This window comes from Phodopus roborovskii, unplaced genomic scaffold, assembly GCF_943737965.1.
Source record: "Phodopus roborovskii unplaced genomic scaffold, PHOROB, whole genome shotgun sequence".
Lineage (NCBI taxonomy): Eukaryota > Metazoa > Chordata > Mammalia > Rodentia > Cricetidae > Phodopus > Phodopus roborovskii.
Window position 1 is genome coordinate 20,445,763 of NW_026126482.1, and position 268,523 is coordinate 20,714,285.

The 268,523-nt window shown below is 43.7% G+C and overlaps 2 protein-coding genes and 1 pseudogene across 3 annotated transcripts; 2 read left to right on the plus strand and 1 right to left on the minus strand.

Moving 5' to 3' along the window:
* Positions 1-20,592: 20,592 nt before the first annotated feature.
* Positions 20,593-187,445, plus strand: Nedd9 (neural precursor cell expressed, developmentally down-regulated 9). 2 transcript variants are annotated; one of them, XM_051194383.1, is made up of 8 exons: positions 20,593-20,738; positions 83,974-84,138; positions 158,772-159,215; positions 178,576-178,677; positions 179,117-179,218; positions 180,283-181,527; positions 182,820-182,909; positions 185,098-187,445. In XM_051194383.1, exons 2-8 carry the CDS (start codon positions 84,127-84,129, stop codon positions 185,605-185,607), a joined length of 2,505 nt encoding a protein of 834 aa, XP_051050340.1. In that variant the 5' UTR covers positions 20,593-20,738; positions 83,974-84,126; the 3' UTR covers positions 185,608-187,445. The 2 variants fall into 2 exon arrangements, with proteins under 2 accessions (XP_051050340.1, XP_051050339.1); XM_051194382.1 differs by lacking the exons at positions 20,593-20,738; positions 83,974-84,138 and adding an exon at positions 139,204-139,367.
* Positions 187,446-191,242: 3,797 nt separating this feature from the next.
* On the plus strand, positions 191,243-192,153 carry LOC127229315 (40S ribosomal protein S2-like; annotated as a pseudogene).
* Positions 192,154-222,613: 30,460 nt separating this feature from the next.
* Positions 222,614-243,351, minus strand: Smim13 (small integral membrane protein 13). The gene is made up of 2 exons (XM_051194410.1): positions 242,845-243,351; positions 222,614-226,582 (listed from the first exon to the last, which is right to left on the minus strand). The coding sequence occupies exons 1-2, from the start codon at positions 242,918-242,920 to the stop codon at positions 226,395-226,397; spliced, it is 264 nt and encodes an 87-aa protein (XP_051050367.1). The 5' UTR covers positions 242,921-243,351; the 3' UTR covers positions 222,614-226,394.
* Between the last annotated feature and the right edge of the window lie 25,172 nt (positions 243,352-268,523).

Here is a 268,523-nt window from a genome sequence, read left to right on the forward strand (position 1 = left end):
AAAGCAACAAATGCCCTGTTCTTACGCAGGGCCAGAATGTCCTCGACCTTGATTGTTACCATATCAGCACTCTTGTCTTATACCTAAATCTAAGCAATACACCTCATAAAACTGCCTTTCCATTTTAATTTCAAAAGTGACCTTTTAGATAAGAAAAGTAAGTAAACCAACTCATTTGTTTTTGTTTAATTTTAAGATTTTACTTAATTTTAAGTTTCACTTAATCTCTAAACCTTGTTATAAATTATAGTCCATGAGGAATGTAATGTAGAAAACAACAGAATCGTGTACATAACCAATGCAGAGACACTCAAGCACAATTCTCTGGAGAGGCCCATACTCACATCTAAGGATTATAGGATGGTGTACTGTCCTCTTTTCTTTTTCTTAAGATTTATTTATTTATTATGCATATAGTGTTCTGTCTGCATGTAACCCTGTGAGCCAGAAGAAAGCACCAGATCTCATTACAAATGGTTGTGAGCCACCATGTGGTTTCTGGGAATTGAACTCAGGACCTCTGGAAGAACAGCCAGTGCTCTTATCCACTGAGCCATTGCTCCAGCTCTGTGCTGTCCTCTTCTTACATTACTCTGTCTAAATACTTAATGAATTCACCAACTTTGATCACTCTGCCTCATCCTAAACTTTGTATTTTGTTTTACACATCAGGGAGGAAGGACATCTATGTGCACACAAGTGCATGTTCCTGAAGAGGCCAGAAGAGGTTCTTTTTTTTTTTTTTTTTTTTTTTTTTTTAAGCTGGAAAATAACTTTATTTGTTCCAGGGAGTCAGCCAGAGTCCTCAGAATTTCTGAAACTGCTTCTTGGTGCCAGCAGCCTTAGTGACCTTGAGCACGTTGAAGCGCACGGTCTTGCTCAGGGGCCTGCACTCTCCCACGTTGACGAATTTTGCTCTTCTTAGAGAATCTAGTCTTACCTGAATGGAGGTCCAGAGAGGGAAAGAACTCTGCCCTTCCCTTCTCCTCACTACTGTCATTTGTGTATCTCCTGGCAGTTATTTGTTACATGATAAACATTTGCTTTATCAACTACATGGTGAACTCACATCATCCAGAACCTGACCATCAGTATTTCCTTGGGGTGCGCTACAAGTTGTCACATAATATGAATCATTGCTAACACAAACGACCCAGCAGAAGGTATGTTTGCTATTTGTGCCCATGAGAATCCCATGGAAATCTAGAGAGAATGCAGAACCCTTGATATCTTTTATGTTGGAGATGCCAAGCAGAGCTGTGTATACAGTTGGTATCGGTAAGTAATGACTTTCCTCTTTTCCACTTTGACCATCTCTTGGTGATGTAAGATTTGAAGTGCTTGATTCTCCTGGCTGCCTGGCAGAGTCCCTGGAAACTTGGCTAGTGTTGAAGGTGGCTGGAGGCAGCCCAGCAGCCCCTCTATGGTCAAGTGGTCCAAATGGCAGACCCGAAAATGTTCTTTTAAGAAAAGTGCCACCACTAAGATGCACAGCTTATACCAGAAATAAATCGAGTAGAAATAACACACATATAATGCCAATTTTCTTCTTCAACCATCAACTTAAGGGTCCCCTGTCCCTTACGAGTGGGAGACAGACAGTTTTCTATGTCTGAGCAAGTGTGTGAAGAAAACTGAGTGCAACCCTTTAAGCTGCTTCTTCCCCTTTCTCCTTCCCCATTCTACTCCCCCAGGCCCTTTGCCCCCCATGCTGGGGCCAGAGTGTCCACTGTTTCCCAGCCAAAATCTTCTGTCAAGCAGGATCTGAAACTCATTTACATTCAGATACAAATGAGGGCTGCAGCTGAGAGCAGTGCCTCCGCACGTGCTTCTTAAACATTGCAGCAATATTTCCAACCAGCTGCAGCAAAACGAGCTGCAGCAAAAAACAAGATGCCGTCTTTAGGAGGATCGGACCTGGCTACCTGGCATTTTAAAGGTGGATCCCTGCTGGAGAACCTTGACACTCCCGTGGACGTAGATGAGTCACTGGGATGTAGATAGATCAGCCATATTTTTCAAAGGCACAAAGAGTCAACAAGGATTATTAGACTAGAACTCAGACTGTTGGGCATGACGTCTTAATTTCTTTTGGAAGGGGCTATAGGCCTGCTTCGTAATCCTCACATCCTCTGAATTTAGAGATCACACAAAGTATGTCTATGATGGCAACCAAAAACCCCCAAGATGACTCTCTAAGCATTAAACCCCCAGAAATGATTTTTGTATAAAGCATTTATACAAACAGGATTATGGAGAATAATAAATGAGAAAATTAAAGGGTCCTGTTTGAATCAAGTCTCATTTCCTTATAGTCTCATTTGGAAGATGTGAGTCTGACTTCCCTCTGTGTGTTCTCCTCGGCTGTCAATTACAGCGAGTGTCTCTTTCCTCTCTGGGCCATTCTGCACGTTTCTAACAGGCTCACCTTCCTATAGAATAGTGCTGAGCATGCCTATGAAATCTACACTCTCATCAAGTCTACACAGATGCATCAGTTACCTTTTTAAAAGAAAGTATTGCTTTTATAGCCCAAGGTGCTAGATAGCCTGCTGGAGGAGAAAAGCCAACAGATTTCCCAACTGTGGCCCCTGTGTGCTATAATACTGATTTTTCAAGCAAGATGTATCCACTAGCGTAATAGAGGTATGGCTGCTTAGGGGGTAACCGATCTCTTTCTGAGTGGCGTTGAGGCCTGCTTCATGGGAGGTGGGGGATGCATGCCTGTCACTGTAAACCTGGCTGGGGAGGTCACAGCTAGTAGGAGATGATATACCACTGAATGTTCTGCTAAATGGATGTGTAGCCAAACTGCCTCCTAAATATTTATATTCGTAATCAAGACCAGTGCTGCCCTCAGCCTGGGTCAGAGAAGCTGCTTCTTATTGAGGGACATAGTTATAGCACAGGTTTAACCAGTAGTCAAGGTGCTGAGAATAAGTGATTATTGAGTGCTCAACCTAAGCAGGAAACTCATGTCACTCCTTCCAAGGCTCAAGGAACATCTCAGAAGAGGGTGTGATAAGCCAGAGGATGGAAACATTTTCTTCTGGATATGGCATGGCTACAGACATCTCAAACACACCGCCACTATGGCTACCTGTATGAGACCCACAAAAATAAATAAACAAATAAACAGATAAATGGATAAATAAATAGATGGCACAGGGTAGGAGGAGATGTAGTTTGAAAGAAGAGAGCCATCAAGAGTGGGAGAGAGATGAGAGGGTGATAGAGGCTGAATATAATCACAATACATTCTACACATATGAAATTCTTTTCAGAAGGAAATGTTCACAGTACTATAATCATGCTACCAAATTCAGGCCAAAAAGTATGTATCAGGAGATTATATTACCCTTTACATATTAAAATATCTCTAAATAAAACATTCAAAGGTAAGCTCTTGATCACAATTTTCAAATTCCCCGTGCCCATACCATGTCTGCCCAGGTCTTAGGATCACTATGATTTGATGGAAACTGAAAGACCTCCTGTCTCTGTAGTCGAATCTGTCTCCAGGATGTTGCCTTGTGGCTCCCTGATCCCAGGATGTATCTCCCCCCAGGTGCTTACATGTGTCAAAAATTGCCTTCTCCTATAACAGCCCCTTAGGATCATTCATGCTAGTTTTGTGTTTGTTCGCACACTTTGACAGTCTGAAATCGCTTGGCCCATTTGTCTCCTTACATCCCTGGCTTTGGTGAGTACTTGGTTTTCTTGCCCACTGTTGTGTCTAGATAGCAGCTGACACATCCATCACTTTCAGTCATCGTTTTGTACAAAAGGAAATCATTTCTCTGTTAACACTGTTGACGTTCTCTCCAGGTTCTACATCGTATTTAAAATCAAGTATACATTTCTTGGTTCCTAAGTGCCCTAATGCATGCACTAAACTATACCCATGGGTGTCATTACTATAGCAATTAGCACACCCCGTTAAAATCACCTGCATGGGCCTGTCCTCCAATCTTCCATCCTGAACATTAAGAGTGTGGATCAGTATTAATTGGCATCAGGTGGGAGGGCTTTCATTGTTCTTTTGCTTTGCTTTGCTTTAAAGTATAGAATATGAAGCCTGGCACTAGCCCTACCTAGTCACAAGAACCTGGGATGAGTTGAAAGCTCAATGCATGTACCTCCTAGTTATTAGTAGAATAACCTTGGGTCCAATATGTATCAGATAAAGTAGCCAGCGTCCCACTAGATCTCTCACAGACAGCTGAAGTTAATGGTGTCCAAATTTTCATAAGTTCCGCGATCCCTCACAGAATGGTAACCTTCATTTTGTACATGCAGTGCTAGATTAGCTTCTGATTGGCTTACTGAAGTGGACCCTGACAATGGAGATGGCAAGCACAAGCCTAACCCACCTAGTCAGCAGTGGTGATGCTCTGAGTTGTGAAGGGCAGTCCAATGTGCTGAGGAGATAGTAATGGCAGAACATGGCCAGGGACAACTGCTAGAGGCCTACCTCAGAAATGGGATTTTTTTTTTTTTTTTTTTTTTTTTTTTTTTTTGGTGATCTCATAGTTTCAGGAATAGATAGGGGTTGGATCTCAGGAGAGATTCCGGGTTCTGAAACAGACTGCAGACCTGGCATATGTTGAGTGTTTACTGAGGCATACTCCCACCCCCTCCATTTCCTTGGCCCGTTCATATCCACACACTATGGCTCCCAAAGCAGGCTGTTTCAACAACCTGATCTTCCTCCTCAAACCTACGCCTCCTCCCAGCGTACAGATTTCAATCTTAGCTGATAAATGGGTTTCCTGTCTCACAGAAAAAGCAGAAGCACTCTGAAGACAACATGGATATGCATGAACCTAAACTTCCATTCCCACGCCTGAAGGCTGCCCTCATCTTGATTAGAAGCTAACCTCTCTGCCAGTTTCCTGCCCTGCTCCCTTGGCCGGCTCAGGAACTCCTTTCTAACAACCCTGTCTGCTCTTCCTTCATCCTTAAGCTGTCTGTGTCTGCAGCTGCAGATGTAGCTGTCAGAGTGTGAGCTTTCTGTTGGATTGCTTCTTTTATCATTCAGTAGTATTAGCTCTTAGCTGAGAGAAAGCAATGCCTTTGCATGCTGGTACAGCCTTCCTATTACCCTAGTCTCTGTTCCCATTGACCACACGGCTTGCTTGCCTGCTCTTGCTTCTTGATTGACTTACTGCATGCAGGAGATTGAACCCAGAGCCTTGTGTGTCTGCAGCCCTGACTTTTATTCTCTCGAAGCAGCGTGGTACTCTGTAGCTCAGGCTAGCCTCCAACTCACAGCACTCTGTATCTGCCTCAGTTTACCTTGTACTGGGATTATATAGGCATAAACTACCATATCCAGCTACAAATCTTCTTTGAAAAAAAATTAAAGTGTTTGTTAAAATATAACTATGACATTCGCCCCTTTCCTTTCCTCCTTTTAACCGTCCCCATGCCCCTTCCCTCCAGTCCTTCCCATACCCCCTTTTATACCTCTTAAATTCATGGCCTCTTTTTCTCTCTGGTGTGTGTGTGTGTAAATGTATAAATACAGCATGTGAAGCCTGTTTTAATGTTGCTTGTCCATACATGATTTCAGAACTGACCACTCGGTACTGGATAATCAATTGTGGAGCTCACCCCCAGGGAAGACGTATTCTCCCTCATTAGTTGCCTGTAGTTCTTTGTCTAGGAATAGAACTCTGAGAGATTGCCCCCTTCTTGTTAGGTGTTACCATGTTGCCATCTCATTCTGGTAGTCTCATTCTGGTAGCTAATATGTTAAGATATCTTGGGTGTAGCTTCTCTGGCCATGGACTTCCTAGTTCTCTGGCTGTTAAAATTGCCCCCCCCTTCCTTGATGAGCCTTGAGCTCTAGGTGCAGGAGCTGCTTTGCAGGTGTGTCCACTGGGCCCATCCCCGATGTTCATGTTGGGCTCCCTCTCTTGCAGACGTCTTTGAGTTGTCACGCCTGATTCTTAGATGTCAGTTGTCTCTGTTCCATGTGCAACTCCCCTAGAACCTTACCCAGAATTCCTGTCTCTGACGTCATCTGCTGATTCTCATACTTCCGTCTCCAGCCAGAGCTTCTTCGTAAGACTCCACATTCATAAACTCACCTTCAGTATCGAATCTAACCTAATGAAGTCTAGAGTCCCATTCCCACTAGCCCCTCTGGGGGCAGCTTCTCTCTAAACGTGACCACCCCATCTTTGATTTTCTGGAGCCAATATCTCTAATCTGAGTCTTGCTTTCTTTCCTTTGCTTCTTCAACTTAATAGATCTTTCTTATGGTTCACATGATCAGTTGTAGGATTCATTTTTGCATCTCTCAGTGTCTTCTGCCATCCTGGCTCCAGCTTTCATCACCTCTGGCTCAGACTGGCCACTCTGTTGGCCTCTAGAGCAGAGGTCCTCAACCTGTGAATCTTGACCCCTTTGGGGCTTGAACAACCCTTTCACAGGGGTCACGTATCAGATATTCTGCATATCCGATATTTACATTACACTTCATTAACAGTAGAAAATTAGTTATGAAGCAGCAACGACATAATTTTAGGGTCGGGGTTATTACAACACAGGGAACTGTATTAAAGGGTCACAGCATTAGGAAGGTTGAAAACCACTGCTCTAGAGGATAAGTTGGATCATCTCCTTAAAAAAATGCAATGACTCCATGTTGTATTCATGCCCCAAGCTCTAACACTGCCCCCGCCACCCACCGCCCATCCTTGCTGCCTTTCTGATCTTGTTTTCTTCCTCTTCCTTCTTGTTTAATTCATACTGGTGATCTGAAGGTTCCATGAAGATGCAAATAGCAGCCCCACCACAGGCTTCTTGCTTCTTTTTGTCTCTGCTATGGCCCATGTTGGTCATTGGTTTGCCTATGTTTAAAAGTCATTACCCGAGTGTCCATAATGAGCAAAGGTTTTCTCAATTCATGGCCACCCTGATCTAAAATTACTCCATTCAACATAAGACATGTTCTTCCTGGTTTTTCAATACCAGTCTTGTCACCTTGATATAAATTTCACAAAGATAGAAATCAGCCTGTCTATTTTGTTTATGTCTCCAGCAGATAAAATAATACCAGGCAGAGAGTAGGCATTCCACAAATAGATGTTGAAGATTGAAAATAGTATGCATTTCATGTCTCAAAAATGTTATGAGTGTATAAATAGGAGTTGAAGGGTTAGAACGGAAAAGTCTGATAAATTGTTCTCTGGCCTCTACATGTGTGCTGTGGTTCATATGATCACACACATATGCATATTATACACATGATAATAGTGAAACAAAACAAAACTCTTCAGGGCCCCAAAGACAGGAAGGTCCCCTTTGTTTGCTTGTTTGTTTTCTTGCTTCCTTTCTTCTTTATATTCATTTGGATGCAGCTGTGAGCTTGCTGCCTAAAGCTACTGTAACTGTTTTCCAATCATGAGGTAATAAAGAACTTGAGAAGCTAACATACTTTTACAGAGCTAGCAAATTAGCCAACCCCTGACCATCCTATCCACCTCCAGGGCTCTGCTGTAAGGCAAAGATTCATTGAATCCATCACAAATTGAATGTTTATATTTCTGGAGCCAAGAGCTCTCCCGTGGATATTTTCACTTACCAGTTCACTCCCAGGTCCTAACAGAGAGATAATTGCCCGCAAAATATGCCTTCGTTGACTACATGAAGACTTTGATGTATTTCAGAGTAAAAATGAACACATCCATTAATTGCCATAATAGAAATCCTGAGAGACAATGCCCCATGAGAATTCTTTCTAAAAATGCAATGGGGTCCAGAAAGGATCAGAGATGTGGCTCAGTGGTAGACTGCTTGAGTACTCCTGCAATGTGAAGAAGCCCTGGTTTTGATCCCCAACATACACACACACAGCACACACACACAACACACAACACACACACATACACACACACACACACACACACACACACACACACACACACACGAGTCTAGTCAGGTGTAATATTCCTTCCATTACTCCTACAGAGCGCCTGCAGCAACAATGTGCTAGGTTTCCCTGTCAACTAGATAGCCATTTCCTCCTGTGTGATTAATTAAAATTAAAAGCAGTTTTTGTCCCCAGTTCCTCAGACTGAAAGTAAAATCAGCCCAATAAAGTATTCTCTTAGAGCTCCGTCTTGGCGTTTTAAAGCTGTGAGAGCAGCAGACATTTTTATAGGACACATCGCACAAGACTTCCACGGAAGTTTCCGCCAGCAAGATGGTGAGGGTGGCAGAGTCAGACTCAGGGGATTCAAAGGAATGGTCAACCTCTGGATCTTGTTGAGAATCATTCTTTCCAGTTAAGGTGACCACCCCTATTCCCACCTTCAGGGCTAACGCAGCTACATAACTAATATGTGCAGTTCAGAGCATCAGCTCTTGTTTCCCACAGGCTGATGGTACAAGGCCCTGTGCAATTTGTGGGAAAAAACTGTGGTCCTGCCTTGGGATTAAAAAAAAAAAATGATATCATTTTTGAACTTGGGTGGCCTCCTTTGTAAAGATTAGCAATTAGAATCTTAAAGAGCTGAATGTGATCACCTAAATTGTTTTCGGGATGCCTGTGTTCAGCTTTCGGCTTCTGCTCCCCTCCCCCCTCCCATCCCCCTTTCATCTGCCTGAAGAAGCCTTGCTGTGGCTCTCAGCTACAGTTTAGCATGGGTATGCCCAGGGGTGCATGAGGAAGAAACTCCAGGCTCACAGTCATCCTCTGAGATGAGTGGCCACAAGGGACTTCTTATATGCAGATGTGTTTTATCCCTTTGGTCTAGAAAGAAATTCAATCACAGGTTTCTTTGTTGACTTTCTGACTGGATCACCAGTCCATTGCTAGAAGGAAGTGTTAGAGAATCCAACCAGAGTTTACTGTGGTCTAACTCTCCCTTTACATTGATTCATTTTTGACTGTCTTTTAAGTGTTCTTTAGCTATTTCATGCATGTATACAAAGTATCTTATTCATATCTACCCTTTTACATATATTAATATTTGATTTATATATTTAAGTGCCCTGATGTTGGGTGTAAAGGTTTTTATGGTTGTTATAACATGTTGCTGAATTAAAGTCCTTTAGCATTACATAGCAACTTTCCTTGTTTCTTTTTGTGGGTTTTTATTTTAAGCACCATTTTATCTTTTACCACCACTTGTCAATTTCTTACATGCAGCTGATTGTATCTGATCCTCATGTTCCTGGATGATGGAACCGGAAAACACACTTGGTTTTGAAGACAGCCATCCATAAGCTGCTCCACAGCAAGATAACTCAACAAACTCTACAGCAAGGATGCTCAGTGACTTCTAGCCATGAGCAAACTAGGTCAGACCCTCTCACTCAAGAAGCTTGATGTTGACTTACAGGTAGACATATGAATAGCAATGTAGTCCAGGATCCAAGAGACTCCCATAAAGGAGTCAGTGGTCGAGAGCAGGGCAAGTGTCAATGGGAGACATTGGAGAGAGCTGAGAGTCCAGAGAGAGGTACCAACAGTGTCATAGATACAGGAAGTCTCCTTTTGTGTTGCTACAGAGGCCTGCTGTTGAGAAATAGATGAAACTGTCGTAAGTGCAGCCAGAACAAAGTGTTTATGTCTGAAAGGCTTGATTCAAGTTCATTCAAATCCTCTGCTCTTTTCTATAACAATCGTTTTTTATTGTAATATTTCATTGGTTAATAGTCAGATTACATCAGATATTGCCACTTGAGCTTAAATAGATTTATCAGATTTATAACCTGGGACAACTCACTTAATCTCCATAAATATTCATTGTCTTATTTCCACGTGTGACAGGCCATATTGTAGCCACAACTAAGTCCATGTCCTGGTTCCTAGAACCTGAAAATATGTGACATTATGTGATGAGACTTTGTAGTTGTAACCATATTAGAGACCTGGAGTTGGGCTTCATGTTAGTCTTGTCCTTAAAATAAGATCGAAAATTCCCCTGCTGTAGTGAAGAGGAGATGTGGCCAGAAAAAGGTGATGTGAGAGGCAACCTAGAGGCTATGGAGATGGTGACTATGAGCCAAGCAAGGTGGAAAAAGGTCAGGAAACAGATTCTCCCCATCTGGAGAAGAGAAGCTCTCCCATGCCAACTTCCCTCAGTGGGACCTGTGTTGGACTTCTAATCCTCAGAAACATAAGACAATGAATATGTGCTATGTTAAACTGCTGTGTGTGTGTGGTAACTTGATACATATAGGAGCATAGAAAACTAAACATTATAGTAGATCACACTGAATGTTCATGGGAAAACGTCTAAAGGAACATACACTCTTGTGTAACATTGATTACATCACTCTTTTTTGTTAACTAAGGCTTTGTAGTTTCATCATTGAGAGTATGCTTTTGAGAGGTAAATAATGGAAATATTCAATCAAGCCTGTTATTATATTCAACACCTTGAATATTTATTTATTTTTCCTATGATTTTCTGGTATTTGGCCAACATCTCCAGCCCTAGTAACTGCCCTTCTACTTTGTTTCTGTAAGTTCAATACATATAAATGAGAACAGGTGTTTTTTGGCCTGTACCTGGCTTTTTTCATTCCGTCCATATTATCACAAAAGAAAGACTCCTTCTTCTTGGCTGGTTAGTACTCCACAGGGCATAGTACCACCTTTTCCCTCCATCCACTCACCCACTGGTAACTCTTAGGGAGGTCCCATACTTTGGCTATTGTGAATTATATTACATGAACTTGGGAGGACAGGTAACTTTAACCTGATAATATCAAGTCCTTTGGTTATATAGTCAGAAGTGGGTGTGTTGACTCCATATTGCCTTTAAAAAGAGTTTGCTCTTTTGTTAACAAACCAGTCTTTCAAGTATCCTTCATATCATCCTGAGGACTCTCAGATATCCGATGCTTTGTGATGCTTTTTGACATGGTGCATTTTACAACATATCTCAAGATGATGACAGAGATCAGCCTTAAAGGGATACTTCAAAAGGCATCTTAGAGATGCTGTAGCCAAACAAGTCTTGTCCATCCTCACAGTTTTTCCCCAGCCTCACCTACAGCCTGGAAAGCTCTCTAAAACCTGTTCACGGTCCATCCAGAGTAACCAGGGAAGGACTATTAACCAGAATCGTCTTATCCTCATTGCTGCTAAGCTCTGTAAAGGGAACTGGAGAGCTCATTAGTAGACCCTTGTGAACCACTTAAGAACATGGCTTCGCTGAGCTAAAAAAAAAACTGCAGAGTATATGCACAAATACTAGTTCCCCACTTAAGCAAGAATGTCTGAGTCCTTATCACAGCCAACCATCTTCCGGACTCTAAATGACCCTAAATGCAACTTGGCATTTGGACAGGACAATGGGTACTTTGCATGACTCAGTTAGAGAATAATGCAAAGCTGTTTCCCATTAAGTCACTTTGATCTATGCTGAACCAAATATCTAGGTCTGTCACCTGATAAGCTACACCCCAGACAGAAGGAGAAAAGAGAGCAGATTTTTGGGAGTAGAGATCTTAGTACCTCCAAACATGTTTTTATTTATCAAATATTCACCAGGCACCATAAACGTGTTCTCCAACATTGGGATTACCCAAGAGCATTCTACCCCCAGACAAATAGACCCGCATTCCACAGTTCAGACAGGAAGCATCCTCGGTGAATCTGATGAGGGACTTCCAAGGACTACTTTGCAGCTGTCTAATTCAGTCAACAACATTAATAAGCAACAGTTTCTTGGCCTTAGGAGCCTTGAACCCCAGAAGAGGAAGGCACCATGTGACATTTTGTGATAAATGAAGTAACTGTGGGGAAAGGATAACTCTTCAGGGCAGTGATATTGAAGGCCACTGTCATGTTGTCAGAAAGAGAAGGAGGAAGGGCTTTCTAGGCCATGCTATAATCATGAGAAGCCACAGACTACGTGGCGGACACTGTGTTCCATGTAGCATGAAGGTGAAGGGACTGGTGACTTGGACAAAGCTGGAGAAAATCTAAGACAGTATGGGTCTGGAGCTACGGATTCATTTCGGTTTCATTTTGTAGGAAACAAGGACTTGGTAGAGGTCTCTAAGGAGGGCATGGCAGGAGATCTCTGGGAATATCACTGGAGATGCTCCTTCAGTCCATGGCTCCCAAGCATCTGTTGCCTTGGTCACGTCAAGCTGCAGTGATGGCTTAGACTGGCTAGCTTGTAAACAATGGGAGATCCATGGTTGTGATGCTGACTAGTCTGGATAGATCCCACGTCCTCACAGATGATACAGTGTGACCACCACTGTAAGGGGCAAACAAGCTCTGGTGGAACTATTTTCTACAGGTACAATAGCACTCATACGGGTGGCACCTTCATGTTCTGATCCTCCTATGACAAGCCTTGCTTATTATTATTAGTATAATCACAAGAGGGTGCATTTCAGCAAGTAACGCTTAGAGGAACACAAACTTTCAGGCTGTTGTACCTGCCACATGGCCTTCTCAGTACTGACAATAGAACATGGCCATCGCAGCTAAGAATTGTCCCAGCAGTCCAAGCAACAGAGTCTAAAGCAAGTAGTGGCAGGAGTGTGCCACAGAAACCTGAATGGGCCAATACGATTTGAGGGTTATTTGTTTTTGACAAAGCAACTGGAAATGCGTATGGACCTAGGGAGTTAGGCTAGTGTTTCCAGTGCCTTGCCTTCCTTTACCTGCTCAGCTACCTGGGTGCATTGTTTTGCAGCTGACATTAAATGTATGGCAATTGTGTGAATGGAGAACACACTCAGAGAGGCTTTTCCTGATCTGGATGTGATGGGCACCTCTCCTCCAAGAGCAGCGGAGGGATGCACAGCAGGTCTGACAGTGAAACTTAGGCAACAGGAAGAAGAAGAGGCTTGACTGAGCCATGGAGGAGAGGACCATGGCTGTCAGGTGTCCATCAAAGAAAGAGGGTAGGAGAGGGAAGCAGTGACTGGCCTTCCCTCTTGGTTCCAGTGCTGGGCATTGAACTGGAAGTCTCATGAAGGGTAGGCAAGTCCTCCACCACCGAGACATGCTCCAGCCCAGCTTTTAAAAATGCAGTACAAACATCAAACCTCTCTAGTATCTGTGGCTTCATCATCTGGGTTAATGAAGGACAGAATGAAGAAGAGTCGGGGATTAGAGGCATCCAGATGGAAGGGATGCAGGGAGGAGAAGGGGAATGGAAAGCAAGAAGCAGAGGTACAGACAGCTGCATGTGGAAGGAAGAAGACAAAGCCAGCAGGGTATGCGCAACAGAGGGATGCATGTGAGGAGAACGTGGGGAAAAGAACTTTGCTTTTGTGACAGGAAAGTGGCAGGGAGAAAGGAAGAATAGCTTGGATCCCATTGACATCGCCTCTACCTTATAGTTAATCATTCTATGCAAGCTAAACAAACTGAACAGACGCTACTGGGGTTATTAGTTAAAAATACCGCAATTGAAAAGTGGTGATTGCTTCTATTGGGGATTGTGGGGGGAGTGAACATGTGTGGGGGGATGCAATGAAAAGGAGTGGGGAGAAAGGGAGGGGAAATGGACACGTGTGAACACAACACCTGGCAGGTCCTTCTCTGGGCCCGGGGGCGCAGTCAAGCAGGCCAAAAAGGAAAAATCCAACAAATGGAGTTAGCAGATGATCGTGACCTCCAGTATTGCTGACACAGATGGATGTCAATCTTCATCTATGAACATTCAGAGAACAAATGAGCAGAAGCCAAGTAAACAGAGTCCAACCTTCCCACCCATAAAAAGCAGCTTTGTCCTTTCCTAGCCTCAAGAATAAGTTGGCTGCAGGTGACGACTTGCGAAACCAGAATGGCCAATGGTTCCCTTCTCTCACAAACAGGGTGCGATGGTGTCATTTCATGCTCTGTTTGCTGGGCACACTCACGGGCAAGACGGCACATGTGCACAACTGTAAATTCACAATGCTGCGTGTGTTTCTATAAATACTTGAGGAGGGTCCCGGTAGAATGCATCTGAAACAGAGAACAAGGGTTTGCTGTGGGCAAAACACAGAAGAGAACTGAAATCAGGGCCGGTGGTCAGTAGAACAGAAGTTTGGTTTGCTACATTATCTCGTTACAAGACAAGTGGAGCTTAACATTTGATTTAAGAATTACAGGGGAATTATCACTAACAAGATTTTGTCATATATTTATTTATTTGTTTGTTTTTGTAAGGAAAAAAATGCAGTTACTATCCAGTAAAGAAGTAAGTAATTTTAAGAAAACTTAAAGTGTAGGTAAGTTTAAAATGCTGACCCTGTATTTCACTGGAAAAGACCTTTCCATCTATAGTTCATTTTCAAATCCCATACTAAATAACCATACATGTCATTATATTCATTGTGCATACATGTACAAATATACCTGCAATCTAGTAAAGGCTAATTTTAGAATGAAAACATTCATATAATCTCTTTTTACCATGTTAGGGCAACAGTTTTTGTTGTTTCTATTATTACTGGATTTCCAAGACAGGGTTTCTCTGTATGATAGTGCTGGCTGTCAGGGAACTCACTTTGTAGACCAGGCTGGCTTTGAACTCACAGAGATTTGCCTGCCTCTGCTTCCTCTTTTTTTAAAAGAAGCAAAAAAGTTCAGGGAGACATTAAAGCAAAATATAAGCTACAAAGAAATTCGCGTTTGCTAGGTGCCTGCATGCAAAGAGAAATGCTTTTGTTTTGGTACTCCCACAAATTCGCTCTCATAAAGCACTCAGTCTTCCTTCTCTGTGTTCCTGCTTCCTACACACTTGCCTCTAAGCCAGGAGGACAGTTTCATCTTTGCAAATGTGATTTGCCTCCTTGAAAATGGTGTCCACTGATACCATTCTGAAGTTGAAAGAAGTAAAGAAGCCAGGCTGAGGTGGCACACGCCTTTAATCCCAGCATTTGAGAGGCAGAGGCAGGTGGACCTCTGTGGGTTCAAGACCGGCATGATCTACACAGCTAGTTCCAGGATGGCCAGGAGTATACAGAGAAACCTATGACAGACTTTGAAGTCTCTCCATGGAAGTCTGCTCCCTGGGGAGCAGAAAGGGGATGGGATGCAGGTGGGGGGAACAGGAGAGGATGGAAGGGTGCGGGAACTGGGATTGACATGTAAAACAAGCTTGTTCCAAATTTAAATAAAAAATTAACTCAGAAAGAAAGAAAAAAAAAAAACAAGAAGAAGATACTAGATCTTGCATTCAGCTTTCTCCAACTAAAAAGGGACACCGTACACCAATTCCCATGCCTAAGCAGGGATGAGGCAAGAAACGACAAAGAACTTTGTTCTTAACAAACCTGCCAAACCAATGCTTGAGCACTTATTTGAATTCTTTAGTGGGAGCTGATTCCCAGTGGCTGGTGACATTTTCAACTCGGGAAGGAAATGAGTCAAACAAGTGGGAATCATACATGCACATGCATGTACACCTTGACCAGCCCTTTTATCTTAAGTGCATGTCACTTTCCCCTTCCTCTCCATTCCATGCAACATTTGCCCCTTAGACCAAACACCCAGGCCAAAGTCAAAGCAAGCTGCTGTTTAGCAGAGAGTTGTGAACCATTTTGTGGTGTTAACAGATCTCAGCCAATGGGGATAGCACAGAGAAGCCAATTAAAGCAGCCAGGGAGACTGTTTAAGTGCAGAAAGAATGTAAACACCTCTTGGTCCTCCTGAGTAGTCAGAAATTGCTTTCTCCTTCTTTGTCAGAAACATCTGCAGTTTGTAAAATTTTGACAAGCAGCATTACCTGTCACTAATCAAACGGGGTTGGGGGGGGGGCAGTAAGCAACAAAATAAAACAAAAGGCAGAAGGAAAAACATAAGATCCCAAGAAAGAAAAACAGATACAGAAATCTTTACATCCTTATCAACTGTGAAAACTATTAACTTGTTTTTCTAAAATAATTCAGATTTGGTTTTGGGCAAATGCTCAGTTCTTCAGTTTGCCTTAAAAGAAAAATGCAGACCCTGTCTGGCAGGAAGACAGCCATCTTTGCCTGATGCGTCATTGTTCAGATAGGCGCTAGCTGGCCTGGGGCTCCCAAGACCCTGGATGTGGGGGAAAATAGCCCACCAGGAGTCCTCCAGGCCCAGGCTGGCAGGAAGACAGCCAGGGGCCTGCCTGGTGCTGGGCATGTGGGCCTTATTTCAATAAGGAAATATGTCATACAGAAATTGAAGAGGTAGAGCAACAGAAGGGTCCATGCTCTGTGGAAAGATGTGAAAGGAAGACATGAATATGGTGAGGACTGGGCACACATTGAAGGCCTGCTTGCCACCAGAATCCATGGTGACACCAGTGAGTAATAGACTGGGGGGGAGTGGGGGAGCAGTCAGCTTGCCACCTGGAACCATGATGATGATGATGTCTAGGGCAGGCTGCTGCTAAGGGCCATATCAGGGTTCCTGGTCCTATAGTAGACAGGGTCTGTGTTGATGTCTGATGCATTTATTTCATAGAATGCCATGCAGACACCCTACATCGAGGGCTATGCTGGTGTCTCAGGACCATACTGCCTCTGGGGCAGTGGTGACACCCAGACCCAGCCACTTTCAAGGACCATGTCGGGGTCCATGGAACTACCATGGCTGGGGTCTGTGCTGAAGTTCAGGTCCTGCATTGCTACCAAAGTCACATAGAGGCCAAAGTTAGGGCTGCAACTATTCCCATCTGAGTGGCCAGTCCCTCCACCCAGAGCCAGGGTGTCTCTGGGAGCTGCTGCTGAGGGTCAAGTCTGGGTTTATGGTCCAGCTACAGCTGGGGTCTGTGTGGATGTCTGTGGCCCATGTCATCTTAGGAGGCAAAATGAAATCAGAGGGCCATGCAGAGTTGACCACGCCCTTCTCTGGCCCTGGGAAAGCTCACTTTGCCTCTCACTAGACACTACAGCAAGGGAGCTGGCCCCTGCATGCTGGAGAGATAGTCCCCACCCCTCACCACATGCCAGGGTGAACTGACCCTGAGGGAATGCATGTGGGGAGCTGACTCCACCACCACAGCTGAGGTGGGTAGTCCAGAGACCTGGACTGACAGTCTGGCTACTATCCAGTCCCACAGCCAGGACTTGGATTGACCCACCCTGGCATCTACCCCATCTAGGACCTGCTGGAGCTGGTGAAGGGACTCGTCCTGTGGAACGATACCCATAAGATCTCGCCAGCATCTACATAAACAGTGCATGTCTGCCACCCTGGTGGTGAAGAGGAGACAGAAGGATCCCAGGGCCTTGTCGGGTCAGCCAGTCTAGCTGAATTGTTGAGCAACAGGGTCAGTAAGAGGCCCTGCAAAGTGATGGAGGGATGTACTCAACCTCCACCTCTGGCCTCCACATAGGTACTCATGGGCAAGCATACCTGAACACACACACACACACTCTCTCTCTATATATATGTATGTATGTATGTATGTATGTATGTATGTATGTATGTATGTATACACACACACACACACACACACACACACACACACACACACACACCTCATCAGAGGGAGAATTAGGCATTTAGAGATGAAGAAAGATCAGTGGGTAAGCTATAAATCCCAACATTTTATGAACAAGCTGCCCACCCTTTTCCAGTATATCTAGTGTATCATTGATTCACAACGAAAATCTGATGGCATTTGTTATACTATAAAACTGTAAAGCACATTGAAAAGTTCATACATTTAAATTATACAACAAGATTAAAGGCTCAATGAAGAAATAATCCTTTAGTAATGAGAAATGCATACAGGGATAGTTAGACAAAATATGTACAGGCCTTTTCCTCTGCCCCTGCTGGTTCATTATGAAGAGTCTGTGCTTTTAAATTACAAACTGCAAACAGAATAATCTACTCAGAGCCTGTACGAGGTCTGGATACATAGCATGTACTCACGAATGCTTTTTAGGCAGAAGAGGAAGAGTAGCTCAGGAGGCATTCTGTCTCACTGACAGACACATGCAGAAAGACAAATGGAGGTGATTGGTATTGGCATGTTCATAGATGGCCCTGCAGCTCTCGAGCCGAGTCGTATTTCTCTATTTGCCTGAAGTGTGTTTATGGGTAGAATATTCCTTAGTGAGATTCTTGCCATCTCAGACACGGGTCTGGATTTCAGTAGAATGGTACAGGAAAGCAGAACAACAAAAGTTGGAGGGGAGGTGCAACGTGGTGGACAAAGCAGCCTCACAGACTACAACCAGGATTTCTGCATGTTCTTAGGATCCCCATGACAGCGCCCCCTATCAACAGGAAGTAGTTTGGAAAGAACGACGCCCAAATTCCCAAATATTGTTTATAAATGTTTGTTTTCATTTAAATGGGCTTGGTTATAAATGGTTAATAATCACAGCCAATTCTTTTTAAAGGTAAAAAGGGAATTATGGTATAGATATGAATACTTTGTTTTGGAATGGATTTTCATTTATTGATATAAATTTAAGGACAATTTTGTAATTAAGTATATGTCTCCTCTTGTTTAGGTATTGTGTTATATAACTCATTTAGAAATGTAATATATAATGTAGTACAGATTTTTGATAGTTACCTATAATAGTAAAAACTTATAGCTAGGTGAGTTAGGTTTTCTAGATATGCAGAGATGTATTTGAGATAGATAGGAATTTTTCAAACCTTTCAAAGACCTACAGAATATGGCGTTTAAAATGGTTTAGGGTTTTTCTTGATAATGAGGCACAATTGCTCCTGGCAACACCACCTGCATCAAAAAGGAAGATGAAGATGGACATTGAAGAAACTCATGATGGAGTTTACTTCCAATATGGCAAGATTAGCCATTTGGACAAGATACTGCTCTTGTCTGGACTGTTTGACTTTGTGTTGTATAAACTGGACATGCAGGACTCACAGAAAAGTGACTTGATATGCTCAAGGCTTGGATTTAAACCACAGCATCTCTCTCTCTCTCTCTCTCTCTCTCTCTCTCTCTCTCACACACACACACACATACACACACTCACACACACACACAGAGCTGAACTTACAAGAGCATAAAAGGACTAACAGTGTGGAGGTACAATACAGATTTTCTTTTGCCTTGAAAAGGAAACGGTGTTGTACATGATGACCATCCTCTGAGCCAAACTGGGACCATCTTCAGGAGTTCAGCGAGGCCTGCTTACAAAAGATCACCACAGCTGGGCTTGTTGACTCTTCTGGACCCCTCGTAGAAGAGGGGCAGAAGGTTATAGGACCCTCTTGAGTATCTAGCCCTTCTCCCAACCAGTTTCATGCAATTCTGTCTTAATTGCACATGGCCTGAAAGTTCTCAAGGAGGGACTAGAGCATACAAACAGCTGGAGAAGGAGCAGAGGAGGAGACTCTATCTCTGAAACCCTGGGGAAGCCATCATCTGCTGTTGGGTACAGGACTTCCAGTGTGGCTGTTTTAAGGTCATCCACATCCCTGCCCATCATTCATGGGCATCATCCATGCTCCATAAGTAACTTAGATAAACTCATTGGTTCCCTAGGGTGAACTTTAGTTTGCCATTGGAACCCCATGAGAAGGGAGAATGCCCTCTCTTCCTGGAGTCCACCATGATCGGGGGAGGGGATTCTCACAACAGCAGGCTAGAGCTGAGGAGGAACACAGGGCACCAGTGGATGTTTAGAGGTGTTTGTTCAATTAATCCCTCTCTTTTTTTCTCATTCTTCTATGTCTCCAAATAATTCCCTAGGCAACTCTCAGGCATAGGAAATAGGAAGAAAAAGAAGCAAACAAAGACCTAGGTTGAGAGATACAAAATTGGTGCTAATACTATGAAACACTCATGTAAGTTTTCATTTTATGACAGATTCTCACCCATTCAATTATTATTGGATGTCCATGATTTCTCCCATTACTCAGGTGAGGATGTTGAGGCCAAAGGCCCCAAAAATGTGTAAGACATAACACAACTCTGATCGGGTGGTCTACTGATCTACTGCTCAAAAGCACAGAAGAAAAAAACCGGGTTGGGGCTAGATGGCTTTCAACTTCCCTTCTACTGCTTCAAATCGTTACTTCTTACTATACTGTATGTAAATCGTTACTTCTTACCACACTGTAAATCGTTACTTCTTACTACACTGTAAATTGGACATCCATTGGGGATACAGCCCCTAACTCATCACCTATTAAACTCCTAAAGCTCAATAAATATGAACTATGTGTGTGAATGCTCCAAGTCAATTAACAGTAAAAACTTCCAGAACAAGTTCAGTCCATACAGACAACAACAACAACAACAAAAATACCAAATCCAGCTGTTTTTGTTGCTTTTTAAATAGCCCATATTTTGCTGCACTGCAACTCGGAAAGGCCATTTCAAGAGAATTTAATCTCAACGTTGAGATCACCTACGTGTCTCAAACCACAGAAAAGGCATCCTATAAAAATTAATTTTGTCACCCTACTCAAAATTACAAAGTATCTCCAGCTTATAAGAAAGTCTGATAGAGGAAAAACGGGAGGGGCAGAAGGAAGAGGAGGAGGAAGAGGAGGCGGAGATGGTAACAGGAGTACTGAGAGGAAATGAACTAAGACAACATCGCCTCTCAGCCACCGGAAGGAAAACCCCACACACATGCACCTCACAAGCCACTTACATCCTACGGGTGTGGTTGCTCAGCAGAGAAGAGCTGTCAGCTGCCCGTAGATGTAAGCAGGGCAGCTGCAGAGAGATAAGGATACTGACACAGAGCGCCTAGCTCCCATCCCTGCCTGCCCACCCAGGAGAGAGCAAGGTGACCAGGGTCACAAGATGGTCTGTTCACTGTGGTTCTGGATTTGGGTGAGTGCCAGCCACTTGCTGTGGCTTGGGGTGAGAGCAGGGCTGGAATGCATTCAGATTCTGACTTCCTGTGTTGGTGTCAGACATCCGGCATGTCTCCACTGTTACCACCCCTTAACAGTGGTGGGGAGGGTTCAGCCTGCCCAGGAGGCAGTTGGTTCTAGGTCATGTAAACGTCTGAGGACTCCTAATCTTTAAATCCTATCCCAATGCTTCCTGGTGTGTTAAGTACAGGACTCTTCCTTTCTTACTGTCTTCACAGAACTTACCCTGGAGGAGATAAACCTCTTACATTATTTTAGTCCTTTAAGCGTAGGTTACAGTAGTCATTTGTGTCTGTGTCACTTTCAGTCTCTCTGGGGTGGGGGAGCGCCAAGAAACTATGATAGATACTGGGTTCTATGTGTGCTCCGACTCTGTAGAGAAGTTCTTATTGCTTTCTCTTTAAGGAGGGCTTCAAACTGTGCTGTGTTCTACCAGCTGTGCTTGGCCACTCTGGTGACTCCAACCTTACTTTCCTCTGTATTCATTTCCCTGTATTAGTCTTCTTTCTTCCTGTCTTTTATCTTTATTATGATGCAAAGGATTTGAAGTTAACTCCCCCCCCCTTTCCTGAAATGCTTTTAAAATGAATATCACACACAAGGAAAAATGTCACATATAGTGAAACTATGGAGATAATGGCCACTATCTTTTTTTCTATGATAAAGGAGAATGAAAGGTCCAGTCTTCCAAACTTCCTTTTGGGTGTTTCTCTTTTCCCTAGAAGTTGGTTTCCCACTTGGAATTGAATAAAACACTGCAGCCCAACCAAATGCCTTTTCTCCTTGTCTTGGTTTTGTTGCAAACTTGGTTGTTTTCAAGGGCATTCTCATTCTAAGAATGGGAATAAGAACAGAGAGGGATAATATGCAACCAGTTTTGAACTAGAGTTCCACCATATCTCATCAGTGGGTCGATTTATTTAACAGCTATCTAGAGTGCGCTATTACCAGCCATATTTTAAGTCAAAACCTATAGAAATGGGGACAAATCTATACTCCAGGAGAGAAGCAGACATGAATTAATACAGGAAAGGAAGAACTGCTCTCTTCTGTTCTTCAAAGTTCCCAGCCTGGGCAGTCTGTGAATTAATGTGAATTAAGAGGAAAACAAATTTAACTATATATTACATAAAACTAGAAGGCTCAAAGCAGGCAGGCGATGGCGTCATTTGTATCATCCTGAACTGCAGGAAGAATCTAGGGGTCTAGTGGGTGGTGGAACAATGATGTGACAGTAAAGAAAAAAGCATGCCATAGCTTGATGTCCCCAAGAATCCTAGTGAAAACGAGAAGGAGTGAAGTTCTTCAGATTTAGCAGGCATCGACTCCACGGACCAGAGTCTCTGTTGACTTAGCCATTTTCCTGGTGTAGAAAGCAAGACACACTATTAAGTGTGGAGATGGAAACCGGATAAGGTAGAGGGGCTCAGGAGGTAGTGAGAGGGAGGTAGGACCAGCCACACAAAGCTCTGAGATGAGAGACCCACTGTCAAATCAAGAGAGGAGAGTGAGAGGGAAAAGAGAGACTCAAGACGAACCTGGAGTATGGAAAGGTACAGGTGGCATTTGGGATGCTATAGACCACTGGTTCTCAACCTGTGCGTTGTGATCCCTTTGGGGGTCTGAATGACCCTTTCACGGGGGTCACATAAGAGATATCCACATTATGATTCATAACACCAGGAAGATTACAGTTATGAAATGGCAACAAAAATAATTTTATGGCTAGGGGGTCACCACAGCATGAGAAACTGTATTAAAGGGTCACAGCATTAGGAAGGTTGGGAACCACTGCTACAGGCTATGTATTGTATGTGTGTGGCACATTCCTGCAGCCATGATAAACAAAATAGCATACGATTACAACAAGCACCAGAGATTGCGTGAAGAGGTACAGGGAACAAGGAAGGTTGTTGCTGGGGTCACGTGGCAGAATGTTTTACTGTCAAGTTGTGTTGTAAGAATAAGTTCTTTAATGAAAAAAAAAAAGTACATTACAGTAAATGTTTAAACCAGCAGCAGGTAACTTATTATCGAGTACCATATAAGTTGGGTATGTCATGCTTAGGTCTGATTGGCAGTCGGTTTCCTCAGTATCACCATGCATGAATGGGTGATATGGTGTAGGATGGCATAGTGACTGTGATATAACTGGGGGACAGTCTTTTCAGCTCCACCAGAATGTGACAGGGCCATCATTGTATACACAGCCTATCACTGCCTAATGTTATTTGGCATGCCAATGTAGTTGCCTTATTATCCAATGGCTATCTGCCCTCGACCTGAGATATCTTGGTTTTGAGAGCTCTGCCATCCATTCAAGGGCTGCGATGGGAGTGAGGTGGGAGGCATTCTTCATCCCTCTGATGTCATCCTGGAGAGAGGCACAAGCACAACTTCAGGAAAAGCTCTTTGTGATGTGACACATCTCTCCAAGGGTTCAAGACCTGCTACAAATAACTTCCACCTCATTGGCTGATCTGTCTCCTCCACAAATCATTAGAGCAAAATTTCCAGGGTGTGGAGCTAGGGTCTTAATCCACTTGAGTCATGTAGAGTGCTTTTTAGCATTTCATTTCTGTGGTCCACTGATTTTAGCCCCAGCAATAATTTTTAGTGTGTACTAGCAAAGTCTGTTTGACCTCATCTAAAAGTTCACCTTCTCTCTCTGTGTCTTTCTCTTCTCTCTCTCTCTCAAGATATACATGGCCTAAACTTTATATAGCTTTATATAGATAGACAGATAGATAGACAGACAGACAGATTAGAGACAGAGCTCATACACTCACATATGTGATATATATACATATATATGTGGATAGATTAATAGATAAATAAAATATATGTGTATTTGTGTACAAGAGACAGACAGCTAGACAGAAAGTGCCCATTTGATAACTGAAAGTAAATGAAATCTTACTGTATGTCTTGTGTGACTTAGTCTTTGACTCAACATTGTTTCCCAGGATTAGACATGTTGATACAGAGTTATTGATAATGGACTGGGATAGCTCAGCGATAGACACTTTAGCTAGCTCATGTGAGGCCAGAGTTTTACCTTTATCTTGCAGCATATGAGAGAGAGAGACAGAGAGACAGACAGACAGACAGAGAGAGAGAGAGAGAGAGAGAGAGAGAGAGAGAGAGAGATTTTGATTGATTATAGTAGTGGTTAGCTTTACAGCAGCATGGTAATCTATCGTGAACTCATGATAGTCTATTGTCTCCATAAATTTAGAGTGTTAAGCAATGGGCAACTATGCAGGTTCTGAGGTAGGATGTCAAGAAGGCACAATGGCTGTTAAATTCTCCCTCTCTCCAGAACAAACTACTGTCAGCAAAGATGTAGGGCTTAACCTAAGTTAGAAACAGGTTTTAGGAGCCCAGATAGCATCTCGCCCCTGTCATCCTGCACTAGGGAGGCTGAGACAGGAAGATGAGAGCTTGGTGGCCTGAGCTACATAGTTAGATGCTATCAAGGACAAGGGGGAGAGGATGGGGGTGGGGGAGGGGAGGAAATTAAACAAGTGACATAGATATTAGGAGTGGATGAATTAGAAGCTTGAGAGACAAGGGAAGGAGCTGGGCTTGGAGGATGAGATACTTTAAGTAGACATCAAGAATGAATGAACTGAAAGCTTAAGCAACAGGGGGAGGTGTTATCAGAGGAGAGAAGAGACTTCCAGAATGGGAGAGGGAAGAAGGAAAAGGTAATGATACCTCAGAATGTGAGAAGGAAAAAGATTGTGTCCAGCTCAACCTGTGAAGGTTTGGGGAAATGACAACTTTCACTTTTACCATCGACTTCCCCATTACACAAAACCCATAAGCCCTCAGGGAAGGAGTCCCTGTAAGTAGTCTAGGCCCCAGACCAGTAAATCAGGTGGCAGGTACTGGCCACTTTGCTTGATGCTAGAGAGAGCCCGATCTCCCAGGGTTGTCCCTTGGGAGTTTCCCGTGAATGTGTTCTTGTCTCTCCCTGCCATCCAGGGGCTGGGCTGCTGCTGGCACACCGTCATGCAGTGGTACTGCCTGTGGCCCTCTAGTAACCTTTTGACTACTTTCCATGACTCTGAATTCCCCACCCACAGCCTCGCTTGCAGTGAGAGGAAACACGCAGAGGAACTGAGACGGTGGGTGTTTCCGTGAGGCCCTGGGAAGCAGAGTGGCAAGCTGGAGCCTCAGGTCACACCAAGGGACACGGTCAGCAAGTCATAGTCAGGGGCTGACCGGAAGCTGTGGCTCACTGCTGCTGCCCAGCATCATGGGAGAGGATTCAAATACAAGGAAACAGCCTGAGGATCCACACTGAAAACCCCAAGTGTGGTTCCTATTGAGGGCGTATCGCCTTTACACCATCAGAAAGTTGAAAAATCCTAACTTGGGCCTTTTAAAATTGAGGACCATATTATATAGACAAAGTGTGGGAGTGGAGAGAGAGAATTTGTTTTAGTGTAGGAGCTGAGAAGTCTCAAGCCAGTAGGATGCTGCATTTCAAGCTCAAGGCCTTTGCCTAGTAAGGCCTGCCCTCCCCCCCACGCTGTGGATAACCACCTTAACATCATCACAATCAACTGAGTTCAATGTAAATCTTACGAGTATACCCAGAGTAATTATTAATATGTTTTACATATATATCAACCTAACCAAGCTGATGCATAAAATTAACTGTCTCAGATTCTGTCCTGCTTTTCAGAAGCTTAGTAATCATCTATTCACTATCTGTGAAGGCCTAGTATAATTCAAGTGATGTTCTGGGCCCTGGGGATACATCATGAAGCTGGCAGACAAACCCCATCCTCAGGCAGATCGTATATGGAGGTGGGAGAGGAGGTCCAAGTAAAAAGAACTGAAGTCTTTGTGGTAGATTTCAGACCTCCGGAAGCACTGAGTTCAGTTAATGACAATTAAATTTAAATTGTTCCTTTCAAACTTTATTGGAATACACTAAGGGAAGGAGCGAGGACTTTTCACTTTACAAGACTTTGTTGTCCAGTGGGATAACAGATCTAAGGGCATGACCATGTGAAACACACTCTAACACCTACACACAACATGGCATCCATTGTGCAGTTTTCAGTGGCACTGGATCATAGAACTCAGCTGTAAGACACCAGGAGAGTCAACAATTACGTGGCCAGAGTCATTTGTGTACACTTATTTCCCATTCTTCACAAATTCTCTATTTTTTTTTTTTAATGGCTAACCAGTTCAAAGAAGGATTTCAGAGGTGTATTGTTTTTCTGCATGGCCATTGTGTGTGTGTGTGTGTGTATGTGTGTGTGTGGGGGGGGGGGTGTGCATGTGTGTATGTGTCCAAGTGTGTTAAAAGAGAACAAGCATAAGAAATCAAGGCATTGGTTCACGTTCTTTAGAACTGGGAATCTCTTTGCTTACAATGAATGTGTCTGTGTTGGCCTGCTGTGAAATGACACACATGGCTACGGGTAAGGAAATGGAACAAAAGAACATCATCCCTCTCTTAAGAAATGTGACCGTTGGAGGCAGCAGGCCACCATCTGCTGCAGTTTAGATAGTGACCCCAAAGGTTCATGTGTTAAAGACATTCATTGTGCTATTGAGAAGGTGGAACCTGCAGGGGGTGAGGGCTACCAGGAGGGACTTGGGTCACTGGAAGCATGCCCTTGAAGGGAGCCTGGGACCTCAGGCATTTCTTTTGTTTTCTGGTCGAAGGTTTGTGGTCCTCTTTGCCACAAGTTCCTGCTATGAGATGCAGCCCTGTCACAGGTCCAAGCATGGGTGCTACTGGTGACTTTTCTCATTATCATGACAGAGTCCTTGACAAAGCTTCTGGTTCAAGAGAGAATGTGGTCCATTGTATGAGGAAAGCTTGGCATCAAGAGTGGCTCTGTCTGGGGAGACAGGAGCATAAGGTGGCTGGTCATATTACATCTGCAGCCAGGGATCACCCCCCCCCCCCGCCAATGTCACGGGGTGACAAGGGTAAGGGAAATATGCCCTCCCCCCCACCACTTGCCATCTGCCACAGGTGGGAGAGCCCAGCCTCGGGGACATGAGGACGGAAGAGCTGGCTCTGCCCCTCACCAAGTCCAGCAGTCTAGAAAGTGGGCCCTGCTGCTCACCTGGGAAAAACGGCAGAACCGACTGACCCTGGTGTTGTGACTCAGGAGAGCAGGACCAGGAGAACTCTCTTGCTGTCTACTACACTGAGTGAGCTACCTGGGTTAGTGCTGGAGACCTGGCCCAGGTGGTAAAGATGAGGCTGGCAGGCTGACCAACCCAGCTACGACTCAGGCCCAGAACCAGTAGCTCACCCCAGCATCCACCTCATCTATGAATGAGCCAAGCCTATAAATCCAAAGCTACAGGATCTCCATGACCCAGGCAACAATAAGATATCCAAGAGGAGGCCGAGTGAGGGCCCAGCAGCAATAGTGTAGAAGAAGCCGGAGGTCTCGGACCAGACTAATGAGCATCGCAATGAACACTGACAAGTAAAGATGCTTGGACTCAGGGGAGTGCCGTGCGACTCTGGGCCACACTACAGCTTCTGAGCCAAGACTTTTTAGTTACTTGTTTTGTTGTTTGGGTTGATTTGTTTTACTTTTAAATTTTGTTTTGGGGGTCTATGTTACCAGGGCAAAGGATGGAAGCGATGGGACGGTGGTATGAGTGGGATTGAGATACATGATATACATTCCACAAACAATCAATAAAAAGTAAAAAACAAAAACAAAAAACCCAAACCACGAGCCTCGGGAAACAGCTGCAAGGCTGTATTCCTTCCTTGGTCAGCTCTGTAGCCACAGCTCACCTTGCCACGGCAGCCTTCCCTCACCATGCTCATGTTACCCCCTCACACACTCTTCTTGTAACCCATGTTTCTCAGGAGAGGACGCAGCAAGGACCTGCAGCGTGTCTGGACTGTCATCTCCATGGCCTTCGGGTTCTGTTTCTTTCTCTATACATCAGCGCATAGGAAGTGCTTGAATGAATGAATGAATGAATGATCAAGTGAGTGAGTGCTGGAATCTAGATCTCTGAGACAGGGGAAGAGGGCTCTCTGCTCATAAGAAAGAAGCCAAAGTGATCTTGCTATAGCATGGTGCTGAGAGGAAAGCAGGAATAAATGTGAGGGTCGAATCTGGCTTAAGCAGAGGTGTGTGAACTTTAGTGGGGAACTTGTGAAGGGGTCACCCCCTTCTGCACCTTGCAGAAAAGGTCGAGAGGCCAGGCAATGGGCAGAAGAACACTCCACCCAGTTGTGCACACGGTAGGCCACGTACGACTTCTTCAGGAGAAGCAAATTTGGCCCTGTTCCCATGTTTGGATAGCAGCCCGATGGATAAACAGTTTCAGCAGAGCAGAGCAAAGAATATTTCACAGAGAAAATATTGCTGGCTGCCGTGACTTTCAGAAACCTTTAGCAATGCTGCATGCGGCCCCACACTCCAAACCTGCCTCGCACTCGGGCCCTGGCCTTCCTCCTTTCCTACAAAAATGATTTAGCAGAGGACCGACCCTATCTCCTGAGCTGTGATTCACAGACAGTTTCTCTACATATCACTTAGTGTCCTTGACTGTATTTCCTGAGAGAGCTGTTTCTTTCTAATAATTTTATTTTCTGAGTAGCATAGAAGGGTGACTTGGTCCTAGCGCTCCTCCTGATGGGGCTTTTCCTTTAGGGACTATGTGTGTGAAGGCACAAATATGATCTGAGTGCCTATCAGCAGGGTCCTAACAAGTTACATTTGGCAGCCCACTATGGAGTGGCAGGCTACTCTAAAAAAAGTAGCGTGATTACCAAGTATGATTGCCAGTAGTATGGGTACCAAGATTAAATCAGTAAACAGTAAGATAATCAGTGTCGTACCAGTTTCTTTTAAGATTTACTTATTTTATGGTTATGGGTGATTTGCCTGTGAGTATGAATGTACACCTTTTTATGTGCCTGGTGCCTGCAGAGGTCAGAAGGAGATGGATCCCCACAACTGGACTTAAGGATGGATATGAGCCCTGTGGGTCCTGGGAACCAAACCTGGGTCCTCTATACAAACAAGTGCCCTCATCCACTGGGCCATCTATTTGGCCCCATGAGGCTAATTTTTAAAATGATTTTTTTCATCTATTACTTTATGCAACAAAATAATAAAATGTAGACCCTGAAATCTTTAAAAGTGGGGTGGGCTTCTTTTATGCAACCAACAGTGTCAATCTTCCAGAACTTTCGAGTGAATTTGTTATTTTCACTATTAACAACAGATTCAGGCATCCTGTAATATTATGTCGATGTGTGTATATATTGGCACACACACTGGTGCACTGGAGAATCTGCAATTGAGGGGAATGGAGAATTATTAAATGTTTGTGTTGTCTTAGTCACTGTTCTATTTCTGTCAAGTAACATCATAACCAAGGCAACGCTTCTAATTGGGGCCTTACAGTTTCTGAGGTTAGTCCATTTTCATCATGGTAGCAGGTGGGGCAGGGTGCTGGAGAAGTAGCTAAAAACTACATCCTGATCTGGGGGGGGGGGGAGTGGCTGGGCCTGGTACCGGCCTTTGAAAGCTCAAAGCCCAACCCCAGTGACACAGTTCCTCCAAAAAGGCCACACCTAACCCAGCAGTCCACCAACTAGGAACCAAACGTTTGAATGTGAGAGACTGTAGGGGCCATTCTTGTTCAGACTTTGTAATAAGTCTCAGATCTTTATTGTTTACTTCTCTTGTTCATTTGGTAACTAACAACTGCCAAAAATAGAACAGAAAGTGAAAACATTTTCTAAGCTACATAGAAACAACAATGTGCATTTTGCCTAAGGAGACCCCCTTCTTTTGCAGCTTGGGAAGAGTCAGGAAACAATTGGCAACAGTGTATATTGAGGCATGATGGATGAGACTCAGGAGATGGACAGATACAAGGGAGCTAGAATAACTCTTGGTGGGGATTAAGGAAGCTAGCAGCAGCCTGGGGTTCAGATTCCACCTCTGCCACACACCTGTCCTGTTTCCTGGAGCAAGTCAATCTCTCATTTACAAAGGACTGGACAAGTCCTACTTCACTGAATCCTAACACTCTGGAGGTGGGTGCAGCAGGATCAGACATTCAAGGTCATTCTCAGCTGTACAGTAAGTTCCAGGCCAACCTGGGATATGAGAAGGGCTACAAGGATTTGGCAAGAAAAGAGAATTGCATCAGAGAACAGGGAAAATAGGACAAAGCCCAAATGTATCTACAACATTTCAGTTCAACTCCACTCAGCCTCAGAACACAGTCACGTGATGTCTAGAGCTGATGAGAACAAGGGGGTCTTGAAGCAGTTTTGTTCTTATACAGACCAACCTGTAGCCACCAGTCATTGGTCACCAAACATGTCCTGGGTCTCTTCAGTGTGCTGAGCACTGGTGAGCCCAACACAGACATGACCATCACCAGAATGAGCCTTTTCAAATGGATTAAAGTTGGAAAATTACTGGGCTCATTTGCTCTGCTGTGTGTTGGCTTGTACCCAGGCATGGTCCATTAATAAAGAGAAAGATTTGGTGTAGTAGACTTTCAACACTGACTGCACTTCTTTAAAACATTTATCTATTTCGTGTGTTCTGTTGTTTTATCCTGAGCACATGTATGAACGGCACAAAGTGTGTGTGGAAGTCAGAGAACAACTTTTGGGGGTCAGTTTTCTCCTTCCACTGTTTCAATCTCAGGGACCTAACTCAGGTCATCAGGCTTGGTGCTAAGTGCATTTGCCCATCTAACTGGTCCTCAACACTGACAACTGTTGTGTGCTAATGAATCATAGAATAAAAGGTGTGTGTTAGATTTGTGATGTTCTTTATAAGTCAAATAGATCTTCATTGCTTTGCCCTTCCTGAACACATATTTAGGTCTCTGATTCACCTCCATCCTCTCTCTCTCTCTCTCTCTCTCTCTCTCTCTCTCTCTCTCTCTCTCTGTCTGTCTAAGTGCAAACACCCTGTAAGGACCAATGCCCAGAGAAGAGCTGAGTGCCAGGCTGCCCATGGAACATTGCACTCACAGCATCTCTTTGGCTAACACCTTGCCTGTCTCACTCACGGAAATCCTTGGGAATATGCCCCTGAGAGTCAGCAGTTGCTGCCTCTCACCACACTCAGGGAAAGTCAAAGATGAGCCTCCCGAGCTACTGGGGATTCTGATGGGGATCCCAAGTTCACACAGCTGAGCATGGCTTGTATACAGGAGGGTGAGGCAGATGATGTCAAAAGGGCTAGTAGCTCCAGTTACAGGATTCTAGTGGCTCGTTGGTTCAGAGGGAATCTGTCAATCTTAAAATCACATTGCTGTGATGGAGCTAAGACTTTGGTCTCCTGGGAAGGGTTAAAAATCAGATAGGAGCCATCATAAGAATTTCCACGGCAAGCCTTCTAGGAGAAGCAGAGAGACTTGCTAATTGTAGTTTACTCTACATCTAACTACAGTCTAGCGTTTATGGGGAAAGATCAGAAGGTTTCAGTGACGATCGTTGGTGGGAAATCTCTTTATACAACAAGCAGGGTGGGCCCCTTCGGTGGGGAGAGAACTGCATTGGAACACCAGTCAGTTTTCCTTTCTCTGAGATCCTTTCCAACAGTAAAAATTGTTAAAACATATTTGTGCTGGCTGTATATTTCAAAAGTTCAACCATATAATCACTTTCACAGACACCCCACACTGCCCTGCCTAGGTTTCCAACATTTCCTTGATGAAGCATGATTACAATAGAAAGGAATGCTATTCTTCTCCAGCCATGGGGAAGCATTTGTCTTCCTTAGTCTCAGAAACTAAATCACTGGCTGTGACAGAGGCCTTGACCTAAATCTTAATTGATGCTCATGGCCTGTTTAGACCACTGTGTGCAACTTAACCAGACAGTCCCAGGAGGAAGGATTAAGGCGGCCACAATAAGGAAAAGGCTGATATTTTGACTGACCATTCGTGGAATTTATTGCTATGCCCATTCTGCCTATAATTTAGCTTTATTAGGTTTGGCTCTTGGGGCAATCCTTTCTTCTCAATGTTCAGTAGAGTGAAAATTGGGTTTCTATTTTATGTTTAAGTGTTCTCTTTAATCCTTGCTCTAATAAACATCGTTAATTTAGACAAAACATTGATTTAGCATAGCATGATGGCTCTTGTCTGTAATCCTAGTACTTGTGTTCAGGAGGACTTCTGAAAGTTCACATTTAACCTGAGCTACCTAGTGAGGTCTAGGCCACCCAAAACTAGAGTGAGACCCTGTCTCAAAACAACAAAACAAAAATAATAGCAGCCAACATTAGCATTTTAATTTGTTGTTTGCTCAGCATATTAACCCCTATCATTTTATTGGATTTTCAGAATGGGCCTAGTAATTGTTGCTTCCATCCTTCTCTTTACTGATAGTGAAGCTCAGGAGATTGCAGTGGGTGGCTGTAAATAAACATTTGGGCAGCGGATCAAATGATGCAGGTATGACCCAGGCCTTCGGGCTAAGGGCTTATTGAAGAGCTCATCCCAAGACAAGGCAACTCCTTGCCGGGGTCTCAGCATCATTTATATCTTTGTTGTGAAGATACCAGCTTTCCTCAGACTAATGTGCCTTTTATTTCAAGGTTGGGGAGTCTTTATTTCCATGTCTCATGCTTTATCCCCCATACCAAATACTGCCTACTAGAATTATCCTGTATGGAAAGTTCCCACATGTATAAAGTGTCCCTTGGAGACCACCAGCTTTTCTTCCTAAATCTTACTCCTTTGTCCTCTCCCTTTTTATCACTCATGATTAGTGATGTTGTCTTTTCAAGTACTGAACATCCATAGGTTTCCTCAGTTTTACTTTATCAAACTGGTCTAGCAGGGATGGATTTGATCCCATGGCCGTTGATCACTATAGCTCCAAGCCATAGTGTTCCTGGCCTTTCCATTCAAAGGAGTGTTTTTATAGTATGGCAAACACTATTTTTCTAGGAAAGAGAATTTCAAGGAGTAGGCAGGGATGAAGGTTTCTGTCTTTCAGCATCCCTGCTGTCCCCACTAAGGCAGCCTGAGCTCTCACACGATCACGTCTCACTGCAGGATCATCATTATCATCTCCTCAGTATGTCTCATCACAGGCAGACTTTCAACAGGAAGAGTTTCCCTTTAAAAGAAATGCAAGAATAGATCTGTGGGAGGCTGAAGTCATTTGATTCCCTCCAAGGAAACAGGGTGTCTCTTTATTAATCAGAAGGCTTGGAAGTAGGAGGGAGTATTGAGAAATAACAATTTTAGTAAACCAAATGTTACCACTTTTACTAAGAAAGTGTGTTCAGTTGAGAGTGTATGGATGGGAACTTCTGTCCTGCCTGGCCTCACAGCTGTTGTCTCAAATAAGCACACAGAGGCTTATATTAATTGTAAACTGTTGGCCAATTGCTCCAACTTCTTCTTTTTAAAAATATTTATTCAATTATTATGTATGCAGTACTCTATTTTCATGTATGACTGCATGCTAGAAGAGGGCACCAGATCTCATTAGAGATGGTTGTAAGACACCACGTACTTTCTGGGAATTGAACTCAGGTCCTCTGGAAGAGCAGCCAGTGCTCTTAACCTCTGAGCCATCTCTCCAGCCCATGGCTCTGACTTCTTATTGACTAGCTCTCTCTTAATTATGTAAATGGAGTTCCCAATTGGTCTAGATAATAAAAAGCTGGAGTCAGATATAGAGGGGAATGCTGAGAGATTAATGAGAAGGAGCAAGCCACAGTACACCTTACCTCCTTGGTGTCTCAGCAGACAAGAGAGCCATGTTCTGTTTCTCTCTATTTATATCTTGTTTCTTCCCAGCTACCTTCCTTCCTGTCTGTCTGTACAGACCTCCAGACCTGTATGGTTAGCTAGTGGCAAGCTCCATTTTCTGAAGCTCACATAGGCAGGCTTTATTTGTACAAGCAAGCTATCACCACATTGTGGGTAATAGAAAATATGACCACCATAAAAAATGGGCTTCCATAAACTGATCCTTCTAAACCCCAGCTTGCCATGCTGACTTCCTCACTGTTACCTGTTGCACCTGTTGACCATCCAAGCTGGGAAGCTAGAGGCTATAGGAGCCAAGAGAGAGGAAATGCCGGACTTCCTTTGTCTTGGAAAGAATCTGTCAAAATAGATATTATTGTACAATAAACAGATGGGGAGCAGAATGAATTTCATACTATTGCTCTCCCTTTCCCTCAAAGATATTTCCATTTCTTAGGGACATTGTATTGGTCAGTGGAGCTGTGTTATTCAGTGAGGATGTGGAAGGGATTGGGGAAATGCATAATGATATAATAATAGTTTATGCAGTACTCTGTGTGTTCTAGGTAAACACGCCTGCTCTGATTCAAAACGGCAGCAATCCTACAGTTTTGAATATGCATAGGGGTTAAAAAGCAGCCAATCTGTGTGGGCCCATACGCTGGTTATGCCAAAGGCCTGTGTGACCTTTGTGTAGTTTCTTAACCTCTTCATGAATCAGCTTTCTCACCTTTAAGTAATAATGCCATAGGTAGCTTACATTACTTTAAATGATAATGCCATACCCCATGGGAAGGGGATTCCCAAGGCCACCCTCAAGTACAGTGACTGGTTGGATAATGCACAGGGTTCAGCACACAGTTACACTCACAGTTAAGTGATGCTACATCAAGAGGACACACGCCAGGATCCACAAAGGGAGGAGACCTGGCATCAGCTACCCGGAATCCTGTCCCCATGGAGTCATACAGGATACACATGAGTCTTCCAACAGTGTCTTATGTGGGATATGGGATGTTGCCTATCTGGGAAGCTCATTAGAGCCTTGGTGCCAGAGTATTGATTGGGGCTGGACACTGAGACACTGTCTGTATTAATCACAATTCCAGACGCCTAGAAGAAAAGCAGTGTTTTGGCACTAAGCACATGTTTACACATATAGCTAAGTGTGTATGGAATAGTAGGAATCTCCTATGAGGCCTCAGATGTAAGCCAAGAGCCAGCCTTACAAGCAGGGTCTGGAGGACAGTAGTTTCGGGCCTGCCACATTCATGTTTTTCTGCCTCATTGGGAAATTAGATGATGAATGCGTACCCTTACAACACTACCTTATACTTGATAAACTCTAAAAGTTTTAAAGTAATTACTAGTAAATAAGACAGAAACACTGAGACCTAAAATTACTACAGAGCCTAAGCTAGCTAGCTAGAATTTGAATTCCCATCAGTCTGATTAAACCCACCCATCTATGCATCAGTTCACTCCATTTTAACATGAACAAAAATGGTCTTCTTCTTCAAACCACTACAGAATGGAGTTGGTAGCTCTCTGCTCTCTCAGGGTTTCAGTGGAGGAGCCTTTAAGTGTGAGTGATGGTACTGAATGCACAGCTTCAAGTCATAGTACATTATGGTACAGAATCATTATTGGTTAAACCTTTTCAGACTGCATCCCAATTGGATTTCTTGTTGCTCTGGTAAACATCGAGACCAAAACCAACTTGGTGGGTGGTGGAGGGTGGGGCAGGGGTCTTCACCTGGCTTCCACTTCCAGGTACAATCCATCATTGAGGGAAGTAGGGGAAAGAACAAACACAGAAAGCATGATGGAATATTGCTCGTTGGCTTGTCTCTCAAGCTCAGACTAGACATACCTCCCAGGACCACCTTTCCAAGAGTGGTATCACCCACATCAATCAACAGCAAGAAAATGCTCCCCAGACACATTCACAGCCTATCTCATCCAGGGAATCTCCCAATTAAGACTCCCTTAGATAATAACTCTAGGCTATGTCAAGTCAACAGCTGAAGTTAACTAGAAGAAAGTAAGTCTATGGGCTACGACTTTAATGAACCAAGAAATCATAATTTGGACTCTGAACCATCTCTCCTACTCAATTAGTCATACTTTCCTGATGTTCCTTGTTTCTCAAGATATATATCCTTGATGCCCCAAGAATTTCTTTTAGTAAGACCTAGATAGTAGATCTATGAAAATTAGAAATCACTCAGCTATAAAGAATTTTAGGCTTAAAAATTCATTGCAAAGAACTTTCCATTGTTCACCCCTCCCCAAAATTCTATAGTCATAGAAGCCATAGTCAATTTCATTTATTAATAGATGGCTTCTGTCTCCTGTTTCTCTAGGTTTGAGGGTAGCAGAAGTAACTGTGTTAGAGTTCTCTAGAGGAACAGAAATAATAGAATAAATCTCCCTCCCTTCCCCACTATATATATGAAATATATATAGGATACACATGCAGAGATGCACACCTAAACACATACACACACAGTTATATATTATATATATAATTTTAAAATTATATATAAAATACTAAACACATACATACATACATATCCCTTTTTAGAATGGCTTATAGGCTGTGCTCCAACTACTCCAAAAATGGTTGTCTACCAATACAAGTCCAAGAATCCAATGATTGTTCAGTTCCTGAGGTTGGATATCTCAGCTTGTCTTCATTATACGCCAGAATCCCAAAGAAATGAGCTCTAATGCCAGTGAAGGAATGAACTTGCCAGTGAGAGGGAGGCAATCAAGAAAAATCCCTCACAGGTATACTGAGCCTTTTGGGTTTCAATTAATTTCAGATGTAGCCAAGTTCCAAAAATGCCCATCACAGTACCCAACAGCTAGCTCAAAAGTACACTAGGCAACTGTGGTGCCAGTCAATCTGACTACCTCACAGAATGTCTGCACTGAAATGATTGCAGCCAATTGAGAGAGCTTTGGATTAAAAGACTAGGAGTCTATAAAAAGGGAAAGGGGTAGAAGAATTCCTCAGAAGGGAAGTTAAAACTTTCCTGAAAGTAACTTCATTAATGGATCATTGCTATCTGGCCACAAAGTAAAAAGAAGCAACTTTTCATGAATCATTTCCTTCAGTGTTGGAATTATCAATTGCTATGCATCCATATTTTCCCCCCAATATGCAGAGGTTTCTGTAAACCTCCTAATCCTTTTTATTCCCTTATTGTCTAGATTTAGACATGGTGAGTGTTCAGTGAAGATCAGATCCCTTAACATGCAAACCCCAAAGCATTCAACTTAAATAAGGTGATTCATCTTCGGGTTTTGTGGTTGATACCATCCCAGGTGAGTAGGTGTCTATTTCCTTGATAGCTATAGTCGGCCTAGTCCCAGATCTTGACACCTACATAAATCACTTCCTTTGGCATGAAAAGTGTGGTGGTTTGAATGAGAACAGCTCATATGTTTGAATTCTTAGTCACCAAGGAAATAGGATTGTTTGGGAAGGATGGAAGGTGTATCTGTGTTGGAGGAGGTTATCACTGGAAGTGGTCTTTCACTTTCGCTTTTGCTTTCACTTTCCAAAGCCCACTCTAGACAGTGTCTCTCTTTAGTTTCCCTGTTTTCTGCTCATGATAGGTTGTAAAGCTCTCCGCTACTGCTCCTGTGCTGTGACTGACTGCTTCTCACCGTGATGATCAAGGACTAATCTTTTGAAACTGTAAGCAGGCCCAAAATGATGAATTCTTTCTTTTGTAAGAGTTGCCTTGATGATGGTGTCCTTTCAGAACAATAGAACTAAGACAAAAAGTAAACAAGAGAATGGAATTATCACAAAATAATGTGAGTGGAATAGTCTAATATCATAATTAGAATATGTGTGTTTTAACTCATAGAATATGTTGGTCAAAGTACTGGTTGCTCCTACCTGGGCCCATGGATGCTACTGAATGATTTAAGATGTGTCAAGTAGAAGTAAGGAGAACACATCACGAACATAAGGAAAGAGAGAGAGAGAGAGAGAGAGAGAGAGAGAGAGAAAGAGAGAGAGAGAGAAAGAGAGAGAGAGAAAGAGAGAGAGAGATGAAAGATGGAAATGAAATGATGCTGGTATCAACTCAGATTACTATAGCAGAGAGGCACAGATTTATTTATTGTGTCCATAATTAGAAGAACCAGGTGTCACCATGGTTAAGGTCCTGCTCCTGGACAGCAGGTGTTGCCTTCTTGTTGTAGTCTCACATCTTAAAAACAAAACAGGTGGGAGATCACTGTTTGGTCTTGTGATCAAGGCCCTAATCCATTCAGGAGGATTCTACCCTCATGATATAACCCTTCACAAATGCTCTGCCTCATAACACTACCATGTTAGTTGAAGGGTTCAGTTCATTAAAGCCAATGTACTGTTATTCATTAAGATTTATTTTTCTTAATGTGCCTCCAAAATATTCCCTGGATATCTGTGCCTCTGCCTTGCTCAGACTAATTATCTACCCATGATGCCAGACTTAGCTTACATGTGTACACACACACACACACAGACATACACACCAATCACCAATGTGGTTATAATGTCCTTCAATGAGTTAACAACAACTCTTCTCCCTGAAGAAGTGTTCTAGAATAATCTAGTCCCTAAGAATGAAAACTGGCAGAAAGATGCTTATGAGACCAAAGAAAAGAGGCTTACAGATCTAGTATTACACAGAGTATAATTTATTGATCAACTTTCTGACTGAAACATGATGCTATGTGGCAGCAATACCAGGTAGAACTCTACAATTTGAGTCAGAAGAAGGTAAATGTATGTTGGTTAGGGTAAAGGTGACTTCTCTAAGCCTGGATGTAATCTACTCTATCTTGAGAAAACATCAGTGTCAGACACATTCCAGAACCAAGATCCAGTTGAAATACTTGAATGCCACTCTAATCATTTAGCTTGCTTATAATTTTTTTTCTGAGAGACAGTACAGAAGACATAAAAAACCATCTCTGACATCTCTGGGATAATTGTGTTGGTTATTACACAAGATGGTTGCCCTCATGTCAAATTGAATGGAGTTTCTTTGTGAATCTCCCTTGACTGTGTTAATACCTTCCCTTGTGAGGGACTGAGTCCTGTTCCATTGGCAGTGCCAAAAAACAACAGAATTCAGAGCTGGAAAGGGCCATCATCCCTCTAGTCAGTGTCACTTTAACAAATGAAACCTGCAGAACTCTACTGTTGTCTGCATGGCTCAGTGTGATTACTACACATCTATCAACTATGTTGCACTGAAAGGCTGGTTGTCCCTTGGTGGTATGAAATAAATCTTAAGGTATCAAGGAACAAAGGAATGAACCAACATCTTTCACCCAGAAAACATGTCCATGGCCAAGACCATGTCTAGTGGAGTGGATGGCCACCTCATACAAGGAATCTCCCTGAAGTCCAAGGTGATTTGGAACATGATATGAAAGAGAAGGCTTCTCAACTCTGCCTGGCAATAGATGAAGCAGCTCTTGATGGACTGATGTAATTATTTCAGTTATCGTCATTGAACATGGTATCTGCAAGGACATGAGACAAAGGTGAATTAGCGAACAGCGAGAAGAACTCATGGGTCACTTTATACTTACTTATATGTAGTTATTTCTATTGTGTGAATTTGTCACGGGCAAAGTAGCCCTCCCTGTAACTATGGGGAAAAGGGAGTTGTTCTTTCAAGTAGGAGTGTTGCAGTTGCAGGCATATGCCACCATGTCCTTTTACATGGGTTCTAGGGGTTCAAACTCAGCTCATCAGGCTGTCGGCAAGTGATTTATCTACTGAGTCATCTCTCCTGCTCAAGAGGCAGTTATCAAGAGTGACATAAAGACCACTCCCTTCTCTCACCGAAGTGTCCTCTCTACTACTTGTCATGCCCATGAAATCCCACAGGGTTCCCCTCTAGACTACTATTCATTTTCCCTGGAGGATGACCTGTCTCTCTAAATGTCTTCCAAGGAGAAACTTCCCAAACATAACATTTTCCTGCTGGCAGATTTGGAGATGCCTCCTGATACATAAAGATTGTTAATTCAGAACCATAAAGGTTCTAGTACAACTGGCAATATTATAAACATATGCATGCCTATAATCCCAGTACTCAGGGGTTTGAGGCAGGGGAGATCATGAATTCAAGGCCAACCTGAGGTACACAATGAACTCCTGTCACAAAGCAACAACAAAAACCCACTAGATTTTGGATTCTAGAACTCTCTAGAGTTGACAAAGTTGAGCCACCTGGCCTGATTACAACATTAGGAGGAAGTGCATTGGCTGTGCAACAGCTAAGTTACTGTTCCTTATCTGTTGGAATGTCACCTCTGGAGGAGGAATCCACAATGACTGCCTGGGTGGAAAGGCAGAGAAGGCTGGTTTTTTAATCATGGCCATAGACTCTGCCCTTCCCGTAGGCAGATTTTATAGGACTAATTTAGAAAGCATAGGCTCCAGTTAGAACCAAACCCCCTCTCCAGGGAGGAACCAGAAGACCCCTGTTTCTTAGGAATTGTCATACTATGCACCAACAAATTTACTGTTGGGGAAACAAAATGAAAGAGAAAAAACCTCTTTGAAATTTTTACTACTGTTACTTGTGTTTATTTTGGGGATTCCATCTCTTATTTCAACCCATTATGTAAAAGCTATGAAGCCACTTAAGCACCGTCCTCCAAATGTTCCTCCAGAGCTTGGATCTCACTCTCCCTATTTAGTGGTTAATAATGGTCAGTAGTTTCTCATCCTTTCTGACTTTATTTGGGGTGTGTCTGGCCTTGAGGTCTGGGATGTGGCCATGAGTAGTCTCTGTAGTTTAAGAAGCAGTTCTTGTCCTAATGGAGACAGTTAAAGAGACAGCATTGTGCTGCCTACAGTGGTCCCCACACTGAGAACATAAACAAGGGAAATAATGTGGAATGGTCAGAGAGCCTGGTACACACTGCAAGCAGTGCAGTGGTCATTTGGTAGGACAATCATAAGCTTATGGACAAGAATAAAGAGATATGGCAACCAGGACACACTTGTATAATGTTCCTACAAATTGATTTAAAAACTGAAACACAACAAGAAAAAGATAGCCATGAAGGAATTTGTGGGTGAGATGTGAACAGTCAACCTTCAACAGTAATAAGTGAAAGAAAATGGAATCTTGGAGAAGGCCTGGCAGAATTGGCCAGGATCCCTAGAACAGAACGCAGCCACTGTTGGTGCATTGTACTCAGCACAAAGTCCCTAAGATTGAAATCTGGAAATCCTGTTGTTCCCACCCATGTCCTTAGCCAAGGTCCCATGAGACTGTGTGCCTCAAAGCCAGCAGAATCAGTTCTCCTGTGATAAAGGATACAAGCTCCATAGTCCTCAAGCAGCTGGCTGCAAAAAATAAAAAAATAAAATAAAATAAAAAAAGATAAATGCTTGAGGTGATGGCTATACCAGTTAGCTGGTTTGATCATTATATTACATGTAAGAAAATAACACATCGTTTCCTACAAATATGCATTGTCATTATTTAGCAATTGCAATTTGAAAAACACAAGAGAAAGACTGCAATAAAACATTTATCTGCTCTTTTGTTTATTGTATGCATAATGTGTGTATGGGGGTGGTTAAGCCAGGGCTTCTGTGTGTTAAGTAAATGTTTTGCTACTGAACTACCACTTCAACCTTCCCCATTCTTCACCAGAAATTTACTAAGTACTACATTAGGGAGAGGTCCAACAGCAATGTTATAAATGTCACAAAGATTAAAGAGACTGGGCAAGATACTCAACTGAGTTAAGATCTAAAACAACACTACCAATGGCAGCTGACAGCCTTCTGAATTTAATGTCTGCAATTATCTGGTCCTGCCTGGCTCTACTGTAACAGAAATGGGAGTGGGTGGAGCGGCAATCCCACTTTTCACAAGCCCTCAGGATGCATGGAAAGTTCAAGATGTCCTGAACATGGTGCCTGGAACAATGGTTTGTGTTGGTCATTTTTGAAATGCGTGGAAAGCAATCTATCATTAATGAGAGTCAAAGAACTGACATTTGTGCATAATTTATATGCATGTCAGCAGCCAGGATTTAAAAGCAAAACAGAGATCTCTGTCTCTAACCAATTCAGGTGAAACCCAGATTCACAGGTGTGGAAGCCAGTACTGAGTTTTACAGCTCTCCAGGTGGCATTAAGTAGCCACCAGGTGCAGGAATACTGATCTATAGGAACCTCTTGCCTCAACAAAGAAATCAGGGTATTCTAAAGGGAGGTCTCCCAAAGAGCAGGTGTTCCCTGATTTAAATGGGCAAATCCCATTTTTAAAAATTACACAAAAGAACCTTCTCTGGTTTCAACAGAAGAAGAGGTTGCTCCCTGCACCCCCTTTCTGCTGTGGCCCATGTATCCCTTCATGAAAATCTGTTTCTCCAAAAGCCTGCTTGAAACACACAGAGGGTTCTACTACTACCCCTCCTCACACTCCTTGGTTATTAATAATGAGATTAGTCTCAGAAAAGCAAAGTGACCTGATTACAGTAGAAAAGCATGTGACCAGCCTTCCAGATTTGCCAGGGACCAGCCATTTCCAAGACACAACATGTTGAGCTTTTATTTATTTACTTACTTATTTATTGTGTGTGTGCGTACACCATAGTGTGGAAGTAGAAGTCAGAAGACAACTTCCAGGAGCTGGTTCTTTCCTTACACCATGTAGGTTCCAGGGAATCATAGGTAGACCATCAGGCTTGGCAACAAGTGCCTTTATCCATGGAGTCGTCTGACTGGAGTCAGGATATTTCGCTTTAAACCAGAGATACTGGAGGACAGAGCAGGGTCCAATGGCCGCTCCAGGTCAGAACCTCGACAACTCCATAGCTCTTGCCTTTAGGAATGTTCTTTAAAGAGCCATGCTGCTGCAAGGAGCGCTCCCATTACTGTTGCTTTCCCACGTAAAACCTGATTCTCTACTTTGAAAGAGCAGTGTGGACCTTGCTTTCAAAATTTTTGTTACCCCATCCTGCCTGTATTCACATCTGCTCTGATTCTCAAATCTTCGTATCCAGCAATGTCGTATGCATACAAAATGTCTTAGGCTTCAATACATTGAGAGAGAGAGAGAGAGAGAGAGAGAGAGAGAGAGAAGAGAGAAAGACACTTGTCATTATACTTTAGAAAAATCTGTATATTACGCATTGTAGGTTGGCAGTAAAAGATACCTAGTTTCCAATGCCCTAAGTAAACAAAGGAAGTACAGTAGTTCCTGTAACAGAAAGGAGGTAAGTGCAGATAGCAACTGACCATGTGGGGCCCAGCGGGGTATGACACTTCTGTAGCACAACCCCTGCACCTAAGGCTCAAGGAATGGCACCGAAGGGGAGGCAGAAAAAGACTCTAAGAGCCAGAGGATCAGGGTGTTTGCTTTGAAATTGTGTCTTCTGTATCGCTCAGGGAGAGCTCAACAATACGGTAGGCTAAATAAGACATAAACAATGGCAATCCTAGTTGACATGTGAACATGGATGGGGGAACTGTCAAAAGCCCCTACTCCTAGATGACAAACGACAGGCAATTAATGACTGCTAAGAGAGGGAGACACAGTAACCTCCTAACTCCATTTTAAGTGCCCCAAATGGATGCCGTTGTTTTAATTTATTTCACTCTTGAGAAACTTCTTTGGGTTGATTTGTGCCACGGGCACATCTCTAACCCAGTTACAGCTCCTGGGACAAAATAACCTGATAGGCTGTGCTGTGGCCTTGCACTCACCCCATCAAACATGGACTGAGAATAGAAAGTTGCATCTCACAAAGGCAGTCAAAATAAGATTCCTGGAAATGACAAAAGACAGAAAGAAGTTGGTGAAGTAAAGAGCCGGTGCCAGGGCATTCTTAATGGACTCAGTCAAGCCGCAACCCAATTCAAGAACGCTGATCATTTGGTCTCAGTATAAAGCCCCAATTCTTTCTCCTTCTTCACCCAGCTGAGATCTAAGTGATAGCCAAAAAAGCCAGGGTCTGTGACTGTTGTCATGAGGCCTAATTTTAAAGATGTGCCCAGCATTTAGTTGAAACTGGAGAAGTTCCAGTATTAACATAACTCTGTCAAGATAAGGAAGGGTCCTTGAAAGTTGGGGATGGGAGATTCACACCTCTTGCCTTTAGTTGGTCCTATATCTTCCAGCCAGGATTGTGACAAGTGATTTGGTCTTTTCTTCAGTGTGTCCCATAGAAAAAGAATAAATAGCCTTGGAACACTTTTCCCTCCCATTGTCCTTCCTGTAATGCATGTGCAGGCCAAGTCTGCTTTGTTCAAACCACTGGCTTTCAGGATTCTGGGCAAGTTCAGACGGAGCTGTTTGCGTTACTCTTCTAGCCTGCAGTTAAGCCAGGGGTAAATTTATCCCTGAGGCTAATTTTCGTCTGTAGACTTATCCCTTTTTAATGCTGAAATCTTAGATCAAACCAGTGTGAAAATGCTGGCTCCCTGAGGCCCTCAAATTATGACTCCTCATTTTATTCTTCCCACCTCAACATTTCAGGTCTTTTCAACTTTGTCAGGGTATTTTCTCCCTGAGGAAGGTGGTCCATTTGAGCGTTTTTTCTTTCCTTCTAATTCACCCTGGCTGTCTTGGACCTGCTTTTGCCTTCCCGGTGCTGGGGATGAACCAGTGCCTCACACACACTGGTCAAATGCTTTACTACTTAGCTGCCGCTCAGCCCTCAGCCCTACAAGCTTAGCTCTTTTAAAGGCAGGCATTAGAAATGTTATTTCTCAAATTAGTAAACCTTCAGTCATTTGGACTCTAGTGAGTTGAGTTATGGGGCCAGTGTGTTCATTTTCCATACACAGGGCCATGCCCCCACAGAGCTTCAAGGAAAGGCTCTACTCCCCCTCTGTCTCCTAGAAGCCCTCTCATTCTTAGGCAGCATCACTCTGATCTTTCCTCCATCTTCACAGAGCCGCCTTCTTGCTCAGTTTCTGTCTTCACACTGTGGACCCCTGCTCCTTCTTATAAGGACTACATGGCTAATGCATTAGAGCAGCTCTTGATGACCCCCTCTTACTGAACAGCTGTGTCCAAATAAGGAACTTGGACTCAAAAGATCTTGGAGTAAAGCTTCAATATACCCCTTTTGGGGGTAGGGCACAGATTAACCCATAACCATCAGGAAAAAAAAATAGGGTCAGAACAAGGGTCAGAACCATGACTCTTCAGTTTTGAGAAGCCGAAAATGAGCCCCAATGTTCTCTGACTGACATCTGCAAACATACAGAAATGGCCTGCAGCTGATGAGCACAAGAGTCCACTGGAAGGCTAGGAGACCAGCCATGACCAGGTTTTAGGACCTCACTGTGTATTTGAAATGGCTTCATCACAGTACATCCTCAGATGAAAATGCCCAAAGGACTGCTATGGTTCTCATTTAATAGTGAGGGAAACCGAGGATCCAACTACAAGCAGAAGAGCAAGGTGCCGTTGTTGCTACCATCCTTACATTTTATTTTACTTTTTATGGCATGTGATGTGCTTATTTGAATATGAGCATGTATTGCCAAGTATGTACATTGGTCAGAGGATGGATTCTGAGGTTCAAAACCTGATCATCAGGCTTGAGCAACAAGAGCTTCAACCTGACAAACCATCTCTCTGGCCCTCTGTATTGTTAGAGTCATTGCCCTTTGCATGCCTACCACATGCTACCAGGGCTCAGAAAATGACCACACACAACTGTGATCAAATTAATGTGTTCAGCATCCATCTTCTTCTAGCAGTTCAATAGATGCAGGCATCTGAGCCCCACAGGCAAAGCTGAATTTCCCCCAGTTAGAAAATACACTAGTGAGCTGCCTATCTCAGAAAGCTTGATGTTGTGAGTATTAGACAGATGAAGAAGAATCTCAGAGAAGTTAATTGCCTCAGATAATTAATATGTTCATTACCTAGCTAAGTCTACAACTCAACCCTTCTGAGTATGCAAGCTGTTGCTAGCGTAATTGCTGTGTCATCAGTGACTGAACTACATCCGGCTCTTTTAGCTTCAGAGCATGACGTTGTGGAAAGAAACTATATCCTTGAGGTGTAACAGAATGAGCCTTATGAAGGACATGTTCCAGATTGAGCAGGCAAGAGTCAGGAAAAAGGGACTGGCCATCTGGAAGGGGATCAAGCTAATTTAAGAAGCAAATGCCTCACAGCCGAGTACTGAGCTGAACTCCTGGAAATCAGTTGCAGAGATGGGGGAGTGATGAGCAAAGGGGTCAAGACCATGCTGGAGAAACCCACAGAAACAGCTGACCTGAGCAAGTAGGAGCTCACAGACTCCAGTCTGATAGCTGGGGAACCAGCATAAGACCAAACCAGGCACCCTGAATGTGGGTGTCAGTTGGGAGGCCTGGGCAGTCTTTGGAACCTCTGGCAGTGGATCAGTATTTATCCTAGTGCACAAATGAACTTTGAGAGCCCATTCCCTATGGAAGGATACTCTCTCAGCCTAGATACACAGGGGAGGGCCTAGGTCCTGCCCCAAATGATGTCAGACTTTGATGATCCCTCATGGGAAGCCTTACCCTCCCTGAGGAGTGGATGGGGGGGGGATGGGTGGTTGGTGGGGGACATGGGAGGACAGGAAGGAGAGGGAACTGGGATTGGTATGCAAAATAAGGTTGTTATTAATTGAAATAAAATTAATTTAAAAAAAAGAGGAGCAAATGCCACAGATGGTTTAGGAAACAGCAAGGCAAGACCATTATGTCTGTGTGAATGTCTATAGTGCTCTCCAGGAGCATTATTCACCATCTATTCATAGTGGCTGGGGGAACATCTGGAGTACAGAGGACTCACATCTCAAGAGGAAAGGAAAGACAGCATCCAAGCCACAGGGCCTGAGACATGAATCTACTTCATGCAAGGAGAAAAGGTAGAGGGGACCAAGGTTGTCCATCTGGAAGGAAAGACAACCTGAGGAAGTAGTGCAAAGGAGGGTCCCCCAGCATGGATGGAGGAAAAGTAGGGGCCCGTCTGTCCTCACACATAAGCAACTTGGGGCTCCAATTGCATTCACATGTTTCTCACAACTGGACCTGCCTCAGAGTAAAATACACTGTACCGAAGGGTCCCCTACCGATATCTTAAGACACGGCTATTGACCTCTTACATCCATGCTATTTGCAATCCAAGAGACTCCTTTTTTGTTGGGGATTGCAGGGTCAAAAGATTTCATGTCTTTATTCATTGTCAAATTTGTGGCTGAGGTCCCTGGATTAGAAGGCAGAAGAGAGAACCATGCAAATGTATTTGATATAAAATGTACATGACACGAAGCCTACAACAGGAGATGCAGACCTGAAGCTACAACCGGCGCATGCGTGTGTGCATGTGAGCGTGTGTGTATTTTGATGCTTTGGTTTGACAAAGAGGGCACAGTCCCAAAGAGACATGCAGACTGATAAAAGGGTGTGATCTAATGCTGGTGTGTTTGGGCAGGGTCTGGCAAAGTCTGTTCCTTGAACCCCCATGTCTTCAAGATAAAGGTGTTTCTTCCGAGTATAAGGAGAACATCTCTACATTAGAGTCATGACATGCTTCAGAGTTGGAGATAAGAGTGGCCTTCTTGTCTCTCTGCTTGCTCGTTGTAAAGGTTCAGTGTGTCAAACCAGCAGAGCCTGGAATGCATCGGAATGGTGCCATCTCCTTAGCAAAGTCCCTGAGACTGCTGATAACTGGCTCTTGCTTCCCCATCTGGCCTCACTTCCCCCCACCCCTCGCCTTCATGCTTCTACCTGGAGATTCCCAGTGCAGATGTGTAGTTGCAGCCCCCCCCCAACCCTGGCCATCTCCCCTTCCCTTACTGGCCTTCTCCACCTCACTCTGCTTTCTCCCTTTTCACTATTTCTCTTATCCCTACCTTGTATGCACACACACGGTGAACTCTTTCTAGCTAGAACATGTTCTACCTTTGTGTCTTTTTTTTTTTTTTTTTTTTTTTTTTTTTTTTAGCTCATTCTTTTTCTTTCTTTTCAAGCTTCCACCCTGGGAAGCAAATGATATCTCTGAGAGGATGAGCGTGTTAAGGAACTTTGATAGTGGTAACGGTTTTATAATATGGACTTATATCAAGTTGTACAGCTTAAATAGATACAAATTTTATCTGTCAATTTTACTTCAGGAAAGATGGGGGTAGGGAATATATTTAATTTCTCCTATGAAGGATTTATGAAGCCCCAACTACTTATTTAACTATCTCCTTCCTGAGATGAGTGGCAGGATCTTGCTTGGTATTTTGACCATACCTCTTCCATCACCCACTCCCGATCTGGCATACAATAGGGACTCATTAAGTCCATAATCTAATAATCTTGTTAACTGACTGAAGACATTGCAGAAATGCCAGGCTACAGACTTCTCAGATCCTTTCCACTCTGAGGGCCTGTGAGCCCATATTTCTATCCCCACCATTAGTCATTGAGGGGATTGCCAAAGCCAGATGATGACACTTCTGTCTGGGTTGCCCAGGTCTACGATTTAGAATCAGGATATTTGAAAGAGAAACTAAACCAAGGGAAAAATACAGCTTTGATGAGCCAAGAATTACAAAATGCTCAGTTGTGTAACAATGATGGTGGCCCCAGGGACTACTTTTGGTTCTACCCAGATTATTAGATGTTCTATATGTGGGTCAGCCTTGTACATGAGCTCAGGGAAAAATTGGTGCTTGAGTGTTCAGTTGGCACCTGACATCTCATTGCAAAAAGATACAAAAAGGCTGGGTGAAGCTGGATGTAGTGGCCCACACCTTTAATCCCAGCACTTGGATCAATGTGAGTTCAAGGCCAACCTGGTCTACAAAATAAATTCTAGGATAGCCAGGGATACACAGAGAAACCCTTTTTTGAAACAAACAGACAAACAAAAAGGCTATATGGAAATAAACTCATGTTTCCCAAAAGGTGGAACCCTTGGATTCTTTGACTCTGAAAACCCAGTTGTTAATTCATGTATTGTTGATCAGGTAAAGCTTCAGTCTAGAACATCAAGATGAGTTTGCACTCATCTTATACATACCTGTCAATTCAGAACCAATAAATATCCTTGAGTGAGGATGTCTATCCCATACTCACACAGAAAGAAACACAGTATTCATCCCCAAAGTTGCAACTAGAAAAAAAATGCTGAAGGCCTGGTATGCTGATCTTGGGCCTTAGGGTTTCTAGCCTCAGCCCTTCTCGTGGTAACCCAGGAGTCCTTAAATATACAATGTCTTGGAGGCAAAGATGGGGCAAAAACCAAGAATAGGCTGGGTGAAGTTGGTCCGTGGGAAGGCATGAGGGCAAGGCAAAGAGGAATCCATTATGAGGAACCAGCAACTGACCCTTCCCATTGCAGCTGTCAGGCCACTGTTCACGGGTTGACATTGTCTAAGCATAGGGTTCTACACTGAAGAGAATGCATCCTCTCTAGGTGGGCAGCTGAGAGCTGGGACCCTACCAAGCATTAACCCTGGCCCACCACCTACAGCAGCCACTGGTTGAGTAATCAAAGCAAGTCAAATAGACTTGAAAAACTAATCTCAACACTCCAGGGCTCCTGGGTTCTACCCTCCTCCCCCAAGGGTGATCAGCTAGTCGGAAACAGACGGCCATCTCTATAGAGATAGGTCAAACAAGACAGCCAAGCACTCTCTGCCTGTGAATTCTAGTGTGTCCATTATAACAAGATTTATTCCACTCAGCAAACATAGGGGACTTTGAACTCACCTGGGGGCCAATAAGCCTTTTTATAACCACACAACTAAAGTGCACCTCAGATATTTACTTCCTTAGTAAAGAGCATTGCTCTGTTGGGTGTGTCCTTAACAGCTAACACTGGTCTCCCTCGTTTCCAAGGCTGTCCCCCATCAACAGACAAAACAATAGGGCTGAGAGAGTCTGCTGAGCCAATACCTAGTGCAGAAATCCTGCTTCTGTGTAGCATAAAAGATATAAAGCCTGCACTAACAGGTATGTCTGCTCATTGGATGAACATTAACTGAGAAGTTTCCACATTCCAAGGATGGAGAGATAAACAGGCCAAAGCAATCGTTTGATGCAGTAGATTGTGTCAAGTAGCGATTAGGACCTGGAGGAAGCTGGATGTGGAAATTTTGTAAGAGGGAATTTAGATAAGGAGATCCTGGTGGCCCTGCAGGTGTGGTGGGGTCAGAGTCTCCAGCTAAAGGGAGCAGATGCTGAAGTTGCACTTGAGCAACAGCAAGGAGGTCAGTGGAATGTCAGGGTGCAAGCCAGGGACAATGGTATGAGATTAACTTGGATGCTGTCTCCATTCCGTCTATCTCACTAGCCCGGCTTTTTGGTTTAGCTGAAAGCACTTTCCACCAATGCACTAGCTTCATGCTGTATTGATATTTACAAACCAAGACTGTGGTCTACTCAGGGAAAATTCCACCCTGTCTCTATGGATCTCAAAGGAGGTCATGATCAACCCTCCTCCGTCTCCTTGGAAACTTGAGAGCAGAGGACAGGATGACTGAAATGATTTCAGTATTGGTGATCTGAGTTCCACTTGGAAATGAAGCCACTGTCCTCCGAGGCTGAGACAACAAGGCAGCAGGCATATTCTGGCTCTACACTAAGAGCCAAGGTGGATAAGGGAGGAGGTCTCTGTAAGACTGTCAGTAGCAGCACACACATGTATTCAATAAACATACCTTGCTCATGCTCACACCTGCTATCTTGGTGTCCATTTTTCTATGCCATCTTCTGCTGTCCTGAGCAACAAGATAACCTCTTATATAAATAACTGGAAAGCCCCAAAGCCCCGTCATATCATCTGCAACTACACACTGTCAGCACAAGTCACAAATGGCACGGTCTCTCCCTGTGCTGTTTTCTTGGCTCAGGTTGAAAGCAATAATCATCCTGTCTTCTCTGGCTGTCATCCCCCTCCTGACTCCTCCGTGTGAAATCTTAGATGTTCCCACATTGGATATCTTCTCTCTCTTCCCTCAGAACCTTCGAGTTAATATTAATCTCACTTCCAGCCCCTAACCCTGTTCTCTGACCTGATGATCATCCTCTCAGGCCCCTTTCCCACATGAAGGCCTTAAAAAAAAAAAAAAAAAAAAAAAAAAACTATTATCTGTCCTCACTATTATCACCCCTACTTCAGCAAGAATTCCCCGGATTCCTTTTATACAGAAAGAGCTGGCTCCTGGCATTTATAACTCTGGAGTCAAAAGGGCTTGGAATGAGAAATATGTGGGCTCCTCCCACTCGGTGTCTCAATCGCTGGTGTTTTCTTAAAACACTGAATCTTTACCAGGAAGTAGCAGAACTTTAGGAAGAATAGTGAGTAAAACCAAAGAACAGAAAGTGTGTGTGTGTGTGTGTGTGTGTGTGTGTGTGTGTGTGTGTGTGTAAATGGATATGTAACTGTGTGTGGATGCACATGCACATGTGTGTGGAGACTAAAAGTCAACCTTAGGTGTTGTCTTCTGATATGGGATCTCTCACTAGGATGTGAGACTCAATTAGGCTAGGCTAACTGCTCCCTGAGATCTACCTCCCCAGCCCTTGTTCTAGAAGCACGAGACACCCTGTCAGCTTTCTGTGTGAGTGCTAAGGATCAAACCTGGGTCCTCATGCTTTCGTAGAAAACACTTCACTGAGTTTTGTTTTGTTTTTTCCAGCACAGGACAGGGCTGCGTGTGTGTGTGTGTGTGTGTGTGTGTGTGTGTGTGTGTGTGTGTGTGCGTGATAAACATAAAATAAGAGACAAAGGTGCTGATGTGTATGCTAGGGCTGAGGAGATAGGAGCTAAGGACCACCTGACGAGAAGGCTTTGGTCTCAAGAATAGGATAGCATGTCAGAAGTCGGAGGTTCGCTAAGTGAGGTAGAGAAACAGTGGGTGTCTTTCACAGGAGATGGCCCTGAGGCCACCTATACCAGGCTCTCCTTCCTGCCCTTGAAGGTCAGACTCATTTCACCAACAGTGTGCCTGGAACAGACTTGTCCTCACCTCAAACCTGGGATGCAGCTTGCTCTATTCTTTAGAAGAGTGTGCCTCTCAAGACAGAAGTGTCTCCCAGTGTGGCCATTGCTGTTTTCTCTGCCCACTTCTGAACTTCTCCTCACCTTGAATGTGGCTCTCTCCCTGATAAATATCTTCAAGGAGAGTAGACCAGGTGGATCGCTTTTCATCCCTCTGGAAGTTACTGCTAAATGAGATGCTTAACTCCAAGGCCACCTTCACAACCCAGTGTGTGCATTACAAGGGCTTATCACACATTTTATAGCCTGAGACATGCCAGACTTAAGTGTCAGGAGATAACACACTTGAGCCTTTAAGCATATTAATTGCCTTCAAGTACCAGGAGGGGGCCTCAGGGCAGCCATGGCTGGGCAACAGATGGTCTTTTACTCAACCACCACCCTCCCCCACCCCCCCCACCCCCCCACCCGCCACTTAACCCCATTTCTCTCCCTTTTGTTACTGTAACTCCCCAGTAGCCTCCTATCTTCTAAGGAATAAAGAACAGAAAAGTATCTGTGGTCACATTTACCGTAAGCATCTGTGTTCCTGTCAGAGCTGACTGAAGCATCTAACAAAGCTGGCCAGCACTGCCCATGTCCTTCCTCTCTGTGTGACATCATTTTACTTGCTCCTTGCCTCTTGACTTTGAATTAGGCAAGACTTTGTGTCCTAAATTTCCAATGTGTGAATGAATGTCCTGAAACTTTGGTGTATACACTCTATTAGGCATGTACTGGTAGTCAAGAAATTCATTCATGATTTATGACTTTATTTGTTCTGCTCATGTGAGATTTACTTAGTAACTTGTATATGACAGGCACTTAATATTCTAACAAGATAGTGTAACAGGCCAATGCCTTGTCCATATGAAAGTCACACCCTGAACCAGTCATGGGAGCAGATGCCTGTAATTCTAGTACTTGAGAAACTGAGACCTGGGCTGTGTAGCAAGATGCTGTCTATAATAACCAAAACCACCACCAACAATAACAGCAAAGTCAATAGAGGGAAGAAAAAGCCATTTGCTGGATTATATACACAACACCTTTAATTCCAGTTCCCTATCGTCTGAGACAGGAGGATTGCAGAAGTTCAAGTAAATCTAGGCCGCAGCTTGGGCTACACAATGAGATCCTATCTCAAAACCAAAAAATTAAATTAAATACTTAGTCTGTTATATAGCGTCTTGTTCTAGTGATAAAATTAAAGATAGAAAGTATTCAAAAAAAAAAAAAAAAAAAAAAAAAAAAAAAAAAACTAGGATCTCCAGGGACCTCCTCTTAAAAAATATCATCTCTAAAGCTTATTATTTAGAACTGACTTTATTATGGTATAACATATGTATGTAAAATTTACACATGTGAATTATTCAGGTTAGTGACTATATATATCACAAGCCATGAGTTTTTGACCACGTTTAAAATACAGGTGTGTGGGACTGGACTCAGATCTAATCAGGAAGGGCTTAGTTGCCCCATAGCCTACATGCCACTATAGTACTATAGTCATCTTACCTGGCAGGTTGGTATTGTAGTATCCAGAGTCCAGCTCTGAGTAAGACAACCTTTGTTCTCTTCCCCTCAGTAACCTGTGTAACACTCTCCAGTACTATGGAAACTAGACAGAAGGTAAAAGGCTTTCAAGTCAGTTCCAGTTCGATTTCTCTGTACTCTGCTACCAAAGTACGTTGTGTCTTCAGCAATGGGTATAACCATCTAGTTACTGTAGGCAACCAAGAGCAATGGCAACAGCCTGTGTTGCTTGGGTTACCTCTGTGGTCCCCCAAACCAACAACTCACAAGAAAGTATCTCATATCTAGAACTGAGATTTTCACTTAATAAGTCATGTCTTCTGGGGGATAGCATTGCTTACCATGCAGGGTATCTTTGTTCAAACTCCTTAAAAAAGTAATTGTAGTTTTTAGTTAGTTTATAAAGTAGTGGGTTTCCATAAGGATTTTCCATATATCCCCAGCTTTGGTTAATCCAACCCCCCCCATCTCTTTCTTCTCTTGTCTCTACTTAATAAGAATTATTTTTTCTATTCACACATCGGCGCCTTTCTCTTTAATTAATTAATTACTGGAACATATAATTTGTTTGATTTTAAAATCTTTTAAGTGTCAAATTTGGCCCATCATAGAACCAGTTTCTTCTGAGTTCATTTTTTCCCTTAGGACTACACTATCCTGGTTTGTTTATTTGTTGGCGTGTCTCAGGATTATTACTGAATTCTGGACACTGTGCATGTTAGTGGGATCTGTAGGTTGGCCCTTCTCAGTAGAACTTCCGATCACCTCATGCCCCCTCTTCACGAATTTTGCACTGGCTATTCATTTTCCATGTTCTATTAGACTTTCTTATTTCTGTATGTGTGCATGTGTGCATGTGTGTACTACAATACAAGCATGGAGTTGGTTTTTCAGGAGTCGATTCCCTTCTTCTACTTATAGGTCACCGGAACAGAACTTGGCAGCAAGCACCCTTACCCAGCCATCTTGCTGGTCCTGGTTTCCATGTTCTCAAAGCTATTTTGTGTAGTTTGTCTTGAAAGTTTGTGGGGATAGGCTGGTGTAACACTAGTAACTCCATCAGAGACAGCAGTCTGAGGAAATTCCTTTTTCACAGCGGTATGCAGGGTATGAGAGATCCTTGCAGGAAAACGGTTTCAAGCAGAGAAAGTGTCCGTGGGAAGGGCTGGAGATGGAAGTGGGCTTGGACCCTTAGCAGCAGGCAAAAGCAGGGGATAGAGTAAGCAAAGAAAATGACTTTAAATGTGGAAAGAACAGAGCCAAAGTTCGCCTCCACGCCACATTAAGAAAAAAAAGAGTAGTATTCCCCTGTCTCTTTTCAAAATCAGATGGACAGAATCATATCATCACTTGCCACTTCTAAACAACTTTTTTTTTTTTTTTACTTTATATATCACAGTTCCCTCTTACCAAAGAAACTTGTAAAACTTGCTTTCCAAGTTGTGTGCTGTATTTATTTAGCTGACCCAGGGAACAAATCTGAAGAAAGCAAAGGAATAGTGAGTAGCTGGAGGCTGCCAATAGTTGGATGACGCGTAACTAGGGGGAAGGAGGAACTACAACACTCAGAGGCTAAACGCTTGTCTCTAAGGTGCTTTTGCTTGTGAAGTGCACAACCAGCTTACCCATCCAGTGAAAAGGGCATAGACCACAACAGGTGGAGGCAGGTCATGTAGAGTCTCAACAATGGTGATAATAACCACTTTGGAGCACACCAGCATAGCCCTGAGCGCTAAACCTGCCAGTGCATTCATTAAAGTGGATAGCATGGCCCATAATGAAATCCTCAAATGATGTGGTAGGTGAGGCAAAATCGCCACTAAACACAGCTGCAGGCTGCCAAAATCCCCAGCCCCGCTGATGAGCAATCTGGGGAGAAGCGAGTAGAGACTATGTGCTCAGTATGGAAGGAAAAGTTCTCCAGGCTGTGGAAGCCTGGCCACCTGCCGAGATCTGCACCTGCTGTCTTCCCCACATCCTGGGAGGGCATGTTGGTCTCCCCTCAGTTCCCTCAACCTGTCTCCATAGTGAAAGAAGCTGCAGAGAAGTGACGTTTGCTGATGCAGGCATTGATACCTGTGTGGCACATCAGTCCATCGGAGACAAATAATGAAGCTTAATCATCTCTAAAGCAGCTAAAGGCATTGTTGAGGGAGGTGTTGGGAAAAAACACTAATTAATCAGATCCTTCCCATTTGGTTTCCATTGCCTAATGCAGCCCTCAAGCCTCTTTAGAAACAGATTGGAGTTGAAACCGAAATTGTCTGGGTTATTGTTGCTTTAAGATGGGGTCTCAAATAACCTGTGCTGGCTTCAAACATGCCCTGTAGTTGTGGATGGACTTGAACTTGTCAACCCCCAGCCTCTAGCTCTCCAGAGGTGGGATATCAGGTGAGCGCCGCCACATCAGTCTCTCACATGGGTTTTGGATGGAACTTGGTGTGTTTGTTTCACCTATTGACTTTTTTCTAACACTCAGAACAAGGGAGTGTCCCCTCCCTTTAATCCTGTCCCTTCTTCCCTTCTCTCCCTACCTCTTCCCTTCTCTTCTCTTTCCAAACTGTAGAAACCATTTCTAATATTGCCTGTTTTCTCCACTAAGGCAAACTGCATTGTCTGTTTTCATTATTTGGTTAGAATTACCATTCAGTATCCTTCTATAAGATGGCATTTTCCTAGAATTTACACACACCCTCCTGGGTAGTTTAAATCCTCTCTAAATTACTGTTAGTACCTAATACAATGTAAGTGTGTGTACAACAGTTGCTACAGCTGTGCTAGTTAGGAAATGGTGACAAGAGAGAAGTCAGAACACCATCAACATCCATGCATGACGTTTTTGGAAAAGTTTCCACCCATGGTTGATAAATCACAGGGTATAGAACCCCAGTCAAGAAGGGTAGACAGAGCTGTTATGAGGGGACTGTTAATTTTGCCAAACAGAAATTTAAGAGATGCTCCCTTGTTGCACAGCCCCCTCCCAAGACCTTCTCAGTCTTCTGAAACTCCATCCCCACCTGAAGCAAGCATCCACTTGTTATAGGTTGTATGCCTGGCTTGGGGTGCTGAAAGCATAGCACCCAGGCCCTGACCTCTGAGACCTCACAGTTTAATCGGGGAGCCAGTTAAACAGGGTATAAGATTTGCTACACTCAAATTAGTCACAGAGTTCGGGGAATGTTGAGGATGTTTCCTCGGAGAAGAGATGTATGGTTTTTAAAAGGAGGAAACAGCATTGTAAGGGTGTGGCATTATAAGAACATCTGGATAACTCAGTGTGATGAGGCAGAGGTGAGCATCCTAACAAGGAGGTTTCCTGTCCTGGAGATAATAGGGAGATGTCAACAAATTTTAAGGATAGTGGGTATGGGGATGGTTCATAGTCAAAAAGGTATTTCGTGAAGTGAGGACTGCAAGTCTGAGGCCAACCTGAGCTAGCATATGAGACCATGTCTCAAACGAGAGCAGAGAGAAGAGTAACAGAGACAGAGAGAAAAAGGAAGACTGAGACAGAGACAGAGAAACAGAAAAGCAAATAGAGAGACACAGAGCGAAAGACAGAGACAAAGAGAGATCAGGAAGAAGAGGGGTCCCCAAGTCATCACTCACTGTAGCCCACATAGGTATAACTTTTAAATCTCTGAGTTGGAAGTCTGACCAGAAGCCGGCCCTCCCATCTCCTAACGTGTAGGTAACAGGACTTAGAGCTCTGTGTGGAAACAAGATCAAAGGCTGTTCACAGACTTCACTGCCTACTCTTAGGAAAAAACACACGATCAACAGACTGTGAAATGGTTTTTGTTTCTGGCGTTTACATCTTTCATCCTCATGAAAGACACTCCACTTCTGCTTCTTACTTGAGCCAATGACAAAGCTTCTCATGTATGCCAACCTAACAACCAGCCATTACACCCTAAGACTTCGGGCAGAGCACCTGCAAAACAGCTATTACTGTGTTTGAAGTGAAGCTTGGTCCCAGCACAGGCCCCTCCCCAACCTATGTGCCTGGGCTTGCCACTGGCACAGGAAGAAAGCCCCTCCTACCCAGGGAGGTGTCATGTTTCTCTGCCTATTTCAACAGCAATAGGTAGAAGATCTTAGGTCAAACACCATTGCATTACAGCCTCACCCAGGAGGTCCAGTCACCCCTTAGTATACAGAAGAGCGACCATGTGAAATGGACCCACTGACTTAGGTCAGATCAGCCTGGGTGTCCCACATGGAGACTAGAATGGGGATGTATTATGAAGACCAGGAAAAAGATGAAGCATGCTAGTCTGTTTTCAAGAGACTGGTTTTGACCTTGCTTATTCTCAGTACTCAGTATTGTGAATTGTCACTACCCAGAAACATTAGTTGGGCTCTTCAGTTTTGAAGCCTCTAACATTGCTTGGGAGGCAGAAGCAAGCAAATCTCTTTGAGTTTGAGGCCAGCCTTGTCTACAGAGCCAGTTCCAGGACAAAGAAACCCCGTCTTGAAAAAAAAAAAAAGTTTCTAAGTTGCACATCCCAATCACCATCCATCACACTGGATGATTAAGTAATGATTAAGCAATGACTTATATGTCCATACTCTCCCCCAAACAAGCTGCATTACTACACCAAATTCACCAGTCCGCATAGCTCAGACGCAGCCCACACTACAGAGTGGCAGCTGTCTCCCTTCCTAGCCTTGCTGCAGACTGAGGCTCCCAGGTCACTGTTGCCGCCTAGCCTTGTGACAAAAGAATGGACTACATTTCTCTACTTCAGGAAAATACCTAAATTCCAAATTCCAGGCATGATTTCTATTCACTGCGCACGGCCTGCATGCCCTCATAGCCTCCCCACCCCCAAATCAGTGAATGAAGTTACCAGTAGGTAGGTGTGAGGCCACCTCGTTCGCCTTTCACTGTCCTGAATTACTTATCTACCCTCCCCACCGGACTGGCCCTTGCCACGTGGTGACTTGAGGGTTTGGAAATGAATTCCTTCACCATCTATTTTCTGACACCTCACCAATCACAACTTTGACTTTCTAGGGGAAGGAGGGGGGCATCTTTTGAGAAGTTCTCAGACCTTTACTCCTTCAGCTCAGACACCATGGTTCATACCAATCACTCAAATCAGAGTTCCCAATAGCTCCAATGTGGTTCAGTTTGTGGCTTAGTGTTTTTTCTCCATTTTTGGAAACATGGGTAGATGTGGCTCCCCAGTGTGATTAGGGATTTCTCCCTGATAATCTTTGTGCATAATATCTTCACAAAAATCATCTATAAAGGTTAGTATAACCACCTGTCTATCAGATGGATTGGGAAGAAAATGGACCCTCATAATCAGTACCAAAAGGAATTACTAGGTTACCAAGGAGACACCAACAAAATGCAGATTAGCCTGGAGAGCAACTCAATACTAAAGTATTTTGCCTAAGACACATACCAGACCCTAGGCTACACCCTCAGCATCAAGAACATACCTATCAAACCCTAGGCAACATCTTCAGCATCAAGAACATATCAGACCCTAGGCTACACCCTCAGCATCAAGAATATAACAACAGGCTACCTGGCTGGTCCTTTATAAATAATGAAAGAAAGAAATGGGGTGTACAGGCAGACAGAGAAAGAATAGGAATAATGTCCCCTTTGTTTCTGCTTTCGTTTGGCTTTCATAGACATGTCCCTGAATGATAATGATGTTGGGATTTTGACTTCTGTTCTCAGAAGAATTTGTACAATTGAGGTAAACACAAGTTGTGTTTTGCCTCTGGAGTACATCTTCAGCTCCTCTAGTCTGTTCTAGATACTTACCCAACTTCATGATAATTTATCTCCAATGCCAATTTCACTGGATTACAATCACCTAGGAGACACACACCTTGGTGTGTGTATGAAGCTGTTTCCAAAGAGGCTTGGCTTGGGAGGAAAACACTCCCCCAAGGGCTAGGGTCCTGGAAGAGGATACTCAAACATCAGCAGTCATCTATTTCCTGACTATGAACAGTACTTCTCCATCAAGAAGGACTGTACTCTCAAACTATGAGCCAAAGTCAGTCCTTCAGCATGTTTCTTGCTGAATGAAGATTCCTTCATTCACTGCAAGTTCCCAGTACTCTCTATTCTGGTCAAAATAGCTTTCTGATTCATTGTCTGTATTGATGAAACAACTACTTGTTTTGAGTCAAAGATCTTCTCTCTCCCAAAATTAATGTTTTATCATCATGGACAAAAGTCTTACGTATAGAAGTAGTATACAATTACCAGATTTCAATTATAAATAAGGGGAATAGCTGACCAGAGGCAGGCTATCTCAATGTGATTGTCTCTTATATAGACTTTCACTGCCCAACAGAGTAGTTACTAGCCATATGCCAAGATTAGGAGTTCATGAGTTAAAATTACAAAAATTAAAACCTAATTCTTCAGTCAACCTGTCCATATTGGACAAACTTGGTAGTCATATATCTAGTGCCTGCCATACAGATAAGTACAGTCAGTGAACATTTCTTATGTCAGAGAGAGTTCTGCTAGGCAGTGTATATAGAAACAATGACCTTCTTGGCCTAGGCAGAAACCAGCCATCCCTCTTATCTCCAATACAGGGCTTCTCAACTTTGCCTCTAGATGGTTTGAATGAGCTCTTTCTTGCTTGTAGGAGGCCACCACAGGACATCCAGAAGCATGCTTGGCATCTGTCACCTTGCAGGTTAGTAGTGCACAATTTTTCCAGTTGCAGCTATCAGAAAATGTCTCCATATCCCCTAGAGAACAAGACTGACCTCCCTGAGAAAATATGCTAAGCTGGCAGAAGCAGTGGAGGCTAGAGAGGGCTTAACAAACATGCTTATGAGCAAGATGAGTTTATATATGTGAACATTAAGAGATGGAGACATTGCAGGGGGCATTATGTGCGCTCTTAGAATGTGACAGATGAGAAGAATTTAAGAGTGACATTTATAGCCAGAAAGGTATTTTTTCCCTTGACTTTGAGATTTTCTTGATACCAAATGTCATGTATGTCAAAGCCCCAAGAAAATGTAGGGGGCAGTGTAAATACAAAGAAACAAAAGGCCCAAGGGACAGATTGCAGGGTGAGTCAACTTATTCCAGTGAAGGTGAAGGGTCCTGCCCTCTGCATCATTCTGAGATTTCCACTCCAGTGTGTTAAGCTCCCATCTCCCCAAATGGCCATTTGCACACTAAATGGCCATCACTGCCTCATTGCAACATGCCGGCTATAAATTCTAATCCCAGGCTGTGTCTCTCTTCCTAGGAACAGAGTCATAAAAATGTTTATCCTTACATGAATCTTTGACATGTGCTGGGCCACATTTGCGTATTTGTCCCTGGGCCCTCTTGAGAGCTTAGCACTTCTCCGTGCCCCAGGCATGGTTTTATGGGCTGTACATTCCTCTCAATCATGATGTCATACATGTATCTCACCATGGGATTCTGAAGCAAGGCATTGGGAAGACTTAAAAGTCTTAAACAGGCAAATGGTTTTCATTATTTAAGATTCTTAAGGAAATCAGGTTCTGAAATATTTATGGTTAGAGCTCCCTTTGTGGTTCCTTGCTGACCTCTTTTCGGGAGTCATCTTGTAGAGAAGGAAAGCCCTTGGCCTGCCTCCCATGGGACCATTAACTCACAGAAGAACTGGACCAACTCTGGTGTGGGAAGACTGCAGAAAAGCTTTTTTATCACACATACTCCTAACTGAATGGAACTGAAGCCAGAACAGGGCCAGTTAAAGTGGCCGGAGGCCCACCCTGGCAATGGCATGACTAAACCATGGGTTTAACTAGTATTCTTCTGCTTTGGGGGATGGTGGCAATGATCTCATGAGAAAATAAAGACAATGATTCAGCAATTGTGATGACATTGAGATAAAAGAGAAGCCACCCCACAGCATACCGCGTGTACGTGAGCCTGCGGTAGAAAGAGTTTCTGGATGACTTGGGTGATGATGGTGACTTAGTCCTTTTATCAGACTTGTGGAAACCAATATGCTCTACTGTCTACCGGATGCAGCATCATACCAAGTTACCCAGTATAATCTGAACCAGTATAGCATGGCCAAATAGTGTTTTCTATGGAACAATTGAAGGAAATTCTTAGATTTTGTTTTCTCATAGAAGGTGCCTTTGACATTTTGAGTAAGATAAATCTTCATTATAAGGGTTTCACTGAGCAGTCGTTGCTAACTGGTGTCCTTGTCACACCACCCCACACATACATTTCCCAACACACTGGGTGGATAGCACATCACAAAATTTATTGCCCTAGAAACTAGAATGTTAATGCAAGTCATGGGACATTTAGCAACAGGCATGTCCTTTTTTTTTTTTTTTTCTGCTCTCTGCTTTCTGCTATCCTAAATCTGTGGAGGTGCCCCTCCAGGGCTGTTCATTCTTTGGCCCCAGAGTGAGATCATATGGGTGGAAGAGAGGAGGCGAGAATGAGCAATTGCACAGATATTCTATTCCTGCTTCCTGTTCATATCCTGATGTGAATACACCCTAAGAATTTCCCCAGAGGTGGGGCAAGAACCCTTATGTAGGAGGGAAATGCCCCCAAGGCAAAGCTCCCTCTGCCTCCACAGGCACCGCATCCAGGTGCTTCTGCCTGCTTCCTAAGTGTCTTTCATTTTCTAGTACCTCTCTCTGTCTATATGTCACAGGCGGTAAGGTGACACCAGAGCTGTCAGGTGACCAGAGATGTTAGAACTGGGTCTGGATAAAAAGAGCAGCATCCATTAATGTGGTTTTCAACCTTGAGACTTAGTGGTCTATTGGTCATAAATATTCTGGGAAGGATCTTAAAACTGCCAACACTTTTCAAAATAATAGCAGAACTATTAGATTTACTTTAATGAAAAATACCAGTTATATCAAAATGCCATGTTTTCTGTGTTTGCTTGGTTTGGACTGGTTTATTTAACCTAAAATAACATCAGCATTGGGCAGTGCTGGTCATTTAATGCCGACCAAAGGCTCTGATTGTTACATCACCCAGCGTTAGTTGATATGATTATTTTGAAACACAGAGACCATGTGAAGACATTAGAATGAGGTCCTTGATTTTCTGCAAAAGAAGCTGAGATGCAGCAACACAAACTGGCCTGCTGGAGGTCATGCTAGCCGTGTCCCGTGACTGCCATGACCAGGGTAGTACCCATTAGACCCTGTTGTCTTGGCCTAATTATCAGTACTAATCTTTGTCGTTGTAGGAGTTCCAGTTTGGAGAAAATGTGTGATGTCACTTTATCTAAAACAGAAGTCTTCCTAACTGTGGATTAGTCACTTTCCCCATTACACAGCTCTGCCTCATCTCTCTCTCTCTCTTTTTTTGTGGTTCTTAAAATGGTTCCTCCTGTTTAATCCATCTGTTATACGTTTGCAAATTAGTCATTCGAAAGTTTGGGTGGCTGTTAATGACACTCCAAACCCAGACTTCCCTAACCATGGGTCCTTTTGTTCCTGGGAGGATGAGGAAACAAGTTACCAGAGGAGTGGGATCAACCAGGCACCAGGCAAATCCACAGCCTTGACCACACCTTAGACAACCATCCCTCTGCTCCCCCCGTTCTCTGTGACAAAAGCTGTGACAAGTAGACAGTAGGGAAGATGGCACATTCTTATGTGCTTTGTTTACTTAAATGCACACAGAATTGAAAAGAAATGCAATATAAAATCCCACCCATTAGGCTCTGAAAGTCCCCTATGTCCAGATGACTCAATGTGAAACTCATAGGCTGGTAATACTTGGAAACAATAAAGGCTAGGCATGAAAGAGGAAGGGTTTCACACATATATACACAAGAAAGCTAGAAAGGAAGGAAAAATATATTCTTTTCTCATCTGCCTAATGGAGTGGAAGATACCAGTATTCTGAATCTGTCTATTAATGCCAACCTTATGAATTTCTCACATGTAATGTAACTTGGTGGAGTTCCTGTAATCATGAGCTGGGAGGAACCAGCTGTGGGTTGGGAGGGCCCACAGCTGTGCACTCGACTCATGCCAGTGTTAGTGCGTGTGAAGCGGACCTTTTGATAACTGGGTCCATCAGAGGAGGTGGGAGCAACTTGCTAAAATGAAAACCGATTCTATGTAGAATTGGGAGATACAAATGGATTCTTTGTAGCCAGAGGGACTTGGTAATGCTGTTTAATTAAAAGGGTGTTGTGCAGATGAGTCTTTTCCTAATGAGTGTTCTAACTGACAGCCTTGGAAATGGCTACTCAGCAAACATTATTTAATACAGCCTCAAGAATACAGTCTCTGCTGCCAGAAAACCTGGGTTAGGGTGGGTTCTATGAACAGGGAGGAGGTGAGCTCTTGAGTGAACTTCTAAACCGCCTTTAGCTTCACTGCTCTAATTGCACAATGAAGACATTGGCCCCCGATAGATACTACTAAGTTGTTAGGAAAGGGGAAACAACAGGTAGCTTACAGAAAGCACTCAGCATAGACCCCAGCTCATGAACCACCGCTAGTATTATTTAAACAACCAAACTCTTTTGAGATCCAGTGGCAAGTATTGCACAAGACAGGCCTCACCGATGAGTGAGGCAAAAGGTTTGTCTGGAAGAACTTGTAGCCTAGGGGAGGCAGCTGATAAAAACACAGATATTTATATGGGGAGTCTAAAGTAGAATAAGGTTGAAAAGATCAGTTTTTAGATAATAAATTATTGATTTATTTACTGATTTAGTTAAAGCATTGCCTTCTTGCCAAACATGATTTCACTTGCTGCCTGAAACAGAGTGACCTGGAGAATCAGCTGAAACAATAGATCATTGATCTTAACCTGCTGCCCTTAACCATGAACACTTCTGTAGAATCTCACTTGCTTGCCCAACCACCTTGAGTTTTAGAGTATAAAATGGGAATGCAGACTGGACCCAAGCTGTCCTGGCTCCATCCATGGAGGGACACCTCCTCTCTTCCATTCTCACTGGCGTTAGAGTGATTAGTTCAGGATTCCCATGACAGTTCTAGGCAGAAGGGGAAGAGAATCAGTGTCTAGAGATGACACAGACTTTCCTTAGCTATTGCTAGTTATGTTGACTTTGAAGCATGGATAAAAATCCTCCCCATATAGAGGACAATGGTCCTAAGGTCACTTGTATTGAGTGACCTTTACCTAAGTGGGTGGCAAAGATGATCTGGGGCTTAGCTCCAAGCCAACTCTTGAGGAACAGATTACAACTAAGTCTAAGAGGGAAATTAAAGCTTACTGTTGCTTAGCTTTACCTTCTACTCCCTTATCAAAACAACCAGAACTAGGGACACCATGGAATAGGAAGTATGATTTCCTGTTGTCCAAGCCACCTGATCTCTGTTTACCTGGTCATCAGTGGTGAAAATCTGCCAAGAGTATTACCTGCGAAGGAGCCATTCTTCAGGTTTCTCCCTGAATTTCTGCTCATCTGAGTGGGAAGATTCTTGTATAGGATGTTTTAGTACATAACTTAACCCCTGGTGTGTGTGTGTGTGTGTGTGTGTGTGTGTGTGTGTGTGTGTGTGTGTGTCTGTCTGTCTGTCTGTCTGTCTGTCTGTCTGTCTGGTTTTGTTTATGTCAGTCTGTCTTTCTGTCTCTGTCTTTCTTTGAGGTGAGGGTTTCTAGAGATTTAAATTTTTAACATTCTTGGCAAGAGTTTTACTACTGAGCTATAACTTAACCCTTTTTGTACTTTACATCTTTGAGACAAAGTCTCACTAAGTTACCAGGACAGCCTGGGACTTTTTCTATAGGCAAAGCTGACCTCTGTCTTGTGATCTTCTTGCCTCTGGCTCTTGAATAGCTGGACTCATGGGTGTGCAGCACTAGGCTTTGAGAAAAACCCAAATTTCATGTAAGTGTCTCCTCCTGTTGAGGTTTCTGCCCCACAACTTGATCTTTATTTACATTGACTACTTATATAAAATAGCCATCTTGGTGGAAATGGGTCACAGAACTCGTCAGGATGGTGAGTCTGTTCAGAACATGACTCAGATCACCCCACTAGCTGGGGCCAGAACTCTGGACAGAGACAGGGAGTTCTGCAGGAGAGAATCTGGTTGTTTAGGAAGCTTGGGTAAGGAGGGATCAGGCAGGGAAGGAGCCCGAGAAGATGCACAGCCAGCATTTACAGAAGCAGTTTGGGGCCAATTCCATAGGAAATGTGAAGCCAGTGCAGGCCACATCCCAGCTGTTCTGGAGAGAGATACAGGAGCTGGAGTACTTACACCTCCACGTCTGTTTCCCATTGGTTGAGCGTTTCTCCCAGGGAACATCAGTTCTCAGGAGCCTCCCAGGACCTTGGCAAGGTGGGCTCTCAGTCTTCTAGCAAAGATATATAGGTTCTCTTGGTGTTTGTCACCAGTAGCTAACCATATAGATGGGCCAACACAACCTGAAAATATGGTGCCTTTTGCCAAAATTACAAAAATGTGTTCCAATTAATATAAAAGTTTCCTTTTGTCCACAGTCTTCTGACTTTCCATGTGTGTTTTTTTTTTTTTTTAAACATTTCGTGTGATTTAATGCCACTCCAAGTAAGAGAAAATTCAAAAATTTCAATTGTTAGCATGAGTCTTCCCTTTCATTTCTACAGTATCAGCTCAAATGCAAACAAAGGAGAATTGAACCCATATGCTAAGTGGCCAAAAATACATGATTTGCATATTCCATTCGAACTGGAACAATGGAAACTGCTCAGAACCAAGTCAACTGCTTTCACTCTGCTTCTTTTGTTTTTAATTGAAAAGTCATTCAATATATTCTGATCATGGGTCCCCTCACCCCGTCTCCTCCCAGATCTTCCCCACGTCCCTACACATCCAGCTTCATATGCTCTCTCTCGCTCTTTCTCTCCCTCTCTCTTTCCCTCTCTCTCTTTCTCTCCCCCCTTCAAACAGGTAATAAAAAATTAAATTACTTCTTGGTCTAAATAAACAAGCGCTACCGACATTCTCTGCCACTGGCTCCTCCATGAGAGAGGAAAGATTAGCAGCAAAGCTCGTGAGTTCCCCTTAGTGTCTTCATTTCCATAGCTATCTCTTGACAAAGGCAGGTAGTAAAATGAGTAAGGATGAGGTTAGGCTTCTTACCTACCTTGAGTGCTAGAAAACCACTGGCATCCATGCTGGGGGTAGGTTTTCATCTCATCATAGCATGGAAAGTGTGGCCTCCGGGGACAACCAGCTTCCGTTTCTCTCCACAGTGAAATGTGGTGCTCTTGAATTCCCCTGAGAGTCCACGAACTCTCACACAGGGTGGACACACATACTACAGATGCTCATGGTGAATGTGCTCTCTAAGTAAGGTAGCCCAGAAGTACAGGCATACATATTGTACATGCTTCCTGCTCTTTGACATGTTGCCTTGGCTTTTTTCTACTTTGTACAAAAACTTACCAGAGAGAGAAAGAGAGAGTATATGCGTGTGTGTATTATCTACATGTATGTACGTGCACCATGTGCTTTCCTGGCGCTCTCAGAGACCAGGGAATGGTGACCCTAGACCTAGATGGTGATGAACTACCTTGTGTGTTCTAGGAACAGACCTGGATCCCCTGGAAGAGCAACCGGTGCTCCTAACTGCAGAACCATTTTTCTAACCCCCTCCAAATAAGACTTTTAATGCGATGGCAGGAAATCTCAGGCCCATCAAAGGGCCCTATGCAACAGCACAGGTGGCCTACCTTGGGGTGTTGGCCATAAGAAAGAAGGATGCATGGAGATAGGAAAGGGATGATGGGCTGTGGAAAGTGCACTTGTGAGGAGCAGCGGCAGCCAGCCACCATTCACACAGAGGGCTGTGAACAGCAGGAGTCTGGGCAGCCAGTGGCATTGATTGCCAGAGGAGCAGCACCCCCAAATATAGGTAGAAAAGACACACACAGAGGCGGGAGATCCGAGAGAACGAAGAGCTAGAGAAGTGGCTTAATTAATGCTCCACCCTGGAGATTCCAGGGGACATGGATGAAATGGAGATGAGGAGCGTGAGAAGGAAAGACACAGGTTGGGCTGCACATTCTCTTAACCAAAACTGCTGAGACCAAAAGCGTTTCAGATTTTGTACCTTTTAATTTATTTGTATATACTTACTTAAGGAGGTGTCTGTCTGGAGGTGGACCCAAGACCAGACAGCACATTCATTTATGTTTTCTATGCTCCTTAAATTCATGGCCTGAAGGTAGTTTTGTACAATTTTTTTTTTTTTTAAGAATTTCATGAAACCTGAAACAAAAACTTATAGTGTGGGATTAGTAACCCTAAGAAGTTTCCAGATTTGGGTCATTTTGAACTGTGGGTTCACATGAGAGCCATTTCTCCTGGCCTGGCCAGTGATTGTCAGCAGCACCCCATGGCCATTTGGATATATCTGTAGACACTGAGGACTCTGTGACATCCCCCAAACTCCTGAGGTGTGCTGGCATGGATGTGGCTCTCCAAAGTGTCAACCCTGCTGGACACCTCTGCCCCCCATCACTTTTTGCCTGCTCTATCCTTGGTAAGAAACCAAAATTATTCCAAGAATAAAGCAACTTCCATCCACCTCTATGGAGAATCTGCTTTCCCTGATTTTTCAGTATGAAAACAGGCAGGAAACAGGCTACCTGAACAGTAGTTAATAGAGCATCACCAGCTCACCAGTCACCAAGACCCACTGTGTTTCTGCAAGCTTTTGCAATACAGCAGCTAATGGCTGTCACAGGGAGTGTTTTACCACTGGATGATTCTGTCCATCATTGCCTGTGGACAAGTCTTCTGTGGTAACTCAGAACAGGCTTTCTCAGCCTCAGCCCTGCCAACATCCTGGGTGAGATAACTGTTGAGAGACTCTATCCCAAGTACTTCAATTAGATTACACACCATCCTTGGCCTCTGTGCTGATTGGGTGTTTGTGTTCGTTTTTGTGTTTTTCCAAAGCTAGAGTCATCTGGGAAGACAGAATCTCAACCTAGAAAATGTCTCAATCCCACTGGACAGTAGGGAAGCCTGTGGGACATTTTCTTGATTGATGTGGTGGGGCCCCACCCATTGTGGGTGGTGCCACACCTTGGCAGCAGTCCTGGGTGGGTATCAGAAGCAAACTGAGTGAGCCATGAAAATTGAGCCAGCAAGCGGTGACTTCCAAGGTCCCTCCTTCAGTTCCTGTCTCTATCTAGGTTTCTGCCCTGCTTGAATTCCTGCTCTAACTTCCCCAATAATAGACTATGATCAGAATAAGCTAAATAGTCCCTTTCTCCTCAAGTTGGTTTTTGGCCATGGTTTTTACCACAGCAATAGAAAGAAAACCAGGACAGCATCTACCCACCAGCTGCCGATGGTGATCTTTATTTCTGCATGATAATCAAGTCACTGAACATGGCCAGTGTCACCCTGATTAAAATTCACAGACAAGTGTCCATGCTGCTCAAGAACATAGATGAGGGCACCAGAGCTTTCAATGGTAGCCAGTGTCTGCCTTCTGAAAGTGTCTCTTTATTACTGATAGCTCCCAGTCCCCAATCCTGGATACGACACTGAAGCGTTAGTAGGAAATAGAGCTACTACTTAGTGTCAAGTTTCCTTGCTCTGGGCCCACACAAAGAGAGTTACGTCAATATCTAAAATCACTACACACACACACACACACACACACACACACACACACACTGCTCTGGTCACTGTTGCTGTGAAGAGATACCACGACCAAGATAACTCTTAAAAAGAAAGTATTTAATTGGGGACTTGCTTATGGTTTCAGATATTTAGTCCATTGATAGCGTGGCTCTGGAGTAATGGCTGAGAACTATATGCTAATCTACAGACTGAGAGAGACACTGGCCTTGGCATAGACTTTTGAAACCTCAAAGTGACAAACTTCCTCCAACAAGACCACACCTCCTGATTCTTCTAATCCTTTCAAATAGTGCTACTCCTTGGTGAGTAAGCATTCAAATGTGTGAGCTTATGGAAGTCACTCTTACCATTCTTGTTCAAACCAACACACACGCACACACACACACACACACACGCACACACACACACACACACACACACACACACACAGACACTTAAAGCCTTAAAAGGTTTTTCTTATCATACTACCCCATTTCTAACTCTCTAGAGTAGCATATGTTAATATTTGACAACAGCTTGATATTCATCAGCCTTGTCACATGTCCTGTATCTTTTAATTCTCATGAAGAAAAATAAATGCTCCAATTAAGTGGTGAAGAAAAATAAATGCTCCAATTAAGTAGTCTGTCCATTTTTACAAATGGGAAATGAGATCAGGAATTAATAAGTAAGTTGTCCAAGATCACCAAGGTATAAATGGATTTGAACTTGGATTTTTATTCTTCTAAGTTTTATTTTATGTGTATGTATATTTTATCTACATGTATGCCTGGTACCCATGAAGGAAGAAGAGGGCATCAGAGTACCCTGAGCTGGAGTTAGTTGTGACCTGAGGATTGAACCAAGGTCCTCTGGAAAAGCAGCCAGTACACTTAACTGCTGAGCCACCCCTCCAGCCTTTTGAACTTGAATTTCTTAGCTGCTAATGAAAAGACCTTTTCCCTTCTACTGGTGCTTCTGAAGTTGAGTGCATGAGAGTCATCTAAGGGTTCATTCTGGGCACAGTGCATATTCCCAGGTCTCACTCCCGGACACTGGGTCAGCAAGGCTAGACTACCCCTGAGAACCAGGACATCAGTACACCCATTCCTTGACTCCGGTGCACGTGTCTGTAGAGGTTATAGTGGGAACCCCGAACTCCATTCCACTGAGCCACTGGCAAACAAGGATGGGAGGGGGAGGAGACTGGAAAGGCCAGAGACACTCTGGCCATGTGGAGTTGAAGAAGGAGTAGGTACTACCCTTTCTCCTTCATCCTCAGTCAAATGTCTGACAGTGTCAATACCAGATCCAAAATTCTACCCCCAGAGGGACACCCCTTGGTTTCCTTTGCTCTTGTGCAACCAAGCACATATGCTCAGCTGGCTGATTCTCCAGCAGGAACTCAGCTCCCTAACAGTTACTCCCAAGCCTCTTTCTTTGGCTTAATTTTGTTACTGGACACAGCCCCATATAATGCATTTATTCCAAGATGCAAAATCCTTGGCCTTCCATAGACACTTTCCCTAAAATCTTGACTCCTGTTTGGAGCCCAAAAACCCTAGATAAGCCCCAATGTTGGATGCCTCGTCTAGTCATTTTTGCTTTTAAGTAGTAAGACAAAGCCAGAGGTGTAAGACACCCTGCAGCAATGTACCTTCCTGAGAAGAATATTAGGACCCAATAGCCATGCTTGGGTTCATTAAAATTCAGTGAATCACCTAGGGACTCTTTCTCTCTCAAGGTTTAGATCTAGCCAAAGGGAAAAGAATATCCAAGGTAGGCTTATGTTTCAAACTCCAGCTTTCCCAAATCCCCCAAGAGACATAAAAGAAAACCTACAGATAAAACCTTTTGCTCATTGTACCCACCACTTGTTTGGAAGCAATTGTGTGTCTGACCTGCAATGCTCCCCAGGGTCATGGCACTTTTAAATGGGTACCTGTAATGTGACACACCCAGCCTTTCACCCACCCAGCTTGCTGAGAGTTTGGTGTCTCTGACTTACAATTGCATCGCTCTTCTTCCTCCGGCCCGGTCATTGCTTGCTGGTGACTGTCTCTCATTCCGTGAGGTGTAGCTTCCGGGACAGGTCTGTTGCCACTCTTGTGACCCAGATTTGAACACAGCTGCTGTCCTTAATTGTTCTTCCACGAGTTCACCATTTCCAGAAAGCCTAATCCTGTTCACAGCTGTGCCATTGACCCAGCCAGGCCGTTCAGATGAAAGACAGACTGTTGACTCACTCAGAGCTAGAGCCCAGGAGTCTGAGGTTCCGAAGAGACAACCCCATTGTCTGTGGTGTCTGCCTGTCTCCTCCGTCCCTGGGAGGTAGGGTGTTGGGAACTAAGTTCATTGTCGTTATGCCTGTCAGAGCCTGCTATATGTGCAATGTGGGCCCCATCTAACTTGAGGGCACACTTTCCAAGAAGTCTTCGAAGGTTTGAGGTCCCCCCCTCCACTCCCTGCTGCTCCTCCTTTTCTCTTACCCCTCCCCTCTCATGCTGCAGATCAAACCCAGAGCCTGGCTTGTGCTAGACAAGCACTTTCCTTCTTTGATGAAGGGGGAAGCCTGAGAAACTGTACAGCCATACATAACGTGTGTCTGAAATCTCTGTAGGACAGATGAAGAGCTTGATTGTCTGTGTGGCCTGGAACACGCTCTTTCAGTGGGTCACATGTCATCTGTGCAGGCCACTTCATAACCAGAGAGCTGGCTTCTTCATCATGCCTCGCTCCTCACGTGTCACATGACCACCCCGGCAGCCTTCCAGATACAGCCCCCCTCCCCATGTCTGAGAGGGACTGCACGAGACACATTCTGCTTATTAGATTTCCAGACTCAGTGGAGTACACTGTCATTCTGTATGTGTGAGCCATGGGAACACAAAGATAAAATCTAGTGATAAAATCTAGTGAAACAACTGCATATTCCCTGCCAAAAACGCAAACCAGTATCCTATGATGGTGAAGCAGTAAATTCCATAAACCCAAAGAGCATTTGTGTCCTCCTGTGAAAGTTGGATATAGTGGTTCATGTCCTTAATCTAAACACTCAGGAAACTGATGCAGAGGGGTCACTGAGAATTTGAAATCAGCCCAGGCTATAGTGAGACTGTGTGTTAAAAACCAACCAACAAACAAACAACAAAACCCCAATAACAACAATGAAAGAAGCTCACAATTTGTCTGGACGATGAGCCACACCCTGGAACAGGGTGGTCTCCTTGTGTTGTGACCAGAGACATAAGGGTAGCTAGTATTGATTGTCACATTTGCAACTGGGCATCAGAGGTGCTGGTCTGAGCCCTGGAGGAAAAGATGCTGGACTATTGTTTCTTTGGAATGACAAGAACAAAGGGGCCCTCCTGTAATAACTTCAGCCTTTTAGAGTCAGAGTTCTTACACCGTGAAGCCAGAGCCTAGAGCCAGAATGACTGGGTTTAGCAAAATATGAATAATGCTTATTAAATGTACTTAACATGTGAAATATTTGCTGTTTCTCTGACATTCAGAATTTACTGGGCGCCTCTGGTTTTATCTGCCATTTATCTGCAGTCCCAAGTAAATGTGATTTTTTTTCCTTCACATTCTGTATTTGGCGATGAAGGTGAAAAATGCAAACTGGAAATCTATTTCAAGAAAAGTAGTGGCTGGAGGTCATGAACCTTAGTGTGCTATGAGTCACTGTTTTCTCTTCCATGGTCAAGTCAACTTGCTGAACCTGCTCTCCACCAGGGAATATGACGGGTAACGGCTCTATAGTCAGGGAAAGAATGTCCCATGTCCCTTCTCATGTCTAATGTTCTACAGAGGGTTTGGCTTCCTTCCTCCCCCAAAGAAATGGTTGCTGCTGGCTGAGGTGGATGGAGTTGGAGATGCTCAGAACCCAGGCCTGCCTAACACTTGCTGCCCAGGGGAATAAGGAGGGTGGGAGGTGGGGCAGCTCAAGGAGAAGCAATCCCATAAACTATTTAGAATCATGAGCTAATGAGCAACATTTCTGAGAAAGCAAAGGTATCAATTTTGGTGGTAGCCATTGGTTACCGCTTTTCCTCTCCCTTCTTCTTCCCTCCACTCCCCTCCCCTTTCTGTTTTAGTTTTCAATTTTATGTGTACGAGTGTTTTTTCTACTTGTAATCTATGTTCCATGTGATTGCCTAGTACCCACCGAAGCCAGAAGAGGAAGTCAGATCCCCTGGAACTGGAGTAGCGGACAGTTGTGAGCTGCCATGGGGGTGTTGAGAATTGAACTTAGATCCTCTGGAAGAGAATACAGTGCTCTCAACTGATTGATGGAAACACATCGCCTATCCTGGGCATTGCATTGACCAGACTTTTCACCCACAATCTGACAGAGTGTAGCAATCCTTGCTGGGACTGATTCCTGAGCTCTGGAGAGAATGAGATTGTAGGCAAGGTTGTTTAATGAAAAGATGGGGCTCCCCCAAATCCTCAAATCAGACTTGTTATTGTACAACCCAAACAGGGCTTTGCTGTTAGACACGGACCCCAGGGATTTATGCATGCTAGGCAAGTTCACCACACTGTTTGCTTTGCACACAGCTGTTTTATTTTTAAATATAACTGAATACCCTAAGATTATTTTAACTGCAAGTAATAAAAGACAGTCAACTCAACTTGGTGCTAGGGGAGAAGGAAAGGAGGAGAGGCAAGAGGTGGTCACGGTGGGGACAAGAATACATCTTGTGGTGCCACGGTAGGACAGTCAGACTTCTAGAAGGGACAGCACTCAAGAACCAGGAGACCAGAAGTCCACCGAATCCTGTCCCTAGCTCAGTGACTCCTACAATTTTTGCTCTCTCTTTCACACCAAAAACAGATGTTAGTTTACAGCTACAAAGTTCATGTTGAGGAAACTAGTGTATATGCATGCACCTGCAAACCTAAGACCTTTCTGCTGTAATTCCCCACCTCTAGAGAAGGGGCTTGGCTCTGAATGTGGGGCCATGTGCCCATCCCTGGCCAGAGGAGTTGGAACAGTGGAGTTTCATGAATTTCTCAAGTTGAGATGAGAGCCACCACAACTCTATATAAACCAAGCACGTGGGCAAGTCTTTGTAACATGGGTGGATGCTCCAAATGGTAGCTGCAAGGGTTGTTTATCTTTGCTACTTTAGTATGATGGCAAATATATATATATATATATATATATATATATATATATGTGTGTGTGTGTGTGTGTGTGTGTGTGTGTGTGTGTGTATGAAACAAAATGCAGCCTAACTGCCCACTAAGACTGTCTGTGTCTATCATTGTTCTATTGTTGTGAAGAGACACCATGACTACAGCAACTCTTATAAAGGAAAGTATTTCACTGGGGCTGGCTTACAGTTTCAGAGATTTAATCCATTATAGTCAGGTGGCCTGTGGGCAGAGTTAGCAGAGAGGTCTACATCCAGATCCACAGGGGGCAGGAAGAGAGGGGCTCTGAGCTTGGCATGGGTTTTTTGAAACAGTAAAGCCCACCCCAATGACACACTTCCACCTACAAGGCCACACTTCCTAATCCTTTCAAATAGCGCTACTCCCTGGTGACCAAGCATTCAAATCTATGATCTGATGGGGGCCATTCTTATTCAAACCTCTACACTACTGTTTAAAGTACTTTGGCGATTCTCATTTCGTCATGGTAGAAATAAGTTAGGTATACACTGGACAGACACTTACCTCTGCTGTTGTTTTTCCAAGGTAGCTCCCTATAAGCAGAGCCATCAGAACAGCTCTTTAGTGGAAAACTAAGATTCAATATTGTTGTTCATGGCTTTTGAGACAAATATCAACTGGTAGCCCAGGCTGGAACTCGCTATATAACCCAGGCTTTCCACAAATTCATAGGCATCCTCCTGCCTGAAATTACAAGTGTGAACCACCCATGATGGGCTACAGAATTTTATTTTTAAACATTAAAAAAGTAAAAGTCTCTATCACAGTGTCCAGAATGACAAATCTCAGAGGCGATTTAGAAGACATAATTAGAAGTGACAGGTAATGTCATTTTAGAAGAGGGACTCTTCCTTTTTGCAACTTCAAGACAACATTGGCAGGGACGCAGCTGTCAAGTGTCAGGGTTTGGTTTCTTAGTGTGACCTTATGCTGGCTGCTGCTCCTGGGTAACAAGGAAGCAAGCCACACCAGGAACCTCAGCTTCTAAAACCCTGAAAGGCAATCCTAATTGCATGACAGGTAAGAGTTGATCATGCCATCAGGTCAACCTTCTGCCTGCCTCCCTCCCAAAGCCATTGAGCGCCACCCTCACCCCCACACCCCTTCTTTTGGCCATCCCTTCCTTCTTTGCTGGGTTGTAGTTTCTATTTTTCTGTCCTATGCTACATTTGACAAAAGAGTCCATATTTCTCTTTTCTCTCGCTGTTCAACCCAGTGGCATCTGGTGTCTGTCCCCACTACCCCCTTGAAATCACCTCCCCTTTGAACACCCATAATCTAACTGTAGAAGTCTCCCCTCTTGTGGTTTGTAAGACGACATGCTACTCTAAACTTCTCGCTCCTCTGGCCCTTTCCATACTGTGCCTCCCTGAGACTGATTCAGACTTCTGCTAAATACATCAGGCTTTTAACCCCTTGGGAAATCAAATCTTCATAAGCAAAACCAACCAGACTAACAACCACAACAAACAATCCAAGAACCTAGTTTTCTAAGCTTTGTCTTACTGTTACACAAAAATTGAGACCAAAATCTTTCTCTTTCTCTTTAAGACAGTGAAAATGTCCTGCTGGGTATCTGTCAGCTAAGGCTTAGGGGCCACTACCAATGTGGATAAAATGGCTGAAGGGACACCCAAAGATCAGCCAGGGCCTAGGAGATGACAGGACTTTCTGAAAAAGCCCTGTAACTGCTAGCTCCCTTCATTATTTTACAAGCTATGCTGGTGAGCAGCATAGCATGTCTGCTTCAGAACCACGATCTCTGAGCCCCACACTCCAAAGTATCTGTCTCTACCAGTCACATCTCTTTAGATCCCAGATGTGTGTGCATAGCTGCTTAGACTTTCCCCATGTGACATCCCCAACATGAAACCAAAATGTCACATATCCCATTAAATACCACAGTTTTGTTGGCTTATTTCTTAATTTCCTTTCCCACGGTGACACCAGACTTCACCCAGTCTCTTGAGCTTCCTCTCGGGAGCCATTCCCTTTCATTCTAATCATACCCAGCCTCTGTTCTTTTCTCCTACTCATTGAGACCTTCTTCTCTTTCTCTTCAATGTTTCTATCAACGGCTTAATTAAAACCCTCCGTATTTCTCATCTGGATAAAAGCTGTCCCCAAGTGGGTATGTATTTCAGGACTCCTAGTAGATACCATGGATGTCACGCGTGCGCGCGCGCGTGCGCGCGCGCACACACACACACACACACACACACACACACGAGTTGCCTGTGATAACACTCAGTTCACAAGCTGGACACAGCAGGAGATGAACAGCAGTAACTAAAAATAAAATGATTATATTGCAATACAAGTTGTCTAAGACACAGGAATTGTCTATTTCTGGAAATTTCCATTTAACATTTTAGTACTTTGACACCACGGGTAAGGGAGGACAGCTGTACTTGCATGGCTTTGTAATGGATACTTTTCAACCTCCACTCCAGCAAGTTAAGTCCTGGCCGAGGCACACATCTGGAGTAGCCACGACTTCAGGGAACCCGAAGGTCTAGGCAAAGATGAGTCAGAGGCCTAGTAAAGAAAATAAAATGAATAGCAGATGGACAAGGGAGGTAAGGGTCACCATCCAAAAAGTGTACTGGGGTAGAAGGTGCCATCATGCTTTCTCTTCTGCAAGATTCCTAAAAAGACCAGAGGAAAGCAGGGCCAGCACCCAGCAAGACACCACCTTAGACCTTTGCAGTGAACTACAAACATCACTCTCCTGTCTTTCATGATCACCATGTTTCCTCTTCCTCAGGCTTTGGCCCCATTTGGAATATTTTGCTATTTGTAGAGAATGTTAAAATGTGAAGGGTTTTGTTGCTATGCCTCCAAGGTGTACACTCAAATGCCCAAGCAGGGTCCTTTTCACTTTGCTTTCTTTATTGAGTCTTCCCCAGTTAAAACAAAGGAAACTCTTGAGGATTTCCTCATACCTGAGGATTTCCAATTCCCTGAAAAGCCAAGCATCTCCAAGGAACCATCTATAAGAGCTGAGGTCATTTGAAGAGCTGGATACCAACAAGATATCAGTTAAATTGAGCCAAACCACCCATTTTGATTGTTTAGCCAAATTCAAGTGTGTCCAATGCATTAGAATTCCAAATCCTCAACAAATCTCCTTTGGCGTGACCTGACAAGATCACTGGTATTTATTTATTATTTTTACATAAATGGAAAAAATTACACTAGAACCAGGAAACTTCCACAGGTAACTTGATTAGATCACTAAATGGGGCCCAAGAGAACACTGAACACATCTTCCCTGCCAAAGAGCAGCAAAAGCTTTGACTTTCTGCTCTGCACGCAGGTGGCTGATGGACTGTTTTATGACGGGAGTAATTATCTCCGTCTTTCTCTCTTAGTTACCTACCAAAATAAACTGTGCAAATCCCAACATATTAGGAGAACTCTATCATCAGCTGGCAGGCCAAACATTAGCAGGGCTCCACAGCCCCAGGGAATGAAGTTGCTAAGGAAGATATGTCGGTCAAAAGACCCTTGTGTTGTGTACAATCAGGGGCTCAAGAAGTGTGCTTGTGCTTGTCCTGCTCTCCTAGGAGACATTGCCGATTCCTAGATCATGGTCTTTCCTGACATCTTTGATGTAAATCTGGCACAGGCCTGTATTCATTTCCTCACAGTGCCAATTCTTCAAAGGCAGGTCAAGTGGAGAGCTGCCCTCGATTTATGATGTTCAAATGGGAATGTCCCACGATACAACAGGGTTGAAGAGAGACAGACTCTGGGCTATTGATGCTTTTGCTAGTGTTTCAGCAATTATATTTCCAGATCCAGGGTTGAGACTGAATTTTTATCAGACTCTTTCATTTTACATATGACAAGACTGAGGCTCAGAAATGGTTGAGTTGCCCAAGTTGCACACTTGGACTAGATCCAGGGCCTCCAGATGTGTAGCTCAGTTTCCCCCTGCTGTGAACATCCTAACACACTGCCAGCTGCCTATGGCAGAAAAGGGATCATAGAAAGATGGAAGGCATAGCCTATCCTATCAAGTAGCTACCTTCAATGTAAGGATCAAACATCAGGTGGATCATACATGCTGGGAGAGATAGGGAAAATGTATACTCGGTACTAAGAGCCATGGAGTAGAAAATGCCGGCTACAAGAACACAGGAGTTGAGACAGTCTGTGCTGAGTGCAGCCATGAGAGCCGCTGTCTTCAATTTTGATTTTCCAACCCATGAAAAGAACTGAGTGCAAGCTAATACCTCTCTTGCTACCTTGCTTTGGTAGCACCAGCAAATGTATTCAGCCAGGCATTATGGTCAGTGTGTTACTTGTTACTTATTTAATTGTCATAAAGCTCCACTCTAGTTGGACTTTCCTTTGGGCCACCAGCCCCAAATAATGACATGGAGACTTATTAGTTATGAAAGCTTAACCTTAGCTTAGGCTTGTCCCACTCGCTCTTATAACTTAAATTAACCCGTTGATTTTAATCTATGTTCTGTTGCGTGGCTTGTTAGCTCATCTCTCTGTACTGCTCGTGCTGTTTTCTCCTTGTCTAACTGGTGACTCCACCTTTCATCCTCTCCCAGAAGTCCTGCCTAATCTCTCCCTGACGAGCTATTGGTAATTCAGTCCTTTATTCAACCAATCACAGTGACACATATTCACACAGTGTAAATATTCTGCAGTACTCCATGAGGCAAATGTTTCTCTATCCCTTTTTATATATATGAAGAGATTAATGTTTTGAGGGGTCAGTGAAGCCACTTGTAAGGAATGGCAGCTAATAAATGGCAAAGGTCAGTGCATAAAACCCTAACACAGCTTCCTAGGGTTAGTTTCCTAGTATCAAAAGAAGCCGGGAGTGGGGCCTGAACCACAAAGATCCATTATCTTCCTCTTCCAGAGACTGGAAGTTGGAATTTAAAGTCTGCCAGAGTTGGTTTCCTTTGAGGGCTGAGGAAGAGAGCAGTTCCAGGCTTCCATACTAGGAATGCAGATAGAGGTCTTCTCCATGCTTCACCATGTCTGTTCATCTCTATTGTCCTCTGTGTATGCATTGATTGAAATTCCCCTTTCGAACAGTACTAACTAGTGTATCTGCAAGGACAATGTGTTGTGGGAATTTGGTCCAATAGCCATTTTATGGGATGGCTTGGTCCAATGGGCGTGGTCTTCTCTGGAGATACAGGTAATAAGGGAGGGAACTCTGTGATCAAGTCAGATTTATTAACAGGTCCCAGTCAATAAATTATACTCACAATGCAGAACTAGGCTGTAATGCCACCCATGAACTGCTGGTTCTCTAGTTCCCAGGGGCAATCGGGAAGACCCAGGAAAGGTCACCAAGCCACTGTCTCAGCAATGCCTCCTCAATTCACTCAAGCATGTGGACCCCCTCCCCTGTTTTATTGGGTCACATATTTCCAGAGAAGAACACTGAGTGAAGCCACCCCATTCAATCAGCTATTGGGCCAAATTGCCACAACAACACTGTTTCCAAAAATCAGTGCTAGCCCCAGGGGTTAGGACATCAGCATATGAATGAACATATGAATGGACAAGGTGGGGAGTCAGTCCCCAGCACTGACCCCTTCCCATTTCACATAGAGGTCCTGGGAGAAGGATTCAAACAACCAAGGAATCCCCAACTCTGATCTGAGTACTGTGAGATCAAGTCAGGAGAGAGGAGACAATTTCTGAGATGTCCCCAAGAAGCTGAGAGAGAATGGCACTGAGCCACAGGTGGAAGAGTAGCTTGGCATGGGGGTGGGGTGGGGGGTAGTGGGGGTCGGGGGTGGCGGGGGACTGGGAGGTGGCAGGGAAGGGGGGGGGGGAACAGACGGGTGCTCCCTTATAAAGGGTTCAGGGAGGAATGAGTTCATATGTGAAATGAATCCATGTGGACAGGGGGAGTTGGGGAACTTTGCTTCCCATGACAACCGCTGTTTTCTTTGTCTTTCCTTATTTTTCTAATATATTATACTGGGTTACAGGAGACTATTTTTGTGTAAGCATATACATGTATTTTGATAATATTCTCCCCCAGAGACCACATCTCTCCTTTTTCTCATCCCCCAGTTATCTCGATCCCCTAAACAGTTTGCTTCTTCTTTCATGATAGATGTATATACATGTTTTTATGTAGCTATATGAAATCTAAGAACCACAAGTGATAGAAGTGGGAGGGCCCCACCCACTTTGGGTGGTGTCACCCGGGCAGTTGGTCCTGGGTTGGATCAGAAAGCAGGCTGAAGAAGCCATGGAGAGCCATGCATTCTTACATGGTTTCTGCTTCGGTTCCTGCCTCGAAGTTCCTACTCTGAGTTCCTGCCCTGACTTCCCTCAGTGATGGAGTGTGGCCTAGATGTATAAACCCTTTCCTCCCTCAATCTGCTGTAGGTCATGGTGTTTTATCACAGCAACAGACACCTCCATACTGATTTCCAACGTGGCTAGACTAGTTTATGTTCCACCAGCAGTGATGAGTGATTCCCTTTGTCTCAGTGCAGTACAGTGTAATCATAATTATCAGAGGATGCTCTGGGATACACACACCACTTCAGAGGGCATCAGTAAGGTTCATGCTCCTACAGGCGTGCTGCTAATGAACACAAGAGAGTTTATTTCGCTCATGGATTTAGAGGGTTTAAGTCTAAGAACAAGAGGCCCCACTGGGTTGGTGAGGGTGACACATTACTGAACAAATTGGGTAAGTGCTCACATCTTTGGCCAGAAAGCACCAAGGAAAGTTACCTAGTCCCCTCTTAACAGTACCCCCAATAACAAGGACCTCCCACAATAACTCCCCACTTTCCAGAGGTTCCACTCTCTCCCAGTAGCACAGCACTCAGGACCAACCCCTTTTATGGGGAGCTGTGGGGAACATTTAACAACCTTTAATCCAAGCACTCAGAAGGCAGAGGCAGGTGAATCTCTATGAGTTCAAAGCCAGCCTGGTCTACAGAGCTAGTTCCAGGACAAGCTCCAAAACAATACAGAGAAACCCTGTCTCGAAAAACAAACAAACAAACACGAAAAACACCAAAAAACAAAAACTAACAACAAAAACAAAAACAAACAAACAAATTAAGCTAGCACCATTCATGCGCATATCTACGGGGTGGTTTACCCCTTAGATCCATGTGCTACATATGCTCTGTGGCAACTTAAAATCACAGCCCTAACTGAGTCTGATTAGAGCTTGGACTTCACCACCTCGATCTTCCAAGACTGCAGGTCTTCCCTTAGCTGCCACATTTCAAATAATCATGGCTATTAGCATGAATATTCCCATTACTGTTTTTATATCACACTGATATTTAAGTAGTAACTTTGTGTCTCCTAGCTACTCTAATCATGCTGCTCTCCTCATGTACAGAGTGGATCTGAACATGGGGAGCCCAGATAGTTTTCACAGGAGTGATGACATACTGAAATTATTCCTAGTACAAAATGGCTAAAGCTAAAAATAAATATATGCCAATATAAGTACTTTACCATGCTGATGAAGACATACACTTCTCTGGAAACCATTGGAGAGTCCCCATTAAAGTTAAAAAAAATACACATATATCACCTAACCGGCGCACCCATGCCTCAGTTTATGCACAATATAGATAGGTAAAGGCCTCTGTAGCAGCACTATTCAAAATGTTTATATTATGCCACATAGGATATTTTTCCAATAATAAATTTGGGACAATCCCCCACCCCAAAATGGGGTATTTAAGGTAAGAGTGTATACTATAGGCCTATATACTTAGGAACTATAGCTTACACCAAAATGCTGGCAAGCAAAACTTCTATTTAGCTTGAGAACCATTGGGACATTCACAGCTTCACATTGGAACACGTGATACCAGTGTGTCCCCAGGCCCAGACTCCCATTTCCACCCCATGTTTCAAGGGCCTTGGTGCCCTCGGTCATGTACCTCCCAGCCTTCAAGCCTACTTTTATCCTATACCCACCCCACCCCCAGGGAGGAGCCAGAGGAAAAGGCCCAGAAGTGGCTAGAATCCCTGGGCTGGGACTACTAGTGTCCTATAACTTTCCATGTGGTCTTGAAAGGCAAGCACAGTCTGCACATTCACACTACCTCTTGGCCAAAGATTCCTTTAGAAGGTGCATGGCTGGAAAAAAGTCCGGATCCAAAGCCCATGGTTCTGCACAGAATCACCCTTGCCCAGCGCTAAGGGCAGCGCTGCCTTTTAGGTGTCGAGAAAGGACAGTAGAGACCCTCAGGGCACATGTCTACAGCCCCAGCTATGCAGGAGGCTGGGGGAGGCAGACCACCAGCTCAAAGCCCACTTAGGAACGTAGGCCTGGTTCAGTAATATGTAAAGAAGTCTGGATATAGAGCTTATGAGTAAAACATTTCCCTAGCATGCTTGAGGCATCAGTGAAAATTTCCAGGGTTCCAGCATTGTTGTATGCTTTCATCTGGGTGTCAGGTCCATTTCTCACAATTTATTAAGGGCTATGTTTGTTGTGTATCATCTTCTACATGCATGTTACATTTATACACACACACACACACACACACCTACATATACAAATATAATTATGTAATTCCTGGTGCTGTACTCTATGACTTCTATCAACAGACTCGGCCCTAAGTGATTGCCTTGTAAACACAGACGGTTTGGCAGTTAAAATATATGCAGGTGTGAGGACCTACAGGGACATGAACAGGATGCTGGGACGGGACATGTAGCTCCCTGCTGGTTCTCTGCTCCATTGGGGATGGAGAAGCTTGGGTAACCATGCATGGGTCCAGCAGAGCAAATGAGTCACAGACTCTTGTCCCCTTGCCATGCCACTGCAAGTGTCTTAGAGGAAAATTCCTTCCCCTCCTCCTTGCCAAGATGAGAAAATACTGTGTTTATGAAGCCAAAATTGCAGGAGGCTGTTACCATCCTTGTAGAAGCAATGGAGACCAACTCCCAGTGCCCTCTGCTTGGAATGCAGCTCTAGAAATGCTTGTCTTCCTCATGAGGGCAGCTGAGTGGGTTCAGGAAACAGTTAACTAAGCAGCTACTGTGTGCCAGATCCATTCCTCACTTTTCTGCTCCAACACCTACTCAATTTTGATTTTGTTCTTGACAGGGGAAACTTTCCTCTAGCAAAGATTTATATTGCCAGCTCTCAAAAATATTTCTACATAGCGTGTGTACTTTAACTATCGGGTTTTTTTTTTTAAAGAATATGTATTTTAATACTAGTCCATAAATACACACACACACACACACACACACACACACACCACTACACCACTCCAAAACTAGATCTTACAGCTGTGAGGAAATGAAAAGAAATTAAAATATTGGCCAGCACTAGCCCTCTGAAAACCCAGTTGATTTTTCTTCCAAATTAAAAAAAAGTCAAAATCCCCATCCTGGTCTACAGTTCCAGGGCAGACTCTAATCCAAAGCTACAAAGAGAAACCTTGTCTCAAAAGAAAAACAAAAATCCAAGCTTTGTATCTAAACTACTTAAAAGTGACATTTCTAAATATGACTTTTCTTTCTTTGGGAGGAAAATGGAAAAGCACATGGCTCCAGTACCCTCACAAGCTGCTAATAATGGGTACAACAGGCACTGCAGGTAGTTTCAGCCAGATTAATAGACACATGGTAAATCGGCTCACAGGGGGATTCGAGATGAGACAAAAGGTGTGGAGAGCAGAAAGCAAGCTAAGTCCATGACCAAAGCCACTGACTGCACACAGTGAAGAGCCCTTTGCCCTCCATTCCTGATGACAAAACCTGTAACCTTACCCACCACTCAAGATGCACCTAATCTTCTCTCCTCTCCTCTCCTCTTCATCTTCTCTTCTTTGTGTTCTCTTGACACTGCATATATGACCAAGGTGCCCGTCACTACACGTTTCAGTCTACCTGTGTGACTGCTTAAGGGCAGGAGCATGTTTTATGTATCTTTAACATTTAAGTAGATGTAACAGGAACTTTCTACGCGTTTGTGTATACACAAATACATGAATGGTGGATCCCATTCATGACACTGTAGGTCTGACTTTCCCAACTACGGAGATGTGACCCTTACCTGACAGAAGGGACTCGACCCTTTCCAGAGTTTTAAACACCTTTCCATTTCCAACTTGTGTCTTCAAGCTTGGAGAACTGTGAGTCTCTAAGGTCAGAAACCTGCAGAGAGGCACGCCGACATTCTTCAAGGGGAGCTATGACAAGGAGCAAACAGGCCAGCAGACTGCAGCCCTGCGAACTACCCTGCAGATCCAGAGCATCAACGCTCCTTCAGAGAAAATGTGGGCGAGGGTGAGTACACATAAAAGCCGTGATTTTGGTGATTCTCTTTTCTCCAGTTTCAGGAGGACCTGCTTGGTACTCCAAACATGAAATTGATGCCCGAAAAGGAAACACGCATTGTACCCTTCAGAGTTTGCTCTATTTGGTGGGTTTTCACACAGAGCATAGGAAATCTTTTTCCAACCTGAAGTCTCTGTTGCTGTCATCTGGATCGAATGAGACTGAGCAGAGCAGGTGCCAGGGCAAACCCAGAACTCACTGGATAAATGGCCCAGCAAGGAAGCTGAACGTACGCATGTGTGGTCTCTCTCTCTCTCTCTCTCTCTCTCTCTCTCTCTCTCTCTCTCTCTGTGTGTGTGTGTGTGTGTGTGTGTGTGTGTGTGTGTGTGTGTGTGTGTGTGAAAGCTTTTCTGTGCTGATCATGCTGAATTACTTCATTCATAGTAAAGCACTCCACAAGAAAATTGACCTGTCCTAGGGTAGAAGTTCAGATTAAAATGTTAGCTGTTCCTAATGATTCAGACCTATAATACCAATGACTTGGGAGGCTGAGGCAGGAGGAGAAGTTCAAGACCTACCTGGGCTACAGAATGAGCTCAAGGCCAGCTAAGGAAACTTAGCAACACTGCTTCAAAATAAAAGGAGGGTCACTGGTACAGCTTGGTAACAGAGTGCTTGCTGAGCATAAGGGAAGTTCTGGATTCAGTCCCAAGCAACACCACACACACACACACACACCACACACACCATACACCACATACCACACACCACACACACACACTACACACACAGGAAAATCAATTCATCTATCTAGATACAGATTCCTAAAGGCTCTTAAAAATAAATAGAAAAACGTGTGTACAAACATACCCATTGACTCCTAAAGGAAGCAGGAATCATGGCATGGAGTAGTGTCACTGAAGGTCACGGAGAACTGCATTTCTATTTAATAGTGTCAGCTGAGAGCCAGCTGCTGGGCCTCTTTAGATCCCTGTCCCCAAACTTATAAAATGGCTATGAGGGGGGCGGTATTTAGAGGGTAAAAAGAAAATTCTTAAAGTGCTGGGCTGCAAAGGAAAAGACAGCTCCAGACACTTGTGCTCCATGTCACACAGAACAGCACCAACTACAGACAAACAGAGAAGCAGGGAGCAGCCATGGCACTCAGAGATGGAAGCTAACCATTACAGAAAATAAAATGTCTGCCCGGAAGTCTTTAAAAACCGCTTGAATTTTCACACTACTGTGGCATTTTAAAACAAAGTGACGACTTCATAAAAATCCCCATTGTTCTACATAAGCCAGCCAGGACTACCTGCTGAAACCCTTTCTTAAAAAAAAAACGAACAAAAACTCCCATAGTGATGGGATGCTAGGACAAAGGTCTGTCACAGAACGGACGCTCCAGAGGTTTCCACTCAGATGAATCACTAATCCAAATCGGGATGAATTATACTATTTACTAAAAACTTCCAGGCCCTTCAACACAACATCAATTCCGGTTATACGCAGGCACCAAACATCAGCTCTTCTGGCTTTTTAATCCCTACCCGGCCAGATCTACTGAGACAAAAACAGAGACAAAAAGTGGAAAAAAACAAAAGCAGTCTGCAACGAGCCAGTGTTTGGTTCCATTGGAGCCCTGCCATGAACATCAGAGCCCTGCTGTTTCACATGCGTGTTCATTTACTGCCCTGGCATGTGAGACCCAAAGTGCAGACCAGTTCACTGCTGGGAATCTTCAACGTATTTAGTCAACTTGTCTTTTGAGGGTCTAATTCCAAGGCTTCTGATGGATATTTTTGTTTTCCTTACCATTGATTTATTTCAACATCCCAAGCATGTGTATAAACACACATGCACACACACACACACACACACACACACACACACACACACACACTATACTAGCGAAAGTAGGATGTAGTACTCAGGCTTCACTTCACATCCTGTAAAATTTTACTTTTTAGTCAGTGGAATTTAAACTTTTGGAAATTATTATCATTACCTGAAGAACAAGGGCATTTATCTGTTGCTATGTCTATTTCTTAAGCAAATGCTTATGGGAAAGATTGAGCACGCATCTTTCAAATCTGCCAGGCTGCACTTGAACCCCAGCCCTGCCACTAACAAGCAGCAGGGCCTCAGAAAGGTAATTAGTTGCTATGTGCTTAACTCACTTCACCCTCAAAATGAGGATGAGAACAGCACCCACCTGGAGGAGTGGTTGTGATGATTAAGTAGGTACAGTACTTCTAATATGACAGCCAAATTCTAGACCGTTAAGGTCTTCCTGGGACACGTGAGTCGCATAAGCTGCACACACCCAAGGAGAGACAGGAAGGTGGGGTATGAGGAAAACTCCACTGGGAGCTGGGCCTTGGGACCCTGCCTTAGGCATGTCTTGGTGGCCCTCCTGGATTTCCTAGTCTCTGCTCCCAGCAGCCAGCAGCAACAATGAAGATTCCCAGACAAAGAAGTGTTACAGTTTTAAGTCTTCATGCCCAAAATGAGAGTCAACATGAGTTGAAAATCACTCGGGTACAAGTTTGGCCAGGACCATCCTTCGGGAAAACCTGTGTAGATGTCATAAACACCCTCAAAACTAAGCTCCCCCTCCCCCGCAAAAAAACAAAAAAACAAAAAACAAAAAACAAAAAACACCTCAGCAAAGAAAAGCAGGCCCAGAAGTCACTGTTCAAATATGACATCAGCAGGCAGTGGAGTGGTCACATCACACCCGCAGGGCATCTGAGGGAGGTAGCAGAGCTAGGCACCCTTTGCAGAGTTGTTTGAATTTATTTGCTTTCAAATTGCCGGGAGTTAAACATTTACCCAGGCACACCTGGCGAGGACTGGTTCAGAAGCCCTGGAAACTGCACACTTGTCCCATTGGCATTCATACTCTGCCCACTCACAGGAAGGCGGGAAGCTGACCATTGGAGTGAAGAGATGTGGTTAATCTGAGGACAAAAAGCCAGATCATACTTCACAGAGACTAAAACAGTCCACAGACATTGTCCCTTCTTCCCAGCAGATACAAGTTCAGTGTCCGGCCAAGGTCAACATTTATTTACGCTGTGTGCTTAAATCCCCTTAAGAGGAAGTCTGTGATGTATGTCAGACCCGAAGGAAACTCAAGTTTCCCAGACTCCAGAGGGCAGTCCATATACCCAGCAATGAGCTCCAAATGGACTATAGGATTTCTTGCAGTTGGAGAAAAGCCAGCATTTCTCAGGAACTTGTGAAACCGGCTCCCATCTGCCAAAAGGCATCATTTCACTTACCTTTGGCAGAAGGGACATATGGTTACTTGTGGCACCTATAAACTCAGTGCTGGCCTCAAGTATCACAAGTACCTGTTACGCATTTCAAAGTCCATGCTAGCATCCTGTCCCTTCTGGCCTTCTTTACCCTAAACTTCCTCCAGCTTATGGGATGCCCCCCCCCACACACACAGATACTCATCCTTATAACCCAGCTATTCTCACTCTTCTATATATCTATGGCTCTCTCTATCTCTCTATCTATCATCTATCTATCTCTATCATCTATCTATCTATCTCTATCATCTATCTATCTATCTCTATCATCTATCTATCTAGCATCTATCTATCTCTATCCATCTATCTATCTGGCATCTATCTATCTCTATCATCTATCTATCTATCTGTATCGATCTATCTGGCATCTATCTATCTCTATCATCTATCTATCTATCTATCTATCTATCTATCTATCTATCTCTTACCCCAAGCACTCTCTCTGATTCCCTTACTCTCTCTCCCTAAGACAGAGCTAGCCGATAAGAAACTAGTACTGGGCCAACAGATTATATCAAATACAGAGCCTCAATGCATTATTTGGGGCTGGCGGCGTGGCGGCAGGACAAGACCAGGCGGCAGGCAAAAAAAAAAAACCATACTCCTTACACTCTACTGCCCTTGTTGTCATGGATTCTATGAGGGAGGTAGATGTACATCACAGCACATCTTGAAGACCCCATCCTCTTGCCCAAGTATCATGTCTTCCAAAACTAAAGCATGTGCAGACCATGTTTGTTAACAAATGAAACTAATTCTCCTTTGGCCCTCTAGTCTCACTGAGGTGTAAGTCAGGCCTCCAAAGCAATTAAGTACAGACAGGATCCCCCGAGCTTGTCTGGGGAATGAGAAGCATCTTCAAGAAAGGAGTGCCTTGCAGATGTGAAAGTAGCTGCATATCTGGACCAAAGTTTCTCCTCCTCCTCAGACAGCATTGCTCAAGGGTATCCATGTCTCACTACAGTTCATGAAGTCCAACTGTGGGATTTGCCCATTAGGAAGACGGACTAAGGTCTTGGAATGGCAGGAAGGTCTATGGAGCAGCAAGTGACCCCACAGTGCCAATGAGTGTCTCCTTTTTCCTGAACGCACCTACCCCTGATTCAACACCAGCTCACAGGGGGTTTACACTGCCATCTGTGGTACTCTTCCCCCATGCATAGGCCTCGTTTATTCTAAAAGCCGATGCTTTAGTGATTTCCCAATAATTGTCCTTTTACTCCATCAAAATAAGGGACGATGGAAATTGTGTGGGAATCCATTAAAGGAAGAACAGACACAAGTAGGCTACTTTCCCAGCCCATCAGTAGTCACTCAGGCCTAAGTCCCTTTCCACACGATGAGAAAGATCCTAAAGGGGCAGCAGTTAAGAGCACCAGCTGCTCCTCCAGGGGACCAGGGCTCAGTTCCTCGAATCCCTGTGATAGCTCACAATGGTCTTGAAACTCCTGGTCCAGAATATCTGTTGCCCTCTTCTGGCCTCTGCAGGTACTACACACCACACAGTGTAACATACAAACATGCAGGTCAAACACACTTCAGATAAGAAAAAATCTTTAAAAAAAAAATCCTAGAAACAGTACAACAAAAGTCATGTACACACCACGAACTCTACGGTGTCCATGTGTACCAACTCTATACGAGCATCAGAAACTGGGGAGAGAGACCCCTCTTGCCCTTAGGTTTTTACCCCTGATCACTAGGTTGACTCTGAATCTGAACGATTGGTAACTAAAATTCCCAGTATCATTCCCTCACACTTTCTCTTTACTGTCTTTTAAAACTACCTTCCAGTTGAACCCCTGCATTGTATCACACATCAACTCATCATCACATTAAAAAGAAGCATGTATATCTTTCCCTGTCTTACGCAAAGGCCACTCAGGTTTTCACGGTTGACTTGGAGAAGCATCTTTCTGTACATAGTTTATACACAGTGCTATCCCCTCTATTCTAATCTCATTCTACCTCTGCCCTATACTGTGCCTTTCTCTAATTAAGCACAACTGCAAAGCACATTAGTCAGGCTAGTGCCATGGTAAGCTGTGCTAACAGGCAAGCCCTCCAAATCCTAGTGGCCTTGCACAGTACAAGTGAGTTCATTCTCTGTCAGCTATCCCCGGTGAACTGGGCTTCTTCCATTTTGTGGGTCTGGCTTCTCTGGGTCCCTCACTCCCTGCAGTGTTGATGAAGTGGAGAGAAGAACAGAACATTCCAGACAGTAAGGTGGAAAATGGAGAAATTGCTCCCACTAGCTTCCCAATGACTGGAATGAAGTTACAGGGTGGATTTAAACTCAACTCAAAGAAGGCAGAGAAATGGGCCGACACAGGTGACAAGAGTGGCTCAACTCAGTCTTTTCCGGAAGGCTTCTTACCTCCTTATCAAAATATGGAAGTGCACATGAAGCGCCAGATATAGTGGGCCCTTCATCCCAGATCTCAGTCTCCAGGGCTGCAGGTTGAGGAAGTCTATGACGACTCCACCCTGAAGCTACAGTTCCCAGGCAGTGCCTGTGGCCTGGAGAGCTAGTCAGCGGCAAGCTCCAAGGAGCCAGTGCCAGTAGCAAACTATAATTATGGGGAAATGCATGCTGGTTCCTAAGGGAGGTACAATTGCTTCAGAGAAAGCTGAGAAAAATAGAAATTGAATACGTGTAAGGTTTCACTCAGAGGCTGTGTGTCACCCCTACCCCCACCCCCAACCCCAAGGCTTATGTATGTTGTTTGGAACTCGGTTCTTTTGAGATAAGTTTAAAGGTTGCAGATGGGGCTTATGGGAAAGAAGCTCTGAAAGGAGCTTGGCTTGCAGCCATCACGTGCTTTGGGGAAAATGAGTTTGGAAGGGTTGTCCTCTGGTCGGATAAACTGTGACAAGAAACAGGGGCTTCCGAAAATCACTGGATAAAAAACGAGGAAACAGGTGTGGACCACCAGGGCCTCACTGGTGGAGTCTGAGAACGGCCCGGGGAAGCATGACATCTTGTCAACCGAGAGAGGCCTCCTTTGTGGTGACAATCCACACATCCATCTCCAGCCCGCCACACCCATGAGACACTGCTGTTAGTTTCATGCCTGTGTTTTAATAATATTTACAAATCCTCACTTGACCATCCGAGAGTCTGCACATCTAGAGGTCATTTTTTTTGTTTTTGTTTTTGCTTTTGTTTTTTATACTTAGTTTTTTATTTGGCTTGGTGGGTGGTGTGTCACAGCCTGAGTCATGAGGTTTGGTGGCAAGAGCACCTACTGAGGCACCTCACTTGTGTTGGGTCTTTAGCATGACTAGTAAAAACCTGTGTGTTACTATCCCATTTGTGCATGCGCGAGTGTGTGCGCATGTGTGTGTGTGTATATGTGTGTGTGTGTCTGTGTGTTCCATTTGTGGTGTGTAAAAGAGTCATAATATGTGTCCAAGGCCAGCCTCACACTCATAATTCCCCCATCTTCCTAGTTCTGGAATTGTGAGCATGTGTATGATAGTACCCAGTTAGACCGTCCATATTTTCAAGGCTCTTAAAGAAATTAACACTCTGACCTCTCCTGTCCCATAACAGCTAGAGAAAAATAAATATATAAATAAATAGCATCTGGCACTTGGCTAAAAAGTGTTAATACTGTCTGCACATTTCTGAACATAAAGGTAAATAACAATCCAGGTGTGGCATCACGTGTTTGTGAATTCATTTCTCGAGACACTGAAGCAAGGGGTTACCATGAGTTTGAGGTTCACCTGGGCTATAAAGTAAAGCCCTATCTCAAAACAAACATATAAAAATCAGATAATAATGACAGGAAATAAGTCTGTAGTAGTAACTAGAATAATTTTATTGTATCTTTCCCAGTATCTTTATAATTTCCTTTCCTAGATGGCAGATCAAGCATAAGAAACATAAGCATAACACACAAAGCTCACGGTCAGCCAACTTCATTCTTCAGGTTCTCATCTCATTCTCTTCTCTCCATGCTAACTGCACACATGTGCATACATCCCCCATATGCACACACACACACACACACACACACACACACACACACACACACACACAGAGTGCACAATGTGTGGCTTCCCAGCTCACTTGCGTACTTGCTAATTGTGTCAATCTTGCTTCTCTAGCTCCTTTGCATTCTGCCTGAATGTTTTGTGGGATTAACGCTGCAACTTCCTTGCCTCCAAGTTCTTTTAGGGTATCTAAGCCACCTGCCTTCCCCTCTTGCTTCCCACCCTGGCAACTGAGGTTCAAACTCAGGCTTTGCCACAAACCAATCTGAACTGAAGATAGAGTTTCTGTCCCACCTGGTCCCACAGCCATTTAGTCCCAAATAAACACACAGAGGCTTATATTAATCATAAACTGTTTGGCCAATGGTTCTGGTTTCTTATTGGTTAGCTCTCTCTTAATTATTAACCCATTTCTATTAAAATATGTATTACCACGAGGCTGTGGCTTACCCATAATGCTATGATGTATTACTCCTTCAGCAGCTACATGGCGTCTCTCTTGAAACTCACTCTCCATCCCTCCTCCCAGCATTCTCTTCATCCAGTAGCCCCACCAATACTTCCTTCCTGGCCACTGGCCAATCACCATTTATTCAGCAAACAATAAGAGAAACAGCATACAGAAGGACATACCCCATCAGTGCTCAGAAAACAAAACAAAGAAAACCCCTCTTGTTGGTTTAAAAATGGCTTCTAAAAAATGGGTACCACATTTCCCTAATAAATGACAGGGACAAAATGTGTTAATCTCATGAAGTAGTTATACAATAGGAGCTAGTGAAGCAACACTGATGTAATTATCCAGTTATGAAAGTAAGCCAAGAAGCTATCCACCGCTATACAGAAGAGGCATGTGTGGAGCTAGGCTTGCGGGTGGCAACTCTAAGTTCTCAGGAGGCTGAGGCAGGAGGATCCTGACTTCAAGGCAGCCTAAGCTATGTAGTGAGGCCCTGTCAAGGGACAGAGATGGGTGGAAGGTACCTCAAATTTCAAGTATGGACTGCAGTGAGGAGGACATAGATAGATACATATGCCAGCTAATAAGCAGAGAGTCAATTGCTGGTTGAACAGGAGTTGATTAGCTAAGAAAGCTCTGTGAGAAACAGAGGGCCACTGGGTACCTCTGGACAAAGTGCCCATGTACGTGGAAATAGCTAGGGAAGTCATGGTCTTGGCACTATGGTTCCTTGACACACTATGGAATCTAGTCACCAGCCTTAAGTCACCAGCAGTCAGATTTGCAGAACTCTCTTCTGACTGCAGATATCTCAAGACACCTGTCAGCAGAACAGCAAAGCATGCTGGTCTATTTACCCACTGTACTTATTAATTTAAATTAATACCATCCTACCAATGCTAGGTGCCGCCTCCATTGTGAACACACTGACACATCACTTTTATGAGCCCAGAAGATTTCAGGCCATTGTATACTCTTCAATATCAACAGCTCAGTGAAGGATGGATCCACCTGAGCAGGCAAGATGTTGCTTAGCAACACTCAGCCCTTCCTCTGAATGAGACATGGGTCACTGTGACAGCATCACATCTAAAGGTTGTTCTAATGCTACAACTGACTTCAGTGGCCTGACAAGACACTTGCTGCGTTGCAAGCCAGAAACAGGCCGTGGGTTAAAGAGATGGAAACAGCCAAGATCATTTTAACAGTCATTGCATCTGTGACTGTCATTGACAGCTTCTTCTGTGGCAGCAAAACCGGAGAGTAATGCCTTCCAGGTTTTCCCACACCTTCTTCCCTTGCAATGGGGTTATGTGGGAAATACAGTGACAGCTCATTACAAAATCCAGCTTCCAAGATGGGGTACAGGGCCCCATCCACCTGCTGGGTTATAGGTGTGGTAAGCCTTACCCCTGTGCCTTCTCCACTCTGCTACCAACCCCAACTCCATCTGGAATCTTGGGCATAAGATATTGGATTTTATATGAAACCTGTTAAAATAAGAAAAAAGTTATAAGGCTTACTATAGAATCTCCGGTAGGAATACATAAAACAGTCCATAAAGATTAGTTGATGAGGGGGATGGGGAATACCACACCCTGACACATACCGTGGAATACTGCTCTGTCACAGAAATGAATAAAATGTTGTCATTTGCAACCATATGAATAGAACAAGATGACATGCGGAGTAAAACCAGGCCTGGGGTGGAGTAAGATGGGCCAGAGACACCAGCTACACCTTTGACACTCAGAGGACATCAAGAAGCTGACCTCACAGATGAAGATGTAGAGGGCTGGCCAGTAGAGGTTTGGAAGGGTGAGAGTCTAAAGAGGAGAGATAGGATGAGAATGGTTGATGCGGAGGGAGACACAGTTGCAAGGAGACTAACATGAGGGTCTACAGCTCAGCAGGGCACTATATCTTACAACTAATTAAAAACAAAACAACAACAAAAACAAAAAGCAAAGAAATCTGGTGTCAATGATTTGAATGTCCCCAGTTCAGTGGTAAGTGTTTGAGGTAGGCAAGCCCATTATGCTGATCTAATTGTGACCCCTTCACATGCAGGTACCAAAGTCTCACACTACCCTCCATAAATATGAACAAATATATGTCAGTTAAAAAATGTCCCATAAGTCACATGGACTTGAGACAGAATGTAGTAGGTGGATGGGAGGAGCCGGAGTAGGTGGATGGTGTTGACATAAGTGCATTATTCTCATGCATGAAATTTCCAGAAAATAGGTTCGTGATTTTTAAAAATAGCTTTATGTGACTAGGAGAAAGCCCTGGTCATGCCAGCTTGTCACAATACAAACCTATATCCCAACATTAACTGCTCGATTAAAGAGATTTATTGAAGCAGAATGGGCACGTGATAAATTAAATATACAAAAAGGTTATACTTTTGTAATGGTAACATATGTAAATGCCTGTGAAGCCATCACCTCTATCTGGACATTGAACACCTCCATCCACTTCTAAAGTTTCCTTATACACATGTTTAGCTCCATCCCCTGTCACCTCCAAACTGCCCTAGATAACTTGTTTCTTTAATCATTAGGATTTGCTAGAAATATATGTGAAGGAAATGTAGATGAACTAGCTTAGGGTGTGTGTGTGTGTGTGTGTGTGTGTTTGTGTGTGTGTGTGTGTGTGTGTTTGTGTGTGTGTGTGTGTGTGTGTGTGCTCACGTGGGTGCACATGGGGTGTATAAAGGTTCATTAATGCATGTACCTGTATGAATGCAGGAATCCAAATGTGTATTTGCATGTATGTGGAAGCCAAAGACACAAGGGAATCTTTCTCAATCATTCTCCACCGGATTTTTGAGGCAGGGTCTCTCACTGAGTGTACAGCTCATCTACAGTTACGCTTCCTGGCCAATGAGCACCAGGATTCACCTCTCATCCCCACCACTCTAGTAATAGGATTACAGACATGTGAGCCAGTGCCTAAAGTTTTCTTATGTGTGTTCTTAGAGACCCATACTCAGGTGTCCAGGTTTACACGGTAGACATTATACTGACTAAGCCATTTCCTCAACCCGGCTGGCTTTTTTTACTCAACATACTTGATTTGGTTTCTATCCGTGTTTTATCCTATATCAGCAATCCATTCCTTCATACTGTTGCTGGATAGTATTCCTTGTATGAGTGAACCAAAATTTACTTGTTTATATTTGAAAGACACTTAAGACACTTGTGTTGTTCCCAGCTTGGGGTAGTTACAAGTAAAGTTCTCCAAACCTTTATGTTAAAATATTTGTATGGAAATACACCTCTTTTCTCTTGGATAATACAAGGGAATAGGTCATGCATCTGGTCCACACCTGACTTTCTAAGAAACTGCCAAACTGCATCCTCATCAGCTGTATGTGTATGTTCTGTTTCCTCCAGACCCTTGTCAACACTTGGTGTAGTCAGATTTTCCTTTAATTTTAGTCATTCTACTACAGAGGTGGTGATGTTTTCTGGATTTCACTTGTGATTAGTGACATTAAAACATCTTTTCATGTGATTCTTGGACATCTCTTATATGCCAGCGTGTGTGTTCAAGTGACCACAGAGGCCAGAGGTCAACAGTGTATGTCAGTGATTCGCTTTCTTTGTTTTTGAGATAGTGTCCCTCACTATCCTGGAGCTCACTGACCTAGAGGTCAGGCTGACTGGACAGCACGCTCTAGCAATCTTTAAGTCTCTGCCTTCCTGGCTCTAGGATTACATAGTACCCGTGCTTTTCCCATACTTGTGTAGCAAGCACTTAACCAATACGCCATCTCCCTAGATCCCCACACATAAAGTCTCTATTCAAGAATTTTACCCATTTTAAGCAGATTGCTTTCTTATTACTGAGGTTGAGTTTCTTATCTATCTGTACTTGGTCAAACTCATGTCTGACCAGTCAGTGCAACAGGTGTGGGCAGGGTGGATATCTCACCATACACAGGGAATTGGGGAGAAAGGCAAGGCCTGCCAGAGCCATGCTTGCCATACTTGAGCTGGCCAGAATCTGTCCGTTCAATGACTGCTGAATGTTTCCTTCCATGATGCCCTAGCTCTTGAGCTCATGGTAGATGGAGAGGTGAGCCAGCCATCGGTGGCTCACACTACCAGCTTGCTCAGCAAGCATATAAACAAGAGGACAGGCCTGGAGGAAAACAAAAGAGGAAGAAAAGTTGTCTGATCTGCTGTCTGGGGTACACGGTTGGAGCAGTCCAGCCCAGTCTAAAAGAAAAACCCAGAGATACAACTGGGAGTTCACATCCCACACTCATGTCTAAGACAACTTCCTTCTCTGGTGCTATGGAGTGTTTCCAATACAGCAAGACACTGGCTCACGGTCTCCCCGCACCATGACCTGGTAAGCTCACATCTGTCCAGAAAGTATGGAAATACCATCTGTGTCCATGAATCAAAGGCAAAGAAACTTCAGTTCTGCTGAAGGTCAACAGGTGCAAGTGTTTTTACAATTATTTGCTGTCATCTGGAAATCCATCATTTTATTTGATACTCAGACAAAAGAGGTGGAAAGAATGGGAGTTCAAAGCCAGGCTGTGTTCTACAGGAAGACACTGTTTTAAAAGGGTGGGTGTGGTAGATAGCTGGAATGATGTAACCTTTCAGGAAGAACAAACTTTCTAAAGGACATCCGTTTCCTTTGCTTCAATAAAGCATATAGACAATCATTCTATTTATTTAAGTGACTGGGTAAATGGCTATGACGGAATAAATTAATGGTAAGTTGTTCACAGATCCAGAAGCAGTTTACCCAGGCATTAAATGATCACTGAGCACGGCTTCTTTGTTTTCTGTTATTTTCAGGTCTTGCAAAAACTCTGCAAGCTCCTCTTTATCCTCCCCATGTATGGTCAGGACTCTGCTTAGAGCCCCAGACCACTCCATCTGTCATCTCTGCCTTCTAGCAATTGCCACTGTGGGCTAGGACAGTGGTTCTCAATTGTGGCAGTAAGCTGAAGTTCTCTAAGGCTCATTATGTGTGCCTGGATCACATCCCCAGAGCTGTGGCTCCATCAGCCCACGGCATTACCTGAGCACTGAGAGGCCATAAACCTCCTTAGGTGTTTCTGTTGAGCAGTCCAGTCTGTGGACCAATGGAAATATGAAAATGATAATCTGTTAGAAATGTGCGTAAAGTAGGTTAATATGATCTGAGACTTTCCTACAAATAAGCGTAGTGTATGAACCTCCTGGGTGTGTGAGTGGAGTTCTCGGGTCTTGCATTCTTCTTCCTGCTACTCCAGCAACGTGACCTCGGGTAAGGGAGCAGCAGAGTGAGTCAGTAGTTAGAGACTTCTGAGCACGGAGCTCTGCCTAGCTTCAGACCTCAACTATGGCCCTTTCGGTGTGACTTTGGATGAGTGTCTTAAGCTTTCTGTGCCTTTAGCTTCAGCAACAAAGTGTAAAGCATGAGAAGGGTTAACCGAGCCTATGCAGAGCAGCATGTGACAAAGTGTTAGCACCCAGGACCCGCAGGGAACTGGATTTGCTCCAGGTGGTTAAGGTGGAGAGACAGGTGTAGGAGCAGATAAGAGTTCCAGGGTGTCGTGGCACCCAGAAGTTAGCCACTGTGGGAAGCTGTGTTCATCTAGGCAGGGAGGGGAAGAAAGGGGGTCGTCAGCAAGCAGGGCAGGTGGAGGCTGTGCCATTGACATGGGTGAAGCACACAGTCAGGCACCAACCCATCATCCCAGCTCCCAGGAGGCAGAAGCAAGAGGGTGGCAAATTTGAGTCCAGCCTGGACTGCACGACGAGACACTGTCTCAAAAATAAATGAATAAATGAATGAATGAATAAATAAATAAATTGGGTATTGTTTAGGAGTGCAAGATGTGGACTTCAATCTCTAGCCAGTCTTTCTCTCTCTCTCTCTCTCACACACACACACACATGCAAGCACGCATGTGTACACACTATAAATGGGAAGACAGAGAGAGGGCACAGAGCAGGGAGGAAACCCCCAGACTCCCTCCCTCATCCTCCCTCCCTCCCCTCTCCTGTCTCTGTCTCTGTCTCTCTCTGGAGACTACCCACAGAAGCCAAAGAGAATGGGGAACCCACTAGCAGAGGACAGAGGATGAATCAGGTGGGTGAGGAGCGCAAAGCAATCAACAGCACAGGGAGCTGTAGTCATGGTCCCAGGACCTGGGAAGTCATCAGGAGCCAGCAAGGCTACGTAACACCAGCTGTGGCACCTGAGACAGACTGACCCCTCATCCATACTCATTCCCAAAACTAAGATGGGCCAATGCTGTGATGTCAAAAGTTCAGTTGTTTCGTAAGTCACAAGCTCTTTGGGTACTGGGTCTCCAGGCATGTCCAGTCATCCCCATGGACTAGGCCCTGCCCCTTCTGTGCCTTCTTCATGTGCTCCTCCCACCCTGCACCTGAGACCGCCTCCTTCTTGCTGCCTCACTAATCATGCATCCTGGGGAGGAGTGGCTCTTGCAGTAGGTATCCCTGCCATTGGCTAACTCCCTCTAGGCTCTGCCACTGCCCTAGTCGGTAAACCAAAATGATTAACATTAGGTTCCTGCCAGGATCTCAGGACTTCCTTGTTCTGCGTGCCTTGTATGCTTGCTCAAGTCAGAGACCCTGCCTTCATTTCCTACATGGGGGTTTTTCCAGATCCTACAAGCACATATTCCCTTACCAGATTTAATTAACTGTTCATCTTTGTTTCTTTCTGAGCTCCTCTCTAATCCCTTTGGCCTCTGTCTTGCACACATACTCATTGTGCTTTGCCAATGGCCATTACCCTGACCTGTTCTTCGAAAGTCTGGTGACCGTGATGACTGAAAAGAATAGGAACCCATGCTTGGTGCCTCCCTTAGTTCCCGTGCAGAATAATGAGAGACTTCCAGACAAGGTGTGGTCTTGATGTTCAGTGAGGCCTGGTGAGCTTGTGTTTGGTAGGATTTTAACTAGAGATTGGGTTCTGATTGGGCCCAAAGCCTCAGGAGCTGTACCAAAGGTACCAAGTAGGCAATCACTCCCTGAAGTTCTTTATCCAACTCTAAACAGTCAATGCATCCTCATTCTCAAAGACTTGTTTTAGATTAGGAGAAGGTGACAGGGCAGGAGAGTGACGGGGAGCTTCTATGTTCTCTATTATATTATGTATTCTATATATTAATATAGGATTTATTCTATATTATAAAGGCACATTCATACCCCGTGTTATAAAAGTAACCTGCATGTGCAGATCACTAATATCTTAGCATACTACAGTTAATGGTTTAACCCTTCTGAGTTAACTCTCCAACCATGGCATAGAGAGTGGATCCAAGGAATGTCCAAGACCAGATACCCAGAGACAATGCAAGGATGCCAAGGATGACAAGAGAGGAATATACATCACATGTCTCAAGAGTGACTGGACATCTAGCCAGCAAGGCAAGTCTGGGCTCAGAATGACTGGCTATCTTCATTTATCCATCCCTGTCTAACCAGGTAGCTGGAGGGCTGGAGATAAGATGGGATGTAGTTTGTATAGAGTGTTAATCCACCACCTTCTTAGATCAAAGCTGTCTGAATAAAACACCTTAAAGACTTGGTTCTTTACTGGCATTCATGGCAACAGTTTAAGCATCTGTGTCCTAGTTATAAGAAGATATGGTGTGTGATAATTTGGACTAGTATAGGATGGATGCTACTTAAATAGAACATCAATATAACAATAACTGCACTGTGTTATTTTTTTAATCTGTGACATTAGCATTTTTATGAATGAAGACACACTTCTTATTCAAGTATGGCGGAGTTTTTGCTGGATTTCTTCACCTCTATTTCACATGCACAATTTAGGTGGCTGAGAGATGTCTCCCACTTTCAGATCTCATGTGTTGACATTTTGAGTTTATAACAGTATTTCATGTGTGCAGAACACTGACCTGCCAGTAGCTGAAGATGGATTCAAGTGGCATTTTATGGCTAAAGCATTATGAAGTAGAAATTGTGCGACCTTCTCTTCCTGTTGGCACAGGTGGAAATGGAGTTTGCACTTCCTGTGTCAGTCCTCACTTCCTTCGGTGGGATGCTATTCCAGCAAAGCTAGTACCTTCCTTACTGGGCCACCTGTGTCACTAAATAAGGAAAAACAAGGGCTTACTTCTGAGCAAGAATGCCTCAGCTCCCAGTTCATACAGATGAACTCAAATACAGTAAATGATTAACTTGCCACAGTAACACCTGCTACATTTACCTGGGACTCTGTCCTCACATCTGCCCCAGCACCTTTGATGACTGCTGAGCATGTCCATCTCCCCAGTAGGAAAGGGATATGCAGAGTGTATTCATGGTATAACACATGCTGCTTGCATACAGTTGAAGAACAGTTAGCACGCCGATCATGTTTTGTCCTTAGGGCTCGAAATACATTGAAGACTAGTTCAATCAAGTTAATTAATGTATCTATTCTCTCAATCATTTTTGGTCCTTAGAACTTGTAGCATCTGCTTTCTAAGGAACTTAGGACTCGTAGTATCTGCTCTCTAAGGAACACAGTCGTTTGCTGTTAACTGTAGTCACCATTATGTACAGAAGTCATCCCTTGAACTCGTTAGCCTTGTCTATAGTTGTGTGTCCTTTGAGACACGGCCCCTCCTCATGTAAAAACCCCATCTACTCAGCTCTTTTAAGTGCTACATATAAATGGCATGGTAGGGCTATTTGCCTTATTGTCATTGGCTTATATGACTTAGGGTAAAGATCTCCAATTTTGTCTATATTGCCACAGATGTCTGAGGAGATGTTAAAGGCTGAGTAAACAGTCTGTGTGAGTATGTTTTACATGCATGTGTGTGTGTATTCATTCATATCTATCAGTTCATTTATCAACATATGTATAGGTTGTTTCCATATCTTATCTATTGCATTTAAATGAGCATGTCAGTAACTCTTTGATACGCTAAGTGCATTTCCCTTAGACAAATATCTAGTAGTAAGATTACTATATCATATGCTAGCTCTATTTATAAGTCCCGGGGCATCTGCATACAACTTTTCATAATGGCTACACCACTTTCATTCCCTCCAGCTGTGTAGGAAGCTCCTGTTGCCTCCACATTCTCACTGTCGTTTGATGTTTGGGGATGTAATCACCTGGACAGGTGTGCTGTGGCTCTCCCAATGCTACAACGGACCTTGCTAAACTCAGCACTACCTACTTGGAACATGGTGTTTTTCTACAGGGTGGGCCCAAGGAGCAGGTAGACTGAGGCATGGATCAAGGAACTGACCAGTGGGAAACGGTCATTCTCCTGGAGTGCAAGAAGCACAGATGTGGGCGATGGCAATGGAGTGAGGTTTACCTACAACGCCACACCCTTGCCTGGTGGGAGGATCCGTGTGTGACCCCTGCTGCAGTGACCCTGTACCAAGGGCTGATGACTGACACATGACTAGGGCATCATTTCTAGGTCTTAACAAAGATCTAAGGGCATGGCCTGGGTGACCCTTCAGAACAGATGCCAGGGACACTGTCCATGGGGCTGGGTAGACTGGGACTAGATCACTATTCTTAAATCATATCTGTGGTTATAAGCCACCTGTATTAGTCCTGTAAAACTCCTAGATAAGGATGCGTGCAGACTTGACCTGTTCAAGTGTGTGCAAGCTTGACCTTCAGGTGAAGCTCATTGCAAACAGTAAGTTCAGGTCTAACCTGGTTCTTGCACTTGAATTCAGAGTGGAATCTTGCAACTTATTCTCAATAGAACAGCTTGGTTTTGCTGTGAAACAATTTTAGGAAAAAAAGCAGAACCAAAAAAAAAAAAAAAAAAAAAAAAAAAAAAAGCCCATGATTGTTTTCTCACCGGAGCCTTTGGCTGAGGGACATCATTAGAAAGGGGTCAAGCAAATGTGGATAAGGAAGAGTTGTTTGTGTGGGCAGTGTGGAAAGTTCTAGTGAGGAAAGACCTAGTCACACAGAAAAGAACAGAGCACTTCAGTTTTAGCCACCCCCATGACAGTGTTTGCTCACCCTGACACCTGTGTGTGGAAGGGAGGCTGTCTGGGTGTAGAGAAGTGTTTCCCAAAGAGCAAGCCCGGACCAGGTAATGCTGTATGGATACAGGTGCCCTGCAAGTCACTGGGTGTCCATGTCTGCCTGCAGTCATGCAAACAATGCCTTGGGTTATGTGGATCTTGATAACACTGACTCAAACCCTTGAAATAAATGAAGTCACACTGAGTCACTAATGGACAGACTCTGCCAGCTGGAAAGGAGCACGGGGTTCAGCCCAGGGTGGGACAGTGTAAAGGGCAGCATGAGGGAGTGGACACAGATACCAGATACGGTCACAAGCTTCAGCCTCCGTGACACTGTGTGTGGGATTTGTCACGATCCAAGCTGCCTTCACTATAAGCAAACTCAACTCCTTTGCATGGACTTGTTTCTGTAAAAGCTAAGTAGAGAGGCATTATTCATTTACAATTTCTCCTTTCGTTTCTAAGCAGCCAGTCTTTCTGTGCTAGTTAAGGCAGTGTTTGATGTTTTTATTGTTGTTTGGAGAATTTTGGAACAAAGTTTCACTATGCAGTCCGGACTTGATCTACAGTCTACTGTGTAGATCAAGGTGGTGAGCCTCCTGTTTCTGCCTCCTGAGATTATAGGTATGTGCCAATGATAGATAGGTAGGTAGATAGATAGATAGATAGATAGATAGATAGATAGATAGATAGATAGATTCACCTTAATCAAACTTTTTCAAGAATGGATCTGTTAGGTAGGGTTGTGCATGTCAGCTCTCACTTATAATCCCAGCATCAGAAGTTCAAGGCCATCCTCAGCTTTCTAGCAATTCTGAGGTTAGCCTAGGCCTATATAAGACTGTCTCAAAAAATTCAAAAAAAAAAATCAATCAAACAAGAACTCATCTCTTAGGTTAAGGACACAACCAAATAGAGTTAGATAATCATATGCCTGTACAATTCTAAATATCATAAGCCTGTCAATATATCTCTACCTCATCTTACCTTGTCCACCTTCAAGGACACAAGTTAAATGAGGCAACAGTTAAATAATAGGTTCTTCCTCCCACAGGCTAGCACAAAGCCTATGTCCCTTTGAATATCTGCTAATAATCAATCTGTAAAAACAAATAGAGCCTGGTGACTGACATTCCCCAGACCCTGCTGCTGTGGGAGGCAGGGTCAGGCATGGATAGGCCAATGGTTTCAGAGTCCAGAGTGAAGCAATTTATCGGACCAGGAGAGATGGGGGAACACAAGCAGGCAATTACAAAGGACTAAAAGGAGTTAAAAAAACAATCCAATACGGGTATGGAATGAACAGTGCTCTCCTTGGCACACTTGAGGGAGTATGCAGTGAAGTATGACTAGAATGAAGCCGGTAACAGGAAGGGCAGCTCCCCGCTATTCTGTCTTGAACACAGGGACTCCTCTGTGGTCTCCCTTTTTTTTTTTTTTTTTTTTTTTTGGCTCTAAATCTTGGTTGTACATTTCTAGGGGCTGTTGTCAGCCAAGGGCAGTGAGAAACCAATCAACCTGACGTTAGGGAGGGAAGAAAGAAATGCGTGCTGCTACTGATGAAAAACGAGACTTCCTCGTTTCCTGGTTAATGGCCTCGAAGTGAATTCATCAGGCATAATTTGCTTAGTCTGATGGGAGAGAGCAACTCTCACTGCAGACCTTCACCAACGCAACTATGCACATAGCAAGAAACCACAGAAGGAGGAAGCAAGTGTTTTGTTACAGCTGAAGGTTTTGAAAACAGAGCATCCATTCCATATTTTGTCTTCCACTCAGCCTCTCCTTTCCTGGAAGAAGCATTGGCAGGTGAACAAAGCTTGAGGCTGAAGAACAACCTATGGATGGATAAAACAGGGCTTGGTGGCACAAACCTTAAACCCCAGTGAAGCTTGGGAAGTGGAGGTGGGAGGGTCCATAGTGTACTTAGTGTGTTTGAGATCACCCTGACCTACATGAGAGCCCGTTTGTTTTGTTTTGTTTTTTGTTTTTTAGGTATAAAGATTTGTCAGTGGAGGAGAATAGAAAAATGTTTGTTTCCATCACATTACAAGCATTCTCCATTAGAAAGCAATGGGTGAGGCAAGCCCCTGGGCTCAGGATCCAAGGGAGAAAGCACAGAGGGAGGAGCTCATCCTGACTGGGCAGGCTAGCGCTGTGGTGGCACGGCCTATAAAAGGACAGCTACTTCCTGCGGTGGGGCCACCTCAGACATGCTTGGGGAAATGTATAAAATATTTAAAAACTAGGTAGGCTATGGAGGGCAAAGGTATGTCATGTGGCTGACGGCTGTTTGACATAGCAGTGTCACAAAGGCAGCCCTGTGCGATATAGTCATTCTTCAACTATGCATGTGTTTATCACTCCCTTACCAACAACAGCCAGGGAATGGCTGGGAGACATGGGGGAGAGGGCTGAGGAAGCCAGGGAGTATAGGCTGTAGGATAAAGACTTAATGTACGTCCTTGATGAACTGGGCTTCAGCCCAGCCACCTGGAATGGGTGTGACAAGACGGAGACTGCTTTGAACACAGAAAGGAGGAGTGGAGTGGAAAATAAACACACACACCATACACACACACACACACACACACACACACACACACACACACACACACGAACTCACTTAGAGGCCAGGCTGTCCTGACTTGCAATCGTCCTGCCATAGTTTCCCAAGCGCTGTGGTTACAGTCATGAATCCCCATGCCAAGCAAGGCTAAGGACTTTTTACCTTCGTACTGTCAAGTCCAACATTGATGTAGTCCCTCTCAGCATGCTCCCGTTCCTGGGGCTTGAACTGTGAAATGCTCAAAAGGCACTGTGTCCTTTTCTCTGGAGTCGCTGCCTTCCAAGAATAAGAGGGCTCCTCCTAAACATGTTCACTGCTGAGAACATCCGCAGCCACAGTTGGTCCCAGAGCCCTCTGTAACAGAGACCAGCCTACTTCACCTGCGTGGGTTTCCCTGTCCCTCTGATGCAGGGAAAATATTATGTGTAAAGGTATCTGATATCTTAGGATTGTGCTGTTTATAAAAAGACAATGCTCTGGTACCATCTGGTACCATCTGCCCACAGCTGGCCTTTGTGTTGCCACCCTAGTTTGGAACATGCAGCCTTCCACCCTGATAGCCACTCATTCCCTTCTCTGGTCTTCTAATTCCTCTGCCTTGAGCCAAGGCATTGCTTTCCTCCTCTCGGCTCTGAAGCATCTCTGGGGAAGGCAACAACTTGAAGGGTGAATGGCCTCCACCCCAGCGCCTTGTTGATCAGATGACTGCCCCTCACTGAGATGAAGGGACAGGCCTGAAGGCCTGTTCCCTGGAGTCCCGCCAGCCTCGGTGTGCAGGCATGACAGTCAGGAAAACTGGTCCTCATATTCTTCTGCTGAAGTTAAATGTCCTGCAGTCTACTTGCTTCAAAGCTCTGTCCCTGGAGGCTGATGGGAGAAGTAAATTGCCTCATGGTGTCAGCTATTCGGAATGTATCTATTTGGTTGTTAGGTGGTGAGTGTTGCTATCCTTCCTGGGAAGGGGAGAGATGCTGGGAGCTGCCACTGGGAGCTCTTGAAAAGTTCAGAGCAGAGTGGTGGTACCTGGGAACCCCTGACACATTGAAGAGGGGAGGGGGGACTTGAAGATACTGTGGTTCCAGCTCCTCTTACTCACAGCCTCCACTCTCTATTTTGTAATGAAAGAATAATGCACACCACAGCCAGCTTGATTTCTCGGCTGAAGTTGGCAAGTTGCTGGAGAGAGCTCCAGGCAAGCCCTTTCTTTTTGGTTAGGCACCATTTCTGCTTTTGTTTATCAACAAAGGATGTTTATTTCTTAGGCCTTAGTCTAGATTAAACTCAGAGGAAGTCAAGAGATTATTCTTAGAAAGTCCCTGGGGGTAGAGACCAGTCATTGTGAGTGAGCACTCTCTCAGAACACGAACGGGCACAACCCAGCTAGAAAGGAAGCCATGTTACCATCACAAACTGGGTTTCTCTTGAGGAAGGAAATGAAAGGAACAAAGTAAGGGGGACAGCTCTGATTCTCCTGCTTCTCTTTCCAAAATTCCCAACGGCTCTCTGAAGAGCCTATGCCGTCCAAGCTTGGAATGGAGTTGTTTATGTAGCTGATAGCAGTAAGAAGGACCGAAGTCCAGAACAGCGCTGTGACAGTACACGCTCCGTAGAAGGGCCATAGCAGAGATCAAAGGGCAATCCTGTAACACTGCCACTGACATCCCAGCCCCAAACTTGCTGTGTGATGTGTGTATTCTTATTCACATGAGTGCAGACGTGTGTGCGTGTAGAGACCAGAGCTCAACACTGAGTATCGGCTTAATTACGCTCCCTCATAGGTTTTAAGCAGGGTCTCTCACTGAACCTGGAGCTCACAGATTCAGTTAGACTTGTCCCGTCTCTGCTGCCCCAGCATTGGGTTAGAGGTGCACACAGCCACACCCAGATGATATGTGGGTGTTTTGTGACACACTGAGGACCTCATGGCTATGTGGCAACATGCCGCCCTCAATACTACCTTGAACCCATTGTCCTTACATGCACTGATTAGTTAGAACATGTTGTGCCCAAATTCTGAACCCCAAAATCACCAAGAGACCTGATCTGATGCAAAAGCAAAGAGTCTTTATTTAACGAGTTAATTGCATTGACTCGGGCCCTCTGTCTGTCTGACACAGTGGATAGAGAAAGAAGGACCCGGAGGGATCACAGGTCAGGGAATTTATTGGAGTGGAGCAAAGGGAGTGTTTGGGGTCCACAGCAGTCGGAGGATTGGTGCACTTCTAGGCTTGGGGGGAACCTGTCCTGTGTTGATTGGTCAATTGGTTGCTATGGCCTATAACCCCTCCAAGGACAGTTGCTAGGCTTTGTAAGACTCAGTTACCAGCCAGAGCCCAATGGCCAGCTAACTTTTGATTGGTTCCTTGCCAAATGGAGGGTATCTGTCTTCCTAGTGACTGGGATAAGAGCGGGAAACATAGGAAGTTCAGCACATGTTGCTGAGTCAGAGCTACATCTTGCTTTTCTACAGCCTGTCATGGCTGCTAAAGCAGAGGTCTAGGTGAGGGTCTGATCCCTTCAAACAGAGGTGCATGGCCTGTCACTGTGTATTTCAGAGCTAGATGAGATCACCATTTTGATATCAGAACTACTTACAGGAACTTGAGCCTTCTTTCTAAATTCAAATATCCCAATTTTTCAATCTTCAAATTTACTGAAATTTCTTAAAACAAGTAAAATTTCCCCTTCCGATTTCAAGGTAAGAGTTTCTCTGGAACCAAATTAAAAGCCTGAGATAAGATATAATGCTCCCTTTTTGGTCAGCTGAAATATAATTTTAACTCTTTTTCCCAAACACTGAAAAATTCTTTGTCGTCTTTAAGAGCCAATAACAGGAACTAAATATTATTTGAGCTTGTATTAATAAGTGATTTTTTTTTAATATAAGCATAGTGATTCTGACTGGGAAGATGACTCAGAGGTGAAAGTGTTTACAGGACCAGAGTTTGGCTCCTAGAACCCATGTTAAATATAAAATGCAGGTGGCAGCCTGCCTGTGAGCTCAGCTTCAGAAAGCTCAGAGGGTCTGCAGACAAGCTGGCTAGAGAGACTGTCCATATCAGCCAGCTCTGAGTTTGACTGAGAGACCCTGTGCCAATAAATAAGATGGAAAGGTAATGAAATACTATAATGTACATCATCCTGGAGTCTCCATGTGCATGTATAACTGCACATGTGTGCCCACACACATGGACATCACACACACACACACACACACACACACACACACACACAGAGAGAGAGAGAGAGAGAGAGAGAGAGAGAGAGAGAAATGGAAAAGGGGAAAATGAACATTGATTGTATTGCTTGTTTTAGACTTTCAGATTTACAATGTTATAATGGCTGCCAAATAGTTTTAAACATCAGGGATTTCTTCATTATAAATGAACTGTGTTTGGTGGTTTGAAAGAGAATGGCCTCCCATAGGCTTACGTATTTGAATGCTAGGTCTCCAGTTAAGCAAGCTTAGGAAGTATGGCTTTGTTAGAGGAAGGGTATCATTGAGGGTAGGTGTTGAGGCTCCAAATCCCAATGCCATTCCTAGTTAGCTCTCTCTACCTCATGCTTGTTGGTCAGATGTAAGCTCTCAGCTAATACCCCAGCAACACGTCTGTTTCCTTGCTACCATGCCCCCTGCCAACATGGTCATGGGCTCACCCTCTGAAACTGTAAGCTCCCATTAAATGCTCTCTTCTATAAGATACCATGGCCATGGTATTTTGTCATGGCAACAGAAAAGCAGCCAAGACATTGTAATATAAATCATATTTCATTAGGCAAAATAGAAACCAATTCTATTGCTATCCATATTACAGCTAATATATTTAATTTTTTTTCATTTGCCATATGTTTAATTACAATCAAAGAAACAGAGAGGCCTCTTATTCTCAGGTTTAGTCACGACATTTCAGATATGTCCCTAGAACTCCCCCACCCCACCACCTGGAAAAATAAAGAAATGAAATGAACGTTATTCTCTTCCCTAGATCTGACTCAGCCCAATCAAATCCATAAAAGATTTCTGGATAAGCCACGGAAACCAAATGAGAGAGAATGGCCAGCAACTCGTGTAGAACCCAGAACGCTGCTTCTAGAAAGTAGTTATGTTATAGGAGCTGCTGTTTTGCTTTGAAAACTCAGAAACATGGTCTTATCAGTGTCTGGGGTGGTGTCACCATCTTCTCCTGAAAACATTTCTCATTACATAGCTAAGGCTAGCCCCAAATACCTGATCCTCCTCTGTTAGCCCCACCCCCCCCCAGTGCTAAAATTACTGACATGCCACAGCCAGCCAGAAAAATGCTTTATTGGTGTGTGAGTTGTCTTTTATCCTGGTATGTGGGGAAGCCTCAGAGTGTTGTGACAATCAGATCTGATATGAGGGCTGATATCTTGCCTGATGAAAAACACCAAGGCTGAGGGAGGCCACAGGAGAATCATTGTCTCCTTCCTCCTTGATGTTCTATAATACAAGGATCAGATCATTAGGAGGCATTTTGCATGACACTCCTTGCCAACAATGGAATCCTGTTCCAGGTGGATATAATGAATGATAGCTGAGGTCATTGTTGTTAATATTTTAAAAGACCCGCTTCAAATATTATACTTTGCACCCTCTGAATGAAACTAATATTTCTTCCCATGAGGGTATGGTAAATAAATCCAAACCTGGGATACTATGGAGAAGGGTTATCTTTCTAGAGTAACTAGTGGAAATCAACACTAAGTAGATGGATTCATTCATGATTCAGAACATTCATCTTTGAGGGTCATAAATGGGTGCTAAGGAGGCTTGGGGAACACCCGGGTTCCATCAAGCAAATATTCTCAATTTTTTTACAGTTATAATCACCCCTCCATATTCATGAGGGTTTGGTTCCAGGACCCAAGAGTATGCTAACTCTGCATTCCCAGGGTCCTGGCCACCTGGCCACTAACACTCTCCCTCTAAGTTTATCCTCATGTCAGATGCCACTATTGTCGGCCCTTTGGAGATGGATCCCTATGAGTTTGCTTTAACCATCCACAAAAGCTCAAGGTAACTAATACTGTATAAAGCTAAGCCCAACTTGGAAAGGTCTGAGCTTTCTATAGGGTGAAGCTGGGGGTTGCGGGGAGGCAGGGCATCTGTAGTGTTCTCATTGACTACCTTCTTAAATTCAATGTACACTTATGGAATATATTTAGAATAAATTTCACTATAGGATTGACATGCATATATTTAAATACACTTATATGAAGAGGCAAAAGGAGGCCATGGTTTGGTCCTCCCAGAATAGACCCAGATATGGACATTGATAATAGCTCCGCGGTTTCCTTTTCCTTTGTAGCTGCTTAGCACCACACCTGCTGGATTACCCATGCTCACCTCCTTGCTCCCATGGATCTTTGCTGCAAATTGGCAGTATATGCTACAATCAGCATAATTAGTTGGAAAACAAGGTTGCTCACAGCCCTAGAAGCTCAGCTTTCCCCTTCAGTACTCAAGTATTCTGTATTACTCTACCATTTTTAAGTAATGTAATTTATCTAAGATGTATTCAATAAACCAACGTATGATTCCCAAGGCATTATGAGATTATATTTAAGAATTACCTTCATGTGCTCAAGGAAGTGATCGCTTCTTAGATTTGCAAAGATTTGACCTTGTCAGAGAGTCAGGCCAAGAATTCAATTAATCTGCTATTTAATATGCACAAGAGACACTTGTTCTTTATAGGATAAGACCGGTGGTGTGTCACTGATGGGAGATGTCATTCTGTATATGTTTCTCATACTGGTTAATAATAAAGCACTGTTGGCCAATAGGAAAAGAAGATAGGAGGGACTAGGAGACAAGGAGGAAATAGGAAGTAGGAAGGAGGAGTCAAGATGGAGAGTCGGGAGACAGCTGGACGCCAGCCGCCTCCCTGGTAAGAGAAGGCCATGTGAAAATACATAGATCAGCAGAAATGGGTTAATAATTAAGACAGAGCTAGCCGATAAGAAACTAGTAACTGGCCAACAGTATAATATCTAATACAAAGTCTCTGTGCGTTATTTGGGGCAGGCGCAGCTGCCGGACAAGACCTGTCGGCAGGCGGAAAAACCGAACTCCTTACATGTCACAAGCCATTTCCAGGCTTAGTTCTCCTTAAAAGGTGTGTTTGCAGGGAAATGGAACAGACTGACTGTAGCTGAAACACAACACAAGCACCAGGGTTACTGCTTTCAGAAAGAGCAGCTGAAGGTGGTATCTGGATATGCTGGAGTTTTTGAATGGAGTCTGTTTGAAGTCATAAACCAGACAGGGAATCCACTGTGTACAGGTTCTCTTGGAGCAGCTGCTATAAAATGTGTTGGACTGACAGCAAAATCTCTTCTTGAGTGCAGCCTTTCTCCTTTTGTATCTGGGGTTTTGCTACTGGTTCAAAGTCCTTAAAGAGAATAGAGATAAGATCATCCACCATGTGCACACCACACAGATTCGGTCTGAAGGCTTTAACTTACTGACTAATGTAATTGGCAGTTTCCCAGAAACTTCCAGTAGCATGGCTAGGTATCCTTGGCCAGCTGGAATTGAGATCAGAGACCCCTCAGTTAAGGTCACTCAAGTTACCACTGGGAACAATAGCTGTCCTTGGTTAGACCTGAACAGCTGGATACAACTACCATTCTCCATCCACACTGAACCCCCAACTTGTTGCATAGGTTAGAGCCTAATTAGAGGCCAATATAATGTTTTTTAAATGTTCTTAATAAACATACTTGGGTAGGCACTCAAAAGGCTGTAATCAAGGGGATTACTACAAATCTGAGGCCAGCCTGAGTCACAGAGTAAGTTCAAGAACAGCCTGATATATACTGCAAAGCCCTGTCTATGTACAAACAAGCAACCACACATCTCCCTGATGGCCCAAACACAAAACAAAACCACAAGCTCTGAAAGAACTTTCATACCCATAATGGGATCCTCTCTTGTAGGCTCACAGTTATGAACAGAATAATCCTTTACATAATGGCTTCTTCTTTTAGGACTTTAGGGTGGAATGTCTTAACATCACCATGATTAGGGTCCAGGTCTTTGTCTCTTGTTAACCTGAACCCCAAGAAGGACTGATGTCTCTGCACAGCTCAAGAAATTAGCTTCCAGGTGGTCCCTATACTAGATGGGTTTTTTCCCCACAACCATGTGTTAGAACAACTGAAGGAGGAAGGATGCATGTGGCCTATGGTGTCAGAGGTTCCATCTATCCTAGGAGAGAGGATATGTCAAAGCAGAGTGGCTCCACGGCGGCCAGGAAGCAGAAAGTCTGTATGCAGCAGCCTCACTCACAGCAGTCTTCCAGTTGTTGGAATAGAATATTCTCACAGTATACAAAGAAACACAAACAAAGGGAAAGTAACCTGGCAAGACCATTTCTTTTTGAGAAAAGATGTCACCACTACCCAAACTAGGCTGTCACGCAACATACTAGGTCAAGATGCTCTCTGTCTTTTACCTCTAGAAAGATAGAGCTTGGCTGTTCCTCATTGGCTGAGGGTCAACCTCACAGTCTACTTCTGATTGGATAATTTGGAAAGCTGCATACAGAAGATAAAGAAAGGGGAAAAGGAGTTGACTGCTCTGGGCCATCAAGTTGGGAGAAGACAGTCAGGCCTCTGCACACACGGAAGTGTTGCCAGGTGGGGAAGATTAAAAGATTAAATTACTGTGCATAAAATTTTTATAAGGCTGGGGAGATTTATGGAATATTGGGCCTTGAGCTAGCCACTTTTGATAGAAAAAAAAGAACATTCATAACTAATATGGCTTAGAAACTCCTTGATAGGCATACCTATATATGTACTAAAAAAAAAAAAAAACAAAAAGTCCTTCCTGGTCCAACTAGTTGACAATATTACTTGTTCATGTCCCTCCCCACAAAGAGAAAATATTTATGCAAAACATAAAGAACTGAGTTGTTATTATTATTTTTAATTTTACCTTTGAAGCAGGGTCTTCTTGTATAGCCCAAACTTGCCTCAAACATGGAATCCATTGTCCATCCCAGTCTTGGGATCACAGGCAAGTGCCGTCATGTTCTTCCAGTTGTTTGGGTTTTTTATTTGTTTGTCTGTCTGTTTGTTGCTGGTGTTGTTTTGGATTCAGTTTTATGAAACAAGGTCTCACATTGTAGCTCAGACTGACCCACAACTCACTATGGGTCCTGGCAGAGATTACACTCAAAAAATCCTCCTGCCTCCATTTCTGGAGTATTAGAATTACCAGAAATGAACCGCTGAGCCTGGCCAGTTATACCTTCTAAGTTGTAGTTTTCAGTGTTTGTCTTAGTTGCTTTTCTATTACTATGATAAGACACCATGACCAAGGCAATTTACAAAATGAAGAATTTAATTTGGGCCTCGTGGTTCCAGAGGGTACTAAAGACCATGGCCATCATGGTGAGGAGCATGGCAGCAGGGAGGCAGGCATGGTCCTGGAGCAGTAACTGAGAGCAAACATCTGATCCACAAGCATGAGGCAGAGAGAAAGAGAGACAGAGACAGAGAGATGGATGGATGGATGAGATTTGGGAATCTCAAAGTCTACCCCTAGTGACACACCTCCTCCAATAAGGCTACATCTCCTAATCCTTTCCTATTTGAGACCTAGCATCTAACTATGAGGTGGGGGCGGTTATCATTCAAGCTACCACAGTGTTAGAAGTCTATTGGTGCCTTGATGAGGCGAATGAAGTTTCATTGATAATTGGATAATATGCCTTGTGGTAGAGATGTTCTTTCTCTTCTTTCCCAATCTACCCACTGGAAGCTGGAAGTGTCATGAATTAAAAATGTACTGACCGCTCCTCACCTATAGGGTCACCAGAACTGAGATGCACATTGTACACAGGATGCCAGTCAGTTCCTTTCCTCTCTTGGTTGGTGTACTTTTTAAAGACTCCTAAGTGCAGGAATTAAGGACCCAGCTTTGATGGGTTCTTTTAAAAGACCTGACTCTGCCTCTAATGAGAATCACACGAGAGGACAGACCATCCAGGGGAAGAAAAGACTTAAAGTACAGTTTTCTAGTGAATGTGTATAGATTTCATACGACTAAAAAAACAAAACATTCGACTCAAATCATCCTACTTTGGGCACTGTCTATATTTACATGTGACCTTTGCACTTTTTTTCTTTAGCTACATTTCCTAATGCTGCTTGGTGTCAATTCTATTTTAAGTGAATTCCTTATTTTGACTCTATTTTTTTTCAGTCCATTTAAATTGGTTTTCAAGTCACAGCTTTGGCAAATAAGACTCACCGACACTATTTCATGAACTAGTAAACTTTGATAATAACTGACTATGATGTCCCAATAATTCAGTAGGAGATCAAATTCCTGGTGATCATCTCTGTTTCCAGGCTGAATAGACCCTGCTCTGCTGTAGTTCAGTGTCATTTCGGCAGTGACCTCAGAGTCTCAGTAGATGCTGGGCACTGTGTCTTCTCACACTTCCCTGAGGTGCAGGATACATCTCTGGGGCAGGACCTCTTGTCCAGACACTAGGCCATGCCACAGTCACCTCTCTGTCTCTCAGAACAGCAGCAAAGAAGTGCCCTTTCTTCTGTGCCCAGAGAACTCTGACAGCCTCCATTCCCTTCCTCCCACTTTCCTCCCATCAGGTGGAGAAGGCAAAGTACCCTCGATTCCTCTCTTTGCCCTGGGGAGCCACCATCTCGCCATTCCTATGTCCTTTCTGCCTTGATGCCCTACAGTTTCTCTCAATTCTTAAGAGACCCCAAGGACCCTAACAGATGATAGAGAATTCTTTTTTTGTACTCTTATTATTATCTTAAAAAATGCACTTATAGTAGGGGTTAAACCATTTCCTTCTGGGCAGGAAAACCTCCATGCTCTTTAAGAAACACCATCCCATTTACTCTTAGCACCATAAATGTTGGCCATGTATTTAGGAAGCTTTGTACACAAGAGTACATGAGGACACTATCCTGCATAGTAGCTGTCATCTTTTAGATTATGGCAAAAAACAAAAACACCTTAAAGTAACCCCCTATACAAGAAGGTAGTCTATAGTATTTTAGTAAAGGGCATTTATCAGGAACTCTTATTAATAATTTCTTGTCTCAAGGAGAAATTCCATAAAGAAACATCAAAAATAAGTGAAAGGTGATGGCATAAACTTTAATAACAGTCATAGGTCATAGTGTGAGAGACACATTCTATATCATTGGGATATTTCACCACCCATGAAACAGTGCAGAGAGCATGCACACAAACTAAAGTGTCTATGGGACCAGTAGGTTATATAATCCCACTGCATTGGCCCTACAAATGCACTGGTTTCTTTTTAAATGGCTTTGCTCAATCACATGATGACCCCAGGAAGGTGGTACTCTCTTGTGCCTGTTTTTAGGAGACACTGAAGCACATCTGGATTAAGGAATCTGCCCAAAATCATATACCTATGAGTGGTACAATCTAAATTGGAATCCATTCCCAGAAAGTTCTCTGAGAGAACATGGGACATCTCTAGACACAGACTGTATAAGATGGACTACTCTCCATCTTGGGTAAGGCTTGAAGAGACACAAGCTTATGGAAGCACAATTTAAACTATGCATTAGGAATAAGGATTGAACGTGCTTGCTTGCAAGGCATAGGGTTACATCTATCAAGAGAGGTTTCGAGTCCCCTGGGTCAACCAATGTCCCAGACAGAAATGGCACCTATTGGAGCAGACTTCCAGTCCAACCAAACCATGATCTCATGATGTCAAAGGCCAGGAATGTGAATTGGTGTGGTGAAAATAACAGCTTGCTTTCACTTTCCGAGCACAAGCCAGCCAGCCCAAGGCCAGCGCTCTGCAGCTCAAAGGGACATGCGTGTGCCAGACGGATTAAACACTAAGGGAATCTGATACACACACTCCGGGGAGGGTTTTTTCCACTACTTTCTAATCCAATGAAGCCTGGCCTGGCAAAGACAGTTGGATTGAAAGAGTGACTAAATATGCAGAGTCCTTGGAGGGCAGAATACAGACTGTCTACAAGGCAAAGGCATTTTGCCTTCAGTCTGTCTGGATTCTTAATATCTCCTGCAGACTATTAATCATGCAAGCCAGACTCTTGAACCTCTTTGAATCATTTTACATTCAAAATCCTCCTTACCAAAACAAAGCTACAAAATCCAGCCTGGTTATCTGAGTTAAATGACTTCAAACAATGGTTTGCAGGGAATATATGACCCACACTGAATATCTATTTTAATAGCTTTCAAATGGTTTTACAAAAAAAAATCACAATCATATCATGAAATCAGAATTAAGAATTAGCCAAGGACTTATTGTTCATTTCCCTTCAATTACCTATTAAAACATCAGTCACCCCCAAGTTTTTGCCATCAGGAATACTAATGGAAACAAAAGAATTGTTTTTCTTTAAGACAACTCCTATCAAATTTTATTGAGTGAGAATTTGCCCCGGAGTTTACACTTGAATGTTATCGTTTTGCATTTTAAATGTTGCCTGATTTTATTTGTGACTTTCACATGAAGCAGGTGTCATGATTTGTGAAGCCATGCCTATCTGAAGCCCTAGTTACCGTGGCTTTTTGTTCATCTGTATGCTTCCTTTTTTCCTCACATACAGTGCTCCCCAGCTTTCTATGATTTCATTCTCTTAACAAATCCATGCTGCATGAGTTTTCTCATCTTGTTTCCTGGGATGTGTGGATAGAAATGTTTTCCTATGAGAACTTTATCCGGGAGTGGCAACTGAAGCCAAATTGAAGCTGTGGGCCCATGCTGGTATCTAGATTCTAGAACAGTCCAAATCTCCCATTCCAGCCACATATAAATTCCTAGGTTTGCTTCCAACAGAAAATCTGGGAAAGGAACAAAGTCTGAGTTTTCCCCCAGAAAGAGCCAGCTGTGTGTTTACACCTCAGGTTAAGCAGGGACCTGAGACCCATAAACTCTGGACGGCACAAACTGGAAGGCTGGTGTGGTGTGAAAGGTCAAATATTTAGCAAGGCAGGTAGAATGTGACCACAAATCTGTCACCCTGGTAGCTGCCAACATTTCCAAGATGCCAAAGAAGTAAGCTTTTAAAAAGCAAAACCTCTTTTTGTTTTGTTTTGGTTTTTGATTGTGTTGTTTTGTTTTGTTTTGTTTTGATTTCTTAATTTTCCCCTGAGACTCCCAGGCAATCTGAGAGCCGGAGCTTGCACATTCCAGGCTCATAGCAAACAGAACATGGACCAGCAACACAAAGGGCTTCACTACTACAGAAATTTCCAGAACTGATCTAGACACATAGTTTAATATTCTACCCTGGGGAATGTTTGGCAATACTTATAGCTTTGATCTTGTCTATTCCTTTAAAAAAAAAAAAGTTTGGCAGTCAGATAATGTTAGGGAATTTGAGAGATGCTAAGGTAGAAATCTCTAGAAGGAACAAAAATGGAACTCCAAAAATGAGTTTCAAATTTGACCACCTGACACAAGAATCTTAATCTTAACACACAGCAATAATGACCTCATGATCCTCCGTGAACTTTGGTACTGGGCCAGGGTGATCTTTCCCTTCATGGATATGTAGGTCTTGAGATATCAGAGATATTGAAGTAAAGATGATGTGAGTATTCCCAACAACCACAGAGGCTGGACTCTCTGGGACTCAAGCTCTTAGCATCTCGGCCTGTTGACATAAAGGCTGTCTCACTGGCCAGGATATACGGTGTCTCAACTTTTAATTAGGAAAATTACACTTATGAAGTAGGTATACTTTTCAAAACCAAGGTTCAAGTTTACTGTCCCTCGAGGACAATGTTTATCTTTGTATTTCTAATACCTTACATGACGAATGGCAAATACAAAAAGCCTCAACATATATGGCATGAATAAACTGAAAAATGTGTCAGCTAATGTAAATCAAGAGATAGATGGGAAGGAGACTATTCATTTACAGTGTTATTATTTCACGGTTATTGGATTTAATCATAAACTAAGACTGCAAAAACCCGGGTTCAATCCAGGCACGGTGGCCTACAATCTGTAATCCCAGCACATGGGAGGCAGAGGCAGGGGGGTTTCTGTGAATTGGAGGCCAGCCTAGGCTGCACAGTGAGAGCCTGTCTCAAAAAGTCAAAACAGTAAAAACAAACTCCTAGGTAGCCTTGCAGGGTCATTGATGAAGCTCTTAAACCTTCCAAAGGCTTAGTTTTTCATCTGAAAAAAAAAAAAAAGGAAGTAATAACTCCTCTAGCTTTGTTAATGCTATGAGCGTTTTACGTAAGGAAGGACAACAATGAGTCTGACAGGAGGGGGTAAACTGAGGACACTCCACAAATGCGTATTTGTGTCATAATCATTGATATTGCTAATCACAGTCTCCTAGGACTCTGGGAGCTCAGCCACACAAATCCTGCCAAAGTGAAAACTGCCACAAGCCACCACAAGTCACATGCCATGTCTGTGCTTACTCTTCCAAGTGGCCCAGATTTTACAGTAATTATACAATAATTCGTAGCATTCTGTGTTTTGTCACCACAGTGAGCCAACAAAGGCATGATCACAATTTGGAAATTAGAGAAGCACTAATCTCAGAGGAATTCTCTTACAAAACACACACGCATGTGTGTACAGATGCACACACACACACACACACACACACACACACACACTCATGCACACGGCACCAAACACCATTTTAGCACTGAAAATGATTCTGGTAGGTGTGAAAACACACCCTTGAAAAACAGAAAGACTTTTTCTTCTGCAATTAACAAACTTTCTGTGTCTTCTCTTCTTCTTCCTCCTCCTCCTATTCCTCTCCTTCTGCTTCAATATTGTTCTCAGAGAGAGTTGCCAAAGTGTTCAAAATCCTCATATTATGGAGGCCCTGTTACCCATGCCCTCCAAATGACTATCACTTCTTTTCAGGAAGTCAACCCTATTCACAAAATTGTGGAACAGGGCGACAATATTTTCTTTAGCATCACCTTTTTCTTCCTTAGTGTTTACTCACTGTATCTTGAAGTTTATTGTCTCTTTCCATCTTGACAACACCCTATTAAAGATCAACCCAATCTGACATAGGAGCACATTGAGGCTTACAATGATTAAGCCATTTCTTTCCCCAAAGGCACATAGTTTCCTAGGACAGTATCTGGACTCCAAACCAAACCACCCAAATCTAAAAATCTGTATTTTAAGCATTCCACTGTACTGCCTGCCCAGGTGATTTTATTACAGGAATTTGGGGTGCATTGAGTAGAAACCACCCAGGGAGCAGAGGTGCTCATGGGTACTCTGTGGATTACTGCCAACCTAGTAACATTTTTTGATGCAGTGACTATATGTGCCCCATTATGTTAGGCATACTGGAACATTAAAAAAAACTATTTCTAGAATGTAAGTGATTAATGGTAATTTAGTTCCCTTTTCTGGGGTTGTTTGTATTGCAAAAGATTTGTTGCATGCTATGAGCCAAATGAATGAAATCCTAGTCGTATAATTTCAGCAGTGAGGCAGGCAGATGGAGAATGTGCTTACATTGTGTGATCAGTCAATTCTGTTAAATAATCATGCGTGTTCAACTTTTCTATAAGACTGGTGGTAGGGAACCAAGCTCACCTTCAAAGTCCCCTCTATCACACCAAGTTCTCAAGTCCTGTATGATATCAAATGTCCATAATCCCAGAATTTAGGAGGCTGTGGCAAGTGGGTTGCCATGAGTTCAAGGGCAGCCTAAAATCTTAAGTGAGTTCCATGTCAGCGTTACAATAAGCTCTCTCTCTCTCTCTCTCTCTCTCTCTCTCTCTCTCTCTCTCTCTCTCTCTCTCTCTCTCTCTCTCACACACACACACACACACACACACACACACACACACACACTTTTGTGTATCGTCCTGTTGTTTTTACAGGCAATATATAGGATTCTGAAATGACTTGCTTCAAGATTCTTGGGAGCAGCCATTTCTGCCAGTCTGCCCAGTGAGTATTGAAAGAGCAAGGTCTCCCAGAGAGGGTGAGCTGCAAAGAGTGTCTGACAAAACCAGCTTCAGGGTTCTTACTCTTGCAAAATAGCTCTTTCTTCCAGGCTCCGAGATAAGAGACGACTCAAGAAGCCCTGCTTCTGCCAGAGGCTTCTGTTTTGCAAGGCTTCTCAGCCTGCCTGGGGTCACTGGAGTGAGAAGAAGAAAGGGCACTTTCTCACTTGGCCTGAATTCAAGGCCAGGTTCCCTCCTCACCTTGATAGCTATTACTCAGAATGTATCCTGCTAGGACCCTTCAGTTCTGTACACAGCCATTCTATTGGACCTCAAAGAAAACCACAGGCAGCTCCAACAGCCACAGAGAGTGATGAGATGCGCAGGTCATGGCAGCTTCTCCAGCTCCTCCTCTAACATGAGCAGCATGGGCCACATCTGAGACTGCAAAGTGATAGCTTAACCTTCCCAGGCTTTGATGAGCTTTGCTTCACTTTGAGACAAAATTGGCTCTGAGGAATGCATGCTTTATGTCCTGTAGCCTAATGGCCATCACCATCTGAGGACATTCACTTCCCCCACCCCTACCCCCACTAATGAAATACCCCTGCACAGGTCCTTCAGACCTGGAAACTTTAGGCCTGCTGACAAGAGAACTTGGCTGGTGAAATGCCCTCTGAAGTAGGTCAAAGAAGAAAAAAATAAAATAAAATCTTCAAGTGACATGAAATTTCATGAAAAGAAAGAAAGAAAGAAACAAAGAAAGGAAGAAAGAACCCACAAAACCACTTCCCTTCCAGTTCTAGATACGGAACATGAGAGCATCAAGTGCGACTTATTCTAGGCAAAGTTCAGAGAAAAGCATTCACACCTTCTCCAGGAGAGCTAGCTGAGGCACCAGGGCTCACTTCCCACAATGTTCTCAAGAAAAGAAAAGAAAAAACCGCTGACATTCAAGACATGGCCTAGGTAGCTCTAAACCTCCCTTCCCGGTAGGTGCCACCTCAGAGCATCCCACAACCTGGTGCTCTGAAGTCTGTGAAACTTTAGCAACATCAGGAAATTGGCCATGAACATGCAAAGGTGCTGGGGTGAAGTCTGTCTGCCTTGACTCTTGTCTTTGGGTTCGTGGTTCGTTTAGAAAGGGGACCTTAGTGGTTTGCACTCACATAGCTGTCACGGGGCCTCTGCCTTCTGTGCTCTGGCTCCACATACGGTTGCTGTGTGGGACTATGAGCTCTTTTTCATGGCTTGCTGAGTGAAACTTCATACCTGTCACAAAGGCTTCACATGCTGGTAACAGAGGGGCACAAGGGCCCACGTCTGTGGGCAGGGGACAAACAACTTAGGAGGTAAGGAGTAAGTCATGATGACTTTTGATGTCACGCAAGGTCAGAGACAGAGACAGCACATCAACATGGGCCTTGCCATAGATTTATGTTGTCCACTTGGAGACTTCTCTGAGTTTGTACAAAAGATAGAATGTCACCCAAATAGATTCCTATTTCTTGATACCAGAATTCTATGGCAAAGACTTTGTTGAATCCAGGATCATAGTGAAGTATTAATACATGATCTAAAACTCACTATCCAAAATATTCTGAAAGATAGGCCGAGACAGAGCTCAGTTGGTAAAGTGTTTGCTGAGGAAGCCTGGCAATCTAAATTCAATATTCCAAAGGCACATAAAAAAGCCAGGCACAGCAGTGTGTGCATGTGTCCCCAATGCTGAGGAGGTGGAGACAGGTGGATCCCTGGGGCTCACTAGTTTAATTGGCAAGTTCCAGGCCAATAACAGACCCTGTCTCCAAAAAGTACGGTGGATACATAAAATAAGGTTCAACATTCAAGGTTGACTCCTACACCCATGAGCACACATGGATATGAGCATCTCCTCACAAACACCCAATCCACCACACAGCAGAACATACACTTCTTAGCAATCCTTTTTGTGAGTGCAGCCAGCAAAGGCAGGGGAGCCTCTGTGGAGTTAGTGTGGGTAGGGAGACTTGCCATAAGTAGGCCAAGAGTTACAGAACTATGCTGCCCACAAGCTGGTAGGAAAGGGGCCAGAGGTGAAACCCTCAGCAGGGATGTTCCAGAAGCAGCAGCTGAGTTTCTCCCTCAGGCTCTATCTCAGCGTACTGGACTCTTCTCAAGAGGGTAGGGCAACTGGCTTGTGAGTCAGGATGCCTTCACCCCCTGGTTCTCTGAGGTTGACATAGCTGTGTGGCTGTTGTGAGTTCAGGCTGTTCCATGCTCTGTGCCTTACGACACTCCAGCCCAAACCCACATGGTAGCTTGTGAAATCCTGCTTACTCTGTTGAGCCAAAACAAGGGCTCATGTACACGCTGCTCTGTGGCCCGTGGAGCTACGTCCATTATTTGAAGAGATGAAGTGCAGCAGACTGCCTTACCAGGTGACTGCAGGTGCTGTCACTCCCTACCTACTCCTCTCTTGGATGCCTGGCTTCTTCTCCATGTTGGGGGTGCTGGTAGTTGCGTAAGATCAACAAGCCTATTCCCTGACATGGACAAAGAACTGAACATCCAGCAAAGGCAATAGAATTGAGTGTCTGGGAAAGACAAAAGAGAAAGCTGCAGAGAGGCTGGCCTGGGTATTTTATAGGGCCCCTCGGCCTCCCTCTTTTCCTTTATGGGCCCTGTTTAAATGCCACCCCCATGCCTTTTTATCATTCCTTCTTGCAATGTCTTCTGTCAACAAGAAGCCATCATGCCATGGACCCCCCTTCCTCTGTCCTTGTCTATGTTCCTCTAACCTTCTTGCATTGCAATTTCCCCTGTCCACAGAGGATGTTGTACCTCACCATTAAATGCAAATGATAGCTCAATAGTGCCCTGAAGATTAGGATAAGTTCCCAGCAGATATCAGAATGTTCACAGCTCTAACAGCTTCATGTCTACTCTCCCACCGTGACCCCTGTATCCAAGCATACTGGTCTTGGATGTTCCTGGTCGGCACCAGGGTCTCCCCACACGCAGGTTCATCTACCCTGTATTTTACTCCCTCAAGGCCTCACCACTCTCTTCCCATGGGATTAATTCTGTTCTCCATCTACGGTGTGACTCGATCTTTGGTCTTCCCTACCTCTACTGCATCCCTCAAACATCTTCATAGAACCATGGATCTCTTCTTCATGGTTCTACACATTCACAATTTCACATTAATTTATGCTTCAGAGTTCAATATGTGTCTACTAGCACACAAATGGATGAGTGAGTCATTCCCTCTCAGGATGGAACAGAAACTTTCTTGGACCACGCATTCCTATTTTTATCTCCTTAGTGGTTCCAATTACTTAACATGGGAAGCTGTGGGCTTTGTCCATAAGAACGTCATCATCACTCTATACTTGACCCCTCCTCTTGTTAACTCTTTGTTCATCTCCCAGTCTTCATGGAATCCTGTAACATCTTGTTCTTCCCACTCATGTTTCTGTAAGTTGTCACCAGTTGGAGATATGAAGTCTTCCCTGAGCTCTGAACTTTTTGCAAACGAAGACTCAGCCCACCATACTCTTTCACAAAGCAGTACTTGCTCAGTATCAGTTAAACTGAAATACCACCAATTCAAGCTAACGGGATATAACGGCAACCTGAAGATGATACCAGCATCCTAACATTCCACCTGGAGAATGTAGAATGCAGATGGGGAGAAGCCAGGCATGCTGTGAAAGTTTCGTAATCAACAGTGAGTTCTTGCCATCTCTGAGACTAATGGTACTTCTCTTGTTCAGTTAGTTGTGGAGGTTACTATTCTTAACATACAAAGTGGTCGTATTTAGCAAATAAAAGAATAAGACTCCGGTTAAATTCAAACTTTAGACAAAGAAAGAACAGTTTTCTGCATAAATAAGTCCTAAATCTTTTATGGAATATAATTTTATTGAAAGTCATAGTTTAACCTGAAATCCAAGTGTGACAGGCTCTCCTGTGTCTTTACCCACAACTTTAACCATCTGCTTTTTGCCAAATGCTTTATGGGGTGAAAATGTTAACCACTGATTGTAAAGGACAAATCTCAAAACATAAGCATCACTGGGCAGGATGTGGTGGTGTGCAGCTATAATCTTGATACTCAAGAATCCGAGTCAGTGTTCAACCATAGCTGCGCCATCTATATCAACCTCCCACATCCACAGCTCAGAAAGAGGGAAAAAGAGAACCTAAGAGTCCAAGGGTGTGGAAGAGAACTGTGAACTGCTGTCTTTTAGACATGGCGTGGCTGGCATACATCAACTCACGGCAGTTGTAGTTGCCTGCACTAGACCAAACCTGTCTAACCTGTCAAAACCTGTCAAAATTCCAGCATTGATAGGAACCCTGACCCTAAAAAGAAGTAACAAGTAACAATGTTTACTGAGGGAGAATCACTTTTCTTCAGGAATATGGCTGCTTGTAGCTTGCCCATGCTCTATTGTATGAACCCACACCCATGTACATATGGTTAACAGTAATTGAACTGGCTGATGATAATAGTAAGTGTCCATGCTTACTTACAAGGCTAAGGTTACTTGTTATGGCTGGCCAATGAATTAAACTAGGCTCCGGTCAGAGGGACCACTGAAAGACTGAGGATGAAAATTTTTATTGAGAGCAATAAGACTGTTTATACGCTCATCAGAAATAGAATATAGTGATGATTGCCAGAATCAATACAGTTGTAGTTGCCAGGATACAGTAATGTTTGCAAGTTATACAGGGTACACAAGATTAATGTCTAAGACCAATTGTCCTGTCAAGCTTCCATGCTTCCTTGACTCCTAAGGGAACATACAGAGAAACACAAAGCAGACTGAATGCTTCACTGCCCAAGGAATGCATCAGTTTCTTAGGAACTGAGAGGCACACAGTGTCCCAGGAGCCATGGACTCTAACCCGAAAAACCTATGATGCATGTCTCTCAATGCCGCCAGATAGGCCAACTCTATGATTCCCACAAGTAATGATGATAGGACATCATGATGATGATAATGACAGTACACCGTGATGATGACGATGGAGGAACATGATGATAATAGGACATGGTGACAAGACATGGTGATGATGATGATGGGATATAATGATGATGACGACGATGATGGTGGTGGTAACAATGATGATAGAACATGAACCCGGAAGGAGATATGTTAGGAAGTCATAGGGGGATTGGGGGGAGATAGTGCAGGTGGGTATGATCAAAAGACATTGTATACATACATGAATTTTCAGTTAGTGAATAAAATATTATTAATAAGATAAAAGACTATTGCTTCAAGTTCAAAGCCAGTCTGGTCTCCATAAGTAGACCCTAACTCAAAAACTAAAACAATAACGACCTCCCCAGAATCCCATGAATATTAGTGTGAGATTATCCTTGTGTGTAACTCTTCTGCAGTGTTTATCTTTTGTCTATATGTTCCTGCTATCAGTGCCTGAGCCATTATTGTCTTAGAGGGTAGTGCTGGAACTATTTCAGTCTTTTTCTAGAATCCATGGAAGGCTGGACTTAAAGCGTATGTGTGTCCCTCCATGTGCTCTCCAGGAAGGAGGAATATACTTTAGTGGAGCCTTTTAACATGCTCCCATGGAAGAATTACATTTCAAAACCATACCCTGGTTTTCCACACTTAAAATGTATATTTAAGCAATAACAAAAGAATTAAGAAAAGTAGGAAGTGGTTTTAAACCTCTAAAATCTTTATTGTGGAAATTCAGGCTTGAGTTCCAATCTAAAAGAAAAGGCATTACCCTCTACATACACATACACAGAGAGAGAGAGAAGAGAGGAGGGGGTGAAAGAGAGGGAAGGAGAGAGAAGGAGGAAGGGAGGAGAGAGAGAGAGAGAGGGAGGGAGGGAGGGAGAGAAAGGGCAGTTTTCCTGGAGCTTCAGGATTCTTCAAGCAGAAGGAATTAAAAGTGATGGCATGTACCCTGATGCCTGATGGGGTTTGGCTTTCAGAAAAATCAGTCACCAAGCCATTACAAGACACATCCTCCATCTCACCTCCTGGGGGAGGCTGGATTCCTGAGAGTGGGAAGGCTTGTTGGGCATCATTAAGCATCTTCTCTCTCACTGTCCTGCAAAAGGACACTCCCCTGCCCCCATTTTTAACTGAGAAGCATGAAAGCTTGGCTTGATTTGACAGACTTGTGTAAGCTCAGGGGTTATGCACTTTTGTGAGTGAGCAAATGGGATGAGAACTCATCACACTGAAATCTTTGCATTTTCCCCATAACCTGGCATGGTATGGAGGGACTGTTAAGACTGCACCCTGCTTCCCCATGATGTAGACATTTACAAGACTCAGGTCATTACGATTAGCTCAAACATTCTCTAGGTTTGACCCTAGAATCAATTCACTCATGAAATAAACTGCATATTTAAAATGCTGGCCTTCTTTATTCTTATTTTCTGAGAGATTGGTTTCTTCAGTTTGTCGTTTCCAAATTCTCATATTAAGGTAACAGCTCTTCGCCCAAGCCAGTAGCAACAGGAACAAGCATGGCTGCTTTCTGTTAGCTTCTTTCTGAACTCCACAATGCTTTTTAGACCATGGTATGGGGCAAATCCAGAAGGCATGGGAAAAGGTCAACTAGAATATCCGGGGTCTTTAACGCCCGTTTGCAGGGATTCATGTTTTAGTTCCTATCAGTGAAGGGGGGTGTGCTGTGTATGCTGGCAGTTTACATGTCTCTTTAAAGGCAAAGAAGAGATCACCCAGGCCCGCTGACAGTTGTGGATGCAGGCTATGGGAAGGCACTCGGTGTACGCAGAAATCAGAAATGAGTTGGTGTGAAATGGGTACACAAATGCTGGCTGGAATAGCCCAGGGCGCATGCTGTCCTTTGCTTGATTGGCACCCTCTTTGGAGCTGCCCAACGTCCTGTTGGGTTTTTGTGTTTGCCTGTATTCTCAGCAGCCAGTGAGCTGTAAAGTGTCTGAAATGCTCAGGCTGGGAGAGAGTGAGAACGCCTGTCACCTCTGGCCTGGCCTCCCAGACACTGGGCAGAGTCCTGGAACAAGACTAGTGAGAAGCTCAGTGAGTAAAGGTGCTTGCCACCAAGTGTGAGGACCTAAGATTGATCCCCATAGAAGAAAGAGAGAACTCCCACCCGTAATTTGGTATCTGGCTAGAGGGAACCACAGACTCAGGCCAAGGCATAAATCAGTATGAAGGTCCCAGTGCCATGCCATAAAGGGCAGTTAGAGTACATGGGTTTTTTTCCTCTAGACACCAAGGGGAAAGGTCAGCATCCATCAGCTCAGCTTCGCCTGTGTTCCAGGTTCCTATGATCCAAGAGAAATAAAAAAGCAGTACCTGGAGTCAGCAGATTGGAGCCTAGTGAATGGAAGGGAATGAATTTGAGCATCCTTGGAGTCCTAGTGAACTGGCTCCTTTCACTGCTAGAGAGTTTTGTCATGGGCCTTGACCTTCTTCAAGGTGTATGCCGGTGTGTGGGGGAGGGGGAGGAGGACAAACGTGAGCCAGGTAAAACAAAGATGCTTCAGGACAGAGTGGCTGCTTAGGGAGCTTGTGTTTTTCTCTGCAATGTGAGTAGCTCTTTTGGCACTACTTACTCAACTCCCCCTGGATTGTGAAATCCCCTGTCCATTAAAGCTCAGCACTTGGACCCCAACATAGGCATCCTATTAGCCAAGGTCAAGGGACAAGAGAAAGAGGGGTTAAATGAATGGTAAGGGTCACCACAGCACATTCTGTGTGTGTGTGTGTGTGTGTGTGTGTGTTTGAGACAGAGTTTCTCTGTGTAGCTTTGAAGACAAGGCTGGCCTCAAACTCACAGAGATCCGCCTACCTCTGCCTCCCAAGTGCTGGGATTAAAGGTGTGCACCACCACCACCTAGCTTAACAAATTCATTTTTATGGTCCCTAAAACCACCCTCTTTCCTGAAATGTCAGTGTGGAACTGACTCTATCATTTAGATTTAAGTCAGTCTGTCCTGTTGAGGAGACTGGAGACCAAGAGTATGTAATGAAAGTCACTACTTCTTACGTGACTTTGATTTTATGGGATTGGACTTACTCTTCCCATTGTAGGTTATATTTCTTTAAAACCCAAGTTAAACAACTATTTGCCCCATACTGCATTGCTTCCTTACGTTTCCTTAGTAGCCCCCTCTAGCAAGGTGGCCAGCTCCTTTCCCAATCTGCCTCTTTGCCTGTCTTTCATCAACAATTTGGCATCTTAGACTTCTAGAACATGAGAAGTGAACTCATGTCCATCTTGCTTTAAGCCCAGTCTTTATAGCTTTCCTGTCATCCAAGTCAAATGCTTGCTTCATTGAAACCTTCAACTGTTTGGATAAGGCCCACTGACTATGGAGAGCAATCTGTGTGTTTAAAGTTTGCAGGCCTGTCTAGGTTTCTAGATAGCCCCAGAGGCAAACAGAGAGACTCCAGGAAAGACAGAGTCTTGACTTGCTGTGCCTTTTGGAGCTTCTCATTGCAAAGATATGACTGAAGTCCACTTGAAAGAAATGTAACTTTGTTTTAAAGAACTAGACTGAACCAGGTGGAGGGGGCGTTTCCTGGGCAGCCATCTTGTTTTGAGTGGGTGTGAAGTGAAAACCCACACTTCTGCATGGAACAGAAACGAAAGGAGATCTCTGGGCTCAATCAACTTTTGAGAATGGCTTCCTTCAGGAGACCACCGGAGGTCTGGGAGGCTTGTGCCAGTATGTTCCTCAGAGTTCTTGATTGTTCTGTACAGGGTCTCAAGGTAGTGAACAAACAGTGATGTGGCTGAACTTGATACTAGAAGAACTGATAAAAATAGCTCACTTCTGCTATGGACAGACCTCAGGTATAGAGCATTGCCCAGCCTGTGCAAGACCTTGGGTTCAAAAAAAATATGTGTTACATGTGTTACATGTGTGTATGTACACGTATTTGTTATATGTGCATATAATTATACGTGTGTGTGTTATAAATGCGAATGGATGTCTATTTCATGCATATAGTTTATATGTATACATTGTATGTCCTGTGTGTATATTATATATGTGTATATAATTTCTTTATTGAAGGGTGAGGATGTGGCACAGTGGTAGAACTCTCTAGCATATAGAAAGCCCAGGATTCAATCCCTAGCATCACAAAATAAATAAAAATATTTCCCTCCTGGAGCCTTAATGGGTCTGCCTTTGCCTCTCCCTGGAGCCATGGGTCACTGTGGTGTGGGACATGAAGGATGGGGACATGAAAATAGGCTTGAGTCATGCTCTGTGCTGACCTCTCCTTACCAGGTGAGTCGTCCTGAGCCATAGACATAAACCTGTGAGATCTTCTGACATTCATTCTGTTTGCCTGGAATGTTCTTCTGGCTCCCTCTGTGGTGTAGAGGAAGTCTGGATTGGTGCATGTCTTTATGTCTCTGTTGTGGCACTAGTATTTGGACAGCAGTGTGTGACTTGGTGACTCTTATCTATACATCCACTCCTGCTTACACCCCCCCCCACCCCCAAACACCGTTCTGCCCTGAAAAGAATTGGTTTGGCATAGTGAAAATTTTTAAACATCCATTTTCCAGATGGATCTCTTTGCTAAAAAAATTTTTTTTAAAAAGTAAAATAAAGTTAAACCATGTGGAATGGGCCCTACATACTGGGGCTTGCTAGACTTTTTTGTTCCATCTTATGGAATTTTATGATAAAATATCAGCAAGCTCATAAAGAAGGCTGTTTTAAAGTCCGTAATCTTTCTAACCATAACAAAAGGGTGGTAAATATATTGTACAAGAGTGCGATGGAAAAATGTGTTAAAGCATTTCCATAAATCAAATGTGGTGCTTTGGCATTAGCTAGAAAGCATTAACTTTAGCAAATTAGAACCAGATGATTTTAAAATAGAAACTTACATAACTTGATGGTGTGACTTTTTTTTATTTTTTATTTTTCGTCAGCACCAGTTTATCTTCATGAAGTTACACTGTAATAGGTGTTTAAGAAGTAGGGGCAGTGTCTGACTATTATTCATCCCTGTGGCTCCCATGGTGCCTAGTGTGATGTCGAGCAATTAGTATTTGTGGAGTGGAACATGAACTCTCTGCAGCTATTAACAAGGACCAAATAATTGGCAAGGAAGTGTGATGCTGACATCTGAGTGGATTGTTTACAGGTGCACAAGCCCCCCATTCCTCAGAACCTCACAGAAAGGATGTCTTAATCTCCCTTTCATTATTAAAGCTGTGTCCCAATCAACCAGTGACTCTGTGTCACCAAGCTCTGAAGTGTTATCACCCAGCAATCCCCTAATACCTGACTCTCCTTTCTGTTCCTGCCACCTTAGTGGCCACTTCTTCCTCCTCCATTGCACAATGTGTCTGGTACCTCAAGGCCATGTCAGGGGTCCAGTGCTACACCCTGAGTATCTTTGGTGTTAAGACATCTATGTGGAGAACACATGGAGTGCCCATGAATGGGAGATGCCTTGCTCCATTTTCTCCATTAAGATTCCCTCATCCCAGATTATCTAGGTGTGTATCGGGTTAACAAAAGTCAACCAGCACGTTATCAGTTAGATGTCTTAGAGAAGACTTCAAGCATGGCTCATTTGGGAGACACAAACAAGGTCAGGACTCTCTCTCTCCATTCTTCTGCTCCTAATGTCTCTGCTTCCTTTTGATGGTAAACACATTCATTCTCCCTACAGAGGCATGCTACAAAGAGGAAAAGGCATTGTGGTGATAGACTATTTATGATTTATTAAATCTTACCTGAGGATTCAGAAAGCAAAGTCAACCACAAGCTATTAAGGGCACAAAAGGCTATGGAACTGAGACTGGGGAGCTGGGTCTCTCAGTCAACTTGAGAGGAAAGAAAGAGTTGAATGGAAGAGGGACTTTTATTCTGACAACAGGAGGTATATAGGTCTGTCCTATATTGTGGGTTCTGCATTCTCCATTCAGTCAACTGTGGATTGAACTTGGAAAAAATTTTGCATGTCTGTTGAACGTGCACAGATGTTTTTACTTGTTACTATCCCCTATATCACCTATTTACATAGCATTTACATTGCATTGGGTATAATGTGTGAGCTGTCTAGAGAAGATTTAAAGCATACATGAAGATGTGCATGGGTTCTTTGCAAATGCTAGAGCATTTTTATACAAGTGATTTGAGCATCCATGGATTCTGGTACCCATATGAGGTCCTATAACCAATTAAACCTTCCCCCAGATACTGAAGGAGGAACAACTATGTAAGGTGATTGGGGGATGGTGAATTGAGCTGTGGTTTCTGCCACCGAAGTTCAGCAGAGGCCCAGGTCTTGCTTCTAGTCACTACTGTCTGCCCTTCCTAAGACCAGAAGCTCAAGTTTAGAGCATGAGTCATGGAACCGCCAGGCATCAAAGTCTGAGGAAACCCTTGTAACACCCACTTGTCTGCATCTTCAAGGATGAAACCACAGAGTGCCAAGACTCAGCAAATGAAAAAGATCTCATACTTTGTAAACCTCAGCTTTTACAGAGTGCGCATGAGTAAAATGGAGAAACTTGTGTCTGCTCATCAGCGCAGCCTCCCTTCAGCTTTTCATATGAAGAAGGGAGCTGCCCCTTACTTCTCAGCTTCTGAGGGCAGAAAGGAATGTGCCATCCACACTCCACTGGGCAAATTGAGGGTGGACACTAGTGCCTCTGCCACCACCTAAGCCTGGGGCCCACACTGGATGGGCATTTAAAATAAAAGCTTTCTGATAGCTATAATACCGTTTTTTGTTTTTTGTTTTTGTTTTTTGTTTTGTTTTGTTTTTAATGAATCAAACTCTTGAAAAGGTAGGCTGGAACCAGACACAGTGTCCTATATCTCCACCCCACATTCTTCTCCTCCTGCCCCCTCCACCAGGCCCTGTGTGGCTGGGATACCATCTCCTGGCACCAGCTGGTAATGAACAGGCTGTACAAACAGGCCCGAGGCCCTTGAGTCTATGGGTGTTTGCTACAGGGCAGGCTTCCTCTGAGCATTGGAGCAGCTGGGCTTCTTTAGGACTGTGGGGCGGGGCTAATGCATCTCCAATCCATAAAGAAATAGCTGACTCCAGTAAAGTGGTCATTTGGGACTTCCAGTCCCCTCCCTGCCCTGTTTTGTCCCACCACCACAGGCTCTGGAGTTACTCTAGATGCTGGATGCTGAAAGTGACTGTCAACAGCCACTGTGCCCTGGAAATGGCAAAGCCCTTGAGTACATTGAGAACAGAGGACCCAGCCCCACCCAGGAGCCAGGACCCAGAGTCCATGATTTATTCAGCTTACTCCACCAACACAGGTTCTGGGCAGGTGAGACAGGAGAGTTCCTGGGGCTCTCTGGCCAGTCAGCCTAGTCTACAAGAGCAAGACCATGTTCTATCAAGAAGATCTATCTCAAACACTAACGTGGACAGGGGCTGGAGAGAGAACACAGCAGTTAAGGATGCATGTTGCCTTTTAAGAGAATGTCCATCACCATTTTGGGTGGTTCACAACTTCCTGTAACTCCAGCTTCCAGTTCTAGGGCGCTGGGAAGGATCCAGTGTCCTCTTCTGTCCTCTGAGAGTGCCCACACAAGTAGCATATACATACATACATACATACATACATACATACATATTATTCTCTGACATCTGCAAACATCCATACCCACACATGCACAAATATACACAAAACACATATAGCCACATGAATGCACAATTAAATAAATTCAATTAAAAATAGGAAGAATATTTAAAGCAAGTACTTTCCAAGCTTGACATTGTATGAGGATTAGCAAGGGATAGAAACAAATGTCTTGGTATTTATCATTTAAAAGATGTTCTGTAGCACTGTTGTTAAGATGGGTAGTGCTTGTAAAAGAAAATTGTGCTCTATCCAGTCATGGGCTTCTTGTTTGTTTGAGATTGGCGGATCACTTCAACCTTTGTAAAAATCCACAATCTAAAGTTTCAGCTTACCAACAGAAGGGGTTTCCATGGAAGTTTCACATAACAAGTTGGACAAAGTAAAGCATGCAAGAACAGATGACCTCAAAGCAAGAGAAAGCGGGCACACATCCTCACCAAGCAACTTGCACATTTTGCTTTTAAGCCCTTTCTGTTCTGGCGAACATTATGCCTTAGTCCAACTAAGTACCTATAAACTATAGAAATGTGAACCTTTGCATATTTTTAGAATCCAATACATGTAAATCTTTATTGTATTCTTCTATATTTTTTCTTACAACTTCATCCTGTAGCTAATTCTCTCACTGTTCCAAAGAAAGGAAATACTAAGTGCTGAATGGAGCCCCACAATTGCTTGTCATATTTCACTAGAATTGAGTGAATTCACTTAGTATGTAATTTAAGCTGTCAACCTTCTTTGATTCTTTAGGAAGAGAAAGGGCGCTAATTAAGTATTCCCAAGTTAATGGCATTAAACATCAAAACTTCACAGTTTCACAGGTTTTCCATGTACTGCTCACAAGCACTCACAACACTTACAATGGAGTGCCTGGGTTTATGGATGATTGGCTGGGACTAAGACACCGACGTCTACCATTGTATTCTCAGGACTAAAGCTAGACATGGGAGAGGTGGTAGATTTTTTTTTTTTTTTTTTTTTAGAAGACTGTACAGTGTCATGAAGTGAAATGTTGGCTGAAGGTAAGACCCCATGAAGTCATTCCAGTGCCATGCAGTAAGAGGGATCATTTCCAATTCATGGAATTCAGAGCCCCACCTGGCCCCAGGTGACCTGTCATTGAGTTAGAGAGAAAATAAGTCTAAAGTAACCCAGGGATCATGAACCAACAAGACTCTTTAGTATATGCTACCTTCATCCTCAAAGACAAATTTTAAAGAAATATCCCCTTGCCAACTCCTTCAGGGAATGTACCATATTCCTAATTCACTGTTGCTAATAGAGAGAGTGAGAGGGAGCAGTTAAGTAGCCAATGTCCCATATGTTCTAGACTACAATGCATTAAAGGGGTTGGCAGGGGTGGGAGGGGGCTGTTGAATCCAACATGTAGAGAGAAGGCCAAACAGTCAGGATTGTTTCTTAAGGAAAGTAGGATCTGGGAAGCTGTGACCTTGGCCTTAGATGATGGGGGACACAGAGAAGAGTGGGAGCCTGGAATGAGAGAGAGTAGGCAAAAGTGAATTTTCTAAGGCAAGTTTCCTGACAGAAATGGGCTGCAAGCTGGCACAAGTTGAGATTTAGGTAAGCCAGGGATGAAAAGGACAATAAATAATGAAAGGAACCGTGTGTGTGTGTGTGTGTGTGTGTGTGTGTGTGTGTGTGTGTGTGTTGACAATATTTAACAGTACCACCATCTGCTTCTCAGATATATCTAGTCCTTCACTAAGCTGTAGACTTACCCTTAAAGAAGCAATCAACAGGATTCAGATGATGGTACTGATAAGAAGCCAAGCAGGCAGTGTAGCCTATGGTTGACTTCACAACAACTCAACTGGGGGGTGGGGGGGGACTCCTAGGTTTCCACTGCAAGCATGTCACTCATCTGCCCTGTAACTTTGTGCAAACTGTAAAATTTTCCAGTTTCCATGTTATAATATGTGAACTAAGAGCAATCTACCTCATAGATTTGGAACACAAGACAAATGCTAAGTGAGATGATGTCTGTAAACATCCACCTCAGAGCCCAGTACCTGAGGATCTTGGGTCAAGGGTCATTGGACTAAAAGAGAAAACTCTCGGTGGCTTATCTTTGGTAGGTTTACTAGAATTGAACTCTCAGTGGAGGTTTTATAGAGTTGAACACTCAGTGGTCTGTCTTTAGCAGGTTTTATAGACTTGACATAGAATGGGAAAGTGGCCCAAGCAATATTTTGGGGGATGATTTAATATATACAGAGGTGAAAAAAGAAAAGGAAAAACCCTGATATCAGATTAGAAATGGTAGCCCATAGTCCTAGCATGACTCTTAGTTTAGGACTTAGCCTGCCTCCTCTGGTCTATTCTTCATTCAGCTTCCGAGTTGTTTCCTGTGTAGAAGTATCTGAAGTCAAAACCAAAAAGGTCTTGTACTATTTTATTTTAGACCACAAGTAGCACATTTTCTGTGGAGAGTCAGATAATACTATTTTATTTGTTTATTTTATTTTTGTGGGATTTACTGATTTGAAGTTGCCAAGTGCTCCTCGGTGCTGGGATTATAAGCACATGCTAGCATTTTATTTATAATAATTTTTAATTATTTTTTATTTGGATATTGCATTATTTTATAATGAATGTGTTCTTTGGCTCTGCAGTATTTACCAACTCAGGGACAACCACCCAGACCTACCTTTGTAGCTCAGCAGACAGTATGCAAATGAGCAGGGGTGGCTGTGTGCCAACAATCTTTACATAGAGACACAGAAATTTGAATTACACGTAATTTTCACATCTCTCAAAATGTTATTCTTTAGCCTCCTCCCAAGCCACTTAGAAATTGTCAGTGCTATTCTTAGTTTGCCCAGACAGAACTGACAGCAGCCTGCCATTGGTTGTGAAAAGGTGCATTCCATGTCTGTTCTAATAAATGTAAATTGGAGGATGTTCTCAGCTAATATAAGTCTTTCCTATTCCCTTTCTGGGTACTATACTGAACTTGGAGGTATTACTTCCTCATTCATACGCCAATGACTGGAGCACCTACAAGGTATAAAGAGGCAGAAGACCAAGCAGCCACCACCCTGTTCGTCCACTACCCACCCCAACGCTGGGGAAACAGACGCCAACACGCCATCACCATGCAAACATGGGAAAGCACTTTCAGGGATCTGTGTTCCAAGAACAATGGGGGCACAGTCAGGGGAAGGAGGGATTTGTTCTGAAAGGGCGAGGTGGGCAGGGTGGGGGCTGTGGACAAGCACACACAAAGGCATCAGTGTGTTAGGCCAGGCCTGGCATGAGACGTCTGCTACAGCACTCTCTGCAGTGGGACAGTCTATAAAGCCAGGAAGGCACAAGCCTGGCCGTGGAGGAGGGAGCTGAAAGGGGAAGGGCAGAAGTTCTCATTAGCATCCACACCAAAGCGTCCCAATTCTGTCTCCGAAGGCATTAACATGTCCCAAAGTGATTGTCAAACACAACCACAGAGAGATCTCAAGTAAGGAACCTGAAATGAAATCAGTTGAGTGGCTTAAGGTCCATAAGGCAGCAGGGGGCCCAACCTCTCTGGGTGTCCCCTTTGCCCTCTCTATGAGGCTTTGACTAGGTGATTTCCCAGGCAGCTCACAGGCTCCAGTTCTGAGACTTTGCCCTTTGCTCTTAGAGAACAGCCAGCCACAGGGCTCTGCCTGAGCTACCGACAGCCCCAGCATTTGCTTGATTTCCATCTGTGTCCCAGCCAATGGCCAATGGCTACTAATAAAATCTCACAGATGGCATTGGGTACCACATCCCTGGTTCCTGAAAGTGCCAGGGTTGAAGGAAGCATCATTTTAGCTGAAGAGGTAGTTACTAAAAAGAACGCTGGTGAATGCAGGATGGGGCTGAGCCCCAGGGTCCTGATCCATTCTGGGAAGGTACCAACCTGCAGGTTTCCTGCATAATTCAGTTATATAGTCCAGCCTTAAAATTCTTTTCACAACAGTATCTCAGACAATAGATACAGAAAGGGCTGTTCTTTATTCATTGAGAGAATTTGTGTCTCCCCAAAGGGTTCAAAGGGAGCATAACCAATAAATCACAATGTGATGTTTTAGGGGGAAAATGGACTGTTTCTGCTCAGAACACTCCAGTGTCTTCCTGTCACACTCAAGGAAAACTCCCAGCTCCCTCCCACCACCTCCACTCCTATGTTCTTCCTCTGCCCTGCGTACACAGCCCAAGCCTCTGATTGCAGCCCCTAACACATGCAGCTCATGTCTCCTGCAGTCCGGTCCATGTGTCACTGCTGTCTGGAATGTTCTCTCCTCGGATCAGGGAGTGGTTGCATCCCACATGTTATTCGGATCTTGTTTAAATATCACCTCCTTCAGGAGCTTCCCTGATGACTCTATTGAAAGTAAGACACCCACTCACCCTCCACACAGATGCTGGTCTGTTTTACTCTAGAAATTTCCACTGTTTAATATTCATCTCATGGAAATTGCCCCTGCAATTCATACTGTGTATTCCCTCAATTATTTTCCTCCACGAGGGACAGGAACTTTGTCTACGCTACTTTCATCTTCGCCCTCCTGGAAAGGCACCATGATAGACATTCAAGTGAGACTTCTTAAATAGAAAAGTGCGCTTCTGAGAAGATACGGCACAAAGGGAGGGGGGAGGCTGGAGAGATGGCCCAGTGCTCTGGAGCACTGGCTGCTCCTCTAGAGGACCCCAATTCCATTCCTAGCAACCACATGGCAGCTCACAAACATCTTTAATGCCAGCCTTAGGGGATCCAATGCTCTGTCTGGGTTCTGTGGGCACCAGGCATGCCCAGATACACATACGGGCAAAATGCTCATACACATAAAATAAAATGTAAAAAATAAGACCCAAATGGAGGGATTTTTTCCCTCCTATTTTTGAGTACCTACAACATTCATTATCAAGAGCAACTTAACATCAGTGCTAGTCGTCATTAACATAACAATCAAATATGTAATTCACAACACTAATGGTGCATAACAAATAAGTAAGAGCAAAAATATATAATAAAACTTACATTGACAATAAAATAACAATGCTAGGAACAAGCAACCATACTTAGTTTCATTAGTTCCTATAGACATTATTTCATTTAATCCTCACTTTAACCGCAACAGGTATGTATCATTATGTCCTCTGTTTTATACTTAAGGAGACAAAAACTGCCAACAACATTGTAGAGATTCCTAAACAAGAGGGTCACCTGATAGGAATCGAATACTCTAGCTGGAGAATGCAATTTCACAAACATCTAGAACAGGCTTCAGCAAACTGTTTTGCAATGTTCAGGTGGGGTGGGCTAGCCTTGCTCACATTCATTAACAGATTATTCAGCCTGGCTGCTGAAGAAGCCAAAGTAAAGCTATCTTCATCTCCTGGGGCCCAGGGCACCTCTTCCAGAGAGAAAGACCTTTGACTCATTGTCCTCCCATAGCTGTGTAGTCACAAGACATGCTTTCTGCAAACATACCTCACTACTGTGTCCTCAGGACTTCAAGGATGATCCTTTTACCACACTGTGTTTCGTTTGTGCCAATCTGTGTCCCAAAGACCCTGCAAATCACACAGATTCAGCTCTGCTTTGAGGCCAGGGAGCAAAAGCCATGACCTGGAAGAGGCCTGAACAGGGTATCAACTTCACCAAGGCTGCTGGGGCATCGTGATGAGGCAATCCGAGCCACAGCCAACCGTGAACTCAACTGCAAATGTAAACCCTATACCCACAAACCACTTTTGTGGGGCATCTGCTCTCCTGTGTTTTTTGTTTCAATCGTTTTTGTTTGCTTGTTTGTTTGTTTGTTTGTTTGTTTTTTGTGTGTGGGTTTTTATTGTTTGTTTGTTTTCAAAAGTTTTAATCCTTGGGAACTTAGAGAGGGGAGCAAGAGACAAAACTGATTCTGGTCCAGCTTAGTCAGGAAAAAAGTAAGCTGCTTTTTCCACCCGAGTCGAGCAGTCTGGCTGGAATGCATCCCAACTAGGGGATAGTCACTGAATGCTCCAAGTCCTGAGGCCCAAGGAAAAGGAGCTTCTGTCTTCTCCTGCAAGATTCTCTTTCTCTATAGAAATCTCCAAATGGAAGTGTTACATAAATCATGGTCTGTGCCTTACCAGAGAGAAGCTGTTCTTTTTTAACCAGGCTTATCAAACAGTGGGGTTCTTCTCCCTGGGTAATAAGTGTGAGTGGGTTAATGGGTCATTTTGGGGAGAGAGGTCAGAAGGAAAAAGCCTCAGTGTTCAAAGCCGGCAAAGAGCAGAGTGCTGGGCAGACAGGAATGATATATAGGGAGTGTTCTATAGGACCTACATGGGTTCCCATCTAACCTTTATCCTCATCAAAGACTGCCAAGGTCTCTTAATGTGTCTGATACTCCTCTCTGAGGTCCTAGTGAGATGTTCCCAGAAAACCTGGTGCTGTGAGTTCCTTTTCACTGAGGGAGAAATGTATTCCAGCTCCTAGCAGGCTGACTTTGCAAAGTGCTTTGAACACTGAAAAGGAAAAAAAGAAAAAAGAAAGGAAGGATGGATGGAAGGGAGGGAGGGAGGGAGGAAGGAAGGAAGGAAGGAAGGAAGGAAGGAAGGAAGGAAGGAAGGGGAAAAAGAAAGCAAACAGTCACAGAAAAAGGGAAGGGTAAGAGAAAGGGACACAGAGAGTTATCAGCAGGGGTGGTTAGTTAAAAAAAAGGGGGGGCAGTCTGGAGACAGAAAACCTTTTGTTTCCCCAGCTCGTTTCATGTAGAGATTGTGAGGTGAATGGCTTTGAAATGGGTTTATGAACTAGTTGCTAGGTCACAGGAAGAGAGATCGTCAGACGGCTTTGTGAATTCGGGTTCCTTAAAATTTGGGTTAATCTCAAAAGGAATGCATCTCCTTTGTCTGGTTCCTATTTCTTTTCCTCTTTAAATTTTTTTATTCCTTTCGCGGGGTGGTTTGGGCCGCCTCCCCACTCTCTGTTTTCTCCTCCGCCCTTTTGATAATGTGAAAAGAAATGATCATATTACACGCTCTTTGTCGCAGTGTTTCAGAAGTTAGAGGTGGGCGGAGTGGAGGCATTACCTTCCCCCCACACCAGCCAATGGCGGCGAGGTATGCAAATGAGGGCCGTGATCGTGGGTCTCAGCCGAGGCGGTGAGCTCAGACGCTCCGCAGTGCGCGGGAGGCGAAGGTTCTGGTTTCCATCCAGCCCTGTGCTCAATGGAGGGGCGGACACTGCAGTGCTTCACTGTGTGACTAGGATAGGACCAGGGCTTGTCCGACCACCGCCGCGATGAAGTATAAGGTAAGAGTGCCTTTTGCACCAGTCTCCTGAGAAGCTGGGGACAGCTGTGCCTGCGGGATTCCCACCATGACAACTGTGCAGGGATCCCTTGTGGTCTGGTCTCCCTGAGCTGCGTCTGATCTCGTTTCCAGGGTGCTCTGGGGTTTATCCGCAAGCCAACTTGTGCTTTCAGATCTACTAGTACAAAAGTTGCCCCGGAGTAGCGGAAGACAGTAGAGAAAAGTTAGAATAGGGGCAGCCGCAGACACCGGAGATTACAAGGATCTAATGCACATCGCAGCAGGCAAATCGCAGGTCTCCGCCTGGCCATAGCCGACCTGGGGAGCCTTATTAAGAGGAATCAGAACTACTAAGTCTCTAACGGGCTCTACTAGCACCTTTTTTTCAGAGTTTGCCTGGGAAGCTGTCTACTTTAGGCACTTTAGGCAGAAACAAATTAAGAACCCAGACACTATCATAGGATGGATGACGGAGAATTCCAGCATCCTTAAATAGTTCGGTTTTGTGAATAAACTACTGTTATACTGTTATACCATTTCTGGGTAACACTTTATTGGGGTTTGAATGGGTCTGAAAGTATGAAGGCTCTGGCTGGCATATTTTCCCTGACGCTTACAGAATGTCGTGCTCATATTTTGGCAGCATTATTTTCCATTGCATTTTGCACCACGGTTTCTGGGGTTACTCTTGGCAAAATGATTATGACTTGCTCAGCACATCCCGCCTAAGGAGGCAGTTTCCAAGGGACTTGGCTCAGTAGCAGATCGCAATGACTTATACCATGCTTTTTTTTTTCCGTTGAATGATACAAATCCTCAACTTTCAAAGGACAGTGCTATTTAAAAAAAACCAAACAAACAAACAAAAAAAAAACATTTTGGTAAAGTGGCTTAAAAGATCATGTTAACTGACTTAGTAGGGGCTAACTTTTTGCTTGTCTCTGAGGTATGTCGCCTCTGGCCCTTCCTTTTGGATAGGTGGCTATAAACACTTGCTATACCTAACAGCCACAGGCTACCATCAATCTTCGTTTCAGTGTCTGTAAATCTTGATTAGAAGCCCTGAACCAGAATACCCAGTCTTTATGGCAAAGCATGGGAGATAAGTCCCAGCAGGTATCTGTTACCACCCCGCTATCAGCTTTCTGTTTTGTGCATCAGTGGGGAGGAGCAGAAGAAAGGACGACTCTGGTGTTCACTGGGAGATGCAGCTTCTTACCTGGCAGGAACAGAATCTTTTTGGAAGTGTTCCTCCCCATTGCTAAGTCTTCTTGCTCACAGAACTGATGGGGCTACATGGTGCTTAGCCTGGAATGGATTTATTTTTTCCCTGCTATTAAATCAGGACACAGGAAAGGGAAAGGAGTCCCTCCATCTATGACTGGGACATTAAATGGCTGAAGTGAGCGAGCTTTGACTGCCACAATCTAGAGAGTGACAAAGTCTAAAGTCACTTTGATTCAGTGGCCTCATCGTGTTTAGCTTTGCTCTTTATGGAAAGAAACATGGGGACCGGAGATGCGCACTGCAGGTGAGAACCCGTGACAGGGAAAAGCCTTCCAAGTGGAAAGGTCTACCCAGAGATGAATGCATTGCATTACCAAGCAATAGAAATACATGCTGGCTGTGTTGTTATTGTACTATTATCATAGGAAACTTAACCAGCAAAAATGCTGAACTCCCCAAGTAAACAAAGGACACAGAGGCACCCTGTGCTGACCATAGCAGAAGTGAGCCACTTTCTCTCTGTCACAAAGTCTATTAGTTAGTGAAAGATAACTTTCTTTCGGGAGAGAATTAGTCATGTTATGTAGGAGACGGTAAAGTAGAACCAGGATGAGTAGAGAGGTACAAGACTGTCAAACTGAACTGCCCTATGCCTTGTAGGCACACTCATTCTCAGATGGAGTAATTGTGGCCCATGGAGGCCAAGTGATTTTTCCAGTACCATCACCTGATGAGCACGGGATTTAATACTCATGATTTAGCTACTACCAAGAGGAAAAAGAAAGAAAAAGAAAAACAAAACAAAAAAAAAAAACAAAAAAAAACCTAAGACAGAATCATCTGTAACTCCCTAAGACATCCTTCTGACTGGTATGTTCTGGTCCCAGAAAGTTCACAACTATCTCATCCCAAGTGTCCCTCAGGACAGTTTTGGGGTTTTTTTTTCCCCCCAATGGCAATTCTACAAAGTGAAATACAAAGTTGGCATTTATTTGTTTAATTTGAGCTACTTAAGTAGTAAAACCAGATAATTATTAGATTGTAAAACCCAGGAGTCTGGAATTATGTCTTAAACACTATGTTGCACCATAAACTATAAATTTAGCATAGGCTTAAAAATGGATCACTGTCATATTTATGTCAGGCTAAAAAGGTTTCTTTTTTCTCTCAGAAGGTTTCTTTTTTCCTCCCCCTACCCACCATTGTTAACTGGATGATCTTGTTTAGCTACTTCAGAGCTCATAACTAAGGAGCAACCAGCTTCCACTCATTTTGTCCTTAAAATGCACAGCTCCAGGCGGCTAGTAATTACTTACAATTATGAGGGCTACGGAATGCAAGCTATTGCTCCAGGTAAATCTTTCTACTTAGTACATAGCTAGTGGGCTTTTATTTTACTTATATTTTTATTTGTTTATGGGAAGATGGTATGGGTGTTTAATGTTCCATTTCTCTTAGAGGAGTCTTCCTGGGTGATAGATAGTTGACTGGTTGGGCTTCCTTTGTTAAGATTCTACATAAAGAAGCCAGGCGTGATGGAGTACACATTGAATCCCAGGACTGCAGGGGCAGAGGCAGGTGAATCCCTATGAGTGCCAGGCTAGCCAGGGCTACATAGTGAGACACTGTCTCAAAGACAATGACAACAAATGGTTCTATATAAAATCCATGTAAAATATAGTGTATGTTCCTCATGCCCCTGTGGCCTTGGCTTGCTTGTCCGATTGAGGGTCTGAGGGTGGCTGGTAGGTGTTGCCCTTTTCCCTGAAGCTGAGGGACTAGTTCCAATTCCTTGTCTTTAACAGAAGCCCTGAGGGCTCTGCCCACGTAGTATGGGCCAGGAATGAGGCCCTATCTACTTCATGCCCAGGCTTGGAAGATGTTCAGCAAGTACAGACTGTGAGTGAGTTCTTATGGCCAAGGGGCTTTTGTGGCTTTCCAAATTTCAGCTCTCAAGTGTCTACTGCAGTCATAATCTAATTCTTTTCTAGTCATTATAGAGAAAAGGGTCACTCTTAAATGTTTTGACTTCAAAAACATAAAAAACAAACAAAAACCCAAAGGATGGTAGAGTATGGCAATAGAATTAAACTGCATTCTGGAATTCAGATTATTGTGGTCCAGTTGAATGGGGACAAAGTAGTTCAAGGAAAAGAGAAGCAAATAACAAAAAGCTTCTGGGGAGGAAGGTTGAAAATATTTTTATTTTGGTTTAGCTAATATGGCTATTCATAACATACGCAAATACCAATTCTCTCTTTGCTTTGATATTTCATCTGTAAAATCTTTCTTGGTAAATTGATGTACTCAATTCAAATGCAGAGGCCCATCCATACCCACCTGCCTTTACAATTCTGTATGTTGTCTACGAATTTAAAAGCACCCGAAGGTGTTTTGAATACCATGGTTTCATTATTTATGGTCTTATATTTATTTAAGCAAACCCATCTCAGAGTGAAAGGACTTAACCCACACAGAGATGAGGCTTTGTCAAAATGCAGGTGTCCTGATAATAGCAAGTTTAGCATGGCATACAACATAGTCTGAATCCCTCCAACATCCCCTACTTACAGGACCACACATCATTCCTGTCCTCGGAGCCTTGTAAGGGCCTTCCTGTGTCCTCTGCCCCTGAGTCTCCAACAAAATAGAACAAAGCTAGACAAGATCCTGCCTCGACACCTTCAAAGCCTTGGCAGGTTCTGTCTGCCCTTTGTGCTTGTATGGCAGTATCACATCTTACCTTTTCAAATGGCATACTCCTTGTGTGTCTCTAATACCAGACACTTGTGGGGCTCACTCCAACCCAGCCACCCACATGGACATGACACCTTAGTGCACACCCTCTGCCCATCACCTTGGCTGCTCCTTGGACTCCCTATGGGGGGTTCTTACTCCTTTTATGGGCATGTGACACCAAGCCTATATGACCTGAGGAGCCAGTCACTTCCTACTAGTAAAGTCTCCTCATCTATCCACTCCATAAAGTAATCAAAGCCTAAACCTTTGTCTCCTCTAATCTCTGAAACAGACCTTACCTTTTTTACCTCTGCCCTACACTGTTAACACTGCCTTACTTATTAACCCCTTTCAATCACACCATTATCTAAATGATACCAGCAGTGGGCTCCAGTTTTAAAGATGCCACACTGAATAGAAGAGGCCCATCCTTTCCTGATAATGTAGGGGCAGACTAATAGGCAAACCCTTGTTGAAAATGTAGTCTAGGCTCTGTCAGTCTTGAACAAGCAGGGACTTAGCTTTATATACTCTTGTAATAGGAACAAGATGGAGTATGGAGAAAAGATATTTCCATTTCTTATGACTTAAGGCCCTATGATCTTGAGCAAATTAAACTCCCAGAGCCTCAGGTTTAGCTGTAAATGTGTGGTGGTATTATCAGCTTTATATTATTATTCCAAAATCTAAGCCAATGTATAAAGCTCTTATCCTGGATCCTGGCACACAGTAAGTAGACAATGCTAGCTGACCCCAGCTCTCTTTGTAGAATTATGTTCTCGATAGACATTGAAAGATTGGAGTGGGTTTCATGGCAAGATTATGCCCAAACTCCTATTACTAAATTAAGCTGGCTGAGTATTGCTGAGTATTCCACAGCAAGAGTATACATGGTCAGAATGCAGATCCCAGGTACAGGGGCCCAGCAGCATGCTTGTAGCACACAGCCCCCACATGCCAATGTCTCCTGGGCTTGATTTCTTCATTGTTATTGAAAACCCTTGGGATTCCTGAAATTACTTGAATTTGGGTACTCAGCAAATACTGTATTCAATGCTGAATTACAGAAAACACCTATGCCAATAGCCGTTTACAAGGATTCCAATGCCCTGTGACATAGGAAAAGCATGTGTTTCAAATCCCACTTTGGCTTCTTTCTAACAGTATGATTTTCAGCATCTACTTTAGACCTTTGTCTTATTAGGCAGCTGCAAGAATATAATATGTGAAATATGTGAAAGTTATGGGTTATATGATCTTATATAGATAAAAGTATATATAGATACACAGACAAATCCATGAATAGTGATGGAATATGACAGTAACTTTGTCGTGGATAAGGTGTGATCAGGGCCCCTGGCCGTGGAGAGAGATATCTATACCTAAACAGATGCAGATACACAGAGATATCAACATTACACAGTAAGAAGTTTAAGAAGAAGCCTTCTCTATAGTTGTTTCCTCTTGGAACAGGAGTGGTTCAAGCATGAAGACCTGAGTTCAAATCCCCAACACTATATATAAAGTCCCGTCACTGCTCACATCTATCACCCTGGTGCTATTGGGAGCATGGCTAAAGAAGGATTGCTTGGCCTTGCTGCCAAGTAGCCTAGCTCTTAAAATGGTGAGCTCCAAGTTCAATGAGAGACCCTTTCTCAGGGAATGAGACAGGGATGACAGGACAGCCAATGTCTTCTTTCAGACACAGCATATTCATTTACACCACACATTCACACATTTACCACACTTGGGGTAGGAGAGGCTACCCTAACAGAAGGTTGTGAGGAAAAGACAAAGGCATTTATTTCAATAGACGCAATTCATGGAAAGTGAGTTGGGGGTTATGTGGGATGTTCACGATCAGCTCTTCCTCATCCCGCTGCAGACCCAGTGACGTCAATGTAACAGAAGTGGTATCTATTTTTAGATCATTTTAGGGTTAGAAAGCAGTGGACAAATTGATTTGGAATGCTAGCCCCCAGAACTGTGGCACTACCCTCAGAAACGTATAGACTTAATTACCAAGCCTCTCTGCCAAGACAAACGCAGCAGGGCCCTCGGGAACAAATACAATATTTCCAACTTAAAACGCCAGAGCTGTTGGTTTCCTAGGCAATAACTGATTGCAAAGAGCATGGGCATGGAAAGAAGACAAAAATCCCCAAAAGCCCTGTTTAGACTTTGTCAACAACACCCCCTCTGTCTTATTTACTTTGAACATTCCAGTCGTCTCCCTGTGGTAGTTCTTACTGGCTAATGAGGACTCTGCACGCCAGGGAAGCTGCACTCTGCTGCCAGGGCTGTTCCTGAAGGATCTCCATCCTAAGATAAGTGGTCTTGTTGGAGACCTTTTCCACCCCTAACTGTAAAGGCTGACTCTTTCAGAGGGTACCTTTAATAGGTAATGCCATCTGGATAACTTGAGGGAGGCATGTCATCTTGAGACAATGGAATTGGTACTCCAAAGAGTATAGACTGTATAGCAGCAGTTTGTCATGGTTGAGGTGGGGCTTTGGGACAACTGGTTATGAAGATACTAAAATTGTCAGTGGAAGGGTTGGGAGATGGCTCAGTCAGTAAAGTTCTATGCAAGCCTGAAGATCCAAGTTTGATCCCTAGCTTCCATGTAAAATGGTCCCTGTGCTAGAGAGGTAGGCACTAGAGATTCCCTGCAACTTTGCTAGCCAGGCAAGCTAGATGAATAGGTGAGCTCCAGGTTCAGTGAGAGACCCTGTCTCAAAAACCAACGTGCAGAGTAATTGAGGAAGACCCCTGCTGTGGCCCTCCAGCACAAATACACACATGCATATACACACATGGACAGCTACACACAGAACACACAACATTGCTTCTGGAATGTTTTCCTCATCTGCCCGGGCTTTGCCATATCTGCTAAATTCTACATATGCTCCAAGGCTGGGGCCAGTAAGTTAGACGATGCCATGTTTCTTGGCAAATCTTAGTGTTAGAAATTTGAATTCTTCCTTATATTTCTAACATATCACGGTAAAGGTATAAGATGTCAGACTACCACCACCACCCCGCACCCCCCCCCCCAAAGTTCCTGTAGGAAATGATGTTTGTGCTCATGGAACAACCATGGTGTGTAAAAGTACAAGCCCTGCCAACCACAAAAATGCTTGGTGGCTCCTTTTGAAATCAAATCCATTTTAATTCCTTATTTATACTTAAGCGGAACAGTGAAGGCATGAGGTTCGTCTGTGAGGCTCAGTGGAAAGTTGCAGTAATCAAAACTCTTGGAATGAATGCTCAGATTAGAACCACATCTTCTCCCCTTTTGTTGAGGTGCTGTGCATTTCAGCAGTGTGACATGTCCTGAATACTTGTCCTCATTTCTTTGTGTTGGGCAGAAGTCCTTTGGTGACTCCCGTATTTTAACGGCAAGCTCATTAGTAGTTGTTGATGGTTTACTGTGCTTAATTTAACTTAGCACCCATAGGCAATTTGGCTGAAACAGACGTAGGCTTCTTTGTCCTCATGGCTCTGCTCCTTACTATTAAAGATGGAGCTGGGCTTTGCTGCCGCTCAAAGGGCCACTACCTGCTAGGATTAGCAGTAATACGCAAAACTTCACACTGGGAAGGGCTGACACAGATTTATGCACACTCAGCCTTCTTGGAGATCGTTGCCTTTAATGTTCATCATCTGCCGATTCTGTTTCTCTGTTCCTGGTCACTTGTAACACAGTGTACAGCTTGGAAGGAAAGTGGCTCAGGGACTAACACAGACCGCAGAACCCTGAGGCCCCACTTCCAGGGCTAGAACTTCAGAGCTGGACTATGACTCTCAGCCTCACTGCTCACCACTCAGTGTGGTGTGGAAATGGGACACGGGGATAATAACAACAGAAGGACCAAGAGCCGTTTGTTCTCCCTGGCTCCATTCATTGTGACGTAGATTCCTAGACAACATCCCAGAGGTGCAGAGGCCCCAGGATCATACCCCATTCCTTTACTAAAGGTTACTATGTTCATAAGAGGACAACCATTTTTCCCAGTCACAGATTCTTACCAGTACCCATTTTTCTCTTGAATTCTTAATTTAACCAAAGTAGAGATCCCTCAACAAGAAGTATATTTTCAAGGCTATCCTTTCTTTGGTGTGTGTGTGTGTATGTGTGTGTGTGTGTGTGTGTGTGTGTGTGGTGTGTGTGTAATTTCCATGGATATATCCACATTTCACAAACCAAAGAACAGGACATATGGTCTGACAATGGGAAGGATATTTGAACCTGAGAACTACCATGGAAAGTTCAGGAACACATGGCCACTCTGCAGATGGCCAAGAGCTGCCCCACAGATCAACCAGTGGTCCAAGGCACTATCCCATTCCCCTTATGGCAACATTTTGCAGGAACACACACACACACAAACGAGCATTTTGTAAACGTGATTTGGCGGGATTCTTCATAGAGAGTCATAAGTAACATTTAGTCATAAATAATAAGGTACTATTTTATATCTTTGTGCAGGAGTAAGCATCTTTGGAAATGCAAGCAGGCTCATTTTGAAGTGTGGGCTCGTTTGGCACACCTGAGTGGGGGATTGCACTTCAGTCATTCTCACTTTAAGCCTGGTCAGGTAGCTCCTTGCCTTGGAGCCTGCAGCATCTGTAACTGCCCTCCCACCCTCCTTATTAAGATCTTAATTACAGATGCAACTTAGTTCATGGCTGAAGGGAAGGAATTTCCTCTCTGAGCTGTGCCTACCTTGGGTGTGGCAGGTATAATCACGATGAGATCATTTCTGGTCTGTGTTCTTTTCCTGGAGGAGGTTTTCTTTTGGGGCGAGTATGGTTAAGACACGATTCCCTGAGCTCAGCACAGTACACCAGTAACTGCTCCCACCTCCTAGTGCCTCTTTCTCTTGGAGACATCAGAGTGTCTTGCATATGTAATTTCACATGCTCTCATAATACCTCCAAGAAGAACTAGCTTATTATCCCGACTTCAAAGATGGGGAAACAGAGGCAGTTGTCATTATTTTAAGCAGGAGGATAGAGACTAGACTTTCCTAATGAAGTTTAGCAGCCATTTCTCCAGCCAGTGGAGGGCTAGTCTGTGTACCCAGCAACATCCCAGGACTAGATTCCAGTAGCACACATGTGTATACACACATATATATCTTCAGACATCGAATGTCCACTGGCTGGACAACATCTCTTATACCCTAAGCTACCATTCTATTTTTTCCTGCTTCCTTCTGTTTAAAAACAATGATCTTGTTGGTTTTATGAGATTGGAAACACAGAATTGCATTCCCGGAAGTGCTGGCCACAATTTAATCAAGGCTGGGGTCGAGCTTAATGTAGCGGATATTAACCCCAAACTAGCTTCCTCCTATAGTATTAGTCCCCATTTGTTCACGGAAATGCTACAAAACACTTAGAAGCATAAGATCTCCCTCGGGCCAAGTGTGAAACCTCCAAACGATCTCTAAGACGACCACTTCCCCCAAGTTCTTCTGAATCCCTCTCTGAGTATACACAGAATCTTGGAGTATGCGTCCAGATGCCAGCATTACAGAAAGCTGTTTGTTCTCGTTCACATAAGGAACTAAGATGCCACAGCTTCCAAAACAACTGTGTGGCCACTGCTCAGTGGCAATGCTGACAGTGTATGGGTGTACAACCCTCTTAGCCGAGGGTGTGGAGCCAAGCTTTAAAACTCTTTGAAGAGCTCACACGGTAAGTAGGTAATAGCAGTAAGGCAACAAACCCAGATCAAGGAACTTTGGGGGAAGGGCTTCATGTTCATGTGGGTGTGTGCATTCATGCAGAGGCTAGAGAGCAACGTCAGTTGTGCAGTTCCTTTTATGTATCATCAACCTTGTTTTTTGAGTCAGGGTCTTTCATAGCCTAGGACTCACCAGCTGGCTGGGCTGACTGGCCAGCAAGCTGCAGGGACTGACCTGTCTTCACTTCCTCAGTACCAGGACTACAAGTAGGTACCGCCGGGTTTGGTGTTCCTTCACATGGGTTATGGGGATTGAATTCAGGCACTCATGCTTGCAATGTCAGCAATATACACACTGAGCTACCCCCTGCCCTCTTTCAGTAACGTCTGCAACAGTCCCAGCAAAGGGCCACATCCCAGTTTCATCAAGTGGCTTCTGACAAGGACGGTGATGTATTTGAACTGATGTATTTAAGTATAGCCTTGCATTCGGACTTTGCTGTAGGAAGAGAAAGATGTGAGAATGTAAAAATCGGATCTTTTCATACTTTCAAATGCTTTATAGATGTTATAGCTGTGCATTTTGGTTTTTGAGAAATGATACCATTTTTGGAAATACATTGTAATCGAATGGGTTGGACTCTCCTACCTCTGTTTAACTTAATTCTTATTTCTCTTCCCCTAGAATCTAAATGTTAGGGGATTTGTCTAGACAGGCCGTCAGATATGATCCAGTGCCAACACTGTAATTCTGGCTGGAATCCAGAAGGTTGTTTTATTGTTAATAAAACCTATCTTTTGGGTGAGTGGGTGTCAAGACTTCATCATTATATGGCGCCTGTAAGATTTATCTAGGGATGGAGCCCTAAAAGGAGTTCATGCCTGCCCCATGTTTTTGATCCTTTGCCAATATGGTATATTGAAAAGCATCAAAACCCAGGCAATTTGGGACAAGGTCTTAAAATCCCAGGGCTTAACTAAATTTTTAGGTGTCTCAGGAGGGACATCCTGGTGGTGGGGGAGGAACCCTAGAAGAGGAGATATCCAGCTGTGATCTCTGGCTCTGCCATTAATCTAGTCTATGGCCTTCTGGGCTGTAAAACAGAAACACCTATTGTGATCAGTTCTGGTCAAGCATGGATGACTAGGTGGGAAATGTAGAGGACCCTATGTGTGTTCATCTTTAAGTTCCTTGATGCTACTTCAGTAGGCTGTGGGCAAGTGGAAAATTGAACTCCTATGGATGACTGATTGGTAGATAGCTATGATACGATATCATATGATAGATACAGAGGTAGCAATACTATTATCCCTATGACAAGAGAAATTAATTCCTTATTCTTGCAGGCAAATTAATCGTCCATCATGAATTAAGACATACTGAAGCCACACACATACTAGTGTATCTATCTACCTGCCCATCTGCGATGTTTCTTATACAAAGGTTTCTGCTCTGCTCAAGGCTCGCATGAGGGCAGGTCTCCATTTTTAAAAATTAAGTCTTTAGAATTATAACTTTCTTTAGTGTGTGCATGTGTGTAGAGCATGTATGTGGAAGTCAGAGGACAACTGACAGGGGTTGGCTGTCAGTTTCCACTGTAGCTTCTAAGGACGGAACTAGGTTGCCAGTCTTGGTTGACATGTGCTTTTACCCTCAAAGCTATCATGCCATCCATCCATCAATCTCACATCATAAGAGAATGTATGATAGCCATTCAGGTGAAGGAGTAGAGCCAGCATTATAAGGAACACTCCAATGTCCTAGGTATGCTATCCACATCATGTAGCACAAACTGAGTGAGCCTGAAGTTTCTTTCTAATACTTTGGAGTGTTAGATGTCCTCACCTCCTTCAAGGAGGAACATCACATTGGCTTATAAATCATCAAAAGAATACTCATCAAATAAGAATAGGCCAATGTATGGATTCATATGCCTGGGAGCTTTGTCGGCACACACACACACACACACACACACACACACACACACACACACACACACACACACAGGGACTATTAATGCTGTCTTCTGCCTTGCCAAAATATAGCTTTTGGGATCTAGTATTTAATGTCATATGTATTACAGCTTCTTTCAGTGAGAAATGCATAAAGCAGAATCTGATTATTGCTCTAGATCACAATGCTGGGGGTGAAGTGAATGGTATGAATATTCACAGAGGGTCCAAGTTATTGGCAGAAGCTGTAGAAGTTAATAAAAGCAGATTCCGGAAAATGGGGATCACTGGTGGAAATGTGGCCCATTGGCTAAGAGTAGTCTTCAGTGGAGAATGCTGAACAGGCCTCTGCAGTGGTCAGAAGCTCCACCAGCATTCCAAAGACCTAGTAGGAGCCTGCTACTGCCTTTCTGTGGACTGTTTCCAGTCCAGTGGAAGTGGGAAGAATGCAATGAACTATTACTCAGCAAGCATCCATAGCACAATATACTGTAACTTCCAGCTCCTGTACACAAAGGCTTTCTGTCTGTTTACTTAATAACATCTAGAGCTTTCAAAGTGTGTGTGTGTGTGTGTGTGTGTGTGTGTGTGTGTGAATTCCAGATCTTCAGGTATAAGAACAGAAGTGTGAGCCAAGCTTCCAAGAATCAAACTCTTGATACTTGTAAATCGCCATACTTTCAGACTATGACTGCTTTCCTTGGGAAAAGGCTGAGTACCCTCCCAACACACACACACACACACACACACACACACCACATCAAAGGTGCCCATGGGAGGCAGGAGGGGAAATGCAACCAAGATGGTAGGACTATTCTCTGACCGGAGCTGACTTTCGTCAGCAAGGGAAGAAAAAGCACTAGAGCCTTCCTTTCTCTTCACCAGTGTGCCCCGAGGCTGACCTTGGCCATGTACATCTCTCAGCAGCTTCCTTTAAGAACTGATTTCCTTGATAATGCCATTTCCTCTAGTAAGTCTGTTTCTCAGGATCTGGTCTCTGGGTGCCTGTGTGTGCATGTGTGTGCTGGAGCCCACTAGAGACCTGGGGGGGGGCAGGGGGGGCACAGGAAAGTCTTGTCATCAAGAATGAGGCAGCCCTGAGTCTTTGGCAGGTTCTCCTGAATAAATATAGAATGAAGTAACAATAATAAAAGGAAGCCAAGCCATTGATGATGCTATCAGTCCCAGTGAGTGACACACCAGCCATTGTGCCTCATTTCTCTTCAAAGGACAGCATGAATGGTCATGGAAATTTCACATCACACCTGTCTATATTGGGAGAAACAAATAATTCCCCTGGCAGTAGAAGTAATAAGCTTTCTTGACATTTTGATAGCAGTGAGGAAAATAGAACGGGGGGGGGGGGGAGGGAAAGAGGGCAGAAGTTGTCATGTGACTCTCCCATAAAGATCACTCCTCAGCCATAGCTTGAGAACCCGGAACAGCACAAGGAAACTTTCTGGTAAAGCTTGTGAATGGCACGCTGTCACCTACCAGACACAGAAGGGAAGGGGAGGCTCTTAAGGAGACCATTGTATTCTATGCACTGGGATGGTCAGTTCCTCTTGGCCCTTCCTGTTTGCTCAGTAGTTGCGAACACACCAGCTTGGGAGGGGGTGAGCAGGCTCCGGGATCTGCTGGATCTGCGTCATTGTCCTGTTTAAATAGGGAGGGGCTGGCATTTTCCTGCTGGCTTTCTCCCTTGTTCTCAGGCTCTAAGCTCCAGTGACCTGGACAACTGTTTCTGCCTCTTAGATCTTCCTTCTTCACCTCTGTCTCAATATTTTTTTTTTTTTTTAACTAAGCATCTCGCTAAATTCTCAAGAAAACCAGGTCTTCTCTCCATGCAGAGGACCAGGGATGCAGAGGTCAGAACACACCTCAATTTAGTAGACAATGGCTCTGGTTTTGTTTCACACACTGGGCTCCTGTTCTAGAAATGGAAAGGGAATCAGGTAGCATCCCTGAAGTTCACAGCCTGGAATGGAGTGATGCAAACCTTGCTATAAAGAAACAGCTATCTGGAAAGATGGCTTGTCCCCAAGCCTAACAACCTCTGTTTGATCCCTGAGACCCATGTGGTAGAAGGAAAGAAACAATTCCTGAAAACTATCCTCTGGCCCCCACATGCATGTACACACATGCACTGCACAGCATGGTCACGAAGAAATAGTATAATAGAAAACTAGACGGGAAATGATCAGGTGGATTTTGGAGAGGCACTTAATCTGTTTTTATGGAAGATTGTTCTAAGCTGGGAAGAGAGTTAATGAAACCAAAACCAGATGGGAAATGACACTTCAGGGAATTGAAACAAAGAGACAAAACAAGCAAAGAGTTATTGCTAACATCTGAACCTGGAGAGGCAGTGAGGAAGGATATGGAGTCTGACAATCAGGGCCAGGTAGTGAAGAGTGTTCCAACCTCAGGTCATTCCATTTTGTGTTGATCAAGAAAGGTAAAACAGAAGGAAATGTGTTTTCTCATTTGTTGGGCTTGGGATCAAGATGGCCCATCAGTCACGGAAGTGTGTAAGCAGTGGAGTGCAGAAGTATCCATTCCGTACTGTCACTCTGGGTAGCAACTTTGTTTATATGTCACTACCTGGGTGACATTTCACTCAGAGAGCAATGCAGTAGAGGAGAGGACAGATGCAAAAGAGAGGTCCCCTGAGAGCATGGCTACTTAAGAGATGAGAGGGAAATGATCTATCGATGGAGAAAGGGAAGAGGAAGAAGTTGGAAGCAAGGTCTTGGAAGAGCAGAAGCCAGTATAAGTGAATTCTAGAGAGCATGAGGTGGGATTGACAAACAAGGTCCCTTCAGATGGGATTTACAACACTGGCATCTGATCTCCATTACAGTCACTCTTGCTGGAGTTTTAGGGTATATATGACTGAGCCCTGGCAGCCGTAACATGCTAGACTTGGCCACCTGTGTTCCCTCCATCAATTAAAGAGCTAAGTAATTGCTAAACTCTCAAGAAAACCAATTCCACTCTCCCCGCAGAGAGCCAGGGTTGCAGAAGTTAGAACCCACTTCAATTTAATAGAGAATGGGTATGGATTTGGTTTTGGACACTGGAAGTAAGAAGAGGAGTCAGGCAGAGTAGTGAAAAGTGGAGAGGAGATTTATTTAACATGGCCACATTGGAGAAAAGAACAAATAAAAGGGTTCAGTGAGCCCCAAGCCCATCTTCTAGGACACTGATGTGGGATTTAAATTTCAACAGAGGACAAGAGATATGCATAACTAAATTGTCTTGGTCCAAGTGCGGTCCTGTCCATCACAGCTCCATCGTTGTCTGCCTCCAGTCTCTTCTGCAAGATGGTCTGACAGCTTGGCAGAACTGTGTGAAATCTCTACCCAGGAGACAAGTTCCTCCTCTGACTGACACCAGCCTTTCCCTTCCCCCAGCATGAGATTCCTGGGGAAGTTGCAATTGCTTAGGCCCCACTAGCTCAATAGTCTGCTAGCCAAAAGGAGGGGCAAAAATGTAGACTATCTCCCCTCCTCCCAGAAGCCTAGAATCGGGAGGCCTGGCTTCATACCTAAGTCCTAAGGTCTTCTAGCCAGGTGGCTTTACAAATTATTAACTTCCCGAACCTCCTTTTTTTTCTTAGTTGTCAAGTGGAAGAGTTGGACTCCTTGAAGATCCCTCTGGCTTTCAAGTTTTGCCCCCTGCCCCAACAAAGCTCTCTGCCTTTGTAGCTGCCAATCTCTGGAAATTTGGCATCCAGCTGGGTATAGAATTACCCAGCACTCTTATCTCTCCGTGATTTGTTTCTGTGTTGACCTCCCCCCACAACCCCAGATAAACATCCAAGGGGCTGTGGGTTGAGAAAGAGTAGATCTTACTAGAGGACTTCTGGCCTCTCTGGTATTTTCTTAAGATGTTCAGATAAGAACTTCTGACTTTGGGACCTCAGGGAATCACACCTTTTCTATAAAAGGAGAGGATCCCCCCACCTCAAGACAGGAATTAACTCTTGGTTGGCCCTCTCATGAGTTAGTGTTCTTTGGAGTGAGGACCCTATGTTCTGACTTTTATCTTTTTTTCTGGACTATTGACCTCTTACCAAGTAAACACACACTAGTCACACCTCTTACCCAAGACTTTCTAAATTACTTTTATTTTCTATGTGTGATGGGTGTTTTGTCTGCATGTATACCTGTGCCCAGTGCCAACAGAAACTGAAAGAGGGTATTGTATGTTCTGGAACTGGAGTTACATGAGGGTGTGAGCTGCCATGTAGGAGCTGGGATTGAACCCAGGTCTTCTGGAAAAGCAGCAAGTGCTCTTAACCACTGAGGCATTTCTCTAGTTCTGGGATTGTTTCTTGATGAAAACTGAGAAGAAGAAAGTGAGTATCGGATGCCTGAAATGAAACACCACCCAGTAAATGCAATAAAAACCTACCATGGCTTGTCCCATCTCTAGCAGTGCTGAAACTTACTTGAATTCACTGATCTCATCCTCATGGCAAACTCACAAGAGCAACCCAGCCTCAACCTTGTTCTTATCCAGGGATGAAGAGGTTAGCATGTGCAAGGGGAAAGCCCTACTAACATATTTGGGCCTGCAAACCCCAAAGAATTCATTTGTTCCATGAAAATGGGGTGAAAGGGGGATTACCTTCAAAACCTCCTTGCATAATGGGACAGAGCCCAGCCAGGGTCCTGATAGGACAGCTAAAGCAGCTTCCCAGAGGAGAGAGTCAACCTAGAAAAGCCCAGCTCTGTGTCTAGCTCTGATACCCGTGTGAGCCTTGGGGAAACACCAGATCTGTGTCCTCATCTTCAAACCAGAGCTACAGGCTCACAAGCTCTCTTCGGGGGTGTGTATGAGCTGTTTAGGAGAGTGACTAGCTATACATATCAACTATCTTTAGATTGCATAGAGTTAAAGAACTCAGTCTCATTTAACCGAAGCTGACATCTACTAGGATGGATGGATAGATAGATATATATATCTGATGGGTGTCAACCTGACACTGGGTGACTTGCCCACTAACAGCTGGGTCAAGTTCTTTCTGAATCCCATTCTGTCTATGCAGTGAGAAGATTGGAGAGATGTTGTGGGCAATAGGGCAGGAGAATTGTGCCCACTACTTTTGCATGGTGGAGGAGGCTCTGGGGTTATCCTTAGAACATCCCTTAGGCTCAAGTGCAGGCATGAGCATGCTGCTTGCCAGGCAGTGGGAAGGTCACGGGGACAGAATACAAAGCATATGGAGCAGACTCTCATGGGGATTTCTATCTGCCTCTAATCAAGTGTGGCCTAGCGCCCCACTCAGCACCTCTTGGTGTTCCACGACTTGGAAGTGGCCCAGCTGTGACTGCCTCCAGCTGACTGTGGTTGCTGGAGCTGTAGCCCTTTGCCTGTCTAATGTTTTCTTTCCCTTCTCTGAAGCCATAGGATTGCACAGCTATTAATCTTCAGCTCCCACGGGATGCCCCAAATCTATTACTTATGATTTCCTCCAGGGGCTTCCTTCCCAACCATTCCCAGTTAATGAATGTCCCAGGAGAACAGGACAGACCAGAGCCACCAGCTCCCTCCAAGCTCTAAAACCATAATCCTGGTGTCATTCTTTCCCTGCCATCTGGGACAAAGGACTAGAGCCTTGTCCTCTGTAACCTGACTCTTCTTTACAGTGACAGAACGCCCAAAAGATGGGAAAAGAGAAGCAGAAGAGACCTTAGCACCCTGGCACATCCTTTAACGGCTCTAAAAACCAGGCAAGGATGTGGCCAGATTTTATCATTTTTTATATGAGCTTTTCATTGTTAGGGGAAACCTAGAGCTTCTTAGAATACAGCTGCTAAGTAAAACCCTCAACTGAAATAAAAGCATTGAGTTCCACTCTAGCTGCCCTCACTGCCTCCCTGTGGAGGTCAGAGAATTCTTGTCTCCTAGTGATATTTGTGGCTCCATCTTCCTTCCTTAAATGATGCATTCACACTAAAAGAGGATTGGGTAGCCATGTGCACTGACATGTAACTGTAGTCCCGGTACTTAGGAGGATGAGGCAGGAGGATTTCTTAAGTCCAGCCTGCCTGGACAGGATGGCAAGATGCTATGTTTAAAGAAAAAGAAGATTCCGAAGTAGTTGACCAACACAAAATGAAAACATATGCCATGGTTTTGTTTGCTTATTTTTGTCTGTGCTTTTTGTTGTTGTTATTATGGCTTAGTGGGTTTTGTCCCTTTGTTTTGTTTTGTTTTGTTTTGTGGGGGAGACAGAGATATGAAGTTAATGGGGTAAAAAGATGATTGATGGGAAGGATTTGAGAGGCCTTGGGGAAAAGACAAAAAATAAGATCAAAAAATGAAAAAGATTCAAAACTAACTTAAAATGTAATGAAAATAAAACAAACTTTATGTCACTTCAAGAATGGAAAGCAGTGGCACTGGACATCTTCCACACTCCTGAGCAGAGGCAGACCCCTCCCATACACGGCCACTCCCCAGAAGAGAACCACATACAATGTGAGCCCTGTGGTTTCAGGCAGGGTCCAGGAGGAGATGATTAATGCATGTCCATCTTAAAGAAATGAAAAGCATGGGACTAAGAGATCAAGTCCACATTTCTGGAGAAGAAAACAGGGGCCAGAGTCCAAAGAAAAGCAGCCCCAAAGTCCACAAATATGTTCTGGTGTAAAATAAAGTCATAAGCGTGCCCCGGCCAACCGGCAGTCTTTTGCTCCATAAATGATTCCTCACCACAGTGACACTAAGTGCATCCAAATGCTTAAATGACATACGAGAGGGGTCACATTTAGTTTTTCCGATGCCTGCTATGGGTTCCCTATGTTCCCCCAGTTCTCTGCACCCTGGGAAGGGGCAGGCATGCGGGACTAGCTGCCAGTGTACTGGAAATCTTCAGAGCCTTTGAAAGCCTTCCAGGAATGTCAGCACAGACTGCCTGCCCACTCTCTGCTCAAGGCTTACTTTAGCTGTCTGCTGAGGACTGGATGTGCCAGACAGGCCTTCATACAAAGACAGAGAGTGTTCTGAGCCCATGAAAGGAAGGCACAGCCTGTCAGATGTGAATGGCAAGATTTAAGAAGTAGGTGACTACATGGCAGGGTAAAGAAGGACTCTCAGAGAGGTATGAGAGAGACCAAAGCAGTGGATGAGTGCATCCCTGGTACCTCTCCACCCTTAGGTCTGGAAAGACAACCATAGTACATCCCTGTGCTTTTGCTTATAGATTCTTCCTGCATCCAAGGGCCTCCTTAATCATAAAAGATATGGTAAGTCCTGCCAAGGCACAATTATATGTACTTTCATTTACATTTCAATGCCGAATAAAATTTTTGTTTGTAGTATGTGTCATTTAGGATTTTCTTTGACCTTTTTTTTTTTTTTTTTTTTTTTTTTTGCCTGAAATATGTAAAAACATTGAGAGCAGTCCACTGTGGTACACAAAGAGCCTGGAACATTCTTCCCCTTCAGCTCACTTTGAAAAAGTTAGAAAAATGCTTTGCCTGGTGACCCCTTCCTAACTCGAGTGATGCTAGCCCAGCGCCTTGGCAAAGCACCCACCCCTGGAGGGAAGATCTCTTCTGGGGTTTTGAGCTTTTTCGAGGAGGCTGTCTGATGTCACTGGTGGCAGACACAGTGTAGCTGTGTCTGTCTTTTGTCTGAACCATCTGCTTTCCTTCTTGCAGCCTATTGTTCATATTTCTTCTCTTTTTCCAGGAACCGTGCCTGTCCCTAAACACGTGGGCTCTACAGAAAAAGCCCTAACATTCTAACACCGTTTTTTTCTTTTTCCCTTCCTAGAATCTTATGGCAAGAGCCTTATATGACAATGTCCCCGAGTGTGCTGAGGAGCTGGCCTTCCGAAAGGGAGACATCTTAACTGTCATAGAACAGAACACAGGAGGACTAGAGGGATGGTGGCTGTGTTCCCTACATGGTCGCCAAGGCATTGTCCCAGGCAACCGGGTGAAACTTCTGATTGGTCCAGTACAGGAGCCCTCCAGTCATGAGCAGCCTACTCCTGGACCCATGCATCAGACCTTTGGCCAACAGAAACTCTATCAAGTACCAAATTCACAGGCAGCATCTCGTGATACCATCTACCAAGTGCCACCCTCCTATCAGAATCAAGGGATTTACCAAGTACCTACTGGCCATGGTACCCCAGAACAAGATGTGTATCAAGTACCACCATCAGTTCAGAGAAACATTGGAGGCACTAATGGACCCCATCTTGGGAAAAAGGTAAGTGATTAACTAGAATTTTGTTCCTTCTTTTATGTCATTCATTGTATATAGAATAATAGAAGCAATCCCCAAATAATAACTAGAAATTTCCCAAAAGCAAACATACTAAGTGACTTACCCCAGGTATCATTGCATCAAATTCCATTGATGAGTCAACAACAAAAAAATATAGTTTTGTCAAGATAGAGTCTCAATATGTTCATTCCAAGTTGTCCTTGAACTTAAGATCCTCTTGCCTTGGACTTCTGAGTGCTGGGATTATAGGCCTGTGGTATCACATCCAGCAACAAGACTTTCTTGAGCTACAATGTGCCAATTACTATTGACAGCCAGAATGGCATTTTATTCTGGATCAGACTTGAGCACACAATTCTATCTCTTCAGTTGTGTGATGGGTCTGCTAGAGCTGGATTCTGTGTATAAATGGCTTGCATCTTCTCTACCTCTTCTTTGCGTAGTGTGGCCTCTGTTGTTACTCAAGCATACTGACATGGTGTGGATCCTTTTTCTTCGGCCTCTAGCTAAATCATGAATTAGTCTGGCTGAACAACAACAACAACAAAAAATCAATCCAAAGTAGACAAAGCAACTACCAACTTATTCTTCAGAGTTTTGGGTTTTAAGACTGATTTATTCAAAATACATAGATGTTAGTGGATTTAGGAAGGACACATCCTTGCTTTCTTGAAGTAATTCTTTTAATAATGTCCAAAGTAGAAAGAAGGTGAATACTTGAGTATTTAGGAAAACATCATCTAAAAATATAAGAAAATGTGATGTGTTCCTCAGATTTTCATCATTATAACTAAATACATGAGACAGCTAACTTCATGAAGAAAGAACAGTTATTTATTAATCTCGGGGTTTGGTGGTTCTGGGACCTGCCTTTGGATTTAACTCAGTTATGGCAAAAGCACTTCCAGCATCATCACAACTCTCCTGGGGGCCACTCCCCAGTGATCTCAGACCTCTCATTGGCACCCATCTCTCAGAGATTCAACTGACTCTCACCCTAGAAACCAACCCTGCAATAACAACAAGTTTTTGAGGGGGGAGGGGAATACTCAGACCGTACCCAAATCACAATGCTAGGGGGCACCACCTGTTAGAGTCTCAAACCAGAACAATTTGAGATGACTGGAACTGCATTCATTAAATAATGAATATTGGCATGTTTTGTGTTTTTGATACTTGTGGTAAAGTTGCGAATTAAAAACTAAACAGAGCCTTCACAAATGCTTACAGTGCAACGAGAGAAACAATAAAATACAAAGTCAGATGGGTGTGTGTGCTGGGAAGAAAATAACGACACTGGATTTACAGGCCAACAGCCAAACCCACAATGTTTTTTGTGCAATTAAAAGGAAGGGATTTCCTCTTTCATTTGTCAGAACTTTCCAGTGGTCCCTTCAAGGTTTGCTATTAAGACTAGACTAATTTCATACAATAAGATCTCCAGATTACAAGAGGAAGGGTGAAGCTGATACCAGAAAAAGTTTGCAACTCTACCAATACAAAATGTAGATGAATTTACAAATCTATGTAAGCTAGGTAATATTTGCTTACATGATACCAGTTCTTTTACTTTCCTCTAAGTAAGTCTGTTTTAAAGACTTGTTATTTTTATTTTATGTATATAAGTGGTTTGCTTGCATATGTCTGCACCGCACACATACCTGCTACCCGAGGAAGCCAGAAGAGGGAGCTGGATCTTCTGGAACTGGAGTTAGCAAGCTGCCATGTGGATGCTTAGAACCAAACCTCCAGTCTTCTGCAAGAACCAATGCTTTTAACCACTGAGCCATCTCTCTAGCCCCTGGAATCCTAACCATGAATGCATTTCCTAATCACCTATTATACAAAATGTATGTTTTAACAAAATACATCTCAGGGGCACATGACCTCGGAGTTCTGTCTACCAGGAGGAATTCACTAAGATGTGGAGAACAGCTTTCCCTGTCTCCAGGATAGGGATGCTGGCTAGAGGCCATAGACGAAGCCATGTGACCTTCCAAAGCCCTTTACATCCCAGTGATTTCAGCTCCAAAGGGAACGCCAAGCCTGGACTCTATCCCCAGTCGGGGAAGAACAGTTGAAAGGTGTAACTATAAATAAGTAAGGCTCTCATTCTTAGTCTCAGACGCTTGCACCTTAAAAATAGCTCTCCCTCCTCTGAGCTGGTTCGAGGCAGACAGAGGAGGCCAGAACAGGAAATGCTTGGCTGAAAGGCAGAGGGACCGACTTTGATCACAGTTTATCTTGGCAGGAAGGTGACATGTCTTCCTTTACAGTTCCACGTCTGGGAAGCCTGGAGCTTCAGCCCTGTCTGCATTGTCTGTGTTGTAGATGAAGGTAGTCTTTCCCTTGGCTCCTCTCCTGGCCTCCATTGATGTCAGGGACTGAGGCCCTTAGGTGACCCTAGGTCACTCCATACATTGTTTTGTTTTATGACTTCCACACCCCTAAGACTTCTATGTTTAGCCAAAGGCACGCAAGCCCTGCTACGGTGAACCGGTTTCTAAGAAACTGCAAGTCTTTAAGCCGTGTAGACCAAGGCAGGTACTCCTGCAGCTGAACCGGGAGCTTCCACAGTGGTGGTCTGACTGGTACAGGCTAGGTGGAAAGGACAGGAGAGGTGAGCCTAGCCCTCCCCTGCCAGGCACCAGGGTCCTCCATAATGCAGCCTGTGTGAGTGTCTTGGTGCCTCTGAGACTGCAGGTGTCCTGCTTCTGTCCCCCTCAACCGCTGGCTCACACATACAAGGGAGTAATGTTAACTCTTCTTTCCCTCCATCCCTCGCTAGCTGCTTCTCTTCCTTCTTTGCCCCGTCCTTCCCCCTGCAACCTTCCTTTCCTCTCCCGTCCCTTCCTTTCCCACACTCTCCTCTTCCTCTTGCTCACCCTTCTTCTTCCCTTCCTTTCCCACTTTCCTTCCTGATTTTCCTCCTTTTCTTACCCGCCCCCCCCCCGCCTTCCTTATCCCTCCTTTCTTTCTTCTTAAATTTTCTTTCCTAATGGAGATAGCCTAGCTGCTAGGAAATAATCCCAGCTGTAAGAATTTGGGCTCCGTCTTCCTTGCTGCGGTAACTCCCAGTGGATGGGCATCCTAGTGACTCAAGTCAGACTCCAGTCTCAGTGCACAGGAGAGCACGTGCAGGTTTGGTTGTTTTTATTTCTCATTTGAGAAGTTTGGTTTGCTAAATAACTCTCATCATTTTGTCTTCTGATTGTCTGTCTGTAAATAGTGACAAACCGAGGCCCAGTGTTGCCAGCAGTTCCAGCTGTGGTATTTGGAGGCGTTTTAAGGAAAATGGGGAAGCAATGGGAACTTGTTCTGAGCTTGTAGGCTTTAATGAACAAGATTGACACCCAGAGAGGGAGGTGCATCGATTCAGATGCAGATTCCTAGGCCCGCCTCACCGCCCCTACTTCAGAGAGCCTAGGAAGGGAGGCCCAGAAACCTACATTTTTCTGAAACTTCTTGCATAGTTCAGTGGGAGTTGGCCCAGGACTGCGCTTAGAGAAACCCTAAGGAGGTTCAATGGCGGGCTTGGATGTGTCCAGTCTGACTGTGATGGGGCTTTCCACAGTTCAGAACCCTCCCGCATTGTTACAGCATGGACTTCAGGGTTCATCTGTCACTGTGCCCTAGTGAATCATTCCAAAAAGCTACACTGTGAATTCTGCCTTCTGCCTTGCCTTTCTACTTTTCTGGAAACTCCAGCCTCCACTGGCCCTCCTGCACCCCATCCATGTTAGCCAACAGTCAGAATTTGCTACCTAAGGAGTGCAAATGAGAATCCTAGACCCACTGTCTGTGAACCATGGAGGCCAGGAGCTCTGTGGACCTCAGTCTGGCTCTCACCATGGCTCTGTGGCTTTGTGTATGCAGCAAACTACAAGTGTTCTCTCAGACACTGCCCTTTGATTTGTGAAGTGGGAAGAGGCCCACTCACTACAAGGGCTACTGGGAAAGTTAACGGGAACAGTAAGCGGAGAACTGCATTGTGGGAGCTTCAAGGGAGAGTCCTGGCTCCAGCCTTTCTTTCCTTTCTCCTTTCTCCGAGTTTTGTTTGGGTTTTGTTTGCTTTAGACAAAGTCTCAAGTGACCCCAGGCTGGCCTCAAACTCCCTAAGTAACTGAGAACGACCTTGAACTTCTGATCCTCCCTGATGCTGGGATAACAGGTGTCTGAGGCTACACTCAGTTTTCCACGATCACGCTGAATGTATGGATCCTGTGTGTTTCTCAGTGTGTGCCAAATGTGTACATCCTCTATTCCCAGCAAATGCGCTGAGCCCTTTGAGCATGTGCGTCTCTCCCTGGCTCTGTAAGAATTCTGGAAAGGGTGATGAAGAATAGAAGTCATCTGGAAACTTCACACACTGACACTTTGCTTGGTTTCATGGGTTTTATGTGCAGGGCTGTTTTAGTCATCAGGCATAATGGGCAGGGTGCCCAGGGCCTGTGCAAAAGTTTGAAAGCTCAATTAAAAAGAAAAAAGAAAGAAAGAAAACTTTGAGCTGCAGAATATGAAGCTTAGTAAGTGAAAAACAGAAATTAATCAACACATAGACACACGCTTAGGGAAGAACATCATGCAAGCCTCATTAATTCTATGCAGGGCTTGTGACACTTCCATTACATTTGGAAAACAATTTGTGTAAGCTAGAGCTTTCTCGCTCTGAAAAGACTTCTAAATATGTGTTGAGGTTGCCAAGAACTCACAGACAATTCTAAATTAAATGAGTTACTCATAGTCAAATAATTTGAAAAGCTGAATTTAAAAAAAAAAAGAAAAATTTCAGTCTTTTAAAAGGGAAAATTTTCCTTAAAATATGGAAGTTGGATTTGGGTTGGAGAGCTCAAAGGTCCTAAAGTCAAAGGCCTCCAAAGGTCTGAAGACAATCTCACTTCTCTGCTTCAGTGACCATCAAACTGCCATGGGACACACCTGTGTCAAACTCAAGCTGCCCGGGGAACAATATTGGTTATTCTTTTCTTAAAACAACTATTTACTTAGCTAAATTTTTGTAAACATCTGCATTTATTTTCTGTGTGTGTGTGGGTGTGGGTGCAATGCCCATGTGGAAGTCAGTGAACAGTTCACAGGAGTCCATTCCCTCCCCTTCCACTACATGGGCCCCAGGATTGAAATAAGATCATTAGCACAGCAAGTGCGTTTACCCACAGAGCCATCCTACCAGCCCTCGATGATTGCTCTTGAGACTTACTGCTTTAACCCTAACTAGTAGAATTACAGATTTTCTGCCTCCTTCTGAAGGCCAGCTTGGAGCTACCTTCTGACTCTAGGAAGCCGAGATATGCAGCTAAATGTCAGCGGGACTAATGGATGAGCAAAGTGGGAACAAGGAACAAACTAGTAGAGTTTGTTAACCTCAAAACTAACCACCAAAAGGTGATTCTGAGTTTCACACTCACCCAGTTTCCTGCTGGTCAAACCTTCCTCAACATCTCAAGACCACACGGGGTGGCAGAGAGCAGAGTTTCCCGCCAGAGGCCATTAGAGGGTATACCACTCATTTTCCATAATCATAACTGTCCTTAAATAATGAATGTGATACCAAAACAAAAAAAAATGATTGACAAATTTGGGCTTTAGGGCTGGGGATAGAGCACTTGCCTAGCATGCATGAGGCCCTAGATTTCATTTAAGCCAGGTGTGGTGACACACACCTGCAATCCCGGCACTCAAGATGCAGAGGTGGTCATATCAGGAGTTCAAGGCCAGCCTGGGCCACATTTTGAGTTAAAGATCAGTCTGGACTCAATGAGACTCTGTCTCCAAAAATTAAATTAAATTTAAAAAAATTACCTGATACTTGGACTTGTATGAGGCCTAACTTTTTTTTTTTTTTTTTTTTTGGCCTCGTATAGACTGCAAGACTAGCAAACTCTTTCATAGTCTCCTGGAGGAAAAACTTAGATTTTATATACTGACTCTCAGAGCAGCCTCCATGGGTGCCATGAAGTCTAGAATACCTTCCCTCCTGTACCGTGTTTTCAAATTGTTCATACCTTAAAACTCATCTCCAGTCTGTCAGCTTTCTCTTGGAAACCCAATATTTTCTTCCCATTTTCCAATCCCATAATACGGGAATACCTCACTGATACTGTGGAGCTCATGGACCCATTAGAAATGGGATGAGCTACCATGGTAGTCTAGGCTGGGGCAAGTACTATTTTATGGTGGCTACTTAGAAAACTCAAATATTGTCAAGATTTGCCAAGCCCAGTGACATCATCTCTAAGATGGGCAATTCCAAAATAGGGCACAGACAAATGCTGGCAGGAAATGACTCAAAGGCTTTAGGCAGGTCTTCCAGACTGGTTCCTAAAAGGTAATATAAGATCCTGAAATGCATTATTTATGGTGTCTATGCCTTCTTAGACACTGAATCATCACAACTACACACACATACACACAGTCACCCATGTGCTGTTGGCTTAGGAACCAAAGACTTCCCTTGTTGGCATTTAGGCATTTTGAAATCAGTTGCCCATAGCAACCTCAGATACCAGCCAACTAACTGCAATGTATATTAAGCAATATTATTTGTCTACTAGCAAGTGAAAAATAGATTTAGAGGAAATTAAAGTTTCCAGAGATGACAAACTCTAACCTTACACCTCCCTTTCTTTTGTTCCCTGTTATCTGTCTGTCTGTCTGTCTCTGCCTCTCTCTCACACACACACAACTAAAAAGTTAATCCCAGGGCAGAGGACACCCTCAGTTTTTTTTTTTTTTAAAAATGAAGTCAGTAAGTACAATTATGTTCCAGAAGTGTACTTGTCTATATAAAGATAAATTTTATTTATTAGATCCTGTGTCTAGCTTGTAAAATTGTCCAGAGGACTGAAATGTTACCTAAAATGTCTCCCCTGAAAAATCAAGGTGCATTTTACATCTTATACATGGTCTTGGAGGTCCTCAACAAGGAAGGGTGGGGCTTGTTGAGCTCACCCTGAACTGAAAGGCTATGTTCCCAGACGGTCACCCATGCCAAGGGAATGAGCAAACCCTAACACCTCTGTGGCTGAACAAAGGTCCTTTTTGTTTGGTCAGTGCCAAAGTCTTCAGATTCAGCAGCACTCTGTTATAAAGCTTGCAGATAATACTAATTTCTGAGGGGGCGTTAGTAACACACCCACACCAAGACAACAAGAGGCTAAGTTTCCCTTTCCACTGATTGCATGCTAAGGGACTACTTATCTGAGGAAGATGCCTCCTGCCACAGGAGGCCTTGCTGCATGAACAATGTTCTCTGAGGGACAGAGGGTGGGCAGGAAAACTGCTTATTTTATTGAAAAATAAACCTGGATGGTCTTGTTTGAATACATTTTTAAGGACCAAAAGAAAAGAAGGAACCAACTCGCCAGAGTTCATTGCGCAAAATGTGGAGCTAGAAACTATCAGAGGTCAAAGCACTCTGTCCTAAGTACTCCTACCTTAACCATCTTGTCAGAGAAACAGCCAGCCTGCTTGCCCAACCTTTCTGAGATTGCACAACGTCAGTGCCGTCCACAAATATCTTGGGCTACACCGTCGCTAGCCTAGGATACATACAGCTCACACACTGAAGACTGTGCACAGCTGATATTAGAGGTGTTCCCACCTGAGTGAAGTATGTCCAAAGCACGAATCCGGGAGATGTCAGATCTTAGGTACCACTGAGAATATGGCCATGTGGACATCTTCTCAAATGACATCACTGCTCCAAATGGACAAGATGGTGTAATCAAATGGAGTTGTCTCCCAGACTGAACTAGCTGTAGATACCTAATTTTCAGGTTCTATCTCTAGTATATGAAAGTCACTTTCTTCGAGAGCATTTCCTCCTGTGTTTCTAGAAAATGTGTGGTATGTGTCACTAATGTAGACTAGGATGCTGAGAAAAGGTAGCCACCCTCCGAAGGTCCCACTTACTCCTCTGTTGACTGGCCGAGAGGCCTCCTGCGCTCAAGTTTTCTCAACCGTGAAATGGCCACTGAAACTGGGTTCTAACGGTCTTTGACAAAATTTTATGACCCAGATATCCTTATCTGATTCTTTGCCAGGATCACTTGGAAGATTTCATTAAATGACCTACCCTCAAAAATCATTTTAAAAAATTCAACTTGACCTCTAAACATCGGCAGTTTGTTCCTTCCCTCCTTTAGGGCCTGTCCCGCCTTCCCATCCACAGCCACTGTACACATTAGATGAATTTCTTCTAGAAGCTGGCAAGGGCAGATGGAGGCACAGGGGGACAAGGGTTGTGCTGTCCTAGCCAGCAAAAATTAGCTTTTAACAGACACAGGTCTTGTACACAAGGAAACTTCCAGAAAGTTCCTCATTTGGAGAACTGCCCTCAGTGCTTTAGTACACGGCAGGGAAGCACCTCCTCCTTGAACCTGCACTTCTCTCCCATCATTCCCTATATAAGCCTCATGGTCTGGGCAAAGAAAGACCTGCTGCCTCCCATGGCAGCCATCTTCAGAACTAGCACCAAATTCTGCCAAGTGTGCTATTTGTCCCATCAGCCATCATATCCTTCCTCCCACTAAGCTGGCAGAGATCTCCTACTCCAGAGAAAACAATTCCCACAGACATTTGAGTCCCACACTTCTCCATCACCTCCCATCCATGGCCCAAAAGGGCAGTCTAGGGTCTCTTTCTAAGTCTGGATGTAACGTATATGATTCTGTTGAATTTATTCAGATATCAAAGGAGCCCAAATGCCAGTTTTCTGGTGTTTTTTTTTTTTTAATATTTCAGTCAATTTAAAAGGATATAAAACTTGGCTTTCAATACCTAATTGTCACAGACTATATTCAGCTTTGTCCCATAAAAGACCTTGGTCACAAAAGCCAGGCGGTGGTGGCACATGCCTTTAATCCCAGCTCTTGGGAGGCAGAGGCGGGCAGATCCCTGTGAGTTCAAGGTCAGCCTGCTCTACAGAGCAAGTTCCAGGATAGGCTCCAAAGCAATAAAGAGAAACCCTGTCTCAAAAAAAAAACAAAACAAAAAACAAAAAACAAAAAACAAAAACAAAAAAAAAAAAAAAAAAAACAAAAAAAAAAAAAACCTTGGTCCTTCGGGGAACCTAGACGTCATTTCCCGCCACAGTTCGATATTCAGTGCTTCTCACAGCTCTTGGGTGCTTGGTCATTCCATAACTAAATGTTGTTTTAGTGCTCACTATACAGAAAACTTACTGGCGGCCGCAGCAGGGGAGACATGCTAGGGGGCTCAACAGTCAGGGCACTGTTTCCATTGATTGCTTTGCCACACAAAGCTGCGTCAAATGCAAGCGACCCAAGAGCCCTTCCACTTCTGAGCCTCTCCTTTGCCCTTTCCTTGAGTGGAGAGAGGGCTGGCTGGGATTTAGACGGCTTGCAAAAAGCTTAGTTGCAGCACAAAACCAAATCTCAAGTGTCCTTAATGGAAAGTAAGTCAGGTCCCCAAAACAGAGAGAAAAGGGTCTCCAACAAAGCAAGAGAAGCAAGCAGTAGGGTGGCCTAAGCCTGGACTTGGCTCAGACGAATTTTCCTTATGTTGTTGCTATGCAGGTAAACAAATGAACTCACTGCTGCACCCAAGCTGTAACGCGGTTAAATAAGGATCAGGATAAACAAATAGGCCAAATAGATGTTTATTCAGGGAGAAATAACTTACAACCTAGACAGATGAACACCAGGAAATTCAACCCCATCCTCTCCTGTCCCAGTCACACCAGCAAGAGGGCCTTTCCTGGCTCTCCCTCCGACCTCCTTCCACAGGTCACTCCGCCCATGGCTCCACCCCCCAATGGGCGTGGTCAGTGCCACAGAACTATCTCACTACAAAGCTCAGCAGAGAGAATTTACAGAGAATTAATAAATCCGCGGTAGACGATGTGTGGCTTTTCCTCTGCTCACAGACAGCCCGCTGTAGCTCTCTCAGTTCCTGAAAACTGAGCCCCGGTCCTAGTGACCAGGCTATGGTGGGAGTGGCATTTCTTTTCCTGGGGTTTTCTTGGAAAAGGAAGAGGGCAATTTGGTCATTTAAGACAAAGGGTTATTATGAGCCCCAATAAAGGCTTTGGTGTCTCCGTTAGCGCTTTTTTATTTTATATGAGTGGAATAGCTCCTATGTAATAAGTAATCAGTTTTAGAAATCCACATAGTCTTGTTAATGCACAAAACCCAAAGAGAGGTAATATAAATCAAGGGGGGGGGGTAGGGAGGCAGAGAGCTTCTCTTACGGTTCCCACCCTTGCAAGGACAAAGCAATAGATGCTAGTTTGTTCATTAGACCACCTCAGGGCTTGTTGATGGCCAAGCTGCATGTGTGTCTGTCATTGCAATGGTATGCTCTCACCTCTCATCCGCGCCCACTGTGCTTTCTGAGAGGCATATTTCCTGAGTTACCTAGTTATGGGGAAGGCCTTACGGCAGAACACCAGAGCCTGGCTATTCACCTTCCTGCTCTGTCTGCTCTGTCCTGGTCAGTAGTTTAGGCAACATCTAGGGGTGTGTGTGTGTGTGTGTGTGTGTGTGTGTGTGTGTGTGTGTGTGTATGGGCATACACACATGTTCATTTGTAGTTTATGTGTGGATATCAGAGTACAACTTTCAGGAATTAATTCTCTCCTTCTAGCAGGTGAGTGCCAGGGATTGAACTCAAGCTGTCAAGTTTAGCAGTAAGCCCTTTTATTTACTGAGCCATCTCACCTGCCCATATCTAAACAGCAGGGGCAAGCATCGCACAGTGTATGCCGTTCCTAAAACGGTGTTTTTGCAGTGATTCTGGCAGAAGATGAGGGGCTACAGACTTAGCTGAAAAAAAATCAGACATTATATCCATAACTATTGTGATTTTCCATGCACTATGGAAGAAAATGCTTCCAGGTAGAATTCTTGTTATTGTTTTAATTTTTCCTAAAATTCTACTTTGTGATTTTTGTAAAGATTTTTTTTTTTTGGCTGTGCTAAGAACAGGACACAGGGCCTTGCACATACTGGACAAGCACCCACCACCACTGAGCTACATCCCCAACCACAGCTATGTTACATACAAAGGTTGGTAGATAGGGTAGTAGATAGGTGGTAATACGTTGATAAAAGATAGAGTAGAATTATAAATAATAACAACTATAATATGAGCAACAACTTTAAAGTTTCCTATTCTCTTCCCAGCCCATCTCCATGTCTCTACTCTGCTCAATTCTTTCTTACTCAAATATTTTTCTGTTCCATATATATGTATGTATATATGCATATATAATATATTTATAATTTTAAAACAGCATATAGTAATTGTACATATTTATAGGCTATCTCAGTACTTGATCAGTCAAGTTGGGGTTGGCCTGTTCATCAGGTCAAACATTTGTCATTTTCTGATGTTGGGGACATTTGGATCCTCTCTACTGCCATTTTGAAATACATTTCTGTGGTGTGGAACTTTAGAATTGTTTTCTCCCATACAAATGGATGGCTGCGTGCATCCACCATGCTCTCTGCATGCCCCTGCCTCCACCCACTCCCCAGCCTTTATCTAACCATCACTCTATTCATTCTACTGGAAGCTTCTATGAGATCAACTTTTCAGCTTCCACTCTTTTGTCCCTCGTGGATGCTGGTAGATTGGGGAAATAGGGAAGATGCCAAAGGAAGAACAGAGAGACATGGGAGAGCCTGAGGCTTTTAGGGGGGATATGGGGAGCTTGCTTTCATAGATGGTAGATGGCTGCTTCCTCCCTGCATCTCTTAGTGCTCCAGTGAGCTGGCAGCAGGCAGATGAGAGGCTGAAGCTGTCCCAACCCCAGCTCTGCATTAGGGAGGTGTAACAGACACCCAAGGGAAGGTCCAGCCCAAGTAGACTTGCTGATGCCTTGTCCCCAGTGACATCATGTAAGAAGTTATCTCTAGGGCAGGTTCCACACCCTGCTTCTTGGTGAGATACTCTTGGACAAGCATTAGCTTGAGGTCTCCCACTGATGAGAATTTTAGTCACGTGTCCTGAGCATAGGACCTCCCTTCAGAAAAGGCCTTCATCTCTAAAACCCAGGAAGGCACCCCTTCCCCCTTTCCACTGGAGTACCTTGACCTATGTTGGTGATAGTCATGATGATGGCAATACTGATCAAATAACAACCCAAGTAAATCTGCTGACGGTTGTTAGGAAGCAAAGTCCCCTGTCATTTGTGGCTTTGCTTTGAAGTTCCCAGTGCTTCGTGGGCCACACTTTCAATGCTTCACTCGTGTCTAAAGATGACTTTCTTTTCGTCTAACTTAAACATAGAAGTTAGTGAGCTCGGTTTCATCTTCATGTTTAATCATGAAACACTTAGAAGGCAAACAGCTTTGAGATCTTTGCACTGAGATTCCATCCCTACCAGCAAGCTCTGCCTCTCCTCCTGTGCCATGATCTTATCTCCTGTGGCACCAGTTCGCTGGGTGTCTTTGACACTGTCCTTTAGATCATTTTGGTAAAAATAATTTGGCGTCTATGACATGCTCTCTACCTTCAGGGAGGATTTTGCTTCCATCTGCCAGCCTCATAGGCACAGATAAATCTAACCTCAAGCTTTTGTACATCCCACACACGATGGCTCACAGCCTGGCCACGGCCTTGCTCATGTTCTCCTGACTTCTAAAGTGGTAGATCCACAGACAGGTCCAGCTCTACCCACGCTCAGCTTATGTCATTAACCATTTACCTCTGCAGAGCCACTAAGCTTTTCAACCTTTGGTACTTACTTCTTATGATAGGAGGGCTGTCCCATGCCCTGGGAACTAAAACACAATGCTTAGTCCTGTAAATTATGTTTTCTTTCTGGGGCCAAAGAAGACAGCAAAGTCTGCTGCCTCCTTTCTCCCAGCACAGCTGCTGATACATTCGTGAGTGGTTGCTCAGCCACACAGAACATTCACCATTTCTTGGTTCTCTCCCTTTTGTCCTCACCATCACCATGGCTGATATGACTCTTGCCTGTTAGCCTGGGGGGAGGGGCGCTACTCACTCCAGAGCTAGCCGACCTGGAAAACTAGCTTATTCTATGTAGACAGAGATAGTTCACCATCCTTCTAGCACCATCTTTCTTACAATCAAGGCACAGTGCTAAACCCTGCTGCTCATATGTAAATGGATAAGAAATAGCTCCACCATACTAAGAAAAGCCACGAGGTCACCGAGAGAGCCCAACCACAAATCACATGCACCATCAGAATTGTCTAGAAAGCACTTGGAGTGTTGCAAGGACAGAGATAATCCATCTGCCTTGGGCTTTCTGAGAAAGAGGCATTCTGCTTGGCTCTGAAAACAATGAAATCTGAATATAAGGAAGGGGAAAGAGTCGCATAGACAAAAAAGGTGCAGTTGTGGGGGCTTGGGGGGCATTTAAGGAAACTAGAGTCTTCTAGTCTTGATAGAAATGTTATTGGTCAGAACTTGGGGTTTTCAAGGTACCAAAGGAGGAAGGAGAAAGAACATAGACAAAACAAACCAACAAAAAATATACAGGTGAAAGTAAGCAGGCAGCCTAGGGGCCAGAGATGTGGTTTATTTAGCCAACACACACTTTGAAATTTTGAGCCAATTTTGAAAACCAGATTTCTATATTTCTGACTGCAGAGTGCATGCAAGATCTGATAACACAGCCCAGTACTGGGACACAGGCATGGCTGCCGACCTTGCAGTGGGAAGTGCACTGTCTCCCAAGCACAGAAGCCCAGCTGTATCTCCTCTGCATCTATTTACTAGGCCTTCAAGCGTCTGGATGCAGGATGCTTGGCTCTGCTATGGTACAAGCCCAGTGAACTGAAAGTGGAAACATCAACAAAGAGCCCCAAGGGTCTCCTCCAAACCACAGACTCAAGCCCTCTGTTATCCAAGTGGGCATTTCTTTTAACTCCATGTGCATGGCTCTCCAAATTAGGAATCATGAAAGTAGAAAGACCCCTGTGTCATCTCTGGGAATTCACTCCAGGATCTCTAAAGATCCTTACCAAAAATGCCATAATGCTTGTCTAACCTACAGACATCTTCACGCAGATGTTGTATCATCTCTAGGTAACTTACAAAGTCTGGTGCAATTAGATGCTGTGCACACACTTGTTAGACTGTACTTTTTAGGAAAGGGCTGACAAAGAAATGGAAGCCAGTGTATGCTCAGTAAAGGTGCGAGTTGTTTCATGCAGTTTCCCCCTGAGTTTTGCTTGAATCTGTGGCTTCAGAATCTGCAGCTACAAAGGACAGGTTGTGTCAGGAACATCTTCAAAAGCTGTCCCCACAGCCAGGATCTAAGGCTCAGTGTGGGGAGAATCAAAGACCACTGATGTGCAAGGCAGAACCGCTGGCTGGTGTTTCCTTGGCTTATGTAAACACATAATTAGAGGGCTAGCATATCCTCGGTCTTTGGTGTTTTCACTCTACCTGCCAGGGCCCAGCCCTAGAGATAGATTCAACAGACTCTTCTCTTGTAAATATTTGCAGTCGATGCATACCATGTGCGCGGTGTATGTGAGACTATCACACTGAACTCCATTAAGATGTACAATGAATAGCTCCTGAGATGACGGAGTAAAGTGTCTGCCATGCAAGTGTAAGGACTTGAACTGGGAACTCAGGCACCCATGTAAACCAAACATGTGACTATAACTCCAGCACTCGGAAGGTGGAAACAGGTGGATCTCAAGCTCCTTGGCAGCCAGTAGAGCCAGTAGAGGACCAGGTTCAGTGGATAAGATGAGGGCTGGGAAGATAAGGCAGGGGTTAGGATCACTGGAGGCTCTTGCAGAGGAGCCTAGTTCAGTTCCCAGCACCTACATGCCTGCTCACAACTGTCCACTCCTGGGGATCTGACACCTTCTGACCTCTGAGGGTTCCAAATGTTCATGGAACACCTACATAAAAAATACTAAATATTTTTAAATCCTTTTTTTTTTGACAGAGTATTTTGATGTGAAACATTATTATTTAACAGCTTCACAGCCTTCATAGCTAAGAATTTAACCTAAGTCTTCAAGCCTCTTGCACACAACTGTAACATAGTCAAGGGGGCGGGGAGTGTTATTGGCAGTGTTTCCTTCTGGTTTGTGTGTGTGTGTGTGTGTGTGTGTGTGTGTGTGTGTGTGTGTGTGTGTCTGAAGGAGTCTTGCTATGTACCCTAGATTGGCTTCAAACTCACAGTCCTCCTGCCTCAGCCTCTTGAATACTAGGGTTACAGGTAGGTAACTATTACATCATACACAGCAACAGTAGTATCTTGACATCTAATACAAACAGATTATGGGCATCTAATCTTAAATCTTTTTTAAAAATAAAGTTGAAAGAGATTGAGGAGTCCCCTGAATCAGCCTTTGGCCTCCACACACTCACAAGTGTGAACATACACACAGCACACACACGGAAATATGTACATTCATTTCTACATACATCTGTACACACACATACATCTACACACTCACAAGTGTGAGCACACACATACACACACATTCACCAACTATGAGCACACACATACCACACACACACATACATCTACACCCTCACAGGCATGTGCACACAAGCATATATCTACACACTCCCAAGTGTGCACATACGCAAACAACTAATAAGAGTTGATTCCAAACATTTTTTTAAGGAAAGGAAGGAAAAAGCCAAATGACTACAGTCTCTCTCTGCTTCATAGCTCTTCTGGTTAGTTGACAGGAGCAGAATTCCTCAGCAGGGCAGACACAGATCCATGTATGATTGGGCAGATGCTTCGAAGGAAAATCACTGCACCTTTCAGGGGCCCCAGCCCACCTCACAGCTTAGCTCCCTGGGAATCAGCAATGAATTAAGAGGTCAGCTTGGTAATTCTTAGGGCTAAGCCTTTGTAACTATAAATAAATACATAGAATAAAAGGAATGCACAAAAGAAAAAACAACAGGGAGAAAGGGGAAATGAAAAGCCTGACTTGGTTTCATTAAATTAGTTTGCAAACGCCCCTATGTAGTGACTTCATCAATACCCAGGAGAATTCTTCCAAACCCATGGTCTTAGCCAGCTCTTGGTGTGCGCGTTCGGCTGAAAGTCAGTAGTCCTAGGAAGCTGGATGAGGAGATAATGCAGAGTGATTTTTGTGTGCTCCTGTCAAGCAGGAAGAGTGAGCCTGAAGGTCTGGCTGGCTGAGCCTTTCCCCTGAGGAGGGAACACACCATTGGCATGGAAAGGGTCCTAGCAAGGATGGGGACAAAGCTAGTGCTAAAGAGAGCCTCAGAAATCTTTCCTAAATCACCACATGGATCACTTAAATGCTCTGGACTTGTCCCTCCAGATGCAAAGGTTTGGTCCTGCTGAAATGTCATCAGTGGGCCCATGTGAGTTAGAGCGCACCATCGGGAATGCTGGGATGGGGAAAGCTGTATTTTATTGGCTTTTTCCTCCCGTGGTTTTCACCATCTGTTTCTTTAACTGCATAAACAAGGGAAAATGACTGGTTTGGAATGCAAAGTTTTAAACACCAGATGACCACAGGCATCCTCCAAATGAGAAAGAGACAGCAAGTTGGGGGTTCTGTGACATTTGTCAGGAAGTGGAATGGTAAATACCAAGAAGCCTGTGTGTGCCCTGCCAGGGAAGGGCCACAAAAGCAAGGGATGGCTTGGTCCCCAGCCCTTTCTAAGGGTCATGCCCTGCCTGCTTTCCCCAAACCACACTCAGACACCAGCACTGCCCCCTCTACCTCCCTACCCAAGCCCCATTTTCAAAATAAAAGATGAAGAGGGATGCAGGGCTTCAACTTAATGAGCATTAGTTCACTAGCATCCTGAAGTTGGCAGCTTGGCACAGAACCCACTCTTAGAAGCTTCCACACTCAACAATAGCTGGGTTGTGTGCATGTTCTATTGCGAAGCTAAATAGACAGTTACAAACAGACCGGCTACAAGATCTTCATATCTCTCTTGCACAATGGTAAGTGCAAAAAAAAAAAAAAAAAAAAAAAAAACCTAAAAAAACCTAAAAAAAACCATACAAGGGCATCAAAAGACTTTAGAAAACGGCCCCTTGCTTTATGAAGGCATATTTGCTGTGCACAATACAATGGCTGCTTCATAAAATGGTTCCGTCACTCCATGCCAACAAACTTAAAGCGCTACGTTCCTTTTCTAAACCCAGACAATGGAGAGAGACTGGATGGAAATGTTTGCTGCATACTAATCTCTTTTACCTTCAGTGCAAGAAACAATCAGTTGTAAGCATCAGGCATTTTAGACAAAACTGAACAGGGAGGGTTTGGAGACCCTGGGGTACGGACCCTGGTACATTTGGCTGTGTTCCACTTGCTTCAGCTTACGACGGACATGGAACATTTTTCACATAGTTTTGTAGGCAGCCTGACGCCAGAGTTTTCACGTAAAAGGATGAAAGATGAGGGCCTCCTGGGAACTGACAGATCTTCCTAATTTTTGGTGTCGTTCTCAAAGACACAGTGAGCAGTTTTAGACATGGACACTGTAAATGGCTTGGTAGTAGGGAGTCAAGCAAAAATAAGACTGTGGCAATTTGCAAGCCCTGAGAAGATTAAATCAATTAAGCTGGAATAGTGTTTCTATCCTGCTTAAAATTACCCAATGCAGTACATAGCAGAACATAGGAGCTGGCAGTGGGTAAAGTGTTGCTGTACAAATGAGAGGATCTGAATTCAGATCCGCAACGCATATGGAAAAGCCAGGTGTAGTGGCACGTGCCTATGACCCCAGGGAAGGTATGGGCACTGGGAAAGGCACATCCCAGGGCTTCACAAGCCAGCTAGTCTAACCAAGTGGTGAGCTCCCCGTCAGTGAAGAGATGGCATCTTAAACAAACAAATAAATAAACAGGTAAATGAGAGAAAGATACATGAAGTTGGTCAACCCCTGCTCTCCACATATGCACATACCAGAGTGTGTATTCACATAGACACACATAAAAGAAGGGATGGAGGGAGGAAGGGAAGGAGAGAGGGAGGGAGGGACAATGGGAAGTAAGCAGGCTAGCCCACTAGGTGAGATTCATTCTGCTAACTTTGGCTCCAGATGCCAGCGTCCATGGTGAATCTATTTGATTTCTACAACTGCAGAATGTAAGTGCTTTGGGGGATATTTGCTTCCCTGATGTAAATGGGGAAATGATTAGAGATTAGAGGTCAGAACACTTCAAAGTAGAAAGTCCTGAGGGCTTCCTCACCAACGAGGTTTATCCTCTGCAGTATGGGTTCCACGTCAGAGGAGACAACCAGCCGCACATCAAAACTATTTAGGAAATAATTGCATCTGCAGTGAACGTGTTTAGACTTGTGTTCCCAAACAATACTGTCTACCATCTATTGACTTAGTCTTTGTAAAGCACTATAGACCATAAAGTAATACAGAGAGGGTTTTAAAGTGCCAGATGATGTATGGAGGTTTCATGCAAAACACCACACCCCATAGACTTGAGCATCCAGGAACTTTGGTCCCAATCTCCTATAGACACTGAGGGGAACTGGGTCTCCCCTGTTTCATAAACTAGAGTGAGTGCTCCCAGGCAGCTATAAGAACTAGGCTGCTCAGCAGTGGCACTGTGAAAGGACTAGAGTGACCCATGGAATTTCAGTCATAATCACAGTAATAATGTCAGACGAAGAGGCATACTGGGGAAGATATGAGAGGAATTTCAAGCGGCCAAACTATTTGTATTATGTACTTTACAAAAGCTTTGGAGCCTTTTCTAAACTGGAGAGCTCTGCTTCTGCCACTCCAAAAGGATCAGCTTAAGACTTTCATTATTCTATCTTATGGGACTTGTTGAGTTTTGTGTATGTGAATGAATGTTTTACCTGCATGTATGTATATATGTATGTGCCACACATGTTCCTGGTGCTGTTGGAGGCCGGAAGAGGGGATCAGTGCTCTAGGACTGGAGATACAGACGGTGGTGAGCTGCCGTGGTGGGTGCTGGGAACTCATCCCAGGTCCTCTGTAAGGGCAGCAAGTGCCCTGAACCACTGAGCCCTCTCTCCAGCCTGTGTCATAGTTTATGTGATATAAGACAACTTTATATCTCCTTGACTATAAGGAATTGTGATTCTATGGTTGAACTTTGGTAGAATTTTTGGGAGATCCTTAAGAAATAAAATAATGATATTTCAGACACTTCCTACATATTCTGACCTTGTTGTGTCTTCATGTCTTTTTCTCCCTCTCGCCCTCCATTTCTTCCTTTTGTTCCATCCTTCCTTCCTTTTGTCTTCTTTCTTTCCTTTCTGTGGGGAATTTATTAGGGACGGGTGCCTGATTATAAGCTGAGAGGTCTGCTGAGGACTCGGGGTTGTCATTTGACATCTCTGTGTATTTTCATCCACAGGTGATCACCCCAGTGAGGACAGGTCAAGGCTATGTGTACGAGTACCCATCCAGATTCCAAAAGGATGTCTACGATGTCCCTCCTTCCCACACTGCTCAAGGGGTAGGCAATGGGAACCACCAGGGGGGCTGGCCTTGCGGGTAGCGTGTCTTCAGGGCCACACAGGAGAATTACCAGTCACAACCTCATCATGTGGAGCTCTGAGCTGCCTGTCCAGGGACTGTGTCCTTTGAATTGTGTTACTGGGTTTGCCTGACCAGAAAGTCTAGTCTTCCATCTGAGAAATGTTGCATTATCGGTCTGTCAACTTATTTCTGGAAGTGAGCAATTTAAATTATAAAGCAAATAGTTCACGTAAGATCGTTTTCATATTCGCTCAAAATCAAAGAATGCAAAACTTCTAAAGGAAACTTCCATAAACCCCTGATGGCATGGGGTGCTGTTAAAAACCAAGTCTTGTACGACCTGATAAATAAATCCATAAGGAAACAGTAGCAAGAGAAGTAATACCATCCTGGGTAACTCAAGTGTTTCTCTTCAGGTATATGACATCCCTCCTTCGTCAATGAAAGGACCTGTGTTTTCAGTACCAGTGGGAGAGATAAAACCTCAAGGGGTATATGACATCCCCCCTACTCAAGGGGTAAGTGAGCTGGAGAAGCACTGGGCATGGATGAGTATCTCCGAGTGTGTGGTGCAGTGGTGATGGGTATTAATTTATCGGGATAAAATAAGAATGGCATACTCCAAAAAACAAAAACCATCTTCATGGGGGAAGGGGAGGAAGAGGGAAGGAAGCAAGGGGGAGAGGACACAATTAACCACAAATTTATAATTGTAAGTTTATAACCCTAAAATATCAAGATGTCAATAATGAGAGTCAATCGGAAGGGAAGAGAGTGAATTCAGTTTTCAATATCTATACATCTCATTTTTCTAGAAGGGTCTACAGCAGTGGTTCTCAACCTCTCTAATGTTGTGACCCTGTAATACAGTTGCTCATGTTGTGGTGACACCCAACAATAAAATTATTTTCATTGCTACTTCATTGCTTTAACTTTGTTACTGTTATAAACTGTATATATGCAAGATATCTGATGTGTGACCCTGTGAAAGGGTCGTTCACCCCCGAAGGGGTCATGACCCACAGGTTGAGAATCGTTGGTCTACAGCTCCCTCAGTTCGCATATAAGAGGTAGTTCATTTGGTTTTGTTATTCTCTAAGAGTACCCACACTTCAAATCCAGCTAGCTTCGCTGAGCAGATAGGGAACTGTGCCTCTGAATACTAAGGAGACTCGGGCAGCTTTACAAATCATTTGATGACCAAGTAGAGAACTCAGGTCCCTCAGTCCTCTGTATCATATCTTCCATCTCCTAGCATGGGTCAACCTGTGTAGGATAGTCAGTAAATGATTGGAAATATGAGACTGCACCCCAGTGGTGAGCAACTTAGGACTCTACACGCAAGCCAGCCAGCACTGAGAATGGTAAAGGATGCTCGTGTATAAGGAGGAGGGAACACATCCTCTAAGGACCATGCTGCACCTGGGAAACATCTGAAATTAGTAAACGGTGGGAGGAGGGAGGAAGAAGACCTAATAAACAGGTCTGTGAACTCTGGACCACACCTTCATGGACTGCTCATTTTCTGCCTCCATCCAAGATCCAACTGAACAAATAAGTTGGTTTTTTACTTATTTTTTAGGTCTATGCCATTCCACCATCAGCTTGTCGAGATGAAGCAGAGCTTAGGGAAAAGGAATATGATTTCCCTTCTCCAGTGAAACAAGATGGAAGGCCAGATACTAGACCTGAGGGGGTTTATGACATCCCTCCAACCAGCACCAAGGCAGCAGGGAAGGACCTTCACTCCAAATTCACCTGTGATGCCCCAGGAGCTGCAGAACCAATGGCACGAAGACATCAGAGCCTTTCTTTGCATCATCCTCCCTCTCAGCTGGGGCAGTCCGGGGGCACTCAGAGTGATGCATATGATGTGCCCCGAGGAGTTCAGTTTCTGGAGGCACCCACAGAAACCAGTGAAAAGGCAAATCCAGAGGAAAGAGATGGTGTTTACGATGTCCCTCTGCACAACCCAGCAGATGCCAAGGGCTCTCGGGATGTGGTAGATGGAATCAACCGACTGTCTTTCTCCAGCACTGGCAGTACCAGGAGTAACATGTCGACGTCTTCCACCTCCTCAAAGGAGTCCTCATTGTCAGCCTCCCCATCTCAGGACAAAAGGCTTCTACTGGACCCAGACACGGCCATTGAGAAGCTCTATCGGCTCCAGCAGACCCTGGAGATGGGTGTCTGCAGCCTCATGTCACTCGCCACCACAGACTGGCGGTGTTACGGATACATGGAGAGACACATCAATGAGATCCGCACTGCAGTGGATAAGGTGGAGCTGTTTTTACGAGAATACCTCCATTTTGCCAAGGGAGCTTTAGCCAATGCCGCCTGCCTCCCAGAACTGGTCCTCCACAACAAAATGAAGCGGGAACTCCAAAGAGTAGAAGACTCCCACCAGATTCTAAGTCAAACCAGCCATGATTTGAATGAGTGCAGCTGGTCCCTGAATGTCCTAGCTATCAATAAGCCCCAAAATAAATGTGATGATCTGGACCGGTTTGTGATGGTAGCCAAGACAGTACCAGATGATGCCAAGCAACTGACCACCACCATCAGCACCTATGCAGAGACTCTTTTTAGAGCAGCAGGTCCTGGCAGTTCCCATCTGAAGAATGGGCCCGACAGCATCATGAACTCAAGCGAGTACACGCATACGGGGCCCCAGATGCAGCCATTGCGCCCTGGTGACTACAAGGCCCAGGTCCACAATAAGCCATTGCCTCCCACTCTAGGCAAGGACCAACCACAAGACTGTAGTAGCAGTGATGGTTCCGAAAGGAGTTGGATGGATGATTATGATTATGTCCACCTACAGGTAAGGAAACCAGACCCATAAGCCACCCACACTCACATTCAGGGAGCCTAGGACAGATGTCCATAGGCTGGACAGCCGAAGGCAAGAACATGCTGAGTGCTAATCCGAGTGTTGTAGAAATTAAGGGTGAAGTTGTACAGGAATTGTGCAGTCACTGTATTTAGCCTCCCTGGGCCTTAATTTTATTTTGAGAATGCACTAACTCAAAGGGTTGTATTAAAGCTCACTGATGATATACCTCAGCAAGCTGAAGGAGACTCATCAATGGGAAGAGTAGGCCGACTAGTCATGCTATCATTTCTTCCTCTTCCTGTGCTTTGTGGCACAGTTCCATGAAACAGCCCATAGTAATAGAAATACGTTTTAAAACATATCACTGTTAAGAAAAAAACACTATTGAAAATATCTATACATACAGAGTCTCTGAGGAACTCTTGAGACCTACAGAGTGTGTGTGTGTGTGTGTGTGTGTGTGTGTCTGTCTGTCTGTCTGTCTGTCTGTCTTTCACTACTTACAAAAACACATAGCCCCATCAGATTTAGAAGACCTGTATTCATTTACCAATTGTCCGACAGCTTGACCTGCATATGTTAAACTCTGTAAACTGCTTCCTAGAAGTATAAATTTTCTCAATTGACGAAGGATCCTGAAAACTTTCCCATCTGCCTTGAAGAATTCACTCTACCATAATCTAGTACTTACTATTTGTTTAATGTCTTATTCTGCCATTCTCTTCCATTTGATTGAGAGCCATGAATTATGCTGAAAACTGTTTAGTATTGAAAGTGCTCAGGTGAAGGAGAGTAGAAAGGATCACCTGAGCTTCATCTCATGCTGAGGAATGGCCTAGGTTGGATGAAGGCATTTAACATTCAACTCTCCAGGATTCTGATGGTGTACCCTGGAGGATATTAAGTGTGGATGGGGAGATACAGGAGCTACAAAGAAATTGGAAGTGATGTGCAGCCATTTTTTTTAACCTTGGTTTGAAAGTGCATGAGTTCATATATAATCCATTACAAAAGAACCACGAAAAAATAAAGCCTCTTAAGAGATTTAAAGAGGATCATGGGAAGCCTTCCTGCTAGAAGGAGCAGCAACATGGCAGCCCACTTGGAAACAGGCTTTACTTTCCAAGCCTGTCTCCACACTAACTCTGGAAGACCTGTCAGTGGTTATAATGTCTAGCTGGACATGAGGGAAGTGGTCAGTGGATAATGAGAGTCTGAGTGCATTTGTCAATGAAGCTGTTCTAAGTGAGATAATACGGTCTTTGTTTTGAAAACAATAGGGCAAGGAGGAGTTCGAGAGACAGCAGAAGGAGCTCTTGGAGAAAGAGAACATCATCAAGCAAAGCAAGGCCCAGCTGGAGCATCATCAGGTAAGTTCAAACAAAACAACAGGCTCTTTGGTGGTGGAAAGGGCTCTACTTAATAAGGAGTGGGTAACTTCAAAAGGCTGGGGTCCTGCCAGCACGCTGGCATGAAGAAGTCCCAGGCGTATAATAAGACATAAGAACAAAGTGAAGCTTTGTGGTCTGTGACTTCAGCTGAGTATACCTGGATTTCATCCAAATGATGGGGTTATTTCAGGCTATACCTGTTAATATATAACACATTAGGACTACTTGGGCTAAAGCCTTGGATCTCAGGACAGAGTCCCACTCAGGTTGGTCCATGCCTGGTTTTCTCTTGAGGCCACGGTAAGGAAATCAGGAGAATGAAGATGGAGCCAAGACCAACAGGATCCAATGCTATCTTTTCTCCCTGTGTTTCTCTTGGTTCTCTTCCGGCATCTCTTTCATTCTCCTCTACTCTGACGTTTTCTCTAGTCACCTCCTCACTCAGGCCCCACCTAACTTTATAAAACACACAAATGGATGCTCTAAGCCCTTTCTATGGGGCTTTGTTTTATTATGTTATGCTTTGTGATAGGTAGGGTCTCACTATGTAGCCCAGGCTCACCTCAAACTTGATATTCTTGAGTATTGGGAGTGCAGGCTTGTGCCATTGTGCCGAGCTCCAAAGCACGGTGTTTCACATGGGATTCCTTAGTCAACAGCCTTCTGTGGTTATCAGATTCCTAAGATAGTTTGATTCTAACTCTCCCCTCCACCCCATCCCTCTACCTGCCTTTTTGCATGGTCCAGTCTAAAGGTCAAAGGGAATGATCCAACGTTTGTGAGACATGCCCAAGTCCATTTCCCTAGGGCTCTGAGCAGGGCACATTCGCTCTAAGGGTTAATGAGTACAGCAGGCAAGGATAGATATTTCTAAGTCAAGGACATGAAAACAAAGAGAAATGGACTAAAGATACACACTCTTTAAAGGTGAAATCGACAGTAGATGCTCTATCTCACAAGATCACAACATGAAGTGACAAGATACCTTTACAAAAACTTGAGTTCAGACCCTTGTTCATAGCCAATGGGTGTGTTCACTTGAGCATCATGTGATGGGCCAAAACTTCAGTTCCTTCTCTGTAAAATGGGAAAGTTCTGCCCTCTATGAACACATGATTTGAAATCAAACGCATTATTATCAGATAATGTTGGAACACCACCCCCTGTCTGCTGTGCTTTCATTTGCAATTAGACCCATAAGACAGCAGAGCTTGTGGGAACTGTCACACACTAAAGTCATTCCTAAGAAGCAAGTCAATTCTGTGCAATACAAAACTGACTATGCACTTCTTAGGGGGAAGTAGGATGTCATTGTCCCTGTGCTGACTCAGTTCTGAATCAAGGTGACAGATTGAGTCCTAAACTCGGGATTCTTAGTGAAATCGCTAGAAATTATCATTTCAGTCCAATTAGGGATGCAAAAGAGAGCATCAGAAAAAGGTGATGCCCAAGCCATTGAGATGGCTCAGGGTTGGGGACTTGCTGCCAAGCCTGATGACCTGAGTTTGATCCCCAGAAACCAGCTGCTGTGGATTGTCCTCTGACCAACATACAAATGCTATAAAATACAGTAAGCAATTAATGCTGGGATTTCCTCGTGTCCTTTCCCAAAATAGGTATGCAGTTGTAATACTAGCCAAGAGTAAAGAATCGTAATATGTACATCTTGACAGAGAGGGTAGGAGAAATAGAGAAGGTTCATGAATTTTCCATCTTGAGGAGAGAGGCAGGGCCTTTCCCAGGAAGTAGCAAATTTGTCAGTGGTGTGTTTGACAGAAAGGTCACTGCATCTGGTTTTCCCTTGCTTTCTCTCAGCCTGTAATTCACCAAACACTGTTTCCAGCACTTTGTGAAAAGTAGTAATTGGCTGATCCCTCATAATGACATAGAAGGTGAGGCTTGGGTTTGAACCCATTACCTTACCATCAGAATGCAAAAAAGGACAAATGGTGTCATCACAGGTCAGGGCTGGGGGACCCCTTAGAAATCCTCTTCCTGGGGTCTGTGTTATACAGTTTGGGAAGCACAGCCTGACCAAGGTCTCACAGATCCTAAGTACCTGGCATCTATTAAGGATGAAGCTGGTATCTTTTGAGTCCACACCCATGTCTCCCTCCCTTTACAACGCACGTCTTTTCCTTAACAGAACCTCTTATCTTTCTTCCAGCTGAGTCGGTTCCAGCTGCTGGAACAAGAGATCACCAAGCCCGTGGAGAATGACATCTCTAAATGGAAGCCCTCCCAGGCCCTCCCAACCACAAACAGCAGTGTGGGCGCTCAGGATAGGCAGTTACTATGCTTCTACTACGACCAGTGCGAGACCCATTTCATATCCCTCCTCAACGCCATCGACGCCCTCTTCAGCTGCGTTAGCTCAGCCCAGCCCCCACGGATCTTTGTGGCCCACAGCAAGTTTGTCATTCTTAGCGCACACAAACTGGTATTCATTGGGGACACTCTGACAAGGCAGGTGGCTTCCCAGGACATTCGAAATAAAGTCAGGAACTCCAGCAACCAGCTCTGTGAACAGCTCAAGACCATAGTGATGGCAACCAAGATGGCTGCCCTCCACTACCCCAGCACCACCGCCTTGCAGGAGATGGTGCATCAAGTAACAGACTTGTCCAGAAATGCTCAGCTGTTCAAGCGTTCCTTGCTGGAGATGGCCACCTTCTGAGAAGACAAGGACATGGAAGGGACTGTGTGAATAATTACTAAGGAGAACTGGAAATACAATCTGGTTTTTGTAAATGTTATCTATTTTTGTAGATATTTTATATGAAAATGAAATATTTTAACATTTTGTGAGTTAGTTGATTTTCATCAATTCAGGGAGCTGGAGTGGGAAATCTTTTTTTTTTCCCCTGTGTGGTTCTTATATATACATATAAGTATCTAAAACATAAGCTGTACAGTAATGTGTCCATGTTTGTCTATGCCTGTGTATCCATATTTGTAGATGTGTGTCTGATACATTCCATTGAAAACGAATCAAGAAGCACCTTAGTACGCGCCTCCAAATGCTGCACTGTTTGGGTTTTGTAGAAAATTATGCCAGTTGGTTGTAATATTGCTCTGCATGTACCAGTAGGGATCTGAGCCCAGCACACCCAAATCTGGAACTCAGTATATTTTGCCAAGTGTTCGCCTCCCACATAATAAGTCATGGTATGGGAAACCCTTTTTGCAAACTTGACTGTCTTTAACACGGTGGTAAAAGATTCCACTTTGGTTGTACACTCCAAGCTGAGGGGGGAGGAGGGAGAGAGAGTTTCAAAAAGGTATACATCAACCTAAATAACCTAAGGCCCAGTGTCTCTGGTGCTAGAGAGAGGCGAGTGAGGTTTATGTGCTGTACAAGAGACTGTGTCTACAGCCGTGCTTAAGCTGTTTCCACACAGACAGGAAGCTACAATAAAGAGGTCTACAAAAGCTAGTTCCAGGACAGCCTCTAAAACCACAGAGAGACCCTGTCTCAAAACACAAACGAGAGAGAACGAGAACACTTGTTTCCCTGGGGCTGCATTTGTGAGTGACTCAGCCACTAGGTTTTCTCAAGGGTGTTTTTAGAGTTGAATTAAAAAAAAAAAATTACAGTAGGAATTCATGAAGATAATAGAAGGCTGTAGCTGTGAACAAAAAGAAGGGATTAATGACCGTCAGTCATTAATGAGGGTCTCTCTGAGGGCTTTCTACCCCCGTTTTCCAAAGGAAAATGGCCAGCTCCTTCATCACTGAACTTCCTGCTGTCTCATTGCTTGGTGTATCCTGCGCACTTCTAAAAACTTACATATCAGCCTCAACACTCAAAACTGCTGAGATCTGATCTTCATATCTCCCTGTGGCCATGCACCTTGTGGGTAAGTCACATCACCGTGTGACAGCTAGTCACAGCATCAATCCTTCTGTGTGGGCCACAGCACAGGCGTTAGGGCCACCAGATTCACTGTGGGCAGATGAACTGTTCCCTGTTTCTTTATGACCAAGTCGAGAAATGTGATTCTTGTAGTCTCTGTCCATGGAAATCATTTCATTTTGGCCTATTTGGAGATGTGCTTTTATTTGTTATATATGTCTTGACTGAGTTAATGTTACTTGTTTTAAACAACCAAATTATAAATGCAGGGAGGAGCTTAGGAAGAATGTGTGTGAGTTCAGTGTGATTTTTTTCTTCTTTTAAATCAGTAGAAGTTTTCAAAGAGAAAATGGTGCTTTTTAAAACAAAACACAACTGCAGTTCTCAAAGTCCTGCACTGCCAGAAGATGAACAGCTGAGCTATTGGACCACAATTGACTGTATGTGAGGGAAGGGGGTCGTGCAGCATCAATACCACTGGATGAAGTCAGGAAGGGTATACTTGTAGTTCTTGCTATATACCATGTGTTGGGATAGGGCTGCCTTGTCCTAACAGGAGTGATGACATTCCACATTGCCAAAACCAAACTATTTGATTTGTATTGCCCGTTGTCATCTTGTATATACAAGCTATTAAATTTTTAGATCATTCTCTTCATGGCCACTGGGTTTCTTTTCCATGTGTCTGTCTTTATCACAGAATTAAGTATTGACTCATCTGGGCTCTCTGAGTATAGAAAGTCAAGCTGGTCTACAGACTCTATGTAGACCAGGCTGGCTTTGAAGTCACAGAGATCTGTCTGTCTGCCTCCTGAGTGCTGGTATTAAAGGTATGAACCACCACATCTGGCTACAGTACATGCACATTTAATGAGGGAAGGATGGTTTCTACTTCTATTCTGGTGTTAGGAGTTTTAGAGTCAATAGACATTGTTTTATTTATTCTGGAATAGGCACAGAGAAACGATCCAAAGCAAATTAGAAGAACAGAGTCCTAATCCCATGAATTCCTAACAACTGAGACATAGAAAGCATTTGAATACACCTGTGTATCAATTACTTCCCTTGTGATTGCCACAAAATGTCTTATATAAACAATGGAGGAGAGGTTTCTTTGAACTCATAGTTTAGAGGGTGAAGTCAGTCTGTCCATCCCAAAAGATCTGTTGGCTTGGTTCCTGGAAGTGGAAGCTTGTGCCGTGACTTGCTCAGTCTTGGTTGATCAAGAAGCAGATAAAGGGCTCACTCAGGCCGCAAGTGGGGCTAGTTCAGTACCTTCAAGGCCCATATCCACTCCAGGTACCATGTCTCAAAGCCTCCACAACCTACGTGCTGACAGTGTCCAAACAAGTGCGTCTGTGTGTGAAATTTCCAAGTCCAACCATAACACCTGTAGTTTTTTTGTTTATACATAAAGGCAGTAAATTATTTTTGACAAATATAAGATATTGCACCGAGGGATATGAAATGTTTTTGCAGAGAAGATAGTGCTAAATCAACCAAATCTCTCTATGAAGAAAAATATTAACCTTATACCCTGCACAGAAACAGAAAACTAAATGTAAAACTCTCAGACCTCTAGGGAAAATGTAGGAGAAAATCTTTTATGACCTTAAGCAGACAACAGTTTCATGAATAGATTTTTTTAAAGCTCATAAATATAATTGTTCATGTTCAAACTTAAAAAAAAATATTTACTCTTGAGACTGGAGCAATGGCTCAGCAGTTAAGAGCACTAAGATTTTCCAGAGGCCCTGGGTTTGGTTCACCCACATGGTTACTCATAACTGCCTGTAACACCAGTTCCAGTTCCAGAGGGGCCAATGCCCACTTTTGACCCCGTGTGTAATGTGTACTGCACTGCCATGATGCACTGATACATAGACAGGAAAAGCACCCAGCACATAAAATAAAAGTAAATAAAAATTTTTATGTTTCCTCTTCTAAAGAGACTGCTAAGAAGGTAAAACTAATTTTGGACATGATGTAGCTGTTGCTCTCATGAGCTCCCTGCAGCTACAGTGATCTACAAAAGACTAGGCCAAAAGATCAGTCGACATCACAACAGGCAGCACTAATTGGACAAGATGGTTAACAGAAACAAAACAGGAGAGGGTGTGAAGTGGGCATTGAGACATTTTAGGGGTACCTGAGATGGAGGAGTTTGGGGATATGATCAGAATACATTGTTTCCATGTATATGGTTGTCAAATAATACATAAAAGATGTTTTGCTTCAAAGAAAGATAGATGGATGTTTGGTTGGTTGGTTGGTTGGTTGGTTGGTTGGTTGGTTGGTTGGCTGGCTGGTTTGATGGTTGGGGCCAGCAACATGGCTTTGGCAGTGCTTGCTACCAAAGCCTACTGATCTGAGTTTGATGCCCAGAACCCATAGCAAAAGGAAAGCACTAACTCCAGGAAGCTTTTCCCCAACCTCCACACATTAATCTATACTCGCTCACACTCTCTCACACTCACACATTCACATCATTGACACCCACAATAATAAGTAAAATTTTAAAGAGAAAACAAAATTCAAGCCTCATTGCAGGCAGCGTGCTTATGTCACAAACATCAGCCACGGGTGTGCCCGGGACCAGAGGACCAATCATTTTAATGAGGAAAAAATCCCAAGCGGAAACTTCATCAAAGAAGAGATATACATGGGTGATAAATAAATGGAGGAAAACCCACACCAAATGCACTGATTGAAAAGACAAACTTGCAAATGTTGGTGAGGAAAGACGAGAACATCACTGGGTGAGAACGAGAAATGGCACAGACGCATTGGTGAGAATGAGAAATGGCACAGACGCATTGGTGAGAATGAGAAATGGCACAGACGCATTGGTGAGAATGAGAAATGGCACAGACGGACGCATGGGTGAGAATGAGAAATGGCACAGACGCATTGGTGAGAATGAGAAATGGCACAGACGCATTGGTGAGAATGAGAAATGGCACAGACGCATTGGTGAGAATGAGAAATGGCACAGACGCATTGGTGAGAATGAGAAATGGCACAGACGCATGGGTGAGAATGAGAAATGGCACAGACGCATTGGTGAGAATGAGAAATGGCACAGACGCATTGGTGAGAATGAGAAATGGCACAGACGCATTGGTGAGAATGAGAAATGGCACAGACGCATGGGTGAGAATGAGAAATGGCACAGACGGACGCATTGGTGAGAATGAGAAATGGCACAGACGCATTGGTGAGAATGAGAAATGGCACAGACGCATTGGTGAGAATGAGAAATGGCACAGACGCATGGGTGAGAATGAGAAATGGCACAGACGCATTGGTGAGAATGAGAAATGGCACAGACGCATTGGTGAGAATGAGAAATGGCACAGACGCATTGGTGAGAATGAGAAATGGCACAGACGCATGGGTGAGAATGAGAAATGGCACAGACGCATTGGTGAGAATGAGAAATGGCACAGACGCATTGGTGAGAATGAGAAATGGCACAGACGCATTGGTGAGAATGAGAAATGGCACAGACGCATTGGTGAGAATGAGAAATGGCACAGACGCATGGGTGAGAATGAGAAATGGCACAGACGCATGGGTGAGAATGAGAAATGGCACAGACGCATGGGTGAGTGAGAAATGGCACAGACGCATGGGTGAGAATGAGAAATGGCACAGACGCATGGGTGAGAATGAGAAATGGCACAGACGCATGGGTGGGAATGAGAAATGGCACAGACGCATGGGTGAGAATGAGAAATGGCACAGACGCATTGGTGAGAATGAGAAATGGCACAGACGGACGCATTGGTGAGAATGAGAAATGGCACAGACGCATTGGGAGACAGACAGACTGGCAAGCAGACACCGAGCTCTGCCTGCTGGATGACGCAGTAATCCCTTTCCTAAGTATTTACCCAAGAGACATTAAGTGCAAACATACAAAGACTTTTTGATAGCGTATTGCAGTTCTATGTGTAACAACAAAAGCTAGCAACAACCCGGGGATCTGTCTAGGTGAAGGCACAAAACTGTTCCTACCCTCCCACATTGGGTTTTTTCAAACACAACCCAAGCTAGAGTTATCTGAGCAGAGAAAATTCACAGCTGAGAAAATGCATCCAAAAGACTGACCTGCAGGCAAGTCTATGGGGTGTTTTCTTACTTAGTGATTGATGTGGCCACTCCTCCGTGGCTTCTGCTTCAGCTCTTACCTCCAAGTTTCTTCCTCTGGTTCCTGCTCTCACTTCCCTTCATGATAGACTACAACTGTAAGCATAAATAAGCCTTTTCCTCACCAGGTTGGTTTTGGTCATAGTGTTTTATCACATCAATAAAAACTCTACCTAAGGCAAATAACTACATGTGAAATTAAAAAAAAAAAAAAGTCAAAATTAAAACCCAACATGAACAAATTTCAAAATTACTATGAAAAAAAAAAAAAAATACCGCTTCTTCTACTTCAGGAAAACACCAAATGGCGGATGACGCCCGTGCAGCGAGAGGGCCCAGAGGACCCAGGGTCCCAGGATTAGGGGGCTGCGGCAGATTCCATGGAGGCTTCTACAGCAGTCTCAGGGGCTCGCGGTCGGTCATGGTGGAGGCTGTGGTCGAGGCCGTGGGGCTCGTGGAGGTAAAGCCAAAGACAAGGAATGGATTCCCGTCACCACGCTGGGCCGCCTGGTTAAGGACATGAAGATCAAGTCCCTGGAGAGCTATCTTTTCTCTCTTCCCATTAAGGAATCTGAGATTATTGACTTTCTCATGGGGGTATCTCTTTAGGATGAGGTTCTAAAGATCATGCCAGTACAGAAGCAGACTAGGGCTGGCCTGTGGACCAGGTTCAAGGCTTTTGTCGATATTGGGGACTACAACGGTCATGTTGGTCTTGGTGTTAAGTGCCCCAAGGAGGTCGCCACAGCTATCCGAGGGGCCATCATCTTGGCCAAGCTTTCCATTGTCTCTGTGAGGAGAGGCTACTGGGGGAACAAGATTGGCAAGCCCCACACTGTTCCATGCAAAGTGACAGGCCACTGTGGCTCTGTGTTGGTGCATCTCATCCCTGCCCCCAGAGGCACTGGCATCGTCTCTGCTCCTGTGACCAAGAAGCTACTGATGATGGCCGTATTGATGACTGCTACACATCAGCCAGGGTCCCCACTGCCACCCTGGGCAACTTTGCCAAGGCCACCTTTGATGCCATCTCTAAGACCTACAACTACATGACCTCTGGAAAGAGACTGTGTTCACCAAGTCTCCTTATCAGGAATTCACTGACCATCTTGTGAAAGCCCATTCCAGAGTCTCTGTTCAGAGGACCCAGGCTCCAGCTGTTGCTACCACATAAGGGGTTTTATACAAGAAAAATAAAGTGAATAAAGTCTGTTAAAAAAATACAAAAAAAAAAAAAACCCATAGTAAATGCTATGGTTCCACTTAAACAAGACTTTGGAAGCTACAAAAGCCAGGCCATGTTGTATTTCACGCCTGTAGTACAACACGTAACCAACACATAGAAGAGGACACAGGATGCAGATGTTTGAGGCCAGCCTGGCTAGATTTGAACAAATATAAACTGATGTATAATGACAAATATCAGTAGCCACTTGGGGAGAGAAGAGATGGGGGGTCTTAATTCCAAACAGGGCCAGGGGAATGCAAATGATGAAAAATGTCCATTTTCTAGATATTATGGATGGTTTAACATATGCGCATTCAGACTCTTCAAACAACACAGCCTTAAACAACAATCTCTTTTTAAGTAAGCACTCCAGATTCTTCCATTAGAGTTTTAGAAGCAAAGCTATTTAAGACACCCATTTAGGTGAAAATGCACAGATAACAGCAAAGAAATGGGAAGAAATATGCAATGCACATTCTAGTTCTCCTTGAGAAAAGCTAGAGCAGCTGTATTTTAACAATGCAGAATTCAGCACAGAGCAGGGAGGACGTGTCACGATGCAAAAAATCGATTTACAACAGGCAAAGCATTCCTAAACAGCATGTACCCAACTGCAAAGCCTCACAACACACGAAGCAAAAACTAACAGACCCCCAAATGGGAAAAAAGAAATAAAGGAAGGAAGGAAGGAAGGAAAATGAAACTATGTAATAGTAGGAAGAGATTTTGGCATTTCTCTCTCAGGAACAAACAGAACAGGTAAGCAAACAAAATCAGTAATAAGTAGTAATATCTGAATTCTGGTAAACTGGTAGAGGAGGAATCAGTGGGGGGGGGATTCTGTCTGTGGGAAGGTCACAGGCCCTAGAGGTGAAGCTATTGCTATTATTTTCTTAAAAAATTATATTCTGCCGGTTACATTCCACTCTGAATGTCTGTGTTTATACCCAAAGATCACTGCTGCTCTCAACCTAGTTCATACAGAAGAAATTTCTCTCTTCAGTGGGGCATGGCTATTGCAGAGACTCATAACTAGTCAAATGTGGTTAAGCATATGGTCCAACAATCAGTGGAAGAAATGGTGAGCATCAGTATGGCCTACTCCAAGGTTCAGAGAAGGTTACAGAAGCAGGATGGGATGGGGAATGGTGGGGAAAGGGGTGGAGTGTCATGTATCTATTTCCTGCATACTGAAGCATTCAGGGGGGGGGAGGGGGGGCTTGTGAAACTCACCAGAAAGTTACATGACTTATGAAGTCCAACACCAAGATTATACAGGCAGTAAACAGTGTGGGGGAGAGGAGACTTCAGTGCAGCTGCCTGCAAGCTGTGCAGGGAACCCAGGTTTGGGCAGGGTGCTTTGATGAGCTGCCACCCATGCAGGTCAGCTTGTTGGTGATGATGCTGTGTTTGTAGTGCTCCTGAATGTGATTTCTCTCCCAGGTTCCTGCTCATGAGCCAGGTAAGCTCAAGCTAGACTCAGTGGGAATTGTTTCTTTGAGCTGTGCCCTGTTTGTGGTGAGGGGAGTTTGTTCACATGTCCTCAGGGAAAGTCAGGCAACAATGGATGGGGCTCGAGAAACTACCGAAAGGTTCTCAATCCCAGAGCAACAGAAAAGTTTCTAACAGGAGTGGATGAGGTCAGGCTTCTGTTGCCAAACACTTTGGAGAATGATCAGCCGAGGCCTGTGGCTCCTAAGAGCCCAGTCAGGAGGCCATTTTGTATCTAGGGTCAAAATTAAAGAGGTAGAAATAATGGGAAGGGTTAGGCTCTGGGGATGTAGGAAAGGATATCCACAGGAGAGGGGTTAAATCGCATGTGGTTCAAGATGGAGATAAAGAAACAAGTGAAGGGTATTATGTACATCTGTGTAGATGCTGGCCAATCGACCAATTGAAGAGACAGGTTGTGAAGGGAACTCTCAAACAGCTCAGGCTCCCTTCCAGACCCCAGACGAGGCACACACCATAACCAAACACCGCTTTTCATAGAGAGATCCTTTGTTAATCAGAGAAGAAAAGCTAAAGTGACTACTTTCTGACTCGGACAGAAAACAGCAGCAAATGACCTCGCAGGTGTCATTTTGTTGTTGGTTTTTTGTTTATTGGGGGGGGGTTGTTTTGTTTTTATTCGATGTGTCTTTTACATCATGTATCTCGATCCCATTCATTTCCAGGACCCTTTACATCTGCCTCCATCCCTGCACCCACCCTCAATAAAACAAAATTTCAGAGAAAAAAGGAAAAAAAAATTAAATCTCATTGCATTACAGAAGCTGCAGTGTAACCCAGTGAGTCATGCAACAAACCCCTTTGTCCATGCATCTTTACTTGCAAGTGTTCATTGCAAAGAGTCATTGTTCCGGTTCAAGGCCTCCAGTTCCCCCTACACTATTGATGTGGGCGGGGCCCTCACTAGAACTCTTTCTGGATACTGTATTGTGGAGAACCTTCAGCTTGGGGTCTTTGGGTCAGGTTCCTTCACTTGCTCCAGAACAGATGTTGGGATGGGCCAAGTCATAACGCTGGTTCTGAGCCTGGGCAGCTATAGGGTTGGTAGTTCAGATGAGAAATGGGACAGAACTCCCATGTTTACAGCTTTGGGGCTGGCTCGCCCACACCGGTGCTAACAGGTTTGGCTCTCTGCTCTTATGAACTCAGGGCCAGCTCTCCCACCTGCCCCAGGTGGGACAACACCCCCCCCCCCCGTGCTGCCACAAGGCAGATAAGTAACAGAGGACAAGGGGAGGTCTGTGTTAGAATGATCTAGGAGGTAAAGGAGATAGAGGATGAGGGAGAATGGGAGGGGGACAGGGACAAGGGACTGCCTCTGGATAGAGAGGGGACAATGTGGCACATGAGCAAATGTCAGTTTATAAAGATCAAGGGGGAATGACCCCCTTCCCCGGGTTAGGATGAGGTGTTTAATTTTAATTGGGCATGATGTTAATTAGACAAGCCAAAGGGGGCTTCTGATTGCTGGACTTTAGTAGTCAGCCTCAGGAGATGTACGTACGTGGCCATGTAAGGTAATAGACCTTGGTCGCTAGCTTTAGGAATGTCATCTAAAGGTTTTTAGCCAGGCAGGGGGAATAGGGGAGGAGGTCAAGGCTTCCAGAGCTACATGCTCGAGTAGGCTATGACCCTTCACCAAAACTCTCTGTGTGTCCATTGCACCACAAACTGGGGCCGTCCTTACTGATACATTCTCCCTGCCTGGCACTGAGCTTGAGGACAGGTACCCAACAAGACAGGGGGCACACTGAGAAGAAACTCCAAACTACAGCTGGGCCTGGGGATCCAGTCCTGTCACTCCAGCTCAGCGGAGCTGAAAAGAGGGATCATGAGTTCAGGGCACTCTCCTGAGATACAGGCAAGGCTTCACTTCAAAAAGAAAGAGGAAAGAAGAGAAGGAAGGGAAAGAAGGAAAGGAGGGAGAGAGGGAGGGAGGAAGGAAGGCTGCTTTTTAGAAAATATAGAAGTCACACAACCTGGAAAGGATTTTAGCAGATAGAGGCAAGAACACACAGGATAAAGGAGGCAACTGAAAATCAGCCAATAGAATTTACTATCACCTGTGTGTGCAAGAGACTCCTGTGCAGCCTTGAGGATAGAAAAAAAAAGAGAGAGAGAGAGAGAGAGATTTTTTTTTCAGAGCCTTATAACATTATCTAAGTCCTCCCCCAAGTACTATAATGAAGAAAAACAGAGTTAACAGCAAGAGTATCTTACATTATATTCTCACAGACAGAGTCAGCAAAGAATGATGCTAAATGAAAACGTACCCTTACTTTTGCCCTCGCCTGCCTGGCAACCAGGGTACTGGCAGACACCAGACCCTGCCCACCTCCCAGTAGTCATCCTCCAAAGGCAGTTTGTGAGTCCCCTTTTACGACCCAGAAGCCTGAAGGAGGTGTCTGAGAGCATCTGAGCTCTTTTGGGGTTTCAGTTTTTCTGCAAGAGGTCTCAATTTCGGAGAACAATGGCTGCCAACTGAACAGTTTACAAGTGGTCAGAAGCGGAACTTAGTTCAGAGTCTTGCACACGGCTGAAGTAAGTGTCAAAGCAAAGGACTGCCAATGACAGTGTTTTCAGGAGAGTATATAAACGTAAGTGAACAACCTAAAGATATCCTTACCCTCAAGCAATGAGTTCCACCTATCTGTCTAGACACCCAGTCCACACAGGCAAGGGCCTAATATTTGACAAGAGTTTGGGTTTAGTGCTGGTCCTGTTTGCCAAAGGAAATCAACATCCAGGGAACAAAAGCTCTGTGAGAAACACCCCCGTGCAGGACATGTAGGGACCTGTGCAGAGAAAAACACCATGCTAGAAATGAATTAATGCACTTTGCTGCTTGAAACCAAGGTGAACGTGGGGAGTTGGCCCCTTCCAGATGACGGCCCCTGTTGGGAAGGGGCTCCCAAGAGTTCGTTATCATCCTCCAAGTACAGAGGACCAGCACCCCTTCACTTCAGTAAAGAGTTATTTATGCTCATCTGAAGCCATGTTCTCTGGGTGCCCGCTCAGGAGTACTGCACATAGTGCCCCCTTGTGGTCCAGTGGGAAAATAGAAAAGCTGAGGGGGGGGGGTTATAACTAACTCTTCCATGGACCAGTCTGTGAAATGGGAACGCTAATGAAGGCTTCTCTCAATGCTGTGAAAACAAGGTTTTAGGACGATTTTAAATGCCCCTCAAACACTATTATTTTAAGCTTCTTGGACCATAAATTCATCTCTGCCTTCTGATGCGGGTCACACAAGGAACTCATTATGTGTTTGTTGGCCAAGCAATCAAATGAAGGATGGAAGAGCCTTTCTAAAGCAAATGGGCCTTTGCAGAATCTTTAAATATATCTATTTTTGTTTTATTTACGCATATAGATCTGTGTCCCAGGAGCCAGCATAGGGAGTCTGACCCCCTGGAATTAGAACTACAGGTGGCTGGGAGCCACCGGTGTAAGTGCTAGGAAGAGGCTCCTTAAGTATCACAAAAGAAAACAAAAATCCTTTCAAAGGACAGGATGCCCATAAGCTGTTGCTGTATCATTTCCCTCTATGGGAGCTTATCTCCATCACATGTTTGCTCTGTTTGCATCACCCTGAGGAAAACCTGACAGGAGCAATGTAAGGAAAGAGAGCTTTGGTGAAGAACAGAGTTTCGGAGGGTTGCGAGTCGTCATGGTGAGGAAGGCCGTCTGGTGAGGAAGACATGGGCAAGTCCATGGCACAAGACCAGGAAGTAGATGAAGCTAGAATAGACCCAAGGGACAGTGTCAAAGGCTCACTCTGATGGCCAGGCCCCGCCCCAGGTTCCTTGGCCTTCTAAGCAGCACTCATGCTGATGACTCAGGCAATGGATGAGTCTGCAGAGGGTTTTCAGATGGACAGCTCACAGCAACGTGCCTATCCTGTAGCTGGATAGCTATAATCTCCATGCGGTGTGTCCACAGCTCACAGATGCGACAGATGCCATGTACTGCTTTGCAAAGAGAGCGTAAGCAGACAGAAACTCTCTGGATTTAGTATCCAGGTTTTTGTGTGCTCTGATGTTAATCACCCCGCGCACTGTCTCAACAAGGCCAGTACATTTGTCACCCATCTTGATCTCAGGGCTTCACGAATTACAGCATTACAGACAATTGATAGGAGGCCGACTTGAGGGACAGATGTATTACCCATGAGTAAATTAAAAGGGTACGTATTCATATTTAGGTGCCATGTTCTTCCTGAGAAATTGATTAAGATTTTTCTGGTTTTTAAAAAATATGTTTTTCTTATGAAAATTAGATTTTTTTTCTAACTGATCATGTTTCCTATTTTTTAAAATCTACTATCTAGGTCAAAGGCAAATCTGATGCTCAGTGCAGTGATTGAATGGCATAACTCACATGTCAGTTCTAACTTTCCCCTTTGATTATTTCTACCTAAGTTATTCTTCACCTTTTCATTTTAGGTGCCTTCCTCGGGTCACACGTAGTCATGCGCATGGAAGAGGCTTTCTCCTATACAGAGTCAAAACGTTCAGTCTTAGGCTGGTCTTGCGGGCCATCATCCATTCTCTTCAATAAATACCCAACACAAGGGTGCTACTGGGTAGACTGGCTGACTCTCTATCTTCCTTCTTCCTCTCTTCTCTACCCCACACTTTGGCTGACACCTGGGATTGAACCTATGACCTCATGAATACTGCTCAAGCACTCTCCCACTGAGGGACATTCCCCAGAATAGCACATCTTGTCATTTTCACACACCTCATCCATCCTGCCTTGTAGCTTCCTCCAGACCATAGTGTAAAACTAGCCTGTCTTCTCTCTTGGTTACCATCAGTCAGCCTTCAGGGAGGTACTGCCTTTTCCTCAAGTCTAACCACAGACATTTTTTAATATAATTTGCTCTCAAAGATGGCCACAGGAGTGGGTTTCATTCCTTTTTCTTCTCAGGACACGCCTTGGCCACCTTATAATTTCACAAATGTAATCTTGAGTCATCAGAGCCTACAAACATCCAAGCCCCAAAATGCTCTGGCTGGATGTGAGATCTAACCAAATGCTGTGCACTCTTCAGCTGAAGGTTAAGGGGGGGGGGGTGTAGCCCCTTGTCAAGCAAACCTCTTAAGACCAAGTGCACTGAGCCCTTACAGGTGCTAACCAGAAAAGGCTCAGGCTTTGGCATGAGTTCCCACAACCTTCTACAGCAAAGGTAGGAAACAGTGAGGGAAATGACAGCTTGAGCATTTTAGAAGATGCATCTAGGGACAGGCACCCAGAATTCATGATGGATGGAGTTGAGGAGTGAAATAAGTGAGGGAGCTTTGTGATGGGAGGTGACTTCATCTAGGTTAGTACACAACACTTCTGTGCTCATCGGGGTTAAGAGCCTGAAAAGCTCACATGTAAATAGGACAATGGTTCTCGGCCTGTGGATTGCGACCCCTTTAGGGGTGAATGACTCTTTTACAGGGATCACATATCAGATACCCTGCATAAAAGATGTTTATATTACAATTCATAGCAGCAGCCAAACTTACAGTTATGAAATAACAACAAAATAAGTTTATGGTTGGGGGTCACTGCAACATGAGGAACTGGGTTAATCAGTTGCAGCATTAGGAAGGGTGGAGAACTACCAATAATGTATATCGGTCCTAGTGGTCTACGTGATGCCCTGTGATTTAAGTTTCTCCACACATTCAGGAATGCGACCCATCATCTGTCAGCAGATTGACAGATCAATTGTTCTTATCTCTTTCCCCCCTCCATACTCCAGCCTTTCCAATTAGGTCGATGACATCTCAGAATCTCGCCTACCTCCCCCCTTTTTTCAGCCCATGCTCCTCCCTTCTCCATAGCAGGGAAACACAATTCAGTTTCCTATACACTGTTGCTTAGTCTCAAGGAAAAGTAACAAAACAAACAAACAAAAACAGTGATCACACAGTAGAGAAAGCAGCCAACCCCTTGGCCAACTGAGGCTGTCAAAGTTAGCCTCATGAATATGGAGCAAAGACACATGGGTTCCAGAAAGGAGGCTCTGAGATGGCCGCAGGGTCATCTTGAAAAGACAAACACAGCATGAAGAAATGTGTGTTCTAGTTTTCAAAGGCCGGAAAAATACATTCTGCAAAGGGGTCATTGTTACAAAAGACGAAGAGGGGTTACTGAGATGTTTCTGATTACAGCAGGCAGAGAGACGTGGCAGCTGAGCACAGATGCCTGGCCCTGAGCTGGATCCGATCTCTGAGGAAATAATCAAGGGCATTGTTGGGTCAACTGTCAACTTGGAAATACAGATGGCAAATTAAGCAAATTGAATCAGTGTTCAATGTACTCGAGTTCTCTAAGGAAAAAAAAACCCACTCTTAGCAAAGATGTAATCCAGTGTTGTCTGGTGTTCTAAGGTAAAGCAACAGGCCTGTGTTTCAGCAAGACGGTTTTATACATGTTAATAGTAAGGGAACCTCAGTAAACTGTGTGTGCTACTGCTATTCCTACAGCTTTCCTAAAATGTAGGATATTTTATTTTTATTTTGCAGTGTCTAGAACTGAACACAGGGTCCTGTGCATGTGAAACAGGCAATCTCCTACTGAGCTGTGTCCCCAGTCCCTGGGAATTACTTATAAATGAAAAGCAAAAACAGCCCTATCTTAGCCTTATCTACAAGGGTTAGGTTTTCAGTTTCATCTCTATTAGCTATGTGACCTGGAGTTCCTTGTCTCCCTGAAAGCTGTAACATGTCACTGTACTATGACTATGATGACAGTGGTTAACTCAAGGCTAGAGAGATGGTGTGCATGCACATAAATAATAAAAATATATTAAAAACAGTGGCTAAGTCAGAAGCTTGTTAAAAGGCTGAAAACTACAAATGAATACTGGTTAAGGCATGGATTCAGGGTCTGACCAACAGTATCACACAACTGTTTTAGTATTTGGGGTTTCCTTTTTATTATTTCCTATTTATTGACTAATACTGTATGAACTTATGATATATAGAGATGTGATTTATGAAAATGATGTATAATAATTAAATCAAGCTCAATAGCATCCATCACCCCAAATAGTACATCGAGAACATTTGTAATTCACTGTTAGCAATTTTTAAATGTTCGATTTTCTACCATAAATTATATCATTATATTATCATTACACTGTGTAATGTAATATAAAAATGTCCTTCCTGTGTAGTGGAGACTTCTTGACTTTTGATCATCATCTATTTCCCAAACTCCCTTATATAAATATTTGATAAAAATATTGGTACTATTCTGAAATTACACATAAAATAACCATATGATATTTTACCCATTGGGGTTCCCTGGGCTGGCTACAATATTTCTTGTCAACATTTCACATACTTAACATGCACAGTGCCAATCAAAATCAGGCAGAGTTAGAAATATGGAGAAAGCAAGGAGATGGATTAAGGATCAGACCCTGAACTAAATGAGCACAAATCAAATGACAACTCATTACTCCTCTGAACCTAGCTCTGCCATTACTTTGAGCTTCTGGATGCAAAGCAACTGGAAAATCAGACAGCCATCTTCTTACAGTCATGATTGATGCTCCAAACCCTAGAGGACAGTGTCTTATGACATTCCAGACACCTAATCAAGAGATTGCTAATGCTTCCGTCTTTGTCCCCTGTTCTATAATTTTTTCCTGGAAAAGGGAAGAGTTGGAACAACCAATAAAGAGTTTTATGTAAAGCTCCTGGATGCTCTTGCTAGGAAAGGCTTTATCTCAGTAGGGCCTGAGTAAGAACTATCCTCCTGGTCCTAGGATCCTGCAGCCCACCCCCGGGTGGGCCCCTACCACTTTGTTCCAGGAAAGAATTAAGGTCCAGGTCACTGCACGAAGGAGGCAGTAATAAACCAAAGCCTTAAAAATGTTCCCTACTACATAGCACCTGATCAATCCAGCCACCAGCAAGACACACACCTAGAACCAACTTCCTTGACCTCCAGTCTCAGAATTGTTCTTACTAGCTTCATCCCCGGTCCCCACTTGACAGATGTGCAAGCAACATCCTTCACTTCCAATCACTGAGAGAGCTTCCTTTACATTACAATTACAATTTTAAGAAAGTTCATTTAAGTAACTTGGCCTCCTAACTGGAATCCCTATGAGTTTTTCCCAGCTTGAAAACAGATTGTCTTCTGCATTAATAAACACACAAGAATTATTAAGATTGTCTATGGTTTTATGATACTAAATGAAACACTGACATTTTCGAATCCAGTAAGATATTCTAAGGGTGTATGGGGGTGGCAAGGTGGCTCTGTGCTTAAGAGCACTAGCTACTCTTCCAGAGGACCTGAGTTAACTCCCAGCAACCCACATGGCAGCTTAGAACTTTCTATAACTCCAGTTCCAGGGGACATGATGGCCATGGGACCTCTGTGGGCACCATGAACACATATGGTATATAGACGTCCATGCAAGCAAAATACCAATGCACAAAATCTTTTGAAAAAGCTATTCTAGGGAGGGTGTGGTTATTTTTTTGAAAATAACGATTGTAAAACAGTACAATGACACACAAAAATAAAGATGGGCAAGCACACCAACAGCAGATCTTTCTATAGAAAGCTTTTCTCCACCCATTTCCTGTCATCCACCCCATTTGATTGTCAATGGACTATCTCACTGGCTGCTTTGTTAAACAACTGCACTGGGCCTGCAAAGATGGCACAGTGGGTAAATGTGCTGTCTACTGCAGGCAGAATTTTCTTTGGGCTACCGGCTCACAAAAAAATAGCATGGAGACTTATTAATTATGAAAGCTCAGCTTATAGCAAAGGCTTGTCCCATTACCTCTTACAACTTAATTTAACCCATTTATATTAATCTACGTTTTGCCTCTTGGCTTTTTACCTCTCTTCCATCTGCCACCTCCTGCTTCCTCTCCGTGTCCTCTGGCATCTCGCCCATACCTGGATTCATCTTCCCTGCTTCTCTCTCTACCCAGAAGTCCCACCTCACCTCTTCCTGCCTAGCTATTGGCCATTCAGCTGTTTATTAAACCAATCAGAAGGCTCCTTGGCAAAGACACATCTTCACCACATACAACAAGATTATCCCCCACAGAATTGTGAGGGCTCAAGTTTGACTCCCCAAAACTCAGGTTTTAAGAAGTATCTGGAGCATCTGTAGTCCCAGGGATGTTGTGGAGGGAAAAGAAGAGGACACCGAGACTTCTGGAAGTTTTCTGGCCACCTCATCTTCATAAGCAGCTACAAAAGGGCAACAATGAAATTCTGTCGCAAACAAGATGGAAGGCAGGGACTGACACTCGATATGGTTCTCTAACCTCCACACAGGCACTGTGGTGCATGTGTACCTGCATTCCTATGTACGCATGCCCCAAAATAAGTTAACTAATTATTAATTTAATGAATAGATAATAGTACAGCAGGTCTGGGCACATAAAGCAGTTACTATATGTAGAGGAAGGAAGAGGGTGGAGAAGCCATGAGTGCAGGGCAGAAGGTGTTAGCAGCAGTGGTTCAAATACCACCCCAGAGGGTGCCTTCTCAGGTTCTGGTAAAAGGCAACGCATCATTTGCTTTTCACTCCTGTCCCCAGCAGAGCCTGTCCTTGATCATCTGCCTGTGAAATTGGAATTTTCTCTGCCTCCGGGACAAGCCCTGGCCTTTAAGAAGTTCCTGTGCTCTCTGCTTCTGAAACAGAAAAATGCTGGCCTACCTCCATCCTAATCCTGACCCTTCCCTTTTGTATTTTTTTCTACCCAGCTTAATGGAGGTATAACCTGACAAATCAAAATTCTGTGTTTATGGAGTGGCATATGATGCTTTGCTACACAAAGGCATTTTGTAAAATGATTATATCATAGTCAAAAAATTAACTTACCCATCACTTCATTTAGTTGGTGTTTGTGTATACACATGGGGGATGTTGAAGATCCGCTTTCTTAGCAAAATTCAAGTGTACTGCTTGGTTTTATTAATGATAATCTTCCAGCTATCAGCTGGGAGAACTCACTTGCCTTACATAATAGGTGGCCACAAAAGGAACCTTCCATGCTCTGTGACCAACATCTCCCCTCCAATTTACACTGTTTTCCTTAGGTATTGACCTGGAAACTCTCCATTCACTGGGTCACACAAAAGTGGTGATGACAGGAAGGCCCAGGAAGGGCTGAGAAAGAGGGCCCTCTCAAAAGATGGAGCAGGCAGTGAGTGACATTTCTATGCAAGTGCCTGGTTGTATGTGGCTGTCCTTTTATAAGGAGCTTTGAGACATCTCTCTGACCTGGGAAAGCTACTGTGTTCAAGATATGGATTGCCCATCGATGGATGAATGGATAAAGAGAGTGTGATGTTTACACAAAATGGAAGCCAGGAAGAGGGGCTTCACACTGTAATGTCAGCACTCGAGGGTCTAGGAAGAACAACTGTGAGTCCCAAGTCATCCTGGAGCACATGGGGAGACTTTGTATCAGACCACTCCCCCAAATAAACAGTAACGTGAAAATAAACAATATAATACAGCTGTAAAAAGAATGAAATCTTGGCATTGTCAGCAACATGGATGAAGCTGAAGGACACTGTGAATTAATGAGGCAGGACATTGAAACACAAAGGTGAATATTGGCACCTTTGGCAAAGCTGACAAAAGTTAATCTCATAAAAAGGGTCAGTGTTAGCCCCCCTCAACAGCTACCCTCGCTAACATAACATCCTTTTAACTGGCAGACTAATCCTTTGGGAGGATTAATTTAGCAGGCCACTAACCTTCACCAACCACAGACTAAGGCTGTTACCTGATAGCATTTGGAAACTACAACACAGATCCACTCTCTTTGCTATAACCTGCCCACCTGATGTCCCCACCAGAGTGATTAATGAATATTGTGTTGTATTTTTATTTCATTCTGACAATAAAGCTTTCTTTGAGACATAGAGCAGAGCTAGCTACCAGCTGACCAAAAATAGCCATAGAGGTCTGGAGGACTGTGGACAGATAGGAGACAGGAAGTAGTAAGGTGGGGCTGTGGGAGGAGCTCAGCCCTTTGGACGAAGGATTGGAGGAGGTAGGAGGTAGGAGGTGACTGGTAATTTCTCTGCAGCTTCTCTGATCGTTCAGGTTCCTACCCCGGTATCTGGCTCCTGGGTTTTTATTGATAAACAATAATTATTTAAGGCTTCATGTGAATGCATTGATTTATGACTTTCTATTGTCCTATGACTGGAACTGTCTCCATGGTGGACTGTGGCATTCAGTACCAACTGAATGTGTATTCCATGGTCACTCATATTTGGCTTCTTCTACCTGGCACAAGTTTCCACTTCTACTTTCTGCTCTAATCTTCATCAGCATCCATGAATGACCTCACATCTCCAGCTCCTCTCTGACCCTAGGGTCTTGGACTTACTTTGTGAACTTTCTCCCAGACATGGAAGCACCTGTTGTACACTTGTCTACCAGTCATGGAAGGAGTCACTTCTCCTTCCCCACCCCACCTTCAGGTTCCCACAATCACTGAGTTCTTCGCTCACATCATCATCCCCATCCCCCATCACCCTCTTTTCCATGGAAAGGAGATGCTAAGTAGCATGAAACTTCTCAAAACCCAAGTGTGAAACCCAAGTAACAGAAATAAACGCCCCAAAGAGGAATGTCTAAATTATGGATGACAGGCACAAAAGATGTGCAAATAATCTAAACCAGTGCAGAGGAGCCCTGCTGTGTAGCTAGCTCTCTTCTTCTACAAGTACCCACACACCAGGGCTGAGTCACAGAAGAACAGTGAAGAATGGCCCTTCAGTTGCCTGCCAGGAGCTGTGAATGCTAAGGTCACAGACTGAAGTTCATGCCCTCTGGTTTTAGTAGCTTGTGAAGAATTAACCTTTCTGCCCAAAGTGTTCTTTGTCTAGGCTTAAATTTCATTTTGGAAGCTCTGGGCCAGCTCTCTCCAATTAAAGTGAATCGTGTTTCCAAGATATGAAATAAACAAATCTTCCATGTTTCTGACCAGAGTTGGGGGACCTTGGGAAAGTAGTCGGTCAAAGGGAATGAGAGCTATCAAGTCATCTTAGTCAGAAAGATGAGAGAACATACAATGAAACTTGTGAAAAAAATACCCCATAGGGACACATACTTCTCTGGAATGAGCAGTTTTAGGAAATAGAATCCGAACAACTCTACATTCAAGTAGGAATAATAGAAATGTGGTCATTGGCATTTCAAGTTTCTATAGGAAGTCACCTACAACCAGCTATAGTTTTCCCTCTTGCAGATCAGTCAGTCTTCAATGGGAATCCTCTCAGATTCATTCTTTGAACAGAATAACATAATTAACACACTGCCATATCAGATCTCTTCAAAAGGCATCTATTTTCATATTCACATTTCCAAAAGAGGCAAACGGATTTATCAAGGAGATAAACAAAACATATACTTTTCACTCAAGAGAATTTTTTAAAAGATGAAATGAAGAATTAATAGGAATGGAAGCAAAGCTAATAAGTAAAACAAAATTTAAGTAGAATTTATGGGGCAGGTAAGATGGTGTAGCAGGTGACGGTTCCTGCCACTGAGCCTGATGACCTGAGTGTGAGACCCAGGACTCACGTGATGGATAAAGAAAACTGACTGGAAAGCTGACCTCCACAGGCACACTGTGCCATATGTATACACATGGACACACACACACAATAATAATAATAATAATAATAATAATAATAATAATAATAAAAAATAAGCAAATGATTTTCTAAAGTAGAATTGTGCTAAAGTCAAGAATTTTGTTTCTAAAGTCCTATATAAAGATAAATACCTGACAAGTATGCACAGGGAGAAAGGTAAAAGCTGCGTCTGTAACATTAGGATGAGACTTATGTATAGGCAGAGAAGGAATGGCTGAACACAACTCTATAGAAACATGTTTAAGAATCCAGCTAAAGAAGGACAGTTCCCCACAAAATCAGGGTAAATAAAAAAGCAATAGGAATGTCCAAGGAAAATAATTCCTAGAAGGGAAAGTGAAAGTTTTCAAATAATTACTCCTAAATAAGACACTAGATTCAGGTGAATTTTAGACTTCATGCTAACAAAGACCTAAAGAAGATATAAATAAGTCCTAAATGAATCCAACTATCCAAGAGTAAGAACAATTATTAACATATTTTATTTCAAACCTGGAAGACTTGTAGCATTCTGATACCACAACTAGAGAAAGAAAAAAGAAATCTAATCCTATGAGACAGATGCAAAGTCTCTGAATAAGATGTTTATGACATAAAAGAATAATGCATCTTCTGTGCATTAAAAGAATTACATACCACCTGGTGTTGGTGGCACACACCTTTAATCCTAGCGTTTGAGAGGCAGAGGCATGCAATCTCTGTGAGTTCAAGGCCAACCTGATCCAAAGATTGTGTTCCATAACAACTAAGGTTACACAGAGAAACCTTGTTTCAAAAACAGACAAACAAACAAAAAGAATTGCATACCATAACAAATTACTTGTGTCCCTGTTAGAATGGCTAATAACAGAAGTGACTCTGTTAGCATAAATTATCACAAAAATAAGTTGAAGCAAAATAAATCCATATGACCATCTCATGTTTTACTCAAGAGATTTTCCAAAGAATTCCACATCCATCCATAACATACATATGTTTTCCCTAAACTACAGTAGAGATGATGATTCCATATCCTGAAATCTAAAGCCAGCATCATACATACTAAGGAAATAATGACATAATTTCCATAAAGCTAAAACAAAATTGTTCAAATCAGCACCACTTAATCATGAAAAAAAAAAAAAAAGATTGTTTTGGGTTTAAAACCAAATATTAAAAATAAGTGAATGTCTTATAAATATTAAAGAAAAAAAGAATAGGAAACAAGTGAGCCTTATAAGGGACTAGAACCAGAAATGTCAAGGGAACAGAGAAGCATACTGCTGCCTCAAGGCCTCTGCCTCTGTCTTTACATGAGCAACAAGATCCTGAATTTAACTCATTATCCTAAAGAAATCTGTCAACTCATGCTTACACATGTCCTCCCCACACTGATCCAGAATTTGACCCAGCCCTCAAAGATACCTATAGCCTGTTAAGGCTTGTTGGTAGACACCGTCTTAGGATACCTCTATGCCCCATTCTAACTCTTCTCTGCCCTTCTTGTGCACTAAGTTAAATGAATGCCAGCAGACTTTCATGTGACATGTATCTTTTGTTGTCTTTAGATACTCGTATCTTTTTGTCTATCTACACTTCTCCTAACCATTCAGTTTGCAAATTCTTTCTTCAGCCACAGTCAATTATTCTTTGCGGTTATTTTATTTTCCAGTTCTATAGTTTTAAGTTAGTTTTTGAAAAATACAGTTTTATTATTCTCTAACTGAAATTGTTTCAGGATTTCAATGTGTGATTGCTAATTCCGTGTTTTCATTTTGCTTTTACTGGCTTTTAAAATTCCACAATAAATATCTTTCCACCATCAGTCATTTTGTTGCCTTGAATTGCCATGGGAAAGAAAAATTTGTTTCAGAATAATAGTTGATGCTCCTGAAATTGCCAGAGGAATCCAAAATGTTTTTTTTTTTTTTTTTTTGTAGTATTCTTGTTGGCCCCCCATGAGGGAGATCTGTCAGGTGCAGGCAATCTGTATGGTCCATACCTGAGGTGGGGAGTGTAGATTAAGGAGAAGAAACAAACTAGAGACAGAATATGGAGTCCGGAAGGCATCCAGTGAATACTGAGATACACCTTAAGTTTATTGTGCAAAGTCCTTTATCTCCCCAACCAAAAGTGGGGGGAGCAAAAGACTTCCTTACCATGATAGAAGGAACAAACAGACATAATTACTTCCTTAATTCTCAAAACATTTAGTAACCACACCTTAGATCAAACCTCTTGTTATCTGGCCTTGAGGATTAAGACATCTAATAACCTTAGATCAAGTAGAATCATGCAACCATTTCTGGGTGTGATGGTAGAGGCTTATAATCCAAGGTACATCACAAGTTCAAGGCCAGCCTGAACTGCAGAATGAACCCCTACTCCCCAAAATAAAGAAAGAACAGATGAATGAATGGAAGGAAGGAAGGAGGGAGGGAGGCAGGAAGGAAGAGAGAGAAAGAACACAAAAAGAATTCTGTCATTATCACTATAATGTAACTGAAAAACTGAAAATCTTTTTTTTTATTATTATTATTATCACCCAAAGAGATTTTTGTGTCTACTAACAGTCACTCCATGTCTGTCCTCTTTTGCCCTACCCAAGTTCCAGAGAACTACAACAGATTTTCTTCCTCTGTGAACTGACTTTATGCTTGACTATTTCATATAAATGATGTCCTAGAATATGAGGTCTTCTGTGACTAGTTTCTTCCATGGAGCACCGTGTTTTTGAGACTCCTCTGTGGTCTAGTCTATATGAGGACTGTAGTTTCCTACACTGCTGGTCGGTGTTCTGTTGTGTGTTCAGCTTACCTGACCATTGATAGACATTAGGTTCCATCCGCCTTTTGGCTATTGTGATAATGTTGCTATGTATATTTGTTTGCAAATTTTTGTATAGACATGTTTTTACTTTGCTTGGAAAGATTTTCAGGAGTGGGACTATTTGCTATAGCACACACTAAATATAAGACTTGAAAGAACTTCCAACCTCTTTTCCAACATGACAGCAGCTCTTAGGGCCATACTGGGAAGATCTAAGGTTTGCTTTTTCTCCATGTGTGCACTAACACTCGCTGTTGTCTGTTAGAGTCACCCCAGCAGGTGTGAGGTGGTGTAGCTCAAGGGGTGTTTACATTTCTCTAACTACTAGTGGCGGCAAGCACATTTTATGCATCTATTAACTTTTCACTGTGTCCTTTGGGAGAATTTTTATTCAACACTTCTTTCCATCTTTAAATTCGGCTGTCTATCCTTTTATTTTCGGTTGTAAGGACTCTATATATTTTTGGTACCAGTCTATTTTCAGAAGGATATTTTTGGAAATTTTTCCATGTGTTGTCCTCCTACTCTTGGGGGTGGGGGCAGGCACAAGGGATCAGGGCCCCCTTTCATGCTAAGAAGGGTGGCCCTCTACCCAAGTTATAACCTGGCCTCAATTTTCTGGATAACAACCTTTGGTGTTCCCAGAGTTTTCAGTTTTGACGAAGTCCAAGGTTGTAGCTATACTATCACTTGACCAGATCCAGAACACCTGGATGAAGAAAGCCTCGGGTGTAGAAGACATGCCTTGAAAATGGTGGCAACGTTCCTGGACCACACACACACACACACACACACACACACACACACACACACACAAAGGAAAAGGCCAGCTGAACATAAGCATTCTCACCTTTCAGTTTCTAACTATAGAAGCAACACGTAACTATAGCTGCTTCAGACTCTACCTCTGTGCTAGCTACTCGACACAGTCATCAGAGAGAAGGGAGTCTCAATTGAGAAAATGGCCCCATGAGATCAGGCTGTAGGCAAGCCTATAGGGTATCTTCTTAACTAGCAGTTGATGGGGGAGGGCCCAGTCCTTTGTGGGTGGTCCTATCCCTGGGTTGGTAGTAGTGAGTTCTACAAGAAAACAGACTGCACAAGTCATGAGGAACAAGCCAATAAGACACACCCCTCTGTGGCCTCTGCATCAGCTCCTGCCTCCAGGTTCCTGCCCTGGTTGAGGTCCTCCCCTGACTTCCTTCAGTGAAGGGCGATGATGTGGAAGAGTAAGCTAGATAAACCCTTTCCTCTCCAACTTGCTTTTGGTCATGGTGTTTCATCACAGCAGTAGTGACCCTACCTAGGACACACTTTGTGATGGATTGTACCCTGGGTCTATGTGTTAAAATAAAGCCTTTCTTCCTTAGGCTGCCATTGTCAGGGTATTTTACCATAGCAACAGGAAAAGAAACTGATGTGTCCCTGTACCTTGTTGTCATACTAAGAAATTATTCACAATCCAAGATTATAAAAATATTTGTGACTGTGTATTCCTCTATGGGTTTATACATAAGTCCATGATCCATTTGGAGAAAGTTATTGTGTACACTGTGGTTTGGGGGTAAAAACTGAGACTTCTGCATATTTTTCTCTGGTTCTTGGAAGAAAAAAAAACTATTATTTTTTGTACCAAAAGCCTTTGGTTACTTTGTTAAAAATAAGTTGACCATAATTGCACAAATGATCTGTTGATTCTCAATTCTGGTTCAAGTTTTTTCTTGTACCAGCACTACACTGTCTAAATCACTAGAGCTTTGTGATGTATTTAGTAGTTGGGATGCTGGGCGTAGAGCTTTGTGATGTATTTAGCAGTTGGGATGCTGGGCAAACCAACTTGTCTTTTCTACAGCAGGTTGTCCTGGTGTCTTTGAATATTCAGATGAATGGTGACAATAATTGGGTTTGAAATCTGTAGATGGACTGGAATTATTGATATTCAGATAGCAGTCTTTTGATGGGTTATTATGAGATATTCTCCCATTATTTAAAATTCTCTAGTTTTTCCAATACTACTTTGCAGTTTTTAGTGTATAGGATATCTTTTATTTAGTCCTGACCTCTTTAGTCAGAGTTAGAAATCTGCACTAGGGTTAGAAATGAAAATTCACCCGTGTTTTCTCCTAGTATTTTGCTGTGTGTATATACTTGTGTGCACATGTATGTTGTACATGCACATATATACACATGCATGCGGAGGTCAGAGGTTAAAACCTCAGATGTCCATCCTGGTTTTTGAGACAGAATGTCTCACTGATCTAGGACTCACAAATTAAGCCAGGCTAGCTTGCTGGTGAAGTGCAGGAATCTGCCCTTCCCCCTCTCCCCAGTGCCGGGATTACATGCATACTTGATTTTGTTTTTGTTGTTGTTGTTTATACCTGTAATGCACTTGTGATTTACCCTTGAGTTTAAGCTTTTCTGAAAACCCACTTTTAACCTTCTCTTTATAGCAACCCAGTTGCCCCAGCATGGTTCAGAAACCAGGACTTCCCCTCTGACATCAGAGCTAACTTTGCTGGGGATCCCACTAATGCATTGATGTAGAATCTTTTCTGCAGGCAGTATCTTGCTGCTCTAATCAGGAGGATTTACGGCATTTTTGCTAAAATATAACAGGATTAGCCATGCATGACAGTGTGATCTTTCCAAGTATTTCCTGGTTATTCTCATGTCCTTATTCTTTCATATAAACTTTTAAATTGACACATCTCTTTCCAGGGAAGAAAAATATGAGCTTTATAAGTGAGAGGTGCAATTTAGGGCAAAATAACATTACTATGATGTCAGAGTTTTCTATTCAGTAGCAAAGTATGAAAACCACAATGGCACATCCGTGTAATCCCAGCACTGGGGAGGCTGAAACAGGAGGATTAGAAGTTCAAGGTCATCCTCAGCCACATGGCAACTCCAAGACCAGACTTGGCTACATAAGACCTTTTCTCAAAAGATCGAGGAAGGTGGTGATGGGAGATATCATTCTGTAAATATGTTTCTCTTATTGGTTAATACGTAAAGCACTGTTGGCCAATAGGAAAGCAAGATAAGCAGGACTAGGAGACAAGGAGAGAGGAAATAGTAAGGTGGAGTCAGCTTGTAGAGACTTGAGAGAACAGAGGTCCAAGCCCTCTATCTGGTAAGATAAGGCCACGTGGAAATACTTAGATTAATAGAAATGGGTTAATATTTAAGACAGAGCCAGCCGATAAGAAACTAGTAACTGGCCTACAGAATTCTATCTAATACAATGTCTTTGTGTGATATTTGGGGCTGGCGTGGCGGTGGGACCAGACCGGCAGGAAAAAACTACTCATAACAAGGTGGAGTAGTAATGACTTCTCAATTGTTTAAAAGTATTGTTAAGCCTTTCAGAATATCTTATAGTTTTTCTACCTTTTGTATATTTATATCTAGACATGTACATTGAGTCATGGTATGCATGATCTTCTTTTCAAACTACTTAACGTATCACTTCAATATTTTAATTTAGTGTAGCATTGCCTTACTTTCTTATCTCTATTGCTTTCCCGCTGGTTCTTTGGAGTTTTCCTGACATGTAACCGTATTTTCTGCAAAGAAAGGCAGTCCACTTCCCTTTCCAACATGGATGCCTCTAGTTGTCTATTAACTAACATTCTAAAGCTACATGACAGGACTTCTAGTCCCAAGTTGTAAATACATGTAAGACTTATTGGATGGCAGCTTTTACCCCCAAACCTCAAGGCACTTTCCAGAAATACAGCTGAAACTTCTAGTCATGCATTCAAGACCTGAAAATGTTTATCATACAGTAGGTTTGCTCTCTGGTTCTTGTGATCTCTAAGAGTTCAACCTGTAAAGCCTCATTACCTTCACAGTTTTGCTCACTAGTTCCCACCTCCAGTCATTCTGAACATCTATCTCACTCTGTACATCTCATGCTAATCATCTCCATTGTCCTCTAAATGCCCTGGGAAATAGGCAATCCTATGGGGCTTTCCCACACTCCTATAGCCCTTTTGCAAAATGATTTGGCACAAAGGAGTGTTTTTTTTTTTTTTTTTTTTTTTCCCCTTTCCTAATCACATTTCCCTGCCTCCCAGCCAGATTTCCTCATTGGCTGAGTTCTTCAAGGAGGTACAATCTTCCCAGTGTCTAGAATTGTTCCCTTCCCAGAGTCCCATCCTGTTGTTTGTGGATTCAAATCTTTATCTAATTTATATCCCGGGCCTTGAGCGTCCCTCCTTCCCTGATAGTGGGCTCAGTCATATGGGGGACTGCCTGTAACTTTTCAACTGTGTGGTGAAGTGAGTCAAGCAGGGGCCAGCTGCAAGCTGGGGTAAACAAAGGCCTGGGAACTCCTGCCTACCTGTGGTTCGCTGACCCCTCCCTGCTCTCTCTCAAAGTCACCGCCTCTTTTTTTCATTAATTGTTGTTACATGCATATAGGTATATGTATATAAATTCCTAAATATAACATGCTCAGTCTGTAGAATGTGACTTGGGTTTTCAGGGCAGAGCATTTGGCATTGGATAACCAACTGATGTGCTCTTCCCAGGGGAAGACTATTTCTCCTATTCTCGGCATTCCCTGGTTACCTGTGGATCTTTGTTTTGAGTTGAAGCCTCATCCCCTGTCCATTTCTGTTTATCAATTGGTGTAGTTCTTGTTCAGCTCATGTTTAGGCAGTCATGCTGGTGAGACTTTATAGGTGTAGATTCTGACGTTACTGGGACACAGTCTCACAGTGAACTTCCAGACTTTCTGGCTCTTGCAACCTTTCCGCCCCCTCTTCCACAATGTTCCCTAAGCCGTATGTACAGGAATTGATTTGTAGTGGTATCCACTGAGACGGGGCTCTACAACTCTGCATTTTATTGGCTGTGGTTTTCCGTAATGGTCTCTGTTACAAAAAGAAATGAGGATTATACTTAACTGAGGGGATAAAGTCAAATATTTTAATGTAGTTAAGGATTATTATACTAGCTTAGTAAAGTGCAGATTGTAGGTTCTCTTCCAAGCTCCATGACCTCACCAGTCCTGGGTAGCTGGCTAGGCATGGTTTACCTATTGTTGAGCTATCTTAGGTACAAATAGAGAGCTGCTGGTTACAGCCAACATATGTGTGCCACTTCTCTACCCTTGGAGCTAGCATGCTATGCTAGCCATTGTTGTAGTTCATAAGCCTCATAGCTAGGTAGGACTGTTGGTTGTCTCCCTCCTTTGGAAGCCTGCATGGTGCCTTCTGGTATTGTGAAAGCCTGTCCTCAGAGAGAAGGCATCCAGGTCATATCCAGTTCAAGAGCTTCTGCGCCCTGTGTCTGAAGTGCATGGTGTCTTTAGCAATACAAACTTAACTTCCTCCTCTAGGGAGCAATCAAGGACACAATAGTCTGTAATGTTCTGGGACTCTCCAAAAGAAGGCTTCATATGCCTGGTGTTGGCAGTTTTGTTAGGTGCTCTTTGACTTGTGGAGGAAGCATTGCCAGACCAAATGAGAAATTTTTATTTAACTATTTATGCATATTTCTACAAAGACTTACTGTGTACTAGAGGTTTTTTGGGGGGAGGGGCAGATAGTAGTATGATTCACGAACTCTAAATATACCACATACTGAAAATGAACCACAATGATTTATTTCTTGCAAGAGCAAAGGATGCAGAGGAAAGAGGGTATAGACACAAGTAGAGGGGTCTGAAAATTCACATCGGGCCTAGTAGACATGGATAATGAAGAGCCATCACAGACTGGACTCCAAAGTCTCAGATCACGGTTAATTTAACCTTTAAGCTCTCCAACTTAGAGCCTAGTGGGCAGCACACAACTTGGCAGAGGCCCTGCTCCTGCTTGTTTCAATGTTTAATTAAGTGTAAGTGTGTGTGTGTGTGGGGGGGGGTCGGTCTGTCTGTCTGTGTCTGGGACCATACATTTGCCAGAGTGCATGGAGGAGTTCAGAGGACAGTTTGTGGGACTTGTTTTGTCCTTCCATCATGGGGGTACCAGAGCTCCAACTCATGTCAACAGGCTTGGTGGCAGGGTACCTTTGCCCACGTAGGCATCTTCCTGGCTTCAGTTGCAATCCTTCCTTGGAATGTGCAACAAAGTGAATGGCAAGAGGCAATGACAAATGTCAAGCATCTTGTCTATCCTTGCAGCTGCTGTAGGCAGTAGGTTTTAATACCCTTCTTCTCTTTGCTCCTCCTCTCTCCCCCCCTTATTGCCCCCTCTCATGCCAGACCCACTTCTCTCCCATTCAGCAACACTTTTTCTGATCAGCTAGAACTCTGCCTAGCCCAGGAAGCCACCCTCCCCATAGTTAAATCAAACCCTCCACTGGGACACTCGGGGTGCCTAGGCTTGCCTTTAGGTAGATAGGAAAGCTTGTTTCCCAGAGGATGGCAATCTGTACCTTTCAAATTTTCCCACAATGGAGAAGAAACTAGGGTGTATGTGAGTCTGGCTGAAGAAGCCGAGTCTTTAAAAATGTAAGAATTATCTGGACATGGTGGTACACACCTATATGCCTAGGACTTGGGGGGGGGGCACTAAAGCATGAAGGCTGCTGTGAGTTCAAAGCCAGCCTGGGTTACAAGCCAAGTGCCATATCTAATAAAACCAATTTTTTAAGAGTACTGATAATGACAGTAATGGTGATGGTGAATTAATGACTAGTAATAATTACTTAGTTGAAACTAAGGTAAAGCAAAAGTATCCAGCCCAGTGACATGCCAGGACAGAGAACACTTGCTATACCCTTAGCGCACAGTACTAGACGAAAACACTGTGGTGTCCATTAGCTTTTTCCAACATGTCCATGTCTAGAAAGAGCATGCATATCCTTCCACAACAAGTGGACTTTTTAGCTATAGGCAGTGGAACCAACTGGAACTGATTTCAGCAACAAGGAGGTTTACAAAGAACACTGGAAATCGCAGTGTCTCAGGTAAAGCTGGGAGCTGAACCTCTGGGCATTGGGAACAACCAGACTACAAAGCATTGCTAGCAATACCAAGGACCCCTGAAGAGTCTCCTAGGGAAATCAAGGTACTCCAGTTGCTACTGCTGATTCAGGGGGAGGGCTTACCAGGGCACCCACCCGTCTGAGCACTGAGTTGTTGTTTCCAAGAGGCCAGGCAGTGTGTTTGCTCACTTGCTACACTAAAGGCAAGGAAAACCCTGGGCTTTGCTGAGAGGGATGGGCTCAGTACTAAGACAACGGGGTAAGGAGTCAGCCACTGGGCCACCAAAGAAAACTGACTGTGGGCTGTTCCAGGAAGATTAGGAAGTGTGGCCTTGTTGGAGGAAGTGTTCCACTGGGGATGGGCTTTGAGGTTCCAAAATCCCAGTCTCAGTCTCCCCACCCCCTCACCCTCATCTCCTCCACCCCCCACACTCCCACCCCCCACCTCCCCGCCCCTCCACCCCCCACCCCCACCACCTGCCTGCAATATGCAGATCCAATGTGAGATCCCAGGTCCTTCTTCGGTTCCATGCCTGCCTGCCACCATGCTCCATGACATGATGGTCATGGACTAACCCTCTGAAACTATAAGCAAGCCCCCGATTAAACGTGTCCTTGTGTAAGTTATCTTGATCATGGTGCTGACTCACAATAAGAAGACAGTGACTACGACAATGCATCCACAGTAAAATTGAAATCATTTTGTAGGAAGTATGCCTTTCTGTGCAGGGACAGGGAAATACAAATAATCAGAATGGTAGATGGTGGGGAAAAATAAAGGGAAGGTTTCCTAGAGCCACAGTAACATTCTCAGCCCCGAGACTGGCAGACTTGATTCCCTTTTGGAGACCTGGAGAGAGACTCTGAGGCCCCCATGCTTCTGTGCTAGCTTCTGGTGGCTGTACCAATCCTTGTCATTCTTGAGTGGAGATGAGTCATTCTGCCCGCTGCGTCCTTCACAGCATTGCTGTCTAAATTTCCCTATTCTTACACACTAGTCATTGGGTTAGGGATTAGGGCCAGCCTCCATCCCTTTGACTGCATCTTAGCGTAACTACATCTGCAAATAAGATCACATTCACAGGGTCCCAGTGACATCAATTCTGCAGGGAAACCATTCAGGGTAGTGCAGAGGGTAAAGGGAAGGTGGACATCACCCAGAAGAAAATACAGACACTTAGCCCTGTCCCCCAGACACTGACGGCAGAGTAAGGAAGGGGAGAGACTACATTTAACACACATCTTGGCAGTTCTTCTGTGTGTGAGAAGTGACACCCCAGATACCAGAAGGCTGCAGGGTCACAGGGGTCCAGGGAAGCCTGCATGAAGAAGGTGGCCCTTGAATCCAAGGTCAGAAGTGACCAGACTGGCTTAGGGGTACCATATGCGACAACATGGGTCCAGTGCTGAGCAATGGCAAAGGAGCAAATCTGATTGGCTGGTGGTGTGGGGATAGGAAGGGCTCCGGTGTAGGATGGGAACTCTTTCTGTATTTCACTTTCTAGTGTAATTGTAATCACCAATATAGTTGAATAAATTTTACATTCATGAAAGATTTCATGATTTTGATTTCTTTACATACATTTTGTTTCTACATCAAATTTAGTGTGACTCTCGATGTACATTCAGTATTAATACATTCAGTATTAATTATTACTGACAAATATACTGTCCTGCTTAGAAGCCAGAAGCACACTGCCACAACCCAGAAAACTTCCTACAATGCTCACTTCTGGTCCTGGTGGTCCAAAGGAAGGTGGGACACCATAGAGATAATAGCATCACTCCCTGGAAACACAGCTACAGTTTAAAAGCTACAAGCTGGTGTTCAGGCCCCCAACATTATAAGCCACCCTCTTCAGAGTCTTGTCACATTCAGAGTCAAACGAATAAAGCATTCAGATTTCTGCTGCCAACCCTTAGTAATCCTGCCACGCTGCTCACACATCACCCTGTTACTCTCCCCAAAGGCCCCCAGACATAGGCCTCCTCTTGTGTCTGAATATGTTTTCCTTTGTGCTGGATGACACAAAGTGACCCAGGAACTTCTAAAACAGAAAGTATTTTCCTCTCTAAGCAACAAGACAAGAGCCCAGGGTTTGGTGCATATTGGCTTCTACTGCTGGGCTCCTGGGACCTCAGGTTCTCTTCCCATGAGGATAATATCTTCTCTGCCTCCTGTATCTACTGCAAGGAGGAGGAGGAGGAAAAGGAAGAGGAGGAGGCCCATGAAAACAATACAGGAACAAGAACTGTCTTCTTCATATTGAAGGTACTGGCTGGCGCAGAGCATTACTTCCACACTCCCACAAGTAAGTACACAGGCCTTTGGGTCAATCACTCTTTCCCTGTCCATCTTCTAAAATCCTCATTTCCCTGGGAAACGAAATCCAAATGCTGTCTTTGCTCTTTTCCTCAGGTGTCAGCCTCTCATCAATGGGAGTCACGGGGACTGGAATTACAACCGCCTAACTTAACTTTGCTTACACCTATGGCCCCAAATAGGACGCTGTAGTTCACCAAACTTCCACCCCAACACCCTTGTAAAACACACACTCCTGACCCCAGCTGGAATAGAAGCTATACTCGATCCTAACTCTTAAAAACTGTCGCCACCTTGTGGTCAAAAGCTGCTGCGTATTTTTTTGTTTGTTTGCTTGCTTTTTTTGGAAAGGATCTTTTGACCTTTTCCAATGAGAAGTAAAACAGACAATAAGTAGAGCCAGAGCCTGGCAAAAATGAACATCCCATTAACATACTCTGGCGACTATTAGTTATAGAAAGTGGCGTGTTTACAGGAGCTGCGGGGGCTGAATCGGGCTGCTGGGATTTTAGGCTTGGATTCAAACAAGAAGACTACATATATCTGCTTGCAGGCTGAAGTGCTGTTTTGATATAATCCCTACCATGTATTGAAATATTATTGATACAGCATAGTGAGGATGGTGACATTTAACTAAATACATCCACCAACAGATGTTGAATACCTGCCCGAGATCAGGCTGCTGAAGGGAAGGAAATCTGTTCTCTGAGACTATGTAACAAAGGAAGGGTTTGGAAAGGGTGTCCGATGCTCAAGACAGCCTCCCCTAGAGCATGACTTAGAGTTGAAACCAAGACCGCCCAGAAGGTGAGGAGTGGGGAGGCAAGTGTTCACAGCCTATGGGAGGAGGACCACATTGGTGCAGCCAAGATGGTTCCCATGGCTATAGAATTGGAAAGTGGAGGTTATAAGCTAATGCTGGAAGGGCCTGTAATGCAGCCAGATAGAAAGGCACAGAGCACATTAAGGATCGCAACCTTTCTTTCCTTTAAATCATATTATTCATGATACCATGTACACATACTATGGTATCATGAATAATATGGTTTTTTTTTTTAAAAAAAAAACTCTTTAGAGTCTGTTCTTGGGATAACGAGACTGAATCAGAGAATTAAACTTGACCTCTGCAAACTCATGATGAAACTCAATGGATCTCCAATCAGGCTAAAAAAGGGGGAGGGAGAATTGGCTTGGTCTTATTCAGAAATAATGCAGAATGAATTCATGTTTTGTGAACCCCTCTTAACTGAAATTTTTAATGAACCAAGCAACTTCTGGACCAAGCTGTCCTTGGAAGACTTCTACAGTTACAAAGATGAATGAATAGCAGGGATAGTTACTGGTTATTTATATGTTAATACAGTGAATATTCTAAAAGTCAGTCTTAACTCTCCCACTTAATAGACCAAAGAACAGTTGGATAGGATCTCACTTCTCTTAAGTTTAACCTAGTGTTATGGAATGTTTTGATTGCACTGTGACACTCTGAGACTGTTAAATAAATAACAGTTAATAAAGTTTACCCTGAATCAGGGGGACAGAGCCAGAGACTAGCTGACTGAAATTAGCCATGGAGACACACAGGAAGGAAAGGATGGACGAGAGCCTGAGCTTCCTTTTGGTTCTGGGATGAGGGAAGAGACATGTCTCCTGCAGTGACTCCAACCAAAAAAGCAAGATCAGCTAGTTGCTACTCAACTTCTCTGAGCTAGCAGGTTTTCACCCCAGTCTTTGACTCCTAAGTCTTATTGATAAATACAACGATAGATGTGGCACTGGCAACCCTATCAAGCTGTGGCCTGAGTGGCTGGTGGGACATGGACTGCGCTCTGTGGGGCCACTGACGATAATTAAAGTATCAGTAGATTCATGTGCAGCCACTAAGCTTACAGAAAAACATCAACCTAGGATCTAGGTTGACCATTTTTATTGCTGTCACATGACCTGATCTCACTCTCAAATCTGTCTCTTCCAATATGCTCTATCCCAGCATCCTCCACCACTGGCTCATCTGCATTCTTCATCTGTTGTATCTTAACACCAAACCTGTCCAATCAACTCCCATAAAAAGTCCTTCCGACTGTCCCTTTCCAGGTTTACAGGTTCTTATTTTAGGTATGAACCACTGCACCGGCTTCCTGTTACCAATTCCTGACAGACAGCACCGTCATTCAGCTCCAACCTGTTCTTCCCATTCTGTTTTGCTTCCAGCACACCCTCACTCCTATAGGTGCTCATTTCTCCATCAGTCCTTCTCAGCATCCATAATGGACTTTTTTTCAACATGTGAAACAGTGATGTCCTTTAGGAGCCTGTTTGTGCTCTGCTATCACAGAGTACCCTAGCCTAGGAGCTGAAAGCCCAAGGACAAGGCACTGGTGCAGTGATGTCTGAGTCCAGGATGATGCCCCTTGCTCTGTCCTCACACGTCTATGAGCAAACCCAGAGCAAGCCCGCCCCCTCAAGCCTCTTTTTTATTTTAGTCTCATTAACCATTCATGAAGGCAGAATCCCCCAGTTCAAGATCTCCCCAAAGGCCACTGCGGGGAGGGGGCTACTCTTGAAATTGTCAAAGGGGCAGAAGTAGTCAAACCATAGCCGCGCTGTATGGGTTACTTCTTCCAGCTCTTTCCTGGGACAGGGAGGCTGTCATAGCCTTTCCTTATTGCTTCAACTGTATCCACGTACAGCTAGCCACTGAGTTACAACTCTCATACTTCATACTAGTTTTACAACTGGCTCATCATTTCTGGCTAAGTAACAAAAAAAGCATTCCCAAATTCAGTTAGAGGCCTTCAACTAGATCTGCACCTTCTAATACTCAAGCTCAAATCTATTCCTACATGCAATGCTCTGTTATCAACTACCAATCTAAAATAGAGACGTTACCATCCACCCCCCTCCTTGCCTTTACAGGCCAAGCACATCTTATTCTTTAACCTCAAAGGCCCCATTAGTAACATGATCTTTCTAAGTCATCTGCACCCAATCCAGGTGCCTGGAAGAATAGTCATTCAAGAACGTCAATCTGTATTCTCATTTGTGAAATATTTCAAGCCTGCTGTAGTTGTGAAAGACATGTGCAAGGATGAGGCAGGGGGATGGTGACTTGAGGTCAGCCTAGGCTATATTCAAGAAGCAGCTATCAGAAATACTGCAGGAGCTTGAGAGATGGCTCAGGGGTTAAGAGTGCTGGCTGTTCTTTCAGAGGTCCTGAGTTCAACTCCCGGCAACCACATGGTGGCTCACAACCATCTGTAATAAAATCTGATGCCCTCTTTTGGCCTACAAGGATACATGCAGACAGAATACTGTGTACATAATAAGTTAAAAAAAAAACTCCTTTAATATTATCACATATGGCTTGTATGTTGTTGCATACAAAGTCCTTTGTGGTTTAAATCTTTCACACATCTCTACCTTCAAACTATTTGCATTCTCAATCCCCAAAACAGCTGTCTATACACAGCTTCATAAGCAAGGACCTTTCACTGGTATGCTTTTATCCGAAATCCTCTTCTTGCCTACTACCTGGAAACTAAGACGACTGTATGTAGCTACTGCCTCCCCTCCAAGTCTTCATAAGCAGCAGCATCTTTACACCAGCTGGTTGGACCACAGTGGTGCAGGTGGGAGTCAGGACAGTCTCATGGTCCATCCAGAACACTTGGCTCCATCTCTCCTTTCAGGTGCTGCCCACCATGCCAAGTCTTTGGCACTGAAACTGATTCTCCTAACTAGTCCAGATCCCAGACCAAGCTCTAGCAATCTCAAAGACAGACCTGCCTTACAAAGCCAAGCCCTGGCAAAGTCCCTTTTCCTGAAGAAAAACATTGGCTCAGACACTGGAATCCATGGTTTCCCACCTCCAACAGGTTCTCCCTGGGCCCCCTCACTTGACAGTATTCAGCTTCCTGGTTGTCAGTGTTTACTGCCTACAGCACGCAAAGTAGCAAGCTCTTGAGGCTGCTGGATGGCGGAAGGTCCAGTATGATTAAGCATACCAACAGAGCTGGGCAGCTTGTCTTTCAGGCTCTATGTTAATTAATTTCCTAGCATGGTGGATGCTATTCTATCCTCCTAATTCTTAAGAATTTCAGAGTGGATGAAGTGGGGTGCTGAAGTGTGGACCATAAAGGAAAAAAAAACAAAAGTACCCATTGCACTCATTATCCTTAATCAATGAGACATACACTTGCTTATTTTCATTTTCCTTTATTCTGTACAAGAAGCTTTAGTATTCTAAGATAGGAACACTCATTTGCACATCCCTCATATATATTTTACATCTTGTTATTTATATAAAGGTACTATTAACACACACAGTTCTAATTCCTTACAATGTATTTGTCAAGCAACAAGGTGGCAATGCGTCGCAGCACTAGACAGAAGGGCTCCTGTAAGAAACCACAGCAGCAGTGTTTGGTGAATGGTTATGCATAGAACTGGCATGGAGGTTAATTTTAGATGGTCCTCAGCAGGTAGCATGTGCTCTGACAAATGGAGATGCAGCTTCTACTAATACAAGGTAAAAATGTAACTTGTTAGAAGTTTCTAACTTAGGGACTCTTTAACAACAGACAATACAAAGTACTTTGATTCTAGATTATATAACCCAAAGCCATTCTACAGTTCCCTAAGCTTTTCCAAGCCCAGAGAATTGCCCATTAGCTTTATGAAGTCAACTTCAAATAAAAAAGCATTTAGTTTGTCAGTCAAGATCTGCAATTACACTGGTTACCAGTCACAATCAGATACCTTCTGAGGAAAATAGACTGTACTATGGACTCAGAATAACTTCAAACATCGTTCCTCTTAACATGAAACGTACTGCTTTCCATTTCTAGATGTCAGCAATACATACTCTAAACTTTTAGCAAAATACCATTTTGAAATGGTTAAGTCTAATCTAAACAAAGAGGTCAAGATATCCATGAAATAACAATCCAGTATCTACTTCCACTGTGAGAAGCCATTCAGTTCAAAAGCGATCTTCAGATGTGTATTTAATGCCTCAGCTAACTTTTATACAAATCTTTAGTGTTTTTGCTTGAATCTTGGTTTAAATCTTGGTTTAAATCTGAGCCGTGCTACCTACTACATGGGCAATGTGCACGTGCGCGCGCACAAACACACACACACACACACACACACACACATCTCTTCAGAGGCAAACCACAAATTTGGGAAGGGCTGGCTGCGAATGAACTACAACAATCTACCTCAGTCCTCAAGTTTCTAATCGATCTTCAAAGAGATGATGCCATCAGGCAAGACTCTAGTATTTGTATGTTGTGTCTTTAAATTTTGAAACTAAGCACACCCCTTGCACTGAGAACCTGAGGGTGCAGGTGTGGCAGTTATAACAGCTACAAAAGCACTTCACCAGGAAACAGGGCAGAAACCCACAGCACACGCGAACCCTGGAGGGAAAATAGTTTCTCTTCTCTCCCTTGGTGGGGTAAAGGAGAGCCACGAAAGCAATTTTACACAAAGCACTATGCCTTAGACTCTTCATACTGGCATCCAAAATGTCTTTACCTTTTTTATGTTCATACACAAAAGTATGAGCTGTTACACCATAAGGTATTATTTCTCAGGTCAAGCACAGTTTTTGTTAAAGTTTTATAAGATATGCTGGAAACATAAATACCAATAAATAATGCCCTATATGTATCTTTACAGAGACTAGTTTAGGCCTGGGTATAAACTGGACAGTCGGGGGTGGAGGGGATAACATCAGCCACCATTCTTTAATACTGACACAAGCTCACCTGCAGCTTAAAGTTTTTCCTATTGCTATATAAACCTTAGATACCCACTGCAAAACATAAGGAAAAAAAAAAAGAAAAAAAGAAAAAGAAAACCTGGAGTTCAAAACATTAGATGGAAAAAAAAACCCTAATGTAAACAACCTCCGGATACCAAGATGCCTTGGGGCATCTTGACCCGTTTAGTGATATTTGGTTAGTATAAGAATTATTTAAAAATCAATGCTAGAAACAATGTCACTGTTCTTTATGCCTTCTGGTTACAATATTTATGCCCTATAAAGAACAGGACAGATGCCCACTCTCGGCTATTGGGCATCTTCCCCAGAAAATGTATACATGAAGGTTTTCCTCTAAACTTTCCTTCCAGTGTACCCAAAGGGCTAGGATGTCTACAAACAGTTCTTGAGGAAGTCAGTGTGGGGCAGTGCCAGTAGACAAAATCTGCCAGTATGAAGAATGAGGTATCAAACAAGATTAAACACAGCCCTGAAGGACAGGGACCAGGAAAGGAACTTGGCTTTGCAGTTCATTTCTGTCTAGAGCAGACAACACTAGAAGGTTCAGTAATCCATCTCTCTTCAGTAAACAGTCCAAAGTTCAGTTAAAACAAACATGGACCCCTGGCAAGAGGCATTTTACACAGGTAAGCAGGTTTTTTTTCAACCACTACTCTTTCAAGCCCTAGTGCTCTTTGAGGTCTGAAATATATTCTCCACAACACAAGGCCAGAACATCGAGTCCCCATATAATCGGGGGACCAATCTCACTCTCCCTAAGGGAGAAGACAGTTCTTAGATTCCTAACTACAACTCTAAAACCCCCAATAGGTTTACCCCAAAAGTATTTCATAGAAAATAACTGTTAACACTGTACGACTTATAATTAAGTTCTCCAATAAATAACTGCTATCTTGAAAAGTAAATGTACAAATTATCACTTTTACTTAATCTAGGTGACCATCAATGGTTAAGATGCACCATATATAGCTCTAAGAAAAAACCCTGCCCATTAAACTAGGCCATATGCCTTGTATCACAGAAAAACATTTTATTTTGTATTTATCCCATGTTCTAAAATAGTTTTATCGCATAAATCTTGTGCCTATGTAAAGAATGTATGAAATAGACTGGTTAAGTTATAACTGTAACTTCACATTCCAAGTCCCCTTCTTCCAAACCACTTCAATTAGTCATGGGGATCTGTGTTTTCCCACACATGTGTCAAGAGGACCAGCAATTCGGCATTTCCTGATGGGACGCTTACCACTACCTTCTATCTAATACCAGCAGGCAGCTCTGAAGAACACAGTTGATGTCTTAACAGCAGTCCTCTCCATGAAGTGGCCATATCAGTCTCTTCTTGCTTTGAATTTTGTTAGATCATTTCTGAGGATTTTGGCAATTTCTCCAGCTTTCAACTACAAGTGCTTGGCATGAAGACAGGCAACTGATTTGTAAGCATCTCAATGACAAAATGTAGCGTATCTTCACCAACTTGTGGCTATCTTCCTCTCTTAAGTCGTGTAAAAGCATTTTGTTGTTCCTTTGCAAGGAAACATTGACTTGTGATCATTTCTCCAGTGGCAAATGTTGGCATCAACAACATCAAACACACTCCACTGCTGTCTCCATGGTTTTCTGCATATATAATAGCCTTCCATTTAATGCTGATACGTGGTACTTTTTGAAGACATTTTAAAAATGCCAATTAAACCTGACATATTTGACCAACAAAAATACACATGAGCTGAGGTAATGACACTATAACAAGATGCAAATTCACATATGTATGAGCTAGGATAATGACAAGACTACCACCTGGTTGACAGTAATGAGACAGGTTCCAATTTATGACAAGTTAAAAGGTCAAGAAAGGGTTACATTTTATGACTGATGACATGTTTTTTCAAGCCTGAAATGTTTACAGATTTACACCAGTGGGGGGGGGGAAGAAGCCAAAAAGTAAGAGTGTTAAGTAGACCCATAAAGCAAAATATCTAAGATGAAATCTGTAACAGTACAATTTGGTTTAAATTCCCTTTATTTCTATATGGCTTACGTGTAAATCTTTTTTTTTTTTTTTTTTTTGAATTGGATATAAATCCAACTGCAAATGTTCCTTGGTCGTAATAACTTTCAAAGCCAGGTCACTAAGGACAGAGGCTCATAACTGCCTTAGACCATGTTCTAGTAGGGCGGGTGTCTGGTCAGTGACCTTCTTCAGCAGGCGCCCTTCTCTGGCGAGCAGATCTGACCCTGTGTGGTGAAGCTGAAGGGTCCTCTTCTGTTTCAGACCCAGAAGGATCATGATCTCCTTCCTGGGATCCTGTGTCTCCCACCAGTTCCCGTAGAAACTTGAATTTAGATAAAAATAGATGCCATACAAAATACCAACCTAAAGAAAGACAAAAACGTTGAGAAGCATCATTACACCATTTCAACTCAGAACACTACAATAAACTGTAAGGTCTATTACAAAGCAGTATGTATACTACAGTGTGCACTCATACATAGAACAAACACAAGGCACTTACGATGTGTGAGGCATAAGGATAGATTCTAGGATCATACAGGAGGACAAGTTTCTGATTTCATGGAATTTCGAACCCAGCATTAACATTAAATTGATGCAGGGTATGGTTGCACATATACTCTTAGGGGACTGAAGCAGGTGGATGGCAAGTTCAAGGCTAGCCTGGGCTACATGGTAAGAGTCCAGTCTTAAATGTCAACCTTCCATACAAAACTTATAAGATTGGGTCTAAGTAAGAGTGCTAACTGTATTAAGATCAATTTTGAGAGTATTTTTGTGGAAAAGAAAGATACTTGACTAATGAATGGACCTGTTTGTACCTCAGTTCCACCCAGGGTGAGCCATCAGGTCAGAATGAAAAGATGTTAAGCAGCAGGAGTCAACTGGGCCACAGTTTACAAAAAATGTCACAGAAAACATTTCTGTCAGTACATGACAGAAAAATAAAGCCTGTGTGAACCAACAATGTAAGTCCAAGATTTTTAGACGACATTTTTTACATCAAATCCTTTAAGGAAAAAACATCACTCAATAATGGATGGGTCAACTAAAGCAAACCCCGCAGAACACCTGAGAAGGCAGGTGAAGATAGCCATGGTCCTGGTGTTTCCTGCCACTGTTTCCTTCACACGGTTACTCAGAAAGGCCAGCAGGCCATAGCAGTTCTGGTGACATGCCCTTCAGGAAAACAAAGCCCAATGGCTTTTCCAACCCTGTGTGAAAAACTAGGTCATGGTAATGGCAACCACCTAGGGGCAGTGTTTTATTTATCTTGTTCTCTCCAGTCACTTGGGAAAATGAGCTCAACACTCACTTCTTACCGCAAAAAGACTAACTTGAGAGATGTCCTCTATTTCTTGGGCTTGTTGTCTCTTAAGACTGAATAAATACTGCATGTTAACCAAACCCTGACTATGTCAACTATGTGCATAAATGGCAAAGCTCTGCAAAATAACATTTTAATGAAATTCCAAATTAACATGCTCAGCTTTCACCCAAAATTCTCTGCTAAACAGGTACAACTGATGGGAGATGTCATTTTGTAAATATGTTTCTCATACTGGTTAATGAATAAAGCACTGTTGGCCAACAGGGAAGCAAGACAGGCAGGACTAGGAGACAAGGAGGAAAGAGGAAGGAATGAGGAGGAGTCAAGATGGAGAGTCTGGAGAGCGCAGGACGTCAGCCAGCTCTCCAGTAAGATGAAAACAGGTGGAAATACATAGATCAACAGAAATGGGTTAATACTTAAGACAGAGTTAGCCGATAAGAAACTAGTACCTGGCCAACAGCATTATATCAAATACAGAATCTCTGAGTCTCTGTGTGTTAATTGGGGCAGGTGCAGCGGCGGGACCAGACCAGCAGCGGGAGGAAAAAACATACTCCTTTACATACAGCCTTGGAGGAAAAACCCCCATGGGATGGGGAACGCTTCTGACCTGAGGCTCACAAAGCTAAAGCTGCAGCTGCACCTTTAGGGCTGGGGGAGGAGCCACCTAGAGGGCTGAGGTGTCTGTTACTTAACAAGTGTTCCATAAACCACTCAACTGACATGAATTCAAATGCTAGCAGGTCAGGGAAATCTGAGTTAACTTTTTTTTCAAATTATGTTTTTACAGATATGACTCACATAGCATAAAGTTTATCCATTTGGAATATACAACTTAACAGCTTCTGGAATATTCCTAAGGTTGTACAGTGAACACTCCTGAACTCGCAGGCATTTGCCACAATTCTAAGAGACTCCTCTAGAGCCATTCATAGCTGGGGAAGGATTTCTGCTGACAGAGAGCCTATCTAGCTGTATAGAGTCCTGGGTTTAATCCCGGCACCACATAATACCAGGCATAGTGTGGTGTTATGCACCTATGATCCAAACCCTTGCAGTGGAAGCAGGGGGATCAGAAATTGAAGGTAACGTTTACTATATAGTGAGTCTGAGATAGCTACATGGACTACATGAGACTTTTAAAAACGAAAAAGCAATCCTGGTACTCTGTTAAGAATCTCCCAGCATTGCTGGAGGTGCTGACTCACACCTTTAAGCCCATCACTAGAGAGGCAGACCTCTGTGTGTTCAAGGCCAGCCTGGTCTACACAGCAAGCTCCAGGTCAGCTGGGGCTACAACAGTGAGATCCTATCCAAAAAAAAGAAAAAAGAAAAAGAAAATCTATAAAGCAAAAAGCTGAGGATGACAACAGTTGTCAAAGGCTTTAGATATAAGGACTTTCCATTATATTCTATACCCTCTTCCTCCCAAATTGCACTGCCAGTGACAACAACAATTTAAAAAATGTGTCAGTGTCAGAACCACAGTCAGAAGGTAGCATTTGGCATGGCCAATAGCAGCCATGCACCAGTCCCCTTCCAGCTAGCAGTCACTAATGATTATTACATCACCATTGACTTACCACCATGAACATGCTCATAAATGGAATCAGTATCTGGCCTTTGTGTCTGGCTTCATTTTCAAGGTCTATCCTTGTTGGCAACTGCATTATGTACATCCCACTAGAAACATGAGTTACCATTTCTCTACCAACTCCATCGACACAACTCTTCTTATTGCCAGTCTTATATGCAGTCAACCCACCAAATATGAAATGGCACACTACAGTGGCGCTTGATCTACATAACTAATAACATGCTTCCATTTTAATTTTTTAACTGTTCATCAACTTTTTTGTTTTGGTTTGGTTTTTGTTTTATTGTTTGTTTAATTGTGAGCTGTAAGCTCTTGTGTGTTCTAGATAGTAGATGCTTTCCCCCCATCCCATCCAGTGTCTTTTCACTATTTTTGGAATGATTTTGAAGAATGATGTTTAGTGCTGATGAGACCCAATAAATCACGTTAACTGGGCTGCCTGGACTGTTGGGTATCACATTGAGAAAACTACTGGGTGAGTCAAGATTGTAAAATTTACACCTGTTACTCTTCTAAGAGTTTTACAAATTTTAACACATAAGTCTTTGGTCTATTATTAATTTTGACAACAGAGTTGCATCCAGATTCATTCACTAGCATATGAATATCAAGTTATATCATTTATTGAAAGAACTATTCTTCTCTTGGAAACTTGGTCAAAAACCAGTCATAAATAGCAATTTTCTTCTCGACTTTTAATCACTATATATATGCCAATCTTATCCTGACACACACTATCTGAACTACAGTAGCTTTGCATTACATTTTGAAGCCATGAAGTGTATGTATGTCCACCAACTGTATTCTTTCCCTAGATTGTTTTGACTTCCTGGGCCCCCTGCATGTCTAGGGGAATCTTAAGAGTCAGCTAATCAGTGCACTGAGTCTGTATGTCAAACTGTGCTGGTTCTGTAATGTTATTCTGTTCAACTAAAATTTCCCACAATGAGCACATATGGTGACATGTGTGTACGCATGTGTGTGCATGTGTGTATGGAGGCCAGAAGTCGAAGCCAGTGTCTTCTCCTATTGTTCAGGAATTACAGATATGCACTACCACTCCCTGCTTTGTTATGTGGTACTGGGAATCTTAACTCAGAAATTTCTAACATAAGTGTAAATTTACTATCAGGAAATTCGTATAATTCACTTCAAAGAGAACTCTTTGCATCCTTAAAAACAAATATGCTATAAAGAATATTTGGAAGAGATGGGTACCAACATTTCTCTGACTGAAAAGCACTACAGGGGTTGCGGAGGGATTGAGTGAGGGCTGGTGGAAAGCCTGGAACTTGAAGTGTAGTCCAGGCTGGACTTCTACTTGGGACAATTCTGATGTGTGAGCCTTCCAAGTGAAATTAGAGACATGCTATCACATCCAGCTCATAGACAAATCAACTAATTAAAGCTTAACTAAGAAGCTAGGCTTGGTGTTGCCTTGTCATACTTGAGAGGTGAGCTGGAAGCAGGAGAATCCTAAATTCCAGGCTAGCCTGGGCTACAGCAAGACCCTGCACCAACACAAAGTAACCAAAACCTTCCCTGAGTCCTTCAGAGTGTTAACACGTTATCTCCAGTAAATGTCTACACTGCAAGAGGCTCCACTGCTTGAGGTGGAGGCAAGGTGGGGGCAGAGGAGGATGGGAGGCACTGTAAACATAAGGCACACTCAAAACAACCCGATGTAATGACCCTACTTAAAGACGCCCGGTTGCAGCAATTCCTAAATGGTATTACTCAAACTGATATGCTAGGGAGTTCTCAGACACTAAGATTCTCAGGGGTCCGTCCCACAAACCCCAAATCAATCTAGAAGCTGTTCTTATTCGTTTTTTGTTTGGTTGGTTTTTTTTCCCTATTGTTTTTTGTTTGTTTTGCTTTGCTTTGTTTTGTTTGTTTTTTTGAGACAAAATCTCACTATGTAGCTCTGCCTGTCTTGTAACCCTTGTAGACCAAGCTGCCCTCAAACTCAGAGGTTCATCTGCCTCTGCCTCGAGAGTGCTGGGATTAAAGGTGTGCATCACCATGCCTGGCTATGCCTACTCATTTGAAGTTCCATCGATCACTCTAATGTTCTTGCAAGTTTGGAAAACACAGAAATGGCTGTCAAAAAGTGGATCAGTCAGACTGGTCAAGGAAAAGGAGAAGGGAGAATCATGGCTGAATGCCCACAGGGAAGAAGTGAAGGAGCAGCTGACCAGAAACTGCCTCAGGACACTCCATTTCCATCCAAAGCCACATTAGTATTCATTAATGAGACGTGATGGTCACATAAGGAAAATGTTCTGGCTAGTTTTATGTTAACTCAACATAAACTAGAGGTATTTAGGAAGAGGGAACCTCAACACAGAGAAAATGCCCCACCAGACTGGCCTGTGGGCAAGCCTGATTGATAATTGATGTGGGAAAGGCCCACTCACTATGGGCAGCGCCACCCTTGAGCTGCAGATCCTGAGTTCTGTAAGAGTGCAGGGTGAGCAAGTCATGGAGAGCAAGCCAGTAGGCAGCACCCTTTAGCTCCTGCCTCCGTGTCTCTGCCCTGACTGCCTCAGACGGTGACTAGAAGCTAGAAGCAGAAACAAACCCTTTCCTCCCCAAGGTGCTCTTGGTCATGGTGTTTTATCACAGTAATAGAAACCCCAACTAAGACAGAAGACTATACAAAGAAACTGTCCAGAAATGGAGGTTATAACTCACTAGCATTTGTAAGGTGATAGTTTTAATACTCAACACCTCAATTACGATTTTTCCCTAATATCACCAATGAGTTGGGTGATGTCACAGGAAGTTAATGAATAACTGATATAATGGTCAGAGCTATTTAAATGTCCCCTCCAAAACTCATGTGGATATATACTTGAAATGTTAATATAACATGATCAAGAAATATTAAGAAAAAAATAAATATTAAGAAATGAGTTAATGTCAGCATGGAGGGAATATGTTAAGTATCACATATCACAGTTAAGTATCTGTCCCTACCCATGCTTGCCCTTCCACCCCATCAAGCCACAGCAAAGGCATTTGCTCACTGGGTACCTCAGTCCTCTACAACTATGCCCCCAACCTACAACTATCATTTACGGCTTTCCCAGTGGGTGGGGCTCTGCTGTAACAGCAGGAAACAGATTAGGCAGATGGTCAGAGTTAGGCAAAAAGGTTGGTTATTCTCTAGAGTTGTGCTGCATCTCTTCTACAAGATTGTTTAATGCCACACGTGTGTTTGCCCTCCTGTACACCGGGCATGTCAGAAGACACAAGCGCAATGGAGGCTCCCCTTGACATAGCACAGACATAGACAGACAAACACATCAAATGGTTCGGGGAGGGGGGGGGTGTATGAGGTATGTGAGTGTGAGTTACCAAGCAAGAGCCACACAGACACACAGGACGGCATTACCAGTTCAGATTCATAACTTCAACTTAGTCTAAAAGTAGACCAGCCTAAATGGGCTCGGGCCTCTGAGATAACTTCTTCCAGGTGTGTGCTTATAATGGGAGAACAGGAAGATGGAAAAAGAAACTCATTAAAACCTAGATGACCTTTGACTGCAAAGCATTCGGGCTATCTCATGGAAGCCAGCATCATGGGCAAGCCTATGGAAGCATAGCTCACCAGATCCCTCCCACAGAACAAACTTCTTGCTTTCTCTTGTTCTATGGACATGGGTCTTGCACCATGTCCTGAGATATAGAAAGAAAAACAGGAAGGAGTGAAAAGAGAGGAGAAAGGAAAATTCTATTTATGTATACTCAAACACCAAGCTACATATTAAAATGTGTTCTTCACGGCTTCTTAAAAGGTAGGTTAGGGCCCTTAGACTAATAAGCACTGTAAGTCAGAAAAACTGGCTGGCAACAGAGGCCCTGGGTTCTGAGACAATAAAAGATGACTCACTTGTGCCAGTAACTAAGCATTAGTACAAAAGGTAAATAAAGGTTATGAAACACACTATAGTATTTCTACATATAAACAAGCCAGAAGGGCAGTTACAATACATGAGCTGAACACTTAACCATCACCATCAATATAACTAAAAGTTCACCGTCAGTAGTTTTCAATTCACACAATGAAATAACATTCACTATCTCACTGAATCCTCATGATCTCTCTGAATTAGTTAAGGCTGCCAACCATTACTCCCATTCCTATAGAAAAGACTCGATGACTAATGGGGGGTTTTTGTTTCATTTTATTCGTTGGTACCAATTTGTTAAGAATCTGAGAAAAAGACAACACGGGTCAAACAAGCTCTAAGTCTCAGCAACTGCTGAGAGAAATGAGAAAAAGAGGAAGAAAGTCCCATGCCTTGGGTTCAGCAGTGGAGGCCAGCAGGCAGCTACACTGGAAGCATCTGCAGACACAGCATCTCCAGAGTGTGGGCAAGTACACTTAAGATCTGGGCCCCGATATGGATAGGAAAGGGAAGGGAAAGTTACTTCCGAGTCAGAACTCAGAAGACTGAGCAGTTCTGGGCATCCTGCAGAAGAGATAACCCCCAGTAATGCCTTCTAAGTGATGGCTTGACACTGAAACTTTTTTACACTTTTTTGTTGTTGGTATTAACATTTTTATCTGCTAATTGTACTTAAGTAAGACTGACTACAACCATAAATTAAAACCAATTATTTGTTAAATTTTATCAAACCTATCACTTTCAGACTGTTCCAGAACCTTGGATTCTTACACACACAGGCAAGTTGCAACCCAAGTTGCCATCGACAGTGAAGCCAAAAGACCCTACCCACTCTGAACCAATCAGCCTCTAGCTAGAAATTCCCCATATTTCCAGTATTTTCTACCTTGTTTGCTTCCAAGAGCCTTTTCTGAGCCCCAACACGGTGAAGTTTGGTGTTGCCTTGACTTGAATCTACTTTCCTAAGACTAGAGTAAAGCCATACTTAATATTTGAAGAGCCACTTCCAAACACAGATTAATTCAACCTACACACCTGTACTTCAGTGCTAGGCAAGCAGACATCATTTCCTGATAGTTCGCTATCTGTGAACTTGTCTTTATTAAAATTAGACGTTGGAACATTGCTCAAAACAGTCACAGGTCTGCCTGAGAAAATTCCATGCCCTCTACTACACCTGCAAATCAGTGTGCCAGGCTCAGCAGTAGCCTGGTTCTTGGTACTACACCTGCTAAAAAGTGTGCTCAGGCTGAACCAGGGGCACAGCCTTGCCAACTTATAGTGAGGGTGTGACCCTAGCTTAGTACAACCCCTCTCCTTATACAGGCCACACTCTGACCTCCTAGGACCTATGTGGACATGAGATTTAAACCAGCCCTGAAGCTTCAAAGCTCACGTGCTCTTCACAGAGAGGTGCAGCCACCATTGCTGAGTCACACTACAATCACAAAGCCACACTTGGCTAAAACTGCCATCAACACAACAGAAACCTCCTAACTGGTTTCCTTCCTCCCAGTCCGCAGCTCTAAGAGCCCGGAGAATCTTGATGATTCCATAAAACCTCTTAGCTGCCTACATATGCCCCCAAAGTCTTGATGCCCCTTGTACTCATTATCACCTCATCCCAGCTAATTAGTCAAGGGCAGAAAACTGACTCATTTATTCATTCTTCCACTCAAATATTTGTCAGTGCCTACCGTGGTCCAAACACTATCGTATCGTGCTGCAATACGCACATCCAATGACAATAAATATACGAAGAGCAGAGCGAGGACAGATGAGCACAAGGGAAGCTGCTATCTTCAGAAGCCAGGGTTTCCATGGATGGAAAGGCTGCAGAAGCAAGTTCTGGAATGCAATATCAGGAGTGGCAAGCTTCAATGGCCGTTACACGCACTGTTCAAGAGTGTGGTGAACCCAAGCTCCCTGCCTCCCCGGTCTCTCTAAAGGTCAAGGAGTGGGGCTCAAACCCCCTGGTCTCTAATCACATGCTTGGTGTTTCCTGCAACCAGTCTTCATCCTAAAACAATCTAGGGGCCCCAGAGACACTTCATGGGCATGAACCCTGCTTGTGACAGGGTTCTGATAACAAGACACTCCTATCACATAGGCTAGGCTAAGGGAAGTGGAGTTTCCAGGGCTTTTGCCAACTCTATTTTTCCTGATAGTGCAGAGATAAAACTCATGAAGCCTTGGGAGGATGGGGAGGGGGTGTCAGAAAGCAGGGTGATAAAAGAATGAGCATGCAATTCACCATGATGAACATCTGAGATCAGTGGACCCACATTAATGGACTATTCAAACACCTCAAGTGTTTCTGAGAGACTAAGCTGGATTCCCCTTCCAGCTTGTGACTTCAAGAGAGAATCAGAGTATGGTTATCTTTGTACCTCTGAATACGCACCAAATATTTAGGTGAACAGGTATGACACCTAGCTCAAGGAACAGGAAACAAGGAAGATAGACTCATCTATGCAGGGTTTATAGGAACCTAAGGGGCATGTTTTAGGTGCAGATTCAGAGCTAGGTGAGGCCACAAGGCCTTCAGATAACTAGTGGTTTCCATCATACAGGCCTTCCAGAAGTGCTGCCTCAAGAGGTTGATCCTAGCATGCTTGCTGGAGGCAGAGGCAGGCGGGGATCTGAGAATTCCAGGCCAGCTAGGTACACAGTGAGACCCTGCCAAAACAAACAAACAAACAAACAAAAAAACTTTCTAGGATGATAGATGCACCAAGACATTTCTGGTTTAGTAAGGACAGCCACTCAGAGAGAAGAGCTAAAAGGAGCTCCAACAGTAACAGAACAAAGAAAGGAAATCCTTGCTTTTACAGAATTTTAAAAGGAGGGATCTGAAGTTTACAGTCTAGTGAAGAAGGTACAAGATAAAACAAGGCATCCTCTCTCTACAGGGGCCAAGTCTATGCCTTAACAACCATACAGGGAAGCCTTGGTCCTACCAGTTACCTCTAGTCTGGAGGATAAAGGCCTCGAGGACACAGGTGGGGCTTAGTTCACTTTAAATACTCATGACCACTTTCTCCAGCAAATGCACCTAAGAATCTAGTAAGTATATTTCACTCAATAAGTTATCCATTTGAGGCAATCATGGTTTATACCAGACTTAACCATTATTACTGGAATTAATAAGTAGCAGAGGGATTTTCCTTCACTCTTCAGATGAGGGTCTACTATGTCATATGCAAGGCACTACTCTAGGGTCTAGAGATAATGAACCAAGCCAATGAAGTCACTGACACCAGTGCTTACACTCTGACAGTGTTAAGTCATAGACTGCCATTGTCTTGACTGACCTTCTGAACAAACCAGGCTGAAAATCAGTCATTCTTGCTAAAGCTGCACTTTCAAACACTGAAACTATTTATCTGACCTTTCTCAAGAGATCAGGGTTAAAGAGATGACAAGAAATCAGTATTAGATAACAGCCTGGTCTCCAACGGGCCAGAAGTTTCAATTGGCATGAAAATCAAGCTCTGTCTACCTTAATCCTAAGAACACACACACACACACTCTCTCTCTCTCACTCTCTCTCTCTCTCTCTCTCTCTCTCTCCTACCTACCTCTTGAGAAATCTCTATTAACCAGTTGTTTTCCAACTGTTCTGTCATCTCCACCTTACAGGGCAATGAGCACCTGCTGTTTGTACTTCCTGTCTAGAAAAACCAACATCTTCTGCTAAAACCATCATTAACACTGGGTAGAATAAATACCTGATTCTAGAATAAAAAGTAAGTCGATTATCACACACACACACACACACACACACACACACACACACACACACACACACAAACACACCGCCTCGCTGTGCTAGAACTACTAATGAACTACATACCTCCAGGCCTCTGCTAAATTTAAGGGAACTGCCCAATTCACTGTTTCTGTGGGACAAATCAGTCAGGAAGCTACACCATGGCCATGAGTTAAGCACTGGAGGATACCAGCAGAACCCCAAGTGTTAATTCACTGGATTAGAATCCCCTAACCAGCCTCCAGTCTCCAGAGGTGTAAGTGAGCTACTTAGCCAGAGATGCAAAGGGAGAAAAGAATCCCATGGGGACAGCTGGAGAAGCTTCTTGGACTGAGGGTGTTTCTGAGCGACAGCACAGGTTGTTAAGCTTATCACTTCTGGCACACTAAGCAAGGCTGAGCTCTCCATTGCAGGTACCTAAATCTACTCTTAATAAATTATCAGTTGCCTTTTAAAAATCTGATAAGAAAAAATTCTAAGGAGTGGGAGAGATAAGGGAGCTTAATCAGCTAGCAGGTGTGAGCTAAAACCAACAAAGCCTGTTCCAGTACAGGAATGTGGACCAGACCCTAGACTTAACCCCAGCAGCCCTCTCCTGTTCAGATCCACACAGATGAGCTTCTAAAACTTAGGCTCTTTGTGATTCCTACATTTACTCTTGGATCACCCTAAAAGAGTTGATTTGGAAATGCTCTCGGCTCTCAGATTCAACTGCCTCTCAGATCCTGTGCATCTGTAGTAGCTGCAGAGCCGGTTCCAGGACTTGGTCCATTCAGGCTAGATTCTCAATTAGCTCACTAAACCTTTCCATTTCAGAGACTCTCTCCACTATCAATTTTGGTTTAATATTACTAAAAACTTAATGGCAGAGAGGGGTATACCAGTTGAACACAAGATACAATCAAGATCACAGAAAATGAACTGGCAAGTAGGAAGTAAGAGAATTCCTCTCTGGGGGAAAAAAAAAAAAACAAATGTTGATACTCTCATAGAACAGATCTCCATGTTAACAATTGAGGGTGTGTGTAAACTAGAGACATCATTACCAAATCACTGTGCATGGGTGAGCCACAGCTAAAAAGAACCCATGGGTGTTTGTTGTTGCTATTGTTGCTTTCCTGCTTTGTTTTCAGACAAGATTTCCCTGTGTAGCCCTGACTGTCCTGAAACTCCCTTTATAGACCAGGCTGACCTTGAACTGAGATCCACCTACCTGCCTCTGCTGGGCAAGTACTGATATTAAAGATGTGTGCCTCTACACTATCAGATAAGAACCTACTGTTTTGTTTTAATTACTTCATCCTTGAATATAACATATCAAAACCTCTCTCTAGAGGTCCAAGAAAAGAATCCAGGGTAAAAGCCTGGGTTCAGTACCCAGCAAAGAAGGAAGAGGACATGGGGGGGGGGGAATTATCACTAATTTAGAAGAAACAAAGGAGGATTATCAATTGCCTACATCCAGAAAAACAAAAGAAGCCAGACGTTCCATTACACTAGTGATGAAAAGGCTATCCAAAAAGGCATCTGGAGACAGAAACCAAGTCACAACACACACTGGATTTCTCAAAATTAGCCCTAGAAGCTGAAAAAACAGGCAATAATTTGTTACCAGTAGGTTTTCCCTGCCAGCCTGGTCCCACCGTCACGCCAGCCCCAATTAACACACAGAGACTCTGTATTTGATACTATGCTGTTGGCCAGTTACTTGCTTCTCATTGTCTAGCTCTGTCTTAAGTATTAAGCCATTTCTATTAATCTAAGTATTTCCACGTGGTCTCATCTTACCGGAGAGAGGGGGCCGGCGGTTCTGTTCTCTCCAATCTCTCCATGTTGACTCCTCCCTACTACTTCCTTGAATCCTCCTTGTCTCCTAGTCCTGCCTACCTTGCTTTCCTATTGGCCAACAGTGCTTTATTCATTAACCAGTATGAGAAACATATTTACAGAATGACATCTCCCATCAATAATTTTTAAAAGTCTAGACAAAAAAAAAAAAAAATTTGCAACTTCAGATTACTCAGAGTATTGGTCAAATATCAGGACTGAAAATCAGAAGACTTTTTAACCATGTAGCTCAAGATATTCTTTGTCATGTACCTTTTCTTAGAAATTTCCCTCCCACAAATGAAGAATATATGAGAAAGATGGTGACACAAGATCCAGGACCAGTCAGTGGAGTGTAGGACAGGGCAGCAGAGAAAGCACACCTCAGTGTGTGAGATGGCAGCTGCTGAGAAGGGAGGGGCCTCTAGGAAGGGGTGGGAACAAGCAATGGACTGGACATGTGAGAGAGATTTCTCATGACTGTATAGATTCTGGAGGCTGGAGGAAAGAATAAATAACAACAGGTACATACAGAGAACAAAACACTAGGGGCTAGGGACAGAGCTCACTCGCCTAGCATGTCCAGGAACCTGGGTTATATCCACAGCAAGGAAATGAAAATGGTGGATAAACTTACAAGGTAATTGCTAAGTTGTGGGAGCCCACAGAGACTCGGTTCCATCTTGACTTAAGGTCAGAGAGTTCAAACCTACCCTTGCTCCTCAGGGTCAAATAACAGGATGTTTGGCCAAAGGCATAGCTACTTGATGTTTTGAGAGTTAAGGAGGTAATTATGCTTGTTTGTTCCTTGTATCATAGCAAGGAAGTCTTTTGCCCTTCCCCTTTGCTTTGGGGATAAAAGGGGTATGAGAAATAAATTCGAGGTGTCTACAATATTCCCTGAGAGCCCTCCCGACACTTCTGTCTTTCATCTCTTTGTTTTCTCAATTCTCACTCCTTTTCAGGAATATTCGACATGTCCCCTGGTCCCCACACTAAGTTCAAGCAAATTGAAACTATATAAGTAGCCAGAGTATAATGTTGGTCCAGCAGGGAATATTTACATAGTCTAAATATAAACCTTGAAAATTAATTTGGCCAAAAAATTATTATAAATGATAAGCAGAGAAAACAAAACCATCTCAGCCAATAACTATCTAAATTACAGGTGTAGCAGGTGTAGCAATGAAGGTTATCAAGACATGAGACCTTGGTGGGGGAAAGTATTTGGAAATAAGTATCAGCCACTGTGGACAGAAAGCACCGAGGTATATAAAAACCCAAAGTGCTTCTCAGGGAGAAACCTCAATTATACAGAAGTTAGCAACTAGTAAGTGAACACCCATTCAGTAATATGGAAGCCATTATTTTACCCATCTTGACAAAGGGCAGCTTCAGTTGAATAGTACTCGCAGAAAACACTTTAGAATGAATGGAAAAGCAGAAGCAATTAATATATAAGAAGGGAAACCTCCCTAGGAACCTGAAATTAAAAATTGGAATTCACTGAGTGAAACAGCTCATCAGTGTTCTCCAGCAAACTCAGATTCTGATCCCGTGTCTAGTGGGCACTAAAGAGAAAGGTGGCTGAACTGAATGAGAGCAGAAAAAGGACAGCCAGCCCATAGGGTACAGGCTGGTAATTTGAACTCTCTGTCCTAGTTTAACAAAATCTCCTAAATAAGACCCCTTCCCCACCCAACCCCCCAAAAAAAAGTGTTGGTAAGAAAGAAAAATAATGTTTATATGTTTTTGGGGTTTTTTTTTTCTTGGAAATTTTTCAGAACATTAACCAGGTTCTCAAATGGGCCAATGCCATCAGAGAGGTAAGAATTACTTTAAGGGAATATGCCTAAACTATGTAGCTACCTCCTACTCCTTCAGCAAGGGCTGGAGACAGGTATGTGTTACAGACTGAACTGTGTCCCTTCCCCTGCCAAATTCACATGTCCTAGTTCCCAATGTGACTCTGTCTGGAAAGTAAATAAGGTCATAAGGGCCAGGGCCCAGATCCAAAGACTGGTATATCAGGTACATACAGTGAGACCCTGTGAAAGTACCAGGAAAAGATGGCCATCCCCATGCCAAGAAGAAATGTTCTTAAAGCCCTTCAAGCCTCCAGGACTATGAGAGAGAAATTTCTATAGAGTAAGTGAGCCAGTCTATGGTATTCTACAATATAGCCCAGCAAACTAACATGGCACCCCAGGTCCCAAGCAAGTCTGGCCTGCCCCCTCCCTCTCCTCTTCAACCTTCAGCCACATTCTAGTCCAAACAAAAGGCCGCCTGCCCTGTCATTAGTTAACGAACAAGGTAGTTTGGACTACTTTATAAAGCTATTAGTTTTAAAGTATCTTTCCTTACCTCTCATCCATTGGGTTTCCTGAAGCTAAAGACAAGGCCTGTTTAGTAAAGCTGGTGGTGGTGGCAAGACATGGTAGCACACGCCTTTAATCCCAGCATTTGGGGGGACAGCAGAGGCAGGTGATCTCCTGCCAGTCTAGTGTACACAGGGAGTTCCAGGTTCCAGGATGGTTATACAGACAAACCGTTTCAAAAAAAAAAAAAAAAAAAAAAAAAGGAAGCAGACTGATAGCGGCCACTGAAAGATGAGAAATCCATCAGGAATTAAAATGTCTCGGAGCAAGTTGGGCACGTGTTCTACACAAGATGTAGTATGCAAGATGTAGTATGGTTTGTATGTAACATTCTCATGCCAAGTAAAAAGGGTAACATATACCTTCATCCAACTAACACTCAAGGATTTGTTTATTCTTATTTCAAGAACCTTGAACTGCAGGCATAGCTTGCCTAGCCTGCTGGAACCCTGGAGTTTCATCCCTAGCATTGAATAAACTGGATGTAGCGCTCTGTGGATCATCAACTCAAGGTCGTCCTCTGCCACACAGCAAGTTCAGTGTCAATCTAGTTTACCTGACACCCCCATCTCAGACCCCCAAAAACAAAACATCTTAGACTCGGCAATTAATGAAAGCACCTGTTCACACATCAGAAAAATAAGAGTGACTATTTCATTGTTTGACATCATGAGAAAAGAAATACTGGGCCAGATGTGGTACACATCTTTAATCCTACCACTTGGGAGGCTGGGGAAGTTGGATCTCTCTGAGTTCCAGACCAGCCTGATCTACATGGTGAACTCCAGGCCAACCAATGTTACATAGTGAGGACCTGTTTTACCAAAAAAAAAAAAAAAAAAAAAAAAAAAAAGTAGACTTTTAGCTCTAGTGTCACTAGAAATACTCAAAAATTTTTGGGTTGGAGATGAGCACAACAGTTCACCACGAGTTTTAGCATATGTATGGTCCTTGGTTCACAATCAGCATCGATAACAAAAATTAAATACATATATCTAAATACAAGTCCGTACATGTCTCTTCCAATTACAGTCACTGGACTGGGCATTAATCTCTACGATATTTATAAAATTGTAACCAAATACTCCATCACGTCAAACCCATACTTTGGTCTTGTAAATAGCAGTGCTCGCTGGCATCTATCTGAAATACTTTCCAGATTCTCGGCCTCTTTGCTGAGACCTGTGGTATCAGCTACTGTGCATAACGAAACATGCCTTGAGAACAGTTTAACGTCCTCTCATTCTGAGGGGGAAAATACAGCAAACCAAACAGCACCATTAGAGCAGAACCAAGAATTAGGTTACCGGACCCTGTATGTTTATTAGTGTCTTTAGGCACTGCCTGGCATCACATCTGCTCGGAATTTGGTTAACGCCTGAACTCGAAGTAAACAAACAACTTCACGTGCACTGGGAACCCAAGCGTGCTCCAACCCCTGGTTTAAATGAAGGTGGTGAAATCTCTCACCAGGCTCAGGGTTTCCAAATAAAAAGATAAAACCGATCACTTCTCCTTCGATTACAGGCCACGGAGAAAATCTGCGGAGACAGTGACATTAATGGCAATCAAGGACAAACCTGTCCGGGAAGCAGGAACGTGCTTCTACCTAGAGTCAGGATGCCAGTCCTGAATGCTGAGCTTTCCTCCGTGATGATGGCCCCGAGATCTGCACTGAGCAGAAGGCGTGGCTCCTTTCAGCTCGATCTTGGGGGGCTAGGTGACCACCGAGAGCTCCAAGACACTTGTCCACGCACGCTTTCTCGACCCCTCCCCCGCAAGACGCTGCCCCCACACTCACCGCACACCATCAGCAGCAGGACGATCAGCAGCGTGGCCACGAACACCAGCAGGGTCAGCCCCACGTTGTGCCACATCGTGAGAGCCGGAGGGTGGGCAGGGGCTCAGCGGCGGGCGGCAGAGCGGCTGGGCGGCATGGGCGGCAGGCGCCCGAGGGCAGCGCCCCCAGGGGGCGGGACTGGGCGGCGCGGGGGCGGACCGCGGCGGGGACGGCCCGCAGACCAGCCCCCCGGCCGGCCGGAGCGACCGAGTCGCGGGAGGAGCGGGCCGCGAGGCGCCACTACCGCCTCATCGCTCCGGGAAGCCGGAGCCACGGCGTGCAGAAGCCGGCGGCGAACGGACGCGCTGCCATGGCGGACACCGAAGGGGAAAGCGTGAGCTGGAGGTGGCTGGGTGGCCGCAGGGCCCTAGCTGCGGCTAGCGCGAGGTCCTCTCGCCCTCGGAGACGCCAGATGTCAACCACTCCCCGAGGCCGCCGCAGCTGCTCCTCTGCTCCCCGCCTCCTCCCCCGCGGCAGCTCATCACCAGGCACCCACTCCGCGTCGAGTCTGCCGCTGTGCGGGGCCTTCTGGGAAATGGAGTGCGAGGCTCCATGTAGGCTGCCGGTCTCCGCCCAATAAGGAACTACAACTCCCAGAACTCAACAGTGCTCAGGGTTTTGACTTGCTCTCCTTTTCCCGTCCCCTGTGTCTTTGGTGTTCTGGAGCCACCACTTCTGAAGACTCCTGGATAGTGTTCTTAAAAAGTCTGTCTGTGCTTTACGCTGTCTCCTTTAGTAGGCTATGTCTAGGCGCCAGTGACATTTCAGCCATTAATCCAAATTCAAAACTGCTTTTATTTAGCAAGAGGGAAAGGGGAAGGCGGTTGCTTGAAAAACTGGTTGCACTTGAACCCAACCTATTGCCGCCGGCGAAGGTTGGATGCTTGGGAGGAAGTAAATCCCCTGATGGAAAGATGTCATACTATGAAAAGCCTTTTCCCTTAGCCCGGCGGTGGTGGCGCACACCTTTAATCCCATCCCAGGCAGAGGCAAGCGAATCTCTTTGAGTTCAAGTCCAGCTCTGGTCTACAGAGCGAGTACTAGGACAGGCTGCAAAGCCACAGAGAAACCCTGTCTCGAAAAACCGAAAAAAGAAAAAAAAGAAAAGAAAAGCCTTTTCCCCTCCTCCCAACAACAGATGTTGTGTTGTGTTTTCACAGATAATATACTTCAGAAGTAACTGGTGAGTGACTTAGGGATATCTGTGCCCTTAATTCACCTACCTGCTTAGCAAGTTCTGTTGCTGTTTCTGTGAATTCAAGCGACTTATGACCCCTGAAGACTTTGCTACATTTGCATGAATTTACCTCTGAGAAACAAGGTATTTTAGTAATCTCAAGCTAGTTCTGCCACGTCCCTTAACACAAGAGGTGCCCTACACGGGGGGGAGGGGGGCGGGCATCAGCAGCGCTTTCCTCCTTGAGAATTAATTCAAGGCTTGCAAGATCTCCCGCAACTCATATTGTTCCCCACAAGACTTTTCCACAAATATCTGTTCCCTGTCTTCATGTCTCCACTCACATATAAAATTAAGGAATCTTTTGATTTGATAAATATATCCTACCCATTCCCAGATAACCTACTGTGTAAGCTGCCTTCCAACTAAGACGCAATATTGTGAATAAATGCATATGAAAGCATATTAAGGGTTTAGTTGCTTTGCACATGATTTAATATACAGTTCCTGTGAAGAAAGTGAGCTGAATGCAATACATTTAGAAATCAACTTATTCATTTTTAGTGGATGATCCAATTCACTTGCATAACAGAGCACATTTGATTACACTCTGGTTGAAAGGAACACATTTGAATAGATAGAGTCCAAAAGAAAGCATTCAAGGTTTTTACCTTCTCTTTCATTCACATATCACAAGCACTTTTGTTTGCCATGGACTTCTTTGAGGCACCAAGAATAGAGCCGTGAGCTAAAAACTGTACCTGAGCTCAAGATGCTCATATTGTAGAGAGAGATGCAGACAATAACATAAATAGGGATGTACAAGAACTGATCAAGGAAGACCTACCTGAGGAAGTGACATGGCCTGAGGCCTGAGTAGGAATTTAGCCATGGAGAGTCCTGCAAGAAGAGCTACTGGATAATAAGAGTAGCATGTGCAAGGACCAAATAAACCTGACCCTTCCTTCTGAACCCTGACAGTGTTTCTCAAGCCTGGATGTACATTTGAATCACCAAGAGAGACTTAAAAACCTACAAATGGCCATATATTACCACCACACTGAAAGAATTTCAGTCTCCAAGGCAGGGTCCTTTGGGCACATGTCAGAACTGTCCCAGAACTATTGAATCAAATTACTATGGTAATCTAAGCAAAAGGCTTGGATGTTGGATGAGGGCAGTCATCTCTGGTTTGGTGAAAAGTGGACATATATAAAACATACTTTGGAAGAAAATTGTTAGGATTAGTGGATGGATTGGATGTAAGGACTAAGAAAACAGAAATCTAAATTGACTTGAAAAGCCTGGATCAGTGGTGTATGTCAGTATTCTTAGCATTTGGAAGGTGGAGGCAAGAGGATCAGAAGGTCAAGGCCAGTCCTAGCTATCAGCGGGATCAAGGCTAGCTTGGGGTATATACCTGGAGACTCACACTTACTTATGAATGCCCAGCCTTAGCTTGGCTTTCTTCTAGCCAGCTTTTTGTAACTTAAATTATTCCATCTACTTTTTGCCTCTGGGCTTTTACTTTTGTCTATTCTATGTACCTCTCTTTCCTTCTTACTCCGTGGCTGGCTGTATGGCTGTGTGGCTGAGTGACTGAGTGGCTGGCCCCTAGTATCCTCCTCTCCTTTTTTTCTGGCTCCTCCCTTTATTAGACTGATGGGAGATGCCATTATGTATATATGTTTCTCATACTGGTTAATAATAAAGCACTGTTGGCCAATAGGAAAGGAAGATAGGAGGGACTAGGAGACAAGGAGGAAATAGGAAGTAGTAAGGAGGAGTCAAGATGGAGAGTCTGGAGAGAGCTGGATGCCAGCCGCCTCCCCGGTAAGAGAAGGCCATGTGAAAATACATAGATCAGCAGAAATGGGTTAATAATTAAGGCAGAGCTAGCCGATAAGAAACAAGTAACCGGGCCAACAGCATTGTATCAAATACAGAGTCTCCGTGCATTATTTGGGGCTGGCGTGGCGGCGGGACAAGACCAACGGCGGCCGGCAGGAAAAACTGAACTCCTTACATTAGACCAATCAGGTATTGCAGACAGGCAAAGTAACACAGCTTTGCAGAGATAAACAAATGCAACATAAAAGACTGCAACACATCTTTGCATCATTGAACAAATATCCCAAAGCATAAGAGTGGAACACATTTTCAACTAATATTCCACAACAACCATCTTGTGCCTATATATAATTAGGGATGCATATAGTTAAAAATCAGATGCATTGCATTATGGGAAAGAACATACATAGTAAGGGGAAATAAAGTTAAGTATCTGTCAATCAGAACAGAGAACCACCCCCTTTAGTAAATAAATATCTCTTGAATCATGTAAAAAGAAAGCCCCAAACAAGCCTCAGTCATGTGGCCACTTGACCAAGTATCCCTCTTTAATATATATTATCATTTTGCTTCAAAAAATTATTTTGCTATTTTGCAATCTGTGTGAACCCTTACTTTCAGTTCTCTGGACAAAAGACCAAGAACTTGGAAACAATAATGCACCCTCCACTTCACCCCACCCCCCAATATATTTGACTGGGCTTTGGTAAAGGTAGACTAGGTAAATAAGGTCCATTCTCTGGTTGGATACAATTAAACAAAAATAAAAACAAACAAACAAAAAAAATCAACCTCCCTCCCCCAAAACTCCTTGCCAATATCAAACAACCAATAAGATAAGGAGGAAGGAACAGTTGGGCCATGACTGGGAAGATGGTAAGAGGAGAAGCAGAGGAAGGTGGGGCTTGGAGGTGGAGGTAAACACACTGAGTGATGCTGCCCACCGTTGCTCATGTAGAGGACAAAGTAGCCCACCGTTGCTCATGTAGAGGACAAAGTAGACATCTGGGCTAGGGTGTTAGAGACTAGAGGGCACACAGGGCTGAGACAACAAATGGCAATAGCACCAAATATAAAGGCACCAAAGGAATAAAGGCACCAAAAATAAACCTGCAGCCTGGGTCGGCTTGTCTGATCCTGTGACCTCAAACATTCAAATTCTGAAATTGGATTAAACAAATCCTGGATTAGTGTAGCCCTGGGGCCTGGGAGATACACCCAAGGAGCAGTTAGGTTTCAAATTACTTCTACAAATAACTTCCACCATGATTTCCCTGCACATCCTCCAACCCTCTCTCTCTCTCTCTCTCTCTCTCTCTCTCTCTCTCTCTCTCTCTCTCTCTCTCTCTCTCTGTGTGTGTGTGTGTGTGTGTGTCTGTAAAGACAGGATATTATGTAGCAGTCATACGCTGGCTTTGAACTCTGGATCCTACTATTCTGCTCCTGAGTATTCCACCCAAAGTGCCCGTCCCAAAATGGCGGTACTGGTGACAATGTCCTCAACAGAAGGACTCTTACTGGGTAAGCAGAAGGTGTGTTACTGGGTAAACAGATGCCTAAGCTCAGTGTTTCTCAGGAGTCTTGTGAAGTGGGATTTGTTTCCCATGACCTTCCACAATCAACTACCCTCAGGGCATCAAGTTCCCAACGTGAGCCTGACAGCCCATATCAGCTCAAGGACCATGCCTGCTCTGATGACTGCTGTGTAAAATCTGCTCACTTTGCAGACATTTTTCTTCTCTCCGCCCTCTCCACTACCCCAGAGATAGCCTTGACAGTTGAATCCCTAATAAATCTTTCTTTCTACCCAAGGAGTAGTCTAGTTTTGTGGTTTTATTGCACCTTTGCTTACACTGACTACTGGGGTTTCAGGCATATGTCATCACATACAGCTTTAAACATTTTAAAAATGGTATATATACCATATGGGTATGAAGGTATATGCCTGTAATCTAGCACATGGGAAGGAGTCTGTCATCAACAATAGAACTTGAGGCTAGCCTAGGCTACATGAGACCCTGCCCTGACAAACAAACATACATATAAAATCAGGAATACTTTCCCCAGTTTGGATTTAAAAACTGCACATGTGCATTTAGACATGTCTGTTTATAAATGATCACACTTGTTACTTTACATTGTGAGATACAAAGACTAGGCAGAGATGCAATGAAGAGAAATAGAAAGTGTAACTGCCAGGTGTTTTATCTGCAGCACAGTGGCTGCACCTGGACCTAAGGCTGCCTCAGATGCTGGCTACACCTCCTTTGCCTCGTCACTGAGGCTGTGCCTGGTAAGCCTTCACCTGCTGCCATTGTCTCTGCTGCTGTCTCCATGTAGAGAGGCAAATGTTGTTTTTGACTAAGTCTCTATCACTTTATTTTACCAGTAATGCCTTGGGAGACAGATGCTAGGGTGTAAACCTGCTAGCTCAGAGAGGGAGAGAAAGCACCCAGCTGCCTCATCCTCACCGGCTGTCCCAGAAAGAGGACTCTCCTATGCCACCTGAAACAAAAGTCCTCCAACCAGATGTCCTTCCTGTGCCTTTCTCTCTGACCTCTTGGGGTTCACAGTGTGATCAACAGTCATGCAACATTTGGGGATTCATTTTTAATAAGTTAAATGTTTACTATTATTGTACTACTTTGCTAGAACTAGCAAATACAAAATGCCTGCTGTAGCTTAAAAGAAAATGGTCCCCAAAAGGAGTGGCATTATTAGGAAATGTGGTCTTGTTAGAGGAAGTGTGTCACTGTGGTCTCATATATGTTCAAGGCATGCCCAGTGAGACAGTTTACTTCCTGTCGTCTGGGTAGGAGGTAGAACTCTTAGCTACCTCTCTGCACCGTGTCTGCCTGCATGCCAGTGTGTCCCAGCACGATGATGATGGACTGAACTGCTGAAAATGTAAGCCACCCCATTAAATGTTGTTTTCTTTCATAAGAGTCGCTGTGGTCACGCTGTCTCTTTGCAGCCATGGAAATCCTGAATAAGTACCATACCGTAACCCAGGTGGCTTCAAACATCAGAAATTGCTTTTCAAATGAAAGTTCAAAATCAAGGAGCCTTGAAGGTGGCACTCCCTCTGAAGGCGGAAGGGAAGATTGCCTTGTTTCTCCTGGTTTTTGTAGTAGCAGGTATTTCTCAGCCTCCTCAATATACATCTGTCTCTGCTTTCTCTTCCCCGTGAGTCCTTGTCATTTATCTGTATCATACTACTCATATGGAGTATGATATACTATTCATATGGAGACAGTGGCACCTTCTTTTTTTTAAGATTTACTTATTTATTATGTATATGTGTTTTGCCTGCATGTTTGTATGCCTCATTATATATGGTTGTGAGCTACCATGTGGTTGCTGGGAGTTGAACTCAGAACCTTTGGAAGAGCAGCCAGTGCTCTTAACTGCTGAGCCATCTCTCCAGCCCAGACAATGGCACCTTCTTAAGATCTCATTTCAACTGAACAAGTTATGAATGTCTTCAATAGCTCCATTTCTAAATCATATCATTCTAAGGTACTAAGTTTATTAGTACCTTAGAACTTTAAATTAGTTTAAATTAGTTTAAATTAGTTGGGAGTTAATACTGGTAGCTATAGAAAGATACCAATGTGCACTATACTAAAACTTTAAATCATTTTGTTGATCCTTTGAGGGCAATATAACAGACCTAGAATTTACAGATAGGAAACTGAAGTTTAAGAGGCATTAAATAAACTTCTGATGGCATAGGATGTAGCAGTTGTTTTCAAATAATATTTTTATTCCTGAAAATTGCAGTTAATGTTATGTTGACCATATTCACATAAATCTTACCCACTCAACTTCATGTCTACCTTTTTGTTGTTGTTGTTTTGTTTTGTTTTTTGAGACAGGGTTTCTCTGTATTGTTTTGGATCCTGTCCTGGAACTCGCTCTGTAGACCAGGCTGGCCTTGAACTCACATTGATCCTCCTGCCTCTGCCTCCTGAGTGCTGGGATTAAAGGCATGTGCCACCAATGCCCAACTCAAATCTACTTTTTTTAAAGGTCTGTATGCAAGTGCCTCTAGCCACTGACTGATAAATACCCTTGAGAATGGGATGGTATCCTGGACAAGGATGACCTACCAGGGGTCACACCCTTAAAGAAAACTGGCTATCCCTCTCCCAGCTGCGACCAATTGCCAATTACCTCAGCTAGGATGGGCCTTCAAACACCAAACAGGACCAGAAAAGAAACTCCCCGAGTCACTGTGGTGATGATATCTGGTTTGTACAAATAAAGCTAGGCTGAAGATTAGATTGCTGAGCGATCCACTAGCTAACCATAGAGGTCTGGAGGTCTGTACAGATAGACGGGAAATGAGATGGCTGGGCAGAGAGAGGAAGTGGAAAGGCAGGAGGAGACAGGCGCTCACTCTTTTTGGCTGGGAAGTTGAGTAGGTTTTTGCTCCTTTATCTCTCTGATCTCTCAGCTTTTTCCCCTACATCTGACTCCAGGATTTTATTATTAAAACCTATTAGACCTCTTACAGCATGTTACATAATAATCAAAACTCCAAAAGTACAGAAAAAGAAAGTCATACATATCTTGTTATATGACAGCTGGAACCTTACGGATCACCAAATAGCTTTCCTTCCTTTAAAAAAATCAAAATAAAAAATGATTACTATTTGAGATTCAGCACTTCCGTGATCTATATTCAGTATATCTTCTTGAAACAAAACACAATGGGATGAGAGAGATGTCTCTGCATCGAGGAATGCTTGTTCTACGGTCCTAAGGACTGGAGTTAAGATGCTACATTTTGGGCTCACAGCAAGGGCCTGCTGGGACCAAGGAGAGTGTAGCCAGCATCCATATTCAGTGTTTGTTAACACTCAATGTTCATTATACTTTAAAATATCTGTCATAGCTGTGCAGTCAGTGGTGGCACATGCCTTTGGTCCCAGCACTCAGGGGGCAGAGGCAGGCCAGCCTGGTCTACAGATCCAGTTCCAGGGCAGCCAGGGCTACACAAAGAAACCCTATCTCGACATTCCCCCCTCCAAATGCTGTCACATAATTAGAAGTATATATGTCTCTCTGACTCTAGTTCCTAACTTAGAGCCCCCAACATCTTGTAAGTAGTCAAGGTGCTGGGGAGAACTTTGGTTCAAATATTCTGTTTTTAATTCTGGTTTCAGAAATAGCTTTCAATAGCTTGGGAATTCCACAGTGGCAGATACAGTTTTCATTTTCATGGGTGACTTTTGCTAGACCATTGGATGGGGCCACTCGACAGAAAGACCATGATTACAAGCTTGGGGCAGTCAACCTTGTTCCTGTTCTCATCGGAGAAGAGAACGGGCCAGACACTGAGATAATTATCTGTCACACCTATGTTATAAAACCTCTACAAACATCCCTAAGATTTTGGTTGTGGCAGGAGCATGGCACGCCCAACCCCATGATGACAGGAACTTCTGTACTGGGGACCCCTCTGGACTAGGATTCTATGTAACCTTCATTTGGCAGTTCATTTCCTCCCACTGTGGTGGTTAATCTTATCATCTGTTGACTGGGTTGAGAAACACCTTGATCAGTAAAGCTCACCTTTGGGGTAGGGGTTGTGAATGAGGGGGTGGGGGTACACATTGCTAAGTGTGTTCCCTGAGAGAGGCCATGAGGTTTCTGGCCTTGTGAGTGCTTTGATGGGCTCACAGACTCAGACTGTGGAGATGTGGGAAACTGTCAGGTGGGTTATGGTTGGAGGAAGTAGGTCCCATAGAAAGACGGCATGCATGCCTCACCTGTTCCTGTCTTGGCTCTGCTTCCTGGATGTTGAGTTGAACAGTTCTAACCCTTTGAAATGTGGATCTGAAATAAACTCCCCTCCCTTGAGTTGCTTCTGTCAAGTGTTTTTATAATATCTGTCTGTCTGTCTATCTATCTATCTGTCTATCTATCTATCTGTCTATCTATCTACCTACTTACCTACCTATCACCTATGTATCTATCATCTATGTACCTATCTACCTACCTAGCTACCTATCATCTACCTATTTGCCTACCTATCATCTGTCTGTCTATGTGTCTACATCTGTTGTAATAAACCAGTAGCTGAATGTAGATAGCATCCTCGAGTTCCATGAACTAGTCTAAGAAAGCAGTGGTTCTCAATCTTCCTGAAGCTGTGACTCTTTAATACAGTCCCTCATGGTTGTAGCTCCCCATGGTGACCTCCCCTAAGCATAAAATTAATTCATTGCTACCTCATAACTGTAATTTTGATACTGTTATAAATCTGATCTGCCACCCCTGTGAAAGTCATTTGACCACCCCAAAAGGGTCATGACCCACAGGGTGAGAACCACAGTGATAACTTACGGGGCTGAAGAGGTGTTCGTGTCACGGGACCCCCAGTGTATTGCCTGTTGTTTACAAGAGGCCCAGACCTGTGACTAGTCACTGAAGTGGGAAGTTGAAGGAAGCCCTTAACTGCTGGGGACTGTACCAATTGATATATAAACACACACTCACACACACTCACACTCACACACACTCACAGACACACACACTCACAGACACATACATACATACACTCACACACATATACATACTCACAGACACACACACTCACATACTCACAGACACACACACTCACACACATATACATACTCACAGACACACACACTCACACACACATTCACATACACACTCACACTCACAGACACACACACTCACAGACACACAGACACACACACACTCACACACACTCACACACTCACACACATACACATTCACAGATACACAGATACACACACTCACAGACACACTCACAGACACACACAGACACACAAACACACTCATACAGACACACACTCACACACACAGACATACTCACAGACACACACACACACACACTCACAGACACACACACTCATACACACACCAGGTTCAGGGAGCAACATGGTCAATAAATGAGGACAGTTGCTTCAAAAAGAATTTGCCCCCTTGGAGAGAGTACCGTGGGAAGGCTGGGTGCTGAGGTGCGTGCCTTTAATCCCACATTTAGGAGGTAGAGGCAGATCTCTGTGTTCAAGTCCAGCTTGGTTTACTTAGTGAGTTCCAAGTTAGTCAGGGCTGCACAGTAGAGTTTTGTCTCGTTATATAAATTTCCAGTGTTGTCAGAAACTACCCAGTTGTGTCACCACTAGGACAAACTGGTGTCGAGCAGGGACATGGAATTGCTTTACTTGCTTAAATTTCCCCAACAGTTTCTGTGGGCTTTTTTACTCTATTTATAAAACAATAAAAATACACCATTTACCAATTAGTGTTTGAAAACAACTAATTAACACCACACAGATGGAAATTTCCTAGCTTTATTTTAACAACAGCAACAACAAAAATCTTTATATAATTAAGTACACAGCAGTGAAACAAAATATTTTCTATTTTAAAAACAGGCTCTCATTTGAAGGCCAGACTGACCTCAAACACACAGCAACTCTCCCGCCTTCGTCTCCAGTGCAGGGGTTCCTGGCATGAACCACCATACCCAGCTCACAATTTAGAAGGCTGAGGGCTTGGCTGAGTGGCGTGACCTTTGACCCCAGGCTGCTTTCACGTGTCTCTGCATCTGTTTGAGGTGTAGAAAGAAAATTGTTTCTCTCCTCACCACACGGCTGACATCATTTCCTTCTCCTGCCCAGAGCAATAGAGATGGCAACCATTGAAAATATTAACATGGAGATCATATCTATATTTTTCTTGTGAAACTATGAAACAAAATAGGTAATCTTATAACACTGATCAGCTCTTGTGTTTTGCCATAGTGATGCAAAGCTTACACAGACCTTGGCTAGAAACTAGCATTACTTTAAACAGTCTGTCTCCTACTCCCATTCCACCACAGGGAAACCCAGTGAGTCCCTGCCATTCAATAATAGAAACATTTTGGCCAAGTTGTTAGTAGGCTCTAACATGTGTCGGTTTTCTGTGGCAGAAAAGAGCTTACAGGTTGGTATCCCTTAGCGGAAATACTCAGGACCACTGAGGTCTCTGGAGCTTTGTTTTCTTTCTGGACTTGGGAAAAATTGTATTTTCACAGTAAGTTACGTTAGGGGTGAATGGGATCCAAGTCAAAACACAAAGTTCAATTTACATACCTTCTATGAATAGCCTGAAGATGATTAATACATCATCTTCACACATACAAGCCTGTGTTTGTGTCTTGTCTGTGGCCTGTACTGTGCGGTCAGGTATGGAGTTTTCTACTTGTAATCGTCACAGTGATGCTCAAAGGGATCAGAGTTTGGAACACCAGAATTTTGTTTTCTGATGGAGGGCGCTCAGTCTTGAATAGATTTTTACCTATTGTACTCAGTCTTGAATAGATTTTTACCTATTGTATTAGTTACTTTTCTCATTGTTGGGCCCAACAACCTGAAAATAAGCAACCAAGGAGAGAGGGATCGACTTGGGCTCACAGAGTGAGAGTTGTGTCCGTCTCTGTAGGGAAGGCATGGCAGCATGGGCAGCTTGTGGCTGTGGCAGTAGGAGAGAAGCTGATGGAAGAGAAGGCAGAAGGGGGCAGGCAGCAGGGCCGGCTTTAAACCTCAAGGCCTTCTCCCTTCAGCCCCATTCCTCCATTTAGGCTCTACCTCCTAAAAGTGCCAAAACTTCTCACGTGTCTGTGCCTGCAGAGGCCACAGAAGGCATTGCATTCCCTGCAGCTGGCGCCACACATGTACATGCAGACAAAACACTAAAACACATAAAATAATAATAAAAATTAAAAAGAAGAAAAGGAAGTTGCACTATCCCATCAGCCCCGGGCATCCATGGGCAATCGATGTAAAGTCCTTGCACACCCTAGTCTGTTTGAAGAGTTGCTTCCCAGTAAGTGTTGAGAGCTCAGAGCACTTCTGGGCTTCCCTCTTCCCCATTCCTCTTGCCATTTCCTTCCTCTCCTCCACATCTTCTCTCCCCCTTCCCTTTTGCTTGTTGAGCCAGAACCTGATTGCATAAGCCAGCAACTCACTATACATCCTAAGAGGACCTCTGACTTGGTGTATTCATCCTTCCTCAGTTCCCAAGGGCTGGGTTACCAACCACTGAGCCTGCCAGTCCTGCTTTCCAACAAACTTCCCAGTTAGGTCACACCTTCACAGAGCGTCATTTCTTCTCAGAGCTCAGAGTCAAAGCCTTCCAGTTTCTGCCCTGGACGACAGTCTTCGTCTCTGGACGTGTACAGGGTCCCTGAAGACGGAGATGATACCTCTGCCGACAAAACGGACTTCCCGTTACTCACACTGTGTCTTTAGCCTGGTCTTCTGCATGAGTTAACAAGGCTGGCAGAATCTAGACTGAGATTTGGCAGATAAATTAGAAGTCATTGCAGAGAGATTACAGTCCGATTATACATACATATATATGTACACACATTCACACACACACACACAAAATGAAGGTGGATAGCAGAATAATTGTAAAGGAAAAAAGGCATGGTATTATGGCCTTCTCGTTCCCAACATGTTTTAGATTTTTTTTTTTTAAATGTGTGAACTGTGTGTTAATGACAATGCACCTAAATTTCATTTTCTTTGAGATCTGAAAAAGACAAATACCAATTAGTACATGGATAGTGAGTCAGAGGGCAGTTGTTTAAAGAATACACTTCTTTTGGTGTAGATTTTAGATAAAATCTCCAGAGCTTGCATTTAAAAGGTACAAGTTGTGCCCCTCAACCCCCCCCCCATCACATTGATAGTAGACTCTTGTATTTACCCAAGACATACCCAATTCTTCCAGCAGAGGGCGCTCAAACATAACTTTGGCACCATGAAGCGCCACAAGCCTTTGCTGAATACTAGATATACCAGTTCAGCCTTGTCAAAGCTCCTACAGCAAATATGTGTTCAGTCCTGTAGAATATAAGACACAGGAGGTCACAGAACTAACGTTTTTTTTTAATGTGTCTGTCTCTTTTATATGAGTGCTAAGGATCAACTCAGATCCTCACTTTATCCACTGAGCTATCATTCCCCCAGCTCACAATCCCCAACCCCTCCTTTTTGAGGCAGGGTCTCATGTACTCAAAGCTAGCCTGGGACTTGCTATGTAGCAGAGGATAATCTTGCACTTTGAATCTACTCCCATGTGCTGGGATTACAGCCATGTCCCACCATGCCTGGTTTATGTGGTATTGGAGGTCAAGCCCATAGCTTCAGATGTGCCAGTCAAGCACTCTACCAATAGTATCCCAATCCCCTAGTGTCTTAAAGCAGATCACACATAGCTCAGAAGCTCCGTAATTGCAACTCTACCATGCTTCTGGAAGGAGACCCAGAGGCATCTGAAAGACCACAGGCACAGCTACCACATACCGTGCACTGACCATAAGAAACAGTACTGGTAATTTTAAAATGTCATCCGAGGCAGAAAAGCAAATCTGGCTTTGAAATTATCCTAGCATCTTCAAAATTAGCACCTGGGGGCTGTACCAATTAGCTCCACATTACTGCTGGTCAGGAGGAGACCTGCTAACATGAATAATGAACATGTCTTGTTTTTGGTTTTTTATCTGTTTATGGGCTGGAATAAGTGGTAGATTATTTTTTAATTTAGGCATTTCTCTAATTCAGTGGTTCTCAACATGTGGGTCACACACAACCCCTTTGGGAGGGTCAAATGACCATTTCAGGGGGTTCACCTAAGACCATCGAAAAACACAAAACGCAGATGTTTATACCATGCTTCACAACAGTAGCAAAATTACAGTTCTGAAGTAGCAATAGAAATAGTCTTATGGTTGGGGTCAGCACAGCATGAGGAACTGTATTAAAGGGTCACGGCATTAGGAAGGTTGAGAACCAGTGCTCTAGTTCATGTTCAAAGCTATTTGGCTTTCTTAAGGACACTGTCATTTCGGGGTGCACGAGGAAGCAAAAAGAACACTAGGTGTAGAGCAGTGCGCCAACACCCCTAAGGCGGAGCTGCTTCTGCAGACAGGAGACTAATAGGAACAAAATCATCACTGCTCGCCAGGCACTTCTTGCTGTGTCATAACGCCGGAGCAGCAAGTTTGAAGTCTCCCGAGGTCTGGAGACGAGCATAGGATCGCTTAGCTTAACAGACCTGAGAGGCCTCTAAGATGGGTTTGCTGCTAAGCAACGGCTATAGGCTTCCTGTAGTGATGGCGCTCCCTGTAATTCAGAACAACCCAGGACTGTAATCCCTGTAACCAGAGAAACTCCGGACTGGTCATCTTGGGAACCCGGACCCTCCTGACAAGACAGAACTGGCAAGTGTCTGACCAGAACACAGCGGAAGGCTGCATTGTGTCGGTGTGTCAGTGACACACAGAGCAACAGAAGTCAAAGGGACCATAGCTACTTTGGATTCAAAGAAAATCCTGGGCTTTAAAAAAAAAAAAAAAGACTGGCGAAAGGATAAGGGCAGTTTCCACGCATGGACAATGTGCCTCCTGCTGGGGTCCTGCCAGGAAAGACAGCCAGGGCACGCACGGTAAGGGCTGGGCTCTCATCTGCCTACATGGCATGTCATCGGGTTGATGGGGGTGTGTGGTACCTTTCCACACACACTGGAAGGACAGAAGCTGAGGTGAGCCTCGCCAGTTGGCGGTCCTCGTCACCCAAGTTTGGTTTGTTAACACCCTACTCCAAGGATGTGTACTCCTCACACTAAGTGGGAGAGCCTGCGGCTTGCTCTAACTCCTTTCAGAGTCGCCGTCTGTCCACTCCAGTTGCATGCGCAAAATCGCCAAAGTCCTCCCTAGCAGCCACTCTTAACTGAACGAGTTTGTCTGTCCATCTGCAATCTCTGGGTGGTGAGCGGAAGACCTGTTTTACCTGATGATTTTACTCAGTTCCCACTGGCTGGTCAATATGTCTCTGTTGGTTTAGCTTAGCTGCCTGGCTGTTTTATGATAGCGCCTGCTTTCCTTTGTTAACTTAAGAAATATTTCAAAAACACCTATGAGATACCTAGAATAATGTAACTTCTCGGGATGCGTTTACTGTGATGTGGAGGCTGCAGGTTAAGGGCATGGACTTTGGAATAGGAATGATGTGGCCTCCAATCTCTGCTCTATTTCTTATTAACTATGTGTTCCCAGGAAAAAGACTTTGCCTCATTAACCCTTGGCTTTCTGTCTACAAGATGAAATTGACAACCAGCTCAGTGGGTTGTGGTCAAGATTACGTGAGATAGGAGAGACCAAGTGTGCGTGCTTAGTGAACAGGAAGCCCCGGGTTCAATCCTCAGCCCTGGGAAAATATACTCAAGATGAGATAATACATGCAAAGTATTTCCAAAAATGTCTGGCTCATGCAAATACCACAAAACAGCCATTATTATAACATAATTGCACTCATAATCCTGAGACCTAAAGTGCAATAATGAAGTTGAAAAGCATGTTGCATAAAAGCTATCTAAGTAGGGAGAAAGAGGGAAAGTATAGATAAGAAGGAAATGAAAAGACATACCAGTCCTTTGCAGTGTATTGCATTTTATTAGATCTCAGTTAAACATATTAAGTCCTGGCTAATGGTATAAGGAATTATGGCTAACTTAAAACATAAGGATTGTTTAGAGATCATAGTTTTATAAAAGAGAAGTTTGGGGTCTGGGGATGGGCACTTCCCTAGCACGTATAAGGCTCCAGGTTCTAAACCCAGCACCACTAAATGATTAACTGATTGATCAATTAATTAATTAAAAGCACCCTGGGGGCTAGAGAGATGGCTCAGTGGCTAAGAATACTTGCTACTCTAGAGAGGACCGACGTTCAGTTCCCAGCACCCACATCCAGTGGCTCGCAGCACCTGTACTCCATTTCCAGAGGTTCTAAGACCCTCTTCTGCTCTTCACGGGTACCTGTCTGCATGTGACATACGTAGCCGGCTCTCACACATGCGAGTGATAAATAAAAATCTTTAAAATAAATAAAAATCTTTAAAAAGTACCCAGGGATCAAACTCAGGCTGTGCAGCAAGGGCCCGTAGCCCAGATTGTTTAAACCCTGCCTGTGTGTCTCCTCAAAGGGTCATCAAGTGTTGACAAGGGAGGAGAAACAGCTTGATATGTTCACAGATTGAAATTTGCAATGTGGGATTTGCTCTTAGCTAATAAAGGACAAAGAAGGGGAAATGATAAGGTGTTTAAATGAGTCAAGACTGGCCATTGAGTTGATATTCAGTGCAAGTATGATAAAACATCACAATAGGAGTTGCTTACAAGCAACAGAAATATCTGCCTAAATTCTGGAATTGGAGTACTAGTGAATTTGGTAGGTAGTGGGGGGGGGCTTTCCAACCCACAGACCACATCTCTTTTTTTTAAAAATGTATTTATTATTATTGTATGTATTGTATATGCACGTAGTATGTGTGTGAATAGTGTATGTATATAATAGTGTGTATACCTAGTATGTGCGTGTGTAGTATGTGTATTAATTATGTGTATGTGGTGTGTGTGTGTGCGTGCGCACGCACACTCATGTGTGTACATGTATGCATGTACATGTGCCACGATGCATATGGAAAGGTAAGAGAACAATTTTTGGGGGTCAGTTCTCTCCTTCCCACACAAGTTCTGGGGATTGGACCCAGGTGGCCCAGTTTGCAGGACAAGCCATTTTATCTAAGGAATCACCTCACTGGCCCAACAGACAGAATTGTTTTGCTGTATCTTCTCAGGCAGATGGTCAGAAGACCTCTCAGAGCTGTTTCATATGAACATTGGCCCTGAATATGCAGCAGAGCCCATGTGATAGTTCCTCTTCAATGCCAGCTGGGCTGGCTTTGAAATCACCTAGAAGACACACTCTGGGTGTGTCTGTGCAGGTGTTTCCAAGAGAGAAGACCCGTCTGAAAGTAGATGGCTCCATCCCATGGGTTTGGTCTGCATAAAAAGGGAAATGGAGAAAGCCAACACCGACGTCTGTCTCTCCCTGCTTCCTGGCTGTAGTGTGACTCGCTGTCTCCTGCTTCTGCTGCCACAGGTGTGTTCTCTCCACCACTTCTCCACCCTTCAAATTGTTGACCAAAATAAAGCCACCCTTCCTTAAGTAGTTTTCACCGGGCATTTTGTCACAACAAAGTATAAATAGCTAAACACAGTTCTATTTAGCATCCATTTAGCTTCCAAAGAGCCCACCTCATCCCATCACCTTGAGGCTTAGCTTTAACGTAATGGACTTAGGAGAGACATACTCAATCACATATGTTTGTTGTGGGTTGGTTTCCTTTGGTAAGCAGATGAAAAACTAATGCTATAAGGGATAGTATATTTCTCTTCCTGTCTTCGTCCGTGTATGTGTGTATGAGAGAGAGAGAGAGAATTAATACACTGGGCAGTGGAACCATTCCAGCCCATAAAAAGCCATCCGAACTAGGGTAAGGGATCTGGCTGTCACTTTCTGCTCTCACCTGAGCCTGTGGGCACAAAGTCAGCAAGGAAGCTGTGAGGCCGAGACCAGGGCTCTGCTTCAGCCAAGGGTAACTCCCTAGGAAAACACACCTGGCTCTCTGAAGCTGAGACTCAGAAATGGGGGAAATAAAGTGATAATGAATAGTGATGACTATTGTTCAGTAGCAAGAAACCAGATTTTTAGATCTCTTTAATAAGAATAGCATCAAGCAGGAATCTTTCTTTCTTTCTTTTGTGTGTGTGTGTGTGTGTGTGTGTGTGTGTGTGTGTGTTCAGCTGTACATGTGCTCATGGGTGATAGCCCATGTGCTGTCTGCTTTGTTTTTCTAAAACAAAGTCTCTTTGTCAGCCAACTGGTATCAAACAACTGGCTAGGGAGCTCTAGGCATCCTGCTGTCTCTAATACCTACAGTGCTGGTATTACAGGTTCACACCACCATGCTGTGCTGGTATTACAGGCTCACACCACCATGCTGTGCTGGTATTACAGGTTCACACCACCATGCTGTGCTGGTATTACAGGCTCACACCACCATGCTGTGCTGGTATTACAGGTTCCCACCACCATGCTGTGCTGGTATTACAGGTTCCCACCACCATGCTGTGCTGGTATTACAGGTTCACACCACCATGCTGTGCTGGTATTACAGGTTCACACCACCATGCTAAACTTCATTACTCGGGTTAATGGGCACCCACTTTATTGGCTGAGCCTTCCCTGAGCCCCTGCATGTATTTCGGCTTTTTTTTTTTTTTTTTTTTGATTTTGCTTTTTACATATTTAAGAAGGTCATCTTTTTCTTCACTACTCAATGTACCAGTTGGTACTGATATCACAAGGACACATTCTGTGATTCTGTGCCCAGTGAGGGCAAATGTGTGCTCAAATTCTTCTTGAGGCTGCACCATGGTTTGGACCTGAACTGTCTCCCAAAAGCTCATGCTGTGTGAGGGACTTTATCTCCAGCCTGGCATTCTGGAGAGGTGGTGGAATCTTTAAAAGGTGGGGCCTAGTGGGAGGTTTTGGGTCACTGGGCGAATGTCCTTGAGGGGAGGATTGTGGGACCTTGAGTTCTTCCTCTCTCTTCCTGGCCATGGTGAACAACTGTGCTGGGCCGTGCTCACACTGATATGATACCCCATGCCACAAATCCAAAAGCAATAGAGCCAGCCCACCTTGGCCTGAACTGGGGATGTTTTCCCACAGCATCAGCAAGCTTATTAGCAGAGCTTGTTAATGAGTAACTTGCTCTTTAAGCCACCTTTGAGGGGAAACTAGAGGAAGTAAATGAAAACACTGGAAATTCCTCGATAGCCATGTTAATTAGCACATTATCCCATCCAGTTTTGTTTCCTCCTATGTCTGAATGGCAGGCTTCCAATTCCATCTCACAAGAGAGTCTTGGCTTGTGGAGCCCGAGCCATCTGTGTGCATCTCCAGAGAAAGGCTTACAGCCAAAAGGTGGTGATTCCGTTTCAGCCAATGTTGCAATATTCATTCTTTCTGCCATGGCATGCAATTTTTAAAATTTAATATGGAAAACAAGTAATTTTTTTATTCAACAAAAATGCTTATAGATTCTTAGTATCTGAAGTCTTGGCAAGAGTACCTGAAACAAAACCATTTCATGAAACTGTTATTCAAATGCACATTGAAAAATTATTATTGTTAGTCTACACATTCAACTTCTAGATACTGAATAACCCTGGATTACTGCTAAACACCGATCCCATATGGTTTTAAACTTTTCCATCTGCACTGGTTACTTTTTCTCATAGTTATGGAAAAATGCCTGAAAGAAGAACTTTATTTGAGCTTTTGCTTTTAGAGTTTTCCATCAAGTTATCAGAAGAGTTACCATGGAGGCCAGGAAGCAGAGAGTGTGAGAATACCAGCATCTGCTGTTTGTCTCCTTTTCTCTTTACTGTCTAGAACTCCAGCCCATGGGATGCTACCACTCAGGTTGAGTTCCTCTTTTCCACCAAAAGATGTGCCCCACCGGTCTCCTAAGTAACCCTAAATCCAGTCAAGTTGACAATAAGAACTATCACACACTCTCAACTGCTGGGATTTCACTGGAGGGGAACATGGCCCAGCTGGCTTTAGACCAAGCTGTAGTTTTCTGGAAGGTATTTTATAATAGATTAAATATTTCAGCTGATTTTTCTTGTCCTGTGCAATGAGATTAGGAATTTGGGCAGGGATCTGCTGGGCTATACTTCAGCTCTTCAGGGAATCAGCAAAGTTCAGTGTGACAGCTGAATTTAATAGATACATGGGCTGGAATGGAAGGTTCAAGAAGGTCTTGCTAACATGTCTTCTATCTGGTCTTCCTCCACACTAGCTCTTCTTTCTGCACTATGTCTCAAATTTCAAGTGTAATTGAGCCCAAAGTATCTGACTTCCTCAAGTAAAGGCGGAAGCTGCTGGCACACTTTGGAGCCTAGAAACAGCATTGATGAGTGCACAGGGATGCTGCCATACTCAATGGTCGTGTCAAACCGCAATGTCAGACCAGGATAAGGAGAGGGGAAGTAGATTCTACTTTTGATGTCCTGATGCACTTAAGGAAGAAGAGAAATTGATACCATGCATCTCTGGAGATTTATCTGCCTCAAGGGAGACATTCAAAATCTCACATGCACATGGAACGAACAAGTTACGAATTCACTGCTTGAAGACTTGTGCTAAAAGAAATGGCCAAGGAAATTCTCTGTGCAGGAAAATATGGTGGTAGGCCGAACATTGGATCTTGACAAATAAATCAAGCTAATTGGTTAGCCTAGAAGTACAAAATCAGATACACTTTCATTTTAGCAGTTCTAAATGTTCTAAACATTTATTGATTACCTAAGGCAAAGATAAGGCTTATAGGGTGGCAGAATATGAAAAAGTACAATATACAAACAGTAGCACTGAAGAAAAAAATAAAATGCAGAAGAAAGAATATAAAGTCTTTATTTGGTTCTTTAGTTGGTTGGTTTGTTGGCTGTTTTGCTTTGAAACATGGTCTCATGTGACCCAAGCTGGCTTTGAACTCTTTTTCCTCTGGTTTCTACCTCCAAAGTGCTGGGATGTTCAGCATGTGTCACCATGGCCAGCAAGTTGGTTCATTTTTGGTGACATGGGTCTCCATAGAGTCCAAATTGTTCTCTCACTTACTTACCCGGCCTCACTCTCCCAAGTGTCAGGTTGTTAGGTTAACTTCCCACACCTGGCTTTTAGAGTTAGTTTACTAGTTGAGAAGTAGTTTGGTATTATTTGAAGCTAGATTAATCACAGGTTAGGGTAACACATGTAGACAGAAGACCTAATATTGTACACAAAGTGGCCCAGTTTCAAGGGCATAAAATGAATATCTAATTCAATGGCAAAAATACCCATTCTTCTTTCATAGACATGGATTATTCACATGCCGAAGTGTGAGTGTGGAGGTCAGAGGGCAAACTCGGGTGTTTGTCCTTGCTTTCTCCCTTGTTTGGGACAGGGTCTCTTATGTCTCATTGCTCACTCTCCAGACTAAGTATCCTGAGAGCTTATGGGGTTGTCCTGTCTTTTCCTCTCATCAATCCATGAGAGCTCTGGGATTACAGGTGCCCAGTTCCGTGCCTGACTCTACATGGGTTCTGGGTATCTGAACCCGGACCCCCACACTTGCACAGCAAGCATTTACCTGCTGAGCTATCTTGCCAGCCTTCTCTTCCACTTTTTGTTAGAGACATGGGGTCAAATATATTTCAGGATGGTCTTGAACTTGTTATGTAGCTAAGGTTAGCGTTGAATTCCTTGTCTTGCCTCTTCTGCCTCCCAAACGCTGAGATTATTCTCACACCCCACCACACCTGGCTATTGTTTAATGTTTAAAATTTTAATTTGCAACTTACTTTCTGGAAAAAAAAATAAAGATTTTAAACTAGTCTCAACAAAACATGGGTAGATGTCAGACTCACACCTATAATCCCAGTACTTTGGAGGCTGAGGCAGGGGGACAGCTACAAGCTTGAGGAGAAGCTGGGCTATACAACCAGTCCCAGGTCACCCAATGCTGCATAGTAAGACTGTCACAAATGAAGCAAGTACAAAACTTCAACATGGGTGGCTTGCTTTTTTTTTTCTGTCTTTGCCTTTTCACTTAAAAGATCTAAGCTAGTGTCTAGTTGTTTGTATAAAGGATTCAAAATAACTGAGCATTTGTATTTATGAGTATGCTGTGTTTTCTGAGAAATGTTATAGGAAAGCTTGTCCAAGAGACTGTCTGGCCGCCATCTAGTGCAGCGTAAGGCAGGAGATAAAACTGTGTACCTTGTCAGATGTTCACTTAGCAAAGTCCAAAGCTATGCAATGTTTGCTAGGGAGACAGGAGCGGGGGTGGGGGTGAGGGTGGGGGGGGTGGGGGGTGAGCATTAGGGGAACTAAGTGCATTCAAAGTTGCATAATAAAAGCGACAATTGTCTGAATGTTGCACCCCTAAGGACTGCTGTGTATCAAAGGTTGGATTTAGTGACTTCGGTTCCTTAGGATTGTCCTGTTGCCTGTGAAGTAGAAGACATCAACCTAAGAGTAGGTGAGCACAAAGTCAACTGGCAACATCACCAGGCTTCACCCAGTTTCACATCAGGGTAAATGAGTGAGACAGATGCCTATGAGGTATGTGTCCATCACAGGGCAAGAAACAGAATAGATGACTTGGCCCCACACTTGCTAGCTGACCTTAACGTATGTGAGCTTGCTGGAAGGCAGTTTCCTGCACAGTGAATTACAGCTGTTGTTAGACCTGGACAGGCCCTCTAGACATCAGGATTCCTCACTGCTGGTACTGCATTTCAGAAAGCACTGAAGCCTAGAAAACACAAACTTCAAATGTGCTTAACGACTAGAACAGTCATTTTTGGTTTGTGTGACTTCATTGTTATTTTGCATGTCTTATGTCTTATCTTTGTGATAACTAGAGCTGAGTGAGTGCCCAGCTGTTTTCTGCAAATGTGTTCGTTCTGCATCATGCAGACCTTGAAGGAGTGATGGTCACATTTATTTTATATCATTTGTGTAAATGGCATCATTAAGTTAGTATTTATTATTTAGGAACTATATTTCTATTAACAAATAAAATTAGTATACTCTTGGAAGATCTCTGAGCCCATCTTTTAGACTGTCATGGAGACCTTTGGTGGTATGGGATGGAAAGAAATGAAAAAGACTCATCTGTCTCCCAGATGAACTGAGTTTTTAAGACAGTTGAGAGTTCACATTTTAGCTAAATACTAACCTAACCTGAAGCATTTGTAGAATCCATTACAAATTTTCCTTTAGCAGAACTAGTTTTACCCTGATGTTAGACCATATTTTGTCCCAGGAGTTCTATCATCTACCTGCTTTAGGGAGGCAGCCCAAGAAGGTTTTACCAAAACACTAAAATAATAAAAGCCCTCTTCCATGACATATTTCCCTGCATTCTGACCCATCCTCTTTTGAAGCGTCACTCACATTACATCTTCCGAGGTTTTCCTCACGATTTCTTTGAAAGAGTCACGCTGTTTTCAGAAGGGGCAGAAAAGAAGTAAAAACAAGTTGAGCAACAGCAGCTGACGTGGCAGTGTTGATTTGGGCAACTATTTCCAAATACTATTTATTCTTTTTTTTCTTTTGAGGCAGAGTCTTGCTATGCAATCACCAATTGGTCCCAAACTGGTGATCTTCTTACCTTAGCCTCTCAAATGCTGGGGTTACGGGAATGTCACCACTCCTTATCCGTGACCTGTTTTCATAGCTTGGGTTGGGACTTGCCATCTGTCATCTACATTTTTTGCAATGTTAGTAAGTCCAGTTTTTTTTTTCTTTTATACCTGGCACTTATTTCATCTTCCGGCATAAAGTATATTCCTTAGGTAGCTAAAGAGTATATGAGAGGATATTTGTTTCTTTTCCAAGTATTCTAGCTAGCACATGAAAAAGGTGTGTGGGGCTAATAGAATACTTCAATGAATCAGTGGATGTAGCCATTTACTGTCGCCTAAATATCATGAGAAGAATGACAATCAGGTTTTTGGTTTGTTTGGTTGGTTGGTTTTGGTTTTTACTTTCCTGATTGGGAGAGAAAACAAAACAAAACAAAGCACCCCCTCTAACCTAAGTCTGATCAAACTTTAGTTACAGACAGCTGTGCTTCTAGAAAAGCGCAGAGCTCATAAAGTCATATGAGTGGGATGCTGGCAATGGAACCCTGACTGCTGGAAATTCTCTAGTCAGGATGAATAAAGTAATAATGTATCCATGTAGAAGAAAATGAAAAGAAGGGTGAGGGGAAATGAGGTTTAAATAGGCTTGGAGTTGGAAGAACTGAAGGGAGTGTTAGGAGAGGGGACTTAAAGGAACTGGAATGTTTTGAATGCCTTGTTTATGTTTAATGATGTTAAGAAGTTATGACTAGGGCTGCAGAGATGACTCAGAAGTTGAGGATCCAGGTTCAATTCCCAGCACCCACATAGCAGCTCACAACTGGATATAACTCAGTTTCAGGGAATCTGACACCCTCACACTAATACACATAAAATAACTTAAAAAAAAGAAGTTATAACCAATCTTGAAGATGTCACATAGTATTATGACTGTGGTCTTGTAAAAAATAATTTCGTCTTTTGGGACATACAAAAATACTTACAGATAAGATATTATATCTGGTTCTTGTTTCAAAATAATGGAAGGAAGGTAGCTAGAGATCTCAATAATACAAGATTAGTCATAAGTTGCCAATCCTTGAAGATGGTATCTTAGGGTTCCTATTGCTGTGAAGAGACACCATGACCATAGCAACTCTGATAAAGAAAATATTTAATTGAGGGGGCTCACTTACAATTCAGGGGTTCAGTCCACCATGGCAAGGAGCATGGCTATAGGCAGGCAGGCTTGGTCCTAGAGAAATAGCTGAGTGTCCTACCTACATCTTGGAGGCAACAGGAAGTTGAGTATCACACTCAGGGAAGCTTGAGAGAAAGACCTCAAAGCTGGCCACCCACAGTGACACACTGCCAACAGAAGGTGCGGTCCAGATTAAAGGTGTGCCCTCTAGTCTCAAGGTCTGGATTACAGGGGAGTGTCATCCAACCTCCTCCAAGACCACATTGCCACCAACAGGGCCACACCTCCTAACAGTGCCAATCCCTCTGAGTTTATGGGAGCCAAATACATTCATATTATCACAGATGGTAATAGATGAAGCCCCAGGATTCATATGACTCTTTCTGAACATTCCTCCCCTTGGGGTTTTGATTTACTTTCACTGAGTTTTGAAACAGGGTCACCCTATACAGCTCAGGCTTGCCCAGAACTTGCTACCATATCTCCCTTCCTCCTCCCCCTCTCTCCTTGATGGTTGAGATGAGAAGTATTCACCACCAGGCTTGGGTATTCTGTCAGCTTTTAAAAAGTTTCATAAGGGGAGGAAATAAAATCACCTGAAGTTGTGCAGTGTGCTTGTTCTTCCAGCCTGCAATGCTCGTAGCTGGAGCAGGAAGATGACATGAGCTGAAGTTTCATAGCTCAGCTCTACCAACCAAGCTATTAAATGCTCCCACGGAAGAAGGAGAACCACATTGGGTCTTGTGGTAGAGTGTTACCCAGTTTTCAGTTGTAAATCCACACACCTATGGACAAAAGAAACCAAAATTATACAATGGAAAAAAGAGAGCATCTTCAACAAACAGTGCTCATCTAGCTGGATGTTGGCAAGTAGAAGAATGCAAATAGATTCATATCTACCACCCTGTACAAAACTCAAGTCTAAGGGGATGAAAGACCTCAATATAAATCCAGATACACTGAACCTAATAGAAGAAACAGTGGAAAATAGTCTTGAGCACATGGGCACAGGAGACAACTTCCTGAAGAAGACATCAAAAACACAGACATTAAGATCAACACCTAATAAATGAGACCTCATGAGACTGAAAAATTCCTGTAAGGCAAAGGACACTGTCAATAGAACAAAATGGCTGGAAGTTATTCTTGATGACCCAGTAAAAATGACCTCTTTCCTTGTGACTTTGCCAGTGTCAGTATTAACTGACAGTGTGTGGCACATACAAGGAGTCACCTGGATGCCCTTTTGTCCTTAGCATCTATAGTCACATATCACTATGCATCCTAGCTTCTTCCATGTAAGCTAAACTTAGGGTTTTCTAGAGAATAGTG

Excerpts from the sequence above, each read along its gene's own strand:
- Nedd9 (XM_051194383.1), top strand. Across the intron at positions 159,216-178,575 it reads GACCCCATCTTGGGAAAAAG|GTGATCACCCCAGTGAGGAC; the intron begins GTAAGTGATTAA and ends TTTCATCCACAG. Across the intron at positions 182,910-185,097 it reads CCCAGCTGGAGCATCATCAG|CTGAGTCGGTTCCAGCTGCT; the intron begins GTAAGTTCAAAC and ends TCTTTCTTCCAG.
- Smim13 (XM_051194410.1), bottom strand. The coding sequence starts at position 242,920 with ATGTGGCACAACGTGGGGCTGACCCTGCTGGTGTTCGTGGCCACGCTG. Across the intron at positions 226,583-242,844 it reads CCTGCTGCTGATGGTGTGCG|GTTGGTATTTTGTATGGCAT; the intron begins GTGAGTGTGGGG and ends GTCTTTCTTTAG.